Source organism: Colossoma macropomum, unplaced genomic scaffold, assembly GCF_904425465.1.
Source record: "Colossoma macropomum unplaced genomic scaffold, Colossoma_macropomum, whole genome shotgun sequence".
NCBI classification, from domain to species: domain Eukaryota; kingdom Metazoa; phylum Chordata; class Actinopteri; order Characiformes; family Serrasalmidae; genus Colossoma; species Colossoma macropomum.
The window spans coordinates 1,410,194-1,678,487 of NW_023495267.1; the positions used below are offsets into that span (position 1 = coordinate 1,410,194).

The 268,294-nt window shown below is 38.9% G+C and overlaps 4 protein-coding genes and 1 long non-coding RNA gene across 5 annotated transcripts; 2 read left to right on the forward strand and 3 right to left on the reverse strand.

The window, feature by feature from the left end:
* The first annotated feature begins 36,734 nt into the window (after positions 1-36,734).
* Positions 36,735-83,792, forward strand: LOC118801379 (FERM domain-containing protein 5). The gene is made up of 13 exons (XM_036561667.1): positions 36,735-36,848; positions 43,518-43,560; positions 44,064-44,142; positions 54,624-54,721; positions 56,973-57,096; positions 64,343-64,430; positions 66,468-66,556; positions 67,426-67,495; positions 67,641-67,723; positions 72,415-72,489; positions 75,294-75,362; positions 76,470-76,576; positions 82,898-83,792. The coding sequence occupies exons 2-13, from the start codon at positions 43,554-43,556 to the stop codon at positions 83,476-83,478; spliced, it is 1,470 nt and encodes a 489-aa protein (XP_036417560.1). The 5' UTR covers positions 36,735-36,848; positions 43,518-43,553; the 3' UTR covers positions 83,479-83,792.
* Positions 83,793-89,918: 6,126 nt separating this feature from the next.
* Positions 89,919-100,084, reverse strand: blm (BLM RecQ like helicase). Its single transcript, XM_036561766.1, is given in 23 exon segments — positions 89,919-90,251; positions 90,253-90,306; positions 90,575-90,770; positions 91,008-91,130; positions 91,878-92,073; positions 92,370-92,569; positions 92,647-92,791; positions 92,956-93,146; positions 93,564-93,759; positions 94,171-94,331; positions 94,424-94,530; positions 94,782-94,930; positions 95,145-95,243; positions 95,374-95,487; positions 95,603-95,721; positions 97,034-97,210; positions 97,328-97,760; positions 97,762-98,050; positions 98,140-98,260; positions 98,360-98,460; positions 98,687-98,825; positions 98,952-99,733; positions 99,976-100,084. Coding segments are annotated over 23 exon segments (4,326 nt in total). The 5' UTR covers positions 100,077-100,084; the 3' UTR covers positions 89,919-90,118.
* A 4,120-nt stretch (positions 100,085-104,204) lies between these two features.
* On the reverse strand, positions 104,205-110,422 carry ctsh (cathepsin H). Its single transcript, XM_036561742.1, has 12 exons — positions 110,245-110,422; positions 109,988-110,019; positions 109,696-109,801; positions 108,969-109,039; positions 108,782-108,886; positions 108,576-108,662; positions 108,192-108,247; positions 107,911-107,992; positions 107,612-107,680; positions 107,406-107,512; positions 104,754-104,879; positions 104,205-104,605 (listed from the first exon to the last, which is right to left on the reverse strand). The coding sequence occupies exons 1-12, from the start codon at positions 110,405-110,407 to the stop codon at positions 104,536-104,538; spliced, it is 1,074 nt and encodes a 357-aa protein (XP_036417635.1). The 5' UTR covers positions 110,408-110,422; the 3' UTR covers positions 104,205-104,535.
* A 5,443-nt stretch (positions 110,423-115,865) lies between these two features.
* Positions 115,866-184,629, reverse strand: rasgrf1 (Ras protein specific guanine nucleotide releasing factor 1). Its single transcript, XM_036561761.1, has 27 exons — positions 184,258-184,629; positions 159,866-159,972; positions 154,165-154,312; positions 152,129-152,221; positions 149,941-150,194; positions 149,565-149,644; positions 146,975-147,168; positions 145,209-145,318; positions 143,034-143,152; positions 142,313-142,473; positions 141,278-141,341; positions 139,494-139,636; positions 139,235-139,317; positions 137,246-137,494; positions 130,691-131,061; positions 128,030-128,149; positions 124,880-125,050; positions 124,684-124,790; positions 124,385-124,497; positions 123,011-123,071; positions 122,635-122,738; positions 121,277-121,361; positions 120,432-120,629; positions 119,494-119,573; positions 119,216-119,333; positions 117,076-117,144; positions 115,866-116,137 (listed from the first exon to the last, which is right to left on the reverse strand). The coding sequence occupies exons 1-27, from the start codon at positions 184,531-184,533 to the stop codon at positions 116,045-116,047; spliced, it is 3,771 nt and encodes a 1,256-aa protein (XP_036417654.1). The 5' UTR covers positions 184,534-184,629; the 3' UTR covers positions 115,866-116,044.
* Positions 184,630-239,074: 54,445 nt separating this feature from the next.
* Positions 239,075-239,744, forward strand: LOC118801432. Its single transcript, XR_005006497.1, has 3 exons — positions 239,075-239,186; positions 239,284-239,332; positions 239,429-239,744. It is a non-coding gene; the product is annotated as an uncharacterized LOC118801432 (long non-coding RNA).
* The last annotated feature ends 28,550 nt before the right edge of the window (positions 239,745-268,294 follow it).

A 268,294-nucleotide genomic window follows, 5' to 3' on the forward strand; every position in this document is an offset into this window, starting at 1 on the left:
ATACATGTTTGAAAGTGGTATTTGTTGTAATCTTTTGTGATCTGTCAGGTTGTTTTGTGTCACTGTACAGTTGCTTGTAGGCTGCACTGGAGCTTCTGTTTTAGACTCCACCATAAACCACTGGCCAATCAGTCTGTCAGTGCTAAGCATTGTGTTGTTTTTGCTTGACAGAGATTTGGAGATTACTTGCATTATGGTTGATCATTGTCTATCCAGGCACCTGTAACGTCATGAAGGTGATGGTTTTGAAAATGACAGGTTTTTATTTATTTAATTATGGATTTCATGTCAGAAAATGAGTTTCTCACCTGTATATATGGACTGATGTAAATGCAAAGTAAAGCACTTTTCATCTGTTTGCCAGTGACTGATGACTGCTGGTGGGACCATCCATGTTCCGAGCAGCCCATGCATAAGTCTTTGCTGACATAGCCTGGTGCTTTTTTTTTTTAACCGTCAGCAGTTTAAGCCTCTGGCAAGCGTCCAGAGTCTCTGCCTCCCCAAGGCAAGCCTATTGGAAATATTGTGTTAAATAAAATATACCAGCATCATATGAGCCATTGAAGCATCTGGGCCATTAATAATAGAAAAACCTTTTCCTTCAGTCGTTTGACTGCTCAGTGGACCAGAAGTCCAGTCACTCTATGCAGGTATAGAATATGTTTATATATCCATAAAGCCTTATAATCATTTTCGTATGTTCTTTATAGGTGTTATTAATATGATTGTTCTATGCCATTGATATGTGATCTTGCGATATTGAAAGGCAGAGGTCACCAATGTTATCCTCTAAGGGCGAGTGTGGTGCAGGTTTTGATTCCAATCACGCAGGAGCACACCTGATTCCATTTGGTTACTCAGTCTTAAAACAGTTCATTAGTTATATGAGCTGTGATGCTGCTGGGTTTGTGCTGTATGCCTTTGCAAAATATTTAATATTTAATATTTAACTTTATTCAAATTATGTAGTCTTCTAGCTTCAGTTGGGATCAAATCTTTATGCATTTGCTAGTCCAGCATTACATTATATCACACTACTATTCAAATGTTCAAAATCACCATTTTCAATAATTAGAAAATAGATTTTGCTCCAGGTACATGTACAAACTGACTCTATTATGCTGCTAGTACTCTACAAACTTCACACTAACTTAGGCAGCTGTAAAAAAATAAAGAAATGTTTGAGGTGTTCAGAATGATGAACTTAGCAGATAATACTTTAATAAGTGAAAAATGTGTAACGTTGAAAGTGAAGTTATTTATAAATGTGTCCAGAACGCCTTGTATTTGAAAAGTGGTCAAACCTCGAGACAGATAACTTATCAAGGAATTTTATCATATTGTTGTGTCTCATTATTTTCTTCTCCAGGGTGGAGTAAAAATCAGGCGGTTATGGTTGGGACTGAAGTGATATGGCTTTGGAGAGAGTGTACAATTCAGTGAACAGCTAATATTTGCTGGTTGACCAGTTTGTTTTTTTGCAGCTGTGACTGAGAAGCAATTACTCAGAATAAGATACTACAGCTCACCCCCTTGTTTTCTATTGGCTCACGCTTTTGAAATCTGCAAATTTGTCCAGTCAGCACTTACTAGCAGTAATACTAGCATCCTACTACCCAAAACCCATTCGCTGTATAATAACGGAAAGATACAAGTAAGATTTTTTTTTTCTGAAATACATCCTTCTACTTTACAAAATTAAATTAACATTCTGGACACTGCAAACGTTGTTGAATGAACAAACAGCAATTATTAATATGACAAGTGATTCCACCACTTTTGAACAGTAATGTACATGTATCTGATCTAAAACGATAAACAGAAATTTTCTCTCGTGTTTCTCACTTGGAACTCATCCACTTACTCTAGTTGGCTCTTCTCACGGCTGTTGGAGCTGGCCGTGTTATGCGTTGGGAAAATGCTTCCTCAGAGGGATTCGATTAGCCCGGGTGTGTGTTGGACACCTGATGCCTGTGATAGAAATGGAGCTCTTTGTCCCTTTATAAAACTCTTGCACACCAAACGTATTCACTCAGGCTTAGTTATGCTGCTGCTGTGTAAGTACTTTCTGCTCAATGAAGAAGTGTAGCAAATGCCTTCGGAGCAGAATGCCGGCCACACAATGCAGGCACTCTGAGGATTAGCATAAAGACAATGAGTAATGCTGGGGTGTCTGCTCACTACAGATAGTGATGCGTTAGTGTGGGCTCACTACACCACGCGGAGCTCCTGGGCAACGACTCAAAGATCCCGGCATCATCAACCCCCTAGACCTGATATTTAGGCTACTTGGTGGTATTATTGCTTTGCTTAATGCGTGCCTGGCCTGGAGAGCATTGCAGCCTTTTCTCTGTGCTAAATAAACCTGTGCTGGTTTCCAAACCACAACAGCTGTTTGGATTATGGACTAGGGGCTTGTTTTGGTCAAGTGCTGCCTGATAGTTCAGCTGTTAATAGCACCTGCTAGGTCTGACATTTCCCTCTAGAACCAAACCTTAAAGGGGAACTCCACCGATTTTTTTTATATTTCTGCTTAATTCAGTCATTGAAACAAAGCCATTCAGAATGGTTTGGCATGACATGCATTGAAGCACACTGAGAAACTTAGAGACTCAGATTTTTTTTCAGTGGCGGTGATAGGAACCAGGTGTTGTAATATCTGCAACACAGATATAGCCATTTTATTTACTACCCAAAAAGGGTTGGGCGATATAGTGAAAAAATATATTATATCATCATATTTGAAGACATTTTTTTCAGATACACGATTAGTATCAAGATATTCATGTTTCAGTCCCAGTACAGTGACTTTTATTTAACGTTTCACATAATGCTCTGCACCAAATTCAGTTAAGCAATGCTGTCTGTCATAATGAAAAATGCAGTTATTGATGTGAAGTCCTGACATTATCCACTATAAGCATGTTGTGATGTAGTTTATCGTGATAATGATAAAAGATTTTCATCTTGCCCACCCCAATCCAAAATAATATGTGAACCTAAACAAGTCTCTGATTTTTATATCTAATGCCGGTAATGGGAAAGTATTGGTAAATCTGAAAAAAGTATGTTTTTTGGGGGGGCTTTTAGCCTTACAATGCCCCTTTTGTGCTACTCCAACATGGTTTAAAAAAAAAGAAAATATATTCAGAATGCAGTAGCTTTCTGAGAGGTAGCTCTTAGAGGCATTAAATGCTTCACACATCAGGTTGCTGTCACTACCTCTGGGAACAGTTGTAATTCAGCACGTTTCCCTAGAAAAGTGCATTTCACATCAAACCATTCTGAATGACTTTGTTTAGACTGTCACAAGTTAATTGTATAGAAATTTTGGAACATTGGTGGAATTCCCCCTTAAGATCGAATTGTATATATTTTTACAATGTTATGTTTCTAAGCCAAAAATAATTACACTTTTTAATTGATATATCCAAAATATTATTGCAATACATTTTTTATCTTTTAATTAGATATCAGTCATTATTGATAACTTATTCTGGTGTAAAAATAGCTAGTCCTATAGGAAAGTCTGTTCACTTGGCAGCCTCTTCGAATGGGGAGAGACCAAAACAATCAAAACTGAAGTTAAGGTTACCATTTGAAAAACATGTTTGAAATCATCTGTAAAATCTGACAGAAACCTCATAAATAGTTTGTAGTGTTTGGCTCAATAACGCACAAAATATTTGATTTTTTGGGTTGTTCTGGTGGGGCGGCACAGTGGCGCAGTGGGTAGCGCCGTCGCCTCACAGCGAGAATGGCCTGGGTTCGATTCCTGGCCGGTCATTTCTGTGTGGAGTTTGCATGTTGCCCCTAGGTGTGAATGTGTATGTCTGTCCTGCGATGGACTGGCAACCCATCCAGGGTTTATCCTGCCTTAACCCAGAAAGATAAGCGGTTTAGATGATGTGTGTGTGGGTTGTTCTGGTTACTGCGCTTGCACAGATCTTCACAGCGAAGGGGCTTTCCCTGCTAGTGTCACCATATCGTCAACTCCACGTAGCCAGCAAGCTGATCGGTTCGTTTTCTTGAAGGGCAGGACTTTCTCCACAAAGAAACGCCAGCGTTCAGCAATGCAAGTTTTCCCTTTCATATTTTAACCTGTGACCTGTCTCCTCATTTATGATGTCCCTGGCTATATGTGAATATATTCTTCTCCCTCCCTCTCTAGTTAGTAAAAGCCACACATCACCACCTCGTTTACCAAATGAGCAGTTATTTAAAGTTCAGGCCTGATTTGCTGATGCTGAGTTAATGATCAGAACACCATAATCATTGTATTGAAAATACTTTAAATGATGTTTTTAAATTTTGATAAATGCATTAGGCTGTGTTCAGACAGCGAAGCGTTTTCCGCTGAAACCTTCGAACAGGAACCTCACTTCACACATCACACTAAAAGAATAGACTAAAAAAACTAGCACTTATTGCTCTTCCTTTTGGGGGAGAAAGAATGAGAGAAAAGTGGCATATCTTATCTCTGATAGCAGTTCGCAGACCACTGCCAAGGATGAGGACGCGGATTATCGTGCAAATTATTGTTTTCAATACAATGATTATGTCATGCTGATCCTCAACACACTATTAGCAACAAAGGCTTAAACTTTAAACAACTGCTACTTCGGGACACTAGGTGGCGATTTGCGGCTTTTACTGCTGACAATGAGGATGGCTGACATTTTTAATTTGGCTTTGGAAGTAGGCGTCCTGTACTCGGATGAAGTTTCAGATCTTGCAATTACAGATCCTCCAGGCACATATTTTAAATATCTGGAGCTTCAAATTCAAAGTTCTGTCCTAGGAACACTAGCTCACTGCCAAAAATCCTGAAAGCTTGACTTGAGGGTGTGGAAGTCTGTGTAATGGTTGCTAAGCAGAGATTGGAGGAGAAAATGAAGCAGAGGAAAGATAGGAAAGATGTGGAGAATGTCAAGATTATGATTGGCTGTAACACAATGACAAATTAGCAAATTATTTTGCTGTTCTGCTCGTAAAGATCCCTCATGGCAAGTCAAAACAGCTGTTTATGTTTTCTCATAATTGCATGGGGGGGGCCCCCTACTGGCTCAGGCCCCTGGTCACATGCACATAAAACCCATTGGATGATCCAGGCCTGCATATAACGAAGCTTTTCCACAGACGTTGAATGTTTTTCAACTCGATCAGCAAGGATCTGCGGGGAGAAATCCACGATCCGCAGAGGAGCAAACTCGTTCCAAGGCAGAACGAGCAGAGCCTGCGCCCTGCCATAGGGCATAATGGCGTTTTGGGAGGAATACACTCTGCTGACTGAACTCAGCCTTAACCTTTTATTGCTCACGCGTAGGTAATAAGGCAGCTATGTGCCAGGAAGGTGGGAGTGAGTGGGCACTCCAAGCTCCTGGACTACAGTCATGGTCTGTGGATGGACTTGGGCTGATTATAAATAATGGGCAGAGCACAGTATGGTTATTAGTTGTGTCTCAGTCCTCTCCGGCACCCTCGGCCCCCTCGTCCAGCACAGTTGCTGCCTCCACGCTGGAACAGTGGCCCTCTCCATTGCCCCTTTAATCGTGGCCTCTTATTTGTAAGAATATGCACCAACACCCACAGGGTTTAATTGTCCCAGAACAGTTCCACCTTCTGTTTGCATAATTGCCTCTTGTGTGGAGCCGATAACACGATAACCCCCTTGTGAGCGAGCCTGCAAGTACTCAGCTTCTTCTGTCCTCTTTCTCCTCTTTCACCTCTCTCTCTCTCTCGCTCTCTCTCTCTCTCTCTCTCTCTATCTCTCCGTCTCTCTCTCATGACTTTCTTCAGTCTGGAGTTTTCCCCTCCAGATTTGATGAAACCATTCGTTCGGTCACTTTCAAGAGCGCACTGGCGAAATAAAACTACAAACATAGTTCCTGTTACTTTGAACAGGCCTGAGCCTTTGTTACTCACAATGGAGGAGAGAGAAAGCGAAGCCATGAGAGAAAGCAAAGCCACTAGAGGCACCTGTCAAAGAGAAAAGAGGCATTTGCTGAGAAATAGTTTTCTTGCCACGGTCAAATTGCAGTTTGCCGCTCATGTTTTAAGGTCACACTTTCTATAAAAGAAGTGTTCTGTTTCAGCTCGAGGTCTTTGTCTGGATTTTCCTCAGCATATGCAGGGGCTGTATGAGAGAATATTAGAGTCTGTCTGGCTTTTTTGCTATTATTGGATAGTTTTTTGCTATTGAACTGCTAACTGTGCATAGGAGATTCCCTGAAGGCAAGTGACTGAATTTGTGAGAATGTGTTAGTATAGATATAGGATTGTAGTACTGAGCCTTGTGCCTTTTGTCTTTCAACTCTGCTGATTTTGGTGTATCACTGAAAAGAAATTGCCTTTTATGCTATATTTATCAAATTATTTTACACATACTTCTATGTATAAAACACATTAGCTTTTACCTAGCATAACAAAGAATGCCATAGAAAGCCACAGCCGAAGATACTATAATGGGTGGCCTTTCTTTCTCCTTAGGTTCAAGAGGATTTATTGTCATTTCAGCTATATAAAAGTACACGGTGAAACGAAACAACATTCCTCCAGGACCAAGTGCAAAACAATACAATATACACAGTGCAGACAATGCAGTGCAATAAATATGAAAAAAAAAATAAATAAATACGGCACTGAAGAATATGAGTTGTGCAAAGGAGGATGTAACATACTGTGCCATATTAGCAGATTAGCAGATAGCTTAGCATATATGAGCATAGCAGTCACCGAGGTAGCAGCCAGAACAGCAAGGGAATACAGTATTTGGTTGATACAGTATTCTAGCAGACAATATTGTTAAATAAGTAAAATGTGCAAAAATGCAGGTAGTCAGATATGTTATATCAAGTGAAGTATTTCAGTGAAATGCAATAATTATATTTAAATACAGTGTCACAGACATGATCTGGAACTGCAGGAAATGGAGAGTGAGATGGTCTTATATTGTTATGTATATATGTGTGTGTGTGTCTGTGTGGGTGTCCTTAGCCTGGCTCTCCTCCTCTAGATCAGCATCTAAGCTCAGCTGTGCCTGCTTTAGGTTAAGAATGCTTGCAATGATGCTGTAGCAGCACATTTTCCCATTTTTTTCACTTTTACTCAGTTTTGTACCATACCTTGCAGTTATATAAATGTAACCAAAAGCCAGGCTTTGTTCAGAGTTTTTCCCATTGTTGGTTCGTAATCATTTTAGCAAAAATGCTGCTATCATTGTGACTAATGAACAGGCTGTATCAGTGATATAACAAACTTTGGTTTTATTATTTTATAAAAAAAATAAACACTTTTTGTGTATAAGCAGTTACATCAAGTACAACAGTGTTTCAGCAACAGCTAACAGCTGCACACACCACAGAAAACAAATGATTTCGACTGTCACTTTAACACCAGTCACTGCACGATGAGCCACTGTCATGCAAAGTTTTTCTTAGGTATTCCCTTGTCCTGATTCAGCAGCACATCAACCAGCACGACAAAGCCGTGAGAATCATTGGGCACTACAGTGGAAAACAGCAGCTCTGAAGTGATTAGGCTGTGCTTTGTTTTTAGATGGGAGTGCATCTCTGGCTATAACTGTTTTAGGTAAATCTTGCAGACTTGGTTCATCTCAATTTGCTGGCTCTTCCTTTTCATTTGAAATTGACTAGTTTGACTTGCTTTACTTATGGCAAGCCCTGGCCATTTTTTTATCGCTCTTTTTATGAGTGCCTGACTCCACCAATCACTGGGCTCCCCCTCACACACACAAAATGTAAATGGGTAGAATGTGTTTTCTGGCCGATAGACATGGAACAGAAATATGACACCATTTTTTAAATGCCATGGTGTACCTTATTACTGCTATACTGTTGTCAAGGGTGAGGCTTGAGAGTGGCCTCTGAAAACTAACTGCGTTTGTTTCCTACCTGCATGGCAGCACTTTTTTGCAGCTCAAGGATACATATTTGCATGCTGGCTCATATAAATTCTGTTGACATCAGCTTTAAACATCATCAGCTGTGGATATTTTGCTTACACTGTTTTTTATATGACTCTTTGATCTGTTCTTTTTTTCCCCAACTTTCATTTTTATATCGTCTCCACTGGTCAGATTGTGAGATCAGTGGACATGTCATTGTTCTGCAAGACCGGCATCAAAAGGGCCATATTCCAGAGTTGTCTTTTTTTGGCGATGCGAGGCATCTCATGGACCTGGCTTGTAACTCACTCACTCACTCATTCACTTATTCTCTCACTTGCTCACTCACTCACTCATAAGGGGTGCTGTTACCACTTAAGCAGCTTTTGGTACTTCGTGCTCCTTGTCAGTGACACTGTGTGTCTTATAATGTTTGTGTTGTTTTATGTACTAAAAACAGTAATTTAATTTTTACATGATCACTGTCTCTCTTCATCCCTACAATTAATCAGAGTCAGAATCACTTTATTTCGCCAAGAATGTTACACATACAAGGAATTTGTCTTGGTGAGTGCACACATGTATGACATGTAACATACTAAACAGACCAGACAGCATAAAAACTATTAACATGTACTTAGCTAAAAGAAAAATTAAAATAACACATGATAAACATGATAAATAGATTATAGAATAAAGACTAATAATAAAAACGCCCATGCGAAAGGAGCTCAGAGGATGTACATATAGGATGTGTGGATATTTGTACATATGCAGATATGAATGTCTTTATATGTGCAAGTCAAGTAGACATGTGCTATAAAATATACTATAAAACTATTGTATACAGAATATTACAGAGTAATACAAACATTTGTAAAACTTTACTTGTACAGTAATGCAAATAAGCATTATGCTACAAGAAGAGTTATACTGTAGGTAAGTATACAAGGTTTGTTGGTTCAGTTCAAGTTTAAAGTGTGAAGTGTCCACTGTGGTTAATGAGGGAAAAAGCTGTTAGCATGTCTGGTTGTGCTGGTTTTGATGGCCCTGAATGTTCTATTAGAAGGGAGTGGCTGGAAGTGTTGATGTCCAGGATGACTCACTCTGCTGTTGTAGATGTCCTGAAGCATTAGCAGATTACATCCAGTGATCGTCTCTGCTGTCCTGATTATTCACTGGAGTTTGACTGGTTCTTGTGAGGTGGAGGAACCAAACCAGGTGGTTATGCATGATGTGTGGATGGACTTGATGATCGCTGTATAGAACTGGATCTGCAGCAGGTTGAATTTCATGAACTGTCTCAGGAAGAACATTCTTTGCTGTGTTTTCTTAGTGATGGAGACCGTGTTCATCTCCCGCTTCAAATCCCTGGATATGGTGGTGTTAGAGCTGGGCGACATGGCCAAAAGTTTCATATAATTTGATATCGATACATATTGTGATAAATCTCAAATCATTATTTCTTTCAATTTTGAAGGCTGATTTTTGCTCCAACTAGGATACGGAATTAATACAGAACATGACTAACGGAACATGATGAACACTTGCCAAACGGTGAAACATGGAATAGTCATAATTTAAGAGAGAAAACAGATTATTTTTCACACTAAAATATGACTGTTTGAGCACTGTAACAGCACTGTAGTTGAGGAGCAGATGTGGTTTAACGCTGTTGGGAAGCTTGTTAGGATGTCAGGATAGAAGCGAGTTAGCTATAGGCCAGTATAGTTATGTCACTTATCTCGTCACTCACACTTGATCACAAGAGAACAGCTCGCCGATCTCTCCATTCAAACAAGGAATATATAACTCCACGTTTCAGACGTTGCTAAAGTATATTTGGTGACTCATTTCACTTCTTAAACTCTAGCGTAGGTTCCAGAACTGTCGAGATGTTGTAGAATGAAGTACAGGGCCAAGTTGACCGTGTTAGCGACAGACCTGTTAGCTCTGTATTCGAACAGCAAGGGATCCAGCAGAGGGTTTGTAATGGCCTTCAGGTGCGCTAGGACCAGGCATTTAAAGACCGTCATGACTACAGAGGTCAGGCCTACTGGCCTGTAGTCATCTAGTCCACTGATGTTTGTTTTTTGAGGACTGGAATGGTGATAGATATTTTAAAGCATGAGGGCACAGTGCAGAGTTCCAGTGATTTGTTGAAGATTTTGGTGAAAATCAGTGCTAGTTGGTCACAGCAGTGCTTTAGGGTGGATGGAGAGACTAGGTCAGGTCCTGCAGCTTTTCTCACCTTCTGTCTGCTGAAAAGCCTGTATATGTCCTGCTCAATGATGAGCAGGGGGCAGAGGTGAGAGAGAGGGGCAGGGTGGATGACTGGGAGAAAAAGGCTGAAAAATGTCTTTTGTGCATTCAAACTTGCAGTAAAACTCATTCAGGTTGTTGGTGAGCTGGCGGTCATTCAGGAGAGGGGAGTCTTTCTCACCTTGTAGTTGTAATCTCTTGAAGGCCTTTCCAGACTGCTGTTGGGTTGTTAGCAGCAATATGGCTTTTTAGCTTTTCTGAGTGTTTCTTCTTTGCTGCTTTAACCCCTTTCTCCAGCTTGTATCTGTCCCCACTCCTGAATGCTGCCTCCTTTTCCCTCTGAAGCTGTCTGAGTTCAGCTGAAAAACATGGTTTGTCATTTTTCCATGATATGGTCACCTTTAAAGGGCAGAGAGAAATAGGGACAGAATGTTGCCATATCCAAGCGGGCACACTTGTATGTTTGTTTGTGCATCTTTCCGTAGGTGGCAGGAGAGAAGAAATCGGTTGGTGTTTGGTCTGCTCTGATAGACATGCCTCTGGGGTCTTCCTGGAGAGTACTAGGAAGGGGGGTCTGCCTCTTTCCTGTCATCCAGAGTTACTTTCCTCTGCCTTTGCACGAGGCCGGAGACGGGCGCAGATGACAGAGGCATCACCTAGTCGCCCGCGTTTGACAAATGGCTTCAGTCAAGCATGATGGACCGAAGGCGAGGCTATGTGTACTTCACCAAATCCTCAGCCAAGGAGGTGTGTGTCCACCCATGCAGGCCTGGGTGATGTGGGGCAGTTGCTATGACTCTTCATGTGAAAGAAACATCTGCACGTCATTATATTTTAGCACTGTTTCATTTTTCACTCTGGATAAGGGGGGGAGGAGTTATAAAAACCTATGGTGCCATGACTTTGTGCAGAAGGCACACCCCCCCCCGAGACTTGGTCTTTTTCCTTTCAGCTCTTTTTTCAATTCCCCATGCAAGGCATTCAAACTGTGTAGTTGAGGAAAGAGTGCGCGTGTTCAAAAGTGCTTTGTACTGAAAATAAAATAAGCGCAGAAAGAAAGAACAGCTGTGCACGAGGAAGCCTTTGGCATACAGAGGAAGAGAGCATTATTCTGAACATGTCCCGATTCAGGAAACATACATTTTGGTGTCATTTATTTTATTGGTTTAAATAAATGATCACATTGGGTGTTGCAGTACTCTGCTCAAATCCGTTACTGTATCAATCCATGGTCTCTTGTAAAGCTGGGTAATATAAAAAAAATGCTGTAAATATTTTACAAAAATACATAATGAATAAGTATGAAAACGCAGAGCTGCGTGTTTGAGACGTGGCATTCGTAAATGCTTCAGTAATAGATGACTGACTCATAGCATCGCTGCTGTTCGTGGCATTAACATGTTTGCTGGCCTGGTCATACATTCCCTGCACTCTTTAGCATGACTGCTTCTTAAAAACAAAAATAAATGTGTAGTATTTATTTGTAGTAATTATAATACCATCTTTGGAGCAATAGTTGCAGATTACCTGTGGTTGTTCAAAATCTTTGGCTTTAAATAATGGCCACATTGCTCAATTGTCCAATTCCAACATTTAGTCTACCAGTTAATCAAAACTATGCTTTCTGTAAAACTGTTTGCATAACTATTTGATTGCCTTTTGACTGTAGACTAAACCATTTGCTGTTTGAATTCTTTTTGAATAAGTGTTAGCAATGCAAGTGCAGCAAAATATTAACAAACAGGGCCCACGATTTGATTCAACGTCAGAGCACTGAGCAGATAACAAAAGAAAAAGAACAGTTACGGTTGAAAGTTAAAAAAGAAGTGAAGTCTAGTATGGGAGGGAAATCCAGCCAAAAAAGATATTAGAATTAAAGCAATAAAATGTAAATGCAAACCTCTTTTGCCATTTCTTTTTCCAAACATCTGCACAAATATCCTACCAAAATTAAAAATGAAATGAAATACCTACATTTGCAATAAAAGTTTTCACAAAGGTGTCAAAGGACCAATCCAACCAAAAGTGGCGTTCTCAGTGTGGATCAAACTGAACCATGGTTTGGTTCTTCTGCAGTGTGAAAACACTGTATTTTTGGATAGTTCAGACTTTCCGACCAATTACAGGAAGTTGAGGCAGGCTATCATCAGCCATTAAACAATAGAACTGGGGAGAGAAGTAAAAATGAGTCGTGGTAGCACATGGGGAGAGGAGGAGCCAAAATATTTGTAATTTGGTCCAATGAAAAAGTCAAAAGTCAACTTGGAAAAACTTAAAAACAAAACTTATATCTTATTTTCTGAGAGGAGAAAAAGAGGACATTCGTTTTTCTTCGTTCTCTACAAACCAATCAATGTCAAGTATATGGAGATGCAGCCCACGCCGGTGATGACGTCAAAGTTCCTTAGTGCACTCGCTAAATTGAAAAGTGAAACCAAAACTAACCAGATCAAATGTATACAATGTAGCAAAACTATGGACCTTGGTTCAGACCTGGGTCTTTTCAGGTGTGAAAACAGCCATAAACACACTGACCAGTCATAGACATTTCTGATGTTAGCATGGTTACAGCCAAGATGACGAATTGTCTGGAACTGTAACATTCACAAACGCTAAAAGTGTTAAAAGCACATCTCCAAAAGCAGCTCAAATCGGGCATCAAGTTATACGTGGAAGCGCTTGATATGTCAGCTTCTGAATGTAGCGACGAAGCTCTTCACACTACTTTCACTTTTCCAAAATGAACAGTAACCCAGTGTCACTGTTTGTCTATTCTGTGAGGAGTAAACCATATCGATTTTCACCTAAAAACATTTTGCCCATTTGTTTTGTGCTTCGTCTTGTGTGGTGCTGCATCTCCAAAAGCAGCTCAAGTTGAGTTACAGAGGTCCAAACTGCGAGTGAAAGAGCTCACAAAGTTAGTTCCTGAATGAGATGGAAAAACTATCTGTTCTCCTTCTACGTTTCCAAAGTGGCAAGTATCCTGCACACGGTCACCGTTTGCCCGTTTTGTGAGAAGTCATAGATCTTTTAATGGATACTTTGCCCTTTGTCTTTTTACACAGTGCGAACAATTTGGTGAAATTACAAAAATAACTTGCTGCATCTGGTGAGTTATAGTGTTGACGCTGAAAAAACGTGTAGAATATTTTTCATTTTCATGTCGTTTACTCGTCATATTTAATGTGCCTTTAGGAGTTTGTGATTTAAAAAATAACGCAGTATGTTAAATGAAATGTCAATATTGCAATATTAGTGAAACACTGAGCACTGTCTGTTTTTGGTTATTGTTCTTTGTTACCAGGCAGGTGACGATGTAAAATCAGTACATTCTAGAAAGGATATGGACTTTGGCAGCACAGCCATCCACACTGTTCCTTCAGAGGTGGACTCTCTTGAGTAGGTGTGGAATGTTTTCATTGAGCATCCATGTGTGCATAATGAAGTAATGATGGTGGTGCAGAGGGTTGTGTGGCGTGGCCGCCCCTCTCACTGGTGCTCAGGGAGAGAGAGGATGACTGGGAGATGTAGTGGTGGACTCTTTAGAAAGCCTTTGTGTGGGATAGAGAGAGAGCAGTGCGGCAAGTTGTAATGGTGACTGTGGCTAGGTGATGGATGGGTACGCTGGGTGCTGGTCTGAGTTGCTTGCTGAAGCCCAAGCCTGAGCTTCTCTCTTCCTCTTTGCATAATTGAGAGTTCCTGAACGTCCATGGCTATTTTAATACCTTTGTCCATGCTGTGCCGGAGCCAGCCGTGGTGTGCAGAATTTCAATATACCTCCCCTTTCCCTGCTATTGCTGGTCATCCATATGCATTAGGTGTGCTCTCTCCTAAACAGAGAGAAAGAGGGGGGGAGAGAGAGAGAGAGAGAGAGAATGAAGGGAATTGCTTGTCTTGCTGCCTTTACATGGCTTCTGCAATCGCTCTCCTCATTTCGATCCTGACCACACACGTACACGCGCTTGTGTATACTCAGAAGTACAGCTAGCCTAAGCAGTACTGTTTATTTTCTTGCCGAGAACACAGAGCTTTAACGGCTTACTCCCCTCAGGAAATGTTGAAGTGCACTATAGATGTAAACTATGGGAAAACAACACGATTGGCTAGAACACTGCAGCGAGATCTCAAAAGCTGAGCTGCCTGCTCGCTATAACCCTACAGAAACACATACCACCCACTGAAAGGTCCTCGTTCACTTTGCAGCACAGTTGCCTCACGAGATGTGTGTAAGAGCAGCCTACATAACGTCATATCATATGCCTCTGCACAAGAGAGATTTGTGCTAACGCTAGGCCTCTGTGATAGGTTTAGGGCTAATTAGATATCATCAATGATCGACAAGTAATCAGATAATCAAAGGCGATAATGAGAACTGTTAGACAACTATAGAGGACTGATTTAATTTTAAACAGCTTAGTAGGTAATATTACATAATACATATGCATAATGTTTTATTCACTTTTACTGTTAACTATGTGTTATTACAGGGGTTCAATAAGGCGTTAAGATACAGTAGAGTAAATTACCCACTGTCTCCATCCCAGCATTTTCCGTATATTGCTTTTTATATGAAAGAATGTAATATATAAACATTTATGAAAGTTTCAAAATGTGCCATTCACTTCCCAGTCAACATAGTCAAAATAGAGAATAGCGTGTTTTGAATTCATTGTTTCTGTGACGTCATGAAAACCAGTTTTGACATTTGAACACTAGAGAAGATGAATTAACAAGCCAAATGTAAGAGTAAAAACACACTAAACATATCACTTTATCATGCTTTCAGATCATATTAAAGTTTAACATTAATAAAGTTAATCTCATGCTTCCTGAGATTCCTTATTTCTGTGGATTTTAGGGTAATTAGTTAAATGTAAGCCGTTAAGAACTGCATATCATGAGTAAAGTACACAAAATTATCCTTATCTGTCAAATATATCGCAAAAAATAAAAATACTAAATAATAAATGAATCAATCAATAAATAAATACTATATGTTTGGCATGGAAATCATTTCATTTTATGTCATCTAAAGGTTGAATTGAATTGAATTCCACTGTTTAAAAAGTCTACGAATCCTGTTTTAATCTGTGGTTAGTTCAAAAATGTTTACAATGAAAAAGGACTGAACTTAATTATAGGTAATACAAATAGAACATCAGCAACTAGTTAAATACACTCATACAAAAAATTTAAGAGTAAAATGGACAAACTTGATCAGAAAAAAGGGTACTAGTGCCCTGGTTCAGCAGTATTTTGGTTTCCAACCAAACAAACTTGGAGAACCACTGGATGTTAGCAGTGTTACGCACTGTCTGTGCAGATTATGGTTATTATTATGAATTATTCAGTAATTTTAGAAGCCAGCCTAGTTGGTAATTATATGATAATTATATTATCATCAGGTTAAAATACAAGATATAGATTAGCGTTCTGAGACTTCCGCATGTGATACTTTGTAACTGAGTTTGGATTGTGATGATTTTGTTTATAATTCTGCAGACGATACTCTTTTGTCAAAATTGACATTATCGTCCAAGCTAAATGATACTGATGTGCTTAGTGCTGTGGTTTTAATGGGGGTAATGCAAAAGTTGACTCAGCTATGCTCTGCCCATGATTTGCCACCTGTATTAACTGTGGCTGCACTTCCACTATTCCTTCCACTGTTCCTCAGTTGTTTCTTTGGCTTTCCTCCGGTTTCCTCCCACAGTCCAAAGGGGGAGGACATGCTAAATGTGAGGACATGCCCCTAGGTGTGAATGTATATGTCTGTCTGACTGCTCTGCAATGGACTGGCGAGCTGTCCAGGGTGTTTCCTGCCTTCTGCCCGATGAGTGCTGGGATCTCTCTCTGCGACCCAGAGGGATAAGTGGCTTAGAAAGTGTGTGTGTGTGTGTGTGTGTGTGTGAAATGTGATTTTTCACTGAATTGTCTCTTTAAAGCACAGCTCGGGCCAAGTGACTGGGACCCCCCTTGTGATGACTAATAATGTAGCGCACCCCAGCCTCTCTGTTGAAACTCACAGGCCCAGGGGAGATCGCTTATGGTCAGTGAATTCAGCCATGAAGCATTAGAGATCTGGTTGGCCTCCAAAACCCACTCCCCCTCACTGCTAGTCATGAGAGATGCCACTCTGAATTTCATGACAACTCTTTAATGGAGGCCTCTGGGATCTGCAGTCTCCCCCCCATAAATAATTCCTGGGTCTGACCCGTGTCAGTAAGAGAACTCCTATCTCTCTCCTTTAATACTCCAGTACTCTTATTTTCAATCTTCCTCAATGAATCAAGTGCGACATTCTATAGAAAAGGTAGGGGAAGGGCAGAGTAATCTGATTAAGAGTTGGGAATTGGCAGGACAGTTTAGTATTTGAAGATTTTGTGCTTGAGTGCATTTCAGATATCATTTTTCTGAGAAGTGTTTAATTTGTTAAATTGCTTTCCACCAGTTTGTATATTTCACTGATGTCAGCATCGCATTTTACAGCATACTCAAAGTGCCACACATTCAGTTAAGCCATTTGGAGTGTTACAGTAAACATATCAATCATATATAATTAGTGAGCTTGACGCAGACCTGCTGCACAATGCACAAGGTTGATTAACAAGCGGTGATAGAGGTGCTGATCAGAAAAAAAACATTCACCAAGCCACATTCTTTGTAGTTTTTTGGGAATTTGGACTTCTGAAACATGCGAGTGCCTCTTGAGAGAGTGTGGGTGCAGTGGGAGATGCATTTTGCTTTTTGTGGTATAACAGGTAGAGTCCTTTTTTAGGTTTTGTAATCTCTTTGATTCTGTAAGCACAGCTCTGACACTCCTTCCCTATTGTTTTGACTGCTTCTTAGCATTGCACTCTTTTCTCTCTGTTTTGCTCTGTTTCTGGGGCAAAAACATCCTCTTTTTCCCTACTCCTCCCCAGCCCCACTGTGTTTTGATGGCCCAGTTTGGGGAGTGTTTAGCCAGAGCTGCTTCCTTTTACTACTGCATCATAGCATAGTGGGAATCCTCCCCACAGTTCTTGAGCAGAACACTGGGGAAATGAGCATCCACTGGCTGTACAGTTCACTGAGACCATATTGCAGCCCCAGAGGCAGGCGATGTACCCCACTCCATCCCGGAGACATCCTTTCATATATTGCTAGTGCCTCAATCTAAAAGGTCACAAAAGTGTAAAAACACCATTATATTGCTACAGGTCTGTTTTTCACATATCAAAACTAATAGAGACGCAAGGCAGTGAGATGAGGCTGTGTGATTTGGTCGTGATTGCTCAGACTTCCCTACATTTGGCTAATGGAGGACTGCGTTATTGGTCTAATTTGTGCAGATTGATGTAGAGCCTGGAGGCGACAGGCAGGGATGAGTGAGCCTTATTTAGCCTCGATCGGCATGGCTGCTCCGGGTGCCACGGTGGCCGTCTGGCTAATAGTCACTGTCCTGTGGTTCGATGCTGCTGGAGGAGAGGAGCTGTGGCCTTTAGTTTGGTCATCTCAAGCCTTTATCACTCCTGAAGTCATCTGCAAGATACGTAAACATGGACATTTTTTTCTGTGGACAGTTTCATGGATTTTTAATTCTTTGTTTATTTCACTGTGTCATTGTAATTTGGGTGAATGGGGGGATGATGAAATCAACGTGTAGTAGAAGACGAAGTGATTCTGATTTGTGCATTAGTTCCTTTCATCTGTAGCTTTTAATCCAGGTGACTATGGTTGGGTCCACAGCACTTGTTTCGTAAATGCCTCAGCTTTATCTGAGTGTTGTGTTGCATATTTTAGAAGTTGACTTTTGTGATGAGATCACAGTTAAGGTTTCCTTCTGATGCCTTCCATGTAAATGGTGTTTGTCCAGCAACACTACACAGTGGGCCATTGCATCACTATTTACATGTCAGTCATATATTCGTGGAGTTCCTTGGTAGTTATGTGAGGGTTTTTCTTTGCCTGCCTGACAAGTCTACGAGCATATGTTTTAAAATCTTCATCTTCTAAATCTTGTCTTGACTTCTTGTCAGTTAAAATTACAAGCAGGAAGTCTTTATTTATCTTCTATAGTCTTATCTTGCTTTACAAGTCAGTTATCTTTAGTTTCAGATTCTTCAGCTTAGAAATAAGCTCAACACCATGAGAGGTGGATCATGTTAACTTAATATGCTCTGGAATTATCTACACCTGATGTAGACGAAGGCTTAATGAGTCAAAAAACCTCAAAGACCTTACAAAAAATAAAAAAAAATAAAAAAACCCACTAGTTTCCAGCATGCTAAAGTCAGCAAATAAATGGTAGCTGTGTGTTAAAAGTTGCAAAAATATGTCATATTTATGTTTGATCCATTTAGATGCTGTGTTAACCTCTTTTGAAATATGAAAATCAACAAAATGTGTAACATGACCAGGGGTGCCCAAACGTTTGCATACAACTGTACAACCAGTATTTGTATCCATAGATCCATACCTCTAGTGTCACCATTGGCTGAAAGTTTTTCAAAAGCATATTACTGGCCTAGGGACATCTTTCGATACAGCAAATAATTAGCATAATGGCTCATAAATCCATGACAAACGCCTTTGTCTGAACTGAATTATATATGGCATAATTGTCACACCTGCTAATGAGAACTTAATCAGAACAGTCACAGAGCACACGGCATGTTGTTGCCTGTAGGTCAGACGTTCTTAATCCACTGCTGTAGGTTTTTGTTTTGTTCAAGGTCCCCACACACCTTAGCCAGATAGTCAAGGGCTTTGCAGCCCGTAAATACTTTGTTTATGTTCATGTATAAAACCTGGACTGGCCAGTGGTCAGAGGATGGGTTTAAAAACTCCTCCTATAGGTAGACATGCAAATCTACACCTTCTTGGACCCCTTAATTGCTGCTTGCAGCTATTGTAGTGGTATGGGCTCTGGACTGTGAATGGTTGAATGTTTATTATTCGATTTAAATTGTGCTATAACAGAGCATTCAGTAGGCTAATCTGGAAAATTATGGCTCTAACCCAGTGTGCTTTCTGCTACAGCAGCGAGTGATTTCTAATACGGGCACATTTGCTGATTCGTTATATACAAACTGGGTGCATTGTTGTATTGTCTGCCCAGACATTAAAGCCAGCATCTGTGGCTATTTAGACAGGGCCTAGAATTTGAGTGTTATGATTCTATGGAGAACGAGCTTCTGAGAGACATGTAAAGGCAGCGCTTGTGTTTGATTTTTAATTTTGTATGTTTTTTGTACCTTTATCTTCCAAGTCCTAACATGAGATTTTCCCTATGCGGTTTCCCTATGCCACTGTCTGTGAAGTCATTTGGCTTTTCTTTGCCATTTAGTCAAACTGCTCAATTTGGTATATTGTCTTTATATTTTATCTAGTTTTCTAAAACCGTGTTCTTCCTGTCCCCTCCATTTAGCACCCCACCCACTCTGAGCATAAGATTGGAACTTGGAACGTTAATGAGCAATCCCATTTGCAGTGCCCATTTCCTGGGATTAATGAACCATAAATCGTGAAAATGTTCAGCAATGGATGTCAAGGGGAAGGTTATTATTGTTGCTTCTTTTGTATTAAGTGCAGATCTGGTACACATACATGTAAACATATATGTGAATGATGGCTATTGAGTTTACGTAGAGTATGACTTTACAGTTTGTCAATGTGAATCGTTCTCTCAATTTGCTCTTCATCTTCTGGTTCTGACACTTGACCTACACTTCTGTATGCTCTTGTATGTTACCCCTAGGAACAGTGCTTTACATCTTAAACCCCCAGCAAACAAATGCATGATTGCTTTCTAATTAGGTTATGTCTTCTGGTCATGCAATATGCATGTACAGAAGTAGGCCCTATGAATATCTTTCCAATGTCTGCTTGTACTTTACCAGATTTGTTCCTCTTTTGATGTAAACATGATGGTCTTAATCTTGGGCAAAGCTTGTATAAGCCTCACAAGTCACAAGGCTGATGTCACTCCTGCAAACTCTTTTTCAGGCTGAGCATCTTACACAGCAGAAGCAGACTAGTGAAGCAAAGTCAAGAGTGAAGCAAACTAGCAAGTGAAAGAAAACTAGCAAGCAAAATCAAACTAGCGGGTGAAAGAAAACTAGTGAGTGAATGTAAATTAGCGAGCCAAAGCTAAGCTAGTGAGTGAATGTAAACTAGTTGAATACAATTCCATCACCACCTGTAAAGCTAAGGCAGCGAATGAACGCAAAGCCAAAGTTAACTGCATGAGAAAGCAAACCAATAAGCCAAAGCTAAGCTAGTGAGTGAAAGCTAAGCTAGTGAGGAAAAGTTAAGCTAATGAGTAAAAGCTAAGCTAGTGAGTGAAATTGAACTAGAAAGCCAAAGCAAGCAAGTAAAAGCAAACCAGCAAGCAAAAGCTAAGCTAGCAAGTAAAAGCAAGTGAGTGAAAGTAAACTAGCTACCCAGAAGCAAACTAGTGAGTGAAGGTGAGTGAAATTAAACAAGCCTAACTAGTGAAAGCAAAGCCAGGGTAAACTTGCAAGTTAAAGTAAACGAATGAGAAAGTAAACCAACAAGCGAAGCTAAGCTAGCAAGAGAAACCAAATTGGTGAGTGAAGGCAAACGAGCCTGTGATAATGATGATGCCGCCATAAGTCCTGTAAACGTGAGTCATCTGGTGGTGCTCAAAACGGGTTTTAGAAGGTTCACGCAAGGGTAAACAATAGCAGATTAGGAGTCATGGACGGGATATTAAGCCATATCCAGAGATTTCTCAGACAGGTCTTTAGGAAGAGTTTGATCATATTTTCTTTTCTTTTTTTCAAACTTTACAAGATGCTTAAAACAATCTGTCAAATCTGACATCATACAAACATCTGACATATATTATAGCATGTTCCCTGGGAAGCCTTCATTCCCCGTCCTCTTCTTACTGGAATCATTGTGTTTGAGCCAGGTGTGAGCCTAATTGTGTAGGGAGAACTGTGATCAAGGTGAAGTTCAAGTGGAAAAGAATTGCTTGGACGGCTAGGAAGTGCTAGTGCAGAATGGCTAATCCTGTAAGCATTAGCTATTAGTGTGCAGGGCTACAGATCCCCTGGAGTCCTCCTCCTGAGATCAATAAGCGCTAAGCTCACTGCTTGACAAATGCAGTGGTCGTTTAGGAGTTCGTTTCATAAATCTAGCACATAATGATCCTTGCCATAGCCTCTGCACAAGCTATTGTGCTCTGTAGAGGATAATGGTTTTGTGAACCCTAGCTGTTTACCATAACACAGATATCCAGATTATATGAATGGCAAGGTGAAGTTTAATCTAATAGAGTGCACGCTGCTTTAAATGAACAGTTTTAAATGAACGCTTCAGCTGAAATTCAAACGTTGCTAATATATGACTATAACTGGGGACTAGGTAATGGGGACTAGTTATCGTAATAAATTTGATTTATATGCTTAATTACCCTTGCAACATTTGATTATTATTAGCAGTGTTATCATTTGTGGGTGAAATTTTCCTTTAAGGCTGGAGATCGCACCCCACTGCGCACCCGGTGCCTTTATCCACAGTCATTGCTCCCTCTGTCATTGCTTCCACAGCAAAGGAAATCTTCTAATTAAAGTTATTGTAGCGCGTTGCCAGCCATGCACACACACACACACACACACACACAATTTGAATAGCTTTGCTTGTACTAAAAGTGAATGGAATAAAAAATTATGTCCAAAAAAAAGAAAAGAAAACCTTTCAGTGAGGTTTGTCTGCATATAAAGAGAGAGAAACTCTTCATATTGAACCCTGGCAGTGAGGTAGGCCTGTGCACAGTGATAATTAACTTAGTTGCTGTGGTAACAACCCCCAGTGATGGCAAAAATTCAGAAGAATTTACTGCTAGTTTTAAAAAGACATTCATTTATTGATTTATTTCATACTAACCATGGAAAGACACTAATATTCCCTCACATAAAGAGAACAGAACCTTTAAACATGTTGGGTAAACCGATATCCTAAATTTATATCAGATCTGTTGTATAAAACATGAGATTGTTCTAGGAAAGCAGCTGTTGAAATGCACTGGCAGAATGCAGGCAGATATTATGCCTTTACAAAAAAAAGAGCTTGTTACAATGTAAATTTAGGGCAAGGGTGCCCAAACGTCCTGCCCTGGGGGGTACAAAGTGCAATGTTTTTGGTGGGCTGAGGGCTAAAAAGACAAAACAAAGTACAAATAAGGTGGGTTTCAAATAGAATTTTCAAAAAATTATACACTATTTTTTTGTAAATAAAGTGCATTAAAAATACCATTTTAAAGAAAGCAGGAATTGAATAAGTTATACATAGTATTAAATTATGTTTTCTCAACAAAATCACACCAGATGGCATTATTGTAGGAAAAATACTGAATGATTTAACTGTGTTTGCTTCTGCTTTCACTTTAGAGTTAGACACTGTCTCAAAATGACCAGAAGAAACATTATTATTATTATTATTATTATTATTATTGTTATTTATTTGTCGTATCTCTGTAAGTACATCTGCTTATGCTTCCAAAGTTTCCACATACATACTAACAAAGATAAAAATACTTATTATTAATACAAAAAAAAAAAAGCAAGCGATTTTGAGACAGTTCCTAAGTGGATGTGGGAACCAAGACAAGTCAAAGTTTATTTTTATAGCACTTTCTACAACGGGCATTGTCACAAAGCAGCTTCACAGAGAATCTTGGTTGAAGCCCTCATGAACAAGTAAAGGACGACAGTGGCAAAGATAGAGACTCCCTAAGAGCAGGAGGAAGAAACCTTGAGAGGATCCAAGGCTCAAAAAGGGAACCCATCCTCCACTGGTCGACACCAGATAGCAAAACAATAACACAACAAGAGCAATATGGAGATGAAGATTTTACAGTTAATATACAATATTGAATACAGAGAAAAAGAAAAAATACTACTGTATGAAACCCATCAGAGTAACAAGTGAGAAATAGATCTGTGAAAAACCTGTGAGGAGAACTGTTAGAAGTGTATCACCGTGAAAAAGAGAGTTAAATCCATGAATGTCAGTGGCTGCTGTGAGAAGCCTGTGATGATAATATTTTAGGGAGCAAACAAAGTGAAAGCTTGTGAGTAGAAGCTTAATCTTTGACAACTAAACCCTATTTAACTGCAGCTATTTCCCAGTTGGTTATTTGATTATACTGTTATGGCACTGGCCTGAGGTGAGGTATACATTCTATGTACATGATAAATAAATCTGATAGTTCTCCATATGAAAGTACCTGAGTTATGCCACCTACGAAGCATAATGGATTTGGATTTAATAGAATTAAACCCCAGTTTGCTGTCTGTGCCAAGAGCCAGGAGCTGTGTTCCCTGATGGCTATACTTAACCAAATCTGCTCCAGCGATCCCTCTCCACTCTCAGCGGCTTACTCTATTTCACTCAGTGGGACGAGCTTAACGTCGCTGATTTTCGTTATTACTTAGAAAGATGCCATGGTCTCTTCTTCCCCATGGCTCTCTGTCTTCCCGTCTCTCTCTCTTCCTTGTCCTTCCTATCTTTCCTCATGTACCTCTTTTAGGTCTGTCGTTTTTTTTTGCGAGCAGTAGTCTATACTCTGTGTGGGATCATCTGTGTAGTTATATTTTACAGTTACATGTATTTTAATGCTTTCTGTGGATACAGAGACTTGATGTCCTTCAGTGCTTTGTTTCTCTGTAGCAAGAAGAGCTGAGATGCACCATTAGGCTTAATTAGGAATTCACCAAGCTCCTTCATTAAGTATTATTTCCACTGTCACACAGATCCTGCAATTAGAGGCTGTTTGTGGGAAACAATGCAGCATTGCGCTGAGTGTGAGTTTTGGTGAAGGAGGGACGAAGATGAGACAGAGGCATCCAGGGAGGCTTTGAATTGCTAATGTGGAATCTTGTGGTAGATCACAGCTGAGTCCAAGCTGCCATGTAGACACTAGTGACCAAATAAAAAGAAAATTAGTCACCGTACTGATTTTAAGGAGATAAGTATCCTGATCACTGATATCAGACAATTTAATTGTATTAAATTTGATTGACTTAAATGACTGATATGATTATCAGTTGTCGACTGTGAATTGTCAGGTTTGACTGTCAGTTCTAAAGCTATATATATATATTATATATATATATACTTAGAAAAACTCGGAAGACATATGTAGGTTCACTGCTCATTTTGGTTGCTGAAGAAAGTGGCTATATTTGTGATATAGATATTATGACCCCTGGTTCCTATAACCACCACTGTAAAGAAATCCATGACTGTAAATTTCTCTACATCATTCCATGTCAGACCACTCTGTATGACTGATTACATTTAGTGTTTGAACATATAGAGCTTTAAGGGCACTTGGTGAATGGGGCCCAATGTTAATGTTTTGTCAGTGAGATTTTTGTCTGTACTGAAAATGACATGGAATTTTTATAACAGCCAAATTTATCTGTGATGTGAGAGCAAAAACAAATTTTAGCCATTCTTTGGCCTGTTTGTGCTTAATTGTTCGCATTCATCCTTACCATTAAAACGTATATTCGTATTTCAATGAAACATGAAAAATTACAGGAAACAGTGTTCCTAACTTTTATTATAAGTTAATGTAAGTGATTTTGGAGCATCTCTGCTGGTCCATTCATCATTAAAATTTGACACAGTATGAAGGACCACAGCATGTACAACAGTAAAAATCAACAAAAATGGAGATAGATGTTTTGTTTTGTTCAGTTTTGTTACGCTTTGTTTTTCAGACAGCGAAGATATTATTAAATGCATTGTTTTGGTTCGTAGCAAATTTAGTGACTAAATGAGATTACATTGATACTGCACTGCAGTTTTAATTGGAGCTTTTGAGGAATTATGAGAGATTTGAGCAATAACTGAAATTTTATCTCTGTTCTTTATTCAAGGGTCCAAGAGATTTCTCACTGACAGGAGAGAGCACAAAAGAACCTGCCACAGACTTTCTCCTCATTATCTTGGAGCAGGATTCTGCCACTGTGTTATTCTTGTCCAAATGGCTATTTACAGATTTCCCCTACTGAGTAATATCCGTACTGCGGTCGCAATTAAATGAAGAATATACTTACAAACTCCTGTTTTCTTTGCTCTCTACGGGTGTGGGACTGTGTCTGACTGAGTCTGTTGAGGATATGGAGACATGTTCAAAAGGGAGCTTTGGTGTCTGGCTCTGGAAGCCAGCCGAGAAGGAGAGAGTGATATCATTCATCTGAATATTCCTCCACCGTGGATGACTAATGCAAAATTATCCTCCATACAAAGGGTTTGAAGCACGCTCACACATGCATGTCTGTGTGCTTTTGTGTGAGAATGCGTGTGTGTGTGTGTATGTGTGTGTGTGTGTGTGTGTGTGTGTGTGTGTGTTTCAGGCTCCTGTAAGAGCAGCAGAGTGCGGGTGTGTGTGTGTCTAGTTTCGCCTGACTCCAGTAAGCAGGCGTGTCACTGTGGATTACTGGGCTGCAGTGAGGAAGTGTTGAGAAGTGACAGTGGTGAGTGCTCTCCTGCAATCCCTGCAGGCCTCTGTCTAACTGCAGGAAGGATGCTAACCCCTGGAGACGAGAGTGTTCTGCCCATGTTGGCTCAAGCCTCAACCCTACCCCCCTGTGTTGGACCTTTCCCACTTTAAAGCGATAGTTCAGCAAAAAATCATATATTTTGCCCTTACTCCAAATGTAGTCATGTTTTTTTTAGTTTTGCACAAATGTTTGGACATAATCCAGGATTCATTATGGCTGCTACTACTGTTTTCAGCTGTTCAATGTACTTTTGTCCATTTTTATAGGTAACAGAATGTCATATACACAGTTTGGGTGCCTCTGGTCAAATTAGAAGTTTTTTTTTTATTTTCTAAGTGAAAATAAGTTCATCCTCTACAGAGAACACACTTCTGCACATTTAATGAACTTTTTTTTATTTGCTAATTGTAACATATTGGGGAAACAAAGCATAAATTGTGGTCTGTGCAAAGCTTATGGCAAGTTATACTGTACGTTTTTTCAATATGTTAGACTCAGCAAATAAACAGAAATTGTGCACTAAAATTAACAAAAAAGTGGCACAGTGGCATATTTAAAACTGCATACGTCTTGGGGAATTGGAGACCTCACTGGTGGGAATGTGTAATTGCATGCACCGTGCAGAAGAACATTTTGTGGGTTGTACTTTGGATCCCTTCGTGGAGCAGACAAATCTGTTAATTGCGAGCGAAAAGAGTTGACAGAGCATTGAAAGAGAACATGTCTTCTGAGGGTGTAAGTGAATTATCTTCTGTTGTCATCTAGGGCTGTCACAGTCATGACATTTTAGCTGATGATTGTCACATAAATAATTGCAATTAATGATTTGTCTTTTCTTGTTTACAAAATTGATATCGTGCTTCCTAGCTATGTTTACTTAGTAGGTAACACTGATGCCACTGATATCAGATTGATACACCACACTGTTGGGCGTGCGCACATACTCTCACACAAATTTGTGGTATACAGAACTATGTGTAGTCGAGCAAAAAAGTGAAAATAAATGCAAAAAACAAACCCCAAAAACTAAAACCACATTCTGCTAGCATACATGTGAAAAACATTATGATTGGCTACATAGCTAACAAATAAACAAACATTACTCAGCGCTGGCCTCTAAATATGCTAGAGCAGTCCGGCCTCAACCCAACACTACCAATTAACGTTTTCCTTGCTGGGGCTTAATATTCTTGTGAAGTCTAATGACTGTGGATTTTGATTGCAGTCAACTTAAATAATTATGATCATCTCAAATAATTGTGATGTAGGCGATTGTGTAGTAATTGTGCCATACCTGTTGTTATCGTATCTTGATTAATGTAATGTTTTGTAATGTTACAATGTTCATTTTGTAATGTTCATTTTGCTTTTGAGACGAAAACATTCATCCGAACCTTTGTTTTGAGCCTGTGCGTGTGATGTCAACATGCGACGTCCATAAAAAACCCTTTAAATTATTATTTCAGGCTGTACAGGGTGACTCGCAGCAGTGCACAGACACCGTATTTTAACGTTTTTCTTTTTTTTTCCTGTCTCTGGAAGTAATATTATTTCTCTAAATTTTAACAAAAAACCTTACATAGTGCAGCTTTAAGTGTGTTTCCTGTTGAGGATGTGTTACTTTTTTACCTTAGAAAATCAACAAATCATGTCATTTGACATATGTCAAACTTTCATATGATGATATACAGTATTTTGCATACGACTGTATGTTCACACACAAAATCTTTTATACATTTCATACATACTTTTACCAGTAATGTTTAACTGCTGCGTCATTCAGACATACAGCAATTTTTTTTTTCACCTTGTTAGTTCAGTCATGCTTAATGGCATGATTCATCATGTCATATCATTTTAAAGACAAAGTTCTTGTTTTCCCGTAAACCTTTATCCAAGTGTAATGACCACCTCCACCACCTCCACCAGTCACAAGAGAAAACGCTCGACAGGCTTAGAGACCATCCCTGCTGCTGTGTTTCACTTGGAAATATGTCACAGTATGGAAGGAAAACATGTTTCTGATTCACATTGTCTTTGAATGATATTTAACAAGGATACATGCATTCACATTTGGCATGAAAGTCCTGTTAAACTGAATGTGACATCCTCTTCATTTCTCAATTCTCAATTTCTCAGTATATATATTTTCACAAAATTGTTGTGCTTTGTGGCCATGCTGCATCGTTTTTGGGTAGTAAGCAAGGGGCAGTTTCTCTCTTTACTGCTGCTTCTCTTGAGATATACGCAGCTAAAATTTCCTGAGACTAAAAACAACAAAAGATTATTCATCACACAACTTTCCCAGTAATATCGCCTTATGTTCACACACGATCCTAATAATTACAGCTAAATTCCCGTGTAAAAGGATGTGCTAAAAGGCTTATACAGTGGCAGAAACCAGATAAACAAGTGTATTTGACATGGCTTGAGGCAAGCGTGCAATGATTTAGTCATGCATAGGTTTGCTGCCTTTCCAGGATTTCCCGGGATTGTCCAGGTTTTTGGTTGCCTGTCCCACATTTTGTGTATAAGAATCCAATCCAATCCAAGCATTTTTGTATGTCGTATCTCTCATGAAGTTTAAACTGCTTCTTTTTATCCAGTCAGATCTCTTAAATATAAAGAATGGGTTTGATTTGTTTGTGCACTGCTGGTGATGTTTTTAGGCACTAGGCAGCACAGCAACGCTGAGATTAGATTCAGTAGCTGAACTGACATCTATCCACTTTAGACTGCATTGTGAACTCAGCTAACTGTATAGCTCCGGTGCAAAACTAAGGAAGCAAACGTGTCTTGGCTGATAAACTACATCTGGGGTAAAATTGTGTGCTTCGTGTTTGGTGTTCATATGACATTTACCTGTATCTCACTGCTATAAAGACCCTGGTGAAGGATGTTCTTAATTCTGCCTCATAGCAGCTGGCAAAATGCACGTTCAACACTGCCTACGTTACCCAGAATCCAGAGCTCAATAGGTAATTGGAACAAATTTAATGAGCAAAGGCCTTTAATTCATTTAATAGAGATTCCTGTGTGCTGTCTAGTGGATAGATTTGATGTTTTCTACATTGCTTCGATCTCTCTGGTTATTTATCAAGAATGTAGTAATATGCCTCAAGGGGAAGGTGTTGGGCCAGGCCCTGTCAGTCATCTGCAATGTAAGATTTGTTCAGCTTACATCGAGTGCTCTTTTGTTGCTGTTATTTTTTGCCTCTCCTCTGCACAAGCCATGTGCAGAATATTCTGCTTTCGCCGAGCATTCGCATGCAGGGTCCACTGCTCTCCATCTGCTCAGGGGCTGCAGAACTAGAGCGCAAGTTTCATGCCGAATGGTTCTAATTGTTATGCAAGTGAAGACTGAGATGTAGTGGTGGATTAAAAGAAAAGAATCTGTTTGAAATGTAGTTACCATTATCCCTTACTGTTATCCCTCTCTGGCCTGCCTGTGCATCTGTGTGTGTGTGTGTGTGTGTTTTTAAGAACTCAGAGAAGCTAGAAGATGCTAATCAATGCTGCTGAGCACATTCCTCTCCTTTAAGCACCAGGGATTCTGCTATTGCACAGTGGCAGAAGGCTGTGCTGCTCAAGCAGCAGCACCAAATGACTCAGAGCGCATCTGCTACCCTTTCCAAGTGGCCGAAAAACATTTCTGTGGATAAACAAAGCGGTGTGAAGCCTCTCCTCACGTCCTCCCCTGCTGACCTGAGGCATGCAGGACCAGTTCCGGCAGTCAGAAACCCCCAACCTTTCAGCCACGGCTCGACTTCAGCCATGGATCTGTAACAGACATGTTTGTAATGGCGTTATGATTGATGAGCGTGACGTGTGATGTGCTTGACCTTGAGGTGTGTGCTTGACCTCTTTTTCACGCTTCGTGGATTGGCTAGAGTTTGATTTTGCCACTGTCCGACTCATGTCTGTCTGTTGCCCTCATTAGGAAGGCACGATTACAGGGGTTGTGAGATAAGGGCGAAAAGAGGGGTGGATACAGATGCCACTTTGAGTGAGTGAGTGAGTGAGTGAGAGAGAGAGAGAGAGAGAGGGAGAGAGAGAGAGGAACCTGTTCATCTGAGTACTTAGCCACTGAGCTCTACCTGTCATCCCTAACAATTTGATTGTGGAAATTAGCCTGAATTGCAAATGCATTCCACCTTTGGAAGGTTTGGAATAGAGAGCTGCATCTCTAACACTATTCCCATCCCATCCCCACATGCTTCAACACTATACCCACAACATGCCTGCAAAACCCATCATTATCCCCACACCATCCAATATCAAATATTTTCATTTTAGAATATTCTATGGAATTTAATCTCAAATATTCAAATTTGATATCATGTTTTCTATAAGAAAAAGGAAATGTGGAAAGAACTTTATTATTATTATTATTATTATTATTATTATTATTAGTTGTAGTAGTAATAGTAGTTACTTAACTATTATTACAATATTTTAATATATTATTAGATATTATTGCTCTGTTTAAATAGCTATGCGGTAGTTAGCTGTTTCACTGCGGGTCACTCTGTGTGTGAACCGATGGCTGGGCCAGACTAATAATGTCAACAAATATTCTTAAACTTGAGAGAAGTTTTTACCTTCATTTATCATCTTTCTCTCCTTGTTTGTGAACACACACGTCATTTCGTGCTGCGCTTTATTGGTAGTTTTTAGCCATGTATCGTAGCAGCAGTCATGCTCCGAGATTTTGGACCAAAATTTCTGACATTGCCAGAACTTTATTGTTGGCTGTCTTTGGTCACAGAGGCAGTAAATCAGTCACCGCAGCACGTCACATTAAATGTTCAGAGACCACTAATTTTAACTCTCAATCAAAGAATTCTTTTTTTTATTTGCAACGGCATTATCGTGACCATGGGTAGATTCAGTGATTCTGGGGTTCTGGGCCAAAGACAGGAATGGGGCCCCTTGGATGCACATTTTATATTAGTTGAGGCTCACGGCTCCGGAGTGGTGCATCACTCTACACTACAAACAATTATATCTTGTCAAGTGAGAGATTACATTTTCAAGAAAATAATAAGTAATTTAATTCCATTACATTTTGAAAGAAGTAATTAGTAACTTGGATGAGTTCCTTTTTCTGAGTAACTACCCCAACACTAGAACTGTCTATTCTACCATTAATGCTAGCATTATGCTGAGACTGCGCAGCACTCTGTTCTGACTGAAAAAACATTAGCTTCGGGAGTGTAGCAACTAACTTTTTGCTTTTCTCCCTCTATTTGCATTTCTCTGCAGCACTTGGATCACTTTTTATTTGATTTTCCCTCTCAACATCCACAATACCACACCAAAGAACCTCCTCTTCATGATGTAGATTAGCACTATATTGCCTTTTTCATACCAGTCTGTCTTCACACGGTTGTGTCATCTCATAATAACATGGAACATTATAACCATGGCCAGGGTTGGGGCTGCATTACTACAATTGCAAATAGCTTCTGTTTTTATAATGTGTCTGTACATTTCAGTATCTCTAACTTGTATTTTCATGGGGCCCTTTGCTCATGAGGGCCCTAGGCAGCTTGCCTGCCTTTGCCTAGTACAAAGACCGCTCTTGATCATGATGATCATCTCACAGTGAAAACCTGCCTGCACCTGGAATTGGGAGAGCCTTGCAAACTGTGTCAAATCCCAATCCCCAGTGAGTCACCTGTGCAGAACTAGGAACTGCATTCTATTAGTGATGAGTTAGCATGTATTTTGATAAACTATTACGGAATATTAGTCCGTATTAGTCCGTATACATAGACATATGTAACATTTTACATCCTATAAATGATCCTTTACTTACCATTCCTGTGGTGTTAATAGACATTTCATTACCATTTCCACAGGACTGCTTAAAGTTTATCCCCACTGCTGTTGTCATTGAGGGGAAAAATAAATGTTGTGGCGTTACTGCCTCCCAGCACCGCAGTCATCTCCGTAGTTATTGGCACACTTGGTAAATATGTAAAACGTCACAAAAAATGTCTTTGATTAAGTAGCTCAATCTCACACCGGAAATATGTAACATTTAAATGAAGTTAATGTTTTTGTCTAAGAAAACAGAACCCTTAATAGAAATATCTATTTTAAAAAAAACACATTGTAATCATTGCATTTACTCCTTTGTGCAACTTCCCTTTGACAACATAACAGCAACGCTGGGGCTGCGTCCAGAAACTTTCACTGTTACCCCTGCCCCCCTTTCCTACTGTAGCAGGAATGTAGAGCAGTAATTGGGGAAACTGGGCAGTTGATCCACTTTAGCATCACCAAATTTGAAATCGATTATTGATTACCTGACGGCATGGAACCCTGGCATATTGAAGCACACCCCTAATACTCCTGATATCAAATATGTTGTTAAACCTGGCCAGCCAGTTTATGTTTGAGTAAGGCCTTTTCTTTTATGTTCTTTATTTAATTTAATTTAATTGTGTTTTATTCTACATCAAATACAAAACACATAAAACAATGAGTGTTTCTGCTCCCTCAAATCCTCTAGCTATGTGCTCTCGTTATTGTTTTGGCTCCTCCCTTGTACCGTCCTGGACAAGATTAGGGGTGTCTACTCTTGCCATATGTATAAGTAGCCAGACTCAGTCTTCCTTTGTCTAGCGAGTCAACTCCTTGTGAGTTTTCAGTAAAGTCTTTGGTCTGTGTTCATAATTCGAACTTGTGCATACATACTGGCTCCAATGTCTCCCTATGTGACACAAAGACACAGCTGGCCTCCTCCCTATTGTCCATCCTCTCTGGGCAGGCATGTTGTGATGTCACTCTAATGTAAAGACTTCCTGAGTAGCATGCATTTATTTATCCTCTGCTTGAAGCTACAGGTGTTTGGAGCAGCTTCTTTTGTCTCCTCCTATATCTGAACAGCAGGCAGTATGACATCACAAAACAAGACTCTGGATGGTGACCACATCACTACTGTTGACCAAATAATAATTGTGTGGAAATTATTATTACCACTTAATTTTAATGTGATAACAGTTGATTGCTATTGTACACCGATCAGGCATAACATTATGACCACCTCCTTGTTTCTATGCTCATTGTCCATTTTATCAGCTCCACTTACTATATAGGTGCACTTTGTAGTTCTACAGTTACAGACTGTAGTCCATCTGTTTCTCTGCATACTTTCTTAGACCCCTTTTACCCTGTTCTTCAGTGGTCAGGACCCCCATGGACCCTCACAGAGCAGGTACTATTTGGGTGGTGGATCATTCTCAGCACTGCAGTAACACTGATGTAGTGGTGGTGTGTTAGTGTGTGTTGTGCTGGTCTGAGTGGATCAGACACAGCAGTGCTGCTGGAGTTTTTAAACACCTCAGTGTCACTGCTGGACTAAGAATAGTCCACCAACCAAAAATATCCAGCCAACAGCGTCCTGTGGGCACCGTCCTGTGACCACTGATGAAGGACTAGAGGACGACCAACACAAACTGTGCAGCAGCAGATGAGCTATCGTCTCTGACTTTACATCTACAAGGTGGACTGACAATGTAGGAGTATCTCATAGAGTGGACAGTGAATGGACACTGTGTTTAAAAACTCCAGCAGCACTGCTGTGTCTGATCCACTCCTACCAGCACAACACACACTAACACAACACCACCAGTGCAGTGCTGAGAATGATCCACCACCCAAATAGTACCTGCTCTGTGACCACTGAAGAACAGGGTAAAAGGGGGCTAAGAAAATATGCAGAGACACAGATGGACTACAGTCTGTAATTTTGTAATTGTAGAACTACAAAGTGCACCTATATAGTAGTGTATGTACATAATATATGTATAGTAAGTGGAGCTGATAAAATGGACAATGAGCGTAGAAACAAGTATATATATATATATATATATATATATATATATATATATATATTATATATATGTATATGTTATATATATATATATATATATATATATATATACACCGATCCGCCATAACATTATGACCACCTCCTTGTTTCTACGCTCATTGTCCATTTTATCAGCTCCACTGATAAAATATATATATAGATATACATGACACTTGACAGACTTAAATCACATTGCCAGGTCACAGCTAAGCTTCTAGCCATACTTGAACGTAGCTGCAGAAAAAGAGGTGCTTTGCCCTTGAAGTGTGCAGAGTTCTGACTTTTATACCAAAAGTAAACAGCAATTTCTACAACCTCTTAGAATACAGTTTGGCTTTGCAGACTGATGAATGTGACCTTTTCTTGATATGATACGCCCATTAAGGTTACGCTGAATGAAATCTGTTTCGTGCTGCTGGAGAGAGAAGGTGTCAGCTGCTGAGGTGTTACAACCAGTCTTAATCAGGCAAGGTGCCTGCTTATGCAAATCTAAGCAGCAGCCACGAACACCTCAAGCTCTCTGCCGCAAACTCTAATCACTTCCACAGCGATTCAAATAGTGCTTCAGAAATGATATTATTGGAGAAGAAAAAACATTTCTGGATGACACTGCCTTTCAGATGCTAATGAGCATTTGGGAGTTTGATGGGGGAGAGTGGTTTTTGCTAGAAACAGCTCCTGCAGGTGCGTGATCTTTCCTTAGAGATTGGAAATCCTCTGTTTTGCTCTCTCACTTTAAGAGTAGTGAAATTCAGCATGTTGGAAAGATCAAGACACTGCCTAAGTTCAGTGAAGTAATAAGCATAGTTAGTTATGTAAAAAATGATATGGGCGTAGATTTAAGGGGGCGGAGGGGGCGTGTCCCGTTCAGTGTAACATATTGCCAGTTTGTTATCTGCTCCAAGCTATAACTATTCCCTGTATTAAAAACATTAATGAATATCGATACATATCGAGATAAATGTCAAATCATTATTTCTTTCAAGTTTGAAGGCTGATTTTTGCTCCTGGGTGGTTAATTGCTGTTTTAAACTATCCTCTATGGTCGGAACACGACAAACACTCACCAAACAGTGGAACATTTCACAAATCTGTCATGGGAGAGTGGGAGAAAGTTTCTGGTGAGCTGTTTTTATCAGTTGGAAAAGCACGGCCACAGTTTTTGTAATAGTCATAATATAAGAAAGAAAAGATTATTTTTAGCTGTCTGGTGACGAGTGCTAGGTTATCCCATTACAAATGCTAAACCAGCGGCCAACAACAGTGCTAAACTGTTTAGTTTCTCAACAACGTCAACTTAGTACGAACAGCAAACGTTAGCTGGCTCGGTACGTCAGTGATGGATCACACTGCCTTACTGTCATCACTCCTACCACGTACATGTAAGAGCACATCACAGTATTCAAACACCAGCTAGCAGACGACTGGATTTCTCTATTCTATCGTAGTAGTTTAAGGGGTGAACCGCAATATATTTAACACCAGACGAACTGAGTCCTCCTTTTAGGTGTGTTTAAACTGAAAGCGGTGCTTTTGTGTCTTGTTTGATCTACAGTAACATCAATTCGCCGTGTTGTGCGAGTGACGGAGCGCTACTTCAAGTTAGCCAGCTGCTAAAAACAGCTAGCCTGGAAAGATAGCGCTCTCCCACTTTCCAATGCCTCACAGCCTTCCTCAGTTTACTTTCGAGAACAGATTGCCGATCGTTCCACTCAAACAGGGAATGTATAACTCCACGTTTCAGCCGTTGCTAAAGACTCCTCTTACTCGTGGCCCCCTTCCTCTCTAATCATGTCGAGAAACTCGGAAGTGCGCCCTCTCCTGGTGACAGCAGAGGAGTGTCGCTTTCCTTGCAGTAGAAAACGCCACCAGGGCTTTCGCTAGAACGTGGAAGTGTGAGAACGGTATAATATATCGAAAATTTATCGAACCTGTTTTATCGCTCTATCGAGGAAAAGTTATATCGCGATAATTATTGTTATCGTTTTATTGCCCAGGCCTACGTGACACCTATGTTGGTCTAGCTGGGGTTGCCAGGTGTCTGGTTTTTGAGGGCTGTCCAGTTGGGAAAAAGCTTGTTGGTTAGGCATATATTATTTTAATAAATACAGTCATATTGAGCTTATGTTGGTGAGGTTGATGAACAGTTTTATATAAAAATAATGTTAACAAAGTAATAACAAAGCCAGTTACCACACTGATATAATGCTGCATTATAATTGCGAATATTTCTGGTGACAGGAAGATTGATAGTTTTGCTTGTCTGTTTGATTGAATTATTCACAGTATCAGTTTAGGCCTTTAATTAGTACTTGTTTGTTTGTACATAACTACCCAGTTTTTCCCCACTTCAGTCTTGGCCATTTCCCACCAACTCGCTAGTCTCCCCCTGTTGAACAATACTACCAAGCTTTGAAGGTGAAGGTTAGCACATGCGTCCTCCAACACATCTGAAGCTCCACCATACTCAACATGCTTGGAGGAGAACACTAACTGCCAATTCTTTTATGTAAGCTAACAGGCTTCTGCTAGCATCACACTGAGTGATGGAGGGAGAACAAAGGCTCTACCCACCCAGAAAGAGCGAAATTAATAATGCTTTCTTGAACTCCCATCTATGTATGGCTATGGCATCGCTGTGGGTCGAACTTATGATCTTCCAACATTTTAGACAGTTGAAAACCAAATACACGTCAAATGGTTTAACTGTATGTGCTACAGTCAACAAGGCTAGGAGACAACTGTCTGTAGGCATTTACAAACACAACACTTCATGTGCAAGAACATCTAGGAATAGGGGTGTGTGTATCCCCCCCACACCAGCTTTATCTCTGTCTGTCTCTCTCTCTCTGTCTCTGTTTTTCTCTCTCTCTCTCTCTCTTTCTCTCTCTCTCTCATTGTCTGTCTCTCTGTTTTTCTCTGTTGTTTCATTCATTTTTTTTGGTGCCTGACTCTGCAGATGGTCATGTCTGGGCATTAATATCAGATAATCTCTCCGGAGATTACTGAAGAATGTGAACTGCGTTCTGCTCTTAGTAATTAAGAGACTTTAGGGTTCACTGGCTGGCTAGCCATGTCCCTCCCTCTAGCTCCTTCAGTGAAATTAAAAACAGCTTATCCAAAGGTACCATAAATATTGATTGCTGGCCTCTTTCTGTTGTCTTTCCAGAGGGATGCCAAGGGTCAGTATCTGTTCGATCTTATCTGCCACCACCTGAACCTGCTGGAAAAGGATTATTTTGGCATCAGATATGTGGACCCGGACAAGCAAAGGGTGAGTGTCTTTGCGTGCATTATGCTGGCAGTAATTAACAGGTTGACAGAGGTGTAGTGTGGGTGACTGACATGATTTTTTCCAGAATTTTTAACAATAGCCATACACATAGCTTATAATGATACTGATATATACAAACCATATATACGCTCACCCTCCACTTCATCAGAACCCCCTACCTCATACATCCAGCTTGTGTTAGCCGTTCTATAGCTTAGCAAAGTTTCTGCAGTCCGGTTTCTGACCGCAGAGTCGCACTTGGCTGAATATTTTGGGCGATGGACAACTCACAGCCTTTCAGTGGCACGGATGTGTGAATAAACCCCGGTTAAACCACTGTGCCTGATACACTCATACCACCACACACACTACTAGGACACCATGTCAGGGTCACTGCTGTGTTGAGAATGGTCCAACGCCCAAATAACACCTGGTCAACAGTGGTCGTGTGCTTGGAAGTGATGAATGGGGTAGAGGGTGACTGACAAACTGAGAATGACAACAGATGGGCTACAATCTGTAATTGTTCATCAGAGCAGTGACCTATAAGATCAGAGTTCATAAGGTGGCCAGAGAGGGAAAGGACAAGGTACATATATCTAATAAGTGTCCAAGGAGAGTTTATGTAATTTTTTCTCATTATGAGTCTATTAATAGATCATTATAAGATTATTTAACCTATTTCTAGACATACTTATTTCAACTGAAAATAAGTGAACACATCCTCTACAGAGAACATGCTTAAATATTTTTCTGCTAATTTTAGTGCACAATTTCTATTTATTTTCTTTAATGTATTTGTTAAAAGTGTGCTATAAAACACAGGTCACATTTTATGTTTTTTTTTTCCAACATGTTAAATTCAAAATAGGTTAAATTTGGGGCACTAAAACTTTTGATTATAGCTGTAGACCTATAGTCTACAGTTACTAGTATACTTTACTAAAGTGTAATATGGATAATGAGTGTTAACATATTAATAGCAAGTTGACATAATGAATGATTAATGCCACTAAAGCTTTAATGCTGTTAATGCATTTTCCTGGTTTGACCCTTTAAGCTGTCTGTCGAAGTGTCCTGGCAGTAACCCTGCATGTTTATATGATAGAATCCGCAATTATGTTCCCCTCATACAGATACAGCTATTAAATGATTTTTAAAGCGATACTTTCAACACCTTCAGATCACAACAAACAGTGCTCGAGGGAGACATATGGATAAATTATCCAGCAGCAAACTGAGAAAAGCAATTGCGAAGTGTAGCTCCAGTTCCTTTCCACTGTAACAAGAATCTACGAGTTGCATGATTGAGAATCAGAGTGAGAGTCTACAATCATGAAGGAGTTGAGGTCATTTACATTCGACATACAAAATACTTCATTGTCCACTCATAGAATGTTCCCTAACTTGTACAAATAGATTTAAGTCCAAACTACACTTAAACTCAGACACTGGCAGAAACAAAAGCCAGCGCTGATACTAGAAAGAAAGATAGAGAATTAAGGTGCAGCATAGGGGAAATTCACTGTTTGAAGACATTAAGGGACTCATCTTTTCTGACAGCCAGTGGAAGTTTGTTCCACCACATACATTTATGATATATACACTCATTGGTTGGAAAATGTAGTCACTGTCACTCTGTGGATGTCGGTGATGAGAATTGGAAACTAGGTTCACCCTGTAAAAATCAGGTGATTTTCATGTTCAGTTTCGTGATGAAAATAATGTTATTAAATAATGTGATTAATCATGATATAATAATTTAACTGCTCTATAAAATATGTACTGTACTGTGCAGAAGTTATAGGCTTCTTAGAAATGTACTTTTAAAGCTATTTAATTGGGCAGTAAGCATTCATTTGCTCAGAAAAACTAATATTGGAATAAATACAAGTGATATTAATACAGTAGTTTCTAACCATTTAAGTGCATCATGGTGCATGAACTACTTTTTTGAAAACAAGAAATTCTTCTTACTTTTTACTGAATTGATGTTTTTTGATTTTTTTATGTTCTTTTTAAAAGCAGATACACACTTACTGCCCAGATTGCTTAGGTGCTTTTGCACAATACTGTGTTCTCTGTATAGAACATTATACCTGAACAGCATAGTACTCTCTCACATTCCCTGCCTTTTTACTGCTTTATATATATTTGCTCCTCATAGTGCACCACAGCTAGTCAACCGCATATGGACCTGGTGCTCTGAGGGTGCTCGAAGTCATCCACTCTGTGAGGTTCATGCAGAATTCAAAAACAGAGTGCTGTGGTCCACCTGGATCAGAGGGAGGAACCTACCAGCATTTTCATTTGCTGGAGTGGTTTTAATGTGATAGGGTTGAGCTGGAGGAGCTGGAGTGGAAAGAAATTTCCAGAATGAGGGGAAGAATGAATCAGGCACAGGCAAGGTTGTTAGATGTGCTTGGGTATAGTGCATGAATGAAACCACAAGGCAAATGTAGTATGCAGGCCTGACAAGAATGAAATAAAGCCCATAGCTCAACATGGCATAGTTTTTTTCATTGTGTAATAGCTTCATATTATTATCATATGGCTTAACCTCATAATAGCCTACTAATGTGAGCATGATATGAAAGTTTAATATGTTCATCAGTAAGGCAGTATAGCAGTATCACCTCTGCTGCAGTGCACACCACTGTATCATGATTTAATGTTTATACTGATTGTCTGTTTTGGTTTAGTGGTCTTTGCTAGCACAGGAATTGCTGCGTAAAGTCATTCTGAATAGTTATCTCTCCATTAAAATGAATGGTTCTGTTTTGCTGCTGCTGAGGCTGCTGAAGGTTCCACTGTGAGTGTGACATTCAAGGAATTTGAGCAGTTTGCAGCAAACTGACAATAATATACTTTAATGTAAAGTATCAGCCGATACCTTTTTGATCTTTGTGTTTTCATACAGCCACATAATTTATCTGAGGTGCTAAAATTAATGTTAAAATAAAGTTCCTTCATTTTTAGTATGTACATAATGTGACCTTCTGGATTGATATGTTTTGTTTTTTGGCCTACTTTTTGACCATGTTGTGTTTAATATTGGCTTGTGATCAAATTTGATTGACCTACCTGATGATTTGGCTTCCAGTTACACTTTATAATATTCTGCAGTGAAATAAGTTTATTTTTTATTTGTGCACAGTGGTATACAATGTCATCTTATATCTTTAGGTTTTTTTTTTTGTGGACTAGTTATGTGAAATAATTACTTTATCATTTTATTTATCAATTTTTCATACATTTAGCAACCACAAGCAGCTTGACTGGTAAAGCAGAATGTTTCTGTGGCATGCTACTCACAACAAGGGACAGAAAGTAGACTTGATTGTCACTCATTCACATTTGACGTGTCAGTGTTGAAACACTGGCGACTATCTAAACTTGTGAAAATGGGCCCCACTGCTGCAAGTTGTGGATAGTACTCGTTTACATCACTTCTACAACAAGTAGAACGCAAAAAAAATAAAAAACAAATGATCAGAATTAGATTGGCCAATACCTGATCCACTAAATTATGCCTGGATCACATCAGTACATCCCTACTAAATAACTTTGCCTGTTGCTTTTGTTTTGTCTTATGCCTTCCCTGCATGATGACCTCAGAAAAGGCAATGACCTCTAAAGTCACCCTGACCACAACAGAAAAGACATTTTCCTGACAGACCTGACAGTGCACACTTTAACACCCACCACACATACACACTGTCATGGCTCTCTTTTGTGCTGACCCCCTTTGGGACCCCTCGCAGTGAGTGACATAAATAATAATGAGGGCAGCTGAGGGATGTGAGCCCTGCTGCAGACTACATGCTGTAAACCTGAAACGACAGTACAGCTCTTACACCCTGACTGCTGAACCCCCTACAGTTCCCTCTGGATTGCTACTTGTTGGCAAAATATGCTTAAAAGCTAAACAGGCCTGCAGAAAAATGATAGCAGGGAGGGAGAAGTATTGACGGCCAAAACCTTTAGGTCACAACAATCCGAAACTCAATCTGGATAGAAAGCTGTAAGCTATTTCTGGACCTGTTTTTGTGCCTGTACTGATGGCGAGTTGGAAATGTACAGCTTTCTGTGATGTGGCAGCACAGCTTAGCTGATTTGGCTTATCTGCTATAATGCATGATGGCACTGACAGAGGCTCAGCATGGTGTCGAAGACGTGCTAATGTTTGATTCCGGAGGGAAGAGAATGGAGATGATTGGTATAGATGCGCTCCATACCCTAACCTTCTCTCTCTCTCTCTATCACACACACTCACTCACTCACACACACACACACACACACACACACACACACACACACAGAAACTGGTATTGGAAAGCTCATCTTCCCACACTGGCTGTCTGCTCCTCAGGTAATAATAATGCACACAATGAAATATAGATGTGTCGTAGTGTGTGCGTGCACTTGTGTGTATGCATGTGTTTTCAGGAAAAATTGTCCTGACTTTGTAGAATAGCAGAGGAAAGCAGGGAGAGCATACATTGTCAGTGCCAGGAAAATGGTCTTGACAATGTAAAGTGCTTTTTACAAAAGCTACTTGTTTCATTTTTTTTTTTACATTGAAAGTGCAAAACCATTTTTATTTATTCATTTTTAGTGCTGGGTTCAAATTTAGGGGTTGGCAGTATGAACTCAAATTTGCATCACTGTGTTTTCCACTAGAAGGACAGTAATAATATAATATCATGGGCTGTGTTCGAAATAGCATACTGTGTACTGTATACTGCGTACTGCATCTGTATATACTGAATACTGCATACTGCTCTTCATCAGTAGTATACTGTAGAATCCAGTATGCAACACAAGCTGTGTGCCATGCTACAAGAAAGGGGCGCGACAAGCTTGCTAACATCAGGGACTCAATCAGACCTGTGTTTTACACCATCTCAAGACCCGGCCCATTTTTGTCCCCACCCCTCCCCAAATCACTGCTTAGCATTCGTTGCTAGCCACATTTCAGCGTGTACGTTTGTGCATTGGTCTGTGAAATGAGCCTGTGTGACTTAAAATACACTCCAAACCGTGACAGAGGTCAGGATGTTATTTTCTACCCATCTCCGAAGCCACAAATAAACTTTAAAAATGTCAGTTTTGGGTTTATCTGTGTTGTAAACCAGTGTATTTCCAAGTGTATTTCCAAACACACCTGTTTTCCTCCGTTTGCTAGTCATTTTATTTTCAGTACACTTTGTAGGTAATATGAGCTAGTCTCACTGCATATAAGCAGTGTGACTCCACATGGGAGCCTAAAAGGCCGACACTGAGTGGATTGTTCGGCTGAGTTCCTGTTTTATCCATGTTATGCAGAAAGTTATATGCTTAAAGAATTACAAAGAGAGCATAACTATCCCAACTCATTAACTCATTTGATTTGGTGAGGTACAATATGTGACACTAAATAAACGATATGTGCATTAAATATCATTATCATTAGTTTTTGGATATTCATTTTTAAATTACTGGTTTCCTTCTGTCTGTTCCAACTTAACAAGTGTATCATGATACATGTCATTTTTCATGCAGTTGTTTTGAAGTATCATTATGTTATATTTTTTGTCAAATCACTCAGCCACATATATATAGGAAATATATATTTCTATACATAGTGATAAACTGAACATCCTGATATTGGACCCTCCAGGAATTTTCCAAGTTTGATAATTCAACAAATCCTCACACTGTTTACCAGAGCTTGCAGTTTTGTCCAGTCACCACATTATTTCTACACTAAACATGTAAATCTGTGAGATGTTTTAAAAACGAAGCATGCAGCTTCTATACAATGTACGAGGAACATGTGCCACCCACACGTAGCAGCTGATATTTAAGCTAAACTGGCCACAAGTATTGTGATTTTGTCAGTTCCATTCTGATTGCCTATCTGCATGTCTGTGAGAACGATCTTCCTTGTCTTTTTCGAGCAGTTTCCTGCTCGAAAAATTAGATTCATTTGAGGCAACTCGTAGCTTTTAAGCAGCATATCCTTGTGTGTTGGCTGACATTTACTCATTTGTTTCTAGCCTGCTCTTACCCGTCACATTAAAACACCAGTCTGTGTTTATTTTGCATGTCAGTCAAACCTAACTAGGCTACGTTTAAAACAAATTTTACACTCATGATCTTCACACTTTTCTGCACTGCAGTCACTGACACATACTTTTTTTTCAATTTCGAAAATGCTGCTGCAAAATCAAGCATTTTAGTCTGCAACACTCATGAAAAATGGCTGCAAAGTCCTGGTGGGTCTGTTGAACAGAAAGACGTGTGCTTCGATTTACTCTCTTAGTGTTGATTAGATGTTCCAACAATAACATAAAACATAAACCAAAAGAAGACAATATAAATTCTGATATTTTAGGGATGTTTTGCCCCTTCCCATGAAAAGATGAAGGGCTGTTTTAACCATTACAGTCACCCATTTGGTGACTGATGGTTAAACTGAAGGTGTTTCAATAACACTACAACAGTGTATAGCTACAGTAATACATAGCTGTGAGCAAAACCCCCATAAAGAGTAGTACAAGTGTGTGTGCTGCCTCTGAACATGATATGTGTGTGTGTTTGTGTATGTGTGTGTGTGTATTCTGAATTGTCTGCATGGGAGCACATTACACCCTGAAGCTCTAAGACTCTTTTCTCTTATTTCAGCACTGGTTGGAGTTTTCCAAGTCAATCTCCAAGCAAATGAAATGTAAGTACTTTCAGTCAGTGCCTAGTCATACGGTGCTAATTGCCGCAATGGAGCATCATCTCTAGGAAGACTGTAATGAGCCATATTTTATTGCATGAATACTTTAGGGATGTTGCTTGTTGAACAGAAATGCTCTTTTATACAGGTTTCAGGTCACATTCTTAAAATCTTTCAGTAATTTTAGAGCCCCTCAGAGTAGCTTGATGACTAAATATATCAATATTACCTGCTGCTGATAAACACTGGGGGTCTTACATTTATGCTCCAGCTGAAATATTTTTTTTTATGTGATAAAATTATTAATGAATCTGATTGGTAAGTTTTCCACTTTAGGTGGGTTCATTTTAAGAGACTGTTTTTAAAGTCACACCATGTCTTTACTTTGACAAACTGCTTAATGGGTAACAAAGAGAATTCAGCAGTTTCTAAATGCTAGTATATCAAAGCAAATTTGTCAACAGTAGCATTTTACTCAACACAAACTGTTTTGTTTTGCCCCATAGCCCAGCCTCCATTTACCATGTGTCTGAGGGTCAAATTCTACCCACCAGACCCTGCTGCTCTTAAGGAGGAAATCACCAGGTAAGAACTTTAAAAACTGTAAGTCTACTGTCTGTCTCCATTGGCATAAAGTTCAACAGGTTTTTCAAAATTTCTGCATTGTTCAGTTGTTGACTTTTTCAGAATGATTTAATGTGAAATACTTCACATTACCTAAGTAACTTCAGTGGTAGCCTTACACTGGTCTCTTTCCATTGACAGACAGGGCAGAGCAAGGCAGATAAATTGTGCAGCAACAGATGAGCTACAGTCAGGAACTGTAGATCTACAAAGAGCACCTGTGTTTCAGGAAGTTTTATTTTCTGCCTGATCTTGGTTTCTGCTTGTGATGAGATCTAGCGTAATCTTGAAATCCCGCCAAAGCTATGCTAGCTCTGCTAATGATGAATAAAAGATGGTCTTCCTTCTTTTACATTCTGTATGAATGCCAGCCCGAATCCCAGTTCAGAGTTTGGTCAAGTGTTGATCTTGGCACTGGTGGAGACTTCCTCTCTTTCTCTCTCTCTCTCTCTCTCTCTCTCTCTCTATCTGTCTATCTCTGTCCATCTCCTCCTTCCCATGCGGTGAGAGAAAAGGGGGCTCAGAGAATGATTTAATGAGTCACAGAGGAGCGAGAGTTATCCTTTCTCAGACTCCTGCTGTCTGATAGATGGAACAGAAGCTTTAAACAAGTTCAGGCACATAGTAGCTTTATGATTGTTTACCACAAGATTCTGTTTACCACTGACTGTGACAGAACTTGGCATGTCATTTCCAGGACATTTGACCTCACCATGCTGGACGTGCATTATGAAAATATATTACTTCACTAATCACAGCATTACACTCTGGAAAAAAGGAAAGGTTTGAAAAGAGCAGCCATGCTTAGATTTATATTACCATCTAAAAACTCCATATTAGTGTTTGCACAATTTGCAATGATTAGCAACGCAAGAAACAATTTTTCTGTTTTTCAACTACTGAATTTAGCTTGATTGCATTTTAGTTTGTTGTAGCCATTAGAGTCAACATCTTGGTCAGATAATTGAATACCTAAATATGGGTATTATGGGATTATGAAGAACAATGAAGGCAGTGTGTTTTTTCCAGTATGTCTAATGCAGCAAATAACCAGTAACTGTGCACTGTGCATGAAAATGTTCGATTGTGTACTTTTTTTGCTTAGAAAATCAACAAAATAAGTCATTTCTGTCAAATTATCAGATGTCACTCTCATCCAATCACACACTTATTCACATCACACACGTTAATAATTAGTCTTTTCCCAGTTAGATATTTTTACATATGGTCCTGATCTATAACCCAGTCCCTCTTTTTTAGCAGTCTAAGTGTTCTCCAGAAGAGGGAGCTACTGTCATGCAAGTTTTTGTGTGCATCATTGAAAGAGAAGAAACTTACATGAGCCCACACCAAGCTACGCTAAAGGATTTGTTGAAGAAAGTAAAATTCATTATGAAAAGTAAAAAGTGCTAATTACGAGCTTCAGGTGCCAGTGAATGTACAGAGTTAGCTTGGCGCTAACATAACAGTTGGTGGTAGAGCAGTGTTCAGTGCTTTATCTTTTTTATAGATTCCACATAATTTTATTAGAACTGAAAAAGTGTCTTCTTGGGTGTACATCATTTCCACGTGAATAAAATTTTTTAAGTCAATACACTTTTGTCTTTCATTTAATTGACTTTTGACAAGAACTGTGTTGATATGATCTGTGTTATTCATGTGGAAATGATGCTCACATTTGAATTTTAATCAGTTTAATGCATTACTTGTTTGTCTTTTATTCAAAACAATTCATAGAGAGTGTGAGTAATGTAAAAAGCTCTTGGTTCTGCTCCTGGTCTCTTTAGAGATGCCTCTATGCCAGAGCTGCTGTAGATAAGCTGGAGTGCTGTCGTTCTGAAAGCCCAGTGTGCAGTGAGTGAGAACAGATTGCGCACTCTCAGGGTTGCAAAGCCAGTGATGGACTGTATCTTTATAATTAAACAAAGTGGGATCTCTGAAAAGTAGATTGAAAGCATAATGCTGTTGGTGTTGGATTTTTCAAGAGGCTGAGGAGATCTGTGAAGGCTTCTCTCTGAGATTGGGCCCAAAAATAGAACAGAGGCCTAAAATGCTGTAAATGAATGCATGATTCCTCCATCTTTCTCTCTCTTTTCTCTCTGCTTGACTGCTGAAAAGAGATGGAGGGTCAGTGACTGCTAACAGATTCCTGTAAATGATACATGATTAGCCCCCAGCTAGCAACGTCCCAGCTCACTTTTGAGCAGCTCTCTCTGCCTTCCTCCCACCCTCTCATGGTGCGTGCAATGAGGTCACCTAGAAAAAGTGCACGTGGCTGAGATCTGAAATGAGAGCTTAAATGAGCGGATGATACGTTGTTGATCCTGACACCTGATAAGGATCTGACCTGTTTATGTGTCAACAATGCACAGTTATGCATTGGTATATATTGGTATGGACTGGGTTATTCAGTGGGTATGATCTATTGTGTAATGAAACTAGAGAAGACTAAAGAAGCAAAAAAGACTGAAGAAGAGTAAAGAAGACTATAGAAGTGAAGAGTTGAAGAGGAGAAGACTGGACAGGACTAAAAAAGACTGAAGAAAGAAAGAATAGTCTAAAGAGGAGAAGACGAAGGCTAAAGAAGGAAGTGAAAGCTTGAGAAGAGAAGACTTAAAAAAAGTAAGAGACGACTAAAGAGACAAAACCTAAAGAAGGAATAACTAAAGAAGAGAGAAAGTTAAAGAAGAGAAAAGGCAAAAGAAGAAAATATTAATGAAGAGAAAACTAAACAGAAAAACTAAAGAAGAGTAGAGAAAATTAGAGAAGGCTACAGAAGAGCAGACTAAAAGAACACTAAATGAGTAGACTATAAAGAAAGGAATACTAAAGAAGAGAAGACTGAAGAAAGAAGTACTAAAGAAGAGAAGTACAAAGAAGAGTTGAGAAAGCCAAAGAAGGGAACAGTAAATAAGAGAAAACTAAAAGGGCCAACTAAAGAAAAGTAGAGAATATTAATGAAGTAAAGACTGAAAAGTAGCAAAGAAGAGAAGATTAGACTAAAGAAGAGAAGACTATAGAAGTAAAGACGAAAGAGGAGAAGACTAAAGACATCAGGACTGAAGAAGAGAAGACTAGAGAAGCGAGGACTAAAGAAGAAAAAAGAATATTAAAGAAGACTAAGGAAGAGACGAGAAGACTAAAGAAAGGAAAGGAGTACAAAAGAAGAGAAGACTAGAGAAGTAAAGACTGAGGTGGAGAAGATTAAAGACACAAAGACTGAAGAAGTGAAGACGAGAAGAGAAGATTGGAGGAGATAAGACTAAAGAAGAGGGGATAAGGAAAAGGTAGATGTGTAAGGACCTTTAGAGCATAAAGGAAAACAAAAGTGCTCTGAGGGGAGGAGACAGTGTGCAAGATGTGGGAGGGAGAGATGGAGAGTGTAGAGGAAAGGTGTAAAGGTTGAGGAAGAGTGGTAGAACTAACAGATCCCCAGCGAGAGAGAAGAAAAGAGACGAGTTCAGATCATCACTCAGACATCCTGCATTTATTCACTCTGGGTCATTCCGAACTACTTATGCAACACTCTGTGATGTTAGACTGAAACACTTGTGTTTTTAGATTCTTTGCTTCGTTGTGCCCACCAGCTGAACCAATTGTTGTGCACATCAGCTACAGATCGTTCCCCTTAACAATAGAGCATTCTGATGAATGAATTGCCGTCAAACCTTTATATCATTTATGTATTGAACATTTCTAAGATCAGACATGCATTAGGTTGGGCGATATGATGATATCTCTATTGCAATCATTTACACATTAAGCATATGCCAGAAATTCCAAAATGACATAAGATAATTAAATGTCATTGTATTGACATAAGCAGCCTTAAACTAAAGTGACAGACATTTGCTTAATTTATACCACTGTTATAAAGCATCATTTCCAAGTAATGGAGCTAATAAGGCAGAAGCCTATTTAAAAACACCATATTACAGTTCTTAAGCATTTATGAAGACTTATTCCAATAAACGATAGTTGTTATAAAGGCTGCTGTAGTCAAATTCAGTGTCAAGTTGACATAACACCTATGTCAAATAATATACGTGTTTTGCTGACATTAGGTGTTGTCATAATTCTTTCAGGGGTTAATTGACATAGCATGTAATGACAGTTGACTTTGTAGCTCATAATGATGATTACACATCTTGACAAGTGGGGTTGCAAAATCAAAGTTGAACACTTCTAAACAGATGCTTTGACACTGAAATGAAAATCTACTGTATTGTTGTTACATTGTGATGGTTTTGATATGGATGCTCTGTTATTTTCTCTGCCCCTAAGTAAAGTGAATATCTGTGCTTATCAGATTTTATGAAACCCTATGGCAATGCCAAGACACTGTACTGATATGTTTGTTGTCTCTGGCCCTTGAGTAAAGTGAGTTCATTTTGCTGTTTATAAGATGTTATAAATCCTAATGGGAATGCCAAAACACTGACATGAGTTATAAATCATTGCTGTCCAAAGAAAAACAAGTATCTCCAAAATGGCAACTTTTCTTTGCTTCATATGTAAGTTAATAAATATAAGAAATTTTGTTCTAGGCAATTTTGAATCACTTCTGGTGGTCCATTCATCATTACATTTTCACACAATGTAAAGGGCAGCTACTGAAATGTAGAAAAATAAAAATTGGAAAAAATATACTGACAATATATTTAATTTTATTTGGCTTTTAAGGAAAACAAGTTTGTGCACTCACTTTTTTGCTAAACATTTTGGCACTCAAAACACTGCTTTATGGCAGGTAGTCACATCTTTCCTTTCTGTGCTGTATGAAATTGCTTTCCAGTACACAATATTCAATTCTTGATGTAGGATGGTTTCAGGCTATTTTTGTGTTGTCTTTGTGAATGACTTGAGTTAGACATTTTTTCAGGATTAAAATGCTCAGTATATTATTTTAAAAGTTGCATGTGTGATGGACACTATTAAAAAAAGAAATTGGACCATGAAATGAACACAATACCACTAAAAAGTCTGCTGTCATAACATGCTATGTCATTTCGCTCCAGAAAGTGTTATGACACAACCTAATGTCATATGTATTGTGTCAACTTGACAGTAAAGTTGACAAAGGGAGCCTTTAAGACAACTGTTGCTTATTGGAATGAGCTTTTATTTATGTATATGTAGGTTTATGTCAGTTAAATCATGAAAAGTTTTTGTAATCGTCATGTAGCCTTATGAACATGATTTACAGAAAAGTGGGACAATTGCATGCATTTACTATTAGCAAGTAACTAATAAATGTTTGCAACAGAAAGATTACAATTCATTAACATGTAACATGTAACTCATAATTTACAGAAAAGCTTATTGATCATACAAAAACATTTGTACCATATTTTTCAAGCTTGTTTACAAATTATCTGTTTATATAATTTTTTGGACATTAATAATAGCTTGATAATAGTAATTGTTAAGAGGCAGACCTTAACCCTTTTAGTGGCTAGGGCCAACCAGCAGGCCAAAAGTTTATTACACAGTTCTATAACCTAAGAATAGCTCAACCAGTTTGCATTGAGGTCCCTGTAGTTAACTTCATAAAAAGTTGATCCTATGTCATCTTGTAATTATTGACATGAACTGTTCACAAATTCTCAAGTACACCGATCAGGCATAACATTATGACCACCTCCTATTTTCTACGCTCATTGTCCATTTTATCAGCTCCACTTACTATATAGGTGCACTTTGTAGTTCTACAATTACAGACTGTGGTCCATCTGTGTCTCTGCATACTCATAACCCCCTTTTACCCTGTTCTTCAGTGGTCAGGAGCCCCATGGACCCTCACAGAGCAGGTACTATTTGGGTGGTGGATCATTCTCAGCACTGCAGTAACACTGATATGGTGGTGGTGTGTTAGTGTGTGTTGCGCTGGTCTGAGTGGATCAGACACAGCAGTGCTGCTGGAGTTTTTAAACACTGTGCCCACTCACTGTCCACTCTATTTGACACTCCTACATTGTCAGTCCACCTTGTAGATGTGAAGTCAGAGACGATAGCTCATCTGCTGCTGCACAGTTTGTGTTGGTCATCCTCTAGTCCTTCATCAGTGGTCACAGGACGCTGTTGGCTGGATATCATTCTCAGCACTACAGTAACACTGATGTGGTGGTGTGTTAGTGTGTGTTGTGCTGAGTGACCACTGATGAAGGACTAGAGGATGACCAACACAAACAGGTGCAGCAGCAGATGAGATATCGTCCCTGACTTCACATCAAGGTGGATTGATAAGGTAGGAGTGTCTAATAGAGTGGACAGTGAGTGGACACTGTGTTTAAAAACTCCAGCAGCACTGCTGAGTCTGATTCACTCAGACCAGCGCAACACACGCTAACACACCACCACGTCAGTGTTACTGCAGTGATCCACCACCCAAATAATACCTGCTCTGTGAGGGTCCATGGGGGTCCTGACCACTGAAGAACAGGGTAAAAGGGGGTTAAGAGTATGCAGAGACACAGATGGACCACAGTCTGTAATTGTAGAACTACAAAGTGCACCTATATAGTAAGTGGAGCTGATAAAATGGACAATGAGCATAGAAACAAGGAGGTGGTCATAATGTTATGCCTGATTGGTGTATGTATGTGTTATGTCTCTGTATAAGCAAATGGCAGTAACCGTCTCATTAACACATTAGCCAGTGTTAGAAATGAGAAATGTTGCACTAAACTGGGTTTTCAAACAAAAGTTGCAGATTTTATAGGTTGATGAAAATTCTTCCATATACATGACATGTTAAGAGGATTTGAGTAACAGCTGTTCGTATCGTACATTAAAAGAACAAGTGTGTGGCATTTTGAGCTTCTTACAGCTAGAGCACAATGCATGCTTTTGCTTTACTAAAGGACGAATGCCAACGTTAGATTAGTATCTCTTTAACCTGCCTGCACTGGCTGTCCTTGACATTGACAAGCAAACCGTGCATGTGTGGAAGGACAGGGTGGAGATATAAAAGGCAACAGATATGTAGGCCAGAAATCGACTGGTGGATACAGCAATAGCCATTTAGCTGCTGTCACCTAGAGAGAATTCCGCGAGTGTAATTGCTTTTTTACCTTGGACGGCCTCTTAAGCGGAAACCTTTTAAAAAGTGAATTAGCACATGCTGAAATGGCCTACTTTGGGAAGTTAAAGAGGAGCATCTCACCGCATTCCCACCGGGCATCTGTTGCTTCGAAGGTGCAGCTACCCATGTGCGGGAAAAGAGTGAGAATGATTTCCTAAAGGCAATTTTATGGACATCAGTTCAAATTATCTTAAACACAGACACAGTCCAGGTATCTCAATAATAAATCTAAAGGATTGTAAGAAGTCATTGCAATGCACTCCTGTGAGAAATACTCATGTTTTCTTTGTGAGGTGTTAAAAAAATTAATGTTAATTGACTCATTAGAACTTTTGGTTCATTAGAACTTAAAGGGGAAGGGTGGAAGATCTGGAAGACCAATAAAACTGCAACCTCAACACAAAAGTCAACATCTGAGGTATGCAAAACAACATCTAGATAACCTAGAGGCATTTTGGAAACAAGTACTGTGGACCAATGCATTAAAAATGGACCTCTTCGGCCACAATCAACAAAAGTATATTTAGAGAAAAAAGGAGCAGCATTTGATGACAAGAACACCTTACCAACTGTTAAGCATAGGGGGTGGACCATTTATGCTTTGTGTTTACTGTAAGTCTAAAAAGTAGAAAATAGTACAAAGGTAATGTACTAATGAGTGGATGTACTTTTTTTGCATTTTTTTCATGTACTAATGTGTAGTAAATCAGGGCCTTTTTGTATAGTTCTTGCTGTAGCTGAAAAGACATTTAAATGTCAGATCCTGAAAATATCTTGAACATTTTGATTATTTGCCATTTTGTGACTCATCAGTGATGAAGCTGGGCACTTTTAAATTCAGAGCCAACCAAGCTGTTCATCAATATGAGCAATTGTATCTGAAGACCAGTATAGCAGGTGCTTAAATGCCTAGAAGGTTTGGTGTCTGCTGTGGAGAGCTCAGTGTCCTGTATGGGACCTGGGCAGAAATACTACAGCAACAGAAGTTTGCCTTAGGGCTTCCAGAACCCAGCACTCCTGATCTAGTTTCAGTGTCCTTTTACCAAAAAAAAACAAAGCCCATTTGAACCACATCAAAAAGAAATATTCAAAATGGCTAAAGGGAATGTGAAATCAGCATCTTTAGATCCTTTTTTGGGTCATGAAAGAGTAGGTGTGCAGTGTAGAATAATCACATCTCTCATTAAAAGCATTTTCAGACTTGGACCATTTTGGTGAGGTTTTGTGCACGCTGTGAACAGGCCTGACCATCCACCAGACAAAATCAGTTTGCTTGACAGGTTACTTTGGATATCGGTACTTTGCTATGTCATTGTGAGAATGTCAAATGGAATTCAGTGGCTGAGCTGGAGTCGTTTAGCAGATTTCATAACCATTTCACAGAGAGATATAGGGCACAATTCCAAAATATACATTGTAAAGCTGATAGTTCCAGTCCTAAAACCTGATTGGCTGAGACACATGTGAAGCGGCAAAAGAAAAAAAAGCGTGATATATGCACATCTATGATCACCTCATAACAACATAACATCATAATGTTCTAAGTCACTAAACCCATTGTGTAGCATATTGTAAACAAATTGCATTTATTGGTGAATAATCTTTTGTTGCAAATATTATTAATTAGCACTTAAAACATTTATTTAAAATGTATGTGTTAAACCACTTGAGGCCATGCGGTACAGTGATTTTACCATGATCTTACTCCACTTCATGTTGTGTCTAAGAACAATCGGCAAGGCGATATGGTTGTGTAATCAGATAACGTTGATGATTGACAAATAACCCAATGACAATGCGTACAAGGTGATAATCGCCAGAGAACCAGAGAGGTGAACTGGATATTTACTTAGAGCAGCTGGCTCTAACCTGAAGAGAAAGTTCTTTTGATTCCCGTCTATGGCCTATGAAACACATTATCTTATTGGTCCAATTTTTCATGCACAGCATTGGGTTCGAGTTGAGTTTGTTTTCCAGTGAGCGATTTTTTTTATGTAGTAGATTTGCCCTTTTTACCAAAATTTTACCAAAAATCTCTCTATATCTCGCGTATGCACTCTTGGACTCCTGTGTCCCTGAACAAAACCATGGATGATGAGATGGATGTGCAGATGAGCTGGAGTGAAACTTGTGACCGGTCAGGGCTGGTTAAAAAAATTGTTGGGGCCATAGCGACGCCCCAGATGGAGATAAGTTGTCATTGCCTGAAAAGGTTTGAAGAAACTGAACACAGCATACAATGCATACCAATTTTTTCCCCCTTTTGGGAACAGTGCTCCAGTTTGGTTGTGAGCCCGAAACTATCATTTCTCAATTAATAGGCCAAATATAGAGCAGTTAGCAGTGGGAAAATTACACTTGGTTATTTTCCCACAGTGAAATGAGGGATCTTTCCAGATAATACATGTTTGTTCACCATTTTTTCTTAATGACCTAGTGGATTTCTTTTCTATCAACAATTAAATATCACACATAGAATAACAGACTACAGGTAAATCAGATGCTTTTGTATCCTGTGTCTAATATGTGAATATACACTACTGTGTAAATGTCTTCAAAGAAAATGAAATGTAAAGCTATTTATAAGAGCAGTAAGTGTTTGTTAAAAAAACATTAATATTAGAATAACGTTAAACCCTGTCAAGTAGTAGACCTCTAAAATGTTTCTCATATTACAAGGTCAGAATGGGTTATTTTTTGCGTTTCATGGTATCAGTCAAATAGATTTAAAGAGATGAATAAATTGTTTCTGTCTCAGTAGATGTTAGAGAGGAGATGTTAAGAAGGGATGGTTGATGTGGAGAGAGGGGAAATGTAAAGAGGTCTTTAAAAATGGCATTATTCTGGAAGCATCTCTGTTTTCTTTTACAAGCAGTGTTTTCACTCATCCTTTCATTTTCTTAAATGATTTTGTTTACAAGACACGTCAGTGATCAAATCAATTGAATTCCTGCTAAATTTGTTGATGTGTAAATCCTCACATTTAATAAAAAGGTTTCAGAATACCCCAGAACATTCTTATAGTGAATTGGGCTGAGCCCCAGATCTATACATGCCCAGCCAACGCCTCAAGTACTTGGCTGAAATATTACCTTTTTTAATAGTTTCAGAGTGGAGTAGCACAAGTGATGCCTTATTATGAAAGGGGAAGAATAAGTGAGTAAATCTCAGGCTACTGTCTGAGATGATTAACAAGTTTATAAACTACATATGTGAAGTAAAGAAAGCCATTGTGATGAATTTATCTCAGTTTGAGCTTTAATTTTCTCTGTATCAGTGATTGCACATTACTCAGAGAAGGGATTTTGAGATGTTTTTGTCTTCTGTTGTTTTCATACATATTGTGTCCTCTTTGCAGGTATCTTGTCTTCCTGCAGCTCAAGAGAGATCTGTACCACGGCCGGCTCCTCTGCAAGACGTCTGATGCAGCCACACTGGCAGCTTATATCTTACAGGGTAAGTTTAGGGTAGTGTGATATCACAGTGCTCAATGCCAAACCAATACTATGACAAAAATATCTAAACACTTTGAACATTGAACATTGAATGCTTATTGGATTAAACACAGAAAACAATCAAGTTGTTGCAGATTAGTGTCATCTTTAAAATCTTTTATCAGATTTTTATAAATATATTGAAGATATCAAAGAACTAAATAATTTAAATATGGCCTCATTCTGAATGGAGGTTTACCAACAAAATGTCCACACAATATTTTTGGAATTTATCATTCAGTGTTTCAAACAAATACAAAATTGTTTGCACTTAGAGCTGGGTATCAAAATTCTTTCCTTTTATTTCACCAGCCAGATTACTTTAATACTAGCAAGTATTGAAAAATGTCATTTAATACCAAATTTCTGTATCTAAGAAGCCAGTCTTAGTGTCAGTGAGATGCTAATAGACTGCTAATTGACCTTTTAAATTACGTTCTGTCTGCATGTTATTAACGTCAGCACTTCTTGATTAACACACACATGCGCACACCCCTAACAACCACCACAGATCACCGATCATGACCTAGTAGTCTGCAATCCATTATAGTCAGCACCTTAAACTCATTTCACTATCTCACTATGCATTTGCATACACAACTATGACGTGAACATTTTTCCAAAAAGGGAACCAGCACATGAGCTGCTTTCAGGTGTTTTGATGGAAATGTTGTATAACAGCAGAAAATAGCAGGCTTCATTGGAGGAGATGAGTGAGAAATTAAAAATGAATGTATAAAATTGTCTATAAAACATGCTCCCAGTGTGAATAATACTTATTTCACTACTGCTTATTTTACTACTGCTACTATCAACACAGTGATAATATGTTTTCTTTACAGATAACAGTGGAGATATACATTACTGTGAAAAAGTCACAGACCACCCTTATTTCATTTTTTCAGGAGATATTTCCGAGGAGATTAGATATAAGATAATACACTTGCATAAAGATTACTGTGGAATGCTTCCCCAATGTGCTCATCAGAACAGTGGGTTAACAGCACACTAGGGGGCGACACTATGGTGTCACCAAGGCTAATTCTGAGCTGTGGCCAGAACAGGTATAGAAAAAGTATATAATATTTTGATACCCAGCTCTAGGTGTATTTTATTTTGTTTTTAATAAATAGTTGACAGTATTAAAAGCTGTTGAAAAAGCACTGAACTTTTTACATACTGTCATATGCAGAAAAATACAATATTTAAATTTATTGACCATAGAAAATGTGTCATTGTCACTTAGGAAATCAACAAAACATGCAATTTAACTGGGAGCGTTCAAACATTTGCATGCAACACTAATAAGGTGGAAAGGAAATCTCTGCTGGCCTTGATTTTGTTTATTATTTCTGCATCAAAGCCACACAGACTTTCAGAGCTAAGGAAACCCCACAAAGAGTCTTAACTTTTGGGCATTATAAAAGAGATCCTCTGCAACTGATATGAGGTGCTGGTTATCACCTGTATATGTAATAAGCCCTCAAACGTTGAAGATATCTTCTTTGCAGAGATAAAATTTTGGTGGTTGATAAAAAGACACAAAATCCCTGTGCATTCTACAGCGTCTAAGACTTGAGCACCAGTGCTGTGGGGAGAAGCAGAGCCGTCTTTTTGTGATCAGAAGCATGATAAACTCTGGTATCTTGTACGAATAAATCTTTCAGCGCTCGCGTGGCGCTGGAACTGAGGCCAAGCGAAAGCCCGGACGTTCGTGGTGGAAGTTGCCTGCAGAGATTTGCGAGCTTCAGTAGGTTGAAGAGAGAAAGTGAGGCACCTAAAAGTGCAAGACTAAGGGGAGAGTGGATCTTTTGACAGGCTGATCCGAGGGCTGTTTTAGAAGGGCCTTTTTGAATTAAACATGCGCTGCTTTGTCACCTCAGCACAGGCAAGACTTCATCAAGGAGGCTGCAGCAAAGCCTTCTTTAACCCAGAGAGACATACAGAACAGCGTCAGTACACTGTAAAGCCCACACATGCTATGTGGATGACAGGTGCTCTACATGTAGTCCACATGTGGAAAACACACATGCTGCTGTATTCCATTAGGATGAACTTAGGATGATGATCTGTGCAGCAAAGCGTGAACGTAAACTATTCCCTTAAGAGCAGTATGATTGCATGATAAAAGATTCACTGAGTATGGAAAAGTGATGTCTTGATGTGCAATGTTTGACTGCATTCTTAACCATCCTTGTGGCTGATTTCTGCAGCTGAGATTGGAGACTACGACCCAGGGAAGCATCCTGAAGGCTACAGCTCCAAATTCCAATTCTTCCCCAAGCATTCTGAGAAACTGGAGCGAAGGATTGCAGAGATCCACAAGACGGAGCTGATGTAAGATCGCTCAGTGTTCTCTCTCTGTCTATAAAAAAGTGTTCAGAGACTGCTGAATTTTCAAAACAATGGCTCAAAATTTTCACCTTACCCAAATGTAGAAAATCGCCCAAAACGTGTTTAATGTCTGAAGTTTGCACTGGAGTAATGAAGCTAATGTTGGTACAAGTAATGGAAGCTTGTAGCCAGCATTGCCAAAACTGCATTCACTTGGTAAGTATTCTAAAATAGGCTTGCTTTTCTGGCACTGTGACATACACTAACCTTCAAAAGTTTGGGATCAGTGTTTCCAGTGTTACAGTGTGCTGTACATTTTCAGAAGTTTAAATATTTAGAAATATTTGGTAGGAAAGAAGTAGGCCTGGGCAATGTCTAAAAATAATTAGCACTATATTGTCTAGTAAAAAAACTGTGTCACCTATATCGCCCCCACCCAAATAACACCCAAGTAAAACTTGTTTTACATTAAACTTGTTGTTTTAATAGTTGTTATAGTTGTTACTGTGTTGATCAGCTTCTTCTGGTCTAGATTCAGGGTGACTTGTGTGCTATAAGTCTTCCCTGCTGGAAGAACTTAAGCCCATATGCCCATCACGGGTGGTTGAACTTCACTGCAGACTCCTATAAATAGAAAATTACAGTACATTATTCCTCCTTGAATATCCTTGTTGTTGCCAAAATACTTGAAATATTGAAAGCAACAACTCAAAGTACCCCTTATTGTCTAGTTTATAATTTAAATCTGCATTGTATCCATTGTTATTGTATATAAAAAAACATGAGTCTTCAATAAAAAAAAGATTCCAAAGTAGTGACTACTGAATACTGGACTACTGCTACTATTTTTAGATAATGATGTAATGTCTATTTTTTATAGGTAACAGTGTGTCACACAGTGTCAGAATCACTAAAGCAAGTCTTTTTGAGATTAGGATGACATGGTTTGAGGCAAGTGAGGATTTAGGTAGGCAGTTTGCACAATGCAAAACTGGTGACTATAAACTTTCACTACTTTTTAACTGCATTAGCTTCATGCAGAGCTAAAGAAGCAAACTTCAGAGGCCAAATATGTCTCAGCAGATTGACTACTTTTGAGATAAGGGAGAAAACTTGTGCACATTTTTGGCTGAACCATGGCTTTATGCCATGGCTCTGGCATCTCTCTCTCTCTCTCCCCCTCCTAATCTGCTTGTTTACTCTATCTCTTGTTCAGTTGCTCAGTTACTTTCTCTCTCACTCGCTCTCTAACCTTTTCTTGTACACAGTGAGCTGTATTATTCAGTGTTCTTTGAGGGTGCTGATCTAGGAGCCGTTCCATGTGTACACAGTGCATCATCCTTTTAACCGGATCATATAAAAAAGTGGAAGCTAAGGCCAGATCAGCACTCTTGCTTTTGCATTTGCTAGTGTAGTATAAATGTAGACCACATGTTTCTTTCAGGATTTCAGTATGTGAGAGTTCTGTTTGACTTTAACCCTTATCTCAGGCATCTGAGTCTGCTGTCACACTGAAGGAACAGCTTGAGGGCTTTATTTACCTCTGGAAATTAGACTGCACTTGAGCTGTATGGACCAAAGTGATATAAAAAATTATGTTTTAGGCTTTTTTATTGTTCATGAACAGCAGAGTTACATTGCTGTTTTGGCTCATGATGAATCACACATGGTAAACAAATCAACCAAAATCATATTCAAGAATTTTATTATAGTAGTCATGTTAATTAAAAAGTATATATAATAAAAAAAATAAAAAAGTTATATATTTATATATATATATATATATATATTTATATATATATATATATATATATATATATATATATATATATAATAAATTATTTTTATATCTTAATTTTGGGTGGTTGAAATTAACAACCTGCAATATAAGGTTTCATATGAGGCAGGTTTTGTATTGTTTAAATACAATTGTTATAAATTAGAAGTTCAGGCTTAAGCCTAATGTTTAGATAATGGAAAGAGTTTTGGCTTTAAAGTTAGGGCTTTAACCAAGTAAACGTATACAATGAAGATGAGGTGTTGATTTGTGCAGTGTTTGGAACTACAGCTGGTGCACTAATAGATGGAACCAAGCCAAACCAAATTTAACCAAATTTATTACCTGCCCAAGAGTCAAATAATCAAACATTAGCAAAACAGTGAAGTAATAATTCATAGAAAGCCAAAAAGCAACAAAAGAAAGGCAAAGCACCTGAAAAATATGCAGATGCTATGCGTGGCAGTGCATGATTGATTGCCTGCAGTCATTAAATAGCAATGCAGGCCTTTTATGTCCTTAAGCAAGTTTAAAACTAAACTGTTCTTTTAGTAGCCTGTGATGATCAGACTCACCTCTGAAGGAGAGCACTGATTTGTATTCAGGCACAGAGATCAGTGTGGTGCAATAATCTGTAAACCTTACTGGGAAAACCCAAACGTCTCTAGCTAAATCACCATATTGCTCAGTGTGAAATATGCAGCAAAACAAGACCAAACATAACAGAGAACCTCACTGAAAAACAAAATAACAGATGATAATTTTAATTCATTGACATTCTAAATGTTTCAGGGCATGCACTTTCAGCTGTGAGCATCTGCTTTTCCCAGAGATTAAGGTGTGGTCTTTGGTGCACTCCAATGGTTTGAAAGTCGTAAACAGTAATAAAGCCAGTTCATCTGAGTTTCTGCCACTCACATTAAATTCAGTACAAACAAAAACATCAGAACACATTAGTTTGCTGTGAAGAGCCTTAGCTATTGATGTGCGGTTTGGCTGGAGATTAAGACGAAATCTGTGGTTGATCTGCACTGCAGTTCGGTTCTGAGGAAATAAAAATGAGACTGTTTAAAGAAAAAGACAGCAGTAAATAAGACAAGATTTATTGGTGGACTGTCATTTAGCAGGTGCTTTGGATGCCTGTTGTCTTGTGTTCAGTCTTTTAGTTTTTTTCTCTTCCTCTCTCTTTTTTCCTAAAGTGATGGGTCACTATGTACAGTGCGTTCAGGACGTTTTCACACCCCGTTTTCCTCCTTTTGTTACATTACAGCTTTCATGATTTAAAGTCTTTTTTTTTGAGTGAGCTGACGTGCCTTTGACTGAGGAATTTCATGTGGCCACCCTACCATAAAGTTGAGTGGTGAACTGCTGAAAAGATGATGACGTCAGAGTGGCCTTCAGGTTCAAAACGTATTCCATTTAAGAAAGATGGAAGCCACTGTGTTCTTCAGTACATTCAAAGTTACTGAGTTTGTTCAGTACCCTTCCCTAGATCTGTGCCTCAATGCAGTCCTATCTTGGAGGTCTATGGATAATTCCTTTGACTTCATTGCTTGTTTTTTGCTCTGACATGCAATGTCAACTGTGGGGCTTTATATAGACAAAAGTGTACCTCTCCAAACCTGAATTTACCACATTGAATTTTACGTTGGTCAGTTCTAGGAATGTCTTAAGAAGAGGAATTGGATGCTCCTGAGCTGAATTTCAAGTTCCAGTTTATTCTTTTTTATTAAGGAGTATCTCTTGAGATTTAGCAGTGAAAAACTCAAGGTAAAAACCATAAAGAGAAAAAACATAAATGTATCTGTATACTTTCTGAATGCACTCACTGTAAATGCAATGATGTAATAAATGGCACCATAGCAAAATGAAAAACCGTTTATCTGGACCTTGAAATGTTTTTACTTATAAAAACGCAACATTAGATTAAATGCAAATAAATGTTAATGCAAGAATTTCTTCTCTTCAAAAAAGAAGTTAGCTTGTGAGCTAGCTTGAAGACGTATTCATTAGCAACTAGGTAGGATCACTACAAATAAAAATGGGCTGTGATGAGTTGAGAGTCAGAAATTATTCTATTTTAATGTAGTGTATGTAGTATTAGTGCACTGATCAGATAAAAAGCTTTACATAGGATTTTCTATGGTGCCCATGATTATTACACAGTACTATCCATCCATCCATCATCTAAACCACTTATCCTTCTGGGTCGCGGTGGGGTGCTGGAGCCTATCCCAGCTGTCATTGGGCAGAAGGCAGGATACACCCTGGACAGGTCGCCAGTCCATCGCAGGGCAGACAGACAGACATACACATTCACACCTAGGGTGTGTCCAATCAGCCTGACTGCATGTTTTTGGACTGTGGGAGGAAACCCACGCAGACACGGGGAGAACATGCAAACTCCACACAGAAATAACCCAGGTCACCCGGCCGGGAATCGAACCCAGGCCATTCTTGCTGTGAGGCGACAGCGCTACCCACTGCGCCACCGTGCCGCCCTTACACAGTACTATATATATTTAAAAAGACTTTTTAACTCAAAAAAACCTTAGGATCAGCTGTGCCTTACCTTCATCAATTGATTGATGGGTTGGTTCATTGATTCCTTTACTAATTGGAAATTTTGTCACTATGTAGATGAGACCAAACCACAGCAAGACAAATTCAATGCATTAGCACAGTGAACACACCACACTCCACACAGCACAAGCCCTCATTGACTATTGATCACTGACAGAAAGCATGAATGAACTCATGAATGAATATAAGTGCTGTATTGAGTGTGCTCTGGAGGGCCACTGGGAACATTGTTAATTCCATCATACATGACTGCAAAGCAAAATTATTTTTGATGGATTTGTACTATATTAGGAAGGTAATTCATTAATCATTTTTATCCAGCAGTAGGCTCACAGTTATGAAAAAGGATTATGAGGTAGTAGGATGAAACCCTGAACCGATCTACTGGATAGACATGCATTTCACTAAGCTTTCTGCTGATATGGCTTTATGGTGTTTCAGGTATATTCATCTTTTTTAAGTTGATTTATTTTGATTTTGTGCGTGGAAAGAATAGGGCAAGTGAAATGCATGGAGGCAAGAAGAAAGGCACAGCATCACATAGCATGGATACAAAGAAGGCTTACATGATACGGACAAAAATGTTAGTATTGTGATTGTATTGCTGTATGTTGAAATGGCAAAATGCCTTGCAATATTGGAAAATTTCACTGGTGAGTCAGTAACGTGACGGATAAAGACTGCCCTACAAAATAATTACATGAATAAATTAATGATCAGAACACTCATGTGGAACTGTAGTTGTTCAAAATCTTCAAAGCAAACAATTGCTCATTTGTGTAGTGCAGACTTCTGTATTAGTATTGTAAAAGGTAATATCGCAATAATGATTAACAAACAATATATTGTAGAACCCTAATACAAAGGCATGAGCGAAACACTAGGGACATAGACGGTCAAGAAAAGAAGTAACACCAAGCTGCGAAATTGGAGCCCCTGAATGTCTCAGAATCAAAATTCTGGGGGGATCCCTGAAAATGAAGTTATGATGTAAAAGACGTTCTAATACTAATTCAAGGAAAGGTCACTGTTTTGCCTGCTTCACCCAAAAAACGGCAAACTTCAGTCTTGGTCTGCCTCAGGGTGGCGCTGTAGCAAATTGGTCTACCCAGTTGGTCTTTCATAGCCTAGTAACTGTTACTATGCCTAGGATACCTCTGATAAAATTTACAATTTGCTGCAGCATATTTGTAAATCTGACAATTTGCCCAATTTCCCAACAGTGTGGTGAAAAGAGTCAATTGTAACTCATTTCACAGACTGAAGACAAAAAACAAAGAGGATCTCAATTAATGTGTAGAAGAGCGCATTACCAAAACAAAGAGCATTTCCAAAAGAGAAAGTAAACCAAACATTTTGTCACTATTAAAGCTAGTACCAGCGCTGCTATGCCAAGTTAGTCAGCCGGCAGCCAACGCTGGAGTAGCCAGCCAACGCTGGAGTAGCCAGCCCCCCCCCCAATACTTAGGGGTATTTTGCACACTGGGAAACACTTTACTTCAACTCTGCTACATAACATTGACATAACCATACCATAAATGTCATGGCAGATGTCATATACTGACATGAGTTATCATCACGATTTTCGTTCAGTTACATAAGTGTCATGTTACCATTACCAATTGTTATGGCAGATGTCATAATGTTTGATGTCATGATGACTAACTTGAGTACACTTAACGTAGCGATCAAACATCAAATATTGTGGCATCTGTCATGAGAGTTATCGGTAATGGTAACATGACACTGTTTATAGCAAGGACATGTTTATGGCATGGTTATTTTAATGTTATGTAGCAGGGTAAAGTACGTAAGTAAAGTGTTACCAGAAAATCTCTGGAAATTAAACATTGTGGGTAATACTTAATTTAAACCCTCGTGCATAACACTGACATAACAATACCATTAATGTTTCATGGCAGGTGTCATAGCAGATTATGTCCAATAATATAACAGTGTCATGCTACCATAACCATTAATTGTCATGACATGTCATGTTTGATGTCATGATTACTAACTAGGGTACACAGCAGAAATTGGAATCATGACAATTATTGTTAATAATAACATGACACTGTTATATTATTGGACATAATCTGTCATGACACTTGCCAGCATATGAAATCTGCCATGACATTTTTATGGTATGGTTATGTCAGTGTTATGTTGCAGAGTTCAAAAGAGTTACCACATTACCTCAGCTGGTTACAGTGACCCTTGACCCCTGGACTTCCATCAGTGGAGTGTCTGCTGTTTAAGTATAGTTGGAGGCCAGATAAGACAGCAGAGAGATAAGAGAGCATAAAGGTAGGCTGTCAGTTAAAGCTGATATGTAATTCCTGTGTGCACTGCTGCCCTCTGGTGGCTTTTCTGTTCACCAACAGGAATGCTAATGATGAAACTGTCCTGTCCTGAAACTGCTTGGAACAGAGAGAGAGGTTCTTTCAGATGCTTCAGTAATAAGATCCCGTCTAAAGGTGGCTGGGGAGTAATGGTAGAGTGTTGCTTTTATCTTTTGATTTATGCACAGCCACAAGACACAAGCTCTCATTGCATTAAGGTAGTGAATGTTGAATGGTCCCTGCTGAATAAGAGATGAATCAGTAAGCAGATCCTGGATCGATGATACTTGAACTGTCTGTCTGGTTAATAATGTTTTTTTAGATTTATTTATAGCTGTCGACACCAGTATGAATATCAGTACAATTAAGCCTTACAACAAACAATTTTCATACATGTTAATATTTAGGTTTGATACATGTTAGAGCTTCAATATTTTGGTATTAACATTGGTTTCACACTAAGAACTATCTTCTCAATTTTGTGCTTTTATTCTGATATCATTTTGTTGTGCTGTACCCAGTTCCTGATGATGAAATTCTTCTACAGGGGGCAGACTCCAGAAACTTCCGAGCTTAACTTCCTGCAGAAAGCACAGATGCTGGAGACATATGGTGTAGACCCTCATCCATGCAAGGTTAGATGCTCTTCCATTCATTTAACTCTGTCTTGTCTTGGGTCTCTTTTATCTACAACAAAATTATCTCTTCTTGCATGCCTTTGAGTTTGTTTAACCCTTTAAAATTCCAGGTCTAGTTCATAGTAAGGCTTATTCGGCCCTGGTCTTTTAAGAGATTAAATAGTTTGATGAAAAATGTAATTTACTAAACTTTCCTCTTATTCCAAATATAGCTAATGTGCCAAGACATGTTTGATGGTCCTCTTTAGTTTTGCACTGGGGCTATGAGGCTAATATAGCTAAAAAGTAACAGAAGCCTATCGCCATTGAAATAACTGAACACATAAATCATCACACATTGTTAAGTAATCTCAGGTGGACTTGCTTGTGTGGTAAATGATGCTGTATTACATGCTATAAAAATGAACAAATTAACTGACAAAACCATTAATCATCAAGATAGCTGCTAGTACTGACTAGGAATGTGGCATACTTTTGTCAGTTTTTATAGATCGGCTACATTTGGCTTGAGGGAAAAACTATGTTAATTTGATTTTTCACCAAACAGTTCCTTTAAGTCCTGAAAGTAAGGTATGACAGATGCTTTGGCTATGGATCAGTGTCTATTTTTTGTATCCTTGTTACTCTCCTCTTCTGATGTGGATGTCAAACTCAGGTCCCGGAAGGCCACAGCCCTGCAGAGATTTGTGTTTTTCCCTCTTCTAACACTCTGCATTCAACTCATGAAGGCATTTTTAGTTAGCTGATGTGTTAATTCAGGGGTGTTTAATCAGGCTTGACCAGTATATCAGTTGACTGATGATACTGGGTGATATCAATGGCCTGCATTTTTTCAGTATTAGTGAAAATATTGCTGCTGACTCTAGCGATTGGTCACTACTTCACTAGGATTCAAACTGGTAATCCAACCCGGGGGGGGTGGAGGGGGGGGAGCCCAACATTGATCACCACTGGTTTGATGTATCACGGCAATACAGGCTAATGGGTCAATCTGAACATATTTAATAAAAACAAGAAAAACATTTAAATGTATCCGTACCTAAACTTTAGCATCAGAATAATGTTATAACACACAATATTTTAAAGGAGACTTATGATCCTAAAAAATCCTAAAAACATTAAATAATTAAAATATATTTATATAGTTACAGTTACAACTATATACCCATATTTACCCATTACTGGTAATATACAAGCCAAATTCCAAAAAAGTTGGGACAGTATGTGAAATGCCAATAAAAACAGAAAGCAGTGATTAGTAAATTCTATTTGACCTGTATTAATATGAAAACAATACAAACCTTTGGCCCAGAGAACATCCATTATTACCATAAACAGTCTGAAAGGTTAACTCATGAGACCACAATACACAATTCCACTGTGCATCTGTACAATTCAAGTGAGCTTGAGCCCAGAGAAGTGTTTCTGGACGTTGTTGACATATGGCTTCCACTGTGCATAGAAGAGTCTTAACTTACATTTGTGGATGCATCGATGGACGGTGTTTATTGACAACAGTTTGTCAAAGTATTCCCATGTGGTGATATCCTTTATAGAAACAAACTGTTTTTATGCACTGCTATCTGACAGACTTCCTTTACACTCAGAGATTTCTCTGGATTCCCTGAATCTTTTGATTGTATAAAGCACTATAAAGGATGAAATATCTAGTGGCAAGCCTCGACCCATCCTTGCTCTTAAAGGACTAGATCTTTCCTGGATGCTTCTTTTATACCCATGATTATATCACCTTTCACATTTTAGGGTGTTCCTAGTTTTAAATTGCCCCTTCCCAACTGAGGTAGAATGCAGTGCTCTGTTTCCCTCCAAGGATTAGAGTCTGACATTATAATCTTATGCACAAGTTGAGATGTTTCCAGAGCCGTCTGACATCTTTGCTAAATGCACTCCTGAGCTAATTGTGGCATGTTGTAGTGTAACACAAATCAAGCTTGTTGGATAGGCCGGTCTCCGTAATTTCCTTCGCTCTCTCTCTCTCTCTTTCTCTGTCTCTGCTGCCTCTCTCTCTTTCAGGACGTGTCTGGAAACCCCGCTTTCCTGGCCTTCACTCCCTTTGGTTTCGTTGTGCTTCAAGGGAACAAGAGAGTCCATTTTCTCAAATGGTGAGTGACTAACATGATCCTCTTTCTTCAATGAACTTCCACTCACAGCTTAGGGAACACACACACTCGCTCTCTCTCTCTCTGATGTGGAGTGAAAACGATGAGTCACTGTAGCCGAGAGTGGTTTGTCCCCCACGTCCCAAAGTATACAAGCCACAGCTGGTTATGTTATATTGTATTATATGTTCCCAATTAACAGTGCCTGGCCATCTGCCCGTCTCTCTGGGCAGGCATAGCAGACAGGTGTCTAATTATCCCTCATCAGCTTACTGTCCAGAAGGCTTGGCCGTTTCAACTTGTTTGTCCATCACATGATTGGAAAAACTTGCAAGAAAACACATTCAAAGCATATAGCTACTGTGCCTAATAAACACAGTTTAAGCAGCTATATGTGAACCTCATCTCGCTGTGAATGTATGAACTCCTGCAGATATTTTACATGTTTACCTAACATGGCTTTAGCGCTACTCAGATAAGATTTTTTCCCCAATGTATAGTTGTATGTGAATTTTCACTTACAAAAAAAAAAAACAAAAGTCATTTGACTGGGGGTGTTAAAACTTTGTTTTTTGTGTAACAAAAGGACGGCTACAATGTTTTTGACTGATCTGAGACGGAGCATCTACTTGAATATACAGTGGCTGCTCACAAGTAGCAAACATACATATCCAAACACTTATTTTAAATTCTCTTATTTTGGTTGTCTACCTGGCCTATCTGCCTTAAGTAATTGCAGTGTGTCATTAGCATCGTTTGTTCAGATGTTCTCTCCATGTCCAGTGTCTGTTACTGTTATACTGAATATTTCATGGCTCCAGTGGCTCAGTGCACTGTTAAATCAAAGCAACGCCTTCCATTCCCCCAAACAGGAACGAGGTGACCAAGTTGAAGTTTGAAGGAAAGACATTCCATATATATGCAAATCAGAAGGAGGTGAGAGTGTAAATGATTTGAATGTTTGTGCTTGGAGTTAGAGTTACGGTAAACATAGAATCTATGATGACATCACAGAACATTGTAGTAGTGTAAGTGTTGTAGTTCCATCTAAACGTTGTTCTTCTCTCACTATGCCTAGGACAAAAAGATCATCTTGACGTATTTTGCTCCGACACCGGAAGCCTGCAAACACCTTTGGAAATGTGGAGTGGAGAATCAGGCCTTCTATAAGTGAGTCTTTTCATGGCAAACATTACATATCCTTTTATTATTCTGCTGGGAAAAGACAAAACTGTTATCATTTAGTCCAGAGAAACATAACTTCATTACTTCTTACCTTCCTTTCAGTTCATTTCATTTGCATGCAACAATGAAAAAAGCAGGCGAATCAAACAATAATTTTCTAATTTGGCCTGGGGGAAAAGGGCCTTCTGAGCCTTAAAAAAAGAGCTTTGAAACTGCAGCAGGCTTTGAATGTTCAGTGAACGGCTTTTAACTTCATGTATAACGTTTAGAGTAGCAAAGAACCAGCACCTTTCATTTCATCTGTCTCAACAGCTGTCATACCTAAGGGAGAAATAATGTCATTCTCATCTGTGTACCACTTACATTTACATTACATTAAAACAGGAAAAACACCAAGGAGCAGGACTGGGATTCACTGTTCTAAGCCATATTTTCCTCTTTCAATTTTACCTTAGACACATAAGTCCTTTGCATTAAAATGCATCCCTGGTCTGTGTGTTATTTGTAAATGGATTTAAAAGAAAGTGTTTGGATCTAGCAGTCCTAGTGCTGAGGTAGTAAAGCATGCATTGTGATTGCAATAGAAGTTGTGTATCATTCTGTAATCAGCGTCTTGCCCATATTTGGAGCTCCACATCTAAACCGATAGTAATGATCATCATTTCCAAAAAATGCTCATATTGTGCTATATGGAAAACAGAAATGTTCCAAATCAGATACATTTTGCTGTGCGAATATTTTTCCTCTGATTCACGTTAGATCCTCTGAATTGCAAGGACATTAAGTAGTTGAAGTATGAATATTGCTGCATGCAACTAACACTGCTGTGCACTGAACTGACATCATAACCTCACCAAAATATCCCACACAAACCAGCAAGCTTTGTTAAATGTGATAGTTGAGCTTCTTCGGCAGTAGTAGGCTACAGCTTATGTAGCTGGTGTTGGTATTAAATAGTGTTGAGGTTATAGGAGGCTTTCATGTGATGTAATTTCAATCTTCAGGAGTTTTACCAGTGTATGTAGCAATGTTTATATTACCTCATAGGGGAAAATGTACAAAGGACAAAACATATCAAGTGAGGGCATGACAATAGTGATATTAGAAGACACCATTCATTTTTCATTTTTTCAACCCTTTCGTTTGACAGTGCTTCAATTGTGTCTGCTAAGCAAAAAATACCTACCTCGCTGTATTGTCTTTCTCTGTTACTTATAAGCTCAGAACACTCTGTACTGCTATTGCTAAATGTTTTCTGAAGCGTGCGCAATCATTATTTGGATGTAGAAGCGGGCACAAAAAATCAAGGTGTAAAAGCGCTGTGTCTACATTGAGCGACAGTCCGATTACCACAATTGAATCATGGTGATCGGATACTGATGCCAAGTGTAAACAAGGCCAGATGGCACCGATCTGAAACCCACTGTCAGAATCAGGTCGATACTTGTAGAAAATGCTGTAGATGCTCAGAGGAAAATTCTGATACAATTCTGATCTGATCCCTAATAAATATAGCCTAAAATGTCACAGAATTGCTTGATTAACTTTTACACTTACCAGCCACTTCATAAAGAACATGTCTTTTACATGTGGTGGTGTCAGTATGTGTTGTGCTAGTCTGAGTGGATCAGACATAGCAGTGCTGCGAGAATTTTTAAACACCTCAGTGTCACTGCTGGGTTGAGAATAGTCCACCATCCAAAAATATCCAGCCAACAGCATCCTGTGGACAGTGTCCTGTGACCACTGACAAAAGGCCAGAGATTGGCTAACACAAACTGTGTAGCAACAGATGAGCTATTGTCTCTAACTTCACATCTACAAGGTGGACCAACAAGGTAGACGTGTCTGATGGAGTGGACTGTGAGTAGACAATATTTAAAAACTAAAGCAGCACTGCTGTATCTGATCAACTTGTACAAGCGCAACACACACTAATGCCACCACCACGTCAGTGTCACTGCAGTACTGAGAATGATCCACCACCCAAATAATACCTGCTCTGTGGTGGTTCTGTTGGGGTCTTTACCATTAAAGAACAGGGTGAAAGGGGGCTAACAAAGATTGCTGAGAGACAGGACTACAGTCTGTAATTGTAGAACTACAAAGTGCACTTGTATGGTAATTGGAGTTGATAGAATGGACAGAGTGAAGATACAAGGTAGGTGTACTTAATGAAGTGGCTGATCAGTGTATATGTTTTGTACTACATTTTATATTGAAAATAATGTTTCATTTTTTGTCATGTTGAAATTTTATTTGTTTTATATTTTTCTATAACGTTTTTCTTAGTTCTATCGTTTTAAATGGAAAATGGTTATGTTTATGTAAAAAGAGATTTTTTAAATATTTGGCATGTAAAATTAATACTAATATTACAATTCCATAAATAGTTTTGCACTGTAAGTGATATTTCTTCCTTTTTTTTTCAGTTTCAGTATCTGTAATGTCAACTCTAGTCCAGTCATAGTGTAACAGTGCTGTCTTAAAGTGTGCATGTGGGGGTGGTCAGCGCTGTACCTTGCACGTGTCAGGGGTGACCTTTCTGGTCTGAGCGATGGCTGGGGAGCAGCCAGAGAGGAGGCAGTTCTCCAGGGAGGAGGGGGCGTGTTATTGCAGTGACTGATTGCGAGCGTCCTTGGTCCAAACCACCGGGACACGTCAGAAGCACAGTGCGGAGCAGGCTGAGACATTATGGACGAGCCAGAGGGGCGGAGGTTTCTGCAGGATAGTTATGAGGAGAGTTATGTCTCAGGGCAAGTCAGCGGGTGTAGCAAACAGTGAGAGAGAAGGCTATGAAATGGGGCAACAATGCTGGGTTACACTGTTCCCTTAGCGCATGGAGAACTTCAACGAATTTTGCTGCTGTTTACTGCCCATCAGAAATTTAGAGACACCTTGGCTCTGACATTTAGTGTTTGTTTGTTGCTGTAGCTTTTCAGTAAATAAGAAATATATATTATCATCATAAAACAGCTATTTGCTAATACTTTGGGTATATTTTCATTCAGCTTCATGTTCATCAGGATCTCTTCTGTGGTATGGAGGTTCTGCCTGAATAATAATGTGACAGTTTTCTTTGTCCCAAAGGTACAAATCTGAAATGTTTGAGTGTTGTTGAGTGCTAGCATCACAAGAAGGGAATTAAAATTTTTACAAACATAGAAAATATTTGGGTATCCATTATCAGATTTGTTATTTGGTTGCTGGAGTTTTTGTATTCCAAGTCAAAAGGAATCTGTTCCCTTACATTAAAGAAGTCTGTGGCAGTATTTTGAGTCTCTGTGCACTCAGCTGATAGCGTGAGGTGAAGGGAAATGCATAATTGAAAACCCGGGTGTTTGTTTCCAGTGAAAGCTGTGTTTGAGTAAAGGTACTCCATGCCCTGCTGATGAGGAGCACTGGAACAAAGTGTTCTCCTGAGACTCTTTGTGTGTTAATCTTAGAGCCAGGATCTTTGAGCTTGCAGAACGTATCCAGAGGATGCGCTGATAGGAGCTGTTGTCAAGTATTTTCCTCTGTTTTTGAATCACCTACAAATTTTGGCTATTTTGCATAATATAATGTGACCCTTTTCTGCATTATACAAAAGTGCATTTGCTAAGTTGCCAGAGTACTCTAGTGTGAAATCACTGTTCGGGTAGTTGTTGCAAGAAGATAAAATATACAGGCTAACAATTTGGTGAAATGCGATGGTTTTGCTCAGATTTTGAAGTATGTATGTTATACTTTGTTACTCCGAAACACAAATATGAATGTGCATGAGGGCACTGCCAAGTTTTTAAGGATGTGACTGAGAAAGCAGAGACAGTACTAGGCTCTAATCTAGCTAGTGTTAGCTAGGTCCAGAAACAATGAAAACATGTTCTGATGGTTCCTCTGTCCAGTGAGGAGAAAATACCCCTTGTAGAAGTCATTGGGTCCTCATCAGCATCCAACAGCACACTTTGCTCTGTTAGGCAGCCTCTGGTACCCAGCCAATACGAAAACCTGCCTGTGTCGCTCTGCTGTTTTTGAATAATAAAACAGGTTCCTCTGTGTGCTGCTATATTTTCTGTTCAACACCAGTGCCTTTTTTGGCATTGTTCTTCCTTAATTACCTTTTATCTACACTAACTGACTACTTTATCAGAGACACTCAAGCTAACCCCAGCAACGCTACCACACCATACCAGCCACTAACACACCCACTACAATGTCAGTGTCACCGGTATGCTGATAATGATCCTTCATTCAAACAATACCGAATCCTATGGTGGTCTCTTTACATTGATAGACAGGGTTGGTGATATCCACGATATACTGTGATTTAATTTATCATGTTAAAATATTTTTTTATTTTGTCATTATTTGCTATTAAATTACACAATGTCATTCGATAAAATTACTTAAAACAAGTTACAATGTCTAGAATTAAGTTTAATGATTCGTACAACAATAAAATGAGAGAGATGAGAGAATGAGAGAAATATTCAATGTATTGACTATCTGCATTTGAGAAGAATTATTTCACTTGCATTCAAAAAACGGACATTCAGCATTGCATGGACTTGATAGCAAACTGCAGCAGAGCTTTCCACACTAAATGTCTTTTCTCGGCACTATACTGCAGTCTTAGAAGTTGTGTTGTTACAAACTGTCCTTATGCAGTTGTTTTTCTCTTATTTGTTCCTCAGGCTGGAGAAGTCGAGTCAGGTGCGCACTGTGTCTAGCAGCAACCTGTTTTTCAAGGGCAGCCGCTTCCGCTACAGGTGAGTGTAGATGGACAGATGTGCACAGTCACTGGACAGTAGACCTGCAAAGCCTCCTACAAGGACCTATTTTTGACCCCTGCTTGAAAATAGTCCACTATCCTGTGGAGCCACATGGGCAGTGCAGGTGACCGTGTGTGAGCTGTTGTTAATTTAATTTTATCCTTAGCTTCAATATGGCAGATGTGTGAATCTTCTATCAGCTGTAATGACAGCAACAACTGTTGCACAGTTGTGAAAATTTGCACATCCTCTACAGAGAACACACTTCTGCACATTTTAATGCACAGTTGTTGTTTATTTGCTGAATTTAATATATTAAAGAAAAAATAAAACATGAAATGTGGCCTGTGCAAACATTATGGCACAGTTTATATTTGATGTTTTATTTGTTTCCAGTATATTAAAGTGATTATTAGGGGTGGGAATCTCTAGGCACCTCACGATTCGATTCGATTACGATTCAGAGGGCTGCGATGCGATTATAAAACGATTATCGATGCATCTTGATGCATCTTTTTTCTCTATATAGCATTTATATTTTATCACTGTGTGAGTTCAAGTTTCAAGTTTATTTGTCATTTGCACAACATGTCAGGACATTTATGCATTGAAATGCTTGTGGTGAGGCTCAGCTAATCTCTACAGAAAGTAAATAAGTAAAAATAAAAATACAAGAAAAACCAACTGAAATATATTAAATATACACAAAATATACACAGAATATACACAGAATATAGAGACAATCGGGGATCGCTGTGTCAGTAAAGTATCTTTGAGATGGGACGTGTGCAACATAGCACGAAAGCCCTGTTTCGCAGACTGAGAAATGGCATGCAGACTGCAGGTCACCTAGCAACGATGTGTTATTCACATTTATAAGCAGCGCAGTTGGTTTCCTGGTACGTTAAATCTGCAACGAGAGACTGTCACACACTAAAAAGTGGCAGAGCTGAAGTCGCTTCTCTTTCGAATTCTCCCGTTCCACCTTAAATGATGCCGCATTTATATTTGCCGCCTCAGTTAGAATTTAAGGTGGAACGGGTAAATTCGAACAAGAAGCTGGAGAATAAGAAGCGACTTCAGCCTCGTAAAACAGTCGAATGTTGAGAGACATATAACTGATCTACTTTTAAGGAAAAGTTTTCTGGTGGAGATGGGCTTAAAGCAGAGCGAAGTAAATCTGCGTTTTTGTTTATATTGTTTTGCCTATACTAGGACATTATCACATACTGAGACATACTGGACATTCTTATCATTTGGGTTGTGACTCCTGACCTAACCTGGCTTTAATGCAGAGGGAGCCGCTCGGATTTCTCACTCATCCATGTGTGTTTTTGTTATGTGCCGCCACAGACTGTCCGGGCGCTGCACTTACCCACTTCCAAGTTCCGCCTTTTGCATTCCGTCCACATTACGTTATAAATTAAATATTTAGAAAATCGTTTTTTGACATTTGTGAATCGATTCAGAATCGTTCACGTCCGCATCGCGATGCATCTAAGAATCGATTTTTCCCACACCGCTAGTGATTATGTATATATATATATATATATATATATATATATAAATTAGTTCACTATAATCTGCAGAAAAAATGATATTTCAGTTTGTTCCCTGTAGAGCAGTGGTTACCAAGCATCCTCCTGGAGATCTACCTTCCTCCAAATTTTAGTTCCAACCTGTGTCTAACATGCTGCCCCCACCTTACCTAACACCAATGCATTTGATACAGCCAATCAGGCTCTTCTGAAGAGGTTAAATAGCTGGAGCAGGTGTGGCAAATTGTGGTTGGAACTAGACTCTGAAAGAATTTAGATGTCCAGGACCATAGTTGGTGACCACTGCTATAGAGGATGTGTTCAACAAAACATAATTTAATCAGGAGTGTTCAGACTTCTGTGTTAGTTATAGTTCTACAGCCTGTACAATTACAGACTGTAGCCCCTCTGTTGCCATGCACAGTTTATCAGATATCCTTTACTCATCATTGGTCAGTTTCTATTGATCAGATATTATTTAGGTGGTGGACCATTTTCACCACGGCAGTGACACCAACATTGTGGCTTGGTAGTGTGTGTGTGTGTGTGTGTGTGTCTCTGGTATGTGTGCATTAAACATAGCGGTGTTACTGTGAGGTCACCCAAAACTATCCAGCCAAGAGCAGCTCTGTGGACAGACACTGACTACTCGAGGCAGGCAGCACAAACTGGGAAAATAAAATTTGCATGTTTCCAATGAAGTGCGCAGTGATTGTGTTTATTCAACTAGATAATACAAGGAATACCGTGTTCATAAATGGTCAGAATTAATGATGTAAAAATACAATTGCGTAAATGTAACAGAATAGTGCAGCTATGCCGGCTTCTCTGTAAGAGGATGTTCAGTCACGTCATGGTGCTTTTAGAGGTCAGAGAGAGAGTTCTGAAGAGGAGGGTCCAGAAGGTTAATCTAATTCCAGCACCTTAAGGACTGCAGCAGCAGTATTGCCCATCACTCACAGTCACTGAGAGCTCCCTGAGTCTTAGCAGAATAGTGGAGATGGCCCTGATGCTGACAGGCTGCTGAAAATGAAGGATGTTTGGTACTTTGGTAGATGCCATTTTTGGCTGTCTTGAGGTCTGTTTCCTTGCACCCCTCTATATTGGATAACATTAGAAAGGGCAAAGCAGATATGGTCTTAGGAAAGTGCAAAAGGGCAGCTGCTATTTGTTGCAGCACAGATTGAAAATTGAGGTGGACGAAGTGTGTTTTCTGTGTGTGGTTGTTGGGCCAAATGTATATCTGGTTTCATCCCGTCACAGTGGGAGAGTGGCCAAAGAGGTGATGGAACAGAGCGCTAAGATCAAGCGGGAGCCGCCTGCAATTCACAGGTATGTGTATTTTTACGTTGCATCATGGAATTGGAAGATTAAGTGACCCTTATTAGTCCCACAACGGGGAAATTTCACCTCCGCAATCTAACCCATCTGTGCAGTGAAACACCACATGCACACCAGTAAAGACACACACTAGGGGGCAGTGAGTACACTTGCCCAGAGCGGTGGGCAGCCCTATCCCCAGCACCCGGGGAGCAGTTGGGGGTTAAGTGCCTTGCTCAAGGGCACCTCAGTCACGTACTGTCGGCTCAGGGTATCGTAAGGCTGGTTCCCTAACCTCCAGCCCATGACTGCCCCCATAATACACAGCCCTGAAATGAAACCTGTTGTGAAGCTCCCCTCTTAAAGCTCTACTCTTGCAAAATCAAGCTCCACTCTTACTTCAGATCTGAAAAAATCCACAGGTGTTTTTGTCCATCCTTCCACTGTGAGAAGACAACTCAGCACTGGGTCTGAAAGGAAGTGTAGCTGTCAGTAGGCTGTTACTGAGAAAATAAAACAGACAAAGAGAAGAAAATTTGCTAATAAAAACACAGATGCGGATCTTAGAACAGTGGACCGACTACCCCCGAATCTAGACCTCAACATCACTGCATGTGTTTCGGATGTGAGAAGCAGAAAAATGAAACCAGTTTCAAAGACTGAACTTTAGAGGTGTGGAGAAATATCTTTGCAGATTTCTCAAACTGAAAGCAAGTCTCAATACATCGAAATCAAGTTGCAATAAATACTGAAAAAATTAGTGTTATGTTTGGTTGTTGAGGCTTGAGGATTTTTTTATGTTTATTTTTCCCTTTCTTACGGTTAATCAAATATCCATTCGTTCACTCTTACCAATACCGAATATCAAAATTAGTCAAAAAGCACTTAGTGTTGGTAAATTTGTTTCTGCGCTTGCACATCTGTTTGTCCCCAAAAGCTGTCCTAATTCACATAATACCCTTAGAAATCAATTAGTGGAATGTGTGTATGTGTGTGTGTGTGTGTGTGTGTCTTTGTAGAGGCTCTCACCTTATTTGTGGCTCTTATACAGTTCTTACTGTAGTAAGATAATTCATGGTGTTGATGTCAAGCTGTGTGTGTGTGTCTGTCTGTCCACAGAGCTGGTCTAGTGCCCAGCAGAAGCTGTCCATCCATCACTCATGGGCCGCGGCTAAGCAGCGTGCCACGCACTCGCCGGAGAGCTGTCCACATATCCATTATGGAGGGTGAGTCTCCAGTTCAGCCAAATGACCAACAAGCCTCAGAATAACCACAAACCCCAGCATCACACCTCACAAACAGAAACACCTCAGCTGAGTGTCAACAGCAGACTGGCTCGCAGTGTCAGTGAAATACTTTAGTAAACGTTCAATCTTTAGAGAATATCACTATGGCTTTGAGTGATGTAACATTAAGCTGTTTAGTTGAATTTTGTGTGTTACTTAATTATTTTCTTCTTGAGGTTTTAGTAGACTTACATTCTTAATTACAATATTGCTTGGATATTCAGTGTTACCCTGTGGTCCTCCTACTTGAATTTTTTTTTTCATTTTTTATAGAGGATCACAGCCACATAGGCTGAGGGCATTTATGTGCATTTGGTAAAGGGCCCCACAATGCCAAGAGCTAAAACATATTTCTCTGTTCTCAATGTTATATCAACAAAATAACTTTTGGCACATCATCTACTTAAAAGATCTTGTGTAGATAATAGGTCCCCCTCACAATCTAACGCTACTTCTCCATCCTCCGTCACTCAAGCTTCCTCTTCAGCTGACGTTAAAACTGCTTTGTTAATGAAATACTGAAATACTGGTTTAATCCACAATGGCTAACAAATTTCCCTTGGTTATTTTTAAACATAAAACAGATGTTTTTGAGTTTATTAGCCTGCTAATGCCACAATTCTCTGCAAAGTCACAGCAACCATTCATTTACTTAATTTCCAGTGAAAACGGCCATTAAGTACTGCTTATTCATTTTCTGGAGATATTTCTGAGGAGATTTGAGTGATATGATGCTTAGCAGTTTAGTGTGTTATTGAAGAATGGAACAGCTATTTTCTTTTTGAGGTTTTAGTTGCCAAATCAGCATCTCAAGCATTTGTTACAAAACACAAGTTGTTGGGCAAAGCTGAAACATTGTTTATACTTTTTTTTATGACGCTGTGGACACCACACTGTGGACATGACTGAAAATGTCTTTCAAACGTTCAGGAGCAATGGCCAGTGTCATGTTTTGAACTGATTGCAGTCACTTTCTTTGCTTGTGAACTGTGACGCACACTCACACGTTCAGCACAGGCTGTAATCTGAGCCTGGCCCTGTCCAGGAGGCGCAGGTGTCTGTGTCAGTCAGCCGCTCTTTCTCAGTGCTGACTTTTTGTACAGCAAGTACCGTGGGCCAACCTTTTGTATCAGCTGTGCCCAGTCTGTCCCACCTATCCTGGTCTTGCAGGTGTTGCTCTACCCCCTTCATCATGGTTCTCCTGGGCCTGGATTTAAGCCACCAAAGCACTGAACAGCCAGACCTTTACACAAGCTACAGTTTGATCTGCTGGACCCTGAATGAGCCATGGCTAGCAGTCAGAGCCTCTCCCTCTAAACTAGCTCTAAACCAGTTTAAATGCTTTGCTAAAGCAGTTAAGGCTTAATGTGAATAAGAGTATAGGAGCTCTTGTGTGGTTGAGGTGGCTGAGGAGAGCAGCACATATCCTACATGTGCTGACGGTGTGCCTTCCAAGAGTATTAATACCCAGCCCTCTGAAAATAGCCAGAGCCTTGCTCTCCATTTAAGTCACTGGTTGTGGGTGGAGAGAGAGGCCAGATGAATACTGGGCAAACATTAGGCCGGTGTAGGGTGGGGTGGAGTGGGGCATGCCGTTTGATCTCCTGTTGGAGACACTCTCCACTGCCTGTTTTCACGCACACACAACTAAGCCTCCACCCAGCGGCCTGCAGTAGACAAAGGGGACCAGAGACAGAGTCAGCACGCGCATACGCTTGCAAAATTACTTTGAACCCACTAACTTTTTCCTTCAGAACTGTGCTAACCCACTTGCTTTTGCCTTTGGAAGCGCAAGAACTCGCTTGCCTTTTCTTCGGAAGCGTGTAGACCCACTTGTGTTTTCCTTTGTTACCAGATGAGCCCACTTCTGTTCTTCCTTTGGAAGTGTGTGAACCTGCTTGCTATTTCCTCTAAAACGGGGTGAAGCCACTTCCTTTTTTCTTTGAAACTGCGTGAACCAGCTTTCTTCTTGGGAGCCACGTGTACCTGTTTGCTTTTTCCTTTGGAACCACGTGAATCTTGTGACATTTTTCCTTCAGAAGTGTACAACTTTGTTAGCTGTTTCCTTTCGAACTACGTGAACTTACTTTTTCTTTTGGAACCCACAAATCGCTTCTTCTGCCATGGTGAAGTGCCTGATTCGCATCACCACGCGGGTGAACGTTCACCTGCGCATGATTAACCACTGTTACCGGGATGTGAAGGTGCGTGTGCTAAGTCTCGGGCCACGGCTGCTGGGGAAGGCCCTGGGTGTGCTGCCCCTCTACCCGGCTCTTACTGCACAGCAGGACCAACTGCGGGCATCTCCTCTGCCTGCCATGCCACAGCCATACATGGTGGCCAGCGCAGCTCCAGGTCCAGGTGTGTGATTTTGTTCTTGCCAGATAGAAGTGTTTGGCTACATTACTGGTTCCCAATTATGGGCCTGGATTCACAAATCTTAAAATAGGAGTCCTGGTTTAGAATCAGATTCCTCTCTTATTTACTTTGACTTAACTGACTGGAACAGATTCTTGGTCAGTACTCCTAATCTGAGAAGCTTTATGAATATGGGCCCTAGTCATGGAGTACCCCACCCCTGCCCTGCCCTTGCCCGGTGTGTTTTCTGTTTTTACTCAGAAAGGGCTTGTTAATGAGCTGTATTAGGATCAGGTGTGTTAGAGCAGAAAACACCAAAACATTTAGGGCAGTGATAATCCAAAACCAGGATGGGGAACCACTGGGTTACACTTAGACTGTGCATTAAATGATACAGAACAACAATGGCATGCCCTCACTTGTGTGGTCCTAAATCTGCTAAAAACTCGTTCATTCGTTAAATGCTGTAAGGTTCATAAGTTGAGTGCGCTTAGTAATAGTAGTTTAATTTTTTATCTTCAGCTGCTGTTGAGGCTTTCAATCAATGTCATGAGCTTTGTTTTCATAACTTTCTGCTAGATCTCATCAAGGAGGATTGTTTTTATCATTTGTGCAAACTTGTAGTCTTACTGCAACTGTATTTTTACATTTGTGCACGGCCATTTCTGTTTTACATTTGCAAGTTCTTTATTTAGTATTTTCTTCACTGAGGAAGGCCATGCTGATATTTTAAGTAGAACATGATAGGAGTTGAGAGCTCCCGTTTCCCAATAAAAAAGGAGTGCTGAATTTGGCTTCTTAGCCATTTCAGTGTGTCCGGCTAATCAAAACAGACTTTCATTGCTACTTTGCTGGTTTAGTGCTTTGAAGGACTGCTTCGTTTTGTGAATGAAAAGTTTATGCCTAAGCAGTGCCTCATTGTCAGGAGCTGAAATCCTAATCCTCTCCTCAATATGAAGAGGTAACATATCTGCTGTGACATACTCTGGAATTAAAACTTGCTCTTTTTAACCTTCATCCAGTTCTGCTGTGGAGTCCAAGTAAAACAGTATGAAAAAAATATGTCTAAAATTGGGGGGATTTGCAAAGGCCATTAGTTTTGCATGACATGGACCTATGCTGTCGTTGGCCAAGGCAAAAGCATGTTTAAAAATATCCACAGTGGGCAGAATTGCTGTTGAAGTTGATTGCAGTCTGAACTTCAAACAAGCATTTCAAAAGTTCACAAAATAACAAGAACAAAAAATTACAAATGTAGTCCCAGACATATTACAGACCTGGATCTTGCAGTAACTATGATTAATATTATTTGTTATTTGTAGTATTAGTAGTGGTCCATAGGTGTCACTCTCTAAAGACATTAAACTTCATATTCACTACTTCCAAACTGTGAATATAATGGGCTGATAGCCATATACCACATTTCTACCTTTAAAATCATTAGCAACAACATTAGCAGTTTATTTAGTTTTAATTTTCTTTATTGTGATATGTCTATCTGGTGATCATACTAGTTACTTCATACAGAATCAGAAAATAATTTTTGTTATATTTGACAGTTAAACAGCTGAACTGTCTCTCACATTGTTACATAAATATGCACACACAAAGGTAGTCAGAGAGAGAGAGAGAGAGAGAGATAGCAGTCAGGTTGTATTCTGCAGTGAACTAACAAGTCTCCGATGACGGAGCATCTGCAAGGTGAGATCTTTGCCATTACGTTTTTGTGCCTCAGTCTTTGTGCTGTGTGTGATATCTGTTTTATCTGTGGACAGTGTGCACACAACAAAAGAATATTACCTAAATCAGTATGTGTACACCCTCATCCCACCACCCATAGTCTGATCACATGGCTTTTTAAGCTAATAAGTCTAATAAAACAGAAAAACAAATCTGAGCATAAACAAATACATAAATGATTACTGATTTTAACTGGCCAAAGTGTATGAGAAAAGCTGTACCTTATATGGCTGTATACCTTCAAATTATGGCAATAAAAGGTAACAATGAATGATATTTGGTACAAAAGAATGATGATGCAAACACCTAAATGACATAAAAATCTTTAAAACACTACCACAAATTGTTATATCTGGGGGGATGGATGAGAATTAGAAGTTTTCCTGGCTTTCTTGTGTGATTTGTCAAACTTTGTTAAATTAAATGTCAAATAACATTTACCTTCCTCTATATTGTGAAAAACATTACTCGCTTGTCCTGTATCAGAGTTTGCCTGGAAACATGTGGGGTGATCAGTGAGGCCTGACAATGCTAGCTTTGTTTCCAACACCTCAGCTGCTTTAATCTCTTCCAGCTTTGGGTAAAACCCAAAACGTTGATAATGAAGCATGGAGGCTTAGGAACAGACAGTTCTGTGTTGGACAAAGCAGCAAACAAGCTGATTAATGATTATGAGCTCATCATTAAGGGCCTCACATTCAGGTCATGTGGTCATCTTTCTGTTACTCACGACAGCCATCTACTGGAGTAGTACAGACTGTGCTATAACAGACACTGCACATTTTAGTGTTTTACCTTATTTAATTTAGTAATTGAGATGTAAACAAAGTCATTCAGAGTAATATGAAGAGAAATGGTGCATTGTAGAGAAACTTCATCTGTAGTCATAGGAACCGGGGTCACAATGTGTCTAACACAAAATAGACATTTTATTTATTATCCAAAATGACCAGTGAACCTACACTTGCCTACATGAGTGTTTATATGTAATGTTGATAATGGTAAAATAGTGGTAAACTCAAAAGACAAGTTAATAAGTTCCTTTTGTATTATTTTGCCTTAAAACACACTGCATGTACTCCTGTGTGTGAATTTTTAAAAGTAATGGATAGTAAAACAATTGCCCAGGCAATAAGCAACGTATTTGTAACCATTTCATGTAATAACTTTCTAGCTTTTATTAAGCTTTATTAAGGCATTAAGCTGGTTCCTATCACCAGAACAGTTCTGTGTCTAGTTTCTATAGAGTGAACCATTTTACATCAAACCACTCTGAATGAGTATTTATGTAATGAAGTGTAATTATGCAGAACTTTTGAAAAACTGGTGGAATTCGCATTAAAATAAACCCACTTAAACTCAGGAAGGGCTAGTTAATGAGCTAATTCATTGGATCAGGTGAATTAGAACAGGGAAAAAACAAAATAGGCTGGACAGTGGTACCAGAGCCGGTTTATAAGGGGCCTGGCCACTTCCTATTTCCCTTGTTACATCAAAAACATGACTCCAAAACAGCAGAGGATGCCCGCAAGCAAGTCCTCAATGAATGGGGGTAAATGGCGCTAAACTGCTAAAAACAAAAAGATGAAATAGTTTCTAATCACTGGCCCAGAACTTTCCTTTAATTTTAGGAAGTAGAAGGATGTATTTTACTAAAAAAGCAAAGAAAACTCACCTGTATGTTTCCTTTTTTCTACAGCAAACGTGTTTTGGGCAGCAGGGCGCTAGCATTACTGCTAAGTGCTAATCGGTTGGCGAGCGGAGCAGCTCATTGGCTGTTCACGCTTACTGGCGTCATGAACATACATGAGGCGCCGTTTCAAACTATAAATCAGTTTAAAAGCCCTCAAAAATATAACAACGGTGTTAAAATGTTTTATGCTGTTCTGTGTTCAGGAAATAAATGTATTCTTTTATATTAAAAATGTTTAAGCATTTATACATTTATAAACTATGATTTTACTCTAATGCTCCATATTAACCCATTCATTTTGGACTTGCTCAGGAGCGCCCTCTAGTGTTTGAGAAACCTGGAAGACATTGCAGAGTGGTAATTCTCCTCTCTACAACTTCTCTGGTGATACTCCGGGATGCGAATTAGCGTAACATTGTTTTTCTCTCTTTCCGTTTCCTTCCATACCTCTCAAACCCTGTTCTGTCCAGGTCTGGAATCGCTGCGGGACAGTGCCCACTCCACACCCGTGCGCTCCGTCTCCCATGGCGACTCCTTCATCCCGCGCTCGCGCAGTCAGGCGGCAGAGGCCGGGGACAGCTCCGCTGTGATCGCCGATGAAACCTACAGCCCGGCGGACAGCGTATTGCCCACACCGGTGGCCGAGCACAGCCTGGAGCTGGCAGTCTCGCGCCAAATCAACGGCGCCCCCTGCAGCATTGAGGAGGAGAAGGAGTCAGAGGCGGGGACACCCACGGGGGCGGAGCCAGGCGAGCTGGGAGTAGACAGCAGGGCGGCGGGCTCGCTGCAGGCGGCTGCCCTCAGCGAGGCGGAACAGGTGAATAAGTTTGTCTTAAGTGTCCTCCGTCTGCTCCTTGTGACCATCGGACTCCTCTTTGTTTTGCTCCTCCTCCTCATCGTCCTCACCGAGTCCGACCTTGACGTAGCCTTTTTACGTGATATCCGCCAGACCCCCGAGTTCGAGCAGTTCCATTATGAATACTTTTGTCCCCTCAGGCGGTGGTTCGCCTGCAAGCTCCGCTGGGTGGGCGGGCTGCTCATTAACAAGTGAACGTGGTGCGTAGCTCTCGTTAAAAAGCCCGCCGCGGTGGGGGGTCGAGAAGACGACAAGCGCGACGGAGAGAGGCGGAGGGCAGCAAGCCGTCCCCCAACCATGAACACCTGGCTTCTCTCATGATTCTCCTGCTGATGTGCCCCGGGCCTCCAATGCCAGGAGCTCCCTTCTCCTCCTCTCTTTTAACCCCGCCCTCCTCCTTTTGCGTTTTGACATTTTGTCTTCTTTTTTCCCCCTCCATCCTTCTCAGTTTCGTCCGTTTTTTTTTCTTTTTTAATTAAAGACAAGACTTTTTTCATGATTCATGATTTTCCTCTTTTTTGGAATTTCAGGTCATTTCAGGTGTTTTATTTTTGAAAAAATGAACAAAAAAAAATGACAAAGTTGACTCAAAGAACTGAAGAAGATACTATTCCTTATATAGGGATGAAATATTTTGTTGCAACAAAAGAAAGTTGCCTTTATTACTATTTATTTTGCATTTATGATAAACAGTTTTAGAAGGTGGCACAAGGAGGCAGAACAGAAAAGGAAATATGTGAAGCTAAGTAAGTCTGTGAAATTGGTGGACAACCAATGCTTTTTAGAGAGTTCACTCATAGTTCATGTCCATCCATCATTCAGTCATTGATCATTCATATATCGCAGGCTGCTATAACTTACAGCAAATAACGTAAGCATTGATTGATCTGGTGAGCCATGAGGTGTGTGTCATATGATGTAGGATTGTGTAAGTTGTTTTTAGAGAAGGATTGATTGTTGGAGCGAGTTCTGAGGGTAAATGTTAATCAATAAAGGTTTTGGGTATTTTGAAGTTATGTATTTTGGCGGATTATTTTCAAATCGTCATACGTTTTTAGGAGTATAACAATGTGTGAGCAGTAGAAAGCTGTGAAGTAGAAATCCATTTTTAAGACAAAAAAGGTTTTCTAAAGGATAAAGAAACAAACCAAGTAAATATGTGTTCTGTCATGTGACCCAATAGTATCAGTACCTGTTAGAGAAATGTCCATGGTTGACCTCTTGAAAACACCTAGCGTCCATAGATCCAGTCTAGCTAGATGTGCAATACTGTAAAGTTATACTACTTTGAGAGTGTTCACCTGCTTTTTTTTTGTTTTTGGTCTCATTTCCTTTGGTTTTTCATGTCCTGAGTTTATTATTGCTAGGAGAAAGTTGGAAGATGTCTTATTGTATAGAGAACGACAAGTTTGTTTCAATTCCATATCAACCCTGCTCTTACATTTGTACTTTGTGGATATCATGCTATTTACTTAGAATTACAATAATGATGCTGTACTTTTTTGTACAAAAGTAGTTAGTTTCCTAATATATATTGACAGTTTTTTTCCATGTATATTTTAACAGAACTGAAATGTTATTTTGTTATTGAAGATTAAATTATACCTTTTTTAGCTCTGCGTTTCAGGCGAGGTCTAGAATTTGTGGTGTAATTGCTGGGGGAGACAGAAGGCTTTTAATCCAGATCCACTGTCCATTTCCACCCACTCTCACTTAATCAACAGCGAACGTTCTTTGCATGCAGGCGCCAAATTGTGCTTCAAAGAGGCATTGCATGCTGGGTTACGGAGGACGTCATCTGCTCTGCACAGTCCAGACCAAAGACTGTGTGCTGTTTACCGTTACTGTCACGGGCAATATGTACTTGAAACTGCGAATCAGTCTTTATTGTACTGTATATATGTTAAGATAGAGCTGATGATTACAAAGACATGGCTGTTTGGACTGGGTGGGCGGAAAAAAAAAACTTGGTTGTTTATCTGTCTGCTCCCTTCAAACCGATGTAGAAATGTGTGTGTGTGTGAGCGAATGGGAAAGAGAAAATATTAAATATTAGAGATGCAGATAGTTAGAGGAACACTCCAGCAGTTTTCAGCCTAATCTCTATCTGCTGCATCTACAGCATCTGGTCAGTTACCACAGACTACTGACACGTTTCCCTGTACAGCACTGTTATCTCAAAACAGAAGAAAATGCAGAAGCTTATAGAAGACAAGGTGACACTTTCTACAAATGTGGCAGGTAGAGATTAGGTTGAAAATTGGCTGAAGTCTTCCTCTAAGGCTTATTTTTGTTCGCTGGGAACAGTTTTTGGGTTCTTGAAAAAGTGAAAAACATGGCAAAGATGGTGATGGAAATGTCCGTGTTTGGCTTTAACCCTCATAGGTTTAATTCTGGCAACTCATAGGCCTGGTTGGTGTAGTATTTGATTGACATGTTTCTATTTGATCACTAATGTACGCTGCGTGCAACAAGTCAGTTTTTTAGGGATGTGTCTACAGTGCTTGGTTTGGTTATTCCTGTAGTGTTTATCAGACACAAGTGTTGCTTTGGAATGGAGGTTACGCTGAAGTATCAGCACGATCATCTCAAACGTTACACAGGTTACTCTTGCATCCATCTGCTGCTTGGCAGCTTTGGGTGCTGTCTTCCACAGTCATCAGAAGCTGAAGGTTCATCAGTTGGACACCCATACAGTGGCACTGGAGCACTGTAGCACACTTTTTTAAACACAGAATCCAAAAGCAGCTCTAAGCACATTCAACTGGTGGAGGTATAAGGATGGTCACAGTCACGAAGGCGAGAGTCACTAAAGTAATGCATGTCTCTTACCTAAAGAAGTATTCATGCATGCATTTTCAACAGCCTTGTAATGGAAGAATATCGCCTGAGTCTTTTATATTTTCTTATTATCTGCAAGAGAGGTGAGCAGTACATTTCCTTCTTTCACTTTTTTGGTGAAGACCTATATCCTATATCAATAAACGAGTGATGTAACGTCAGATATGCGAACGATCAAATGAAGGATAGAGGTCCAAGTGGATGGTCAGTTTTTATTCTTTCTACAGCATTTATGTAGCCTGGGTGGCCCATCCTGCATGCACCCAATACCGCTGGCAGCACCATTCAATAAGCAATAATTAGTTCAGCTGTAAAATCACAAGAACAAGGATTGTCTTGACGGTTTTTGTGGTGTTTTGTAGCAAGGGCCAGGCAACCTTTTGGTGGGATGGGTGGGGTTAACAAATAAATCAATATCACTTGAGTCAAAGTTTGTGCCTGAGCTCAAATAACGTGATCATTTCCAACACTTGCTACATTTTATGCTCACTGTAATCACTCCAGTCATAGCCGATTCTGAATTTGAACTGGCAGCGTTTTTAATAACTTGATCAGTCTGTCCAAGCATTATGTGATCTCTTTCCCTAGAGACCAGTAGCCTTTTGGGGCCCTAAAAAGAAATGGATTCTGCTGTGCAAATTATCACTGAAGAAAATCTGAGACATGGATTCTTAAAACTAGTAGACAAACATGCAAGACACAAGATTCCTAAACACAGATTCATAAGCCTAACAATAATCTTGCATGTAGTACTTTTAAAATACTGTCATAACATATAATCTCTGAAAAACCTTTCCTTAAAAAGATTATTGCTTTAGGCTTTTTTTACTGCTGCCATACGGAATGACCAGGGTCTGTGTACTTTATCAACAGTTTCAGAATAGGACTACTGATTAGGGAGTAGATCCCTGAGTGCAAGAGAACATGACATGACTGGAGCATGACTTCAATACCCTATCAGCGATTTAACTGTGATAACGGTCATGAAACCATCACTACTCATTTTGTACCATGAGTGCACTTTTCATTGGCAGTAAATGCTTTAAAATGTAAGTCTCTTAAATCAGGCTCCTATTTCATACGTACATTTGATACTGGTGTTAGTATGCTGGATATAATGGTTGTGAACTGAACTGTTTATTACATAATATTGATCTGCTGTATGCTTTCATGTAGTTTCTCACTTGAAAAACTGGCTGAGGTGCTTTTCCTGTAGGTTGTATGGCAGATGTTTTTGTATCTCTCACTGTACAGCAAAAGAGAGGTGTATTGATGTGAAGTTGGACAGCTTCCATTGCCATATTCTAGCAGTCACTCCGGAGTGCTTTTACAATAGCTTTGCAGAACACTGCATTGCAGATACTGTACTTTCACAGCTCTGAATTAATATCCACTCTGGGGCCACACATTATTATAGCATCGCGCTAAATCAGATCCAGCATGCTTATATGAAGGAAACGTGGTAGAATGAGTTTATAGGACTGTTGGTCAAAGATACAGGTTCAGTATAGTCCAAAAGAACGAATGATTAAAAGAATGGTTTGGAATAAATAATAATAAAAGAATGGTTTTAAATAAATAAATACACCAGTTTTCACTTACTTCACATGTAGATGTTTGGTGTCCAAATTCTGCTTCTTTAGTTTAGCGCTGGAGCCATGAGGCTAACGTTGCTAACAAACACTAGAAATCAATAGACACCCAGATCTTTTCTGTAAACACATCCCCACAACTTCTCTCTACCCACTCAAACCTCGTGCAGCTCTTCAATAAGATCGTGCAGACTTCATGTGGTTTAGAGGACAGATTGACTTACTATGAACCATAAAAATGAACTAAACTTCACTGTGTAGCTGAACGTATCGTGTAGCCATTTTTGACAAAAGCTGGCAAATTCTGACTCTCAGAATCCGACTCCCCTCCGCGTGCACGCATGTGACGCAGGCACACCGAGGCTAGTTCTTCTACGTTTCTATGTATTAACGTGTCTTCAATTCGAAAATTCAAGAACAACCATTACTTATAATTAGAAACAGAGGAACTTAATCTGTCCAGTACCTGCATGACGTCCTGTGTGCATGCGAAGACAAATTAGCACAACACCTGTTGTCTCTGAAATATATGACAGCTGCGTTTAGCTACGAGGTCCTGCTCATTTTATAGCTCACAGGAAGGCCTGAAACATACTTCACGCAAGGACGTGAACGCAGATGCTTTGAGCTACGCAGACGTCGTTCAAAAATGTGTGACGATGCATTTCGTAACACGACACAAGCGCAAGCTGCATTCTGAGCGTTACAGCAAGGGGCGCTGTAACTTCAGCCAAGCCTGACCAAGCCGTCTTGCACCGCCAGCTTGCGTCTCAGCAGCAATATGATTAATTATCGCATTTCCTAAGTCATAGCTACTGTATCTAAACCACATCGACAAGTCTGCACGACCTTAGTGAAGGTAAAGAGAGATTTTGGGGGATACATTTACGGAAAAGATTTGAGGGTCTGTTGACTTATGTTATTTATTAGCTTTTAGCTCCAGTGCTAAATTCAAGAAGCTAAATTTGGACACCAGACCTGTCTTGGCTGGTGGACTGTGTTTGGCTTTAGTAGGTAATTGTGTAAATTCCATTCTTCTCCTAACCATTCCTTTAAAGGCAAGCTTGTAATGGCTCCAATATCATGTATACTTTGGTATTCTGAAGTAAATGGAAAAGCAACAGCTGTTCTCCTGCAGTGCCCAGATATCCTTCCGGCGCAGGTGGCGCTATTATCTACACGCACTGGATCCACATGCTGCAACTATCATTGAAACAGATCACTGGCTGAAAGGTGATGGTCTCTGCCTAAGTACACTAAACTTCTCTCTCTTTGTAATCAAAGATCATGCAGTGTTATGGCTAGGAGCAATTTATCATTGTACTCTGAATTAATCTATTATACCCTTAAGGTCACATCTGGTAGGTGACCAAAATCACAGCTTCCAAGCCTAAAATTGTCACCATGGAGCTACTAGACTGAGATGTGTCATTGTAACACTCTTCCCTTAATGTACCGTGCTCGTTACTTTTCAAGCTCCCCTCAAACTCTCCCCAACAGCTATGCATATACATGCACACCTGTGTGTACGCATAGATCTGTGTCTATGTGATCCCTGTAACCTGCATCCTTTTCAACTCGACACCGGAGGTCGCTGTTTAGTTACTTAATATATAAATAGATCTACAAATATATTCAAATTTATGTGCCAAACACGGCTCCTGTTGAGTCCGATTCATTCCAAAACCATCTTTGTACTGTAGGAAACCTTCCATGCGAAACGGTATTAAATATTGTTTCTGATAGTCCCTTGTAACTGGTGCCATGGAAATATTCAAACTTGAAATAAACATTCAAATGTGTTCAAATTTACCTTGTGGTTTGTTTTTCTGAGTATGTCATCTAATAAAGTCTTGTCCCACTAAACAGTGAACTATCTGAGAGAATTAAGTGCATTGATGAAGGTATAAATGGTTGAATATGGATTTACGCTATACTTTGTGCTATTGATTAATTTCAAGTCTTCTGTTAATGTCTTAGATAGAAGGCTACAATATACAACTGAGCCTGTTAATCATTTCACAAAGAAATGGCATAGTTAGGGAAGATTTCACATGCTTAGAGTTGAAACTGTGGTTGTAACTTTTTGTCTATATGTAATGTAACCACTAGTAAATGTATTAAGGTTTCTAAATCATCTAATGATATCAGAGAATAGACAACAATAATTTGGCTCGACAGTTTAATGATAAGTTAAAAGTTTTAAGTACACAATTTGAGACGACGTATGGAAGCAAACTGCTCCCTTACACTGTACAGTATAATACTGAGAATAAATGCAAAAAGTGGGCTGCATATAAACAGGACAACAAATACACAGAAAGCAATTACACAAAGAGAAATTATATACATACTTTACAAATATGTGGACACAGAAAGAAAAAGGTTGGTAGCTGATGGACCTAGCTGAAGTGAGAGAAGGCTGGTTTGAGGAATGGTCGTGCAGCGTTCTGGGGTGTAGGCAGAGCCATGAAGCCTGGTCTTCTCCCTGCTGGAGCTGAAGAAGCAGGCCTAGAGGAGCCTCGGCCCGCTCCCCCGACCTGCACTTTTATATCCTCCTTTAGACGAAGACCAGTTCCCACTGTTCCCACTGCATGAAGAGAATGCATTAGATTTGACTAAGTTCAATTTATTTCGATTGCTTAGGACATTTCACAGAATTTCTAAAGAACAAATCAGTGATTGTGATCATTTTAAGGGCTGATCCACTTGTCAGATTAATTGTTCTTAAACACATTCAGATATTTGGGTTTTTCAATGATAAAAGCGGTCTTTTCCACATTACCTGGGCCACTTCATGACAGCAGACAATTTGACAAGAAATGCTCCGTGTTACCTGCTCTGAAACAAAAACTGACCTTTTAGAGTTTTTGTTGTTGTAACCACGTTGCCTTTTGGGTTTCCTTGAGAAGGATGCCTTCTTCCTTTTCTCTCCTCGGCCTGTGTTGCTCCTGAAATATGCTGAAGAGCCGTCCTCTCCGTCATCATACACATCATCCTCAGGATGGCCACGTGTCGTGTCGATCCACCCTGAGCTCTCACCGTGCTCCTCAGCTTAATGGGGGAAAAAAATAAAGTCAAGCCAAAGACTTTGTTTCAGTTCAAACGTGTTTTTGGTCAAAAAAATAATAAAGGAGCTCTTTGAGGAAAAAAGTATTTCTTAAAAAAGGCTGAAGAAGGGTTAGATGGTAAATAAACCTTAAACCATTAACTTGAAGGTTATAACTGTCCTGCAATTGCAGACAAAGATTTCTGCCACGAGTCATTTAGTTGTGTTACTCAGGCACTCACCAGGCAGCTGCCATTCTGAGTATTTCTGTAACAGTTCGATGAGCTCAGCTCCATATTTCTCCAGCTTGTCCTCAGTCACACCGTCGATCTGTAGCAGCACCTCAGGGTCAGCCGACAGAGTCTCTGCACAGCGCGCAATTCAACACCACACTCAATACAGCAGGAGGTTGACACAAGAGAACGGGCTGAACTTATGGGAAGATTTCAGAAGGCTGCCTATTAGGGATGTGCATGGGTACTCAAGTTAACTGTTAACCATTTGAGGTGCTAACATGTGACTACTGTAATCAGTATTCAGTACTTGTTACATTTCATTTTTTGTGACAGGAAGACAAAAGATTTAATGAAATGCCACTTATGTTTTTAAAGGACAGTACACTAGCTGATGTTAACCAGGTCCAGAAACAGTGGAAATATATTTCTCCGACAAATTCGGCACATCGGTTCATCGCCCACTGAGGACAAAAAACCTCATATAAGACAGAGTCCTCATCAGCATCCAGTGTTGTACCAGTTAATTGCTATTTTAGCTCATGTCTGCAGAGGCAGCCTCCATTACTTTAAGACAAAAGACAAAAACTACAGATAATGGTTTTTTTTTGTTTTTTTTTGAATAATAAAATTAATAATCAAATCCTCCGCTGCTTGCTGTTACACTTCTGTGCTACTGATTTTTTTTGCCTCTTAACACCAGCAGTATCTGCTAAAAGCTTAAGCCTCCAGCTGTATGTTTAGGGTCGTTAAACTGAAATAAAGCAAGTTGAGAAAGCATTTGGAAAACACCTGTAGCTATGCCAGTTAGCGAGGTTGTTCACATTATTTTGAAAAATTTGAATTATAACACGGTGTATGTGGGGTTCAGTAGCTCACCGGCGATCTTTTTCAGGGTGCTTGTAGAGAAGATGTTGTAGTAGTGAAGACCAAACACTTTGCCCAGCTTCTTGCACAGCTCGCGGAGCTCTTCCAGACACTTCTTGACCATCTCCTCCCTCTTGGAAACATTCTTGGTCACAGAGGCTTTATGCTTCCTGATGCTAGAGGCGCTTTCGGTCTCATGGAACTGAACCTGCAATGGAGCACATAACACATCACTCAAAAAGGGTACAAAACACAAAACAAAACAAAAAAAAAGAGCTGAGGAGACCACTAGTACAATGTACATTAGTGCTATATAAAATATAACCACTGCCAAATTTCTTTTTTCTTTTCTTTAATGTGCTTTACTAACATGAAAGTGCACTCTATTTTGATAAAATGTTGCTTTGGTATAGTACAAGTTCCTATAAATAAAATGGTTATTCATGGCAAAGATACTTCTAGAACATTTCCTGAGGTTAGGTAAACAACATCTGTAGTCCCAACCTGCAAGCTGCCACTCAGGACATTCATGGCTTTAGGGCCAGCTGAGATGTAGGCCACGGCCTGACCGTTATTGGTTATGTACAAATCCTCCATCAGGATGTGGTCCAGCACAAGCTTCTTAAATAGCCTGTCTGCGTTGTGCCTGGAGTAAGCTGCTCCAATGCCGTACATGCCTGACTGGACTCGTGCACTTTTAGAGCCTGTGGAGATACTCCTGTTAAGGTCTGCTATGTTCATTCTTAGTGGAATCAAGAAGACTAATTTGTGACCATCTTACCTATGAAGATGTCAACAAGCATGTTCAGAGTAAGTCTGTTTTGCTGTGACGATCTGCCATATCTGCTGCCAACTTTTTCACAGTTTTCCTGCACAAACCGCACAATCTTCTTCACATCCTCGGTCACATTTCTGGCTTGGTATTGCTGGAAAAAACGTAATTTGGACAGACATTAAGCACTTAGCAAGATGCTTCCTTTTTTTTTTTTTAGAAGAGTAAAACAAATGAATAAACTCACAGATGTGGAATACTGCAGAAAACCAGCTTATTTCATCAAATAAAATAAAGATGACTGAATGAGGTTCTTACATGTGGTCTGGCACAATTATCACAGATGACTTCGGGATGCTCATTACAGAAGCCAGAATTGAACTTGTGCTCGCCAAAGTACGCAAGCAGCTGTATCCTTCTACACTCTGCCACATTCTCACAGTAATGCACCATGCTGTGCAGGTTGTTAATGTGAGTGGCTCTGGAATGGTGGTTGCCATCCTTGTCCACTGTAATGACATTACGGAATCTTTATTATAGATGATTGCAAGGTTAATAGTTAAAATATCGCAGGCAAGGATGCATCACAATCAAGGTGAATCTGATATTCTGTTGTCAGTCTTTGGCTGGATTTTAAACTGGTTCGACATGGTAACAAGATGAGTTGAAACATGGACTATTAAAATCCATCATAAGCAATAAATATTGGTGCAATGCTAAAATAACAGTGACAATGAAATTTTAACAAGTGACCCAACAATACGGATAAGTGACATTTTGCACCCCAAGTTTCAGACAGCATAGGTGCAGTTGCTGAAATACTCAAAATAAACCACACAAAATCTTCATTACTTCATTAATCTTCAAATGATCTTTTTCAGCAAACGACAAAAACAAAAAACAACACTAGGTAAAGGGATACATACTGGCAATTAGTCTTTTGATGCGGATGACATCATTGTAGGAGTAGAAGAGGACACAGTGGGATATCTCTCCATCTCGACCAGCTCTCCCTGATTCCTGGTAGTAGCCTTCCACCGACTTGGGCAGACTAGCATGGATCACATACCGCACATCAGGCTTGTCAATGCCCATGCCAAACGCAATTGTGGCACACATGACCTATGAAAGTTGAGGTACAGTAACAAACGTGGTGAGAAAAAAAATATTAAAAAGTACAGCTGTTTAGAACCACATCCACTGATTTAGTAAAACTGACTACCTGTGAAGCATCCTTGAATCTAGTGAGTTTGAGAACCACTGTTAAGAGCAATGCAATAAAAATTCATTTTCAGATTTACAGAGGGTTCCTGATATATAACAGCCAACTGAAATGAGAGCTCATTTTCTACAAAAGTAAAACCACTTCTCTCTCTTGGGCCTGTGACAACATAGTAACTGTTTGTCAACAGATATTAAACCAAAGTGATGCAAAGTGACTGCTTAAAAATGATCAGTAAATAATATTAGCTCTGTGCAAGGCAAATAATACACTATTATAAAATATTCCATTATTCAAAGAAATTCTCTCACCTGGCAGCCATCCTGGTTGATCCATTTGTTTTGGACATACTCTCTGTCACTGTCATTTAGCCCAGCATGGTAAGCCAGTGCTGCTATCCCAGCCCGCTGAAGACTATCCGCCATGGTGTCACAGTCGTTACGTGACAAGCAATACACAATACCAGAGTCACCTATATGTAAAAGACGAAATCCAAATGCCTTTATTAGCAAAATGAGTTAAAATACAGCTTATATTCTTAACACATTATTACAGCACACTCACGTGGATAATGTTTCTTGATCCAGTTAATGCAGTCCTCATCAACTTTCTTAGGTTTTTTAGGCAGTACAGAGTATTTTAGATTGTGTCTGTTGAAGCTCATTGTGAAACTGGGGAGAAAGCATTTAGTGAGTGATAACTTTTGACACCCTGAAATACGCTCAAATGTATGTACTCTATATAACTCAGTTGTGTTACACATTAAAAGCACATAATGAGTGTGACAAACCATGAAGCGACTAAATCTGCAAGCAGAAACAGCACTTGATTTTTCTGAACTCCAAAACGTGTTCCAATAAAAGCTCCACAAAATAATGCTGCTTTGTGAGCGTATCAGGCATGGTCCAACACCAAGACTTACACCTGTGGCCGAGTCATGGCCAGCTGATTCAGGATATCCTTCTGGACTCGAGGTGTGGCAGTGGCTGTCAGTGCCATGACAGGAACCCTGGGAAACTTCTGTCGTAGCTCATGCAACCGCTTATAATCTGGCCTGAAGTCATGTCCCCACTACAAAAGGAAGTTTTTAAAAACAGTTAACTACTGTAAGGTTCAGAAATGTCCCTCTTACTTTTGGCATTGTTTTAACTCTGCTCTCATTTAAGAGCACTTCTGACTGGAAACAGCAAAGACTACAGTTAAAGTGTAGACTGCTAGCACTACTTTAAAATCAACTAATGAATGTGCTTAACTGTACATTATTAATCTTATTGCCACTGCATACCTGGCTGACACAATGGGCCTCATCTATGACAAAACGAGCAAGCAGGCCTCTTTCATACAGGTTCTGCAGAGCACTTATCATCCTCCCACTCGCAGATACCTAGGGGAAATAAATTCATCACCAACTCACAGATATGAATTCCATAAAACTAACTAGCTCCCAATATTTTTTTCATTTAAGTAATATTAGCCATTTTTAAAAATACAAGTTGACCAGCTCAAGAACTAACCTTTTCAGGAGTGGCATAAAGCAGTTTGACGAGAGGATCTTTCTTAGAGAGCTGCAAGTAGATTCTCCCAGCTTCACTATCACTTTTATCCCCAGACAAGCTGGTGGCAGGGATCTGAAAATGGAGAAGAAGCAAAACTGTCATATTATATAATCAATATTATATACACAGATCAATCTGAAGAAGCTGAAGGCATATTTTAAGCAGTTATCTTAAGGGAGAACCTTACATCTAATGTGGTGAGTTTCTGGACCTGATCCACAATAAGCGAACGTAGTGGAGAAATCACCACAGTCACCCCAGCAGACACACAGGCAGGCAGCTGATAACAGAGACTTTTACCCCCTCCTGCAAAAGAGTTTCCATTTGGTTTGCAATAAGTAACACAATACGTAATTTTTTGTTTTGTTTTTTTCATATGTCATATGTGAGTCCTTGCAACCATCAGTTGACTGGATGCAAACACAAATATTAATTTGGAGCTGCCAGAATTAGCCATATTATCCTTTGAATATTCATAATGTTAACAGATAACATTAATTAACAGATGCTGTATTCACCCCCCTCAAGTCAGTGTTTTGTAGATACACCTTTGGCAGCAGTCTCAGGCTTGAGTCTGTGTGGATATACCCCTGTCAGCTTTGCACATTTGGGCACAAATTATTTTTTCATTCCTCTTTTGGCTTACACCAAACATGGTGTTTAGTCTGATGGCCAGAAAGCTCAATTTCAGTTTCATCAGAACAACTCACTTCAGGGTCTTCCACATGCCTTTTGCCAAACTGTAGCTGAGAGGTCATGAAAGTTTTACTTAACAGTGGCTTTCTTTTTGCCACTCTGCAACAGTTGTTGTTTGCACAGTTTCTCCAAACTGACAGTCACTGAAGCTTCTAACTCTTTCAGAGCTCTTACAGGTCTCTTGATGGCCTCTCACACTAGTCTCCTTCTTGCAGGGTCACTCAGTTTTTGTAGACAACCCTGCTCTTGGCAGGTTTTCTTTCAGTTTCTTAAGTAATTGATTTATCTGAACTCCAAGGGATATTCAGTGACTTGGAAATGCACACAGATGCTCTCCTTTCCACTAATTATGTGACTTTCAGCACCAATTAACTGCACCAAGAGAGTCAATTTGAGGGGGGGGTGAATCCTTAAGCAGGCAGATACTTTGTGTTTTACATCTGTAATTAATTTACTTATCTTTCATTTTGTGTTACTGAGTTGCTGTGCAATCAGTGTAAAATTGATAGCCAACAAGGTGTTCATGAAATACTTTTAAGGGCTGTAAATAGAGGTAAACAGGCCACCACAGAATCTTGTCAGATGCCAAACTGCGCTCAATTAGGTTCAGAAAACTCCTCTTTTGCCCTAATCTAAATAAAGCAACGCTATCTCTCTTTTAAACCATTTTAAAGCTTGTTCATTAAAACATTATGGTCTATAGTACCCTATTACTACAGTAAATGCTGCACTCAAATCCAACAGTACCAGAAGCAAGACATTTCTATAGTCTGTGGCAATCAGTAAGTCAGTGGCCACAGCAGTACTATAATGTTTGCAAAATCATCTGTGCTTGGTATCGTTCCTTAAAAAAAAAAAATTAAAAAAAAAGGAGGTTGAGCAACAACTTTTTCCAAAATCTAGATCTAGAAAACAAGCATACCTGTAGGCATCAGGACAAATGTATCTTCTCCCAACAGTGCAGCATTGATGGCTTCTAGCTGATTGAAACGGAACTGATGAAGACCAAACCTCTTGTGGAATATCTTCATCATCTCCGGAGAATGAGGAAAGTTAAAGCCCCTAAAGCGGTCATGCGCTGGATTCCTAACTGTAACTTCTGTAGAGACATTAGATTCCATCAATACTAAACAAATACAACAAAAATCTATGATCAGAATGGAGGACAGAGAAAAAATTAAATAAAATAAACTGCATACATAACAGAACCACTGACCAGGGGAAGCTGGCTTAGTAGGTTTTACAACTGCTGTGGGGGTAGTGACAGTCTTTTTCTCGCAAGACTTAGAGGGTCCACCTTCACGAACTGGTTGTGGGAGGGTACTGGAACTCCTCTTTGAAGCTGATGAATCCACAGGTTCCTCATAGTAATCTGGGATATCACTCTCATTTAAATCATCAATGTCAAAGTCATCAATGTCAAAGTCATCTGGCTCTGTGCTCGCTCTTAAATCAACACAACCAGATGCTGCTGTGCTGTTTCCAGCTTTACTCTCTGTATTCTTTCTGCTGGCCTCCACTGGTTTCTTCAGTGAGAAGAAAAGTTCAGTCTGCTTAAGATCCACAGTCTGATCATTTGGCTGATTTAAGAGAAGCCTCGAAGTACTCTCTCCTGACTTGCCATTACTCCAGTTCAGGCTTAAGTTATTTCCCCTGCTCTCCACTGACAGCAGATTTGAGGAAAGGGTTCCAGGAGCCTCCTGGTGTTTCCACACCATTAATAATGCAGTCTGAGTCTTCAAAGACACTGTTGTTAAAGTCCACAGACATCGTAGAGGCAAGGGACTTTCGGAACTGAAAGCCTTTAGAATTGTCTTCTTTGAATGAGGTCAAAGGAGTCGTGACTCCAAAACTTGTTCTCTGAAGCAATCTGGGCTCAGGGGTTGCTCTGTCTGACAGGTGCTTCCCTGATGATGCCATGTCAGCAAGAATCCTTTTCCTGTGGAACCATAATATTTACATGATGCACAAATAGCAGTTACATAATCAATTCAATTGTTTTACGCTTAATCAATGCTCCTTATTTACCTGTGAGCTCTCTGTAAAAGCAGATCTGTGCCACAAGTCAGGGCTATGAGCTCATGCTCAGGGATGGCATCCACTAGACAACAGATAGACTCCATGACACTGAAGAGAGCATCATCAGGCCCTACAAAGGTCAACAATCGTAATCAGATACATGATGGGTGAAAAGAGGTTGAAATGTCTACATGCAGAAGTACAAATAAATTAAACAACAAGGTCATACCTTTTGAATCTTTGGCAGGAATATCCTGTTCTGGAAAGCTTGAAATAGAGCCTCTTGGTGAAGCAACATTTACTTCAGCATTTTTGACAAGGTCAGATTTTCTAAAGTGAGAGATCAATAATGCTCATTCAGTTCCTACTTTTCAATAGCAGAGCCCAATCTCACATTACAATTCATATTTAGTCATTTTTTTAAAAGAAGCTTCTAAAAGGACTTAATTTTAATTCCAAAAAAAGGGAACTTAGCCTAACCCAAAAGGTGCAAGATCAATCTTAACAAGTAGGAATATTCTTTTTATTTCACATTAGAAACAAAAGGTGTTGCTACCTTTTCACCAGAATTGAAACAGGTGGGCTCCTTTCTTCAGGCGAGGGCGGAATAAAATCCAAGTCATCCTCCAGCATATCCTGAGTCTGACTGTCATCTATATCTATGATTTCTGGATCGATGTATTTATGTTCAATGTCTGTAAAACAAAAGCCAGAAATAAAGAAAAAACTAAAAAAGATTAACTGAATTACAAATCAATTCTTATCTTTTAGAAATAAGGGCATATAAGCAACATCACAGAAGTAAAAAGAAAGATGCTGACCTGTTGAATGCTTCACATTCCCATCAGCTTTATCTTTAGGTTTAATAATGTCAGCGATGCTCTCATCCTCACTGTCACTTAGCAGTGGCTTGTGTTGAACCCCAGGTGAACGACGTTTAGTTGGCTTGATGGGTGAATCATCTGGCTCCCCAGCTTTATGTCCAGATAGGGCATCATGTTTATCAGCACCAGAGGTCTCTGCTGTAATCTCCGAAGCTTCTCCAGAAACACCAAAAGACGGTCCTACAGGCAAACTTCCATTCTCTGTTGTGTCAGCAATCTTAGCACTAGCAACTATAGGCGATATATCCTTGTCTGTTCCTGGTGGTTTTTTCACTGGAATCTGGGGGCTTTGTGATAATGCTTTTCCCTTTACTGGAGTTTCAAAATCATCAAAGTCATCCCAGTCATCGACAGGAATGGTAAAAGAGTTGTGACAGCCCAATGTTTTTACAACTTTATCGTCATTAGCATCTGCAGGGGTGTTGTCTGGTTTTACTGAAGCCTCAGTGACAGACTGAATAGGGGTGGATTTCCCCACTGCAAATGGGTTTGCTAATGGGTTGATGGTCTGTGGCTTGGTTTTGCTGGGTGCAGTGGAGAAGTTGAATTTTGGAGGTGCTCTTTCAGGCTTGTTTGGAAATGTCAGAGGAGGTTTTGTTACTTTACAGCTGCCAGGAACATTGACACTCCGGTTTGCTAGAACATTTGCACCAATTACCTTTTGGGGAACTTCAGCTTTGCTAACACCTGACGTAGACTTCTTTTTGAAGCAAAAGGCCCTGGAGGAGAAGGGGAGTTACTATAAATAAGTAATTCTGAGCATCTAAGATTAAATACAAAACGGATTAACTTAGTAAATGTTCATGACTAAAATGAAACAGGAAAATTCAAACCCATCAAAATTTTGCTTGAGTACAGGTATGTTAACCAACTACATGTTACTTCCCCTTAGTCAGCCTAAGAAGCATTTCTGTTATGACCCACCGTTACAGTAGAAGAACACAGGCCAGTGGAAACTTACCCAGGCTTTGGTTTGGTCAGGGACAGCTTGTTCTGAGCGGCACTAACTTTGGTGTGCCGCTCGAGTTGCTCTTTTAAGTTGTTTTGAGGGAGAGTGAGCATTGCGCGAACAGTAAACAAACATGCGTACAAACAAACTAGTTAGCTAACCTAGCTAACTTACGATGCTCACCAAATAACACAAGGTACAAATTAAACAAAAGTAAAACTTGGTCAGACAGCTATATAACTAACTATTCAATATCTAATGACATCTGCAGCTCACAGTAAGCTAGCTAACCTAGTCAGAGAGGTGCAAGGAGACTCACAGAATACCCGCGCTTCACTTTGTTAGCTAGCTTGCTAAGCGGCTTATCACCACTCTCTCCGCTGTACGCGGTATCTTGGTACTGCAAACGCAGACACTACAGAAACCGATCTGTAATACCGTGTACTGAAGAAAACTGAGTTTCTTTTAATTACGCATAAAAGAAAAATAAGCGTTCTTGCAAAAAAAAAACAACCTCGTACTACCAGTAAGCTAAAGGCTAAAGCTAAAGTTATATTTGCCGCTCTCCATGCCGCGGGTGCGCTACTCGCCCTCTGATTGGTGCATTACAATTCGACGCGTTTCCGCCTTTTCCTGATTGGTTCTCGCCTTGTAGCTGCGTCAGAGCCGTTTCTCTACAATTTCTCTGGCTGCGTCCCGAATCATGTACTGCATACTACACACTTATTAGTACACACTTCTGTCCGTGTCAGTGCAGGAGTCAAATCATACATACCCGTCCTGATTTTACTTCCTTTCCGACCATCTTTTCGCAATTCTTTTGGAAGAATCATACATGTAATTTCCTCTATTTTGTGAAGGATGATTCTTTTTCTCGAAATTTCAGCGTAATTCAACCGTTGGGATGTAAACAAAGCACTTTAAAGTGGTTTGATGTGAAATTGTGCATTGTAGAAAAACTTTGTAACTCAGATTTCTCCACAACGGAAAAATGACCAGTAAACCTACACATCTTCCGAGTTTTTTATGTAAAAAAGTAAATGGCAAAAGTGGTAAAAATCTGAAAAATACTGGGTATTATTTTTCATTACGTCCATGTACCTCTCCACTATGAATGGATTTTTCTGTTTAACGGCAAAAGCTTGTCATATAACCATGTAATGGTTTCCTGTCAGGTAGGAGACATTTATAGAGCTAAACAGTGACCCATTTTTTCAGCAGCTCTGGTTCCAGAAGTAAAAATCCCATTAATTTTCTCCATAGACATTTCGAAAATTCCTTAAATAAAAGTTCCAACCACTCAACCGAACCAGTTAGCTACCAGATAAATCATGACGCTATAGAAGATGTGAAAAACGAAAAAGGGCAAAACCACAAGACTGTGTTCTTAACGTGTTTAATGTCGGAATGAACAACATATCCCACAAAGCATTGCGAATAGTTTCAACCAATAGTTTCTTAGCAGTGATTGTACAGTGAACCTTACGAAAGAAGGATCTGTCTTTGCCTTAATTAAAACTATATTAATTCTGATATGGCCTATAACTTATTGTTTTACTTATGGAAGTGGCTCCAAAGAAGTAATCACTGAAAGGGAACCTGAAGGGCGGAGAAAATTTGATGCTGCATTAACGTGTGAAGGGGATTTCTGTCATTCATTAGCATTTAACATTACACTCTTTATCTGTGTGATTTTGCATGGGAGCCTACTGTTAGATCAGAGTGTAAGAGAGCGAGAGTTTTTTTTGTGATTTTATATAAATTTGTTTTATTTTATTTCCAACTTTTCTTTCATAACATCCCTTTTTAGATATCAGTGAAATATTTTAGATATCGCGAAATATTTCCTTCTTTGTGTAAGCTTGTAATTTTAATATTACATGAATGTGTATCCAGGGCATTCTTGTCACACACACACACACACACACACACACGCACACACACACACTACATTCCAGTACATGGCCAGACTCTGATTTTCAGCCCTTCCGAACTCTATTCTTCTCATCACAACAATTCTGACTCAATAAGTATATCTAGAACGGTGCATCTCACATCAAACCACTCATCCATTCTCCTGAAATGATGAGATTGAATAGTCCAGTATTAGCACATTTTGAATGGATGTAGTACAGTGTCTAAGTCGTTTTTCTACTATGTGATGAATACTAGTGTCACACAAACTAATCTTTCCTAAATAGCAATATGGAAATTTGAGGGAGTTTTCAGCATTCAGCTCTATTCATCATTCTGGACACATCTGAAATTTCTTCATATTTATTTAAACCTTCTTAGGGTCCTACTAATTTTAGAAAACCTGTATAGCTGTACAGCACTAGCATCATATAATTAGTGTATACATTTATTTGCAACCAAACAGGTTTTATATTGTATTGTTCACTTCTATCAAAAGATTGTAGTTTTCTGTGATTTTGCCTGCCGGTCCCGTGTCCACCAGTGCAGTGCATGGAACCCCTCCAATGTTGGTGGAAATGTGTCAGAAGTCTGATATTGATATTCACCCCACCACAGCCACTGTAGGTTTGTAGCCTATGCTGTCCTTCTTGGCTAGGCCAGCCTTCTTCCCGCTGACCACCCCCAATGGACAAGCCCTAGTCAGATACCCAGCTGACCACATGTGCAGCACTGGCAGCCCTGTGCCACTGGCTGTATGGCTTGGCCTTGTGAACAAGCCCTGGCCAGATGTCCCAGCCAGTTGGCAGAAACTGCAGTCCACGCGACCTCTCTTCCCAGTACCAACTCCAGGGCCTTCGGCAAGTTGCATGAGTGGGCCAGCTGTGTCTGGACGCATAGCTCAGTTGGAGACAGTGCCATGATGAGCTGGTCCCAGGCTATCTTGCTCTGTACACAAGGTGGCACATGAGCATAGGCCCGTCTAGCTAATGTTTCAATATCATTATCCAGGGTGATTATGAATGGTTCCCCTGCCTTGCCGGTCTTTAGCAGTTACACAGTTTAAACAGATGGAGCCTCTAGAGCGTCCCAACCAATGCACTGTAATCAGATCTCTCACTAGGGTCTAGCATTAGCAGGCAAGCTAAAGCAACATCAGTCAAACAAAGTGTCAGCTGCAGGGCTTTCTGTTCATCGGACCACTCCCACGATTTGGCTACCAGGTCAAATGGTGCATGGAAAGCTTCCCAGTTCGCTTTATTGGAGTATTTTAAGAGTCTTACTGTTTACTGCTAAACACCACTATCTCTGCACCATCTGCACAGAGATTTTCCACTGATGTCACAGTAGTTGGAACAGTTGGGAATAATGGTGGCTAGCCTCTGAGCTAGCTGGCACTTCCAAGCGTGGGCACCATCCGGGATCCTCCATCACCACCACTGCTCTCTCATGGCTCTCCCAGGTGGTACCGCTTACCCCCTGTGGCTGTGGTACTCTTAAAGATGCAAATTCACTGTTGTTCTCTTCTACTGTTATACCAACAGAGCACTCCTTCCCTTCTCTGAGTTATGTAGCTTAGCTCTACTAAAAAGATAAGTGTGATTTTATATTGATATGCTTTCAATGAAAGACGTTTTTTGTTGTCTCTCTATAAGCACGTCATTCTAATATGACCTTCCGTAAGAAATAGCTGTCATGTATGGAAGTCATGGAAAATGTCCTAGAAAAGTAATAGAAAATGATTTACTATAAAGAATGGGAATCCTGATTAACCAAGTAAAGCACATTTCATTACCAATTCATTTTAATTAAATTCTTTTGGTAACAGCAGCTACACTGCCTTGGTGTTTGTCGCATCTTGCATTTCTGAGCTTTAGCATTTTATTTTAATTCATGCTACATTTCCCACCTCTATTTCAATTACTGATAAACTCAGTCAAAATCAGGCTGACATTAAAAACCTCTTTATTGAGCTCTGATTGCTATCATCTTTCAACTAGCTTTGACCTCAGAACACAAAGGATAAAAAAAGAAGTTTTTTTGGCAGTTGCTCTTAAGCAAAGGCAAAGTTTTAGTTTCAACAATGGTCTTAACATACTAATAAGCCCCTAAAGTGCCATTTTCAAAAAAAAAAAATTCACCTTCCTGTGTATCAACAGATGCAATTGATGCATTTCTCAGTGTATTGTTACCCCTCTTGTTACTACTGTTTTAATCTAAAATATTAATTTCTCATTGGCACTTTATCAGTGTCCTGGTTTAGATGTCACCTTTGGCTATAAAGCCATAATCTGTGTAGCCTTGTGCCAACATTCAATTTGCAGAAGAATGTTTAACTGTTCTTATGTTTATTTTATGAGCAGTCTTACAACAATCATATGACAAACACAACAGTCACAGATGGCTTTAAACATCCCCTGAGAAAAAAAAATCATTAGGTAAAAATCATTAAAAAGTATTCTGTCAGTATATTCTCATAAAAGGTGATCTTTTAAAAAAATTCACAAGCAGCAATCTGCTGATATTACTGACTGATTCAAATACTGTAGTTCCCAATAGTATGAGCTACTGTATGTTGTAGCTTTTCACATTTGCTGTGCAAAATATATTTCACATGATCATCCCTTTCCAAGTAAAACATTAATGTGGCTTAATCATTTACACCAGAGGATATGATGAGCAAGCAGCAAGGCCACACATGTTCTTTCCCCGCTCAATGTAGAAATATCTGCATAGAAGAAAATGTTGTGATATTTTAATATGTTCCCAATGTACAAATGCAAATGATTAAAGCAACGCTGTATTCACATAGAAATTTATATTTTGGCCATCTCAAGCCTGCATATGATGAATTTTGTTGAATGAGACAAACATACCCATCTATTCCCCAACTGGTTCCCCAAGAGTTCTTCACTATCCAATAGGGGGTGCCATTCTCCTCCGCATAACCCACAGCCAACACTGCATGGTTCACTTTGTCTGTAGTGTTGTGACACTCAGTGCTAAGAAATGTCAATGCACACTATTAGTGAAGGTGATACTTCTCTCAACAACAATCATTATTACACTTCAAAATTTATAAAAGGAATATTATCGTGGCCAAAATTTGTAGCTACAACAGTTAGGCAGTAGAGCCTGGAGTATTTGTCCAAACCACACAGTGTTCAACTGCCAAAGTTGGGTTTGGTCAGGCTTGGACACCATTTCTCAAATTTTGTTGGGCTCAGGTCAGGTTCAGATTTCACATTTCAGTTTTCTCACAGCCCGTCTCCCACTTTTAACAGATTTACAACCTGCATTTACCCCACTTTAGCTTCCCTCGCTACTTTATTTCTCCTTCATGCTTTTATAACCTGAAATAATTTAGTCTGGATACTGGAATCACGCTGTTGTTGGCAGTGAATATCACTGAGGTACATGTGTAGCAAAAAAGCAATAGCCTATGTAAAGTTAGCAGGACTAAAACTTTTGAAATGTTGTTCAAAGACATTAATTGATGAATAAATTTGTTAAAATGGAATTCAAATTTTATTTTGGACAGCTCACAAGTGTTAGCTTATAGCTCATGAGTGTTTTTAAATGTGTTTCTTGATGAGCTTTTAGCTGCTGTCATTTTATCTAGGTAACTTATATCTCCACCAGTGTTTCCCAGCCCTGGTACTTGAAGCACACTGCCTGGCACATTTTTGGTTGTTTTCCTTATTTCCAACACACCTGATCCAACTAATCAGCTCATTATTAACCACTTACTGAGTTGAAGTGGGTTTGTTAAGGCAGGGTAAACACTAAAATGTGCAGGCAATGTGCTTCCAGAAGCAGGGTTGGTAAACGCTTATCTAAGCTATATAAGTTTTAGGGATTTGGAGACTTCTCTGGTGGAAATGTGTAATTGCATGCAACATGCAGAAGAACAATTTGTAACGTCAATTGTGCTTCAGACCCCATAAGCACAATGCTGTTTTTTCATCTGAGAACTAAACATCGAGCCAGACCTTTTTTTTGAGCCTGTACATGTGGCATTAATAAGTGAAGACTTACAATATAGCCAGAAATACTCCAGCAAAATCCAACTCGACACCTCTGGCTTTTCATTACTGTTTGAGGTGTTACACGGTGACTTGCAGCAGTTCACGGACACCGTGTTTTAATGTGTGTGTTTTTTCCTCCTGATTCAGTAATGCCAAAAAAAATTCTTACACAGTGCAGCTGTAATATTTCCACTAAGGTAATTTACGCGCTATCATTAGGGATATGTTTTATTCTAAGCTGCTATCCTCAAAATAAAAGCTCACTGATCCAAAAATATGCACTGCCTTAAATGACAGCTTTTAGTTTGAGGTTCCACGTTCCACCTTAAATGATGCTGCACTTGCATTCTAGCACCTCAGCCTATTCGCCGGTTTTGTGTTTGAATTTGCCCATTCCACCTTAAATGAAGCAGCAGTTGCATTCTTGCACCTGCGGTTTCAGAATGTAACTGCTGCAACATTTAAGGTGGAACGTGAGAATTCGAACAAGAAGCTGGCAAACACAAAGCTTCAGCTTTCAGCCTCATCTGCTTTGATAACCCAGCCGCACATGGACCACAGAGTATGAATTCGAGTGTACCTGAATGTTGAAATTACTTAAAATGCCCATCCCTACTAGTAGCCATGATAAATTACTAAAGGTTAGCTAACCTTAGCTGAAGCTCAATGCCTACTTGTTCAGGAAAAAAAATCGCCAACTCAGCATCCGTCTTAAAGCTATTCTCACCTCTAAGCTGTCTTCATCTTTCAAATATGTCACTAATACTTACTTGTTAATAGTTTATTTACTAGCTAATACTTTCACTACACCTCTGGTCATGGAGCTTTTTAGAGGGATGCCGAGGCTTTTTAGGTCAGGATCCAGTTTGTTTGCTTGCTTCCACAGCTGAAGCACGCTGTGTTTCCCTACCAATTTGTTTTATATCTGGCCACGCAAGGTGTGGAAATGGTAGTGCAAAATGGCCAGTGGGTGGGATGGGCCAAATCTCAAACAGACTTTCTGCTCCAGAACGTAAATTTCAAAGGAGAGCGTAGTGGCTGTAGCACTGTTGTCGGAGACACCAGTATCTTAACTCAGCATGTTCCTTAATCTCTGAGGACATATCATGGAACGCTAACTGCTAATCTTTTTGCATCAGCTAACAGATGCCATTGGCTTGCATCGTGCTGAGTGATGGAGGAGAAGGAGGGACATCCTGCAGTGGGTTCAATCATACTCTCTTTGACTCACAACCACAAATGGTTATGCCACTCCCATATTGATAGGGCCAACATTTAGACAGTGGGCCACTTGGGAGAAAGTTCAGAATTTTGTTCAGATCAAGTCAGGGATGGATTAAAAGATGGTGCTGTGAACTGGATCTGGTTCAGCCTGAATTTCGCTGGGTACAGCTGAATTTGATTCAAAATTACAAGCTCTATGAATGTTCTAGTCAGGTTGCCATTGCATCTGTCATGAGGACCCTCTTGAAAATGCTGTAACGGGACTGTAATTCTTACCTGCTGTACACTCCTCCTGTGTAGAGCATGAAGTCACTCGTCACCTCATAAGCAAAGCTGACAGGGTTGAACCTGGCCACAGCATCCACCATCTCCATCTCATTATACTTAAAGAAAGACCATGTACTGTTCAGAGGTGCAAATATGACTACTTTAAGTGTACTGATTTGAAATCAGTAAATAAAGGAGGATTTGGGAAAACTTACAAGTGTGATGTTTACCACATCCCTCACAAAAGCAGCAGCACGCTGAGGATTATACTTACAAGGACCATCCTACAAACAAAAAATAAGAGAATATAGGTCTTTTAAAGCAAACTCTGGATGTTTAAACAGTTCGTGTTATGATATTGATGCACATCATAAGTAAATTACTTTGCAATCAATTACAATTATCTCTAGAGCCCTCTCTAAGACCATGATGAGAAAAACTAAAATCATACTGTGTGTTATTAATGATATGACAAGCATTGCTTTGTTGGTGGGAAAAGTAGCAGTTCACTCACTCGAGCTGTGTAGGGGTAGTCATCCTCTGTCATAATTCCTTTACTGTACTTGATGTACTCAAAGGCTTGACTCGGAAGTCCACTAAAAGACAAAGTGGTTTGTATATACATGCAAGTGCAAATGAGGATCTAAGAGCAACAAGACACTGTGGATTTATGTCATGTGATATGAACAAAGGTTTTATAGTTTTACATTCTTATTGTCTTATTTGTGTTTTATTGTCTACAAACTTTACCCCTTTTGGAAAAATTAGACTTTTAACCCGCTTATCTACACTTACCCATTGCAGCCATGATTGTTGAAAGCACCAGCACAATCTACCAACTGCTGCTCTGCCTGAAAAATAATGATAACCGAAGTAGGATGGCAGAAACACAGTACAGCAAGAGCAGCACTGTATGACACACATAATTCAACTACATGTAATACGGCAAAATGACCAGTTTATGTTGAACTTCTAGCATTTAAACATGTACACAATAAGAAAGCCCTCATAAAGTGTATAACAGCTACAGTGATTAACACTGTAATTCTTAAATTCTCATTTATTAATGTACAGTTGTTTCATTAACATTTCTTAGTACTAAAAAAGAAACACCCTGCACCTTTAATTGAATTGTTATGCAAAATGGAGGATCCTCAATGCTTAGGATCAGCTGCTCACCAGTAGAGGGAGCTTCCCCGTGGCAATTGCAGAGACGGACTCCAGACATCCTGTGGTAGAGAAAGTCCAGCAGCTTCCACAAGAACCCTGAAACAGTTTAGATGTAAAAATCCCCTTCAGAACATCTGATTCACTGAATGTTGCTTTTAGCAGAGACACATATTACCTTGACACAGGTTATTAACTGTTAGTAACAGGCTGGTTACCTGGTTCTTTACATGGGTGACATAGTTCCCTTTCTTCCTCCAGTCAATGGAGTCCGGATATGGCCCATTGCTGCTAACGTGATTTCCTTTGGTAGCTGAACAGTTCTGCCACGTTTGAAATAAAGGGTTATTAATGTCTAATGTGTCTACTTGTCTTAAGTTAACTGCAAGTGCTACCACTGGATACCTGAGGCTCAGTCAGAAGGTACTTTTTCTTGAATTCAGTGAAGGTCATGTCTGCAAACTGGTTTAGTCCCACTGTGTGGTACAAAAGAGATGCGCATAAGGTTATTACATTTTTCGATACTATGTCTAAAGGTGAATTCCACTGACTTCAGCATAATTAAATCGATAAGATCTAAGCAGTCATTCACAGTGTGCCATTCTAAAGAAACTCAGAATAAAAAGTCAGAATCGTTCACAAAAGTGGTGACAGGAACCAGACGTCCAACGTGTTTAATGTATGTGCTGCCTTATGCCTGAGACATTGTTTTACTGCAGTTTTGAGATCAAGGTTGGCCTAAAGCATATTTTTTACAATACATTAATGACAGAGAGTTACTTGCGAGGAAAAATGGTATCCAAAAACCTATTTTTTGTCAGATTTACTGTTATTTTACCACTAAAATCAACACTGTGTATAGAAACTTGGAATTCAGTGGTTGTTTTGAATGCTAAACAAACTGGCAATATTTACGCAGCAGATTTTTCGATCCCAGGTTCCTATCACCACCGTTGTCCAATCCAAGTATCTCTACAATGCACAATTTCACATCAAACCACTCTGAATGAAAGACTTTGTTCACATCTCAGCAACTGAATTAAACAGAACTCTGTAAAGCTCAGAACTCGTTTAAACCTCAGAACCCATTTAAACCTCCTGAGATTTTGTGTAAATAAAATCACAAGCCTACTTCTGAACTTGTGATTTCCTGCATTGTGCTGGTCGACCCTCCTCTTGTTTTCAGTGAAAATCTGCAGCCTCTGGTAATACTCATCCAAGCTGTATCTTCTATTGTGCTGTGGACAAGATTTACACAAGAAAACACTTTTCTTTTTAATGCAAGTCGTACAGAAGTCAGCTGGTCTCACGGGTTGGGATTTTTGGGGGTAACTATCACTTCCTTATTTAGATTACAGTGAACAAAGGGACGTACTTGGGCTTAAATCCTACTTCTGTTTGTACCATAATGTCCAGGTTCTTACCTCAGACATCCATGTTTTGAAGACAAACTCATCTGCAACAGCGAACACAGGCTTTATGTAAGACGTTATATATTAAACTGATCACAAAACGATCAGACTCATTCACAGAGCTAAAGGCTGTGCTGGAATTAACAGTTCCTCCTCGGAGAAGGCTAACTTTAGCTAAAGCAGCCTCAAAACAATAGCAAAACCGAAAGTTAACGCCGTTAAACGTTAAAATACTGTATTTACAGTTGTAATGGAGTCTTAACTCTTACCTTTTTCTGTTAACAGAGGAGTCGCACAGACGCAGTACACAATCACGAGTAAGGATGCAGTTAAAGTGAGCGCTTTCATGTTTGACACCGACTGCTGCTCCGTGACTCTGCGGCTCCTGTAACGAACGGAGGCAATAAAAAACTTCCCTCCATCACATGACATACAGCTGATTAGCACGTCTGTGCTAACGGGGAAGATAAAGGCGTTTGTAATGGCACTGACCTGAGGCGGCTCTGTATCATACGGAGCGCCCGAAAGGACATGGGGAAAAATACATGTGTTTTTATAATGGGTAAAAAACCCTCCTCACAGGGAAATGGCCTGGAATTTTTTTTTTCAGATTAATGATCATTTTTCGGGATTATTAGCTTGAGATAATTTCCTCTGGATAATTTTCCGGACGTCTTCTTTTTTGACGCACAACTTAACCTCTAAACACTCTGCATGCATCCACCTGTGGCTGTTAAGCTGGCTGCTCTTGAATAAATACCTCGGACATATTTGTGTAGCACTTCATCTGAAACTGTTGCGTTTCAAATGGCACTTTGATATTATATAATGATGTCTGTTGGCAACCACTGAAGCAACGTCTTTATATTTAAGACCGAGTTCAAATTTAAGTGATATATTTTGTGCTATATTTCCATTAGAACAGATCCAATCACGGATGCATAACTTTCAGCACCCCAGAAAATGAACACTGGCTTGGGGAGATAATAATGAGTGGAATGCTGCTTGACTTGGTGCCATCTACAGGTCAGAGTGGGTAATACGCGCATATTTTCCCTATGTATATCTTGAGATAAGTATCCTGAAAAAATATCTCGAGATAATTAATTAATTTGAGAATAAATATCCCAGGTCATTTCGCAGACTGTAGTCTTTACCCATTTTTTCCCCATGTCCTTTTGGGGGCCTCACAGTATCAGGCACTAGGGTTGTGTTTGTGCTTTTACACATTTTAGTGACTTTTCCCCCACTGCTCTAACACCCACGAAGTGATGAATTTGAGTCAGGTGTTTTAGAGGAGAGGCAGTGATAAACTTTACTTCATGTACTCCAAATGGAACTGCACTGAGAACCCACTTCAACAGAGATCACCCTTCATTTCCAAAACTGGGGTTCAGAAAGTCATTAAAAGATATGGGGATTCCTAACAACCATGTAGGACCTGGTAGACCATCAAAACTCATCATCAGATAAACAGTACTTGAAGCTTACATCTTTGAAAGAGAAAAAAATCAGGCTCCACTCTTGTTTCAGATCTGTAAAAATCCACACGATTTTCTGTCCATCCTTCCACTGTGAGGAGGTAATTCAATGCTAAAAGTCTGAAATGATGTGTACCTGTCAGGAAGCCGTTACTGAGAAAAGTACAAACCAAATAAAAAAACTGCTGGTGTTCTCAAAACAATGGACTGACCACCACAGAGTCCAGACCTCAACATCACTTAATGTGTTTGGGATTACTTGGATCATGAGAATCAGAAAATGCCACCAACTTCTAAAACTGAACTTTGGAGGTGCGAAGAAATTATTTCTGCGGATTTCTCTGAAAAGCTGAAAGCTAGTCTTCTGAAAAGGATGGAAACTGGTATTAAGGCAAAGTTGGGACACACCAAATGCTGATGATGTGTATTTTTCTGTTAAATATGTTTACCGTTTTTTTTCAAACACTGAAAAAAACATTAACTTGTACTTAATGACCGTTTTGCCTGGAAATTAAACAAATGATGGCTAGTCTCTGACTTTGGCACTGTACCTTTCATATACAGTGCCCTCCAAAAAGATCTGGACACTTTAACCTTTTAATTATCGTTTTTTAGGTTACTTCATAAAATGATTAACAAAATTATATTTGTTTCAGAGAAACATGATGGTAGACTCTTTGTGTGGAGAAAGCCTGGAGAACTCCAACCAGATTGAACTAAGGCTACTGTTAAGTACAGAGGTGGAAATATCGAAGTCTGGGGGCTTAGCTTACAATGACGTTGTGAGCTTCTGTTCATTGATGGGATGATGAACTCAGAAGTGAATGAAGGCATTTTGGATGCAAACCTGTAGAAGTCTGCAAAGAAATAAATAGAAATCAATAATAATCTGAAACACAGCGGCCACCTTTTAAAAGAATACCTTTTTAAATGTGGCACAAACGTTCAGATACTTTTGGGGCCATTGTAGACGCAGTTTGTAGGTTTCCAGTCATCATAGTGCTTTTGCTGCTGCACAATTTATCAGCTCCACTCCTATCAATCATTGAAAAGGGACCACAGTAGGACCACTGCTGACCAGATATTATTTCTCAGCATAGCAGTCACGCTGGTATGGGAGAGGCATGGTAGAATATGTAGCATTGGCACAGGTATTTTAGGTAGAGCATTGCTCTTGGAGTTTTAATGCTGTGCAAACTTACTTATCAGAGACTCTAGCTCATCTATTTCCATGCACATTTTGTGTTAGATTTTCTCTTTATTAAAGTTCGGTGTCTGACCGCAGGACCACAGCAGCACTACACCATCTCATACCTGCATAATACACAACAACATGCCACCACCATATCATTGTCACTGCTGTGCTGAGATTCAGATGCCACCCAAATAATATCTGGTCCTATGGTGGTCTCTTTCCATTAATAGATGGATGGGGGGACTGATAAATATTGCAGCAATAGATGGGCTACAGTCAGTTACAGTAAACATACAAAGTAGGTATGTAATAGTGCACAAAATTCAGTTCATTACGATACAGTGATGTAATGCATTTTTCAACACGGCTGAAATAAGGAGTGCCTGAATATGTATTCATATAGTGTTTATGTTAGTATGTTAATGTTTGTAGCACAGCTTACATGTATGCGCACAAGGGCTATAACAATGTGTAGTTACAGTTTTGATAGGATGTTTAAATCTGTGCTCAAGACTCTGTTCAATTTCTGATATTTCGTGTGGAAAAAATGTCTATAAACTACCCACATTGTTCTCAAACAGAACTTTTTCAATGCCTCTCCTCTAACAAAGTAAACAACCCCTAGAATGTTTTATTGATTTATAAAAGCCCAGTCATTTGAGTATGGGTGTGTGCATAACTTAAGCCCTTTCCCTTCCTGCCCATTTTACTCTGATAGGCTGCACCCAGGTGCTTAGTTTTGATCACTGAAAGTGTTTGCCTGAAAGACAGTAAATGAGAGACACTCAGAAGGGACACTTCAGGCGTATCAGCGATGAAGATTTAAATTTCAGTTGGAAACAATACAATCATCAACTGGAATTGTGCACAAGTACTACAAAGTGCATCTCTATGGTAGGTGTATCTGAAAAAATGGCCAGTGACTCTAGGTACAAGGTAGGTGTACCTAATACACGGTTAAACTGGCAATTCAGTGTTGATTAACGTGTGTCAAGCCTGTGATGGGGTAAATTATTGACCAGGTTGCCCTGTTTGCTCTTTTTTCATTTTCACATGACTTAAATAATGCAGGCTAAATCATTAAATCATTGGCCAGCTAGGCCTACAGTAATAAACCAACAGCCCCATTCGTTGTACTTGACTTAACTGATAGTGTATGTCACGACTCTGATAGGGTAAATCATTGGCTAAGCATACAATAAACTAGTGGCCTACCCCATGCCCCATTTCCACACTTTTCTAGCCAATAACAAAACTCAAACGGTACTTTTCAAACTATTACAAATGTCCTGGGTTTGTTTACAAGCCTGTTAAATTTTTTCCATGTCTGTAAAGCTACATATATAATTTAAAAACACAAGTGAAAAACACGCACAAAGAGACAAAATCCCCCTGAGATAGAATAGATTTATTAGCAAGAGGTAATCAGGAAACATACAATTGATTTTCTCCTTTTTTTTCCCTTTTTCTTTTTTTACAAAACTGGAAATATTTCTCAAGCCGTGGAAATAAACTTAAGGGTTGAAAGATAATTCTCATACCACTGGGTATTGCTAACAGCAAAACGTTTGTTTGTTTGTTTATATATCATTTATAAGAGTATGTGCACGTAGATGTGTATACAGTATGTATATATAGATCTATATATAATATGTCCTTTTTAAAGTTTCTGGTTGATACAGTGTTGCATGCCTGCCATTTGAGCATTTAGTGTGTTTCTAGACTGTACATAGTAAAAATACATACAAATATTCACAGAATAAGCACTACATTACTATATTCCTGCTAAGAGAATGATTATAGACAGGATTACAGTATATGCAAAACACTTTAAAGTCCTCTACCTCTAGATCATGGTTTCAAAATCACAAATCGCTTAGCATTGAGTGTGCAAGCTTAGGATACAACGCTTCAAAGAGGTGTGCTTTACACTAGTACACGTTAAGAAATATGTGGGGCTGCATGTACAAAATATACAGAATACGTTTCTGTGTGGTGAATTTGTACAAAATACGTTTCTATGTTTTTGTTTATTCTTTTTTTTCTTTATTTTTTGTTCTTTTTCTGGCAAGGATGCAGAATCCTATTTTCTTTATTCTAGGGCTACAAAAATACCTTTTTTGTCGTATTTCGCAGGCGGAGAGACTCATTCACTTGTTCTGATCATACTCTTAAACGACAATGCATTTTACAAAGTGATATACAGTCACGTTCCACAATCACTGGAACAGCAAGAAGGACATAGATTGTCTGTTAATATACAATAGCTGGATATTCTGGCGTGGGCAGATGTTGTTGGCCCCAGAGTACACTTTCTTTTTATCTTTTTTTTTTGAGCCATCTCTCTTATTTTTCAAATGCAGAGGTTGTGAATGACAAACAGGGCAGGTTGTCTTTTTTGTCGTTATACATTTTCTAAAAATATAATCTTATCTAATGCAGTATATAGTGCACTGTTGAAAACGCTGACTCTTGAATGAGGGACCTTTTGGTGTTTTTGTAAAAGGAACTGTTCCTCAAAAATCGAAGTTTTCAAGAGGTGAAAAAGGTTATATAATGACATATTTGGCATGCAACAATGGGTCAATAACCTTAACCAATGAGAGATTCATTAGTTTCTCTAATGCCAGCAGAATGTACACTTCATCATCATCTTCATCATCAAATCATGCCTAAATGTTTCAGACGTTAAACGCACCACGTCAGATTGTGCCATGGCAATCCAAAGTGGTGGCAATATGTCACAATCACATACCTGTACATCCAAACAATAAAACCTGTATACTGGCATCAATTTACGTAAGTATGGTGACACTGACCTTGGAATACACCTATTATAACCAATAATGCTTGCTTGTATACAATAGTATAGTTTCTCATTGCTACATGGTATGCATATAGATTAGTTCCATGCATCTATTAAAATTTGGTCAAAGTATCTCTGTCAGCACTGTGTTTTTCTTCACACAGAAGGTAAAATCCATCACATTAAATTCCGACCACAGAGACAACCAAACATGATTCAGCAGTGAGACCCTGGGACAGAGTAACATTTAAATGAATACTGTTTTGTGCACATATATATATATATATTATATATATATATATATATATATATATATATATATATATATATATGTGGTGTTGGTGCGTGGAAAACCACTGTTATAAAGGGAAACACCTTGATATCTACAACAGGAGAAATGCAAATGAATATATTTTCAACTCCTCTGTTAATTTTGGAAATGTTTAGGTGCTTTGTTAACGACTAAAAACAAAGTTTCAGATACAGAAGTAATATTATGTAGTACATAACCTAAGACATGGTACTGTGTATGAATACATGATAGAAAGGCTGTACATTGTGTAGACCTTAAAGAAAAAGCCTTCTTCTCAGTTGGGCACTTTAGGCTCAATTCTGAGTGAGGCCTCATACATGCTTTCTTCATCCAATACATTGCTACTGTCCAGCAAATACTGGGCTGCCTAGAAAAGATGACAAAAAAAGAAACAACATTAAGTTTTAGTTGAAATTGACATTTTATTCGACTTCTTAACCCTTACAAGTTGCAGATATTGCTGGCAATAACAAAAGCACAGTTATCAGTTGTAAACTTTCACATTTCGAATGTAAGTAAGCAGAAAAGATATTTTATTATGACATCATTTTATTTATTATCCCATACATTCTTACCACATTTTTGTCTTGTCTGATATCAGAAAAAAGTCTAGACTAGGATCTGTTAATAAACAATGTAAATGCAATTCATTGCATGACTCACTATGTAATTAATTGTATAGTCATATAATCACATTTTAATACTATAGCAAGACAAAAGTAATGAACCTTGTCTTCCAAGAGTTGAAACCTTCCAGAAGAGTATTTTTTCCAGCAGATGGCAACAGTGAGCAATTGTTGAAGTACAGGATTTTCTAAAAACTTTGCTTAGGGCTTTTTGCGTTATCAAATACACAATTAAGTACAAAGTAAGTACAGGATTGAGTTCCCCCCCACCCCAGTGAAATCTAAAGTGTAACTTTAAAACAATTTTAATTTGCACATATTGTATTTTATTTGGACAGGTCCATGTAGTCCACGAAAATGTAAAATGGATGCTAAAAATACAGAATATAATTAAACACTAAATGTGCTTCACATCAAAGATTACTTGAAAGATTTAGGACTAATAAATAATATAATAATAGTATAATAATAATATAATACCCCACACTGTAAAAAAGATTTGTAGTAACCAGGCTGCCTAATTGAACTTCTAATAGTACAGAAAAGAACAGCAATCTGTTTTACGTCCTGTTAGCATATTATTTGAAATTCAAATAACTTAAAATCAGAAAATACCATGCAAGTTTCTCAAAGAATTTCAACATTCAGTCATCTAAAAAAAAGAGATAATATTTCATACCTTTGGCTGATGATCAATCTTGTACGCTGTTTGCTGAAACTGCCTAATTTCTCTGATGATGTGGGAGATCTATAAATTGACAAAAATATGCTGTGTTGTAACTTCAGTTGTACATTGTAAGGCTATTTAAGTGAAAAAAGAAGAAGGCAACTGAGCAAATCATTCTCTATGTCAATAATGCAGTGACTCGAAAACAAAATTAACATTATTTAGTTAAATTGTCCACACATACTAAGTCCTGTAGTGATTCCGCTTTAACATCAACCTGAAACCAAAATGGACCGTTTTTACCTTGTTAATTCATGTATTTGGTCATATTAAGCTCAATCCAGTGTTGTTTCTCTGTAATCTATAATCGAAGTATAGAGACTTTTGCCCACCTCTCAGTGTAGGCTAATGTTTGGTTGTGTCACTGTGTTTCATCGAGTGGGAAACACTATACTAACCAATAATATCTTAGCATATTTTCCTTCTCCATCCCACCACCTTGACCTATTATTGAGTGAGAGCACCTGTCATCACCTCCACTCCCGGTTGCACATATGTGTATACTGCAGACAATCCCCTTTCTTCTCACATTCTATCACTTTCGGTTTTTAGACCAGTTGTAAACTAATAACTTATTATACTTATATAACAAGTTATTTCAGTTCATTTACACTGGTAACCTGAGTTCATGTTTACAAGAGTAAGTGAGTTAAAATATCTGGCAGCGTTTGCTCTGTTTTCTAAAGTTTCAAGGCTGTGAGGATGTGAGACAGTTCGGCTGATGACGGAGTGGCGTGTACACACACACACACACACACACACACACACATACACAGTCCATCTTTTCCTCACACGTTACACTCGTATATGGATTTATTTTAATGATAATCTGTCTTATTTTTTTCTGAAGTCCTTTTCTCTCGCTTTTGCTGTGAAAGTGTGAAGGCGTAAGAAAAGCAAAAGCAATGCACTGTGTACATCTTAAAAAGTAAAAAAAACAACAACAAAATATAATTTAAAAAAGTATTCAACAAATAATGAATCAAGTCTCAGAAAATACACATCAAATATTGAGGTACTTTATTTTTTGACTAAATATGTTTATATATATATTTTTTTTGGCTTTTCTGCAAAACAGGCCGATACTGCTGACTGTCAATGTCTGACTCCAAGTTAGTTACAGAATGCCTGCTTCTCATGTTCCAGTCAAATCCTAAAGAGAATAAACTCATGTCCACTATTATTTCCCGCTCAGATTTCCTGTTTCACTTTTGAAATACGTCACAATAAGTATGAAAATGTGTTCTGATTTCTGATTCTGATTTAAATTTACTGTCATTTAAGAATTCTGAAGGTAATAATTATTTACTGGTACTAATTTTAGCTTTAAACCTTTGATCAAAACTGAATTTTTGTTGCACTGTTTTAAAGCAACCTTCAAGCTCCACATGCTTTCATAAGTTTCATTAATAGTCCAGTGACTGCTGTGCTCACCAGTAAAGCAAAACTGAATGGCCTGTTTAACCACACAAAACACCTCAAATGGTCAAAGAATAGTTAAAAGTGGTTTCTAAATTCAGTCACTTAGAAATTACACAAGGGACTTTTTTCTGAAAAAAAAAGAACACCCCTTAATGAAATACGGTTTGTTGATTCTCTAAGTTAAAATAAGTTTACAGGGAACAAAGCCCACAGGGAACAAATTTAAAATGGCATTTTTCTGCAAATTGAAGTGCACGATTTCTATTTATTTGCTCAGTTGAACATATTGGAAAGAATAAAACCTAAAATATTAAACGTACAACTTTTGCACAGTTTTATTTTTTCTTCCAATGTATTAAATTCAACAAATAAACAGCAATTGTGCATTGAAATAAGCAGAAGCGTGTTCTCTGTAGAGGATGTGTTAACTTCCACTTAGAAAATCAACAAAAATGGTAATTTGACCAGAGGTGCTCAAACTATTACATGCAACTGTGTGTTTTACCACTTCAAATTCATTGGATAACGTGGAGGAAGAATGGTTCTAAAAAAGCCTTACTTTGTTGGAACTATTTTTCAGATTTGCACTTGCAATTTTGGGTTACAGAAATGTATATTCATTATTCTAAACAGTTTCTAAAGCTTAGATAGATAATGGACCTTTGCTTACCATTCTCATCTTAGAGAAGTTAACAAGGTTGTCCTCTGTGTAGTTTGGTGTCCCCTCCTCAATGAACGCCAGGTCTGTGAGGTACATCCCCAAGTACGGCACGCAGGGAGGGTCACAACTAGTGGACACATTTGCACCCATCAGATAATGTTCAATCATTTTCACTCATATACACAACATTGTAACCGAAAAGTAATGTTTGATTCAAATAACTGACAGGACGGCAGATAAACAGCACAACAAAGAATGTTGAAAGTATTAAGTTAAATCCAGTTTACTTTTTCAAAGCTTCTCGTAGGTTCTTGAATCTTCCCTCAGATGAGACCAGCTTCTGAAGCTTGTCAATGACGGTTTTGGTCTAAAGAATAAATAAAGACCAAATACACTTACAAGATATCACTTTAAACCTTTATACTTTCATTTTAGAAATTCTATTAAAAAAGTATATATAGAAGCGCCTGTATGCCTGTAACAAGAAGTCACACATTACTGAAACCAGAATTGGCACAACCCTCAATCCATAGTTAGTACAGCTACACAAACTTAAAGGCCCATATCTTATTTTTTCATGTATGTCAGTTTAGTTAGTTAGTTAGTTTTACATTAGAAGTTGCATTTTCTGCTTTTCATGATCCAAGTTACCCCAAACACATTCAGTGATGTTGAGGTCTGGAATGGCTTCCTGACAGCTACACATCCTTTCAGATCAATGGCACTGAGTTGTTTTCTCACAGTGGAGGATGAACAGAATTTTTTCAGATCTGAAGCAAGAGTGGAGCTTGATTTTCTCCTGAAAGCTCTACGTACTGTTTATCTGATGGGGTCAGCGCTGGTGGTCCACCAGGCCTTGCTCTGTTGTCAGGAGTCCCATTTTCTCTAAATCTAAACTCTGTTTTTCACTTATTTTCTCTTTTCACGTTTCATTTCATTGTGCAAGTTGATTGTCCTATATCTCATCTCCTCAAAAACAGCTCCTGATAAATTAATAACTTACTTAAATGTGTAAAGAATGAATAAAGTACTTAATAGCCATTTTGACTGGAGGCTAAACAAACAAACGGTGGTTTCTGACTTTTGCATAATGCTGCCCTTCTGAGCATTCTCAGTAACCCACACAACAATGCATGCATTCTCATACAGTGTGCACATAAAGGAACCTCATGCATGTGTTCTACAGGGCGGAGCTTAACAGACTGACAGTGCTTCTCCTTCCTACCTGTTTGGAGACTTTGAGCCAGGTCTTCTTGAGGCGGAAGATGGCGCTGCGGTTGAGGGAGGAGGTGATCTCCAGTACAGCGTTGTAGTTATGGAGACAGCGGCAGATATCAGCAACTGCCACCCACTTCTCCATCACCGCCACCCGCGTGTTCACATCGTCGCAGCGCAGGATCTCTGATGCAATCAAGTTGCTTATCTTTTGAAGGGAAACAGCTGGGTTAGTTTGAGTAAGAGAACTTTAACTTCTTCAATGCAAGGCAGTTCCTCATTCTTATAACTGCATGGCTTACACATTAGTTTCATACTATTTAACTAACTGTGTGTAATACTATGTGAATTACAAGTCTTAAGTTGTAATTTTAACTGAATAATGAAGACCCAGTTAAAGGGCCTATCCACTCACAGTAAAAGCAAAATAATGTTTTTTTCAAGTTAAAGTTTAATAGAAAGAAATGTGTATAAATCAGTTTGAAAATTTTGATATTGGTCTAAGACAGTGTTTAGCAATCTCCCTTTCTGCACTGCACATTTGAGTGCGTTCTCAGCTCTTCAACAAATTAACAAGCTATGTATTAGTTTAACTCCTTATTACAGGGCTATTAAGGCTTACTATTCAGTAACTACAGGCACTTCAGTGCAAACTGGTTGAGCTATTCTTAGATTATAGAAGTGTGTTATAAAACTTTGGGCCCGCTGACAGGCCCTGGTCATATAAGGGGTTAAAATGCATGTGTCAGTGCAGAGAAAACAGCAAAATGTGCAATGCTGGGAAACTCCAGCAACAGGGCTGCGAAACGGTGTATTAGACCTGCTGTGAAAGGCAACGTCATAATAGATACATACGTCATTGAAATGCTTTGTTGTTTTCATGATGTAAGGTGTCTTTTCATTTTTGTCATTCTTCATCCAGCCTTGGCCAAAGAATTCCCTGGAAATGGTGGAGAGAACTTTCAGAAAACAGTCTGGGACCCAACACTGCTGTCCTTTCTACACTGTCAAGCAATGCAATTCTTTCCATTTTTGACCATTTCATTATTAATTGTTTGTTATGAAATGTACTGTCAATACATTTATGCAAGCGTAGTCATAGTGCAAAATGTGCCTTGATATCACTACTAAATACTCTGACAATGCCTCTGAAATTAATATTCGATTTACTAAGACTGCACAAAAAAATGAAAGTAGCGTTTTCCCCACCAAGGGGTAACTCCAAATTTAGGAAACAATAACATGGACTGTGCTCGCATGTTGCAGCAACAACACGTCTTCTCACACATGTATATCTGATCTTTACTGTGTTGATGTGATGGTACATATTTTTATCTCGTGCTTCAATCAAGTCTCTATGCCTGCGGCCATTGTTAAAGGAAAATTCCACTGATTTTTCACAATTTCTGCATTGTTGAGATGCAAACAAAGTCATTTAGAGTGGTCTGGTGCGAAATGCTTCATTGTAGAGAAACTTACTGACTCAGATTTACAGTGGTGGTGATAGGAACCAGGGATTGTGATGTCTGCAATGCATAAATAGCTATTTTATTTACTATCCAAAACCACCAGTGAATCTACTCGAGTTTTTATATGTAATGTTGATGATGGTAAAATAGTGCTAAATATGAAAAATAAATGTTTCATTTGGATTATTTTGCCTTAAAACGTCATCAGGAACGCAAATGTAATTTATGTTAAATACGTTTCAGGGGAAAACCTTTTTGCAAATCTACTGTAAAACAATATCTAAGGCATCAAGAAGCATATTCATAACCATTTCATGTAAAAACGTTCTGTTTTAGAGGCATTAAACTCTAAACAGCTTGTGCCTATCACCACCACTGACTCCATAAGTTTCTCTAGAGTAGAGATTTCACGTCATACCACTCTGAATGACTTCATATTCATCTTAACACGCTAATCAAACTGATTTTTTTTTCAAAGACATCCAATTAGAACAGAGGTTATTAACAGATAGCAGTCTTAAAAGTACAGTATCAACACCTATTTAAATATATAAGATAAAGAGAGGTTGGAAATGGTCATACAAAAATAAATTACAATTGGTTTGGCACATAAACCCACACAAATGTTGTCTGTGGACTTTCAGGGGACAAAATACAGGACAAATATAGGATATGGGCTTTTAACTCTAATAGAGGTCCTTACAATACCTTCAAATCATTCAATGCTGAAAAATGTGTACTCACTCATATGGGATGACTTTGAATACCAGGTGGTCCAGGAGGGTGAGCTGCTCTGCAATCTCCAGAGCTGAGTGATTCTCAAAGGGCTCTGCTTTTCCACCCTCAGCCTGATACACACACACACACACACACACACACACACACACACACACACACACACTTTAGACATTAGCTATGATAATGTAAGTCATCTATTCCCACATAAATCCCATGGTATTACCAGTCTCGAGAAACTGCTCTGGAACACAGCTCCTAGCTGTGAGTGTGTATTACATGTTCAGTCTGAGTGTGTCTTCTGCTTAATTAGGTCTGAAATCTACTTAATTCAAAATGTGAAATAACTGCTGCTTTGAATGTGACCCAATATCGGCCCACTCACCATCTGCAGCACCTCCTCCAGAGTGATCTGATTGTCACCAGGGTCCTCCTGAGTGAGTGTCCTATCAGAAGAATTATGAACAGTCTTTACGCAGCCTAAGGGCTCAGAAATTGCTCTGCAATCAGCAACATTACAATTAGGGGAGTAATCTGGGGCTTGAGTAAATGGAGACTAATTGAAAAGGTTGATGATTCTGACGACTTGAAGTGCTTCTTAGATATGACTCTTCAATACAGCAGAGTGCGATTAAGGTCAGGTATATGTTAAGAATAAGATATATAACTGAACACCCCCAGTATAATGATGTTTTGTTGGTTTTCTAAGTGGAAGTAAGTTAACACATCCTCTACAGAGAACACATGTAAATATGGCCCAAATTTTTGCATACAGGTGTATATACACTGAACTGCTAGCTTATTAGTAACCCATATCTTGTACCTACACTGGCCCTGACACTCACACCAGTACTACACACACTGTCATGCCACTACCGTATGAGTGTCAATGCTGTGCTGAGAACGATCCACCACCCAAATAAGATCTGGTCAGTGGTGGTCCTATGGTGGTCCCATTGTTGGACAGCATAAAGGGGGGCTGATAAATTGTGCAGCACATGGGCTACAGTCATTAACTGACATTAACAAAGGGTACCTACATGGTACCTAATAAACTGCTGATTTTCTAAGTGAAAATAAGCTAACACTTAATTATGACATTTTTATGCAAATAGTGATGAGTTTAACATATTGACAAAAAAAATAAAACCTAAAATGTGCCATAACTTTTATGTTTTACTTTTTTACTAATATGTTAAATTTAGTAAATACACAGCAATCGTGTTCTCTATAGAGGATGTGATAACTTATTTTCACTTAGAAAATCAACAAAATGTAGTTTGACCGGGGGGCACAGATTTTTGCATATGACTGTATATCTTGCAAAAAACAGACAGCCATATATATAATCTGTATAATAATATGTACTTTGCATACGTGCCTATGTAGACTACACATGGGGTGGGGTGGGTTTGCAGTATTGCATCAAAATGTATTTCTGGTAAAACAATGTTAGCGAAAAGAATAGATTCCACTCTGTGATATTCGTACACTTTGGAAAAATTTTAATCTGTTTACGGTATCAGCAGATAGCACAGCTCAGAAATACAGCACTAAAAGGCTGAACAGGTTTGAACAGAAAACTTTGTGTTTTTTGTTGTTGTTTAGTAAGTAATTAAAAAAAATTGATTAGTGAAATATACACCAGAACATTTTAACGTCCAGTCAGCAGTACCAACTGGACAACCAAGCTGAAAACCGGACAGTCTGGGCAACCATAAGGAATATTTAGCTGATTTGTTCTCTAGGCAAGCTCTACCTTATGATGTTGGCCGCTGCTTTTCTTTCCTGGGTCAGCAGCTCGGGATCATGCATAACTTCCTCCAAGAAACTGATCACCTTCATTTTTAGCTCCATATTGGTCTCAAAGTCCTGTATGTGCAAACACAGACAGAGTGAGAGAAAAAGAGAGAGACAGTCAGAAAAGAGCAATAGAGAAAGAAGGCACAAATAGTTTTCAAGACAAAAGCAAGTGCAGACAATACAGCTTGTTTCAAACAGTCTACTTAAAATGTTTTCTGTTTGTTAAATGTGAGCGGATGGCACATGCTGTTTCACCTGCGAGTGCTTGGACACCCAGTGTCTCAGCACATTAAGAACTCGGTTAGTCGCTGCCCGGCGAATCACAAACTCCTTATCTCCGTTCCTCTGGTCTGTGGGAAACCCTGGGAACCAATCACAATTCATATTGACCATTTTCTGCCCAGCAACAAAGCTTCCCTGTACGGATTTATTATAAGTGCTGTGCTGATACCTGTGCTGGCCAGAGACATGCGGCGGTACTTCTCCTTGGTTGGTGTCCCCTCGTTGGCGCCGGCTGTGGCGATAGCGAAGGCAGAGGCTGCCGAGAGTGCGCTGCGATTGTTGTCAAGTTCTCGGCAGGATGACATCACCATGCCGTTATTGTAGGAGAACAGAGAGAACTCTACATAATGACAGAGCAAGAGGAATACTCACTTATTGTACAATGAGTGACGTGGGACCATTTGATTAACTTAAGACTTCAAATGATCTCTGTTTAATTGAAGTGAACATATTTATATTTAGAATTCAATCACCAAAGGCTTAGGAATAAAGAAGCTTTAATCAGGGCTGCACAATATGGGCAAATTATAATATGGTGATTCCATTGTTCCATCTCACAATTATGATATGCCCTGTACAGTACATTAAAAATGAAGGATACCAGCCAGATTTCAAATCTATATTGGATGATATACAGATGTATGCAAAAGGCTAAAAAAATTGTTTTGTTTCAAAATGTTTTCAAACTGAAAACAGGTTCACATCCCCTACAGATTTGCGCATTTTAACGCACAATTACAGTTTATTTTCAGAATGTAACATATTGGGGAAAAAAGCCTGTGCACAAGTTAAGGCATCTTTTGTATTTTCTCTTTTATCTTTTCCAATATGTTAAACTCAGCAAATAGACAGAAATTGTGTACTAAAATTTGCAGAAAAATGCCATTTTTACAGTTTGTTACCTGTAGAGGATGTGCTATTTTCACATAGAAAATCAACAAAACATGTAATTTGACCAAGAGTGTCCAAAATTTTGCATACAACTTCATTTAATGAAGAATGCAGAAGACTAGAATGTTTAAGTGATGCTGTGCTACTGTTAAAATGTCAGTATTTCATTCATTTTACTGTATTTATAACCCTCCATAATCCTCTATATGCTGATCCAGGTTATAGTCCCAAATTCTACATTTTATAAATGCTTATAATGTGTATCTGCATCGATAACAGCACATATGTGCATGAAAACGATCACATATCAGCCCACAGTTTCCATATTAGTGCATCCCTATTAATAATCCTCTGAGGCCTCTGAGGTTGGTCAGGATGCTCACAGCACACAAGACATAATTTTGTAATTGATAAGAGGGCTCATTTACATGAGCGTCACAGGTCAATATTACAGTAACAATTAACAATATACAGTGTGCAGCCCTAGTATTAATGTAATTCACACACAACCTTTATCAGCTACAGGATTAAATAGAATAGTGATAAATAATGATAATGAATTAACCAAAGACCACATCCTTTCCCTCTAATGAAAGCCCCAGTAACAATTTACTGTGCTTTAAAAGGAACAGCTTCCCCTTTAAAATACAGTAGGTGTCACATAAGACGTGCTCCGCTCAAGCAGAAATAATGGAGGCAGTGACATTATCACCGCAGTGGATGAGCCTTCAATGATGACCTATAAAAATGTCACAAATATCTACTGCAGCAAATGCTCCTTCAGCACCGGCCTCAAACCAGCTTAGCAGCAACGAGCAAGAAAGCAATTTGTGTTCTCTGTCTGGGGGAGAAAGAATGCTTTTACTTTCAGTGGGTTGATGTGATGTGGTTTGGTTAGAAATGCTCATTTTCTATCATGGGGAGGTTTGGCATGTTATTGCAGACTGTGGTTCGTCTTCTTCAGTGTGTGTCAGTGTCCAACAGGGGGCAGCATCACACACAAAATCGCTGACTGCGTCTCCGGCAAGACAATAGGCAGGGCTTTGATTTCCAAGATGGTCGAGACTAAAAATAGCCCGTAAAACAAAAATGCTTAGAGACTACAGAAAACAGGAGTCTCCAATGTCATGTCATATAAAAGAACATTCTGCTGTTGTTCGTTGTGAACAGCAAAAACTATGCAAGTTGATTTTATGCTGGTACGTCAACAAGGCTTAACAGTGACACTGCATCACATGTATGGAACATAGTGGTCTTCGTTGACCTCTGACCTTAAATTCAGATAGTAGATCTATGAGAGTGCAAAGACCCTACAGCATCGGCTGCACTCAAGCAAACCCCCGTAACCAGGGGCGGCAGAGAGAATACATGCTGATGGTTGCTATGGTACAAGTTTTCCAAACACCTACTCACGCCTCCTTTGGCGTTTCCCTGCGCTTTTTCTTTTCTTTTCTTTTTTCTATAACCCACAGAACAAATGAGATTCTGCATGAATCGTGCCTTGGGAGGCTTCCGTCTCCCAGCTCAGAATTAGTTCAGGCCTACATGAGCACGACGTGTGCTCCGAGATGCTACAAGAATAAAAAAACGTGCTGAGGTAGAATATAAGTTGAATATAAGTAACACAGCAATTACACATATGGAGAGGAGGCTCATCAGAAGTGTACACTATTCAAAAATTTGGAATCACTCTTTTCAATAATATAAAGCCAATCTGGTTGCAGATACATGTATAAAATTATTCTAATATGTAAGGTTTTGTACTGTTCAAAATTTGAAAAATCTGATCCCTAAACAATCGTTTTTTCAGTACCTTCTTTTTTAAAATACAAATGTGCGTTGGCTTAAAGGGCCCATACAATGTAAAACTTTCCAAATTTTGTTTAAATTAAAGCATTTGACGCATAGTGTAAACATTGTTTAGAGCTTCAGTAAGTAACAGCCAGCCGCTGTCCATACAGGCCATATGTGCAAACTAAGCTGCAGAAACAGCCCGACTTAATTCATTGTTTCTGTGATGTCACATAAAATCTATGCATTAATATCCACCTATTCAGCCTTTAACAGTACAGCCCCACCCATTGCACAGGACAGGGAACAAAAGCAACCTAATCAAAATGTGGTAATATTAATAACATGCAAGTAGAATGCAATTTAGACAGCCAGTCAGCAGTCTACAAGGGATTTCATACTTTTGAACAGTGGTGTACAGTAGATGCAAAGCATTCCTAAAGATGGCCAAGCGCTACTGATTCAGTGTGAGAGAAAGTCTGCAGAAGCAGCAGTGTGATGAGCCATTGATAAGGCTGATTTTGGCCGGTATAAGAGGTGCAGGTGGCTCGTCTGCGGGAGATGCAGGTGCTTCGGTTTTACTTGCACTCGGCCAGCAATGGCTCGCCCAGCAACGCAGGGACAGAGTGTACCATACCTGAGGAGTTTTTGCACTTGACGTTTTTCGGGGTGGTGGGCGATTTAGTGGGCGAAGCCTCAGCCTCTGCGTCGTCGCTCTGGACCTGTTCACTGTCACTCTCCTCTCTCACCGAAATATCTGCAGAAATTCCAGAACTTAAGACCCACATACTGGAGCAAATGTACATTCACTACAGGCGGTCAAATGTTTTGAAGCAACACTAACTTTATAAAAAATAAACATACACATTGTATTGGTTCAAGTGTTTATTCTGATTGTAATGATATCATCCTGATTCTCACATGCAGATACTTCTGCAGGCTTTATGAACTGAATCATTTGGAATTTGTAATAAGTATAAGCTGAACAACAGGGATGCTCAATAATATCTGTATGCCATTGTATTGGCAGATATTTGCTTAAAATATATTTACAGTCATATGCAAAAGTTTGAACACCCCCTGTCAAATGACATGTTTTGTTAATTTTGTAAGTGAAAGTAAGTTAACACATCCTCTACAGGGAACACACTCAAGTATCACATTCTTCTGCAAATTGGATTTTCTGCGTATTGGAAAAAATACAACAAAAACTATTAAATGTGCCATCATTTTTGTACAATATACATTTTGTGTTTTCTTCATGTGAAATTCAGCTAATAAAAAGTACACTATATAGACAAAAGTATTGGGACACCTACACATTACACCTACAGGAGCTTTTATGCCATCGCATTCTAAATCCATAGGCATTAATAAGAAGTTGGTCCCCCCTTTGCAGCTATAACAGCTTCCACTCTTCTGGGAAGCTTTCTACTAAGATTTTGAAGTGTGTCTGTGGGAATTTTTGCCCATTCATCCTGAGCATTTGTGAGGTCAGACACTGACGTTGGACGAGAGGGCCTGGCTTGTAATCTCCATTCTAGTTTATCTCAAAGGTGTTTGATGGGGTTGAGGTCAGGGCTCTGTGCAGGCCAGTGAAGTTCTTCCACACCAAACTCACCCAAACATGCCTTTATGAACCTTGCTTTGTGTGTTTGGGCCTCAGTCATGCTGGAACAGAAAAGGGTCTTCACCAAACTGCTCCCACAAAGTTAGAAGCATACAGTTGTCCAGAATGTCTTGGTATGCTGAAGCATTAAGATTTCCCTTCACTGGAACTAAGGGTCCTAGGCCAACCCCTGACAAACAACCCCATAGCACCTCCACCAAACTTTACAGTTGGCACAATACAATCAGGCAAATAATGTTCTCCTGGCATTCACCAAACCCAGACTCGTCCATCAGACTGCCAGATAGAGAAGCGTGATTCGTCACTCCACAGAATATGTTTCCACTGTTCCAGAGTCCAGTGGCAGCGTGCTTTACACGACTTCATCGGACACTTGGCGTTGTGCTTGGTAATGTAACGCTTGCATGCAGCTGCTCGGCTATAGAAACCCATGCCATGAAGCTCCCAGCGCAGTTTTTGTGCTGATGTTAAAGCCAGAGGAGGTTTGGAACTCTGCAGTTGTTGAGTCAGCAGAGCGTTGGTAACCTTTATGCACTATGTGCCTCAGCACCCAGCGGCCCTGCTTTGTAACTTTACGTGGTCTGACACTTCGTGGCTGAGTTGCTGTGGTTCCTTATTGCTTCCACTTTTTAATACTACCACTCACAGTTGTTGTTCAGGAGGAAAGAAATTTCGCAATTCTGACTTGTTGCAACAGTGGCATCTTATGACAGTACAATGCTTGAATTCAATGAGCTCCTTAGGAAAACCTGTTCTTTCACAAATGTTTGCAAAGGCAGACTGCATGGCTAGGTGCTTGATTTCATACATCTGTGGCAATGGGACCAAATGAAACACCTGAATTCAATGATTAAGAGGTGTGTCCCAATACCTTTGTCCATATAGTGTAATTGTGCATTAAATGTGTGTTCTCTGTGGAGGATGTGTACTTATTTTCTCTCAGAAAATCAACAAAATGTAATTTGACCAGGGGGTGCCCAAACTTTGCATACATTTGTTTAGATTTTACCAAAGTTTCAAACCAATATTTGATGTATTCAGTTTATGGTTCTTTAAGACTCAAGAGTATGAAGAACTTCTTTAAAGTTTAATGAAACTTCTGCATCATGCAAAGGTTCTATAGATTATATGGGGAACTGAGGGCTGCACAGTTTGATTTACCTGCTCAAACACACTAAATGAACCTGGCAGTTAACTGATAAGTTGAATCAGGAAAATTACCAAATTATGCAGGGATTCAACACTCCAGAACTGGAGGTTACCACCCCTGTACAATAGCAACTAAAATTTATCCTAGAACCATATGTTCAAGCCAAGAACCATTTAGGAACCTTAATTCTTCAATTTAATATGATAGGATAAGAGAGCATTACTGAGAACCAGTGGAATATTTTGGAAACAAAAATGTACTTGGTTAAACTTGGTTGTACTTGGATGTCAGTGAACATGTCGTGTTAATCAATGGCAAATTAGCTTATTTCTTATTTAAATAATATGTAAATGGAGTAATTGTTCTGTCAATTGTTATTGTCTCTTACTGACAACATACCAATAATCTAAAAGAAATCAAAAAACACATAACCCCTATTTGGATGGCATTAGGTAAAACAAACGGGCTATAATAATACACATGGTCACATTGTTGTCTGCTCTGGCACGGTCACTTACCCTGTTTGGCCAGTGTGGACTCCTCAGCCCGGTCGGATTTGCTCTCTCCCTCGTCAGGGATTTTGCTGGCGATGGGGCTGGACACATAGAGCTTGTTGATGTCCAGCGTGGTCTTACTGAAAGGGGACATGGCAGAGTACATGCTTGCATAGCCGTTGGAGGAGCAGCTGAGGGCGGCCAGGTCCAGCGCTTTGCCGCCCGTTATGATGGGGATGTTGAGGGAGAGTTTGCGGCGGCGGTTGGGCGAAGATGTCTTAGCGATGGCCAGTGGAGGAGGAGATGAAAACTTACGGCTCGCACGAGGAGACTTAGGTGGCTCTCCGTACAATAGCTTATTGTTCTGACTACTGGCAAAGAACAACTCCAGAGAACTACCCATCAGAGAGAAAGAAAGAAAGAAAGAAAGATTGTGTTAGAATAGTATTATATTACTGCCACTGTTTGGCTGTGACTTTGTAATTTGAAGCTATCACAAATGAACTTGATGACATTCCTGGGATATCACAGGACATAACACAATCATGAAGAACTGAAACATAACCATTCAGAAATCTCACTCAGAGTGTTTACTACAGTGCCATTTGATTCGCTGCCACATCACTGCATGTCACGTATAAAGCTGCAGGTTTTTGGAGTGCGCTAGGCCCTTATGAGGTTTTCATGAAAAGAACAACCTGGCAAGCGATGATGTGTCAATGTATCTTAATACAAAGCCATATTTGGTTTGGAATAAGACCAAATAAGGCTTTCCATAGTAAACATAATCATTTCTGGTGAGCAACAACATGCCACCGATATGAAAAAGTCAGAAATGCTGAACTTACACTACTCTTGCAACAATATTTTCAGAATTCCTGGATTTTGTTCATTAAGATAACACAGAATATGGCTTTTATGGCTTTTAATGGCTTTTAATGGCTCTTTTAAAGCAGTCCAGGCTAAAATATTTGTAAAACACTATTGGAAAAAATACTGTTTTGGATGCTGGAAGCCTGCAGTGATATATTTTCTTCCCAACAGTGCAATGTTATCCATTTATCCTGGTTATTTTCCACCAGACTTTCTGCAGAAACAACAGCCCTTATCACTTCAATCTAAACAGGCAGACAAAAACTTGTTGTGGCATCACAGTCATGTTGAAGCTGCTCTTTTTGCAGATTTGTTTCCAAATATGAAATGAACACCCAACAATGTTTACACAGTACATCAAACTTGTTTATTTTTAAATAAAGCAAAGAAATTTTGATGACATGATCACTGTAACATTATCCAGTGTAGTTCCTACCATACACTGCAGTGAAAATATACCACACGAGTTACAGCTTAAGTTTGGTTCTTGTTGCTAGCACACGCTGCCCCCCCCCAAAGCCCCCCCTGGGTGTAATTTAAGGAACCTTGCAGAGAGGGTTCTGCATGAGACCGAAAAGGGATGTCTGACAGAGGCGAGCAGAAACAACCCCGGGTAGTGCCCCTATAAGCCCCTGAGCTTGCTCCATGGCACTGGTCAGGAATTCTGATCTCACTCTTGATTAGTTGAGAGCACAGCGCCGTTTGGAGCTGTAGTGTACTGATGAAGAGGAAAAAAAGAAAATCCTCCAGAGCGTGCGTGTGGCATAGTGTTCATATTTGCCAGTAAAGGCTGCGGAGAGCTCTCCCACACGCCGCGCCACCCTCAGCGTCATCCAGCACCCAGAAATAGAGCCCTCTCTGACAGGCTAGGTGAGCGACAGGGGAGATGAGCGGGGGAGGCCCGAGGAGGGGGGTAGGGGGGGCTCTGGGTGTAGGAGTGTGGGAGGCCCCCAGCTCTGGCTGCAGAGAGAAAGAGAGAGAGGGAGAGAGAGAGAGAGAGGGAGAGAGAGTGAAGGTTGCAGTAAAGAGAGGTGGGGAAGGAGAGGGAGCGAGTGAGAGAGAAAGAGACAGAGCACAGAAACATAGGAGAGAGAGGGAGATAGTTGAGGTAAAAAGAGAGAGAATTAGAGAGGTGAGGAGGGAGAGAGAGAGAGAAGGAGAAGGAGACGGGTGGGAGAGAAAGGCACGGATGGAGATAGAAGGAGATAGAGAGAGAGAGAAACAATAAGAGCAAGACAGAGATGGAGAAGGAGAGAATGGGAGACCCAAGTAAAGGAGAGAGAGATAGATGCAGATAACAGAGAGAGAGAGAGAGAGAGAGAGAGAGAGAGAGAGTGAGTTGTGGAAAAGGGAGGGAGTGATGCCGAGTCAGTGGAGAAAGAAGGAAGAGCTGGAGAGAGAGAGAGAGAGAGAGAGAGAGATAGAGAGAGAGAGGCAGAGGAGGGATTGGCTGTAAACGTGTAAACTAAATATTTCATCCAGCAGCTCGTCTGCAGGCGGCTGAGGGTGGGGTCCTGCAGCAGAGTGGGCAGTTGCTAAGGTGACGGTGACAGACCCTGCTGAGACGCTTCAGTTAGGCAGGCAGGCAAGGGGGCCGAGCCCCAATTACTGCTGCAGAACACATGCACACATTAGGACGATGCACATCCAGGCTTCTACTTCGCAGCATCCAAATCTCTCTCTCTCTCTCTCTCTCTCTCTCTCTCTCTCTCTCACCCCTTCATACATATACAGACACCTGGAGTACTCCTGTCCTGCAGACACTTGCACAGACAGATCCTAGGGGGAGCCTGAGCACCTGCCCTTTTGCCCTCAGACTGCAGAAATGCCCCTTGGTCAATGTGTATTATAGTTGTATAAGAGCTCTGTGGAGCTAAATAACTCCCTGGTTCATACTTGGCAGAGTGAGTAACACTGCAGCCTTGTTAGTTGGAGATGAGGATTGGAATTAGAAGTTAAAGTTTTAGGCTGCCATGTGACAAACTCTTAACATAATCATACTGTCTCTCCCAGTGGCAGTTTCTGTAACATGCTGTAAATTAAATTTAGTTTACGTCCCTGTTGCCCTTTTTTACTTCGCGCCCCTGCCCCACACACCATTGTTTAAGAATTCCAGCTGATGCATGACTCTCACAATGTCTCACATGTAGAACGGTAAAAATTAAAAGTTGGCTCTGAAAAAATTGACACTGTACAAATTATTAATCCATGTTACTATAGTTAAGTGTCCACATTTAGCCTAGCAGTCTACTTTTTTGTCAGCATTCCTAATAAACTGGCAACTTGATGCCACAAGTATAGTGCCTTACTGTTGTATATATCAGTCGCGGTGCCTTAATATGCCACAGACATGACTGAGAAGCCTGCAGCAGTGCAACTAGGCTAACCATGATAGCTGAAGTTAGAAAAGATATTTCCCTGTTCGCAATGTTAGCTCGACAAACCAACATGTCTCCATGTTACCACATTCACTACTCAACTAATGGTAAACTGCTCTAGCATTAGCTTAATTACTGATTTCATTCAGTGACTAAAATATTTCTTTTTGCTTTTGAACAACCAAGGCAGTAGTTTTTAAATGAAAAGTCATGTTTATAATGGACTCTGCCTGCTATTTTCCTTTATGCTGCTGAATTTGTCTAGTACAAGTAAGAGTACAGAGTTAATTTAGCTCTGATCCAGACACGAAACACATATTAATGCAAGGTGTAAACAGGCTACACAAGAGTAACACTGTAAACAAGAGTAATGCAAGAGTAAACTACCAAAAATAACTACCTAGAGAATCAGAATTAGAATTAAATTATAGAACTAGGACCAGAGTTAGGGCTAGGCCTGCCACGATCATTAAATTTTAGCTGACGACTAATTGTCATACAAATAACTGTGACAATTTAATCATCTTGCTCACTGTATGCAACTATTCAAGCCCAAGCCTACAGTGGCCAAACAGGCTGATTAGCAATCTTGCTTCCTAGCTATCTTTACTTAGTAGCTACAACAAAATTGTACAGACATTAAATGATATACTGCACTGTTGTACACTCACACACACTCACACAAACATCTACTATTACATAGAGTCATGTGAAGAGTCAAGCAATTCAACCTATCAGTTAATTGTCAGTTAATGAGTAGGTGTGTTAGTATAAAAAAAACACAAAATAGGTCCTCCAGGGCTAGAAAGTGGATGGTAGCCTCTGTAGATATATTACTTTTCATGGTCAAAACATGTTTTCACTAATCCCTGCCTTGCATAATCCAAAAGATGGAGAGAAAAGCTCTATTCACAAGCATATCACCTCACACACTCACTTCCACACAAAGCAGAACGCCAACCTCTCAACAAATCCATAAAATCACAGAATGCGCATGAAGGAGGCTGAGCATTTGAACAGGCTGAGTAGATACATCAGGCAACAGATGGTATGGATCTATATTGGACAAAGGTACAGATCTCTAAGCACACTGCGGAGATTTAACAGATGTGTCAGGCTGGCACATTGTTTGCTTAAACTTCTGATGTATGTTGGACGAGTATATCTAAGCTTGTAGTGACAGTGACACACATCCAGATCAGGGAAAATACAATTCTTTAACCCCTTAAATGGCCAGGGCAAAGTTTTATTACACAATTCTATAACCAAAGAATAGCTCAAGCAGTTTGCAAAGAAGTCCCTGTAGTTACTGAATAATAAGCCTTAGTATGTAATAAGCCTGGGATTTTAAGGGGTTAGCTGAACTGTGGGTTAATATCTCATCATGGGAACTGTTGACTCAGGATCAGTTTTACATTTTGCCATGCTAACCTTTAAAGTTATTTGAAGTTATACCATAAAACTGAACAAGAAACAGCACTTTAACACTGCAAAACATACCTTAGCAAGTGATGTCATCCCAAGTTGAGCTGATATATCTAATATTTCTCTTTTTGGGATTGTTGCAAGAATATTAAGATTTTCTGACTTATTTCTAGACATTTTTTACTTTTATTATCTCACTATATTGGCAGATAATTGTACTTGTTTCATGCATATTTCTTAAAATAAGCCAATATAGTCAATATATACATTGAATTCTGAAACACACGCTGCCTATAGCCTTCTAAAGGCAGGCAGTCGTCTGCTGATCTCAGCCATTAAAGCCACAGTTTTAAAGTAATTTTGTTAATCTTAGCTTTATTGCATGTAAACATTCACCCTCAGAGGCATTTCCTTTCTGATGTCTCATGAGCTTGAAGGAACTTCCTTATCCTTTCATTATCCAGTATATGAAGGTGCTTAATTTGATTGTTTGCAAACACTGAGAGAGTAAACAAAGTAATTAAAGGACTCAAAACATGTTTCGTCAGGTAATTGACTCTTGGCCTTAAGCCATGTATATCAACTTGGAGCATTTCTCAGACCTCTTCACTTCATTGCAGCTGTAGTGGCAGGGTGGGAGGCTCAAAAGGCACAGGAGGTACATTTAAAAAAATCCTTCATCCAAAAATGCTAATGCAAAAGCTGTGGGAACTATTTAGAACTATGCAACTGAAAGCAAGCTAACAGATAATTCTGTAGTCAGCGTCTTATGCATATTAGGAACTCCAGGTGTCAGCAGATCTTCTCTTTGAGGAAAAATGAATGCGAATGAGAAAAATTCGAAAGAACTTGAAAACCATCATCATTTGCGCCCTGTGGTGAACAAAAACATCCAATACATTTTGTCCTTTGTACACTTTTCCCCCCTGAATGTCACTACAACAATTAAAAGGTTGTTTAGCAGTCCAAATATGAATAATATGAATAATGTGACATATATACTACTATTACAGCTAGGCCTTCAGTTCTGACCATAGATGTCAAAACTCAGTCAAAAACAAGGAAAAAATCACCTCTATCTGTGAGCCTGAGGGTTCCCCACTACATGCTACAAGCAAGCTAACACTCCTGCACAGTGAAATGATGTCACAGGAAAGTAAGTCTATTACCCTTCAACTCTATTATGTACCAACATCAACATACATCATACATACATCAACCCTACTACTGCCAAAGAAACTTCACATTTGACAAAGCTGGATGGTTTGCGTAGGGTATTTTGGTGAGTTTGCCAGTTTCAAAATCATGAAACTCCAGGAAGGATTGAGTACTTACTAACTACTTAAGCATGCAGTGAAAAAAAAAACAGACTTTAGGGTGTTAGACTGTTTAGGGATTATGACATTGAAAAGCTAAATGATGCCAGTTCAGTGCACAGTAGTGTTAGCTTACATGTAGCAATAGTCGTATTTTGGCTTCTTAGTGTATCTCATAGGATCCAGCGATTTTCTAAAGAAAAATGTCCATGCAGCAAAACATATCAGCTTTGGAACAGCTTTTTTTTCATTGAGAAACCCAGACTTTCTAATATGCACATGATGTCTATTACAGAATGACAGAATAACGTCTTCAAAAGTCTGTTTAGTGTTTCTCTGAATACACTAAAAAAAGTAATGCTTGGAGTTCATCGCTTCTACATGAATAAAATATCTTACATCAACACAATTTGGTCTTTCAGTTTACCTACTCTTGGCAATAATTGTGTTGATGTTATATGAATGCGTACATCATTATGATATTTATTCATGTATAAATGATTTGTACATCTGAATCAAGTAAGTTCAACACACTACTTTTTTCAGTTAGCAAATTCCTTTGCAAGCAAAGTAGATGTGAGACCTACCGGGCTGGGATGGCACTGATGGGCCTCTTGTAAATAGCAATGAGCTTGTCGAGTACAACGTCAGCGGTGGTGAAGACTCGGTAGGAGTGCAGGAACGTGTTGAGGAAATCAATGGAGAGAAAGCGCAGGTCAGTCAGCCGCTCCAGCAGCCGCTCCACACTGGCATAACGGATCTGCAGCACCTTGCACGAGTTCATCATCTTACTGAATCGGATGTCCACGTCATCGCAGTAGAGGCTGGCATCAGACCTGAAGACAGAACATACATGAGCCATCAGTAGTGATACAAACATACATAAGCCAAACAGTAGTGATACAAAGTGATGGTTTGCATCACTACTATTTTAATCATTAAATGCATACCTCAGGTTGCTAATGACATGTGACCTCATTTTCATCCTCTATTTCATACATTTTTTCCAGAGAAGCTACAAATAAAATCTCAAAATGCAGCAAAATGTTTTGATTACCATACAGCAGTTTGTAAATCAATTTGTGTAGATACAGTTTGTAGACACCCCTTCCAATTAGTGAACACAGCTACTTTAGGATGCAGCCATTAGTGTCTCAGGTGTTCAACTGTGTATGTGCAGCCAGTGTTGCCTAATTGGGCATTTTTTGGTTGGCCTGGGTGTTGAAGAAGTGGAAAAAATTTGGACTGGTTTGTCATGAAAATACATGAAGCCTAAGGTCACAATGTCCACCGCTAGGCGTCAGTTAGAGAGGAATGAAGCTACACAGCAATGTTCTCTGTAGTTGTATAGCACCATCCAATACTTTTGGAATGAGCTGGGGTGGCGTTTGTGATCCAGAATTTAGGGACACGGCAGTACCTAGGGACACAGGAAGCAGGGTTACTAAGGGGGCTGCAGCACCCCCCTAATTTGAGAACTGCAACTGCTAAAGCCAATAATAACTGTATAGATATTTGTTTTTTTTTATAATTTGAGTGTAGCGAAGATTCAGGAGTGGGTATTTTTCGATTTTTATTTATTTATTTTCAAAATGTACAATAGAGGTGCACGAGTTTTCATTTCTGTGTTTTCATTACAGCGAGCTGAGTCGCTTCCCCACGTGCAGGCTGTGGTGCAAAGAGAGAAAGTGTGTGTAGAAATAGAGGTCTGTTCTAAACCCCAACACAGCCTGAACTTTTAAAAAGTCATCTAATGTAATAATAACATTATATCAACTGTTTTATCTCCCGCTCATTGTGCATTCTCACTGCATGACTATGGGTGTGAAACAAATGGTTACCCCAGCACATAACAATCTGACTGGTCACCACTTAGTTAATTTGCATAAAGTTTGTCCAGAATAAGGGAGCCGAGAGAGGCTGTGCATCAGCAGTTTGATGTGTCAGTTATATGAATATATTGTAGTCTCTTGTCTCATTATACAGCAGCATGACACATTCTGTTTGAAGTGAATTATCAAAAAAATAGAAATCAAATGGAAAACGGCAAATAATTTAGCATTATGTCATTGTTCATGTCACGTATTTGCTGCTTAAAGTTTCAGCACCCCCAACTTTAAACACCTTCCCGCATCCCTAGAAGTACCTGATCTCACTAATGCTCTTGTGCCCGAATGATATGAAATCTTTACAGCTCAGCATCTAGTGGAGGCTGTTACTGCAGAAAAGGGGGAAACTCCTATGAATACCCTTGATTTTGGGAGACACATTGGATGTGCAGGTGTCTAGAAACATTTGGACATATGGTGTATCTGAACGTTGGCTGGCTGGTGAACTATCATAATACAATAGCACCAATGATCAGTAATTCTTGATCGATACAAGACTGATCTTAAGGGAATTAAAACTTCTTTTGATTTAATGTGTGCACTTCTAGTGCTGCCATCATGACCGGAATCACATTCATACATAACAGAGCAGTTTTATTATAGGCAGTCAAACACATGGACATGTGTACTAGAAGACTATATCTGGCACACTGACTTTCCTTATGAGCGCGTCATTGGGACTCTTACTTGATCATCTGTGGTACAGTGACTTTTGAGTTCTCCTCAAAGGCATTCATCATCAGCCCATTGCAGCGAATGTTGTCTATGCACTGCGAGAGAGAGAGAGAGAGAGAGAGAGAGGAGAGAGAGAGAGAGAGAGAGAGAGAGAGAGAGAGAGTGAACACAGATTTCGAACCACAGGAGGCGAATGGAGAAGGGGGGAAGGGTGCGCTGCCCCCCGAGGCTGTGCGGATGACTGAGCAGGAGGTGATGCGAGTGGACGTGCCTGGCTGATGTCACTGGTCCAGGCTGACTTCTCTTGGCGTGAGGAGGCCACTAGGATGACGGTGAAGGACTGGCTGTCTTTGGGCTCTACCACTATCTTAAAATCCAGGTGCTCCATGTCCTGGCCGCTCTTGTCTGTCTTTGCTGCAAAGACAAGTAAGACACAAAATCTTAGACCTGAACTCTTCTGGCCACCCTAGTTATGGAAAGTGACACAGTCTGTCATCATCACCCAATCATCATTAATAAAGCATCAATAAGGCATGCTTAAAATCAGCCATCAGGGTAGTTACCAATAAGTTATGAGAGTCTCATGTGCTGCATTTAACAATTAGCGTATTTTGGTGTGACAGGCTAATTTACTTAGCAAACAGGCAAGTGAATGTGCGCTGGGCCCCTTCAGCAGTGCTACCCTGTGAGCTACATTATGGACTAAGCTATTCGATGATATGATGTGTTAACTATCAAAAATTAGTCAGCTATACTCATTTATCATGTTAATTTCTTTTTACAGTTGAATATATGCAAGTGTTGTATGAAACCTTATACAGCATTGTTTGGCTAGTTTTCTAAACATTACACACATGTGTAACCTGTAGTGGATGCAACGTATGTGAATAACTTCTACGGCCTGCTATATGAAATATTATTCAAGTTAACATTGTGCAATGAAAGTGATGCATTTAATTTATGTGATTCAGATACACCGTTTTCTCATGAAGGACTAAAATATGTTACATCAACACAGTTTTGTCTTACTTTTTTCCACCCCATTCTAAAAGCTCTAGCTACGCCCCTGGCCTGCATAACAGTTTATTTATTTATGCAAAATCTGGCAAAAAAAACTAAATGGACCAATATCCTGCATTTTTCCTTGAGGTCCACTTATAACATTTGTGTAGTTTTGTGTACAAAAAATGCTTACAATTCATTTTTACATGGCCACTTTCCAACTTCTCTTTATCTCTAATAATTAAACATGCTGTTCTTGGTGCTGTATAGGGTGGGGCTAAACTGCTAAAGGCTGAATAGCTGAGTATATGTAAATGAGTTGATTCTGGTGACATCACAGAAACAATGAACAAGCTGACCAAGTTGTATTTGAAGCTAGGTTTCATGGACTGTATGGACTGGGGAGTTAATAGTACATTTTAAAAGGTTAACAATGTTTACATATTACCTCAAACTCCTAAAAAAGTAGGAGAAACTTGGGTTTGCATAATATGGGCCCTTTAAATCATTAGGGTTGTAAATAGTCATATGGTTTGATGTAAAGTATAGACACACTTCTATAATCCAAGAATAGCTCAGCCAGTTCCCACTGAAGTCCTGTAGTTACTGAACAATAAGCCTTAGCATGTAATAAACCTGTGAGTTTAAGGGGTTAACCCCTTAAAATCCCAGGCTTATTACCTCTTACCTCTTACTTATTTTTCAGTAATTGCATGGAAAAGCAACGCAAACTGGCTGTTATTCTTAAGGTACAGGAGTGAGGAATGGATGCCTAGCCTGCCGGATTCTTACAAAGACGTTTACCTACACTTTGGTACACACATTTTTTCAAGAAGCCCCCAAGTCCTCCTAAATTGATATTATTGAAGTGCTATTCAGGCAGTAACTTCATTAGGAACGACATAAGAGTAACATAATTTCCGGCATCAATTTGTGGAAACATATTAATAGCTATCCGGTCCATTATGAGGTAATCATGCATTGGTATTTCACAGGAGTAGCTGTTCTGTTGCCTGCAGGGATAGATAGAAATCAAAACAATCTGATACTTACACTCATCATCCGTGCTCTCCGGGTCCTCGATCAGTGTGCAGTCGATAAGCGACACCACTCCGTTCTGTCGGCCAGAGATACAGAACGGTGAGACGCACTCATCAGATCCTCTGCTATCAAATAATCAATACAGGCTACACTAAAACAGTCATTACCGAATTGCCTGAATTTCCCCAAAGACTAGCGGACAATACAAGGTTATTGAGTGTGGGAAAATTACAGCCAGCTCGAAGGTTGTTATCACCGCTTTCCCCATGCACAACAAACCATTTCAATGACTTAACAAGGATTTGGGTCATTTTCTGAGAAATTAAAGGCAGACACAAACACCAGAGCTACTGAGGACGTTATTTCCAATATTACGGCCTGTCAAATCCAGCATTTTATCATAATCCCTGTTATAGTTTGTTTTTATCTTATTTGACTTTCAAGCAGTTGTTTTGGATAACTATGCAAAATGTCTGCATAATTCAGTCACTACAACGTAGATAAAGTCACTCAGAGGTGTTTGATGTAAAATAGTTCATTGTTGAGAAATTTTACAGACTCATATTTTCTTCACAGTGCTGGGAATTGGGGTTGTGAAGTCTACAATGCAAATACAGGCAGTTTTTTACTGGTAAACTTCTCTGGAATGAAGCATTGTACATCAAACTACTTTAAATGACTTTCTTTAAATGTTTTAAAATTGGTGGAATTCATCTTTAAATTTCAGGTTTAGAATGAGACCTGAAGCGCACTGGTCTCCTGTCGCACTGGTTTTGCTGTTGTTATCAAGCTAGCAAAGTGAAATAACAAAGTTGCAACAGTCATGTGTAACAGATGGACTAGACAAGAAGACTTCGAAATTAAATGTAAATACAAAGTATTATAAAGTATTTTACTGTTGTGGCTTATAAACAGCTTTGTCAATCATTTTCTTCTGCTGAAATTTACACTTATGTTGACTTGTCTCTTGTCCCTCCCACAAGATATTTAACAAACTTCACTTGAGCTAATAGAGAAAAGGAACAGTACCGAAACAGAAGGTCTCACCTTGGTTAGGTGCAGCTTCCCCCCAGAGCCTCTGGTGCAGATGATCAAGTGCTTGGAGAAAAGGAAACACTGTCTTTCTCCCTCCTTCTTCAGAGATAAGGAGCCCAGGCGGCCACGGGTGATCTTCCCTTTCTCACTCATGGGCACCTGGATGAGGGATCCTGGGAGAAGGAGCAGTCGAGGATAGAGGGATGGAAGACACATGGAAAAGAGTCAGATCTGAACTCAGAGGAAAAGTAGCTTGACAGATAGCGGGCTATTCCTTTCACAGTTTTTAAACTCCATGGGGAATCCACAGGACCCAACTATTTCCTTATCAGATGTTTTCACAACTCTGGCACGCCCTATGGAGGATCTGTGACATTTCCCAGCCCTGACTCGTGGGCAGATTGACTTGTAAGAGTGCGATTAGGTTTGGAAATGAAAGCCTCGCTCTGCGCTTCAAGCACATGCTGTTCTTTGGAGACTGGCGGGATTAGGACGGCCAATCCTTCGGGTTAATGCCCTCCTTTGTGGAATCAGAAAGGAGAGGGAGAGCCCAGAGAGACAAGGGAGGGGTGCGTGACAATGCGGGGTGACAAGAACGACAGTTTACAGAATAGAGGAGAAGAACAGAGAATCCAACTGTGGGACTCTGCCCTTATCTGCAATCTGAGGCTCTTTTGTGGAGCTCTAGGCTGCTGTGTGAGTGTGTGTATATTTGTGTGTGGGGTGGATCTACCTTGTCTGACAAAAGTCTGGCTGGTGTCCAGGAGAATCTCACAGCCCTCTACGATCATGCGCTCGATGGCCAGGTTCTTCCTGATGTTCTCGGTCTCGCTCACCTCATCGTGCATGATTCTGAAAGCAAAACATTACACAACACAACATTTCACATACTTACATCAAGAAAGTAATGATGAAAATATCTCCTAGTAAGTCTGATCTCTTTACATGATACAATTTTTCTGCATTCAGACATCATAGGTACCATGTAGAAAACTTCCTATCCTTACTTACTATCCGTCTTAATGTTACCCTGACCTTTTTTTTACTTTGTTAGTTCATGTGCATAGTTCTATGAAGTGTTCTTGATTTTGTATTATTTAAAAGGCAAAGTTATTTTTTCCCATAATCATCCATCCTGCCTGCCTTTCTCAAAAATGTGTTCTGATTTTTGATTACGTCATCATGCACAATAGCATAGAGACTGTCTCCAAGACCACTTTTCACTTGACATTCACAGAAGGTACGGACAGAAAATTCTGATTACGCTTAGAAGTGGCACTTTTCGCTGGCATTAAAAAAGCAAGTTGTAATTAGACATTACTTATTTCTCCAACACAGTTCATTGAAACAGGCCAAAAAATCTGTTGAAATTCCCATTGGTACCACTGAAAGTCTTGTATGAAAGCATGAAAACATGCTTACATTTACCATGTTTTTGTCACTGGGTAACATTACAACACATGGAAAAATGTAAAAAGTGTTGATTTGCAGCTGTGGAAGCAGAATGTAAATGTAATTCATTGTGCAACATACTATGTAATTAGAAGTGCTGTCAAAGTTAACATGTTAATAATGCTAAATTATTAGCTATGTTTTTAGTGCCATTATCACATTTTCCAGTACCACTTTAGAATAACACCCAGTTTACACCTGACACTTGTGGATCGTATCCTGATAAGATTTTAGCCACATGCATTTACACTTTGTGGTCAAATGTTTCTCTGGTTAGTCGGACTAAAAGCTGATCGCTGTGTGGGACGGAATATGCAAATCCACTTGTTACGTGGCAGCCAATTACCAATTATTTATCCACTTAGTCTCTTCGTCTGCAGTTTGTTTTGTACAGCAGTGTCTGTCCACATTGCTTTTAAGCATTCTGTTTCATCTAGTGTGATTATCTTCCTCATAGACACGGATGATGTGCTCAGTGACATACTGCATCAGGAGGAGGTTGTAGTGGGAGGGGTTTTGGTTGTCGAATGTGTCTTGGAGAGATGGATAATTTAAACTGCTATAACATGTGGCTTCAATGCATCTCAGGCCACCTCCTGGAGTGGTTTAAGCGATTGGATTTGTATCCGTTTTAAATACCTCTTGGGTGCAGTTTATGTGGCTTGGCCTTATGTAGATAAAATCCTGATAGGTGTAAACATGGTCTTTGACTACCTTATGACCTAATTAACAACCATTAATGAACTAATTTTAAACCATTCATAAACCCTTAATAAGGGCAGTCTTATTCTGAAGTAGTACCTATTTTCTGAGTTTGACCCTTCTGTGTATTTGTAGCATGCTGAAGCACAGCTGCTGTGCTGTTGCCACAACTCCGCTCAGTTTATTCCAGCTTCTACCATGGTGAATTAGTTTATCACTGAAGTACATTAACTTTGAAATATCATTTCCAAGCTGACCACATCACTGATGTCAGAGGCAATATCAGTAATTCAGCAGACTATGCTGGACAGTGCTCGTAAGATAACTATGGATAATTCAATGAGTAGCAAAATAACAGAAACAGCAAAGTGGAAAACTACAGCTCCTCTCATGACTCTCCTTTGTAACAAGAAGCCACAAGCTGTACAAACAAGAATGAGAAGGCTACAATCACAGAGGAACATGCAACCACTGTTGCTCTCTCCTGGCGAACTGGAAAACACATTCACCCCATTTTCATGTTCACCTTATGTACCTTACCTTATGTTCACTTGTGGAAAATATTATTATTTAAGTACTGAAAGTAATAAATACACTGCAATGACAATTATTTTATCCACTCATATAACTTATATAACAAAATGCACTGTTTATAAAATACTTCTTTAAGGTCAAATTTAAGCAAAAAATGAGATGGTAATGAGATATGGTGAGGCAGTGGTGAAGCAGGTGAGGAGGTGCAGGTGGGCTGTACCTGGAGAGCTCTTCTAACTTGGATTTGGCGTATTCCAGGCTGTTCCTCTCCACATGCTCGTGAGGTGTGTGCGCCAGCAGCTCATGGAGAGTTAAAATGTAACGTGGGATCTGTGGAAAAAGAAGCGCCATAAAGTGAGGTGGTGTTGGATGTGTGTGTTTTTAGAGAAAAACCAACAAAATGGTTCTATTTTTTGAGAGGTACATGCTACGCATTCTAAGACAAACCATTGTAAAGAAATCTTTACAATAAACCATTTCACATCAAACCACCCTGCATGACTTTTTTTACATTCAGGGTTACCACCTTGAATGACTGAACTATGCAGAAATTAGTAATTATGCAGTACTGTGCAAAAATCTATAGTCCAAATATTTACATTTTTACAAACTACTACACACGTATATTACCATTACTAATAGAGAGAATAACTCACTCTACAATGCTGGTTTGAACTGTGGTTCATGTCGTTACTGAATAAGCTTGGGATTACAATGGATTAAACTTAGTGAGTTTTTGCCAGTAAAAAAAAAACATTTGTAATAATGTAATATATTACATTAGAATTTGGGATGTTTTTGTAATTCAGAATTCAGTGGGATACAATACAGTACCTGAAAAAAATGTTCCTTGTATTAATATGTTAATGTTTCAATTTTCAATTTATTAGAGCATTCAACATTATAAAAGTACAATATTTGAAACAAAGATGTTCTAGCCATAAGCTTAGCATAAGCATCAAGCTATGACACTACTCACTAGTTTACATGCTAGTCAACACTATTCGATACAATAAGATATTTTTATATCCCTAATTAGAATAAATACAAATTAGCATAAACGCAGTAATACACAACATACTTTTGTTTGTTTTTAAAAACGTTATTAATATGTTGGTTACAGGAATACAATTAGAAGAACACAAGTCTTGTTCCTGACTTCTTGCTTCACTCCAGCCATTGCATGGATTTGTTCAATTTCATTAGCAGCACCTGATTTATTTAATAAAGAACTGATTAGATAAACTAGGTATTGGATAATAGCTTTAAATTTGTAATTATTCTAATGTTAGTGGTTTTGAACAAATAAATGCTTGCTGTCCAGATAAACAGCTTTCCATATCATTTTCTCAGAAGACTTTCGTATAGTGTTTTTATACAACATCACAGATATGTCCCATTTAGTTGGAAAAATCAGCTGCGTACGCCGTGCTGAATGCTCAGCGAGGAGGATCAGAAGGGAGCGATACACACAACCACACTCATCAGCACAAATTTATTACTTATGCAGCAGAGCCCAAAGTAGGCCCTGGTGGAGCAGCTCACCAGCAACTGCACGTCTCACCAGGAAAAAAAGAAAACGCGAACAGAGTCAACCACTTGAAGGTGGCTGCGAAAAGCCTGCAACAAACAGCGTCTGGATACAGACATGTGTAGCTAACAGCCACCCGTTGGCTTTGATCACAGAGGGGATATGCTAATAATAGCTCACTGAGGCAGGCGAATGTACTTAAATAGTCTGATTTTTTTATTTTGCCATTTTATGCTTTTTCTTCATTTCCCTAATGTGCTTTTAGCTGTTCTGGAGAAGTTGAAAATGAGACCATTGGCTTAATGCTTTTTATCTACGCAAATCAATATTATACTAGCAATAATACTAATAGTAATACACTGCCACTAATACCTGTGGTAATAATAATAACAGATCTGTAGCAGTGAGAGAGCAAGGGAGAGTGAGAGACTGAGTGAGAAGAAGTGAACGGTCACCTGGAACATCGGATAAGTAAGGAAGGTCTCAAGGGTGCGCTCCTCACAGTCGGGCTTGGCCTCATACTGCTTGAGCAGCTTGTCGAAGTCTCGGTTCTGCTTGCAGTGCGCCAGGATCTGCAGGCTGTACTGGTGATTGCGAACAAACTCCTGATAGATGTTCAGCATGGGCAGCAGAATGTCAAAGAGGTCAGCTGGTGGCAGAAGATAAAAAGGAATGATAAGCCTGGTGCCCTGTTTTCAGCAAGTATCAGTCACAACAACCAATACAAACATGGTTATGCTTGTCTTTTAAATGCGTATACAGACAAATATTAGCAAACAGTATGTATTCAAAAGCTTAAACAAAAATAAGTTTTAAAAACAAATTAATACTGAAAAAAGTATTCAGACACTATATTAATATATATATATATATATACCTTTTAGCCAAAACATTATGCCTAATGTGCTGTAGGTCCTCTGAATAATGCCAAAATGGCTCCAAGCCACCAAGGCCTGGACTCTACAAGACCTCTGAAGTTACCCTGTGGTATCTGGGACCAAGACATTAGCAGAAGATCCTGTGAGCTGCGAGGTGGAGCCGCTGCAGATTGGACTTCTTGTTCCAGTGCATTCCACAGATGCTTGATTCGACTGAGATCTGGGGAATGTTGAGGCCAGGGCAACACCTTGAGCTCTACATCACGTTCCTCAAACTATTCCTGAAAAATGGGTGCAGTGTGGTAGGGCACATTATCCTGCTGGAAGAGGCCACTGCAATCTGGGGAATACCACTGCCATGAAGAGGTGTACTTGATCCACAGTGATGTTTAGGTAGGTGGCACATGTCACATTACCATTGCCCAGAGCATCAATTTCCTTGATCAGCTTGTCTTCTTCCCACAGTACATCCTGGTGCCATCACTCCCCCACAGCACACACGTACCTGGCAGTCCATGTGATGTAAAAGAAAATGGGACTCATTGAACAAGGTGACCTTCTTCCATTGCTCCAAGTTCCAGTTCTGACACTTGCATGCCCATTGTATATTTTTTTTGTACAGAGGACAGGGTCAATGTGGGCACTCTGGTCTGTGCCACGAAGCCCTCTACGCAGCGAAGTGTGTTATGACACATTTCTCCTGTAACCATCATAAAAAACTTCTGTGACTTGTGCCACAGTGGCCCTTCTGTTGGTTAAGACCAGATGGCATAGCCTTCATTGCCCCTTGCAACGATGGGCCTTGAACACCCAACATCATGTCACTGACTTGTGGGTTGTTTGTCCTCGGACCACTGTCGCTTGGTACTCGCTAGTGTTGACCGGAAGCACAAGTTTTGCCGCTTTAGAGATTCTTCAATCCAGTTGTCTGGCCATTACAATTTGCCCCTTGTCAAAGTCAGGTCTTCACATCTGCCCATTTGTCCCGCATCCAACACAATGAGTATGAGGACGATATGTTTGCTTACTGTCTAATATATTCCAGACCATGACATGTGCATTACTCACTTCGTCTGTGAGTGACCATAATGTTTTGGCACATCGGTGTATATGTTAAGATTAAAATAAATAATAAATAAATCAAGTTCTACATATTAATGCTGCAAAAAAAATTTAAATAAATAAAAGTGTTCTTGTGCAAAATGCACCCAGACGTTGCCATTGGCTGGTGATTTCAAGCGACAAGTAGCAATCATGGTGAAGGCTTCATGGTGAAGAAGCTTCTTTAAGTTTTCACGGGCGACATTATTAAACAACAATAAAACAGAAAAAGCTAAAGAGCCGTAGCAAAGAGCTTAAATGTCCCTGTCAGTACTGCTTGTTTAATAATATCCAATTGGAAAATTCATAGACAGGTGCACCATGCAAGGCTGGTATAGGTAGAAAATAGGTAGAAGGTTCTTGCATGGTCTAGCCAATCTCCTAACTTGAGTTCCACTGAAGATTTAAGCAGGACTTTGACCTTGGGGAACAGAAGATTTGTTTATCAAGAGGAATGAGCCAAAATTAAACTACAATGCTACAAAACTGCTATTTTTATTCTTTATTGGTATTATAGATGATACTAGTAATAGTTCTGGTTAGTTAACCACAAATCAAACGTTTTTTCAGGTTGTTGAATTATCACGCTCAAATTTACACACACTCCTACCAGATGTGAGTTTGATCGTTCAGATATACTAAAAATGAAACTGATGGGTAACAATGCTCGATTTTGTGTGCTCTGACTTTATGATCACTTTGGGAAATAAGAGTGATTATGTGTGTAAATCTAAAGTGGAAATATGCACTAAAAGTATATTAACTAAAAAAAGACAAAAGTGTCTGAATACTTGTTTCCACTCACTGCAACTTATTCATGGTATGTAACTTATGTAAACATATATATATTATATATATATATATATATATATATATATATATATATATATATATATATATATACATATGGTAACTATAACTGCACTTTTTCAACTTCAGTTTTGCATTTAAATTTCTGTATGTACTGTTCAGCCTCCCAACACTGGTCCCACCTTAGCATCCCTGCCAACAACCATACCATCTAGTTTCATTTAAGCTTTAAAAAAAAACCAAAAAACATACTCACCCAAGACTAATGTTGGCCAGCTCGCTATCCGTGCTTTCAAGCCTTGGTAGAATATCTGGTGTAAAAACATGATGGTTTCACTGAAAAAAAAATATATAGAAAACTTCAGTTTCCAATTAAACTTATTTATAGTTGTCCCTTAACATGGAATTCAGAAGCATCTTATTTAGAAAAACTCAAGAAATACAAAGTAGGCTTAAAGGCTCTATACCAATTAAAGGTTTTTCCTGGAACCATATGTTTAAACCAAGAACTATTTAGGAACCTTTATTTTTAGAGTGTAGTTCATTAGGGGACTTATTATGTGCAAGTCCCTTTTAGTCTCTTCATGTTTAATTGGACATGGTCTTCACTTTCTTGTCATCAGTGGACCTACCTGTTGAGGAATATGCTGCTGACGTCATCGTGGGTAATGGGGGGCTTCTTAGAACTGGCAGCCATGCGAAGTGGCCGGAGGAAGTTGTTGACTAGGATGTGGAGCTGCTGGACATACTCAGCCTCGGCCTCCAGCATGCTGAAGACCACCTGGTTCCTCTTCCTCATGCTCTCAGCATGCGGTGAGCGTATGTAGTCCTGGATGATGGTCTTCCACTTTCGCCGGCACATCCAACCTCGCAAGAAGCTCTGCACCTAGAGAGTTTTCAGTTAGGAGAGGTTAGCGTTCATAAGTTAAGATGTTAGTAACAATGGTATGGGTTCACACAACGGCATGATGTGATCAATCGTGTGACATTCTAGTTTAGTTAAATTTTTATTCTCCTTATCACAGTCAGATCACTCTAGAGACGAAAGATGAAATTGATGAATAACAAAGTGGACATGACCCCACATATGTATATATCAGCTTCACATTTACACAGTACACAATATAGCAAAAATATGTCGACACCTGACCAACACTATATGGACAAAAGCATTGGGACACCTACACATTACACCTACAGGAGCTTTTCTGACATCCCATTCTAAATCCATGGGCATTAATATTAAGTTGGTGCCCCCGTTGCAGCTATAACAGTTTCGACACCTGCTAGGAAGGCTTTCTAAAAGATTTTGGAGAGTGTCTGTGGGAATTTTTGCCCATTCATCCAGAGGAGCATTGGTGAGGTCAGACAATGATGTTGGACGAGAGGGCCTGGCTCGCAATCTCTGTTCTAGTTCAGCCCAAAAGTGTTTGATGGGGTTGAGGTCAGGGCTCTGTGGGGGCCAGTCAAGTTCTTCCACACCAAACTCACCCAAACATGTCTTTATGGACCTTGCTTTGTGCACTGGGGCTCAGTCATGCTGGAACAGAAAAGGGCCTTCCCCAAACTGTTCCCATGAAGTTGGACGCATACAATTCTCCAAAATTTCTTAATATGCTGAAGCATTAAGATTTCCATTTACTGGAACTAAGGGGCATGGACCAACCCCTGAAAAACAACCCCATAGCATTATCCCTCCTCCACCAAACTTTACACTTGGCACAATGCAGTCAGGCAGGTACTGTTCTCTTGGCATTTGTGAAACCCAAACTCATCCATCAAACATGGCAGATAGAGAAGCGTGGTTCGTCAAACCACAGAATATGTTTCCACTGCTCCAGGGTGCAGTTACACCACTCCATCTGATACTTGGCATTGTGCATTTTGATCTCAGGCTTGTCTGTAGCTGCTCAACCATGGAAATCCATTTTGTGAAGCTCATACTACGCAGTTCTTTTGCTGATGTTGCTTCCAGAGGCAATTTGGAACTCTTTGGTAAGTGATTCAACAGAGGATAGGCACTGTGCGCTTCAGCACTCAGTGGCCCTACTCTGTGAGTTTGCGTGGTCCACCGCTTCGTGGCTAAGCTGTTGTTGCTCCTAGGTGCTTCCATTTCACAATAACAGTACTTATAGTTCACAGGGACAGATTTAGCAGGACAGAAATTTCACATTTCACAAACTGACTTCTGGCAGAGGTGGCATCCTATAACAGTGCTATGTTTAAAGTCACTGAGCCCATCAGTATCAGAACAATTCTACTGCCAGCACTTGTCTGAGGAGATTTCATGGCTGTGTGCTTAATTTGATCCAACTGATCTCAGTAATTAGGAGGGTTGTCGCAGTACTTTTGTCCATATAGTGTATGTATGCTATAATGCCAAAAGTATGTGAACTTCACTCTTAATTATTGACTTCTGGTGTTTCAGCCACACATATTGCTAATATATTCATAAATCAAGCACATCACCATGCAAACTGCATAGACAAATACTGGTGGTATAATGGTTTGTACTGGAGAGGTCAGTGACTTTACACAAAGTCAGTTTGTGAAATTTCTGCCCATCTAGATCTTAAAATGGTTATAAACATTTGTAGAACTATAAGAACTGAGAAAGTGCTCATTTTCATGCTGGTAATGGACAGGGCAGGATTGTTTTGATGATTGATGCAAGCAAAACAAATGTAAGCCAGCTTGCTATCTGTTCTTTAAAGGACTATAAAGGAGCATCCCCTACCTTAATGTTACTAAACTGGCTTCAGAGAAAACATTGGATTGAAGCATTGCTATTTCTGTGTGGTGCAGTGTATGAACTCTTACTTTCTTGATTTTCTTGATTTCTGAGTCATCCTCGCTGGGGGCAGCAGTGGGGTTGGTCTGGATCTTCTCATTGTCTTTGAGCAGCCCAGCAATCTGCCAAAGAAAATGACTGTTAAAAATGGGACAGTAGGCACAACCTCTGCAACAGCTCCACCCGTGCAGCCCTCACCATGTTGATACAGCAGTGGTTCTCAACTCCAGTCCTGGGGACCCCCTGCCTTGGACAGTTTTATGCATTCCCTGCCCTAACACATCTGGTCCAGCTTACACTTAAAGTTTTATAAATTTAAGTTGCTTTCAAGGACAAAGGTTTAGTTGACATGTTCATTCATCTTAGTTACTGAAGTAATGCTGAAAAAGTCTTACAGAATGTTAATCAAAACCTTATTCAACTTAATGATAAACTGTAGCAATATTCATGTAGAGTTGTTGGTTAACATTAAGGTTTCAGTTTAAAATGCTACACTACAGGACTATGTAGGTAATTGAAACTAGAAAGGTTGGAAACAACAATCATAATTTTGCCTCCAAGCTAACGTTGACTTTTCACGATGATATATGTTTTAACTTTTATCTAATGTTTTCTATCTCCATTCTCTCCAATGCCACCTGCAGTCCAAGCTGGGAGGAGCTAGCATGTGAACATGTGAAGTCAACCACCACATCTCTTCAAACACATTATTGGACAGCACCGCATACATGGATGAGAAAGAGAGAGTGAGGTCAATTGTGCTCTCTTGGTTGGAGTTGTGTGCTACAATTTCTCATTAGCTTGAATGAGATTTTTGTCTAAGCTTGTCCAATCTTGCAATAAGAGCTACGAAAGAACACATTCATTGGCAAAGCATGGATTGGATAATTGGTGTAGAACCTTTATGTGCAAGGTTCTTTAAGCTTTAAAAAGGTTCTTCACATTTGCACATCTCATTTATAAAAATGTTTCTTTATGGGAACCAAAAGTGGTTCTTCTTCACTGAAAAATCTTTATTCTTTATTTATATTGCTACTGTTGTATGAGTATTTTGCTATTCGGATCATTTCTTCTTTTGAGTATTGGTTTCTCTCAAGGTTTCTTCCTCTCACTCTTAGTGAATTTTTCCTTTTCACTGTTTCCACTTGCCACTGGTGTGCTCATTTGAGGGTTGCACCCAAATTTCTATAAAGCTGCTTTTTTGTGAATTGAACTAAGTGGAATATGTCACTCCAAACAGCCCTTTTTGGCCCTTTTGTTTTTAGGCAAGTATGAAGAGCTAGACTGGATCAGGTGTGCTGGGGCAGGAAATGCTGGAATACAGTGGGACCCCTGAACTGGAGTTGAGAACCTCAGTGATAAAATGATCAAATCATACAAACATACAGACATTGTGTGGTGCAAAAACTAGTCCCACTGCACTCTCCCAGCTGATACCTCCACAAAAGAAGTGGTTTCCAACGTTCAGGATGAGAGGGAGGATGCAAACTATTAATGTGTTTTGAGGGCTTGCACATTCAAAGACGAGCACTGGCGACACAATGAAGGTGAGGGCTGCCCAATGCAGGCTGAGGTTGAGAGCTCCCATTTACCAGGGCAGCAACTGAAAGAGTTTATTATCATGTTACAGAGCAGGGATGCGACATGTACAATAGAGCTGGGCTCATGCATATTCAGGGAGCCATTTCAGTCGAAGCGCCACATTTGCACTTTAAAGTAAACTGACTATTTGATCTGGTTGATGAAGAATACAGCAGGGATCATAGATCTATTGGAGGGCTGTTTTTTTCTGAGAAGAGCTGCAAAGAGGAGTGCAAAGTAGTCTGGGGAAGGACTCCGTAAGACGAATGCTTCTTTTATGAATCTTTTATCCTTTTTTTATTTGAGAAAGATCCAAACAATAATTCAGTCTCCAAGAGGAATATCAAGGAAATGTTTTGCTTTGGAGAAATATGTAAAAATGGAGTGGTGTCATGTCAGATAAATTTGCTAACACAGACTAATTTCAGGCTGTTCAACATCGAACAACCCTGTTATGGCACTTCGAATGGCAGCCCAGCGTTACCTCAGATTTTAAGCGCTCAATCTCGATCTCCCCATCCTCTATCTGTTGTCGAAGTTGCTTAGCAACTGTTTTCTCGGTCTCCACGATTTGGAGTAGATGGAGATACTTCTGCATGAGAGTCTCATGCTCCGTGGCCAGGTTTCTGTAGCTGCATACACACAGAAGCACAAGAAGTGGAAAACATTATATTATACAACCACTGATGTACATCATTGGATGCACATGAGCATAAAAAACATGGGTTTATCACAAAATACTGGCTCATTGCTTTTCTCATTATTAGAAAGCCACTCCAGCTTCTTAAACTTAACATACAGTTGCTACAGGTCCCTCCAGAGAAAAACAGTAAGGGTACCTTACCAGTTAAGTGTACAGAATGGAGCCCAAGTTTTCAATTCTCTGCATGTGCACTTTTCTAAACAATTAACCATTTGCAAAATTATGACTGACACGCCTCCTAGCCCATCACAATGGCCTCTAAATGTTCCTTCCTCTATGAAGCGAAGGAAAAACTTTGTCAGAACCTCTCAAGACAAACCTTCAGTAAGAAAGACGGTGGCAGTAAATTAGTCAGAATTTTTAGTTTAAGAAGTGGTGGAAAGGAACTTTTAACACCTAACACATCTTGATCATCTGGAGGATGGTGTTATTTTTATTTTAATCCTGAAGCTGAAAAGTTTTGGATTAACCACAGTCACAGCTCCATCCAATGCCAAAACCATTAACAGATAGACTTATGCTGCCTCTAAGGTAAGCTAAACTTTATTTGGGTTACTGCATTAATATTATATGGAGCAATAATTAATGTTACAGAAAAATGTTAAGATCAGTTAGCTAACTAGTTGGCTTTTCCTAAGTGACAGTTAGTTTGATAAATCAATCAGATTAAATGGGACTGTATAGTCCTCACATTTGTGAAAATACTTTTCTTTAAGGTAAACATTAATGTACTTATAAATATGCTATTCTTTGTAGTGCTTAATTAAAGTTTGCTTTTAAACTAAAAAAAGTAGGTAAACCTGGTTGACTGCAAAATCTGAGTTCATATATATAGTTGTACTTATTGAGTTCATGATATTAAATCAACAAATCAATTTATGTTTTGCATTTGTAAGCTGATAACATTGCTCTGACTAGCTCAAGTGTTAGCATTAGCGAATCTGAGGGGGTAGTTTCCATCACTAAAACCTCCTTATTAGGCATGAAAACTTACTGCTGTAATGTCGAGTGACTAAACAATTTCCCTAGTTTGATTACAGTAAACATGGTTTTCAGGATCCATTATTTGCTTTAAACTGGCCTACATGAATATTTTGTCAGTTATTAAACCCATATGTCTGCACTGAACTTTTAAAGCCAATTTATGAAATGAATGGAAAATGCTTCAAATGCACGCATTTGGCTTCTAAATGTTCTTTATCACTGTTGAGCTTTTTAGTCTCTTAGCACAAGTGTTAGGAATTCTACCAGGTAGCCTGGACTGAAGCTCTAACAGAAGTAACAATATTAACTAAGGGTGAATTTTGCAATCGGTCACTTATATAACTATTCTGAAAAGGTAAAGGCTGAGAAATAAGGAGTGCATAATAGGAATCAGCAAAGATCGAAATCGGACGTTTTTTGCTCCAAACGTGATGGTAATGAGCTTATTTATTATTTTGGTGTGAGGCAAGTAAGTGCACTCATGCAGTATTTGCTACACCTGTACCAAAACAAAAAGTTTTCAGACTTGATACATTTTGTCCTACATACATTTTTCCACTGAATATCTCCGGATCCTCTGAATTACAAGGTCATTAAGGAGTTGAAATATGAAAAATGCTACATCCATGCTAATAGCAAGCTACCACACTGTAACATTGCATGAAAATAAGTCTACTATTTAACTTAATTAAGTCTACTTATTTAACTTTAACACTATTATTTAATAACACCAGCTACTCCTAGTGTACTTTCTTACAGCAAAAGTAACTTAAAGGGTAATTCCACAGATTTTTCAGCATTTTTGCCTAATTCGTTGCAATGTAAGTCAAAATCAGAGTGGTCTGATGTAATTAATATAGTTCCTTATAGAGAAAGTTACAGGCTTAGATACAGTGGTGGTGATAGGAACCAAGGGTCGCCATGTCTACAACACAAATATAGCTATTTTACTTATTATCCAAAACCACCAGTGAACCTACACATGTCTTCTGAGGTTTTATATGAAATGTTTATGATGGTAAACTAGTGGAAAATCTTGAAAATTTGTGAGGGACTATTTTGCCTTAGAACACCCTGCATGTACCCTTCCACCATGAATGGATTAAAATGGATTAACAAGATGTTTTAGGCCAAAACTTTATCACAAAGCTATCATAAAACAATGCCTCAGACATCAGGCAGTGTATTTATAACCATTTCATACAGTAATATCACCACCACTGTGAACAGTTTTGACTCAGTGAGTTTCTCTAGAACTCTAGAGTATTTCACATCAAACCACTTTGAATAACTGTGTTTACATTTTAACCATTTAATAATGTAAAAATATTTGAAAATGAGTTGAGTTCCCCATTTAAGTACCTCACTTGACAAAGCTTGCAGGTTTGTTTGGGATATTTTTGTGTGCTTCAATTCAGTGTTCGGCAGTGTTAACTCGCATGTAGCATAAGTTCATATTTCGGCTCCTTAACAACCTCATAATGCAGAGGATCCAGTGGCATTTATACATATTGAGTCTGAAACCATTTCATGTACCACAGGGTGTGATAATATCAACTTTTTGAAAATCCTATTCATTTTTGCCATAGAGAAATCCAGCTTAGTTCCTAATATTTGCTTGATGCAGAATACAGAATGATGACATGACTTCAGTGGTCTATGGGAAGTATGCACTGCTCCTACTGCATTTCATGCATTGAGCCCACACATTGTGAGCATCAGGTAAAAAAAAAAAAAACAGGAAAAAAATAAGAATTATAACTGGCAAAAATATCAGCCATCACTCAATTTGGCTGTAAAGAAGTCAGAATCAAAATCATCCCTAAAAATTAATGAACAGTGCACCTCTTGGGAGAACATCAATCAGTTGTGTTTACCCCACAAATAGGCCAAGAAAGTGGACTGAATCAGTACAAATAGTCTGCAGTGCCAAAGGAGACCAAATCTCTAGGGAATTCAGTCCCAGTTCTGAGACTATGACGCACACACAAACGTGAGCAAAAAACACAACTGTTATTCACTACAGGGTGTCAAACAGGCAAAACTATGTCAATTACGCAAAAAGCTACTAAAATATAGCAGTCATAACATACTATACATTTTACAGTAAACCAGAATCCAACACAGCACTAGCTCATATTATGATAGAAGTATTCGCTGATCAATAAATTGGTGGCACAAAAACACACAGTATAGGAATTACAAACATGTATGCTTGTGAAAAACCTTGAGCTTCTTTTGCTCAGGTGACAAGTAATCTGCGCACACAGCAAAGACCCTGTAACCTGTGAAGTGCTGAGAAAGCTCTGATATAAGCAAACTACAAGGTTATGACCCAATACGCACCACACTGCAGCGAATGTACTCCAGTACAGACAATATTATAGGTTTCTAAAATGTGTATAACATCTATCTAAAACTTAAAAAGACTGTATGGCATGCAACAAACAAACAAACAAACAAACAATGCAACAGATTTTCCATAGCTGGGTTTATACTGTTCATTCTGGCCTACGAAAGACTTTTGTCTAAGACACACAGATGTGACAGCAATATAAAACTACATTATACAAACATCACATACATTACCTAATATAAGCAGATGGTTTTTTGCAATAAGGTGTTTTCCCTAACTAATAGCATTGTGGTGTTGTAAATTCCATAGGTATTGTACTTTGCAACACATACAATGCCTGCAAAGCAAATTGAAAACATAATCCAGCTACTAATCTACTAATCTAGTTAAAGCCATTGTTTATTTCCATATTGTAGTCTGACAACTTGTGTGTGTTTGTGCTTTGTGTGATACTAAGGTGTTCTCAGAGAATTCAAACCAAAGACCAACACTAAAAATAAGCAAAACTCCCAACGGTACCCTGAAGCTAATTATAGATAATGAGATGTGGAATCTGTCCACTAATCAAAAAAACTCTATTGTTCTCAGCACAGTGCTACACTTTGATCAGTGCACAAATGAGAATCTTTACCTTGAACATGAGATTTTTGTCTGGTTCACTAAAATCGTACAGTCAAACTGACAGAAAACATAATTATCCTTATTTATACATCTTACTGAATGAACATGAAAAGGACCAACCAGCTAACAAATGAACAATCATAAACTATGAGCAGGTGAAGGGTTTTAAATGGGAAAAGACTAGGGATGTATGATGATATTAGAGTTATATTGCTTAAAAATGATCATCATTGGACAAATGTTTAGATTTGACTCATTTTTCAAATCAATATCAGATTATATATTTATTTTACTGTGAAAGGGCAGAATGTTTAGGTGACACTGCTCTAAAATGTCAGCATTTTATTCACTTTACTGCATACCCTTAAGAAATAAATGCTCTATTTCCAGGTAGATTTAGTCCCAATTTTAACATTTTATATGTTTATGTGTCGGCATCGGCAGATCTGTACATGAAAAATATCAGATATCAGCATCGACCCACAATTCTATCAGCGCATCCCTAGACAGAACAATCAACAATGCTGACATGATCAGAACCAAGTGTAATTTCAGTCTGTTACATTTATGACATCACCTGTACTGCTGGATTGATCACACATCTGATGTTTGAAATTAATCATTTTATTTCAGATTAAGAGTGCATCAAAGAGAGAAGAATAGAGCCTAACAACAATGTTGCCAATTTGGCTGGTATTGGTTGTTTCCCAATGTATGTAGATCAATCAAAGTTTTGATAACTGATAAGATGTGGGGAGAGGATAGTTAACCCTCGCCAAAATAATGCCAAAACCAAAGCATTTTCCCTGCCAAATTGGGCAGATTTTGGTTGAATCTGCCCATTTTGGTGGGGAAAAATGTGCTTTGGTGGTGGACAAAACTTGAGCTGGTTTCATAATTGAAATTATTTTAGGCGTTTCTCATATGTCTGACAGCGATAATAAAAATTCAGTGCCATCTAGCAACAAATTAAATGCTTATCTGCAAATTTCTCAAAGCCACGACATCAGCGATCATACCCAGAAACTTACTGATGCCACATTGGTTAAATGCTATATATTTAGTACTACAGCTGAAATGACCTTAAACTGTTTTTGATGTGTTTGTTTTGGCATTTTTTCATGCATTTTAGTGAGTTTTTTATTGAAGCAGTCTGACAATCCTGCCTAACAAACATCTGTCACTACGCTGATCAATGCTAGATGTACTAAAAAGTTCCACTGCAATTCTATAAGTTCCTGAGGTACTTTTTTGATCTGGTATTTTTCTGCAACTCATGTTGTTTTGTGGAAATGTGCTTTTACATTTACTTGAGTCATTCTTTCCCTAAAGTAACAACATTTACACTCGAGTATGGGTTTAGGCTATTCTACCCACCTCTCTCTAACAGACCAGTTCCCAGTAGCAAGGTCTTAAGAAGCATCTACATGTTGCAGCTAGGTTCTGATTAGGGTGAGAACTAAACCGAAGGGCAAAAGAGTTGGTCACCTAACTTTAAACCTGAGATTTATTCTGGCTTACCTGGCGTGTGTTATCGCTGCCACCCATTCGTCGCAGTCCTTCACATCTTCAGTGCGGAGCTCCAGAGCTTTCTGGTTCTCATGATTGAAGCTGATTGTGAAATAGTACTGAAACACACAAAGAAGAAGAAGATTTTACTCAAAGACAATAGAAAATACAATGTATTTCCAGAACTGTGAAAGCCGTTTATTTAGAAAAAAATTCAGTGATTATTATAAATGCTATGTTTTAAAATTAGAATTATTATTGATGAAGTTATGAAATAACTGAACTTTAGGAGGAGGACCACGCTTGAAGCTCCTCCTCCTTCCAATTTCTTACATTCTCAGAACAAAAAGGTACTATACAGTTACTGGATTGGTCCATCTTCAGTACCTTTAGTTTGGGAACACAATTGTACCATAATCCATTGCAATTATACATTTTTTTTAACTGCATTGACTCCACATACCCTGTCTTGTCTCCAGGCTTTTTATTTTATGAAAAGGTACACATATGTACCTTTACCCTAAGAAAAAAAACGTTTCCGTTTTTTACAGAAATCTACAGGGATGTTTTTCACGCCTATAAAGTTTAGTCTTAGAAGTTGGTTATATTTTCTGCTTCTCATGATCCAAGTAATGTCAAACACATTCAATAATATTGAGAAAACACATTTATATTAAGGATTAAAATATTAGCTTTTTCAGTTCACAGCTTCTCGTTATCGACACCACACGCATCCTGATGTGCAAAAAGCTAAAACATGTGGCTAATAACTATCCAAACTTAATGGTTCTGTAATGAAAGGGGCATGTAGGCAGGCTGCAGGTACTGAGTAGCTTTTTAGGGGCAATCCAAATCTCATAGTCATCACAGGCAGGGGTCAGAAAACAGGCAGGCAGGGACACACTAGGCAAATTCAAAAGACAAAGCCCAGGAGACAAAACAAGGGTTTAACAAAGGAAAACATAACACAACACAAAGAAATCACAGCTCAGACAGGTTTGTGACACTAGAAGGGCTGGAGAAATGGTTTTCCATGTAAGTGCAATGTTGAAAGAAGCATATGATGAGAGATCTTTCAGTTATAATCATTAGGCTACAAATGCATGCATTCAATAACAGAGACAAAACACTTCACCAGAGTCTCCACTGAAAAGAAAGTGAGTGGGATGGGCAGTAAATATTCTGCGGTATAACGTCAGATATCAGGCACTCTTGTAACCTATGACTTAATGCATTAATGTTTCAATAATTATGTAAACTAAATAATGAAACAACTGAATAATGTAACCAGTAGTGTTTTATTGCACTATAAGATCAGTGCAAAACACTGGTGAATATTCATCTTCATTCTCCTATAGTCAGCCACAGTACACTTAATTTACAATGAGAACTTGGTGGAAACTTATAACTAAGGTACATTCCTTTTTTTTTGCAATTTATGTTTGGAGTTAGTTTCCCAATTGTGGAATTAAGCCTAATCATGGATTTAACTGCAGTGCCAATGGTGAATCTCCATTGGAAATCCATTTTAGTCTAGTCTTAGGCATAGTATGAGTTTTGCATACTGACCCTTAAAACATTAAACACTTTAGATGACAGATTAAGGGACAATGTACACTGTTGGCTAAAACGCTGCAATGTGAGCATTTAGCAGTGCCATTGCATAACATTAGTAAATTAACACATCAGCTAACAATTCAGGCCTGGCATCTGGGGGTCATTTAGTGGGGCAATGCCCCACCATCCAATTTTCATGCCCCATCAGTGGGGCATTTTGCGACCGTTACTGTGAGCTAATGTATAAACTCACGGATATAAGCAGAAGAACACGCTTATAGACAATATTGCATCCTAAACTATATCTGTAGTAATTTAGGGGTTAAACCAGGTCTCTAACAGTTTCTTTTTCTTTTATTGTTTACTACTTTTTATAGTAAACATCCAGGGAGGCTCTGCACTGCCCACTCCTCCCAACTCTATTCACATGAAATGGTTTGGTCCTACCCCCAAACCTGGTGCTGGTACTTGCTAATAGCATGTGAGGAGGCCGGTAGAGCGTCATGTCACCCAGTTTATCACAAAGCAAGGTGAGTGTAGTCTGTGAATGGTGGAAATTAGTTTAGTCGATAGGCAACTACTGCTCTGCTAACATTTGCTAGCTAGTTAACTTACTAGAAAATTCTGAGTGTTTACATTTTGCTACTCTTTAATTTGAGATTTAATCAACGCAGGTAAACTTTTAGCAGGCTGTTCATACTGTAATGCTCTGTGCTATTAAAGCAGACATACAGCTGGCTTTACGATTTGTGTGCTTTATTAAGGACTGTATCAGCCACAGCCACGCCATACAAATAAGCAAGGATAATGGCTAGCTCTGCCTCAGCTCAAGTCTGCACTCTCTTGTTTCCAAGCTAGTTTCTCCTGTTGTACAGGCAATAAACACAGAACAAAACAGTTAGTTCGCCTTTACAATAAGAGTCCTTATTGTATAAACTCAGAGAAATAAATGCTAGAACACACTTACCCAAAACTAACATGCAGATAATTTTTTGAACGTTACGATACTAAATCAGTTGTCCCTGCCCCTGCCTGGTGCCAGGCTCAACAGATGCAGCGTCAGACTCAGCTGCCCTGTCTCCCCATCCCCATCTCCCTAACAAACCTGCCCAACTGCCAACTGAAGAAGGAGGTGAACAGCAGTTGGCATAAATGCAGGTGGTCTGCAGGATTTTTTTTTACATTTATTTTAAGTTCATTAATGTTAGCAATTTTCCATTAAAATTACATTTAAACTGTAAAAGTTGGCCTTTAGCACATTTCTTACAAAGGGTATCAATCTTGCATCAAATAGCCAGTTCCATTGTAAATAGTTCCATTGTATGCAGAAAGTTGCATGCATGTCTGCACAGTGTAAAATTTTCAGGGTTGCCATGGCCTATGGTGGTGGGGTGGTGGGGTGGTGGGGCCCAGTGTGATATCTTTTCATAGGGCCCAGATTCCCTGGTGACCCCCCTGCACCAACCCCCTGACCCCCACCCCACCAGTTTTTGGATGCCCTACCCATGATTTTGTTCTAGAACCAGGCCTGTAGCAAATCATGTATTTATTTAAAAATTGCAGAATTTTAATATCATAGATATATCATGCAGAGCAACACCTGGTGCTGCTTACTGATGTATTGGTGTAGTCAATCAACTAGGATCTGCTTTGCTAATTCAAACAGGAATTCAGCAGCAGGATGCTGCTATCACATTGAGGAGGAATTCGTAGCAGGGCCAAAAGATAACTGGCATGTTTTGTCTCTTTTTTTGCCAAAATCAGTTTATGACCTGTAATTTGAGATTGCTATTATTTTATTAACTTTCCAGAAAATCTTTTTTTATGATTATGTTTGTTGCTCCAAATTGAGTTGGGTTGGCTTCCTGAAATGTTGTTAGACTGCAATAGGTACTGACTACAGAGCTTCAAAGCATCAACCACTTAGGTGGTTAGTTTCTGTGCAGCATCTGTTGGATGAGGAGTCCCAAGGCCAGCGATCGTCATCATTATTACGTCAGCACAATGTTATTAGATTAGACACTCCCAGACTCTCAGTCTCACAGGATTCTGGTTTGATGTCATAGTCATTTTTTGCCAACACATGCCAGGGTCTGTAGTACGTCTGTCGTTGTTGGAGCTCCCAGGCCAAGTGACTGAGAACAAACAGTATGAGGACTCCATATTTTCTTTAGTCTCAAAGCGGAAATTGTCCCCACAACCACGACTGGGATTTTGAACAATTAATCAGGATTGATATAATGAACTAAGCCAAAGACAATAATCCTTGAGACCTCAGTTTTTACCCAAGTAAATTAGTATTACACATCCCAAGGCCAATGGATGATTCTGTGTAGGGGTGTCACGATACACATTTTAATATTCAATTTTTATTTTATTGGGAGACCATATGCTTTGTGGATCGAATACAATTAGATTTCATTGTATAAAATGCATGATAATAGGAATGGTTCTTGTAGTTTTATTTAACACACTGTATTATATCTGAGAAAGTAATAACCATCAGTGTAAAAAAATCCACTGCACAGCTCTCAGAACTGGAGAAATCTGATTTAGTTAGCATGGATGGTTGACTAGCCAAGCTGTTTGAAGTGGTGAGGATTCTCAGTCAAGCACAATAATGACAGTGACAGAGAGACAACACTGCCTATGGTGAGGATCAAATATATGTGCTAATACCTCAGATATGTTAACTCATTTGTGAATACATCCAACAACCAGTATACAACCAATACAACCAGTTTATTTCAAGTTTCTGGCAAAAAATGCTCTCAAGCTAATTGTCATTGTCACCTATGTATACAGTCTTTATCTGTTCATTAGCAGATATATAGGCAGAGCCGACTATAAAACTATATGGTATTGTAGGACGGTAGGACTTTTTTACTGCATGACGTATTACATCTTAATGATATGTAGGACATTGTGTGCTACTTGAAAGGACAAAAATAGAAAAGAAATGCTAAAACAAAAGGACCATTAGGTTTTTCATCTAACAGCCAAAGGGGCTTACAAATAAAAAGAAGAAGTAATTCAGTCAAATTCATGGTCATGTGATCACAACCACAGCCTTAGCATTTAATCAAACTGTTATACAGTTAAGGGGGGATTGCACTGATTTAAATTTAATCAAATTAAACATTAAAAAGGCACCAGCTAATCAGGTAATGTGCTTGGTCAGTCACTTAATGCCCAAAGTGTTGAGCTCGATGATGTTGCTGTTTGGTCAGTGCTAAGAAAACATACGCTGGCAAGCATAACTAGCACCTGGGCACAGAATGTGCAAGTCTTTGTACACTGGTGCTGTTGGAAGGAGACTGGGGGTTGGGGGGGGTGAAGGAATCCTGTATAACAGTACAAAAACATGAACTGTCAACAGTTACCTTTGGATAAAAACAGCAATAGAAGATAAGCAGTGAAAAAAGCACCTCACTGAACAGTCCCTCAGCAGTCTGGACTTGATAAGGGAGGGCTTGATTTGGGAAAGATCTGTCCGCATTGCGCTAAAACACTCCCTGTCCGCTGCTTCACTTGATGGTGGGCCAGTAGGCCTCTTTGAGAATAGACACTCACCCATCCTTGGCTAAATGTGTACATTGTGTAAATCAGGGGCTCCCAACCCTTTTAACAGCACAGCCAGAACTGCAGGCCACAATGGTTTTGATGGAGCGGAGGGGACTGGAGGGGATCTGGGTGATTAACCTGTTTTGCTGTTGTCAAAGCAAATGGCGTACTAATGAGATGGCTTCACAGCCTCATTCGCTAGCTTCTCTCCGCACACCGCAAGCAATGGATCTGGCGCATTTGGATCATCCTCAGTGCCGATGAATCCATATTTTATGTAGCTGTCATCATAGTTTTAGATTCAGTGTTTATTTTTCTTCTGGTTTGTTTTCGGTTCTTCTCTTTGTGTTTTTTTTTTGGGTTTGCACCCCCGAAAAACTTAATGTTGTTAGTTTCTTTTTTTTTTGACTTCTTCATACACATACAGCTACTGCATGTTTAAAATTACATTGATAAAAACTATTTAAAGCAAGAATTGTGCCTTTATTAACACAATGCTAATATAATTACACTATATTACAATAATACAATGACATAAACACACCCACACACACACACCTTCTAACCCGCTTATCCTTTCATTGGGCGGAAGGCAGGATACACCCTGGACAGGTCACCAGTCCATCGCAGGGCAGACAGACAGACAGGCATATACATTCACACCCATACTCACACCTAGGGGCAATTTAGAGTGTCCAATCGGTCTGACTGCATGTCTTTGGACTGTGGGAGGAAACCGGAGAACCCAGAGGAAACCCACACAGACACGGGGAGAACATGCCAACTCCACACAGAAAGGACCCTGGTCGCCCGGTCGGGGAATCGAACCCAGGCCCTTCTTGATGTGAGGTGACAGCGCTACCCATCATTGCGGTCCAGCAACAAAACATCCACTTTTACTGGTCTACAGCCTGGTGGTTGTGAACCCCTGATATAAATACTTTCCCTCACATCTTAACCTTTAGAAACTGCAGCTATTGCTGTGATAACAAAAGCCAGTTATAATTTGATGTTTATTATTTCATAAACTACATTCATGTTTGTAAGTAGAAGAGAAGACATTAATTATGATTTAAATTTGATGGAAAGTTACTGTTGTACATTTAGTTGTTTTTTTTGTTTTACACATTTTTTTTGCTGTGTTTTGGTCATTTCTTACTATGCCACACTTTTTGTCATTCCACATTGAAACAATTGTGGCAATGCAGACCTGAAACTCTTTATACAAAACATTCTATAACTATGCAAGTGGAATTGGCCTACTTTTGACCAATTTGTGCTGGAATTTTATGACGTAAATAACATGAAGCAGTTAAGCACACTCATGCTGCATGTGAAAGCTGCTGCCATATCTATGCCAAAGTGTCATAGCATAATTTTTAGTCCTAAATATCCAGTTGTCTTCTACATTCACTTAAGCACTTTATTTGATTCAAGCTTATTTTTCATATTAAGGGCCTATATCATGTAAAACCCATTTTTTCTTGCTTTTTAGTAATATTGCATTAATAACATATTGATGTATTGTATTTACATAATGCATCAATATAATATAGTTTAGTTTCAAAACATATCGTTCATTCCCACGATCTATGCAGTCCATATATGGAATGTATGCTATGAAAACAGTTTGTTTTGAATTCACTGTTTCTGTGATGTCATAAAAAACAACATATTTAAATTTACTCATCTATTCAGCCTACAGCAGGTTAGTTCCACCCATTCAAGCTAATAAATTACATATATCTGTCTTAAAGGCACAGTAACAAAAACAGCCTATGTAATTCTAGGGGATAACAAGAGATAGGAAAATGATTCTGTAAAAATAAATCATGACTATTGTTGGTACATAAACCTACACATGTATGTGAATAAAAAAAAGAAAAATGCAAGATATGGGCCTTTTAAGAATGTAAAATGCCTTTTAATTGCCCCATTAAAGAGCAAATAATGTTATTTATTTTGCAATATAAGTTCGGCTGATAGCAAGGTGCTAGTGTGTTTCATGTGTTCATTAAAAATAAGTCTAAATAAATAAAGATCAGCCAAAAAATCTGCCATCAGCTAATTTAATCAGAAAGAAATCAAAATCAGCCATAATAATGTATGATTGGTTCATCTCTAGCTGTTACATGTTTATCTTTAAATAGCCTAGCAAAACAACAGCAAAAACATTTCTAAAAGTTAATGAAAGAAGGCCAAGAATGTCTTGTCAGCCAGCGAAACCATGTTTGTAGAAACTACTGGAGTCTAGTTGTGTACTCCTTCCACACAGACATTGCTCCTCAAGGCTTCATTTGTGCTGTTGAACTAGGCCATCGAGAGAAAGTTCAAATCCTGTACACAAACAAACTACTGCTTGGACATCCTTCATTGGCTGATGAGATGCTAAAAGCACTGGAAACTTTTGATCCCCCTATTCGTCTTTCACACCTTCTCCTTTGAGTATTGAGGGAAACTTCCCTGTGCCAGAGATAGCTTCTAGTCCCAGGAGGAGCCCCATAACACATGTAAGCTGGAGGCATGGTGCATTACATAACTGTATGCTACCTGTTACCTAGCAACACCTCTGTGCACTAGTGGCTAACATACTCTATGCGCTTCCCCTCTCTCTCCATTTTAGAAAGGCAGACCTTGGCGCAGAATCCCCAACAACCTCCATTTCTGCTGCCAAGCAGACCTTTAAGAAGCCTCAGCGCTATCAAAACCATTACATCACAGTCATTTGTTTCAGGCACTGGAGATGTTGAGTAATTCATCTGCAGTAGGCAAGGTTCGAAGATGTACTTAATCCAGGGTGAGCGTTTGCATAAGGTAATATATAATTTGGAGATGATTTCAAGAAAGCTACATTCATGATCTCACGCTGGACCAGTTATGCAAACTGAAAGCTGAATTACCACTTCAAGCTAAAAAAGAGTGATCTAAGTGATCTAAGTTATGGATTCCAGTCTGAAACAGCCAATAATTTAACACTAAAATACATGCCTGTTTATATGTTCATTCTGGCCATAGGAGACAGGAGGAGTCCTGCTAGAAATCCAGCATATGTTGTGTTTTGAATGCCAGTTTGCTGGTGAGCAGCAGTGGTAGCTGTTATGCTGACCACCAGCAAAACCAGCCTATGTTGTATATTAGACACTGGTCTAGCATAAACCAGCTTAGACAAGCATGGAATTTATGCTAAGCTGTATTTTTCAGCAGGGATTTACTTCAGGTGGAATTGTGGGTTCCACTTCAAGTCCAGTTTCAATACTTTTTAGCATCTCCTTGCCAACTTTGGATCACCACTCAAAAGTGCGTCATACTTACAATCCACCAGTGGTCAATCACAGCATAAGGAGAGGAGGGCACAGTAAGGAGTGGATTAATCCATCAGGATGCACTCACCCTTGGCAGGTTTGCATCAGCGTGCTAATTAGCTATTCATGCCAGCTTTGCAATGCAAAACATTTGTTTTTAAAAGTCTTAACATACATAAAACTTGAACATTTGAATATTTGCATTGCCTGGCTCTAAAACCGCAGCTCATCGCCTTTCTGTTGTTGTTGTTAGCCGTATAGCGTTTAACTTGCTAACTAGCAAGCTAGCAGAGTAAAGTGATGAAGTTGTATCAGCAGTCATGTTTAACAGAGGGAGTAGCTTGCAAGCCCAGCAAATGAAATTGAAATATTAAGCATTTTAAAGTAATTTACTGCTAGGCTTTGTCCGCTTTTGTTTTAGGGTTTGTAAAAAGAAATGCGTCAGACCACAATGATTTCTGGGCAAGTTCTGCAGCTGAAGTTCTGCTCACCCCAGAAATCAAGGGCTCAACTAACATGCTTCATTTGAGCTAATAAAGTAATGGCCCTTAAGGTGGCATTGGGAATTTCCCTGAGGAGAAATGGTGAGATCAAGAGGACAAGGGCTTGTTAAAAACAGTATTGAAACTCGTCAGTTTTGGTTACACTGAGGGAGTAGTTCAGAGTTTGAAAGATGTCTGGCACATGTTCTCTCTACATTTGTGGCAAATGCTATATGCTAAGTTCTATAACCCTGCTGATCCAGTTGGTTTATTCTAGTCTGGTACTGATTTAGCTCGTCAACCAGCTTGGTCATGTTGGTTTGACCAGCATACGAGCATCCAAAAGACAACATATGCTGGTTTTGCTGGTGACTAGCCATGCCAAGTTAAATACTAAGTTTGTTTTAAAGCCAACCTGAAATCATGACTTTTAACTATGTTAAGTTCCCTGATCATATTAAACATTATTCATTGTATCATATAATTTAAAAGACAAAATGTGTGTTTCCTGTAATCATCCAGCAAAATATAGTGACTCCTGCCCACCTCTAAAATGCTTTCAGATTCTTGATTATGTCAGTGTGCACTCCCACCTGGCATCAATGATCATCTAACTTAGAGACAATGTCTGATACTGCGTTTGTCTCAGAAATACATCATAGCAAAGAAGAAACATACGTTATTTTCAGCTCACAATAACTTTAAAACATGCATTTTACTACAGATGTTAAATGCTATAACCACAATTTCCAAATATGCTTATTATAAGCAACTTTGGACTTATTTTTCTATAAAGTCACTTACAAATATTGGTAGTCAAAGGTTATGTTTTTTTTTATCTTTTATTTCTAAAGTGTGGCTGTTTATTTGGGCTTGCCCCCTGATCCTGTCTCTCTCCACTAAACCTGTCTAATAAAGAAAAACTGCTAGTTTGTCCTGTTGCACGTTCCGTCCACAACCCTGGTCCCACCTTGCTTTTCCCATAAAAATCAAAACAAATCAAAATTGCACCATTGATGGTCCATCAACAATAAAGTTTCTTTATGTAGTTCGTTAACAATGCCTGGGACAAAGTGGGTGAAATACAGAAAAAATGCAAAAAAGATTGGGAGAAACTGAAATTAGTAATGTTACAGTATTTTTTAAATGTTTGCCTATGAAATGCAAACAAAAATGCATGCATATATATGAATTTATTAAGGTCGCTTTAAGGCTTTCTTTTTTTTTTTTTAAGAGCCAAGTCACTTCTTTTGGGCTTGTTTCTATAGAACTGGTTGCTTGTTTCTCTTGTGAGATCTGGCAACACTGGCTGTAACATGTTTTTTGACAATGTTGTTTTGGGAGTTAGGGGTGGATAAGCTCATGTGTTAAGGCGAGAACACAGACAATGCAATTTACTGTACGTCTCTGACTTTTGCAGAGAAGAGAAAGGAACAAAATGTCAAAAGTTATTTTGCCTATGCTTGAAACTGCTGGAACTGTATGTGATGAACTGAATCCACCACTATGTAGTGGATGTATGTCATTCCTGGTTCATCTTGTTAAATATCCTTCCACTCTCTTACCTCTTCTAGATTCTACTTTCTTGAAACCAGCTACCACAAACTCAGAGAGGAACACGCAACTTTCTAATACCAACAATATCACTTTCTACATTTAGTAAGGTGGACCGAATAAAAAGACAGAGATCTGAATATATGGAATGGAATATATTTCTTACTATATAGTACAAATCTATCTAAAGTCACTTACAATAAAAATCTATAAAAGGTAATGTGTTTAAGATTAAATATGGTGTTGTCTCCAACACTGACATTGGTGGTATGTGGGATATAAATATTATCCTGAAACACAATGGAATACATTTTTACCATCAATCATCAGAAAATCAATGTCATTTGACCATTTGTCATTTGATTCTCATTTCAAACTTTTGAATACAACTATATGTCCCAGTCCTTCCCCTTCGGGTGGTGGGGGCAATGGGGGATAAAGCAGAAGCCACTCAGCCAAAGTTCTCAGAGTTGTCTCTCCTCCTACAATCTTACAATCACTTCTCGTACTACAACCACGTCTATGTGGTCCAAACTTACAAACTGATGCTAATGAAATCAGTCCTAGTAATTTGTAAGTCACACAACCACCAAACATTTGGTGTACATTTGTACATTTGTGGCCTGCACTCATAACACTTGATGGTGGTCTGCACATGAAGACTGTCTTAACACCACCTTTCCTTTTGCCATTCTTACAGCTTCAGTAGGTGACAACACAGCCATTTCTAGGCCATTTAAAGAGCACCTTTCAAAGCTGAGATGACTGGCCAAAAAACAACAGTCAGTGCAAAGTTTTGCATGCACACCACTTAATACATAAAATCCTAGGCAAAAGTTTGAACATCCCTATTTTTTGAGTGAAAATAAGTTAATACATCCTCTATAGGGAATTTATATATGGTATTTGTCTACTAAGTGCACAATTTCTATTGGAAAAAACAAAAAGCAAAATATGCCATAACTTTGTTTAGTTATGTTAAATTCAGCAATGAAAATTTGCAGAAGTATGTTTAACAAAAAAGATTTTTTTTTCCAGAAAATACTTTTAGTGTCAGGTAGAGCATAATTAAACTCAATCTGTATCTGTACAGCACTGCTTACACCAGAATCAGAGGGCAGAATTATTGTAACCCAGGCTAGAACATCACTGCAGCAAACCAATTTTGCCAATTGTGGGTTAAAGGGTTCAAAAACTCCATTAGAACTTTGGGAATATACCGTATTCAACATGGTGAGAATGAGGACACTGATAAACAGGCCTCTTATTGGAATACTAATGAAATCTTATTTCTGTGCTGTACCATAAGGTGATTTGAATCCATGATACTGTGATAATTGATGTATAGCACCTTGATACCTCACCATTGCCACAGCTTGTACTGCACCTTCCATAGCTCTTTAAATATTTCTATTGCTATGCTGAAAATGCCTCTGTATGGAACTACAAAGACATTAGGGCTGGGCAATATGACAATATTTAATAAATCGTTTAATATATCGTTATCATGATTATGCCAAAAAATGTCACAATATGCTTTTCAGACCACACTGTGGATATCGTCAGTAATTAAAGAACATTGACCAAACACATATTTCTTCATATTTCATATTTCAAAGAGAGCATAACTTATGAATCATAGCTTTTGATACTTTTTATTTTAACGTGTGGCCACTGATTCTTTTTTTTGTTTAACTTAACAGATATCAGTAAAAATTAAATATTGTGTATCTTGATATTAAAGTGTCTTGATATTTTTGCTATTCCTGCAATATATTTGCTAATGCATGTGGGAACCATTCAAGAGGATAATAACAAGAGTAAACGGTGAAAATAGACATATTTCTGCTGCAGTACAAAGCCAAACGATGGCTTCACAAACCCACCAGTTTTGGAGCAACATCAGAATTCACTCATTCAGGAGCAGCGTAAAACATCTACTTCATTACCAATTTTAAGAACATACATTATGTGAATAGCTATGTTCATATCTGCTTTAACTTTAGGCTGTTACAGTTTGAAAGGAAAAAATCTTCTAGGATTTTCTTAAGTGCACTTAAGTTCAAAGCCACAGAGAGAGGTCCATTTTGGTCTTAAACTGTTTGGAGGTTTAGCAATTTCATGGAGGAGCAAAATATTCTTGTTAGGTTTAGTTTTTGAGATGTGATAAGCAGTGTGCTGTTCTAAATTTAAACAGTGCTAATCTGTATCACAAACACTCTCTGGGGTGAACAGTGGTGCTACGCTACACTAGCGTAGCCAGAAATCTTTCTTTCTTTAAAACCTGAACAGAAAGGTGTTCACAAGGTGCTCCAGTGTTCTAAGTTTGAACAGATAACCTGTAAACAGGTGTTTATGAACTGGTGTTTGTTTTGCAAATGTACAACTTTCAAAATTAATATACCTGTCTTTACTTGGTTATATTATCATACCACAGGCTAAATGTGACACAAGAATCAATAATTATTATGAAGAGTGTGCTTTTCTTTGGGTGTTGAATTGTTCACATAACAGCAGGTCACTTCTCGGTGAGGATGGTTTTGTTGAATTCAGCCCACAGTTTAAACTTTGACACTGAGTGCCATTATGTTGCACTTTTCCTACTAGGAGACGGGATACTACTTCTTTCTGATTTATTCAGAATACAGTCACATCACAACAGAACAGCCTAACAACTCATACGTCACAATCAACACACTTCACAATCTTTATATTTTTTGAGGTAAACTGAGGTGTGAATGATTCACAATAAAGCATTACTTCTAGTTTTAAACAGCTGACTTCATCAAAGACTTCCACTAAATATTTTGAGCTGACCTGAAGAAGATTATCAAAGGCAATTCGATTTCAAATTAATATATGCAGACATATTTTAAAATTTATTGACAGAGGAGCTGAATATGTCTCCCTGTCAGGAACTGGTTTTTCAAACCTTTAAAATGTTCTTCACACTCGAAAATCTTTTCCAAACAATTGTTCTTGAGAGAACCAAAAGTGGTTCTTCTACAGCATCACTCACAGAGCCCTTTGTGGCACTTTTTAAAGAGTGTAGAGTCCTATGCAAATGTCAAAGATCACAATTAATTTATTTCATTTCCAGTCAAAACAGCCTTTACGTACAAACTATTTATTCTTTTTTCAATGTTATAAAAAGCATTTACCAGAAAATTACAGAGAAGTCTCAACAACTGAATATAATAGCAAATGTTTTATTTCTACACCTCCAAAGTTCAGTCTTAGAAGCTGGTGGCATTTTCTGTTTCTCACAATCCAAATAATCCCGAACACATTCAGTGATGTTGAGGTCTGGACTCTGGGGTGGTCAATCCATTGTTCTGAGAACAGCAGCAGCTTCCTTTCTGATTTGAAAATTTTCTTCTTCTTTATTTATTTTCTTTTCTCAGTATTGGCTTGTTTCAGAACCATTAGCACCTCTGTCAGCAATGAGTATGCCTTAAATAAAGAAGGTGAGTCCACAAATTTAAATACATCCTTTCAGAGCAACAGCATTGAGTTGTCTTCTCTCAGTGGAAGGATGGACTGAAACACCCGAGGGTCTGAAGTAAGAGTGGAGCTTGATTTTCTCCCCTCTCTCAACGATAAAAGCTTTAAGTGTTGTTTATCTGATGGTGAGAGTTTTGGTGGTCTACCAGGTCTTGCATGGTTGTTATTCCCATTATCTCTATATATTTTAATCAGTCTTTGAACTCCAGTTTTGGAAACTTGCATCTAGTCTCCTCAGAAATATCTGCTAAAAATGTAGTAGCTTATGGTTGATGGCTGTTTTGACAATTAAATAAATCAAGGGCACTCTATGACTTTTGCACAGTACTGTATATGCCCAAAATTATCAAGACGCCTATTTTAAATTGTGGACTCAGCTTCTTTAAGGCACACTCATTGCTGACATAGGTGTTGAAATGCATGTGCACAGCCATGTAATCTCCATACCTGAAACTGTGGGCCTCAGCTAGTGGGGTAAAGCTCCCTGACACCGGGCTCTGGAGCAGTGGAATCATATTCTATGGAGTTCTATGATGCACCATTGAGCACACAGGGATGAGCTGGAGTGTCGTTTACAAGCCAGACCTAACCAGCCAACGTCAGTAGCTGACCTCACTAATGCTCTTGTGGCTAAATGCAATCAAATCTCAGCTCCAACATCTAGTGGAATCTTTTCCCAAAAGAGTAGAGGTGGCAACTGCAGCAAAGAGGGGGCAAACTCCATATTAATACCCTTGATTTGGTAAGTAATGTTGAACGAGCAGGTGTCCGGATGCCTTTGGACATTGCATATACAGTTTGGATGGCAAAAATGCTTTATGAATGCTTTATGATGTTGTGAAAGTACAGGTGGCAGTTACACTTGATCCAATTCCCTATGAAAGGCCTGTCCAACTAGTTTAGTCTTGCTTGAAAGTGATCTAAATGGTACGGATGTTTTGCGTATACACGTTAAAATGTGCATCAATCATACAAACCATGAAAATGTGTATGGCACAAACATGGATGTTCACAAGGGTTTATAAAATATGAAAATACACAATGTACAATGAAGCTGAGCCAGTGCAGTTCGTACAGAACTGTGCAAATGTCAGAGACCATCCATCCATCCTCTAAACCGCTTATCCTTCTGGGTCGCGGTGGGGTGCTGGAGCCTATCCCAGCTGTCATTGGGCGGAAGGCAGGATACACCCTGGACAGGTCGCCAGTCCATCGCAGGGCAGACATACACATTCACACCTAGGGGCAATTTAGCATGTCCAATCGGCCTGACTGCATGTTTTTGGACCGGAGGAAACCGGAGTAAACCCACGCAGACACGGGGAGAACAGGCAAACTCCACACAGAAACGACCCTGGTCACCCGGCCGGGAATCGAACCCAGGCCCTTCTTACTGTGAGGCGACAGCGCTACCCACTGCGCCACCGTGCCGCTGTCAGAGACCACCTATTGTTTATTTAATTTCTCATAAAAAAACAGGAAAAAAGATGTTTTTGACTGAAAATTATATAGAAGCCTCAACTACTGAATAAAATATATTTTTTTCAGTATTTAGTGTGTCCATGCTTTGCCTTTATTACTGCTTTCATTCTTTTAAAGAAATCTGCTTTCAGTTTTTTAAAGAAACTTGCAATGATGTTTTTCCAGAACTTTGAAGGTCAGTCTTAGAAGGTGGTTGCATCTTCTCAGGATCCAAGTAATCCCAAACATAGTCAGTGATGTTGAACACCAGCAGCTGCTTGAGTTGCAAATTTTCTTCTGTTTTGTCTATTTTGTTTTCACAGTAACATTTTCTTGACAGCTACACATTTTTTCACGAGTGGATTTTTTTAGAACTAGAGCAAGAGTGGAGCTTGATTAACTGTCAAAGATAAAAGCTTTAAGTACTGTTTATGTGATGTTTGAGAGTTTTGGTGGTCTACCAGGTAAATGTTTTAACTTCAGTTTTGGAAACTCCTATTTTATCCCTTTCGATGTTCCCCTTCCTTATGCAAGTTGATTATTTTATGTCTAACCTTCTCAGAGATAAGTCTCTGAATTTAATATAGTACATGCTGTTGGGAGGTGATACTCAAGCAGATTTAGTGACTGGACTAGGTCATCAAAGTCTACAGTCACATCCCGAGACCCAGAAAGGACTCTCCGCCACTGAGGAACATCCTGCTATGCTAATGCTCACTTTTAATCCTGGCCACAGGAATGGTCATGATCTATTTACAGCAGTGCTGAGAAGAGCAATACTGTCTCTTTTCTGTTTTTTTTTCAACACACTTAGAAAAGCTGTTGGTGAGATGGCAGACAATGGAGACAGAGTTGCTGAGATCAGATGATGGAGAGGACCAGGTGTCTTCATATTAAGTCTGCTGTTTTCCCTGGCTCTCAACTCAGCTCATTATGCTTGCCTCACCTAATACAGGCTTCAGCTCTACAGTGTAGGGCTGAACGATATTGGTGGAAAGGTTACATTGTGGTATTTAAGGTTTTTGCTTAAAATATTTCCATATTTAAAAAAAACAAATAAAAAAGACAAGATTTTTAGATAACCTATTAACGAATTCCCAAATGGAGCTCACTGTCACCCTAGCAATGGAAAGGGTGTTTAGAGGGGGAAATAAAGGAGAATTTTGCCAACAACTTCTGCATAATTTAATCATTGAGATGTAAACCAAGTCATTCAGAGTGTGAAATTGTGCATTGTAGAGAAACTTACAATTGCTTTACAATGGGGTTGTGACTTCTACAACATAATGTAGCTATTTACTGTCCAAATTAACCAGTCAACCTACTTGTGTCTTCTGACTGTTTGTGTGTAATGTTCATAATAGTAAATTGCAAAAAATGAAAAAGGTGTCTTTGAGGACTATTTTACTTTACAATGCACTGCATGTACCACTCCTCCCTGCATAAATGTTTTATGTCAAAACCTTCTCTCAAACTTTCTCTCAGGTATCAGGCATTGTGTTTGTATTTCATGTAAAGCTTTTCTGCGAGGTAGCTTTTAGTGGCGTTAAATGCTTCAAACATCTGGTTCCTATCGCCACCACTGTGAACAATTCTGACTTTGTAAGTTTCTTTAGAAAAGAGCATTTCACACCAAACCACCCTGAATGACTTTGTTAACATTTTAACGATATTATAATATTTAATTATGCAGAAATTTTGAAAAATTGGTAGAATTCCCTTTTACGGTAGTGGTTCTGTGTTCTCATAACGGCTGTGCGATACTGACAAAATACCATGGTGTAATTATACTGCTACATATCGCAACTGCAATATACCTTCCAACAAAATGAAAACTCATTAGTGAATCCTTTATGAGTATTTTTTTTACCAGTTTCTTAAGTCTTTTGGATTATGTGAATGCCCTGATACAGCCAAACACCCAAAAGATCATCTGTGATAGGTCAGGATGCTCACAGCACACAATAAAGCATTCAGTAATAGGTTAGAGGCTCATTTGTGTAATGCACTCATCACAATACTCATTAAAGAACGATTTATTATGCAGCCCTACAACAGTACTATTCACACCACATTAGGTAAACTGTACCCCTAGTTACTCAGTGAGGCAGCAGTTACCCAGTGAGGAATGACTGGTTAAATGTTCCAAAATGATTTTCTTAGTTTCCAAAGTACAAATGCAATATTGGACTAAATAAACAGGGATGTGGCTCACAGTCTCTGTCAAGTAGCATTGATGAAGCTGGTTGAGCAAAACTAACAAAAATCACTTAAAGGGCCCATATCATGGAAAACAGAATTTTCCCCACTTTTTTTGAAACAATAGAGTTTAATGTAGTACATAAAAAACCGCCTGTTTTCACTGTTTCTGTGATGTAACAAAAACCAATGCATTTATATATCCACCTATTCAGTCTACAGCATTTTAGCCCAGCCCATTCACACTGAAGTTATAAATGGTGTTTCAGACTGCTTTTTGATTGAGGTAAAATACAGGACAGCCATTCAGAACACAGCTCATTTACATATATCAGTCTTAAAGACACAGTAACAAAAGCAGCCTGTTTAATTCAACAGGATAAGGAGAAGGACTTTTCATTACATTAAACCACAAAATTGTAATAAGTAGACCTTATAAAAAAATAAAACACAAGACAAATTGTCAGATATGGGCCCTTTCATAAGGCATACTACACATTTTGTTGTCACAATGGAATTATGCAGTATGTACCAAAACGTGCTCATTTGTCCATGCCGTTAAAGTTGCTGGCATTTTTTTCTTTTTACTTCTGTCCAAGGTGAATCACTTGACTAAACGTCTGCACACAGCCTACTGCTGACTCATACACATTCACACATTTCTCAATTGATTCATTTACGTCTTCACATGTTAAATGCAATTTGGTATGTGTTAAAAGGCTCATATCAAGGAAAATCGAAAAATTTCTTGATTTTCTTAATGTTTTCTACATGTACCATTCACTCCCCAGTTCACACCAAACATATGTGAAAACTAAGCCGTAAAAAATGGCCTGCTTCAAATTTGTATCTTTTGTGATGTCATTAAAACCTACATATTTACATATACCCGCTTATTCAGCCCCTCAGCTTAGCTCTTCCATTCACATTGACTTTATAAAGAGGGTTTCATGCTGGACTGATTTTTTGGATAAGACACAATACACAATACGAGGCAGCCGGTCAGAACAAAGGTGATTTACATACAATCCTACACAAACATTTGAACACCCCAGTCAAATGATATGTTTTGTTGATTTTCTGAGTGGAAATAAGTTAACACATTCTCTATAGGGAACAAACTTAAATATGGCATTTTCTACAAATTTCTGTTTATTCTTTCAGTTTAACGTATCGGGGAAAACATATAACATGTAACTAAACATGCCGAACATTTTAGCCTTTTTCCCCAATATGATAAATTCAAAAAATAAACAATACATTAAATGTAATTAATATGTGCAGAAGTGTTTTCTTTGTATAGAATGTATTCTTATTTTCAAATTAACATAATGTAATTTGACCAGGATTGCCCAAAGTTTTGCATATGACTGTATGTATCTTTTAGAACCACACCACTCAGACACTGAACACATGCAGATCTGGGGTCTTCCCCTATGATGATTAATGGCATTGATCAATAAGATGGGCCCAAAGCCAGTCAGGCCACTTAAACTAGCCATCAAAGTAGCAACCTAGCTGATGATGTGTAGCTCAACAGACAGCACAAGGGTTCTGATTTACTGAAGTGATTAGTAATTAGCACCTCAAAATGGCCAGCACATGCCATTTGAGTGAACTAATCAGTGACTGGAGCTTGATGAATAACGTGTTACTGGTTTTGTGCCAGCTGAGAAACATAGCATGTGCTAATCCTAAATAGACCACGTCCCAAGTGAGCAAGAATAATGCGAGCAATTACTCAGAGTGGGGCTGTTCTCTTGTCGTCTCCTGTGAATCAAATTCAAGTATGTAAAAGGCAACGGACAACTAATTCTGGCCCTTTGCAGAATATTTATATTCCTTACATAATGTGCTTTTAGCCGTCTGTTACGTCTGAGTGACCAGAGCCATTTTCTTGGAAAGGACACAGCCTTTAAAACAAAACCCGTGTACCACCCAATCCCCAGGAGCAACAGTCCATGAGCCACCGCTAATATGCCTCTCATCTGTGCTTCCTGCAAATTAACATCATGATTTTTTTTTTCACCACAAGGCTGCAAATCAGCCCATAATTCTGTGCGCTGCCAGTGCAGATTCATTTCCTTCTTCTGCCTCTTCTGCTACTTCTTATTTCCTCTTGAAGGGTCCAGGCTGTTGTGTTGGAAAGGAGACAGAAATAACGGCAGCACACGTTCATCTTGACACGCATCTCTTGCGTTCCCTTAAACCATGCAAAGAAAATGCAGCTCTTGCCCTAAGAGACAGCGAGAGAGACGAGTGCTTTCTTATAAATGGGGCATGACCCCTTGGAGGTACCGCGCTGAAGCAAATTTAGCACAAATAGCGTTAGTATTAATGAGGAAGGCGCGTCGCAGTGCTACATGGCTGCCGCCTCTGCCGCTGCTACGCACTCTGGCCTTCTTTTTCTAATGCAAATAGGAGTTGCCATAGGAACCATGGGCTCAAATGCAGATATATTAAAAAGAGGGACAATAAATGGAGGGTAGAACAGCCTGAGCGGTCTGTAAATACAACAACAAGTGAAAGAAGGTCAGAGCTGGCACAAAATCAGCACAAATGGACAATGTCTCCCATTAAGTGAAATTTTTTTCGCTGACCCAAAGTAAATAACACGACAGACAGCAAATGCCCATGAAAGGTCTCAAGATGTTGAGTTCCACACTCTTTCTACAGTAACACAACTTTGTTGTCAAAGTTGTTGAGTTGAAGATCTCTATGTCCAGTTTTATATGTCATCGTATGTGCTAAGGAGATGGAGGTGGGAACACAAGTGGAGGCATGGCTGACAAAATGAGATACGGTTGATCCAAGCACTAGTTTAGTAACTGTTATTAACTTTAGGGTAAAACCAATCAGCTTATACTAAGCTGTCCTAATGTGGCCTAATCTAAAGTCAATGTGAATTAGAAAACATAACACACTTTCCTTTGGTACTGTACCATTTTCTGAGATGTACACAGTGTCAGGGTGAGCTAGCTTAGCGTTTAGCTTGATGTTATGTGGAAGTGGTGAGAGTGGGAGGTGAAACATGATATTACTGGTTAATATTATTTTTCCTTGCCTGCTGGTACATGATGATGTAATCAAAACTCAAAAGATGTTTTAGGGGTGGGAAAAGTCACTAAGCTTTGATCAAAGATAATGGGAAAGCAAGAATTTCAGTGTTTTAAATGATATAAGTTGTGCTTAATATGACCAAAAACTAACAAGGAAAAAATGGTCCATTTTGATTTCAGGTTGACTTTAAAAACAAAGCTGTTATTAAGCATAAATACATGCCTTTGCTTTGTTTATACATAGGAACGATATTTATTGTGCTGTTAATGCTTATTTTTAAACAATCATACAAAAATGTAATAAAACGCCACATACATTATGAAGTACATGTCTCATCTTTGTTTTGAATTTGAATTAATGGCTCATGTCAAGGAAAACCAAATTTTCCTCAATTTTATAAAATAAAAGAGTTTGATGTGTATGTAAACATTGTTGAACTTTCAAAACGTACTATTCACTCCCCAGTTCACACAGTCCATATATGGAAAACAGTTTGTTTTGAATTCATTGTTGTTGACATGAAAATCAATGTATTAACACATGTGCACCTACTCAGCCTACAGCAGTTTAGCTCTGCCCATTAAAGAAGTTATAAGGAGTGTTTCAGTCCGGCTTGCTTTCTGAATGAGGCTCAATACAGGGCAGCCAATCAGAACAGAGTTCATTTACATATATCAGCCCTAAATGTACAGTAACACAAACAGTCTGTTTAGAGGTTGGAAAATGGTCATATAAAAATGAACTGGGACTGTTTTTGATACATCAAACCACAAGTGGCCATCAGGAAAAAAAATAAATAAATACAAAAAAAACCTTTCACTCAGAGTTTTTTCATGGCTATTTTGGCTGTCTGTTGATTTTTTATCTGTTTATCTCTATTGTTAAAGACATTTTAATTTATGCAGCCTAAATGACAGTAGCTGATGTGATTGATTAATTGATTCCTCCTTCAACCCTGTTCATACTGATAGTATTTAATTATTAAACACCCTGTGTTCATGTGTTAAATTAGCAATAAAGTCAACACATTGTCAATGATTGATCATTACAGTAAGGGTTCAGATGAGTGTAAGGTGCCTCCTGTGACTCTTACTGATGGAGAGGAGAGAGAATCTGCTCCTACTCTTTCAGAGGATGAAAGCATTAAAGCGTGTGCTGCATGCTGCTTTGTCAGCACAGGGACAGCTGTTCACAGGAAGGGCCTGGACTCACGTTGAATTGCAGTCCTCATAAACTTACCCGGCCACTGCGCACTGACTACAGAGCAAGGTAACATCTCAACATAAGGTACAAAGCAGCTCCTTTAGTAAACATGAGAAACTGACAAGCCAAAGATAACCAAAGAAACTCGCACTCACTGGGACTGAGAAATGCTTTTAAAATGGTAGCTCAGACATTGGATAAAAATGTTGTTAAAGGTTTCCTGAACATTTTTAGCTTATATGATCTGGTTTTAGCTGTTGTTAGTGGTCTAGCCTGTGCGTCGGCTAGAAATTATTGATGGGGATCTACTGGAGCATTCATCACTATTCACTGAGACACAGCTTTTGCACAAGTTGTGATGCTTTATTAACCAGCTGTTGTTGGCCACACTTTTGGCTACGCTGTACATAAGCAGAGTTTTCTCCAACAGTTTGCTCTAAGCCTAACTTTCCTCTCAGCCATCAGCTCTTGACTGACTCTCAAGCTGCGTTCCAAAACCTAGGCTGCAGCCGAGGTACTGCGGGTCCTCGGTAGGACTGTCCTACGAAGTCTGCTACTTAGCAGCCTATTGGTCACACAAATGGAACGAGGCTGCGTGGTGATGTCACCAGAGCAGCCTGAAACTTGTGTGTTTGTTGCTTTTTCATTTCTTCACTGAAATCGAGGAGATCTTATGTAGTATGATAAACTACATATACACAAATACTTCTAAAGAAAATATGATATATGAATATGATATATGAACGAATGGTTTAATTAATCAGTCATTTTACACTTTATAAGGTCATATAGACGAATTCAACAAGATTTGAATAACTTTTAAAGCAAGCTCTGCTCCAACGGCTTTGTTTTCCTTTTTTTCCAGTTTTTTTTCCTTCTGAAGGCCTGGAAGGATCCATCTGATGCGTCCTTAAAATCACTCAGAACTTGGAACGACCTGCCATAACATAGTGGCCGAGATATGCAGCCTAGGCTTTGGAAGGCTGCTTCAGTTTTTTCTGCTCTACACACATATTCCCCTTGGGGAAAACTAGCCCTGCCTTCACAATAAGAGTCCTTAGAGAAATTTATTTGTAATGTTAACATTATAAAATTCAGATATTTTGGCACAGTAGCCCAGTATCACCTAAACCTTTCTTTGTAAAATGTGCTTTAATATTGGTTCAGTTCCTTCATTCACCTCAACATTATTTTCTTCCTGAGTATCATAAACATGTCATCTAGTATTGGTCAAATCTAATCATAACCAATCTGATAACTTTTTTAAAGCAATTATCTGCCGATACTAATATGATTCTGAAACTGCTGTGTGTCCCTAATAAGGACTTATGTCTAGTTTGGTTTTATGAGGAAAAGACTGAAAACTAAGACAACAAAAGTCGTCACTTCTTGCTCTGGTTAAAAATCAGGGCAGCATTAGAAAAAAACACGATGGCTAGCAGCTAATAAAGGAAAACAGAGCCAGTCTTGTCACGTCCTGTGTGTAGTCACCATGATCACCATGAAGACTTTTAGAAGAACTCAGAGCACACAGCACAAGTTTAAAAGGAGGAGTTAAATGACTTTAACGTGAGTAGGACCCACGCTGAGGTAATCAGTTTAAGTCGTCAACTGTAGCATATTGGGCTACATTCCCTTACAAGGAATAAAAACGTCAAAATGTGAACAAAATCCTTTATCTGTGATCCAGACGCACCGTGTCGGCTCAGAGTTTGCCTGTAAAAGCTAGCATGCTAACAAACACGGTTGGAAGATGCAGTTGCCAAGGTAGGATGCTATTAATATCAACGCGGGAATGAAATCAATAAAGCAAGCAGGCTGGGATTTTACAGCGGTTCGCCGCAAGAGGGCGACACAGAGGTTCATAAAGTGCCTTCTCTAGCGTAATTTTCTCTCCTGAGGGGAAAAAAAACATCTACTTGACACTTCAAGGTTTTGGGCGAAACCATTCGAGAAACGTGAAGAAAAATATTTAAATGACTTTAAATGATTTTTCAACAGAAATAAAATGACGCAGACTAGGTTTAAAAATTAAAAGTCGAACTACTTGCAAAATGTTACCAGTGAGCTTCCAGACCGTGATTTCTCTCCTACAAAAATGATGCAACAAACAGCAGCAGCAGAGCTTCTGAATTCACTTAGGTGTGGATAATGAATTCGTCAGCCAGTGTACAGATTATGTAACGCAGCCTGTCCTGTGCTGAGTTAAGTGCTCTAACTGTATGATGATGATTTGTATGCTCAGGAAAGCGATCTCTACAAGGCAGTGACAGCGACCAGCGTTTCTGTTCTGAAATGGCACATGTTCACTCAGACACTCAGAAAACTGTTGTCTCCGCAGCGAACGCGCGCTCCTCTTTCACATGCACTTGAACGCCACGGAGCCCCGGCGCACCGTTAGCCCAAAATCCAACTTAGCATTTTTCAAAAGCACTTTTAGGGCAGCGTATGACCCAGTTCGCCTGAAGTCGACAGCTGCAGCCCGCACACTGAGCCAGAAAGTTGGCACCGCGCTTACCTGCTTCTCCAAGCACTCCTTGGCGGAGAGCGACGGTTTGGGCGACGGCGACCTGTCACACACGCAGCCCTCCAACAGGTAGAGCCCCGAGGGCCGAGAGCTCGACTCGCTCTCAAAGTAGAAGAGCATGTTCTGCAGCAGGGCGAACCACTTGGTGTGCCATTTTGTGTTGTCCGAGCTCTTTTTGCTCAAGCAGCCTCGCCTCGTGCCATCCTTTTTCGCCAGGAGACCCAGGTAGGTGACATGGCCGTCATTGAGGCGAATTCCCTTCTGCATGTTTGCTGGCCGAGTCGCTGGAAGAGAGGGAATGGGGGGCGAGGAAAAGTAAAAGAAGGCTGGCTGCTCCCTTACATCTTCTTGGAGAGAGATGTGCCCCCCTCCACCCAAAAACAGGCGAGCGCTGCTGGCGTTGGTGCTTTAGGAGCGAAGCGCGGCGCGGCGTGCCCGCGCACCAGGAGCAATCAGGGCGAAGCGCAGCGACAGACGAGCGATGCGAGACTCTACCATCCTAAACGTCTCCAGAGACCGTCAAAAAGCAGAAAGAGAAAAAAAGATACGAGGAAAGAAAGAAAGCCTCCCTCAGCAGCAGCGCGAGAACGAGGTGCTCGCGGGGCTACAGTGCGCGAGTGCGGCGTTCGCGGCGCTCTCACGTGAAATTGCTCCAGCATATGGGCTGTGGGGAGGCTGGCAGAGCGGCGTCACGTGACTCCCTCTCTCTCTGTCTCTCTCTGTCTCTCTCTCGCTCTCTCTCTCTCTCTCTCTCTTTCGGTCGCTACATTTCAGGACCTCGGACAGAGACGCCGCTGCGATGGTGCTCGGCTGATGTCAATCCAGGCTTTGCTGAGTCTATTAATGGTGGGTTGGTGTAAGGCCCTATTATCGTTTAGTCCCATGTTGAAGAGCTGCCGTCGTTTGCATAAAGCTTGCATAAAGGGGGGTTCCACCGATTTTTCTATTTGTTTCGCATAATTCCGTTGTTGCGATGTAAACAAAGTCATTCAGAGTGGTTTGTTGTGAAATGGCTCTTGTAGAGAAAGTTACAGTCTCAGATTTCTTTACAGTGGTGGCGATAGGAGCCAGGGGTCGCCATGTCTATAATACAAGCATAGCCATTTTATCTACGATCCAAAACCACCAGTGAACCCACACGTGTCTTTTGAGTTTTTATATGTAGTGTTGATGATGAAATAGTGGAAAATCAGAAAGAATGCGTTTTCTTTGGGGACATTTTGCCCCACAGAACCCTGTATGTACCTCCAATGTACACATGAACAAAATTATTGTAAGACATTTAGGCAGCGTCCAACAAATGAACAGAGCTGTAGCTGATTCTATAATGGATGAGAAAGGTGTATAATGTTTAGGAATAAAGTTCTAATAAAATTAATGTCCAGAATGCCTTGTATTTGAAAAGCAGTGATCAAATATCAAGGCAGATAACTTATTGGGAAAGAACATGTTATTATTATTATTATAATTATAATAATAATTATTATTATATTATAATTATTATTATTATTATTATTGAATAAAATAGCAGCAATTCTTAAAATGATAAGTGATTGACAGAGTTAACAAGTTTGTAGTCTTTTAGTGTTTTCATCCATAGCCCCCTCACCCCACTTTGATAAATCCTGACTGCTATGATAGCTACTGATGTAAAGGTAATAAATATTCAGTTTCCTATCAGTAACATTATCTATGTGGCTTTCCTCTGCATTATGCTGGAACAGGACAAGAAAAAAAATTCAAACAGCCCACCCTCAATTGTCTGCTTCATAGTAGTTTCAAAAACTCCTTTCACCTTCAAGATACATCATCAGAGTTTTTTCAGTGTTTAAACCAGAAAATTTTGCTCTAGAGACTATTGTGGCACTGCTGTATGAGGCAAGTGGGCATGTTTACAACAGATGAAGTGATGGTTGCATTTTTCATTTTGGTTGTGCCCCCTTGAAATGTCAACGTGTCAGTCTGGTTTCTTTCTGATGTTTTATCATTCATTCGATTGGGCTAGGTGTACCTGCAGAAGAGAATACTGAGAGGAAACTATGGAAGTTCATGTGTACAATAAGGATTCAATCACAGGGAACAAATATCCTCAATAAAAAGTTTGAACATTTGCACTGTGTCTTTCCCAACACATTGGTCAGTGGGTTGAAAATCCTGTCTGTGGATGAAGGATATTCCATTGGTCATTCACTTGTTGAACAGATCCTAAAGTGTGGTGTTGATAGGGTCTTGAAGTTTTGTCCTATGTTGAATCAAGTGAAGTGCTGACTTATTGAGTTAATCTCACATAATTTTGGATGCACATTCAGGCCTTTTTCAGTTCAAGGGGTTGAATGGTCACTTTGTAAACAGTAAATCATGCAGAGAGAAAGCTTTGATGGAAGTAGATAAAAAACCACGGAGCTAAGGCATAAAGAACTGCCAAGAGCAGATGTAGTCTAAAAATTCTTGAAATGGCTGGAAAGTAGACTCTATACAATAGGTTGCATTCTTTCTGCTGCTGTGCAGTCAGGTCTATAAATTATACGGCGACAAAGTTGTTGTTGTTTTAGCTGTCTACCACAGCATATCAGAGTTGAAATTAAGTAATGAATATGAGCTGAAAGTGCAGAGGTTCATCTTAAATTTGGGTACTTGGGTGAACGGTGTAGGGATTACAACCATTTTCATACATAGCTCTCCCATTTTTGAGGGAAGTCCAAAGAGCCAGTGAAGCAAGCAATCATTAGGTTGAAAAATCAAAACAAACCCATCAGAGAGATAACAAACCATTAGGTGTGGCCAAACTATTTCATGCATTGTTTAAAAGAAAAAAAATTCACTGGAGAGTTTAGAAACAAAGGCCCAGAAGACCATGGAAAACAACTGTGGTGGATGACAGAAGAATTCTTTCCTTGGTGAACAAAAACCCCTTCACAACAGTTGACCAGATCAAGAACACCCTCCAGGAGGAAGGTGTGTCTGTGACAAAGTCAACACCAGAGCAAATACAGAGGGTTACACAATATGTAAACCATTGGTAAGCCTCATCAGGAAGACTAGATTAGAGTTTGTAAAAAAATCTGTACAGTCCTGAAACATAATCTTATGGACATATGATCCAAGGCACCTCATCTGTGAAGCATGGTGGAGGTAGTGTCCATGTAACTGTGACCCATGTGTCTATTAATGATGTGACTGAAGATAAAAGCATGAGGATGAATTCTGAAGTGTATAGGGCTATATTACCTTCTGAGATTCAGCCAAATGCTTCAGAACTCACTCAGTGCAACTGGACAAGGGAAAAGACTTTTTTAAGGCAAATAAGTTAAATGTTCTTCAATGACCAGATCAGTCACTTGACCTGAATCTAATCCAGTATGTACTTTACTTACTGAAGGTGAAACTTAAACTAAAACGCCCCAAGATCAAGCAGGAAGTGAAGACAGCTGCAGTAAAGGCCTGACAGAGCAACATCAGAGCATCAACAAGGCTATGTATGAAAATGGTTGTAAGTCCTACATTGTTCGCATGATTTGGATGTAAATACCCTCCAGTTAAGGCCGAAGTTCTGTACTTTGAGCTCATATTTATCATATTTATCATAACAACTTCAATTTGCTGAGGACAACTACAACTAACTGCTAAAACTGCTAAAATAACAACAACTTTACTGACATTCAAATATTTATGGACCTGACTATACATTATGATTACTATAAATATGTAATGTACAAGACAAATTTAAATTGTAGCTATAAACTCTTCTAATGCATGTGAAGCCTTGAGAGTATTTTTGGTATTATCAGCTGCAACATCAGCTGAAACACTTGTAGGATGTGGGAACATTTTCTACTGTCCTAATTTGCACAGCTATTTTGCAGATGTCTGATTAGCTAACACATCACATAGCCAAGGGGAGAGATAGAGACCTTGCCATCTTTTTTTTTGCACTAAGAACACAGTCATGTCCTCCAGCATCCCATCTGTAGGTTAAATTTCTTCACCATGAAGCAGTGCTTGTCCTGAGAGTGCCCTCACTTTCATCATTAATATCCTCTGATTGAAAGTTCTAAGCTGCATTTCTTTTTATTTTTCTTTACTACATTTGAAAACGCCATTTGTTTCTATGAACATTTCTTGACAAATGGACCAACAGAAATGGTCCAAAGTTACTTTACAATTACATATGTTCAAAGTTAGGAACATTTATATATCCTACAAAGTTACCATTTCTGAGATATGAGCAAAGTAAAGTACAGAAAAGATATAACATTTAAATGATGCTGTACAATTAGTTAGAAATGCTATCTGGATTATGTGTCTGCTTCAATCTAGATTGTAGAAATTTTGGGAGAAAAAACTGTCATGAACAGATTAAAAGGATTTTACCCTTTGAATAAGATCCAACAATCATATAAACAATGATAGAAATAAGGCCCTTCATGAACACGTTTCAGTGTTACAGTCACATTATGTAACAAATTTACCTTAAAGTAACAGCTTCAAAATCATTTTGGTCTATTGACTTAATACTGAGAATGCCGCCTTTGTCATTGCCGGGCTCAGATAGCTTGCTATTGCGCTATGTAACTTTGGTGAAATGTGCACAAGATCTCTCACGAGAGCTGCATAATACTTTACAGCATCATGTCACACACCAACAACTATGGGTCTTCAGCTAGCTGTTAGAAGAAGCTATCTCAGTATTCCCAGCATGGACATCATGGCAGTGGCTGCAAAGAGACTGAAGAAGACATTGTCAGAGGATGTGAGGAAGAGAAGAGAGAGTGACTGTGCAAGAGACAGGACAAGAATAAATCTCAGACTGGAATTTATGCATTGGCAAAAGCTGAAAGACCTAAAAGGATGTAAGACAGATGCCAAGCTGGCCTACCTCTTGTTCGACTAGTAATTAATAACTTATATAAATAATAAATTGATAAATTAATGACCTGGCTTACTTGTTTTCTGTTGTTGGTTCTTTCACTTCTGATGTTGTCTTTGCTGGATCTGTATCCTTCAGCTAGTCAACAAATGCACATGTACAGCTGTCCATGAGGGAAGTTAAAAGCACGATTTGTATTTACGACAGTGGTGTAAGGGCGTAGAGCTTTCTTCAGGGCCCAGGAGGTTGAAGCTTGTGCCAACCATTTTGCAAACCTACACACAGAAAAGTGGCATATGGAATCATGCCATTAATCCACTGTTCGGATGGAATTCTTGTGTGTAAAAGCAAACCAGCAATAATGAGTTCCTCCCCACAAATGAGTCCAAAATCGATCCTGGGTGTGTACTCAAGTATTCAGGACTAGTGTGAAAACAACCTAAATGTGAATTATTCTCTGCAACTGTAGGGAGACCCCAGTAGCAAAAGAACCAACTCTTGCATAATTCTGCTTGAAATCATATATGGAACGCTTAACCTGCCCCAGAGAAAAAAAAACAGAGGTCAGTAATCAGTTATCAACCCAAAAGTAAAGTGTAGTATACAAGATTCACTGCCCTTAATCCTCCTCCTGCACTGTAAAAAATCTGGTTGCCTAAAATGTTGAGTTCATTGAACATCTAATAATAAATTAACAGAACAATAAAACATCTGTATTTTATGAGCATTCTGTTAAATTCAATGAACTCAAAATTTTAAGGCAAACAGGTTACTTGCTTTTTACCCTCCCACACCTGATCCGTCTAATTAAGAACTTTCCTTCCACTGTGTGAAGACAAATATATGGGTCTGAAAAGATGTGTAGCTGTGAAGAAGCTACTAAGAAAAAAAGAAAAAAAAAAAGCTGCTTGTGTTCTCAGAATACTGGACTGACAGAGAGGCCAGACCTCAACACCACTGAATGTGTTCGGGATTGTTTGGATTGTGAGAAGCAGAAAATGCAACCAACTTCGAAGACTGAACTTTGGAGGTGTGGAACAATATCCCTGCAGATTTCTTTGAAAAGATTAGGTAATGGAGAAAGAAAGAAGTTGTTGAGACTTCTGTATAACGTTCTATTAAATATGTGTGTTTTGTGCTTTTTTCTGATGCTGAAAAATAAACAATTTGTAATTAATGGCTTCTTTGACTGGAAATTAAATAAATGAAGGGTGGTCTCTGACTTTTGCACAGTACTGTATTGTGTAGGCCTACTGTGCATACAGACAGATGCATTAAGTCTGTTTCCCACTTCAGTATGCTCGCACATATACAGAGTAGATGCTGTCAATTTCAGTGGAGGATTATGTTTATCTTCAGGAAGGTCCTTATACATATATATATATATATATATATATATATATATATATATATATATATATATATATATATATATATATAAAAATCACACAAATTTGTTTGTACGCATTAATATTTTTTGAGTTTAAAGCTCAAAGTTGGGGTTTGAGGTGAACTGTATAAATACTCACCCACAACAATACTGCTATTTCATGTACTTGTTTAGGCATTAAATCACCTTATGAAATAGATAAGTCCATAATGAAACATAACAGAGGGAAAGCAAACAGAGCACAAAAAAATCCAACAAAGGAAGACAAACTAAACAACACAAAACCTGAAACAAGACTGAAGAAAACTAGAAACAGGGAGCAACAAACTAAGGGGACACATCGACAATACAAGACAAAAGGAACTGAGGAAACACAGGGGTATAATTACACCGTGGGGAAACAAGAAACACCTGGGACTTATAAGAGGGTGAGGCTACAGCCTACAGACAGGTGGGACAGATGACCAGGGGGCAGGACCAGGCAGGAGACATAGGCCAAAACAACAACAAAAGCACATGGCCTACATAAACAAAAGCACATGGAACAAGACACACGAAGGGAAGATAAACAAAGGCAGACAGAGACAGAAACAAGGAAAGACAAAGCAAGACAAGACAGGATGTTGCGGTATGTGATTTCCGTTTCTTTGTCTCCTGTGTCACTGAGGCTGTGATGCAAGGCAAACGGGGTCTGGAATGAATGTGTGCTTCAAGGATACACTCTCAATAGGGCCATTCAGCCTTTCCTGTTCCCTGTTCCCGACTGGTCTGTGTGTGGCAACTGAAGCGCTCAAGACTTTCTGAAGTGCTCTTAAGGCAACTCCATCCACACTCTCATCTTCTCTTCGCTTTCTGGCCCTGTTGAGACCATGACATTGTGTGCCATAACTGATTAAGGAAACTGGTCTTTGTTTACGACAGTATGCAAAACAACCTACTGTTCAGACGTTTTATAGCCTGTAATAACCTTGCTGACCTATTCCGATAATGTTATGAAGTCATATCTGCTGCAGTCATGTTGGAACAACAGCCATACTTTTTTGGATTTTTACTCAGTGCTTCCCCCAGTTTTACTCATGTCCTATTCCTGCTAGTTAGGTTTCCCTTATCCCACAATGCTACCAGGCTGGGAGGGTGATAACTGGCTGAAGGCACAATGTTGCTCAGCTTGGAGGGTGAGGCATGTGAGCAGTTCTTTTTTGATCTTTTTGAGCTACTGCTAATGCAACACCAGTGAATAGCTTGACATGCTTAGAGGAGAACACTAACTGCCAATTCTGTTACATCAGTTAACATATGCTGGCATTGTCTAGTATGAGTGATGGGGTAGAGGCAGGGCCATCTTACCCACCTGGTAAGAGTGAAGCTAATTATTCTTTCTCAGATTTCTGGCCACGGAGGGCTGTGGCATCACTGGGCCATTGAATTAATGCCCTCCCGACAGCAAAGACATAGTTATGACTTAAAAATTTGTACAAATATTTTGGTTGATGGCAGTTCTGTAGACTCAAAATAATAAAAATAGTAAAAATAGTAGTGTGAAAATCAACAGCAACTATGTATATTTCCAGGTTGTATGCAAAAGTTTGGTCAAGTTACATGTTCTGTTGATTTTTGAAGTCAAATGAAGTAAACACAACTTTTATTTTATTTTAAAAAGCAACATTTTATTTTATTTTATTATTATTGTATAAGATTTTATTTTCATTATACAATGTTATAAAGTAGTAATTGTGACATGCACAAAAGTTTGAACTCCATTCCAGTTGTAAAGTCCCAGAACGTAATTAACTTTAATGACTCATTAGGGCAAGTGCTGTGTTTAATTAACTTTATTCAAATGTGTACATCAGCTCCACATAAAATAAAATAAAATACATAACATCAACACAGTTCTTGACAAAAGGAAGCACAATAAATGATGTAATTGTGTTGATGTGATATATTTTATTTAAATTTGTAAGTTTAAATAAAAGTAAATTCAAAGCAACATTTATTTCAATGTAGAAATTGCCAGGTGATGACAATTCCAGCATGTAATAAATTCTCTGACTCTTCAAACATTGTGCTAACACTAAACAATCATAGGCTCCTCTAAGCAGCTGGCTGAGGATCTGAAAAAATTAAGCTAATTCATGTCTACAAGCCAAGGGAAAGCTATAAAATGATATAAAAGTGCGTGCGGCTTGCGATTTCCACTGTCTGAAATGTCATTTAAAATGGTAGTTAAGAGGAACTGAGGAAGTCAAGGTAAGATCTGAAAGACTAGGTAAACTTTCAGACAGAACTGCTTGTATGCTGGACAGAAAGGCAAAGCTAAACCCCTATGTGACAGCAAAGGACTTGTAGGAAGGTTTAGCTGATACTGGTGTGGCGGTACACCATTCTACTGTGCATCATTGCTCATGCAAGCATGATCTGCATGGAAGAGTCATCAGAAGGAAACCTTACCTGCAACCTCATCACAAAAGTCAATATCTGAATAGGCTAAACAAAATCTAGATAAGCCAGAAAACATTGCATATATAGATGGAGAAATAGATTCACAAAATATCTGCAAATTCTGGAAGCAAACGTGTCATCGTCAGTCAAGAAACTTGAACTGTAAAGAAGCTGACTTGTGCAACAAGACAATGATCCAAAACATACATCTAAATTCACCGTGAAGTACTTTAAGAGACACAAAGTGCAGCTTTTGGAATGGCTCTCACAGACTTTTACATCATTGAAAATCTGTTAGTAGATCTTAAACATGTTGTGCGTGCAAGACTGCCCAACAATGTCAGAACTCGAAGCATTTTCTGACCCCTTAAATTGCCAAGTTTTTACTTTATTTGTAACTTTACATATAAATTTGTTCATGCAAATAAACACATTGCTTCGCAAATATGGTGCTTAAGCCATTTCAGGCCTAAATGTAAATTAAAAGATTGCTGTCTGGTTGTGTTGTAGGTTCTCTTTGGCCACCTTTCTCCCTGCTGCATCAAGATCATTATCAATTACCCATAGATGCCGTCTTACTGTTTGCCCATGGAGAATCAGACTGGGTGTCGGAGGGGGAGCTAAAGGTCACTGCACATCACATCTAATTCAAACTTTGTTTCGTTGTGCCATAAAAAGAACAACGCAAGCATGCTCGTTCACGTGAGTTTCAGTCCGAGGCTATTCTTACACCCCCCCTGAGCCGCTCTGTTTCAGTACAATGGCTCACAGAATTTCACGTCCCTTCTCATTTTCATCATAATCGCTTTATGGACCAATTATCCGAGCTCGTTTGGACCGGTGACATCTCAGCCATGTTGGCCAGTCCTTGCTTCTCTTTGTCTGGGCTGTTATATGGCCAGGCAATAAAACATGTTCTAGCACACGGGCAATATGCCTCTCTGAGCACCCAATTTGTTTAAAAGGCCCAGCCCTTAATCTGGCACTGTCAGTACGCTGGCTACTTCTCAGAGGAGATTTATTTATGACTTTATCCTTGTTGTTATCTGCTCTTCCTCACATCTAGTCTGCCATACACCCCCTCCCTCTGTTCTTTGGCCATTTAAATATGAACCAGTTTTTCCCTTTCCCTCTCAGCCGTCTGTCTGTGAAATTATGTGAATGTGACAAATGCAATGTCTCCACAAACCGACAACCAAAGTATTCAAATATTAAAAGAGAGGAGAAATTAAGGTGATGGGCGATGCTCTGTATTTCTTCATAAGGTTTGCCCAATTAGAACCACTATCACTGGCCAGCGATCACCTCGTTCTTTGAATACATTTGCATAGACGCACATGTGAAGGGTGAGATAACACTGGCTGTATTGTTGGTGTGCTAGTGTGAGGGCACAGTCTAGGGTGAAACCTGCTCAACAACAGTGACGTTATGTATGTGTGTGGAAGGGGGTGAGGGGCTGCACCCTTCGCTGCGGGTCTCTGAATACTCCGTCCTGCTCCAAGCGTGTGTCCAGTCACTTGGAGATGCTTCTCAGGATCCCTCCCATTTCTGAGACCAGAGAAGAGAGGAAAGTAAACTGTTTTGTCTGCACCAGTCTGAATCAGCATTCTTTCGGTAGCTACGGCAACTGCTGCCGGAGCTCCAGTTGGGCTGACTGTGCGGCTCATGTAGGCAGGAGAACAGCTTTGAAACGTTAGATATTCCTCCTCTGTCCTCTGTTCACCCCCTTTCTCTGCCCTCAAGAGGCAGAGAACAGTGACATGTATGGATGTACTTTCTTTTGTGGGGACCAAATGTTCCTATCATGATAAGAAAGGGTGACATTTTTGAGATTTTGGGAATATTTTGTTGGTACACATGAGGATTTTCTTATTACCAAATGCAGTTTCCCCTAAAAATTTGATGTGAAATGGTGCATTGTACAGAAACATACCAAGATATTTTATACCATGGTATTGATAGGAACTAGGGGTAGCAAAGCCTAAAACACAGCCATTTCATTTATGGTCTAAAATGATAATTGAACATAAAATGTAAAAAAGTAGTAAATCTGAAATTTCTTTGAGTGATATTTTGCCTTACAATGCCCTGCATGTACTCTCTGCCTTTAATGGATTTAAAAAAAATGGATGGATTAAAAAATGTTTGAGGCCTGTTTGCCAAGGTACAAACAATGTAAATGTACACTCAGAGATACAACACAGTCCATAAGCTCCCAGTTGTGTACCTTGAATGAGTTTTTTTTTCTGGGCAAAGGGGCAAATTTGTACTGTTTTTAAAGTTACATTAAAGAAAATAAAAAGCCTGGAGTCAAGACAGAGTTTATGGAGTCAATGCACCTCAAAAATATTACTCAATGGGTTATGGTACAATTATGTTGCCTAAAGAAACAGAAGACTGAAGTTTGTGCCCTTAAAGATATAAGTTTTACTGACAGTACAGGCATCAGGCAACATTCAGAATTTTGTGTAAAGGTTTTCTGTGAGGGAACTTTTAAGAGGCATTAAACCCTTCAGATGTCCTACCACCACCACCACTGTGAAACATTCTGAGTCGGTAAGTTTCCCTAAAATGCAGTGTTTCCTATCAAAACACTCTACATCTACATCTTAACAACTTAATTATGCTGAAACTTTGAAAAACTAGTGAAGGTTAGGGTCAGTTTTAAGTGTAGGCATAACTGTATTTAGCAACAGCATACATACTTCTATGGTCACTTTCAAAAAGGTTGCAGGGTGTCGACTTTATCAAATCAGCATACCGATATATGCTTGATATCTGTTGTCGGAAGAAAACCTTGTATCTCCATTTTTGACGGTTTTCAGTTTTTGACATAATTTGAAAATACCTGTTACCTTTTAAGCCTTCCGCCCAACGACAGCTGGGATAGGCTCCAGCACCCCACCGCGACCCAGAAGGATAAGCGGTTTAGACGATGTGTGTGTGTGTGTGTGTGTGTGTGTGTGTGTGTGTGTGTTAAAAAGGTCCTCCAGGCTCTGTAATCCAGGCTGTGTAGGACTCAATTAAAGAAAAGGCTCTAATACAGCACTCACTTTAACAGCTGCTACAAAGTGCAACTCGAAAACTAAAGCTTGCTTAATATACTAGTTGGCCCAGTTATATATTTATTAGATAAAAGTCAGCAATTTTGTTAGCTTATTACTGTGTCCCTTTTAAAACACATGCACCTCAATACAAGAGTAGACCTTTCACATTTTTTTGCCCTTTCATCCTTCAGTATCTCTTCCACCCTTGCGCTTTGTGTTGGAGACTGGTTTACCCCTAATTACATGATCCACTAGGCCTCTAATTCACCGTGCTCCGCTCAGAAGACATTTACTAATTACTCCCTCCTTTATTTAGCAACAGCTCCCTCGTTTTTATCAAGCCTTCCCTTTGCTCCTGATTGTCTACTCCATGTGCCCTCTCACAGGGGTTGAGGATACCTCCACGGCCTCCACCTATCACACAGGGAACTATATGGGCCCTTAATCTATCAAGCCACCAGAAATAAACCACAGTGCTGCCTCAGTGGTGAGGAGCTTTAACAACTTTGCCTTTGCCTAAAACAGAAGTATGCTACCCAAAAATAGGTTTCCTTACAGAAGTGGCTTGCTAAGCGCAATCCAGCATTGCTGTGGCAGGCACAGATAGAACTTTTTGAAATATAGTCTGTGCCTGTACAAAAGAAGGAGAATGTGCTGCATTTTAGTTCTTGCTAAAGCCTCTATAGGCTAATCTGCTAGCATGCACACCTTTGTCATTGCTCAAAACATGAAATTCTACAGTTGGAAAATGTACAGAACAAGTAAAATGTTCTGCATAAATGCTAAGGCTTCTAAAAACTTACAGGCTGATTTGCAAGCATGTACGATTGTAACTGTAAAATTAGGTCCATAAGATGATGGTGGGTCACTATTTGCCTGCTGATGGCAAAGCTGGTGGCCCACTGGCTTTTTGCTCAGCGTTTTCCTGGCAGCCCACCAGTGGTTAAGCAGAGCATTTGATAAAATGCCACTTTTCAGTGCTTATTTGCCTCTCACAGTCCAATTTACTTATTTTTCCTTCATTTCTTCCTTCTGTTATCTTTTGTAAATTAGTTTAGTAAATAATTTGAATTTAGCACAGTGTAAGCAACAAAACCTTTAACGAAATAATTTTATACTAAGCCTATTTTTTTCTATCAATTGTCTATGTGTCTTAGTTTATTTACCAAAGTAAAGGGCTGTGTGCATTTAAAATCTGTTTGATAAGATTCAAAACTAGTTAGGCCTTGAATGCAGGGCGTTAATCTGGGTGGTCCGAGGGTGGACCAGCAGTGGCAGACAGTCGGCAGGGTGCCGACGTTATCAAATCAGCATACCGATATATGCTTGGTATCTGGGAGCTTATCGCTGGTGTCGGTACCTTGTATCTCCATTTTTGACGTCTTTCAGTTTTGGACATTATTTGAAAATACCTATTACCCTTTAAGTTGTATGCAAATTTCATGATGAAGGGACTAAAGGAAATGACCTAAAATGACTTGGAAAAAAGCCTGGTTCCATTGACTTACATTAAAAGTACAGTAGGTTTTTTCCTTTCCTGTAAAGTTACCATTTTGGAGATATGAAGTTTTCTTCCGAGAACAGTGTTTTACTGTAAAATGAAAGTTAAGATAAAAACATCTTCCAGTTGTACAGAATTGTGTATTTTACTAGAATAAATAGTATAAGAGTATAGCTATAAAAGCTATAAAAGTTAGCCTAACAAAGATGGCACAGATGAAGTTACTTACTGTAATCAGTTTCCTGAAGTCATCTTCCATTTTCTTCCATGCAGTTCCAACCTCATTATTTCCTTTAGTGTGTTGGCTAAGAAAAATGAAATAATGTGGAATAATGGCCAAATATCATAGTGTTGTATATGTGATGGAAGGGAGAGTTTAGATGAACAACCGGAACAGGAAATACTGCAAACTTTTTGACTGACCCAATAAGTCAGTCAATATGGTGCATATGAGATAATTTCCCTTCTTTTCACTTCATGTGAAACGATTAATAAGTTTATGAATCATTCTGTTTTCACTATGAGTCTATTTTCACAGGCAGGTGTTGACAACAGATGTACAGTAACAGTAACATGAGACATGTTGCACCACATACACGTCACGTGGTTTCCATCCACTTTTTGCACAAATTGCAAGTGATAAAATGAAAATTTCTAAAGAGATTGGTATTTTTGCTGCCCAGCTTGTTTCCAAATCTTTCAATTCTTGCATATTTACATGTTTATATTTACATTCTGTCATGTTATTTTTATTTCTATTATTTATTTTTAGTTCATCCCAAATGTTAGGACAGAATTAGTAGAGATGACGCATCTATCAGCTGCTCTGCTACGACCTCTATTAGTACAGAGTAATGGAAGTTCAGTGTTTTAGAGGCTTACAGATCACTTGTGACAAGAGAAGAGTGACCAATCAGTGGACACTAATCAACCTTAATGGTCCCTTGATAATACAACCACATTGTGTAACTCAGAGCTCCTAAGCCTTTGCTCCTGATCCAAACAGGTCCAAGTACTAGCTATGTGTGTGTGTGTGTGTGTGTGTTGGGATGGATGGAGGATGGTCTTGCAGGCTCACAGGAATGCAGCTTGGCATTTCTTTCTTCTGGCCTGTGGCAGGGATTGCTGCTCCCTCTCAACAGCGGCTGATTCTCTTCAGTCAGGAACCATTAGTTGGCCTGCCAGTCAAGGGGGGTTCAGAGAGGGAGTGTGCATGGACCCTGGAGAGGCTGGCCTGATGTCGCCTCTCCACTTGCCTGTTGTCATTGGACATGGAGCGTAAGGAGGATCTGCAGTAACCTCTGCTTTTTCTTTGCATTGTCAGTGTTTTTGCATTTCTTGAAGAATTAGATTGACATATTTATTTCATAAGCAGATTCAGGGGCAAAAATTTCAAGAAACTGTATTAAGCAAATCTTAAATCCCACACCCCCGACACCCCAAACAAAACAAAAAACTGCTAATAATGAATAAAAGGTGCAGTTGTATGCAAATGTTGAAACACCCTAGTCAAATGACGGCTGCAAATGTTTTGTTGATAATAAGTTAAATAAATACATATACAGACTTACATCTTTCTCATTTTCTACTAAAAACAAACTTGTTTCTACAGAGAGGAAACAACTTAGAGGAAACAATTTTAGTGCACAATTTGTTGAGTTTAACATACTGGAAAAAAGAAATATTTTATCATATTTTTACATATTTTATAGATTTATATATTAACATATTAACCATACCATCCATTTCACACAGGTCTCATTTTATTTTTCCTCCAATAAGTTGAATCCAGCAAATAAACAGTAATTGTGCATTAAAATGAGGAAGTGTAACTTCAGTTAGAAAATAAAGAAAACGTTATATGACCTGGTGGCCAAACTTTTGCATATGACTATAGAAGGGGACTAACATGAAAATGATCATAAAAAATGACTTCTCTGGTAGGTTTCATTCACTTTTAGCTGCTAAGCATTTTAGAAAGACATATTCTAGTTAACATGGCATATAGTGGCTGGATGTGCAACCAAAGAACTCTGGTGATATTTTTTTATTTCGTACAAATAAAGACATTGGGAAAGCTGTACTAAACTATATCCTAGGCAGAACCTTAAAGGGGACCTGTTATGCTTTTCCAGTTTTTCCCTTTCCTTTAGTGTGTTTTATAGCTTTTTGTGCATGCAAACAGTCTCAAAGCCCAAAGTACATACTAGAAGAAGTAACTCTCTCCCACATAAACCACTTTTCTTGGCTGCCTAAAATGCTTTGTTGGAATTCCAGCCCTTTTCTCTGTTACAAGGTGACATCATCTCGTAACACAATCCTTATTGCATGCCTACTGGCAAGCTTGACACAATCTCACACAAGGCACTACTTAAGGATGGGAAGAATTTGTTCAGAGGCAGAACCACTCTGGCATTTGAGCAATCAGAACAGAGTGGGTGAGTTGTCCAATCAGAGCACATTGGGCTCATCAGGAGGCTGAGTTTAAAGACACAGGAGCTTTGACAGAGCATTTCAGACAGACGGTCAATAGAGATGTACAGTATGATAAAAATAATGTGTTTTTAGATCATTGAAGCATTTTAATCTATTTCAGCAGACCCCAAAATAAAATCAGGAACATTAATAATTAGCATAATAGGTCCACTTTAACTTTTTTAATCAAGATATTTTGAGCAAATGCGTATAAATAATCAGATCTTATATATGTATCTCTATGCTAACATACTTAAACATTGAATGAAAGCTAGCTTACCTCTACAGTATTACACCTTCACTGTAATGTGAACATTTGGGGTTAGAAAAAACACACTACTTTTCCTCACAGCGCTTAACTGGCCTCAGTCTGGGTATAGAGTATTAATTGATAGCTGTCATTGGTACTGTCAAATTGTTCATCCCAACAGACTTTTACATTACATCTCAGTTCTGGCTAAAATCTTGATTAGATGTGATGAATGCATGACTTGTGATCATCAGGCAGGTAGTGTAATCAAGAATGATCACAAAGTAAACTCTGGATAATCGCATAACAGAAGGAAGTGTTGGCTTACAGCTTTCACACAGTGAGAGATTTACAGCACATGCCACATAATACGTTGTAAATATAGCAAATAACTATTACTTACTGCACATTTGTTGAACTATCACTCTGATCCTTTTTAAATCCTCTGTATACTGCAATCAAAACGTATCACAAATCAAACACTAGATGCTGCTGGTGTTCTCAGATCAATGGACTGGTCACCCCAGAGTCCAGGCCTCAACATCAGTAAATGTGTTTGTGATTAATTGGGGTGTGAAAAGCAAAAATGCAACCAACATCTAAGACTGAACTTTGGAGGTGGGGAAAAATATTCCAGCAGATTTCACTGAAAAAAATGAAAGCAAGTCTCTTGAAAACAAGGGAAGCTATAATAAAGACAAGAGGAGGACACGTTATATACTAAAAATGTTGATCTCATTTTTTAGTTGTTGAGACTGTTACATATATTTTCTGCTTTCTATTTTCCCTAACACCGAGAAATAAATAGCTTGGATTTAATAGCCATTTTGCCTGTAAATTAAATAAATGACTTTTGCACAGTTGTGTATGTGTCACTGTATATAGCAAATTACTACACGAGGAGTGCACAAGCAGTTTCCCTGCAAAAAAAGGAGGGCTGCTCATACACAGGAAGTATGGGGCTTTGCAGATGTTTCATGTCTCATAAAGTGAGCACTTGCAAATCAGATACAGCCAATTCTTTGAATGTCATATGATAAGCCACTATTCACACCCGCGCTTAGCCCAGTAGGTGGTCCTTTCACAGCATGTCTTCAGGTCATCTGAGTTTGTGCAAAGCACACTGTGTCCTGCGACACGCGTATTTGATGTTTGAAGGTGGTCACTGGACTGAAACCAAGGAACAATTCGACCTGGCCAGTCGTATTCAGGACCTCAGCGTGTGCATTGATTCTATTTCAGTGAGCTTGCGGAACAGTGAGTACTGCCTGAAAGCTCTATTTTAAGAGCCCAGTATGAATTATGGAGCAAAGCGGCGTGCAGCGTGCATCTCACTAGTCCGTGACCCTGACAGCCCAGGCATGCGTGGAGATGGCGGGAGAGAGTGTTGACCAAGTCCTCTTTGTAGCGTGTCTGGGTGATAGGGTCTGTGTTCAGTAGTGTAGAAGAGGTGGCAGGAGCCCATCTCTCTTGGCTTTAGCCCAGGGCTGTGTGCTCTATGGCGGGGGCTGCCTGCAGGGTCGCCACCTGGCCGGTGCTTCCTCCAATCAGCCACTGTTGCTCGGAGAGCCTGGGCAGCATGGCCATAATTGAATTTCGCACATACCCACAGCGTCCAGGACTGGACACGAAGAGTCCCGCATATTTAATCTCACCTCTGAGTGAGGACAAAACGATGGCTACAAAAACGCTATGAACAGTGTCAGTGTTGTAAATGCTTCCCAACATCAGAATTTCCTGCCTTTACAGAGATACAGCATATTGTGAAAAATAATATATCATAATACTTGCAAACATTTTTGCTATACAAGATACAGTGCCATTAAAAAGTATCTGCCTGATTTCTTTTCTTTTGCATATTTGTCAAATTTAAATATTTCAGAACTTTGAACAAAATCTAATATAGCACAAAGACAACATGATTAAACACAAATACTGTTTTAAATGGTAATTTGATATACTGAGGGAAAAAAGTTATCCAGCACCAACTGGCTCTGTGTGAATATTATGCAATTAGCCAGATTTAATTGATAATTGGTATCAGTTCAACTAGACATACCAGATTTGATAACTAACAACCTTTTTGAATCAAAACAGCACTTAAATAGAGCACTTCCAGCAATGTGAAGTTGGCTAAAAAGTCACACGCACTGTACTGTAATCAAAAGAAATTCCAGAAGAGATGAGAATGAAAAAGTGACAAAGCCATTTCTAAGGCTCCAATACTTCAGCGAACTGCAGTAAGAGCTGTTATCTCCAGATGGAGAAAACTTGGAACAGTGGTGAATCTTCACGAGTTCAGCGAGAACTCATCCAGGAAGTCACATAAGAATCCAGTTGAATATCTAAGGATCAATCATGTCAGATAAGGTCAGTGTTCATGATTCTACCACTACAAAGAGACTACCCAGAAAGGGTATTCATGGCAGAGCTGCAAGACTTGCTAACCAAGAGGAACATAAAAAAAAACACCTTGATGAATCCCCAGCCTTGAAGTAAAGTTCTGTGGACTGATGAGTTGAAAGTCAAGCTTTTGAATGACAGGTATCCTGTTGCATTTGGCATGATGCTAGTATTTAGCTTGCAGGACAGCATTCTCATATATGGCTGCATTCCAAAAGCTAGGCTGCAGATGAGAAAGGTGGGTCCTTGGTAGCACTGGCCTATGAAGGCTCCTCATTACATCATGCAGAATGGAATGGCCTACCACTGTCATATCATTGGGAAGAAGTCAGCACACAAAATTTAATGGAGAAAATACTGTTAATGTGAGTGATGGTAAGCTGCCAAGCAAAACGTAACATGTGTGTAACAAAATGCTATCCTGCAAGCTAAAAATTGTTCAATTCACTTACAGCAGGTGCATTTCCTTGCATTCCATTTGTACCTTTTTAGACAGATACATAATTCAAAATGTACTTTAAAGTTTACCCTACGTTTTACTGGCTGCTTAAGTATAGCTAGCTCTTCTTACGAAAACAGATTTTTGATAATCCCTAATTTCATATTTTAGAAATATGATACAAACAACATCAGCATGGACAAACTTTAGAATGCCTTTTACATTAGCAATTTACATTGGAACAACAATTCTGCAGATAAGGTGGTTTAGTCTGCCAGCAGAGAAAGACTGTTGATATTTAAACTCAACAGCAAAACAAATACACCCCTCCCTTCAGTGCTCCTTCAGACGCTTCACCCCCCAAATTCATGGATGCGCATTGTCAAGGCGAATGACACTGGGTGACATTTTTTTTTTTCATGAAATTGGTCCCACCTATTGGAAATTAACAGGTGATTAGCTGATTTCTCCGTCTCTTTCTAAGTATGCTGATAGTTAGGCCGTCTGTTCAGCTCTTGATATTCTTAACTCGAGAACTTGCTTAATTATATTTAACTAGATACCACAGAGAAAATCAATTCTTGATTAGACAATTTTCTGCTGGACGCTTCAAGAATATAACCATTTTATTTCCATCTAAAACCTAACAATTAAACAAGAGTAGTAATACTTACAGATATTGAAGACACAAAACGATGATATTATTGAAGAAAACTGACCTAAAAATGATAGACATGTACTTATAGACAGGCCTAGAAATCCCTTCAAAAACCCTTGAAGAACCCACCCAGCACCTTCTAGTTAGTCTCCATCTATCACATGATGCTACCAAGCTGTGAGGGTGAAGACTAGAACTTGCTTCTTCTGAGTCATGTGAAGCATCACCGCATCTTTTCAAACTGCCACTAAAACATTATCACTTGACAATTCAACACGATTGGAGGAGAATATTAACTGCCCATTCTGTTATGTCAGTTAAAAGACATCAATGATGGCTAGCACTACGCTGAGTGGATGGGGGGAGAGAGAGGACCATCCTACTCACCCATAGAGAACTCTCTCGGCCAAAGATGAAAACCCCTTTTTTAAGGGTGTAGGCAGAATTTCTTGCTGTGTTTGAAGGATCCCTTTGATTGAAACAGCCTTCGATGATGTAGTGGTCTAGAAATGCAGTCCCCCTAGATTGCTGCCAAATTTTTTTCAGCACAGATGAGTAGAATTTTTTTTTATTCAATTGCAAAAATTACATGACAAGTGACAAATGAGGAAAAAACATCAGTAAACAATTGTTCAAAGAGTTAATCAGTTTATAGCATAATGCATTGACATCAGCTAGTTGTTACAATGTAGTTTATGCAGTTATTATACACAGATTGTGTAGTTCACAGGCCTAAATCTATAATTGGTACAAATCACTCTTTTCATGATATATGTTGTTCAGTGTTCTAGAAGTACTGATGATACCATTGATATACTCAGAAAAGCATATTGTGCCATAATTTGTAACAATATAACATAATATCATCACATTGCTCATACTTTTATGTCTCCAAAATAAAATGACTGTTTGGCTATGAATACTTAGTCACTTGACAAGATGACTATTGTTTATAATATTCCAACATGCAGGGACCTTTAACATGATGTTCCAAGTGTGTGTGCTACAGTGGTCTGGTAAAGCACATGCTGGCTGTTTTCAAGGACTATCATTGTATGTCTTGGCTGATGTCTCATTTGAGCTAAAGTGATTCGTTTAACAAAAGTGCACAACCAAGGGCATCTCTGCAAAGTGTTGAAAGTATTCAAAGACTGAACTAACAAAATAAGGGGTACAATAATATGTGCAATAATTCATTTTTTTCAGTACATACAGATCACTCATGGATAACTCCCTGATGTATAACTGAACACAGTTATGAAGACTGGATGGACAAATGTGAAATACTTCAGCCATTTTTTGCCTATAGTACAGGCTACAGACTGTAAAACTCAAGTGGGGAACAGCATTGTAGTCAGCTCCTTATTAACTCTCACTAGCAAAAAGCATAGTATATTTGAGTCGTGTACATTGTAGTGGATGTATTCTTGCTTTCCTGTTGCAGCAATGATTGAAGATTGTCACTGCCTAACTAAAACTTTGTATCTCTAAAATGGCAACTATACAGCAGAAGGAAAAAAACATACATGAAGGAACCGGAACTGCACCCTGAATGTAGTCGATCAGCCTTGACTTTAGTTTAGACTTTAGTGCTTCTTTAGTTTAGAATTGGAACTACAGGCTAACATTGCTAACAAACACTAGTCAATAGTCACTCAAATCTTTTCTGGAAACTATTGACATCTAGTGTGTGTTAGTAACGTTAGCCCTGTAGCTTCAGTGCTAAACTAAAGAGGCAGAATACTGACCTTAATGTTGTAATGGTTAGAATCAATGGTACTTAAGCAACATGTACAAAGTAATCTGATAACTACAAAAATATCAGATAAGGGCTATCACGTTTCCACCATGTTTACATGCATTTTAATTAAGCTGACCACAGGAAAACGGCAGGCAAAAAGGGTTCTATATACTAACCAAAAAAGGGTTCTTTGGCCAGCAGTGGAACCCTTTTAGGTGTTAAATAGATTTCTTAAAATCTTCTTTAACTGAACTATATACAACAGGTTTTCCATCATAGAGAAGATCTATTTAACCATGCAAAGGACTATATATGCATTCAAATGGTTCTTTGAGAGTTCACAGTTTGATATATGTACCATTCTACCAAATTAGTTCACACTGCAATTTCACAGTATCTATTAAATATTCAGATCTTAGATATGTACAAGGATTATGTTATGATCTATTTAAACTCAAGACATTAATTGAGACTTTCAATTCTCTGCTCAGCCTTATCAACTTCGAGGTATATTTGGTGGAGGAATATTTGGAAGGTCACTTTCACCTGAAAGGGTTTTTATGAAATTATGATTGTATGTGTGTTCATTGCTGTTTTTGCTAGCCATGTACTGGCTAGCATTTTAGAGTGAAACTCAAAATTAGCTAATATTGTCACTACCGAAACCGTTTCAGTAGAGTTATGATTGTTTTGGTACTGACAAAAGCATTTGTTTTAACAAAACGAACATAATTAAGGTATAGGTTCATTCAAAGTTAAAGGACTTCAGTCTAGAGTCAGTTAAAAGTTAAAAGTTTTCAACTCTAAACTTTGAAACAATTTGATAGAATGATAAACATAACCATTGCTTTTAGTAAAGAACCTTTGAAGAATATTTTATCTACATGAGTCAATATATGACCTATTCACCTCTATAGTTGCTGATATATACAATCTGATATATTGTTGTAAATGTAGTGTTAAATGTAATGTAAATATAGAAATTAAACTTATGTGATGTTTATTGCTTCCAGGACATTTCGTTTTCATCTGTGCACATGTGCAGAGGTAAGAAAATGAAAGATTCAGGGTGCTCAGAGTGCTGAATATCCTCATCAATTATTTTTCTTAATTCTTGAAAACTGATAAAGGCATTAATCAAATATAAGATATCTTCACAAGCTGTTTACATGACCACTAGAATAATGTGCTAACTGCAGTAGTCAGATGATGAAAGTATTATTAGAGCACATGTAAACACACTCAGAGATACTCATAGATATATCTCACTATGTGAAGCATGCAGTCACAGAGATCCAACGTACAGCTACAGTAAGGTCTGTTTACTTGGTGGAAAACTTCTTGATGCATAAAATCATTTTGCCTCTAGTTTCAGCAAACGTCAGCCATGCTGTTTTATATCCTTGATTTGCTTTTACAAAGTCAAAGCTGTTGGATTTCTCGTTCCTGTCTGCCTCATGTCCTGATGTTCCTCATAAAGCAGACTGTCTGGTTCATGTCTTTGCAGACATGCGGCCTATGGGCCTAGCCCAATGTCAAGAGGAAAAGGGGAAAAGGCAAAACAAACATGAAAACACAAAGTAGGCCAATTATCAGTGACTATGAAAGCAAATGCTAATGCAGACTGGCAGGACCCAGGAAGGGATATACGCGGGGTGTCTTCAAGCTCTGCTCTCCCCATCAGCCACCGTGAATGTGAACTCAGAGGGGACACGCAAACAAGTCACTCGGTTACATAACCCAGCTTTTTCTCCTCCTCTCTCTCTCAACATTGCTCTTTGGTTCCTCTATGTCCATCAGGAGAGAGGAAGAGCAGCCTTTATTCTCCTTTTCCTCATCTAGCTAAAGGAGGAATAAATCAGTGAGCGCTGAAAAAACACACTTGGCCACCCAGCTTTGTTCTGTTGCTAAAAGCTGTGTGAAAAGAAAATGATCTTAGAACCGTTGTGAATCCTTAGCACATTTGTGACAATGAATTTAACCACTTAAATTGCTTCATGCTCCTCAGTAGGAGTGAGGTACGTCAGTTGTCATTTAACAAAAATGTAAATTATTAGTTCTTGGTAAATGAGTGAAAATGGCTTCAAGAAGCAATATATGAGGAACTACTAATAAACCCAGTCATATGTTCTTCAATGCGGTCTAGATTAATACATTTCCTCTGTTCGTTTTTTGGTAAGAGTGTAAAAATGCATTGATGCATCACAATCCATTGATCCAAAGGTGGTGATTCAACTGCATAGGCTTTTTAATGTTTGAATCAATTATAATTAATTGAAATAATATTCAGTAAAGGATGTTTTCATTTTGGGGCCAAAAATAAAATTCCTAGGAGCCCATGTTCCTACATTTTTCTTTCATTTTATGACATTTATATGGTTTTATGTACAACCCCATTTCCAAAAAAGTTGGGACGCTGTGCAAAATGTAAATAAAAACAAAATGCAATGATGTGCAAATCATTTAAACCCCATATGTCATTGAAAATAGTACAAAGACAACAAAAATGTTGAAACTGAGAAATTTTATTGTTTTTTGAAAAATATATGCCCATTTTGAACTTCATGCCAACAACACGTTTCAAAAAAGTTGGGGCGGGGGCAACAAAAGACTGGTAAAGTGGTTAATTAGCAACAGGTCAGTAACATGATTAGGGATAAAAAGTGGATCCCAGGGAGTCTTTTAGATGTAAAGATGAGGAGGGCTTCTGTGAAAAAAGTTCATCACTGCATCCACAAATGCTAATTAAAACTCTGGGCCTGAGCTCATTTAAAATGGACTTGGAAGTGGAAAAGTGTTCTGTGGTCAACATTTGAAATTCTTTTTGGAAATCATGGACACTGTGTCCTCCGGGCTAAAGACCACTCAGCTTATCAGTGCACAGTTCAAAAGCCAGTATTCATGATTGTATAGGGGTGCATTAGTGCACATGGCATGGGTGACGTGCACATCTGTGAAGGCACCATTAATGCTGGACAATATATACATGTTTTGGCAACATATGCTGACATTCAGATGACCTCTTACTTATTTCAGCAAGACAATGTCCAACCACATTCTGCAAGTATTACAACAGCATGGCTCTGTATTAAAAGAGTCCAGGCGCTAAACTGGCCTGCCTACAGTCCAGACCTGTCACCACTAAAAAAACATTTGGCACATTATGAAATGAAAAATATGACACAGGAGACCCTGAACTGTTGAGCAGCTGAAATCCTATATCAAACAAGAACGGGAAAACATTTCACTTTCGAAACTACAGCAATTGGTCTCCTCAGTTCCCAAACTCTTACAATGTCATGTTAAAAGAAGAGGTGATGAAACACAGTGGTAAACATGCCCCCGTCCAAACTTTTTTGGAACATGTGTTGGCATCAAATTCAAAATAGGCATATATTTTTCACAAAACAATAAAATTTCTCAGTTTCAACATTTGACATGTTGTCTTTGTACTATTTTCCTTTAAAATATGGCTTACATGATTTGCATATCATTATATTCTACTTTTATTTACATTCTGCACAGCGTCCCAACTTTTTGGAGATGGGATTGTACCAAAACATTGATAATTCATTTTTACACCACTAATTTCCAAACATTCTTCATTCATTAGAATTAAACAGGTTGTTTTTGAAACGATGCCTTTAAGACTCATGTGTGTGAATAAGCTCTGTGCTGATTGTCTGCCCTGTACTGGGCATCATTCAAAAAGCAGTCCTTTAAACTTTTGCATGAATGGGTGAGGCTAAACTACTGTAGGCTGAATGGGCGGACATATAGAAATGTACTGGTTTTCATGACATCACAATCACATTCAAAAGGGGCTGTTCTGCAGCAAACTGGGGAGTGAAAGGTACAATTTAATACTTTCACAATGTTTATGTACTACATCAAGCTGTTTTTTTTTCAAAAATTTAGTTTTCCATGAAATGGGCCCTTCAAAGCAAATAAAACACTTATAAAAAAATACAAACCTGTACCAACTTTACAAGGGAAAACCTAGTAGTCATATTCAGTACTGTATTTAGAAAGAAAACAGCTAATTACAGTCATGTTATGCTTAATTAGAGTTAGGACTGGATTAAGCCATTAGAAAACCTAGAGCTAGTATAAACAGTTAAAAACTGCTGCTTACAGAGCTGTTCCTAAAAAAGAAAATCAAGGCAGGTCTACGTGAGGTTGGGTCTCTCTCTCCTTCCACACGGGGTCTTTATCTATGAGTTTCATATTAGTAGGATTAGATACTTTGACAGATAACTTCTTATGTTTACAATTCCTGCAGATTGAGTTAAAAAATGTTCAACTTCAGTGCAAAAGTTCTGTTTGTCATATGCTACAGCAATTTTGCTCACATTTGAGACTAAAAAATATTCAGATAATTCGACAATAATTATTAATTCACTAGCGTTTCTTTCCGTCTTTCTCCTCCAAAAGAGAAGCACAGTAAGCATTAGTTTCTTGAGTCTATCCAGTGTGATGTGTGACATAGTGTCACCCGTAACACCATCTACAAAGATCCACTCTGCTCCTTCTCCGCTTTGCAAAACTTGTCACATGTGGATTCCTTGAAATTCAGATGCAGATTTTTTTGCAGAATACACACCGCTGTCTGAACTCGGCCTTATGCTGATGCACTATACAATGCACAGCCAATGAGGTATATATATATATATATATATAAAGATGTTTGAAAACAATGGTTCAATAAAAATCAAATTACACAATTTTCACCTTATCTCAGGTGTAGTCCATTAGCCAGCTAATGTAGCTAACAACTGGTGGAAGCTTAGCACAGTGCAAACGTCATGTCTAAATGATCAAAACGTATTGAGTTGTTAAATATTCTCAAACAGATGTGTTTTCTAGGTAAAATTCAGGCTTCAAGATTGCTGCTACTACTAACTATATGAAGCACTTTTTTCAGATTTCAACACTTAGCTGCAGTCTCATGCATTCCATACTGGTCTGAGATGGTCTTCGCTGGTTTGTGCTGGTTACCCAGGATGGTCATGCTGGATCCAAAACACAACACATGCTGGTTTTGCTGGTGATCAGCCTAATAATTTCCATCACTGCTGACCAGCATACCAGCATCCGAAACAACATATGCTGGTTTTGCTGGTCTGCGCTGTTTTTTCTAGCAGTGACAGCTTCAGTGCAAAACTAAAGAAGCAAATTTTGGACACTAAACAAGTCTTGGCTAAAGCACTACATTTGGGAAAATTGCGCACATTTGATTTTTGGCAGATCCATTGCTTTTAGGCAGCGCTCTACAATATCTGTCCTCTTCTCGAAAGTCATCAGGCTATCTCATAAATTTTAGATGAAATATTGATCGTAAGCTTAAATAAAATTCAATGCCATTGTGTAAGAACAAATTGTCCCAGGTCGGCCTCCGTCAGAAGGTAGCAGACATTTTGAAAGAGAGCTAGGGTGGCTTGCTGATATTTTGATAGGTCTCTCTGAGAAAGCTTTTGGAAGTCACACAGTTGTGCCTGGCGGGCCCCGTGTGGGGGGGGGGTTGGGAGTGGAAGAGTGGGATCCGTTTGCAGAATGTCAATCTCAGACCTGACGTCTCTATTTGCTGCTGCATGCTCACGCAGTAATCTCTTTGAGAATGAAAGAGAACAATGCACATATGTTTGGAATATAAAACAGATGCCTAGTAGTACATTTCAGAGAGCTGAGGGGTTTTGCTGCATTTCTGTTTTGGGCTTCTCGAGCCGTTAGCAGAATGTTCGTTGACCTGCTTCTCGAAAAAGGCTCTATTTTTGTAAAATGGACTTTGTATTTCCACTGTGTCCTTCCTTCACACAGTTTATAAACTATACTTAAAATGGTATTTCTTTTAATTAGTGCTCAAAGCATTAACCTGCGTCAGGCAACCCCTCTGTGGCCTCAGCATGCTGTCTCCCCATTTATGCTCATAGCACCATTGTGTCAACACAGATTAGGCACTCCACGCCCCTGTCACGCCACTGTCAACAAAAGCCACAAAAACAGAGACATCCTGAATTCAGTCCACATCATAAAGAATGAATGGTTTTTTGTGTAAATTTTGTTGTAAATTTTGTTGTTGGAAAGCACATCTTCTTACCTACAGGGAACATACACTGCTCTTTTAGACCTTTTCCCTGAAACCCTTTTAACTTCATGTAAATTCTGTCATGATTTTAGACCTAATTTGTTGTGTACACTACAAACAAGCAAAGAAACCCTCCTCATAACAGCTCTGATTTCTTCATTCATTAGAAAAAACTGACACTGACAAAATCCAAGCAGCTGACAGATCATGGACAGCCCTGAGCACCAGACTGTATCAGCTATGGCTATTTTCTCATACAATTTCAGGAATTTCATGTCATGTTCATGCTCTTCTTTATTCCAACAGAACCAGAAAAGCTTTCCCATTCAGTCGGTTAAGTGCAGTTCCAATGGGAAAAGATAAAATACAATACAGGACCTGGAAAATGGCAGCAAAAATAATAATTTTAGCACCAAGAAAGAGAAAGCAAGTGAACACATGCTCCACTCCAGAAGCAGACCACATGTGACAACAGAAACTTTTACAAATCTACAGGTAGCACAGAGAGTCCTTAAAAGGACTTGCTTGCAATAATGCCCAAAATGTAACCAAACTACAACTGAAATAGAAACAGATTCATTATGCAAAGGAATACAGGAGACTACAGAGACCATGACAACTATAACAACTTACCTATCTTGTTTCCTTACTAAATTGTGGCCACATAATAAGATCCAGTTCCCATGCCTTAGTAAGTTGTGTAAGCCTTTTTTGTAAATTAGATGTGTGAATGTGAAGCAGCTTTAAATTACCTCCATGTTCCAGGAAGACACCTATGTACATATACACATATATACATAGCAAACTCACTTCTGCACATTTTAATACACAATTATTGTTTATTTGCTGAATTTGACAAATTGAAACAAAACAACTATGGCCTGTGCAAAATGCAAGGCACATTTTATATTTTATCTTATATTTTGTATCAGGGTAAAAAAGCGAATAATCCATAATCCATAATAAGACATAAGCCAACTTGCATGTAAAAAAAAAGATCTAGAAGTGGCTATAAAAACCGATGATAAATTCACCTCCAAGAAATGTAACTTGTAGCTGTGTGCTAACAAATATGTGTGGCGCTTAATAAATAGCTAGATAGCTCTTATTCTCATTTCTTCCTTGTTGCCAAAACAATAATTTTGAGGCCTTTCAAAACTGTTATTTTTAAATTGATATATTATTTTAAAGTAATTTTGGATTACTTCTTGTGGTCCATTCTCAATGAAATGATCATACAATATAAAGGACAACTAGCATTTCCAAATGGTGAAGAAAATAAACAAACAAACAAACAAACAAAGAAATAAACCAGAAAAAGGGTTTGAAATGATGGAAATAAAATATTGTTGGCAACTATCTATACTTAAACTGATGTGGTCAAAGTAGCTACTAGTAATAAGCAAAAAACCTGTTGCCTGTCATATATATTTACAAATTCAACCATTCGTTCTCTTAAAGGAATAGTTTGAAAAATCAACCATTTATGATTTTCCACTTAACTCAAAGGTGGTGTCCAAGTTTATTGCCACGAAGCTGACATTGTCAACAAATACTAGAAGTCAGTCACTTTTAGTTAGCAACCCCTTAGCCTCATAGCTTCAGTGCTAAATTAAAGAAGAACATTCATACACAAATTATGTCTTGGTTGATTGACCACATCTAGGGTAAATGGAAAATTGAGTACATTTGATTTTTGATTTTTTGTCAAACAATTCCTTTAAACAACACTTGAAGAAGCATGACTACACTGACATATGTTGCAGTTTATGGGGTCAATACAGTCTATTTCTAGCACAAAAATAGTTCAAGTACCAATAAATTTGGTGGACACAGGTAGAAGGAAGGCAGAGAGGAAGACAGAGAGAGAACATGATGATAGTTTTTATGCTCCTCTGTCCTCTCAACTGCTCCATCTTTGCTAAATTAAATGTAAGGATGACAGATGCTGCCCATCAGCAAAGGGTTAGCGAGGTCATATCAAGATCCATACTCTGACCTTTCCCTCTGCTGCTTCTCTCCTCACTACCCATCAGACCTATCAGCTGGAACTAATGAGTGGTAATAAGCCCTGTCCAGGCTGGGCCAATTCCATAATACAGCAGATTGGGCCTTGAGCATAACACGCGTTATGTCGCTGAGCATTCTTGATAAAAATGCTACTAAGTACCTCTGCTGGTGCCAAAGAACATCTGTTCCATACCATTCTTTCTCACCCTTTGCCCTCCCCCTTCTCAAGCCATCGCTTTTTCACTCATCTGCCTGACATTTAGCTGGGCCGTGGGGCACATGCGGCAAGTTTTCATGGCATATTGTTTGTCACTGGGTCCTGCAAAGCCATAAATCATCCACCTTCATGTACCTTGACACTGATGTTCTGGAATGATGACTCATAATTCATGGCCAAGCTCAGAAGAATTTAAAATTTCTCTGCAGGTGATGACTTTAAGGCCTGCTACGTGAATGTCAGGTTCATATCAAAGCCTGAGAATCAAAGTGGTAGAATTAATCATTGTGGTCTGAATCACGATTTGGTAATATCAAAAGACAGCTCTTGAGTCCTCCGACCCCAAGATCAATCAAAAATCCCTCATTTATGTCAAATGGATGCAAATAAATTAATATGATACAAAAGGTCTACCAAGGCTATATTGTGACAAAGCAATGCTCAATTAAGAATCTTACAAACACTGCGAGAATGTTCTGCACATTTTTAGAATAACTGGCATTGATAACGTTCAGCATTTAGAGCATTATTATTATAAGTATAAAAACTCTTGTGGTTGGGCTGGGCATCAGGTTGCCAGCTCTTATACAGGGTGATTCAAAATGATTCATCCATTTTTAAAATGATTTATTTCACTTGTAAATCATTACAGAACAATGCAGTAAATTGTAAATGGTTTAAGTGAGCATAAAGTTTATTTTGTAATTTTACAAGTGCTCAATATGACCCTCCTCCAGCTGTACAAACAACATCAACTCGATAGTCAAATTCATCCCATACTCGATTGAGCATGTCGGGTGGCACTGCACTCATGGCTTTTTCAGTGCGATTTTGGAGATCATCCAGTGTTGTTGGGAGTGGCACATAAACTGAATCCTTAACGTACCCCTCCCCAAAAAAAAAGTCACACGGTGTGAGATCTGGTGATGTTGGTGACCTTTTTCTTGGAACTGTTGGTACCAACGACGAATGCTCTGAGCTGTTGGAGGTTCACTGCCATGCTGACAGTCAAAAACTGTATGACTCCTCTTTCAATTGGTATGTGATTGGTTCCTAGGTGACCCACGGTTCTAAAAATATGGCACTCTGAAATAGTATGAATCTTTTTGAATCATCCTATATATTTGGCCTAAGATCTTGTTCAAAGTGACACTCTGGCCAAAATGAAAAATGTAACTGTTTTAGAGGTGGGCTGTTTTTATTTATTTATTTATTACTTTTTTTCCCCTAGTTTGTAAATGTATAGGGAAGAAACCAAATATCTTATTGCAGCTATTTTGAAATCATTATTACAATGGATAGCATGTATTAATTAACAGAAATGCCTTGTCTGAAGTTAGGAAGGTGGCCATCTGGGTGTCTAAAATTACTTACACTAGTATGGCTTCTTTTCTTCAGCTGAAAGGGTAAACAACATGGCTCTGGTGTTTATTTTGCACTGAAAAAGACACAATCACTGTTTTCTTTGCGATTTTGTTTGATGGTCATGGTAATAGTCACATTCATTTATTCATTAGCCTGTAGGTCTTTGGCTAGGTTCAGGATTGGTTGACACTACGGGGATTCCCAATGGTTGCATGATGTATTTGTATAATGCATGCTGCCTGTTAAAGTGAGAGATCATTGATAGTAAGTGAGTAAATACACAAAAAATCTATTAAAATGGTAAAATGTCAGACAGCAGGGGTGCCAGACAAAACCCATTAATTAACAACAAAAATATGCTTTCTTAATGATGGTAAAAATCTGTAAAATTGCAATAATTGAATTCCTTAGAAATAGTGCCTGTTACTATAATTTAACAGTTTCACTAGTTATTCTGACATAAAATATTTTACCAGTAATAACAGTAAGTCATTAAAATAATGCAAATGTCTGTGAAATAAATGTGATCATTTGTTTTTGTGACTTTAAATTACAACAGCAGTGTTAAAATACAGTACATGGACAGTTTATTTACATGCATTTGATTTTTTTTTTTTTCAAAAAAGGGAACTGACCTTAAACTTTTACAGTATTTTGACAGTGAACATATGGCATACTTTTTTTTTATGATGTAAGTAATATTTATTAGTTATTTCTATGGCAAATTTAACATAACTGACTTTGCACTAAATGGTTTTACACAGTCAGTGTCATAAAAGAATTAAAGAAGAAGCAAACAAGTTACAAACAAATGCAGCAGACAAAGTTAAACAAGATTGTTAAAGATCCAAAGACAAGATTAAAATCCAAATAATAGGTTAGAGAAGATAAACAATAGAGCCAAAGTAAAATTAAAGAAAAGAAGAAACACAAAAACAACACATAACATTCACATCTCATAAATTTAAGTATAAAAGCCAGATGATATAAATCCACTATGAGCTTTGATTTAAACCACTCTAAGGAAGGTGCATGTCTTATCTTGATAGTGAGACCAAAGCCTAGGAGTTGCAAATGAGAGCATCTGATCATCTCTAGCTTTAGTTTTTTGAAAATGGGATCCTTAGGACATATTGAGCAGAAGATCTCAGGGCTCTTGATGGCGTATGAAGCTGAAATCTATAGGTAAAATTAAGCTAGCTCCATAAGTACCTTAAATACCCACAATAAAACCTTAACTTGAATTCTGAATTGGATTACAAGGCAATGAAGAGATGCTAAAATGCATGAATCATATTTTCTAGGTCACTGACAGACAAATATGGCTTAATCTTACAAATGTTTTCAAGGTAAAAAGAGCTGCTTTTGATCACTGTGAGATATGCTCATCAATTTGGGTCACAGGTCACTCCTAGATGTTTTACTTGACAATATAACAAAACAATATAAGTTCATGATTTGTGTCAAATGTATGAGGGTGAATGATACAATGCTGCACTACATATGCAGAAAACAACAAACAATATATTAAGCTCTAGCTTTAGGCCAGAATGACCTTTAAGCATCCGCCTCAAGTCTCTTAAAGGAACATCCACAGAATGTTGCTTTGTTAAAAGGTTTTACGGAGTAGAAATTTACTCTATATGAGTTATAAATCAGTCAAACAGCACAGTGGCTGAATACAGTAGACATTATTTGGACAATAAGACTTTTTCATTCCCTTGCCTCTAAACTCGGATTTGAAATGTCAGGATAGATCGTCTACACTTGGACCAAACTGGACACCAGACATTGTCCGGGGTGCCTATGGATCATAGATCACTCATGGATTACTACTGATCTTCCCAAAATGAATGAAGCAACAGAACCAAGGCCCATCAACATCACATTATACTACAGACTAATCATAATAAATTTACACATTGCGTTGCTCGTTTGTGGCCAGAACACAGACCTCTGTGGTCAAGTCTAGTCGGCAGCACTTAGCAGTAGCCACGTTTACATGCAGCCTGATAATCCGTTAATAATCCGACTAATAGCTCAATTGGAATAGAACACGTCCATGTAAACACTTCAATCGGAATGGTCTAGTACGATTGAGCCCATTCGGAATACAAATTCTATCCGATTGAACGAGGTGGGTAAACCTCTAAATAATCCGTTAAATATAAGAATACTAGCCATGTAAACGCCTGAATCCGATTACATTCCAATCGGAACGTGTATGTATGTTCTGCGCATGTGCGTGACGTCACGGCTAAAGTTTATACCGTTCAGCATGGCGGGAGTAGAAACGGGTCTGCAGAGGAGACGAAGTTTATGCTCTGATCTTTAAAAGACGGCGGTGGGACGGACTTCCAGCTTATGTGTCTCAGAACACGGCGTCTTCCTCTCGCCGCTTCCTTTATAAGTACATGTGAAGGACGTTTTCCTGAGTCACGCGCGCCAACTGGAAACTCATCCCACGATGACTGGACCTCACGTGATGTTCACTGCCATGGTAACGTTTACTCTAAACGCTACTCCACGCATGCGCGTCATTTTGCATCGGCTTACTTGTAGTGAGCTTATAAACGAAGATTTTCCATCAGATTGTTGAGTAGAGTGTGCATATAAACACCCACGTCTGAATCTGTAATCGGATTGTATTCAATCGGATTGGCAAAAATCTTTGCATGTAAACATACCCAGTGTCTCTCTATTGGGAGAAAATGAATGGCATTTTTCCAAAACTCACTGCTATCGTACCCTCCAGTGCACTACAATGATGTTGCATAAATGTAAGTTTGACAACGTACTACAAGACTATTCTGTAACAACATCAGCCACTCCTGCCAAAGTAAGCTTGCTGGTTTGTGTGGGGCAATTTGGTGAGGTGTTCACTCTGACTCATACTTCAGAGATTCCATCTGGGCTCCACAGAGACTCAAGACTAGACTCTGATTTACACCTCAGAGACATGAGACTTAACTCAGACTTGCACCTCAGAGACATGAGACTTGACTCAGACTCACACCTCAAAGACTCGACTCTGACTCACACTTCAAAGATACAAGACTCAACTCTGGCTCACACCTCAGAGACATGAGACTTGACTTGGACTTGCACCTCGGAGACATGAGACTTGACTCAGACTCTCACCTCAGAGACTTGACTTGAACTTGCACCTCAGAGACATGAGACTTGACTTAGACTTGCATCTCAGAGACTCAAGGCTCGACTCTGACTCACACATCAGAGACTCAAAACTTGACTCTGATTCGCACCTTAGAGACACAAGATTCGACTCTGACTCACACCTCAGAGACGTGAAATTTGGCTCAGACTCGCACCTCAGAGACTCAAGACTCGTAGCAGTGAATATCTCTGGTATGACGTGTTAAGCTTCCCCAGCCAGCCACAGTTAGCTAGTCGCATAGCTATCTTGCCTCACACAATAGCAGTCCTTTCTCTTAAAGCTACATCTGTTGTCTTCCTTCATTTCTCACATCCCCAAAAGTCTCACAAAGTCTGTTGCGCTTGCCTTTTCATTCTCTGTTATATGTCTCATCCATAAAGAACTAGGCTAGTACAAAAAGCTCCAGCAATGACAACTGTAAACAGATAACAGACTGCTAACAGGTTAGCATGGATGATTTTCATTAGGCACGCTCTCGCATTTTTCTTTCCAAAAGTGTTTCTGAATGCCACTACAAATGATTACCGATACAAGTATAGGATTTGACTTCATATTATTTGACTGAAACTATTTAAGGCCAAAGTCTTTTTTTGTTTGCTTCCACACGACTCCATACAGTTTCTCGGAGGCTGTGGACTGCGGTTCACAGATCTGGATTATCTGTGTTCAGAAACCTATTTGTGGGCTGCATGTGTGCGCAGCGCTGTGCCTGAAGAGAGCATGTGCAATGGCAGGATTAATAAGCCTCTTTCAGTCTGACTCTGTTAGCCTCAGATCCGCAGGAGAGGCGAAGGGCGCCCGCCTGCAGAGCACAACGCTGCACTCCAAAACTGATAGAAGTGGACAAGTGAGCACTAGTGTGCAAATCTTGCAGAAAGAGGGTTGGGGGAGGGGCTGTTTTAGTTAATGTATGCTTTTTTTTCCCACAAGCTTTCCATGTTTTCTTCAAGGGATTTTGATTGAGGGGGTAGAGGCTTATATTAGCCTCAGTAAAGACTCGAATGAGGTTATGTAACTGAAATTATTATGAGGTGGGTAATGACTACGCAAGTGTGTGTAAATAAAGATTACCAAATTTTGTGTGAGTGAGAGAGAGAGAGAGGGAGGGAGGGAGAGAGAGATGTGTGTGCTATATGTGTTCTAACATATTTGTTTTTCTAATCTGAGGACAGTTTAATTGGAAGTTGATCAACAAGCAAGCAACAAAAACCCAACAAGCGTGGTAAACGCAATTTAATAAAGCACTCGAGCCTTGACAGATATAGGCTAGTAACAGTCCAGAACATTCAAACATAAATAGCTATTTAAAGCATACTGGCCATGTCAGATTACAAACACTGCTATTATTCTTGCATATCATACAGGATAACCTGGAGAAAGAAGTCCAGCAGGGGGATATGTCCACACCCCCCACCCCCCTTATTTACTCTCCTGATGAAATGATGGGGCCAAATCTAATCTCCACACAATTACTAAATGACTATGGTCAATTTTTTTCTGAAATGTCACCTGGATGACTACACTCCTGGGATTTATTCCACTGGAAACTTTTTGGGGTAGTTAAATTTTTTTGTCATTAAATGGTCATCTGTGCATTTATACATTACTGTTCTGCTGAAGAAGAGTTTTTCTGTGAGTTTTGCAGTTAGGCTCAGTTATATATACACCTAATTTATTTTGTCATAATAATAATAACAATTTTAATTCTACTACTACTTCTACTACCACTACTATTGCTACTACTACGAATAATAATAATGATAGTAACAACAACAATAATAATAATAATAATAATAATAATAATAAAAATAAAAATAATAATCATTAAATACATTTTGTAATTTTGTACCATTTGTAACTTGATCAGCACAATAACTAATTAAAAAGGAAATTTTTACATTTTTCTATTTTACTGTCATATTTTAGTGTTGTTTTTTGATTAATAACATAATTTCTGAAAAATGCAAATTTCAGTTCTAAATGATACATTCTATAAAATTGAAACGACAAATTAATGCAAGATTCACTGGATAGGTGGTCATCTGAGATGCCTGTTTTTAAGATTTTCTTTCTTTTATGCTACAAAAACAGGATTAACTGCTGTTTCAGTTTATTTCTCTTAACTATGCATCTTCATCCTGCGTGTGCCAAACTCACAAACAGATAGAGTTTAGCTTCACAGTACATGGCCGTTGTTTTTAAGAGGGGCGTATTCCCCCTATTTCCCCCAACTCTTTTTTCATGATTTCACTTGCCACTTTCTAAATCAAACAATGGTACACGAACAGAAATATGATGCTGTAAATTCCCATGACAGAACATTTTGCTTTGCATAAACAGTCTGGAAAGTTGTGCATATCATTTGTTTGCACAAAAAAGGTGTCTGAAACATTGTACCACTCTCTCTGTCTGCTTAACCTTCACAGTCAGATGACAGGGCAGATGTTCTAGCTGCGTGGTAACACGACTACAGCTCGAAACCTCAAGTTGACACATCAGAGACGGAGTGTGATGACTGAAGGGGCTGTGCGCAGTAACACCCGGCGCTGGGCTCGTATGCTTCATCAGTGAGAAGCGCAAGTGGCCGAGGCCAATCGTTTCTAATGAGGAGTGACTCCCAGCACCCCAGCATCTACCAGCAATGCAGAGCCAAGCACCAGAAGAAAACTGCAAGGTTTGACTTGGTGGAATTACCTACTTCTGATGAGCTTTGCAAAGAAAAGCTAATGGCAAAGGTTAGCTTCGTAAGACCCTCTGGAATGCATACAGTACAGTATGTGCACTGTATCTCGCAATTTTTTGTATATTAATAACCAAGCTATTTAGAACGTACCTGTTTGAAAAATTGCTTTCTAAATGGCCTGACTGATGTCTCTCAGCAGTGTCCCAAAGATGCTGAAGCCATGCCTGAAAACAATATAGCAGCGTGTTTCCTTTCATGACAATCTGCAACATAGCTTGCAAGAACATATGATAATTGATTCGACTGCATTCCACCATAGAGAGCAATTGATTTCCTGTACATGAGGTCACATCTAAAGGGTACCGACTCATCAATCTGCTTCACCACACAGTTCCTGCCTGTTCATTTTTCACCATAATAAGACACCTCTCGAGCATTGCTAAGAAGCGTAGCATTGCAAAAAAGCGTAGAAAGCCAGAAAGGGGAGGATAATTGTGCTTATTGCCCAGATGGACATTTCAATCAGGATCTTTCGCAGAAGAGGACATTGTGGAGAAAGACATCGAGGTTCTTAAAGGGTAATTCCAATGATTTTTAATAATGTTCACTGTGGAGAAACATATCAATTCAGATTTCTTTACCCTTGGTGGTGATAGGAACCAGGGGTCGCGATATCAACAACACAAATGTATTCATTTTATTTACAATCCAAAACCACCAGTGAACCTACACATGTCTTCTGAGTTATTGTATATACTGTTAATGATGGTAATAGTGGTAAATTTAAAAAAAACAAAAAACTTTACTTTGGGCACTATTTCACTTGCTAATGCCCTACATGTACATAAGAAAAATGTTTTTGGCCAAAAAACAAAAAATCTCAAAACTACCGTGAAACAATGTCTCAGGTATCAGGCAGTTCAGAAACATTTCATGTAATAGCTTTTTGTGCTGTATACTATATGTGCAAAAGTATCTAGACACCCATTCTAATCAGTGAATTCAGCCACTAAGGTGCACCCATTGCTGATGCAGGCAATCAGTTGCACACACAGCTTGTTTAATCTCCATAGAAAAGCATTACTTATAGAATGGTATGCTCTGGAGCAGCCGCACACGAGTCTAAGTTCACCATGCCTAATGATAAGCATTGGTTAAAAGGGACCCCCAGTATTGGGTTGTGGAACAGTGGTAATGTGCTCTCCGGAGTAATGGAGCTCCATCCAATACTTTTGGGATTAAGTGGAGTGGTATTTGTGATCCAGAACTAATCGTGCCACATTAGTAACTGTCACTCTTGTGGCTGAATGCAATCAAATCCTCAGAGCAATGTTCTATGCCATAAAGCCTTCCCAGAAAAGTAGAGGCTGTTGCTTCAGCAAACCACTTATTAATACCCTTGATTTCAATGATGAGCAGGTGTCTACACATTTTTGGACCAAGAGTGTAGCTTTTAGAGGCATTAAACTATTTGTGAATAATCTGTGAACAATTCTACCTCTACAATTTTTCTAGACTTTAGTGTTTCACATCAAACCACTCTGAATGACTTTGTTTAGACCTAAATGTTAAAGTTATGCAGAAATCTTGAAAAATACATGGAATTCCCCGAAAGGCAGTGATCATAAGCTGCCTTGCTGTAAATCCAGTTTGTATCAAATGCTACTTCGAATGCTGGAAATGTAGTTGTGTCTAGTTTTCCTCAGATTTCTAGCAAGATATTGGTCACCAGGCATCAGCTGGATGTTAGCTTGCCAACAACATGTCTAATACCAGTCAAACTGCTTCAGTTTCCAGTAGTGTCAACTGAAAGACCACCGTGAACTGGACAGAGTTTTATGAAGGCCATTAAATAGCACCACCATAGGATTTGAAAGCGCTTGAATGGTAATTTGACCCCTTTATTTTGGAACAGGCACCATGTGAAAATGCATAGTTTTAATCTCCCCCTAGTTTTAATCTTATTTTCTTGACTTCGCCTTCATGTCTAGTTCCAGTGTTCTGAAATGTTTTTGAGTGAGACAGACGGACAGAGGCAGAGAAGACGATGGTGTGAGACAGGCAGAGAGAGCGAAGGAGAAAGCACAGCTGACTTCCTCTGTCGTTACTTACACCTGCAGTAGGATGCGATCTCCATAGCAACAAGACTTGGCAACAGCGTGCAGAGCTGATATTTGAGGTGGTGATCTTAAACACCCTCCTTTCTCTCCTTTTTACTGCAGTGTTACTGGGGAAAGCATCCGTAGCTCTCCCTGCATGGAAGGTCTGGTCTCGCCGCCTCTATAGCAATAATAAAGACAGACACTGTATTCATGTCAGTGCCTTTTTGTGTTGATGAGATTTTCCTTTAAGAAGACAGAGTACTCCTTCTTTTCAACAATATAAACATAAATTGAAGGCTCGCTCTGAATACTTTGAAGACACGTTATGCAGGCTGATCTAAGGGACACTGCAGTTTCACACTGCATGCTCTGCAAGGCAAACTGCATTAGGATGCAACAGCTCTTTCCAAAGCCGCATTGGAAGCAGGGACGGAATTGCCCGCAGGTTTTACTAAAGGCTCAAGAGTGTTGCAATGTTTGCCAATTCACCCCCCCAACACCCCCAGCACCTCCCCAGTATACACCCACCCCTCACTGAACTGTGTCAGTGGGCTTGTCACAGTGAACAGACACTTGTCTGCATATAAATGCATGCATGCATGAAATGGAGTCGCAGCTGAGAGCATTGCAGTTCTTCAGCTTCCTTATCCACTCTACGGTCTATCACACTTAATCTAACCAGTCTCCCTAACCCTCTCTGCAGTCCTAGCTTTTCAGATAGGCGCAGTCCATGACGGACCACTTATTCCACTAGTTTGAGGTCATTGCTGTAAAGCACTGGATTACAGAAACGAGGCAGATCTCTGCGGACTGCCATCATGGTGCCTCAACCCTGTAGACAAGGGAACCGGCTCGCAGTTAAAGTCCTTGCCCTGGCACACAGCCCTATCTCTAGCTTACTCAGCTGCCTGGCTTTGCAAGCGAAGTGCAGCCTCGTCATCTGCTTTGATAATGAGCCTGATGACCATGCAGCATCATTCCAAGTCAATGGATTGCATGTGAGCACCATCTGGTGGACAGGAAGCATGAATCAAAACATGTACAGATAAATCTATGGCAGGCATCTGCAGCCTTTAACCTCTTGAAAAGTATGGTCTGAGTGTTAATCTAGAACACCTTGCTCAATACTTATTAAGACTTTAAATAAGTATCTATACTCTGCAGAAGAGTAGCTCTGCAGGGGGCAGCTGCACCAGCTGTACGTGAATTCAAACAGTAGTTATAGCATAGTTATAACATACTTCAAGTTTACGCATTACTAAACCAAAATAGCTTGAGTGCAAGAGTTTGGGCACCCCTTGTGAAATTGAATTTTGTTGAGTTTTGAGTTTTGTTGGTTTTCTAAGTGAAAATAAGTACACATCCTCTACATAGAACACACTTCTGCCCACTTAATGTGTAATTACAGTTTATTTGCCGAATTTAACATATTGGAAAAAATGAATCATAAAATGTGGCCTGTAAAAAAGTTACAGCACATTTTATATTTTATGTTTTATTTTTCTAATGTGTTACACAGACCAAATAACAGGCTAAAAGGCTAATTGTGAATGTTATTTTTATGGTTAAAATCAAAACAACAACAACAACAATAAATAAACACTGAATCATGTTAATTTAAACTTTTACAGCATTTAGTGTTACCAAAAAACGTAACTCTAGCAATAATTATTAATGTAGCCTTTTCTAGGTCATATTTTTTCTCTTTGTGCTATCAACATAGTTTCTCCAACACTTACACTTGCTTAGGGGGAGGTGTAAGTATTTCGTAACTACTAAACTTAATGATAAAACTAGCTTGTATGGTGCAACTCATTTTGATTTAGTAATGCAAACGCCTTAACACTAGCAAATACTTACACTATACCTAATGCACGTACAGCTAGTGTAACTGGCCCCATGATTCTAAAAACTGTTTTAGGGAACGGAGCCACAAATGGACCTTCAAGAATATGTCATTTCCTGTAAATAGTGGGCCATACTCAGTGTGGCAAAATATTACTACATGAAATGATTATGAATATGCAACATGATGTCTGAGATGTTGTTTTACAACGAAAGTTTTGGGCTAAAGTTTTAGCCTAATGTGTATTTTAAAATCCATTAATGGTGCAGACGTCCATGTAGGGCACCCTGAGACAAAACAGTCCCCAAAGAAAACTTAGCAACTTGCAATTATAGCACTATCAGCATTACACATGTAAACTCAGAAGACAATGTGTATGTTCGGTGGCCATTTGAATAGTAAATAAAATTGAACCCATGGAGTAAGTTTCTCTTCAATGGAGCATTTCACATCAAACCACTCTGAGTAACTTCTCGACATTTGAGTTGTTCAGACTTTCTGAAAAAATTGGTGGAATCCCCTTGTTATTCTTATGTCATACATTTCTAGATGTATACTTGTATAGAGCATGTACATTTCTATATACTGTACATGTGTGTGTAGACATTGGTATCGTTTATGCTGGCAACAAATAATGACTATCCGGTGGTAAGTAATGAAAGTAAATTGAGCCATAATTTCAAGAACATCACATAAACACATTGGGTTGTGAACATATTGATTGGAACCACGAGGATGAGCGCAGAGGTGAAGGAGAACAATCATTGGCTAGCACTCAGTAGGTTTCTTGTCACTGGCGTCTTTGGTGTCAGCCGGCGTTTCATCTTGTCACTGAGCAGTGAATAATAGCTATTGAAATGCGTCTGAATTCAACCTCTCCACGCCATTCATCATTAGAGCAGAGCCCCTTCGCTTCATCTTCACACACAAGCCACAATTAGTGTCAGTGGGGGAAAAAAAACACAGTGGAGCACCATTCTACATACTCAGCGCCACTATTAACACTCCACACGCGTGGGGTACACTGCACTCTATACACAGCTATTCTGCCTGCACAGGTACTATATAATATTTGCTCAGTGATGGATACAAGGCAGGAAATGTCTGTTCACATTCAGATGCTCCTTTCTAAGTTTCTTATTGACCGATTGTGCCCAGCGTACAAAAGACGTCAAGTAAAAGCAAACCTACTAAAGGGTCGGCCTACCCTAATGGTGTTTCTTTATACCAGAGCAAGCTCTTAAAAAACGAATAGCATTGTAGTTCCTTCCTGTAATAGCCAGTTTGTTGTCATGGACACAGTTTTCACAAAAAAAGGAAGAAAGAAAAGAAGAAAAAGGAAGATAGAAAAAAAGGAAGGGAAGAAAAAAACATAATCTGTGTCCATAGCAACTGAGTGCTGTTCAGCATTGCCAAAAATGGTTTAGGAGGGGGAAAATTCTTGAAGTGTAGGCAGATATGTGTCCTCAGCATCTCGGCAAGGCAGAGCAAGATCAAATGTGGCGTCAGCGTCAGGGCATGGCCATACGCACATCAGACGAAAGGCTCTGAAGTTTCCCTTGTTATTCTGATGCTTGGACTCGGTTGCAGTTCCTCTAACATCAACTTGCTTTTTCAAAGCAAGCACAACAACAAATATAACAACATATTGAAACAAGCTTTACATTTATAGACATCAAAGCAACTGCTACTGTCCACGGGCTGCTGCGGCGTATCCGAAAGACTCTTGACAGGCTCGCTCGGCCTGCGTGGCTTTGAGCGCAGGGATGTTCCGTGCAGTTATGTCTAAGACAATTACAGGGTGCATGGGTGCTTTGTTTAGAAAACAGAGGAAGACATTCTAGAAAAGCTGCTCCCTGGAGAAATAAAGTCAATGTCTATTTTTAGAAACTCACCAGAGGGCCCTCTGCCGGAGTGTGCTGGCACTGCTTTGTGTGGTCGAGGCTGTGTGCTATTGGAGGGGGAGGATGTGTTGCTAAATGTGTAAAAGGATTAGGCCATTGCATTTTGAGCACTGGGCCAAGAAAGTGGTTCTCATTCGGTTAGTTCAAAACGTCTACACATGAAGAATAATAAACAGGTGCATGAGATGGAAGTGGAACATATCTGCCGTGAAGATGCTTGGTTATTGTCATAACCCCTTTTTTATGGTAGCATTGAAATGCAATTTCCACCTGTTTTGGGGGTCTCCCAGTTTTTGCAGTATGCGTTTGTTCATTTCAATAACACTGACTGAACATACACTCACCAGCCACTTCATTAAACACATCTCCTTGCATCTCCACTCATTGTCCATTTTATCAGCTCCACTTACCATGTAGGTCCACTTCGTAGTTCTACAATTACAGACTGTAGCCATTCTGTTTCTCCGCATACTTTGTTAACCCCCTTTTACTCTGTTCTTCAATGGTCAGGACCACCACAGAGCAGGTCTTATTTGGGTGGTGGGTCATTCTCAGCACCGCAGCGACACCGATGTGGTGGTGGTGTGTTAGTATGTGTTGTGCTGGTATGAGTGGATCAGACACAGCAGTGATGCTAGAGTTTTTAAACACCTCAGTGTCAGTGCTGGACTGTGAATAGTTCACCAACCAAAAATATCTAGCCAAAAGCATCCTGTGGGCAGCGTCCTGTGACCACTGTTGGTCTAGAGCAGGGGTCGGCAACCCAAATGTTAAGAAGAGCCATTTTGTCCTTTCAACAAAAAACAAACCATCTCAGGAGCCACAACATGTTATGTCCATTTTACCATCTTGGCTGTAAATATGTCTCAGTATGTGCTAATGTACTAGTGTGGGCTGAAAAATATAATATAAACAAAAACACAGACTCATTCTGCTCTGCTTTAAGCTTTAGCTCAGCTATAGCTGCTTTTCTCGCATCTCCAGCAGGAAACTTTTCCACAAAAGAAGAATACTTTCTTGTAAAATGCCTCTCAACGTTTGATTTTTACAAGGCTGAAATCAGCTTCTCATTTGGCAGCTTCTTGTTCAAATTTACTGTTCCACCTTAAATGGTGCCTGAGGCACCAGAATGTAGCTAACGGCTGCACCATTTAAGGTGGAATGGTAAAATTCGAATGAGAAGCTGACTTCAGCCTCGCAACCTTTTAGCGTTTGACAGTTTATCATTGCAGATTAAATGTATCAGGAAACCCACTGGAGTTCTTATAAATGCAAATAAGTCTCCAAAGTATCGATGTTCATCTTAAATCTTTCTCTTTGCCTTTTCGTTCGCTACTAGCTAGGCGAGATTGTTGTTGTTGCTATGGTGACCAGTAGTCTGAGCGCCAATCTTCAGGGTTTAAGGATGAATTAGCAGTTATACATTATTTCCAATGTTTAAGACCATTTATTGTTAAAACTGTGTTAGAACGATCAGCAGAGCTTTATTTTAGTGCAAAGGAGGTTTATTTTATTTTTTCCTAAAAATCAAATTCTGCTGTGTAGCCGCAACAGGGCATTAAAAGAGCTGCACGTGGCTCTGGAGCCGTGTGTTGCCGACCCCTGGAATAGAGGATAACCAACACAAACTGTGCAGCAAGAGACAAGCTATCGTCTCTACAAGGTGGACCGACAAGGTAGGAGTGTCTAATAGAGTGGACAGTGACTGGATACAGTGTTTAAAACTCCAGCAACACTACTACAGTAGGTCTGATCCACTCATACAATGTGGTTTGATTAAAATATGTATGATTTACAAAAAATGAAAACAAACTGGATTTCATCTAAGTAGGTGAGCAAGCAAGTCAACCATTCTAAAAGTGTTTTATTGTGTAAATCAGCAGTTCTCAAACTTACTGTCCACAAAAGTCTTTAGATTAAAAACATTTAAGAACTGCTCTATTTCCTGTTTAAATATTTTTATTGCAGTAATTGTCAAGAAAGATACAGTTGCACTGCTCATTTTATCACGCCATGGCTGTCTTTGGGGAAATTGTAAATTGTTTTCACAGCAGGGGCTTCTAACCCCTTCCTTTTTTTCTAAGTGCTCACTAGCAGCTCAACATGATTTCACACACACAGAGCCAACAGCGTCCTAGTTAATCTGATAACAAAGTTACAGTGGAAATAATATTTTATTTGGTTATATTACTTAGAAATATCAGTCAATTTCTGTTCTACAGGTGGAATGGCCACAGAATTAGGCTACAGCATGTATGCTATTCAGTACTGATTCGTGGTGCATCCCTTATTGAAGCACTGTAAACAGAAGGAAAATCAAGCAACGACTATTGAGCAAGATTGAGGAGAAATGATGCAATTACATCACAGAGCTCTTCAAGCTGACTCTGCTGTAGTTTCCTTTGAGGAAAACCCTTGTATTAGGCCTGCCTCACACAGGCATTTAACTGAACGGCCATTAGCTTGAGCCCTCCCGTAATGGCAGAGTTCCAGAAAATGATTTGAGCTCTGTGTGAGGGCCTAATCAAGTCCCTTCTTAATTGAACAGTCCTTGGTTTTTAAAAGACAATGGAGAGGTAGAGAGGTACAAACCTGTCTCTGCTGCACAATCATCTTTCATCATCTCACAATTAGTCTAAGGGACCTGAGAGGCTATTTGAGGCCTCTTTTTCCCACTGAGGTTTCCACTGTGTATGTGTGTGTAAATATGAGCGAGTGACTGGTGTGTGTATGTGCTCTCTGCTTGATTCTACTTACTGTCGGTCTCATACTGTCCTGTTCTGCATATTTATTGTGTTGGATTTGTTGTTGAGCATTGAGCCAAGTCAGTACATTGTTGTGTATTGATTGTATTGAGGTTGGTAATGCACTTCACTGTCTTGTTTAATTGCAATGTAGTCTGTCTTTCTGATTTATAACATGTAGCCCTGTACACACTGCATAATCGTGTGTGGTTGAATAGTGTATATTCACCATCTTCAACAGAAGAAGCCCCCCTTAACAACAATGCTCATTTATTGTAAAGCTAAGAGATCTATACTTGTTTACAGTGAGAAGAAACAAGTACTCAGACTTTTTTCACACAATTTGAAAAGTCTAGTTATCCTTTGCATTGTGTTAAAATTTCATTAAAAAGAGTGGACTAATAGAAACAGTCCAGAATTATCAGGAATTATTTGGATTACTTCAATTACTTGGTTGGTAAGAATTGACACAACATGTAGAAATCATGAAAGTGAAGGAATCTGGGGAGAAGATGGATGTTTCAACAAGACAACAACCAAAACAGCTCAAGATTGCTATCTAAAAATGAAGGTGAACGTGCTTGTCAAGGCCTAGCCAATCTCCTGACTTGAAAATTCATAGAAAAATTATGGAGGACCTTAAAACCTCTGATGGACTCTTAACCTTGGGGAACTGATGATGCTCTGCCAAGTGGAATGGGAAAAATAACTAAACCACAACACTGCAAAAAAGCAAATTGCTTCTTACAGTAGACTTCTCGAAGCTGTAACTGCCAACAACTTTGTGGTGTCTTAATACTTTTTTCCTATTGTTTTTTAAACCTGTCTTTGTTAATGCTCATGAATACATACTTTTTGTTCATACTTATAATTATGAACTCAAAGCAATATGAATATATGCACAGGAAGATTATTAAATAACAAAAACAAACATTTGTGTACATGTATGTGTAGAAATTGTATTGTAAGCAAGGTCTCCCAGTGGCCAGTAATTTAAGGCCTTACATTATTCTCTGCTGTGTTCAGAGTCAAATCAATATCATCAAGTGCTGTTATTTAAATGAACCATCTTGTGATGCAGTGACTGCTGAGCCACTCAGTAACAGTCTTGCAGGGCAGTGTAATTCGAGCTGCGGATGTGAAATATGCTGGATGCAGTGGAATGTAAGGAATTGTTGCTGCGAGGCTTTTTCCACAAATACTCTTCCTAGTCAAGCCTGTGCTGCTCTGAGCATGAGCAGAATCCCCACTGCAATTTAAACTCCAGTATTTAAACCGCAATGCTTTAATTACTGCCAGACTACCTGTGATCATGTTGTGCATCAGTTTTAATGGAGAAAATTAATCTGTCGATCCTCTGCTACTGTGTTCTCTCCAGCACTTACCAACCGGGAAACTGCTTCCCTGTTCATGATGTCCACAAGAGGTTAAGCCTGGATGGCACAAGAGCTGCATGACTCACACGGCTGCTTCCTGTAGGGATTTCATCAGTGTCATTGGGAACGTTCATGTTAAACTTCAAGCAGTAGACCAACAGAAAAGCTTTACAAATGTAAACTCAATGAGGTTACATGGAGGGACATGAACCCTCCATATGAAGCTGACTGGCTGGCAGAACAGAAGTGACAGCAGAATAACAAAGTAAGTCATTTGCTACCTTTGGAGCTCTTCCAGAGTTTATTGCTGACCCGATTGCCGTGCTGATGCTTTTTTTCTGAGCGTAGCTGCTGCTTTTGAGTTTCAGAGGCTTGCCACAGGGCATCAGCCTGCATTAATGCCATGATCCGCTGATAACATGCAGAGTCCACAGAGACAGAGAGATTTCAGCAGAGCGCTGCATATTCCACACCTTCTCTTCCGCCACCCAAACCCCCCCTCCTGCCTCCCTCTGAGCACACACACAAATTTGTATTCCTGCCATTGTGGGTTACACTGATTCTGCATTATTGCAACTATATAAAGCTATTACTACACAGAGACTTAACCTTAACCTCACTAACCAAATGTTCTTTTACTTTTTCAAATAAAAGGCTACTTTTTATTTCCTTGTTTTTTCCTTGTAGGGGCCTGCAAATTTTCCCCACAGGATCAACACTGTCATGGTTTCACAAAACTACATCAAACCATTCTCATTACCGCTGCATATTTGTTTCTCATTTACATATTCCGTGAAAAATCCTTTCTTTAAATGTTTTTTATGAGGCACTTTTAACTGTTAAATCTCTTTAATGTTTCCCTTGGTGAAACAAAAATTTATGTAGCACAATTAAGTGACAAGTAAAACCACTTTGGGTGTCAATGCATTGCAGTAATAAGATAAAATTGTAAAAATATAAATGTATATGTAATTAGCTTTTAAATAGTTCACCAACAGGTGCAGAATATGAAAAGAGAATTTTGGGGGAAAAACGTTATTTACACATTTATCTTCAAATATCACTGTGTTGCGGTAATGATAATTTCATCACTTAAATTGGAAAATTGCTAAAAATTTTAAATGTAATTTAGAATCAATTATACCATTCGGGATTATCCTTAATTATTCAGTCATCATTGTTTGTATATGTACAAAAAAGACAAAACTTTTATGTTTTAGTCATCTTTGGGTGCCAATATTTGTTGTGTTCATGTGTCATTGTGAGTTCCACTGACTTCTGTATTACTGCAGCTAAATAATGTTACTATGACACCTTAACCTCACCTCAAACAGAAAAACATGGGCAAACATAAAAACATGGGCACAGACACACACTGATGAGGGTAATGTGCAGAGCTATGACAGCAGTGTTTCCCCAGAGGCTATAATCCTGTCTGCTATCTCTCTCTCTCACTTGCTCTCCCTCTCTCTCTCTCTCTCTCTCTCTCTCTCTGTCTCTCTCTCTACAAAAAGGAGACGACCACCACGACCCCTCATCCGTGTGCGCGCTGGAGTGGAGGAGCCATCCGGAACTAAATCAACAGAGCAGCAGAACAAACCACACACACACAGACTCTTTCTCTCTCATCCGCTCTCTGCTGGTATGCTTTAGCCGCGGCGCTTTCAGGTTCTCACACGGCGGCTGAGAGAGGAACGGGACTCAGATTAACCCGGCCATGCTAAACACACACAGGCTGAAGCACGCACACCCTGTGGCCTCTTCTCTCGGACAGCGATGCGCGGAGGCGTCACTGCACATTAGCGGCTGGCCATGCGGAAACAAATGGCGGCGCTCGGTGTCCTGCAGCTCCTCCGCTTCAGGACGCTGATTCGCCGTTTGTTTGTTCGTGTGACTCTTTGATTGAAATTCTCCCGTAAAAGTCTGTTGAAGTTCTCAGCTGCTGAAGAAGTGAAATCTGACACTGAGTACTGAGTTTTACCTGGATTGTGTTCCACTTTCAGGCCATGCATGCCAGGGACTATTAAGTAGTAGTTTGGCAAACAATTTAATTTTTCTAGTTCTCCTCATACCCTAAATGTAGCTGACATGTACTACATGTACTAAATGTAAGTCAGAGACCAAGTTACATTAATTTCATGTCCAGTCAAAAACAGCCAATAAGTTATTTTTCAGCGTTAGGAAAAAAAAAAAAAACAGAAAGCCTTTATAACTACATATATCAGCTTTTATCGTATTCACTATGACCCCATATTTGCCTTTATTACATGTTCTATTCTGTTTGGGAGACTTGCTTTCAGGTTTTTAAGAAATCTGCAGGGATATTTTTCCACACCTCTAAAGTTCAGTCTTAGAAGCTGGTTGGATTTTGTGGCTTCTCGCAGTCCAAGTAATCTCAAACACATTCAGTAATGAGGTCTGGACTCTGGAGTGGTCAGTCCATTGTTGAAAGTGACAGTTTTCTTCCAGGTCTTGCACAGTTATTAGTATATATGTAGTTTTATCTGTATATTTTAATCATTTTTTTCCACTTGTTTTCCTTTGAATTTCTCCAGATCTCAAGTGGATCTCCAGAAATATCTTCTGAAAAATGTATAACTTGCTCATGATGGCTATTTTGACAAAAATTTAGTAAATGAACAGTGGCCTCTTACTTTTTCATAGTACTGTATGTCATCCAAAGTTTGCTCCTTAAGTTTTGCACTAGAATTAAGTCTAAAATTGGCTTGGTTAGGTGGTTTCGGACTCTGTACACATAATGTTACTTAGAAATAGAAATTGGCAAAAAGTCAATAACAATGTCTAGTAGAGCTAAACCTTCAGTTTAGGCCGTAAATTTTAAAATGGCAGAAAAAGAGAGAGAGAGAAAGAAGAATAAGAATAAGAAAAAAACACTTCTATGATAATTTCTGATTTCTGTGCTCTTTTGAGATTTCTCATATTATATTTGCGATAAGCTTGTTATTTCAAGCTTGTAGCATACATTAACATATATTTTACTGTATAGTAGTTTTACAGCGACTCAGTAAAGGGTCCTGGCACAGAGCTCCTCCTGTTTTCCATATCTACAACTGACTGAAACCTGTTTAAACTACTGCGCTTCCTAATTATGTTAGTTCTTGTTCTAATGTGTAAGGCCTTCATTCCAGCTCTTGAAGGCCAATCAGGTGATGTTATGTTTGTGAGCTGGTTTGGCTGTTATTCACCCAGATACCGCAGAAAAAAAAAACTGATTAGACAATTTTCAGTCAAGCAGTTAAAGATTTTAACTCTTTTGTTTCTAACCAAAACTTAACAATGAAATGATTTGAGATTATTACTACAATACCTGAAGAGTTTAAATACTGTAAGTATTTTTTCAGTTCCCAGAAATCATTAGACCTTCTCTGAATTTCTAGAAGGCCCTGAGGGTTCCATTCTACAAACAATACATAAAAAAAGAATAATAGTAAATATATTGAACCTTGATATTTCTGTACTTTTGTTGACTTTTTCAGATAACAGCATGCCATCCATTGTTAGAACTCACATAATAAGGTTACATAACAACTCAATGTGGTTTAAGGCAAGTATGCAATGATTTAGGCATGCAGTGTGCACAGTGCTAAATTGCAGCATCCATTACTTGTTAGTTAGTTACATTAATCTCATAACTCCAATGCAAAAATAAAGAAGCAAACATCAGACAACAAACGTGTTACAGAAAAAAAGGAAAATAATCTTGTGTAATGTAATCTTTTCTGGAACTATTTAAGTCACATCGAAAAACCTAAACCACAGGAGCATTTAGTATTGTGCTTTTGATACAAGACCACCTTTAAAGCGAGGCATTTAGGGCTCGAAAAGCCAAGCAGCTTCAATTACAGAGAGACAGAAAAAGGCTGGCACTAACAGATAGTGCTAGCAGTGATCAGTGATGAGAGCAGGCAGCCAAGAAAGAGATTCTTCTGATTAATACTGCATGAGGAGCACTTGTATCACAGACATGCTCATAGTCAACCATGCATCACACGTTCTTGCAGTGCTGCCTGGGATGATTTTTGCTGCTAACGTCTCCTCAGATGCTGACAGTTGTTGTATCCTTGTGGTGGATCAACGGTCATCCTTTGAAAAAGAACATTAAACCACTACACATTTTTTTTTTAAAGGGTGTCTTTAACACAGTGACAGTTTAGTACCCTTTTTCTGGGAGTGTATGGCTTGGTTTTCCAGAAAAAAGGAGAATTCCACCACTTTTTTTTTTAATTTTTTGCCAACTTGGATTTCTTTATAGTGATGGTGATAGAAACCAGGAATCACAATGTCTAGAAGGCAAATGTAGCTATTTTATTTACTGTTCAAAAGCACCAGTGAACCTACACGTGAGTTTTTAAATGTTATGTTGAAGAGCTGTAAAAATTAGTTTTCTTTAGAATTTCACCATAGAACACCCTGAAAGTATTTCTCCGTCAAGAATGGATTTTAAAAACACGTTTTAACTTTCTGTGAGGGAGATTTTATAGTCATTAAACTCTTCAGATGTCTGGTTCCTGTCACCACCACCGTGAACAAATTTGACTCCATAACTTCCGGAGCACTTCAGATTAAACCAGTATGAATGACTGTGTTTACATCTTAACCATTTAATTGTGCAGCAGTTCTGTAAAATCAGCTGAATTCCTCTTTAAGCCTAGTCTTGGACTACATTCCAAACCACTGGTGATTCAGCACTAAAAAAGTCTAGGCTTAGGGTAATCTGTTTGTGGGAAACTGGCCCCGATCGCACTTTTGCTTATGGTTGTCAAATCCAATTACCATAACTGTCTGGAGAGAAACACCCATGCTCTAGGCTGTACTGGTTAAACAACAAAGGTAGAGCCTCCAGGTCAAAGAAGCAGCCACTTGAATGACTGACAGACAACTGAGTCAGCACACTTTGAGCACCATGCACCACACGTTACCAAGGGCCACTCTTGGCCTGCTCATAAACTTACCAACTGTCCAAGCCTAATATACCCTCATAATCTCAACACACAATGTTATACCAATGCAGCATGCCAACAAGTAAACGAGAAGAATGCCTATGAGTTCCTAAGGGAGCCTAGCACTGTGTTCTGTTTACAAGATAATGACAGTTTGTTTGTTATTTATTTATCAGCTACCAAAGTGACAAACCCTCAGTCAGTGTTTTTCCGATTTTAAATTTCAAGGATCTCATTTGTACCACTAAGGATGGAAATAACAGCTTCTGGCACTTTGTCGCAACTTGGGTTTAATTTCTTAAATAATGTAGACCTCAATCTGTCAGGCTGCTCTTGAAAAGCAATTCATGTTCACTGCTGCTTAAACAAGTGGTACTCAGTTCCTGTCAAAGGGAACCATTGCGCTTTATAGTTTAGGTTCTTTTTCTCTGTTTCAACACACCTGATTTACTTAAACAGCAAATGATGAAGCTCTTCTTCAGCTTAATCTGGTGTCTAACAATCACAAAACTGTGCAGTGTAGGGGTTTATATCAGACTAGGACTGAGAATCATCAACAGAATCATCAACTTAGATCTACACAAATACAATATAATAATTCATTATACTGTTAGAAATAAAGGTACTGCACAGGTATATTTTTCATTCATCAAGGTACAAACAATGTACATGTTCCCTCAAAGGTACAACAGTGGTTTTAAGGTCCAATTGTGTACCCTAAATAAGTTTTTCCCGGGTGGAAAGTATGTATTCATGCCTTTTAATAACCTAATGTTTTAAAACAGAACAATAAAATAAAAAGCCTGGGGAAGAGACGGGGTGTGTGGAGTCAATATAACTTAGAAAATATAATTTCAATGGGTTATGATACAATTATGTTCCTGACTAAAGGTGCTGAGATGTACCCTTGAGTGTACCACCTCAGTGACAAGAGGGGTACTGCCCCATTGACAGGTTCATACCTTTTTTTTCTGAGAATGTTACCTAATCCACTCCTCAGGACCATTAGTCAGTCCACTTCAAAAAGGTCCTAATTGGTTTAACCTCTAGGAACATTTTTTTGAATTGGTTCATTATGCACATTATGCACCTCACATACAAAAAAATGGTTCTGTAAAAGTGGTTCTTCTATACCATTGCTCCAACAAGCTCATTTTGGCTTATTATTTGTTGTGTTCTGTAGTTCAGCATTGCATCCTTCAGCCTCACCAGTTTGACAGAATTCACAATTTTGTATAATTTTTATGTTTTCTCACTGCAATACCCAGAATGCACTATGCAAATACACCACACAACCATTAGAAATCCCTGTGGTGTCAACCAATCTTAACTAATAGACTACTCTCAGCTTTACAGGCTAACAAATACTAACAAGCTAGAATTTGTGTAACGTACTTCAGTCATCTAACAAGATGTAAATTCTATCTGTAAATGTGTACAATCTCCAGTTGTGATGTACACTGCCTGTCACTGCTTTGCACAACAACGATGATGTGTAAGAATCTGCTAGAAGAAACTGAGGGACTTATGAGGTGAAAGGTCAAAGCAGAAATATAGGAAGGGATTTCTTCTCTTTACGTAACAAAGAAACTATAAATTCACTGCATATCTCACCTTTACAACAAAGACAGCTGACTTCTTTGTCTGTTCCATTATTTTCTCTGTATTGAGTTTGGGAATTGGACAAAGAAGACAGAACACTTTCAGCGATTTCAGTGATTTCTGGTCTAGGAAGCAGGTAAAGGCTTTTGCACTGATCATATGAACCAATCCATCAAAGAACACTGGGATCCGAAAAGAAATGGAGAAGAATAACATAGAGTACGTTTAGTGGATGAAACTCCATGTATATATTCCATGTATTAGATGTGTAACCCCCTAATCAGTGTACATGTCCACTGTGTATATAGGACCAGTGGAGCAATACTGTATTTTTACCTGTTTTGTTTTTTTTCACCTTAGTTTTGCCTTGGTGAGCAATGACCAACGGAGCTAGGCCTTCAGTTTGGGCCATAAATCCCAAAACTATTTTCTGCTAGCATCCCTGTGAGACTGTAGTAATATGTTAGAGCTAAGCTAACAGCGATTCACTTGAACAGTTTTTGTCAATCTACATTAAACAGGGATATGTAAAGACATTCCATGTTTTGGCTCGCCTAAGGCAGAGAGTGACTTTTTTTTCTAACATTTTCTGGTTCCACCCAAATCAAAAAGTGAATTGTTGATTCCACTATCACATCCACTATCATTTCATAGTGGTTAATCTGACACATAAGAAGATTACTACAATACTTGAGAGTTTAAATACAATGTCCATGATGATTGCATTAAATGAAAAAAAAAAACTAAAATTCCTGGAAATCCAGTGATTCCCAGAAATTAGCCCGAATCCTGACTTCTGTTTTATTCTCTCTGTAATGGATCTAATAGGTGCTTGACTATCTGTATGTGTGTGTGTGTCTGACAGTGGTATGCTCTGTAGTCATGTGCATTTGAATACCACTACAAGTATTTCACTTCATAATTCCAGATTTGAGCAAATGCTACAAAAAATTATATGGAATGTTTTGATTAATGACGATGACATGTTTGCTATTTGTTACCTTCAAGACGATTTACTTTTTTCTGGGCTGTTGGGGTGGTGGGGGTGGGGGTTGACCACTTAGAGGACAAGATATGCAAGTCTGAAACAAACAAATGTGATTAATACAGATGGTATAATTAAATCTGTCCATAGAGCTTTGAGTGAGAAATGTGTTGTTAGTGGTAATGTGGGTGAAATGTAAGTGCAGGACTGCAAGCTAAATGTGAGTTTTTGTGGAGTTTCTCTCACTGGGAGACAGCAGTGTTCTCCAGAGCATGAGGATGAATAAACAGCTGACAGGTATGTGTGCTGGAATGTGCAGCTGAACCACACCTGTGTGAATATGACTTTTCTTGCCATTCCACAGGAGTGCGGACACTCCCTTCCCACCCCACTGGCTATTCTGGTGGGTTACACAAAGAGGGCGGGGCAAGTCTCAGCTATGGACCAATAGAAGTTTTGAGAAAGGCTGTGCAAGGCGGAGCTTGTTTGAAATAAAAAAAAACCTCATCAACAGAGCCCACAAAACTTCTTCCCTGTCTGGGTGTCAGTGGGACCTTTTTGTGAAACCTCTCTACTTGGTCGACAGGTGAGGACTGTGAAGCAGAAGGAAAAAGTGAGTTCTGTTTGTTTCGGACACAATTAAAAGATGGTAAGAACACTCTTCCTGGCTGGTTTCAGTTTCAATAACATACTGCTTTTTTTGGGAATATCCTGGACCTTATCTGTTCGGTCATCTCTGCGTGCAGATGTTGATCCCCAGAGGGCTTTATCTTGGGATTCTGGACTGTAATTTCAGTAAGTTCCCTCAAAATGAACTGCAATATCTGGAGCAATATCACTCCAGCTACTTTAATGTTCTCGGTCGACCACATCTCCTTATCACTTTTCCAGCCCAGCTTTTCTTTTAGTGCCCGTTGGACGGAGAACTGATAAGGGCATGTGTCCGATACACTCTGCCTGTCCACGGGGATGTGCTGTACCCGAGGCAAAGAGACCGAACCGGAACCATGACCACTCCTTTTCACTCTGTGTCCAATGCTCCTCTCATCATAATGTAAATATGTCCACCTAAAGTAAAGTGATTCTTATGTTTGCTGAACAATGAATTGATGCTCAGTTGTCATACTTGATTGTCAATCTATGCACATGATGCCATTTTCAGTTTTTCACAATACAATTTAGTATCCAAATTTCTTATCTACTTGTTGTTCACGTGTTTTGAAATAAATGTAGACATTAGAAAATTCCTACATGAGTATTTTTTGATTGAGTGAGCAAAGACAATCCCATTCAAAAAACTTTTGGTTAAAAGTACCATCATAAATGCCTTTTGACACAGACATCTCTTCAGGTTGAATTAGTACGAGACTCAGAAAACATACAATACCGTTTTCTTTTATAAGTTGAGCAGCAGGCAGTGTTGCTCCTGATGTTCAAAAGCATGTTCCTCATGTTTTTACAGCCGGCGACAGCTGGCTTAGTCATGAATCTAGCTTAGTGGTTGCTTGTTTAAATGTGCTGTATGCGCCGATGTGAAATGGGTTAACTTCACTGGAAGTAATGCGACGAATAACTTGGCAGCCTGAATAGCCGGTTGGGTGTCTGTTGAAGCCTGCAGGCATGCAGTGAACGTGCAAAGTGAACTATGGAGCACTCATACAATAAAATCATGGATAAATATACACTCTTTAAAGAAAGTACTGCAAAGAGTTCTTTCAGCAATACCACTTTTGGTTCCCCTAAAGTTTGAAAAAAAAAAACTTTTAAACAACCTTCATATCATATAAAAGTTCTATTCCAATTTAAGGATTCTTCCTACACTCTTAAAAAATAGTTTTTTTTTGTTTTTTTTTAAAAAGTGTTCTTTAGTAAAGACAATGATTCCACACAGAACCATGAACACTCATGCTTAAATGGTTCTTTGCATGGTGAAATGGTTCCTCAGATTGATGGATAATGTGTTGTATATGGTTCTATATAGAACCTTTTTGAAAATGGTCCTATGTAGCACCAAAAAGGGCTTTTCTATTGTTACTTCCCATCACAACAATGGAAGAACCCCTTTTGGTGCTAACCATTTTAAAAAGGTTCTATATAGAACCACATTTTCCATTAATCTGAAGAATGATTTCACCACGCAAAGAACCATTTAAGCCTAAAATGGTTCTATAGAGAACTCATGGTTCTAAATAGAACCATTCCCTAGACTAAAGAACCCTTGAAGAACTTTTTTAAGAGTGTAATTGCAATTCACATAACTATTTAAAAGACATTCCATGTTTTATTTAAAGCTTGCAATAAACATATTAGCATATATTTTACCTTCTAACATTGGTGAAGCTACCATGTATCTAGGATCTCCAGAAGACCTAGAGCGATTTTTTTAATGAGATTTTTCCCACTTGTAAATCAACATGTGGTTAATTTGACTGTCAGTTTCTTATTATGAAGGCCTTCAGGAGCACCTAAATACTAGAGGCAGTTTATTCAATCTGAACTTTCCAGGGTGGTAAATTTCCAGAACCAGAGAAGTCACCCTTTCTCTATGACATCACGCAAATAATTCTTTCTAGCAGTACTATGCTAAAGTCTTACACACTACGCAGTAAGAGTGTATTTTGCCTGTAACAGCACTGTATAACATTATAATAGATATAAATAACATAAATACAATAGAACATAACAAGATTTCAATTGTGTTTTGTTTAAGAAAAAGATATCATAGTTCAGGTTTGGTTCCTGACTTTTTGGTCAACTCCAGTCATTGCATGGATACGTTCACTTCCATCAGCAGCACCTCATTTAATTTAATGAAGGATTCATTAGATAAACTAGGTACCGGGTGGCAACTGTAAATACTGGAGCTTTGGAAATAGTTAAGCTAACACCCTCAATTATATGCTTACTGCCCGGATAAATGGTTTTGGCATATCATTTCGGAGATGTCTTTTGCACAGTACTGTTTGTCGGTGTAATTCATGCAGTTGCAAAAACATCTTTCTTTCTGCTTTGTGAATGAAATGAATTATTTTCCAATATCTCATCCATGACATCATGTAGAACATATTCATATGTTGACTGGCCATAATCTTTACTAACAAGTTTGATAACAGTGAAACAAAATAATAAAAAGAGCCAAAAAGGGTTCTTTGGAGTAATGCAATACAAGAAATACATTTGGTTCTCTAAGGAACCTTTCAATGTCTGGTCCATTATAAAGCTATTTTTGGTTGATGCCATTAAGAATCATTTTCTCTCTCCACAAAAAAACACCTTGAAATAAATTCTGATAGTGAAATATTCTTTATAGGTTCCTAACTGGCTCATCTAAAAACAAAAAGGTTCTTCAGATTTAGATGATTCTTTAATCATTTTAATATGAAACCAAACCTAAACCCTAAAACCATATTGTATCTTCATTTTGAAGGGAGCCAACATGAACCTCTTGGCTTCCTGGTATGGTTCTAGAAAAAATTATGTATTACCATTAAACCTTTAACATTATGTGGACTTTGCTTTAAAAAAGGTTCTTCACACTCACACATCTCATTTACAAAACTGCTTCCTTAAAGAACCATCCACTGAAAGATTTCCTAGGGAATCAAAGGATTTTATTCTCTGGCGTCTCTTCTAAGAGCCTCTTTATTTTTGATAAAGGTGTATCTGTGTAGTAGTCTGTAATGCTTGTATGAGCTGTTCTCTCAGATACCATCTTCTCCAAAAGCACCTCACAGTGCAGCTACATCTTTCGGCACAAGAGGGTATCGTCCCTCCATTTTTAGATCTTTCTCCGTCTCTGCTCTTTTCTGTCCACACAGACATTACACTACTCTGCTCTGAGTGCTCCCAATCACACAAAATCAAAATAAGTACAGGGTTCAGGAGGGGGCCAGCCGTCCATTTGGGTCCAGCAAATGTAAAATGATTATGGCCCTTCACAAGAGGTCAGTAATTGATATCATTAAGACGTGGAGGGCAGAAGAAGGTTAGTGAGCTTTTCGAAGATTCTGTGCACAGTGCGCTTTCTAGAGCTTCATCCTCTCCTCCTCTGTTGTTCCTTTTCAGTGGTGTTACTTAGCCAAATATCAATTCTTATAGGTTTCATTACTGATTTGGTTAAAAACACTGATCAAGTGCACTGCAGATCCAGGCTACTTGTTTGCTGCACTGTTTGCATATTTCCAGTGGGAGTAGTTGGCAAGGTGAACTTTATATCTTTTAAAGGTCACGGTTACATCTGTAATGAGCTTTTATTATGACTTTACAAATCTCTACTTTTGCATTAGCGCTTATTACAGCTTTGTCTCAGTTTCTTAAAGACAATTCTCAAAAATGAATCCATGATTTATGTGTTTTGTTTCATTGCTTTTTAATTGAGACTTTTTGGGCTTAACTAACGTGTTTTACTTCTAAAAGTCATCAAGCCTCTTCTTTTATTTTGCTAAAACTGTAGCAATGTTTAATCTGTTTAATTCTTAGCACATTTATTCTTGGTCTCACATCTGTTCAGAAGAGACAGTGTGTCTAGGACATGATATCCACTGGCTTTCCAGTTTTAGGCTACCACTAATGCTGATGAGTTGAATCAGATATGCTGCACTTCAGGAGCTGGAGATCCACTGGTGTACAGAGGTGGATCGGTGACCTCTACTGGTTGGGTAGTGAGAGTGCGCCACAAGACTGTAGTTCACCACCCTCATCCACCCCCCCCTTTAATTTATGATGCAACCATGGGAGCCTGTCACCATGACGACGCAATGCTAAGAAAAAAGCAAGATGGGTTGGTAATCAAAAAAGCTTGTGGTAGGAGGATGGGGGTGTAGATGAAACACTATAGATGGGTGGATAGTGAAGAGCACACAATAAATTAATTATAGATGGTAAAGTGCCATTCAATGGAATGAATCAGTTGCTGCCAGGTGTCTGTATCAATGAATATGATTCTAATACACATGTTGACTCTAATACAATAGCATTCAGACAGTACAGTAGTAAACCAAATTGAGAGACAGTACCTAGTCAACAACATAGCAATAACTGAAAAATACTGTACCCATTACCGACAAGTAACCATTGGTAAGGCTACTGTTATATTTCATTCCTGTAATGAAGCATGCCATGTAGAGTGGTTGGATACATACCATTACATGCTTAATCAACTGGATAATTGCATATGAACAGGTGTGTGGCATTCTTGACATCTACCATTGACACAGATATGAGGGCTTTGCATACCACTAAATGCCAGAAGCACCCCCAGCCCAATCTGCTCCTTTTACAGGAGCAATCGCATAAGGCCTGGAGGTCGCCAGCTCGCTAACCCTGCAATCTGCTCTCCCCCACTCCCCTTCACACACTTCACTGGGCTGGAGGCCATGCTCCATCCTGGCAGTACATCCACGCAGCTCACGGCCCGCTAATTTAGGCAAAGTGCTTAACTAGTCCAAGACTCGCACAATTACTTTGTCCAGTAGGGCTAGACTGTACGGTCAGTGGCACTTGAGTATCTTCAGAGCTGTTCATAAGATGTCAAGAAACTGCCTGGACTGAAGTATACTAGAACCACACAAAAGAGAAAATAGTCATATGTGATTTGTAATAGCTTTTTCCGTGTGAGAGAGCTTATGAAATAGTACAGCAATGGACTCTAGTGGTGTTATCAAGAGAAGCAGGAGCAATTATTCTACGGCAATGCTGGTGAAATTTGTAAGCTTTGAATTATACTGGCTGATGCTTTCCTGGAGGACCAGAACAACAGTGGAAAACCCCGCAAGCCAGCTCGAGCCAGTCCATGAAAATAGTACCTTTTACAAGAGACAAACATCTGTTAATAAGCGTTCAGGCTTAAGTATATCAATTCAAATTTCATCATAAAAAGAGTGTATAAAAAATGTTGCAAGTGAAAAAGGTTTGGATTTACACAGTATTGTGCAAAAGTCAGAGACAACCCCATTTCCAAAAAGTTGGGACAATATGTGAAAGGTTAACAAAAACAGAAAGCAGTAAATTCAGTTTGACCTGTATTAAACTGAAAACACAATGTTTGATGTTTTATCTTACGAAAAAAGTTGGGGCAGGAGCCTGTTTATCACTGTGTTCCCTTTCCTTTTAACAAGACTTAATCGTTTGGGGACTGAAAGCAAAAAAACTGATCTAGTTTTGAAAGCAGAATTCTTCGTCACTCATCAGTTATACAAGCCTTCAGCTGCACAACCATATGGGGCCTTCATTGTCATATTTTTCACCATATAACACGCAGGCAGGCCAGTCTAGCACTCAGAATGCTGCTTGGCCCTGTCGTAAGCAGTGCCTGAAAAGATGTCTAAAAGGCAGCAAACATTGCTCCAAAATGTATCTTTTACTGTTTATGGTGCTTTGCTCTTTAACCCCCCCCACCTCCTCAACACCATGCCAGATGCTGGCTTTAGAACTTTACGCTGGTAACAGTGCAGATGAACCTTTTCTTCATTGGCCATTTCAGATGAGCTTGAGCCAAGAGAAGTCTATGGACGTTGACATGGTTTCAACTCTGCATCGTACAGTCTTAACTTGTATTTGTAGCAAACAGTTTTTGTCAAAATATTCCTGAGGCCATGAAGTTATGTCCACCACAGAACCATGCTGCAGTGCTGTGTAAAGGGTTTTTTTTTAAATGAAGTTGATATGATAAAACATCAATATCTTGTTGTTGTACTGTTTTTACTTTGGTTTAAAGTGGTTTGTAATAAATTTCTAGTCAGAATGCCTTTTAGGCACAACATATTTTTCACAAGATGTTTCTGAGGTGGTTAGATATAAAATAATCCCTTTCAAAAGCTGGTAAGTTTTGCTTTTTTCCACATTGTTGATTTATTATTTTCTCCATTCTTGACAGAGATCATTGAGCATCCTTGAGCATAACCATCACATCACACAAAAAGACTGAAAAAAGAAAACAGTCCTTTTATGAAATATTTTGCAATATTCAAAGAGCAGTCATGTCATCTACTGTTGGAAAAACTGGCATTAGAAGGTCTAACCTTGACAGCATGGCAGGCTGAAATACTACATCCGGTCACATTCCCCTTCATCACCACTTCAGTGTGTTGTTCTTGGTGTTTCTTGGCATGAAAAATAAATATGCTGAGTGCAGTGGAAAAATCTCCTTTTGGTAAGAGCAATGTGTATTTGAAAGTGTGGAGCACAAAAAAGTGTGATTTCTCAACAAAATAATCTAATTGCCATGTCCACTTGGCAGCAATATCATAGAATGACTCTCTGACTGATGATAACTGACAATATTGTACAGGCATCCCTTGTATAGGCAAGATGTGCATGCATTCAAATAATCTGAGACGACGTATGCTTGTCCTTCAGATCAATTAGACACAACAAACCCTTCTCATCTCCAGCTGCAGCCACAACAGCACTTGAATGCTCTCCTTTCTCCACTGAGAAGGTGGACGGACTCTCAAAGCAAGCACCTGCTGGTGACATCTTCATGTATCTCCATGCTTCAGAATCCAACAGGAAGTCTGGCATTGCATCTGTGCTAACAAGCTTTGCTGCACTTCCCATCTCCTTCTGTTAATCTGATCCCAAATCTGATCGGCTAATCAGCGCAGGGGGGGAGAGTGCTTATCGAAGCCACAGGATGTGACACTCTTCCCCCTTTTTCACACTCCCCTGCCCTCCCATTTGCCCAATGAATCCTCAGAATGGGGCCATGCTAACACACAGTGCCTCACTAATCACTGTTATTAGCTTGTTTAGCAGATTGATTGGTGCGAGTGTTGGTGTGCTGCTGCTCAGGCTGTGAATGAGACCCACCGAGGAGTCTGTTTGCAGCCAAAATTGAAGAGGAAAAATGGAAAACGTTTTGGAGTCTTGGAAAAACACTGGGAGAAAATTCTCCACCGCAGAGTACATCTACACAGCTGACAATCCGCTAATATAGAAAGCGTGCTAAGCCATTTCCAAACTTATACAACTGCTTGGTCCAATACACTCAAAAATAAAGGTGCCAATAAGGGTTTTTTGGAGCGATGCCATAGTGTAACGTTTGGTACTCTAAAGAACAAGAGCGGATCATGACTATTAGAGCTAGGCCTTCAGTTTGGGCCATGTCAAAACTTGGTCAAACAAGTAAAAAAAGAAATCTATGACAGTGACCTTACTGACATTAACATATATTTTATATTGTAGCAGTTTAATAAAGGCTCTTTCAGTAAAGAGCCCTTCCACAAAGCTGTACTGTTGTCCATTTTCTAACAGTGACTCAAACACATTGGTCAGTTTGAATCTCCTACTTGCATTCAGTGATGTATCCAGGACTTTCAATAGGCCTAGAGTGGTGTTTTTCTCACTAAATTGCTTCACTAATTGTAAATCAAAATGTGACTGATTGATTCCACTGACCTGTCCTAATAACGTTAATGGTTAATCTGACACATTAGACCTTCAGTTTAGCTCCTGAAGTTCTTTCCAATGGGAGAGATAACATGTTGTATCTGCCTAGATACCTTAGAAAAAAAATAAGACTGAATAGTTTGGCATTTCAAGAATTAACCCTTTCTGTTTCCAATGAAAACCTAAAAATGACATGAGTATTACAACATGCAGAGTTTAAATACAACAAGAATGATGACTATATTAATTAAAAATTAGTATAAAATTACAGGGATGTATATTTTATTTCACAGAAATCATTAGGCCTTCTCTGAAGGCCTAGAAGGCTCTGCTAAAGAACCTTTCAATGGATGGTCATTTAAAGTCTTTACAGCACATTAAAAAAATCTTTAGTTCTTAATGGGTTTTTCCAAGAACCTAAACCAAAATCAAAAAAGATCTCCTTAATATCTCTTTAGTTTCTTCTAGACAACAATGAGACGGAAAGGCAGTGGAGGCTTATGCTTAATTCTCTTTCTGCTCAGCTGTTTCTTCTGAGCAAATGAGATGACCAAGCAATTGATTGTCTCTCTAAGCTTGACAAACTTGATATACACAAAAGTGAAAATAGGATCGTAAAGGCAACAGTTTTTCTGTTTGAGAGGGCTGATAAATTACTACAGCAATAGACACCGAACTATGAAGTGAAGGAGGAACTATTCTTTTCCAAGCAACGATGGTGACAACAACCTTTCCAATGTATTGGTTGATTCTTTGCACATAAATTCAAGTCATAATTATTATTTAGCTCTGACGCTTAATCAGCTGCCCCCCCCCAAATCCTGACCCTTACTACTATAGGGGGAAAACTGATGTGGTAGGACAAGCCCCCTGGGAGAGACCGCAGACTGAGCAGTGACACAAGAGTATTTCCTCTCTCCAGCAGATACAAAGACAGAGCCGTTTCTGACCTTTTCCAAGCCCCAAGCACCAATCAATTGACCTTTAGCATCACATGAGACATACACAAGATGAGCACAGAGCACTGAAATCCAAACTCGGCACATGCGGCCATGAAAAGTGTTGCAAAAGAGTCAAATTAGCCCCTTCGTGGATTCAAACCATTGTGTACCAACAATTAGCCTATGTCTGAATACAGCTTTCGCCATGTATGGCTGCCTGTGATTGGCTGTTCATATCTGTATGATGCACTGAATACTCCACTGACAATCTTAATAATAGCTGAGCATATGTGAGACAGAAACATGTTGTGCTAGACAATAGTGTCTCAAAAACATTATTATGTGAATGTCAGAGTCTGTTCCATTTCAATTCAGGATCAGTGAAGCAACAGAGAGCAGGGATCAATATGGGTATTGAGAGGGTTCATCCTATGCTAGTGTCCAGACACGGATCAATTAAAGCCAACACTTTTGTTGTGATGTTATCTTCTCTTTTAGTGGTATTTACGAGGGTTGGAACTTGGCTTTCATTAATATTAGGTATTCAGGTATAGCTTTTTAAAGCATAACTTATCATAGCAATGTGATATGCAATAAAAACAAAAACAAATATTGCATATCACATTACTATATAAACAATATCTAGCAATATAATTTGGTGCCTACAATGCTCTGCAAAAGCTGGCATGGGGTTTGTGAAAATGTTAATGCAAACGTCCAATGGTACAGGTAAGACACAAATGGACCATAAATGTGAATTCAGCTTTCTGTTTGATTGCTATTGTTTTGTGTCGCCATAGTGGTGTTGGAATATGTGAGTGATGACTGCACTGGGAATAGCCTATAGCCTGATGTAATGACACTGCTGGACATTAGGGCATTTTGAAATTGTATCTACGAAGTTGGCCTACCCACTGCATGTGTGTGTAGAGTTTTGGGCTGGGCTGGTCTGCTACATGTATCCCTGGTCTAAAAACAAGTCCCAATCTGGACTTGCTTCAGCTTATATTAATGTACTACTGTTGTATTACTGTTTATTTGCAGAATTTAACACCTTGGAAAAACAATAGATCAAAATGTGGCCTGTGCAAAGGTTATGTAAAATTTTATATTTTATTTTTTTCCATATGTTAAACTTAGAAACAATGAAACAGAGAAAACAGAAAGTGTGAACTAAAATATGTAGAATATGTGTCATAATTAGAGGATGTGTTATATGTGTTATATGAGCCACCATGGTTGGCTCAGTCCCGAAGACCAACTAGCGGGATATGAAGCCCCCCAGTACTGGACCATGGAGCAGTGGAACTGCGTTCTCTGGAGTGATGGAGCTGCATCCAGTACCTTTGGGATGAGCTGGAGTGGTTTTTGTGACCCAGAACTAATCTTCCAACATCAGTAGCTGACCTCACTAATGCTCTTGTGGCTGATCAGATCTTCAAAGCAATGTTCCAACATCTAGTTGAAAGCCTTCTCAGAAGAGTAGAGGTTGTTACTGCAGCAAAGGGGGATAAACTCCCTATTAATACTCTTGACTTTAGAAGGAACCTTGGTGGAGCAGGTGTCTACAAACCTTTGGACATACAGTGCATATATTAGTTCTTAGAGTTTGAGAAAATGATCACTGATTGTTTCTTCATCCACAGAATCACAGTCTTAAAAATATGAGAAGAAAAAAAAGAAAAAGAAATCAACATTTCAGTTTGCTCTGAGAAGTTTGGTAAATAGGTAGCAAACCTAGCTGGATGTGCTTAATTGAATAAGGAACAGGATAGCAGGTCATGACAAAATCAAGCTCTTTCTGAAAAGCCACATATATTCGTGCTTACAGTTCTGTTTGACAGCTTAGAGCTCTTTTTTTCCTCTGTTGTCGTTATTCATCTCAAAATGGACCCCTGGTTCTGCCACAAAGAACTACATATGGAACAAATGTGAGTGATCCAGTTAAGTACTATGACATTTAACTTCCAGAGTGTCTCAAATTTATTGGGACATTCAGACACTCAACCCTCCTAGAAAAGTGGTGATGTCACATGTAAATGAATTACATAATTGATTGATTTCACCAAACTGTAGGATGTACTTTGACAATCTTTATTAGTGTTTGGCTTGCGTATATGAATCATTCTGCTAAACTTGTTCAAAGTTAGAGTTTAAAGCATATTTTGACATTTTAACTATCTTGGACTGAAATTCTTTCATGTTGAGTGGCCCTTCATAATGTTTATTAAAACAAATGGCTGAGCATTCCGTTTTGTCACTACCAAAACAATTATAACACTACCAAAACTTTTTCAAATATAACAGTACAGATTTTTTTCAGCTAATTTTGAACATAAATCAAAAACGCTATCCAGTACATGACCGGCAAGCACAGCTTTGAACAAATGTGCATAGATAAAGTCATAATATTTTTATCAAAGCACAAAAAACATTTTCTTTTCCAGAAAATGTGTTTTGCAAGTGACACTTTTTAAGGTTACACACTGATTTTCAGACTTTGGGACACGTTTACTTCAGAACAATGTGATCTAACTGCTCACCATGTGGCCATGAGGGACAAGGATGCAGTCTGATTTCCTGCTCTAAAATGCAGGGGGGTGGCTAAAATAACCGCCTGTGAACTAAAACTCATTGTGCTTCGATAGTCACATGAAAATGTGGGACAGCATTTTTTGAATGAAGCTGTTTTTATTTAAAAATGAATCTCATGATAATTCCAAATCTGTCAACTTTAAAAATAAATCAAAAGTCCTTATAAGTGAAAGTATCCTATAAATGATGTTTTTGTATATATTTAGCTTATTGCTATCTCAATTAATGCCTTGGGTTTAAACAGAATATCATTATCCTCATAAATATCTAATAAATATATAAATATTTATAAATATTAAATATAAGGTCTAAATCTTGTTTTTTTAAATATTTTTTTCTCACATTTTTTAAGACATGGTTGATTTTACAGTGAGTGATTAGTGCAGCGCTCATCTCCCACTTTTAGAGTTGCAGTATGTGAGTATGTCTAGTGTGTGAGTATGCGAAAGCTAAAATGAGTTTGAGGTAATTTCCGAATTGCATATCACACACATCTAGCAGGAGAGCGCGCCACTTGTTCTCCACTTCCACAATCACATTAGCTGGCTGTAAACCCTGTCAGCAGGGCTTATTCGTCAGCCTTTCATGTTGTGTTTTTTTGAGCTGACGCATCTCGCACAAAGCTATCTGATGTGTCTCATCAACACACTCCTGAAGTGACGACCGTGGCAATCTAATGAACGGCGTCATTCCCGTCATTATAAACACTCTGTCGCTTGGACATTTAGTCAATGGTGGACTCAGTGGGCTGCAAGTAACTAGTAGATAGAGGTAGATAAGCATACATCAGTTATGATCTGTCAATCAAGAAAAGTGATACATAAACATCTCAACTCATTATGTGTTTTTTTTCCAGGAAGGCAATGACTTTTTGGCATGACAGGAAGTAGATTTCATACCATGATTTAATTTTTCCATTTCTGTCTGATTAGCTGTATTTCACATGGAATATTTATAGCTGGATTGCCTCTGTTATTGATGATGATGATGTGAAAAGTAGCATTATTAGCATGGCAATGGGGTCAGCCTCCAGGTTGAACTCCTAATTTTTGGCTGACGTACTCCCTACATCCCCCACCCGCCATCCTTGAGTCGGTGTAATGTAACTGTAATTGACGGCATTAATCTGGGCCATGACCGAGGACAGTCTTTGCTTGCTCCTCATGCATGGCAGGGGTGATGATTTTGAGGTGCTGCTTCTCCAAAGCGCAGTGATGCTGCTTACGGCTGACTCACCTCCGCGACTGACAGGCACCACTTGATTAGTTCCTTCAGGACAAACGTCTGCCTTATCGCCCCGCTCAGGGGTCAGTGCCGGCAACATACTTCATTCGGTCTATTTATAAACCCCCAGTTCCTCTCTGCCTCCCTCAGTGTGCTAGTCCTCCAAGCAAGGCTGGTCTGAATAATCAGGGCAGCACAAAAAACCTGTTCTATGCACACAAATATCAGTGAACTGGATGGTCCATTAACTACAGCTGACAATTTTTAAATGAAATTTAAACATACTTTGGAATGGAGGCCAAGGCCTGAAGGAGAAATGGATTCTATCAGATCATGAGATATTTATTTATAATATGTGTATAATTATTACCCTGACATTTGAAGGGCTCATAGTAAGGATAGGCAAAGGTGGCAAAAATATAACAATACTTTTTACAGCACAAGATATGTGACTGTAAATTTTGTTTTTCTGAGGTTTGATAAGAATGAACAAAATGTATTAGCAAAACAGGGGCACATTTAAAAACTGCTACCAAAAATGATAAATAGTTGTGAATTCCACAGATTTTTTCTAAGTTTCTGCACAATTTCACTGTTAATATGTAAACAAAGCCTTCCGATGTTTTTCAAATGGTTCTGAAAATGCTCTTAAAAATGGTTCTTCAAGGGTTCTCCAGCATTTTTCAAATGGTTCCAAATGTACTATTACTCTCAAAATTAGCGTAGAACATAGTCTCAGTTGTCAGGTATACTCTTAAAACAGATGGTTCTTCAAGGGTTCTTTAGTAAAGACAGTGGTTCTATATAGAACCATGAACACTCAAAGAACCATTGCATGCTCCCTTTTCTATGGCTATGTTTGTGTTGTAGATATCATGACCTATTGATCACCAATGCTGTAAAGGAATCTGTAAGAGTCTGGAAGTTTCTCTACAATGAACCATGTCACATCAAACTGCTCTGAATGACTTTGTGTACGCCTTTGAAACATTGAAACATATTTCAAAACCAGTGGAATTCTGAAGTTCTGAAGGACTACATCCAATTAAATAGGGCCTTTTCTGCTGTCTTAGACTCCTAGTTTCATCAGGTTTTGAACTCACATCTCCAGACAATAAAGCAAAACCATGACAGTTACACCACAGCTAAATCTCTTTTTAATGAAACATGCATTAAAAAGTTGGTCAGTGTTTCTGTAGAGCTGACATTACTCACAAATCATTTACCGCAACATAATGTGTTGTGATAGCTGTATCATTTCATTGTATCACCCTCCTGTAGCTCATGATATGCTCCTATGTTTGAAAGAGACAGATTAATTTGTCAGTGTTCCTCAAGTAATATCTATAATATTAGAAATACACATCCGTTTGCTATAAACATTAGAAATCCACTCATGTTACACACAGAAGTGTACATTCAGAGATTCTGTAAAACAATTATCATGTAAAACGCAGTATAAATGCACTTGTGATGAAAAGTTGTGTGTTTTGCCTCCTGAAAAGGTCATGGTTGAGAAGAACTCAGATGAGTCATCCAGGCTGCATCCCTCAAACCGATTTCATGGCGTAATATGAACCCCAGGCTGGCTTTAAATGTATCAGACGGTATCGATGCTTGATGCTTCAGCAGATAAAGAGCAATGTCGTTACATCAAAAGAGAGAGTGAGCTCACTGACAGCGGAAAGTTGATGCAGATCCTCGTATTACACAAGTTTTGAGTGTGCAACAGTCCAGTTTGCATGGGCGTCTCTCTGAACAAGCACTTTGAAACTGCCTTCTTTGGTGAGGACCAACAACAAGAACTAAGCTTACAACAGTCTGAGGGACCATCTGGCCAGTCAAGAGTTTGTGTGAACCTTTTATCAAAAATAGGGCTGTACAAAGTGTGGCCCATAGGCCAAATCTGGCCCATAAAGATGTCTGTTTTGGCCCACCAGGAAGTTACCCTTACCCCACCCCCTCACACTACATGCTTTATACTATACCTTGTTAAATTCTTCTTTTTTCTGTATTTTAATATTGTAATGTTATAAAATGCATTTTTAAAAGCTCAATTTAAAAAATAAACTGTTAATTATTGCTGGGATTTAACCCCCTTTTTCCCAATAAAATTACATATTCATCAGTTGATTGTGAAATCAACTCATGTTAAAATGTTTTCTATAATAATAAACCAAATTACTGTGAGGTTATCACTGAGCTGTACTGCACAGCATTAGCACTTTTTTATTCCTATCAGGTTTCTGTGTTTTTAAAGACTTAAAGGGTTATGCTGAAATTGTGTGTGTGTGTGTGTGTGTGTGTGTGTGTGTGTGTACTGGAACACTGAGATATTGAAAAGAAATTGTATTGTTTGTTGTTATTACCAAATGTGTATTTTCAGTTTCAGTATTTCATTAGACTCGAAATATATATATATATATATATATATATATATATATATATATATATATATATATATATACACAATACACATTAATATACACCACTATTGCACTATTTCCAATGTACAGTTATGCACAGTAATATAGTTATGAAACAAAAAGCTATGATATGTACAGTTTTACACATTTCCATGTATGCAATTTGTGAGTCCGAGGTAGATAAATGAGATATAGGGTACACAGGGGATAGAATACTGATATATACATATACAGATTATGCAAGATATGAGTAGATGTGCAAGATGACCATCTATATGTGCAAGCATATATATTACACTATATATTTATTGTAATTTTACAGTGATTTGTGTACTGTTTTGTCTTTTTGGCCTTCAGCCCACTAGAAACATTTTCAGTTTGCTGAAAACTACACTATGTAAGATTTAATGATTTGGAGACCTTTCTGGTAGAAAAGTGCAATTGCAGAAGCACAGTTTCTACTGTCGGTGGTGCTTTGGGACCTCCCTGAGTAGATGAATCCAAAGGTTGCAAATGCTATGAAAGAGTCATCAAAGACAATTTTTATCGTACCGAATGGCATGTCTTCCGAGGATGTGAATCTACTATTTATCCACTACTATTTTCACAAATTATATACTATCGCCATCATATCGTCATCAGTGAAATGTTGATTTTGTTGAAATCACTGTTGAAATTTTGAGACCTAAACTTTGAGCCAGACTTTCTTTCAAGCCTGTGTGTTTGATATTAATACGTAAAGATATACTTGGTCAGAAAAATGTCCCCAGTAAATGACCCAACACATTTTACATTATTATTTCAGCAATTTAAGTGTGACTTGCGGTGGACAAAATATTATAGTGTTTATTCCTCTTGACTTAGTAATGAGAAAACATTACATACTGCAGCTTTGATTAAAAAAATGTTTAAATGTACTCCTCTGCCTGCCTTCTTCGCTACTGAGTTTGTTATAAATGCCTGTGGGAAAGATAAATGACAAAGTAATGTTCCAACAATTCTCAGACTAACAAATGATTATCAATGGTTGCCATTCAGAATGTAAACAGTACCTAAAGCCACACTACTACGCAGGTGAGCGTCAACTTTTATGTGTGTTTAATAGCATGTACACAGCACATATGTAAACTTCCGCAATTCAAGTGTAAGCTTAATGCTTCAACTTTTGACAACATCAACTGTTTTCTTTCCACTGGATTTATGTGAAGTTGCTGGACAACAAAGGCTGTTATAAAAAGCCTTATATAAATACATTTTAATTGAATTAAAGGTTGATCAGGGTTGGTGAACAATGTCCTAGAACATTTTAATATTTTGAGTAAAAGCCAGTATTCATCTAAATGTGTCTGCTGGAGTGAAATATGAGCTAGAGGGCTTTGCACATGATTCAACACTCATCAATCTAACAGATGAATGCAGAACTTATCGCCTTATTCTGTAAACGTACTATTTCATTAGCAATATTAATGCATTATTCACAAACTACTATGAAACTAATTTGAAGTAGAAACTGAAGTGTGGACACACATACAGATCCATGAAGTTTTCTGCCCAAGGTTTTAAAGCACTATAGAACTGCAAACTTGCTTTCCAATGCAGTTTTAGCTTGAAGAACAACTCTGACAATACTGACAAAAGGACTAAACTTGTTAGTGTCAAAGACTGGCAGCTTGATAATGATGAACAGCCACACTGGTCCTTCTGTTTCACAGCTTGACTCTGAACAGTACATATCTCACACCTGAGCCTGCAGTTGGTGACGGCTTCAGTACTCAGTGCCTGTACTGACATGAAAACAAAGCACAAGGATCACAAATCCTGTTTTCTGGACAAAAGGAGCTCTGTTAAAAACAAACATGTCATTGTTGGTGCTTTGAATTTACATGATTCAAATATGTCAGTTGACTGCACATAAATAAAATATGTCACATCAACAGAATTGCTGTCTTTCAGGCTCCTTTTACTGGCAAGAATAGTTGATGTAACACATTCTATTCATGTGCTACTGATTAGCACATTTGAATCATGTAAATTCAAAGCACTACTTTTTCAGTGCAGTTTAACTGGTTTTCGTGTTGCAGGTTGTCTGATGAACAGTAGAACACAAAAAGGGAAAATCCTGTCATCATCAATCTAAATGTTCAAACAACCTCTGTTTTTCAATTTTTACAATGAAGAATGTATTTTGTGGTCATATTTAAAAGGGAATTTTCAAAATATCTGCCTAATTGAATTGTTGAATTTGACTTTTTCATACACTTACAATGTTTATGATCCAGCCTTTCTTTACATTTCAGAATTAAAAATACTGTTTTTGCTTTTTTTGTAAATACATTTGGGGTAAAGACATTGATGTTGTAAGGCAAAATACATTTTTAAAAAACTGAAGATGCTACAAAGAGTTCTTCAAGTGATGCTACAGAAGAACTACTTTTAGTTCCCTAGAAAACATGTTTTTAAAAGCATTTGTGAGTGTAAAGACACTTTTAAAGGTTTAACGAACCTTAACACAACGTAACCAATGTGTATTTAATGTATAGTTATACAGTATATGTACTGTAATATCCAATACCCTCCACAAATAATGGCACCACTGATAATCATGAGCAAAATGAGTAAAAATATTTCTAATTACTCATTCTTTTTTGATCTTTCATTCAAAATATTAGCAAAAATCTAATATTTATTTGAAGTACAGTGATCAAAACAAAAAAACTAAATGTTGTCATTAAAAATATTTTTCTCAAATCTATTTGTGCCACAATTATTGACACCCCTAGAATTTCTTAAGAGTGAAATCTAACGGAAGTATATTCTCTTTCATATTTTATGTTTTTAAGTTCACCTGAGTTATTAGGAACAGTTAAATGGTCAGCCATGACTTCCTGTTTCACTGGGGAATATATATAAGATGAAACACAGGCCAAATTCCCTCAGTCAACCATCACTATGTGAAAGACTGAAGAAAAGCAATGATGTGCAACAAAAAGTTGTTAAGCTGCACAAATCAGGAAAAGGCTACAAGAACATAGCTAAACAGCTACTGCCCATTTTCACTATCAGGTCAATAATTAATTATGAAGTTTGAAAGAACTGGTGATGTTAAGAATCTGCTGGGAAGAGGACGTATGTCTATACTGACCTCACACACAGTGAGGCGAATGGTTTGAGTGGACACAGAATCTCCAAGAATCACAGATGTGGAAATGCAGACATTAGTTAGGTATTTGGGTCAGAATGTCTCCCAATCCACAATCAAACACCACCCATATAACCACAGTTGTTTTGGTGAGGGGAGTTGTCAGAAGAAAGCCTACTGGTAATAACCAACAAACTCGAGCTCCTACAATTGGCCAAATGTCACTGAAACTTTCAGTGGGACAATGCTCTAAGATCTAAGATCAGATGAGATCAAAATAGAGCTTTGACAACAAACACCAGAGGTGAGTTCAGGGTGAACACAAAGATAGTTATGCAGAAAAGGAGCTCATCTACATGTTGTTGGGCTGTTTTTTTTTTTTCCCAAAGGCCCCAGACTTATTCAGATATATAGTATCACAGACTCTATCAAGTACCAGCAGAGATTAAATCAAAATCTGACTGCCTCAGCCAGGAAACTTGATCATAGTTTGGATCTTCCAGCAGGACAATGATCCAAAGCATGCCTCAAAATTATCACAAAAATGGTTCACTGTGCACTGTTTTGCCATGGCCACCCCAGTCCCCTGACCTAAAGCCCACAGAAAACCCATAAGATGAACTGAGGAGGAGAGTCCACAGTGTGGACCTCAGAATCTGAAGAATGTGGTGGAAGAATGGTCTCAGATTTTTTGCCATGTGTTCTCCCGTCTCATTAAGCATTACAGGAGAAGACTCAGAGCTGTTACCTTTGCAGAGGGAGGCTGCACTAAATGTTAAACGGAGGGGTACCAATAATTGTGGCACACACAGATTTGAGAAAAATATGTATTTCCTGAAAAGATTTAGTTTTTTTGTCAATGATAGCACATCAAAAAGGTTACATTTTTATTAATATGTTGAATGAAATATCAAACGAATCAGCAATAAAGAATGTTTTTTTATGGCCTGTTCTGCTCATGTTTACTGGGGTGCGAATATTTGTGGAGGTCACTGTACATACAGTATATAGGTATATAGGCATTGGAATATAGGCATTCTATGTACATTCTGTGACTAAAAGTATGTGGACACCCCTTCTAATTATTGAGTTCAAGTGTTTCAGCCACAGCCATTGCTAACTGGTGTATAAAATCAAGCACATAGTCTTGCAGTCTTGATAGACATACACTGGCAGTAGAATGGATAGTACTGAAGAGCTCAGTGACATCAAACGTGCCACTGTCATAGAATGCCACCTTTTCCATGAGTCAGTTCATGAGATTTCTGCTCTGCTAGATGTATCTCAGTCAACTATGAGTGCTATTATTGTGAAATGGAAGCATCTAGGAGCAACAGCAGCTCAGCTATAAAGCAACAGAACACGCAATGTCACAGAGCAGGGCCGTTGAGTGCTAAGCGCATAATGTGTAAATTGCAAGCTAGGCCTTCTCGTTCAACATCAGTCCCTGACTTCACAAATGCTCTGTTGACTGAATGGGCACCAATTCCCACAGACAAAATCTTGTGGAATGCCTTCTCAGAAAAGTGGAGGCTGTTATAGAAGCAAAGAGGGGCTAACTGAATATTAACCATGTCTAACAGGCTCATATAGGTCTGATGTTCAGGTGTCGACATACTTTGGGCCATATAGCGTGTGTATGTACAGTATATGAGTATACTTTCTACAACCTTTACATGATGTGGAGGTTCTTTAACCTTCTTCACGTTCATACATCTCATTTTGAAAAACGTTTTAAGTGAAACCTTTATTATCATTTGACCATTATTAACCTATAAAACTCAGAAGACACATGTAGGTTCACTGGATGTTTTGGATGGTAAATAAAGTGGCTATTTGTGTTGTAGACATCGTGACTCCTGGTTCCTATCATCATCACTGTAAAGAAGAATCGTTAAGTTTCTCTAATTAACCATTTCTCATTAACCCACGCTGAATGGCTTTAGTTAAATCTGAACCATTGAATTTCCCTTTAAGGACATGTGCAAAATTTCCTCATGACTGTGTGTCACACTTATTACACTTATCTATCACACTTATTACTCAGGAGGGAATACATGTAAGCATGCTCTGCTAGTCATGATCTCAGTGCAGATAGACTGATTTTTCCAGACGCATCAAGATGCAACCGAGTGCATCCATCCAGTGCAGAAACCTGACATATTTGATTCTTAGTTTGGTGCACTCTGAGTCAAATCACTAGTCAAGGGTGAATATTATTGTTAATGGATTTTCAATGTACTCACTGTTTCTCTATTCCTCTCCAGATCCATATGTGCTCGCTGTCAGCAGATTTATGTAAAAAACAGACAGTAAGTTCTCTTCTAAGGAGCAGCTATTCCAGACTGCAGCATTACAAGTATTATAGAAAAGACAGTGGTAGCAAATGGGGTAGGGGAAATGCAAACCCTATAATAAGGAATTAGATAATGCATTGTTGTGATTGTTGTGTAGAATCTGTCAAATCTGACTGAAGACCAAGAATTTGTACTAGTTGAGTCTTGACGGTGATGATGATTGCAAAGAAAAACAAATAATGACATATATATATATATATATATATATATATATATATATATATATATATATATATATAATAGATATAGATTATAATAGATATAGATATAGATTACAATATATATATATATATATATATATATAATATATATATATATATATATTTATATATATATATAGAAGTATAGATATACATATTTAAAATGGTATATTTTAGGACATACTTTGTACTATATTTATTCCAACTGTAAGTAATATATATAGCCTAAAACTATTAATAATTATTATTATACTGCAGTCTTAGTCCTTAGTCTTTGCACTGTAACTTGTGGAAGTAAATGATATTGAGGTTATTCTGTGTTCCTTCTTCCCTGAAACATATTTAGAATCACCACTCAAAGTCAACTGAATATAAACCAAACAACAGTTTTTATTATTAAATTAAAACATTCTGGTTTGCCCAGTTATTCCACAGTGGAAAGGGTCAATTCGAATCACAACCAGCTGCAAACAGATTTTATTTAAAAATGTAGAGCAGGGGTCTCAAATTTAATTAACTTGGGTGCCTCCAGCCTGCTGGTCTTCTCTTATTATTGTAGTACAAATGCATAGAGCATCTAAATTATTTTTAGTGTTCACTTGAATTAAATAAGCTTACTTTTAACCATAGAATTGCATGGAACTCTTATTATGATCACACTGATGTTTCTGCTGAATGCAAGTGAAGCTTTTTGTGAGGGAAGTGAATGGAGAGCAGTTAATTCTGCATTCTCAGTGGATTCATCTGGTAATTCTGTTCATTTCTTGATTTTGACATGCTGTGTGATGAATGAATCAGGCACATGGTGCCAGAACTTTGAGAGACATGATGTAGAGAACGATTTTGTTGTATTCAAAAACTAATCCAAGTCCTCCTTACCCCTGAGACTGAGACAAGACCAATACAATTAATTTACTCTCTCAGACTTGAGTACTACAACACCATAGTACACTATAGTACAATACTACAACATTACTATCATAGATAATATCACCATAGATCTATTTGCCTTCGGCTCTATCCTATGACCAAATCACAGTTGGGATGTTATTTGTAATAACACATTCCCTCTTGAATTCTATTACTTTATATTGATTCCTCACGCATGACAAAATGCCTGAATTAATGCTATTCAACGTATCCTTATTGTAAATGTTAGTGTACTGTGAATGCACAGCTCTGTGCAAGTGAAAATAAGTTACGCATCCTATACAGAGAACACATTTCTGCACATTTTAGTGCATAATAACTGTTTATTTGCTTGAGTTGAACATATTGGAAAAAAATAAAACGTAAAATGTGGCCTGTGCAAAAGTTATAGCACATTTACATTTTGCTTTTTTTTCCAATATGTTCAACTCATCAAATAAATAATGAATGTGCCTTATTTATGTTTGTTCTCTGTTGAGAATGTGTTATTTTCACTACATGTCATTTAAGCAGGAGTGTTCTAACTATTGCACATGACTGCAAGTGTTCTAATAAGTGTTAATGTAAGTTCTTTGTTGTTTTGATGTAACGCTGATTTGTTCTATATAGAAAATAAAATATAGAAGTGTTTAAAACATAGAAACATTATTAATATATGTTCTTATTTACAAGCATTATTTATAGGCATTATTTAGTATTTGGTATATGTAAGAGTATTGAATCCAGCACCTTTTAGTATAGTGTGTGTGACAAATATATTGTTGTCACACAAAAACTTTGTATCTCCATTTTTCATTTTTTTGTATAATTTCAAATCTCCTGTAACCCTTTGCATGGCATTCAATCTTCATAATGAATGGACCAATAGAAATGGTCCAAAATTACTTTCAAATCTTGTTTCATTACATTATAAGCTACGAACGTTTTTTTCCCTTCACCTGTAAAGTTACTCTCTTCGAGATAAAAGATATTATTCTGACAGCAACGATATGTTTTAAGTCTTTAGACAAGAGAGGCTTGTGCAATGATACAATTGTATTGGTCACTTTGATGATATTATATAATATTATTCACACCAAAAGATAAGCTCTCTGAATTCAAGTCTCTTGTGAGACAGTTGGTGAGCAACAGAGCAACCAGACTGATATTCATATTCAAACTAATGCTGACACTTCAGAGAACTTTTTCAAAGTCATGTTTTTTAATATTATATCGACACTGAGTCTGGGTTGATTACTGCTAACAGAATCCAGCAGTGCAAATGTTAGAGCTTGCTGTTAATGGGATTTGGACGACATCCCAGGTTTACTTAAGTGAGTTGTGTAAATGGTGAGAGAAGAGCCCCGGGGCTGGCAATGTGCGAGTGTGAATGTGTGTGTGCCATGTAACATCCGTTTCCTCTCAGTCATTATTGGGAGAAGGCACCTGCTGCTTCAGTCCCTCTCCGTCTGTAACTGCAGGCTCAGGGCAGTCCCCCCACTTGGAAGAGGAGGCTTAAGGAGAGCAGCCGAAGCCCACAGCATGAGTGAGTGCAGCGGGAGTGCGTGCTGGGAGCCAGCGTGGGGAGTTTTTATTTATTTAGGCCAGTCTTCCTCCATCTGGGGCTCCTACGAAAAGGTGTCACAGAAGCAGGCTCAGGCACATCAGGCACAGCCCCATGACACTGCACTCACTACAAGACCCACATGAGGAAAACCACCACTGAGCTCTGTTGGACACTGTGATGAAATATGATTATAAATTACAAGTTATTATAGACAAGATAGATGATTGATAGTGCTGGAAGTGCTGTGATTGGTTTGGATCTTTTAATATTTGGTTTCCTCATTGGACTGGAAGAAATCCCAGTGTTAAAAAAAAACCTTCATGTTCTGAGACTGATAAGTGTCAGAGAAGTTGTCACTGACCCGTGGTGTCTTACACAGGCTAAAACCAAGCTGCTTTGTGATAAGGTCTCTTGTAAAAATTGATAACCAAATTGAATTTAATGTATATATATTTCAATTTATTTCCCAGTTTTTGACCAATACACTTCCCATTTTTGTTGTGATAATCCTCAAACTACTCCTTCTTGGTTACTTTAATATATATATATTTATCTAAATATATCTATTTAATATATATATATATATGTATATATATATATATATATATATACATATATATTAAATAGATTCTTCCTTGATGGCTCTTGCATGGTTCCCTCAAACGATTCCTTGCTAATTCTTGGATGCTTCCTTCAAACAATTCCTTTATAGTTTTCAGATGGCTTCCCCAAAAAAATCCTTGACTGTTGTTGGATGATAACCTAAAACTATTTCTTTATTGGTCTTGGATTGTTCCTTCAAGCTATTCCTTGATGGTTCTCAGATGGTTCTATCTAAACCTGATGGTTATTTTAAACTACAGTAGATGAAGGAGGTCTAGCATAAAAAATATTCTGACTGGAGACAAGTTGAAGAATTCTAATGTTGTTCTGATGCCTCAAATGAAACCTGAGCAATCCACAAAACAGTACCGTGAGCCAAGATGTTTGAAGATGTTAACATGGTGCAAGATGTTTTCCTTTTTCCTCACCTCGTCTTCAGCGGCACATCTCAAATTAACATCTCAAATTTCACAAGTACACCAGGTTCTTATGTGTCTGTGATGTTTAAAATCTGGTCAACACAACAGCACAAATTACTGCTAGTATCTGAACTACAAGGCTTAGGGTTTTACTGTCAAAAAACTGAATTTATGACATCTAATAATGTTCATTAGGTTCTTCATTACTGAGAGATTTGTCTTCTTTGGTTGACAGAATTAATAGTGTTACACTATTAAAATATTGTATGCCTCCTTTTGTGATTTGAAAAATGCTTTATTTGGTTATGTGGGACTGTTGGCCAAGAAGTAGTGTAATACAAACAGTATTGTGAGATGGTGAGTTCAATAACACTTTGAATACTCCATAACATTCAGATTATCAAAATCTGCTTTTGGAAAAACAACCATGATCCAAAATGGTTCTACTGAAAACAAATAAAAAGATAATCATATTTTTCAACAAACCTATGAGAAACTTGATTGTGTAGACTTAAAAATAAAACTCCTTATCTTGTTTGCATAATGCTAACTGAATCCTATGAAAACTTTCTTTCAGTACTAGCAATATTGAAGTATGAGGTAATTTGGTCATTTTTTGGTCATTGCACCTTAGTCTCTAAATATTTATTTACAGGTGCACACTCTGATTTATTAAATGGATGGCATTTGTAATGTCAGATAATAATACAATATCTCCTTTATTGAAGTCCAGTACCAAAACTCATCCTGCAGCAATACTGAAATTGAATTGGTGAAAACATTGCTCATAAACACAAGTGATAAGATGGAGAACAATGTCTGTCCAGGACTGTCTATAGCAAGCTTTTTTATAAGTGCAAGTTATCCCATCAAAAAATGGCATCTTGTTATCTAAAGAAACTCATCTGGGAATTAAATTACTAGTAAGACCAAAATACATAAGTTCTATAAGAATTGTTAAAGAATTAGCTTAAACTTTTTTTAAACAATTTTCCTTACTCCAAAATTAGTTGACTTATACCTTTTTATTGTTCCAAGTTTGCTCCTTTAGCATTGCAGTTGAAGTATGAGGCCACTGTCGCTACCAAGTAATGCAAGTTTATATCACCAAATTTTCTTATGTTAAATCTTTTTATATCTTCTTATATTAGCCAAGTAGTTAGTAGTTGTAAAACTAAAAAAGCAATTGGACATTAAAGTATCATTTTACAAGACGACTATCCTTTTAAAGTAGTTTATGAATGGTTTAAAATTTGCTTATTAATGAAGTTGCAGTTATAACACATAAATAAATGAATAAACAGAGCAACGATGACCTGTTGCTTGGTAAATAGTGAGCCTACATTTATCTATACTGTTAAACCTCAGATCTCGCTGCTCACTTATCTTACTTTGTCTTCTCCATCAGTCAGCATTGTTTATCTGTGCTATCAGGCAAAAATGTAGCATTTCCATCTTCGTTACTTTTTTGCATAATTTGGAAAATCCTTTATACTTTTCACTTTGTGTTAAAATTTCACGTTAAACAAACCAATAGAAATGTTCCTAATTTGATGGGGGGAAAAAAACGATACATAAACTCCCATTACAAGTGTATATATATTGTACATCTCCTGTAAAGTTACCATTTTGGGGATATGAGGTTTTGTTCCAACAGCCACAATACACATTCATCAGACATAACAAGTTACTGTTTTTTTGTTTATTTATTTTTGAGGGGTCTTTTTTAGATGATTAATAAACTCTTAACAGAGTATCAGTAACACAACAACAACACATCAGTGAAGTAGCAGTGGTGCAGCATCTGAATACACTGAAGTAAATATCTTGAAGATGTACTGTTGATACATTACTTACATTAAGTAGATGTATTGTTGGTATGTTACATGAAGTAGACTTAATATGTTATTTACATTACGAAAAACCTAACCCTAACCCTGGCCCTAATTCTAACCCTAACCTTAATCAAAACCTAATCCAGTTACACTCCAGTTACAGAATGCTGTGAACAGCATGTCTATGACAGCTTGTTGAGAATGTTAAGATGGTCTGCATTATACCTGCTACATATTCAGTGACCTCTCAGGTTTTCATCTACAGATATGAATTTATACACTCTAAATAAAGTAAAAAAACTGATGTCAGCAGATTAAAAAATAAATTTTATTAATGCAGTGAATTAAAAGTCTCTTGATAATCTACTGAATGTATTCACTGCTGCTACATCATTGTTATATTGTTGAAATGTTCTGTTATATTTTTTGTACCATTATATTTTATTTGTGTTATAACTGCTTAGTAATGCTTTATTACCTAATTAATAACCATAAATAAACAAATTTTAAACAATTCATTTTGGGTGACATAAACTTCCATTAGTTGTTAGCTTTGCCTCTTAGTTCCAGTGCAAACCTAAAGATGCAAACTATAGACACAATCATGCCTTAGTCAATCAACTACTTTTGGTTGTTGTTTTGCGTAAACTGTGTAATTCTAATTTTTCATTAAAACATTCTAATAAGGGCAGGAAGAAGCTGTACATGCTTGACTGAGCAAAACTGGTCTATGAGCTTTTGACAAAGATTTTTTTTATTATTTTTATTGGTTAACTGTCAGATGTGTGTGTGTGTGTGTGTGACTATCTGTGTCAACCATTGCAACTGGCTTTAAATACAACTGATCTAATTCATACAACTCTTATTATTCAGGGATATTTAACAAACATAGATTGATTTCCCAAAGTTTGTTAGCTTGTATCTGTCACTGCTTTAAATTATTTCTCCTGTCTGGAGTTGACTTGCCCCTCCCACCCACATCTGTTCATGCTCACTAATCATCACCTGCACCTGTGCGCTGTTATGTAGTGATCACTGTCTCTGTTTATGTACTGCCTTGTTCACTCCAAGTTCTTCGAGAAGTCTTGCTTGTCTGTTGTCCTCAATTTTTTAGTCTTTTTTTTAGTTTCTTGTTCCTGTGAATTCTCTAGTTCGTACTTACTCTCTTTCAGTGGTTCTGCCCCAGTAGCCTGATTATGTTACTGTGAATATGGATACTCTCTGTATTTTGTCAGCTGGATTTATGAGCCTGCTGGTAAAATGCCTTATGGGTTAGCCCAAATAAAGTGTACTCGCACCTGCGGCCTACCACATCTGGCTCACCTTTCCAGTATAAGCCTCTGCAGTGATTGCTACAATCAAAAGAATATTGGAATTAGATTTAGAAAATGATCCGGTTTCGATACAGTGGACACAATATTGTTTACACAATGTGAAAGTTTAACCCTTTAAACTCCCAGGCTTATTACATACTAAGGCTTGCTATTCAGTAACTACATGGACTTCAGTGCAAACTGGCTGAGCTATTCATAGGTTACAGAACTGTGTAATAAAACTTTGGTCCTGCCAGTCAGCTCTGGCCATTTAGGGAGTTAAAATGGTAATTTTATGAAACTGCTTAAAAGTCTGTTTTACAAGAGAAGGAATGATTGAAAGTTAAAAGATAGTATAAATATTGTAGTGCATTCAAGAAATGCTTTTGCATGTTAGTTTCAGGTTATGTGTTATAATCTTTATTGCACTTGGTTCGTCTTTCTAAGGACTCTTATTGTAGAAGGCAGGGCTAAGTACCACCTGGGGGAAGTGTGCGTGGATTGTGCATGAGCAGCGAGACAAGAGACATGAGGTGGGTAGCAAACGAGCCGTTAGAGAAAGAAAACTGCTTATGTACTGCGTGGCTGTGGCCAAGACAGCTGAAGAATAAAGCACCATGACCTGTGCAAAAGCTGTATCTCTTTCAATAGTGGTGAACACTACAATATTTACAGATGTCAGAAAGGCAACAGCACCTTTGCCTAAATGCTAATGTGGCTAACAATGGCTGGAAGATACTAGCTAGGTTAATAATAACCAAAAGCTACTAGCCTCAGATTAGCATGCACTCATATGGCTAACAGAAACAGAACACAACTAGCCCCAATTAGCATTAAATCATGTGGATTAAAATAAGTGAATGCTACTAGCTACTAATTAGCATGAATACATTAGTATAATGGGGTTTGGAGGTTGTTACTCTTTATTGATTCTTAGCAATATTAGATATCTCTGGACAATTCCTCTAGATTTGCTCATCCTGTTTCACTATTTGGCCTAATATGTGTTTAGGCCATCAGTGTACTTAAACTCTGCTACATAACTGTGATATAACCATGCTGTAAATATGTCATGACAGATGTTATATGCTGCCAAGAGAGATGCCATCATGTTGTCATGACAGCTTATGTGACATGCTAATTTTTGCTGTGTCCTCTAGTTAGTCGTCATAACACCGAACATTATGACGTCTGTCATGACAATTATTGGCAATGCTAACATGACACTGTTATATTCCTGGACATAATCTGTCATGACATCTTATGACAGCATATGGCATTGAAAGAAAAAAGATGAATGTCTGCTTGCTGTTTAACCAAAGGTCCCTTGTTTATACTAGCAACCACTACGGCCTTTACCCAGCTAAACACCCACAGGAAAAGAACAAGTTAATGTAGGGGCTAGGTAGTGACATCACAAAATGGCTTGCCCACCAACAGTCACATGACCGAAAGCATACATAGCATACCCATTCAATTCAGGCTGTAATGTGTATATAATTTGTAACTGTACTGTAGTTTGTCTGTTTTCATTCATGTGTTGGTGGGTAGGTAATTTTGTGATGTCACTACCTGACCCCTACATAAACTCTACAGTAATGTGCACACACTTTCTTTGGGCTTTGTACAGCATATGGCATCTGTTTCTGATATGTTTCTGGCATGGTTATGTCACTGTTACTTAGCACGGTTTGAGTAAAGCGTTACCTGTAATGTCCTCTGTTACTACACAATAGTAAACTCTTTTCATCCCTTTGTTCTAACCTTTACCAGCCTAAACAAAAATAGTCTCATCATAATTTCCATATTTTCCATGTTAATCCTCTAAATTTTCCTCACTC

Coding starts and splice junctions, on each gene's coding strand:
- LOC118801379 (XM_036561667.1), top strand. Junction 54,722..56,972: donor GGCAGCTTATATCTTACAGG/GTAAGTTTAGGG, acceptor TGATTTCTGCAG/CTGAGATTGGAGACTACGAC. Junction 66,557..67,425: donor AGAGTCCATTTTCTCAAATG/GTGAGTGACTAA, acceptor TCCCCCAAACAG/GAACGAGGTGACCAAGTTGA.
- ctsh (XM_036561742.1), bottom strand. CDS start 110,407: ATGTCATGTGATGGAGGGAAGTTTTTTATTGCCTCCGTTCGTTACAGG. Junction 108,887..108,968: donor ACCTTCTGACTGAGCCTCAG/GTATCCAGTGGT, acceptor CAAACGTGGCAG/AACTGTTCAGCTACCAAAGG. Junction 104,606..104,753: donor ACCAGTTGGGGAATAGATGG/GTATGTTTGTCT, acceptor TCTTCTATGCAG/ATATTTCTACATTGAGCGGG.
- rasgrf1 (XM_036561761.1), bottom strand. CDS start 184,533: ATGCAGAAGGGAATTCGCCTCAATGACGGCCATGTCACCTACCTGGGT. Junction 123,072..124,384: donor GCAGCGGCCAACATCATAAG/GTAGAGCTTGCC, acceptor TTCTTCTGATAG/GACACTCACTCAGGAGGACC. Junction 117,145..119,215: donor ACTTCTCTAAGATGAGAATG/GTAAGCAAAGGT, acceptor GTCAATTTATAG/ATCTCCCACATCATCAGAGA.